The sequence below is a fragment of the Rhinolophus sinicus genome, chromosome 8 (genome assembly GCF_057876585.1).
Source record: "Rhinolophus sinicus isolate RSI-liver-muscle chromosome 8, RSI-T2T, whole genome shotgun sequence".
NCBI lineage: Eukaryota > Metazoa > Chordata > Mammalia > Chiroptera > Rhinolophidae > Rhinolophus > Rhinolophus sinicus.
Genome location: NC_142508.1, coordinates 63,735,912 through 63,974,803, shown reverse-complemented (window position 1 = coordinate 63,974,803; position 238,892 = coordinate 63,735,912). Strand labels below are relative to the sequence as shown.

The window sequence follows — 238,892 nt, the reverse complement described above, 5'->3', positions numbered from 1 at the left end:
CCACATCCAGACGCAGTCTCTGTTTATTCTTTTGGCAGTTATTTGCACCATATATACATCAGTGTTTCCCGGAATGTAACATGTAGCATGTCACTAGTGGTATATAAAATCATTTCAGGTCATATCTGGGTACACATTATTTTAAACATAGTATATTTGTTTTAATTTGCATTAGAAAACATAATTGTGCACACCTGCTAAACTATGGGTAAATTGGAGTCAACTGAAAGAAAATTATTAAATACTAATACAGATGATACATGGATATCATGAACATGATACATAAATAAATGAAGTTTTAGAAGCACCACTTCAGACAGTATTCTTACACCTTCTTATCAAATACTAATGGTGTCTGTTGATTCTATGAAGTGGCTGAATTCTTTAACACATCCAAATGTATACATCTAAATGAGCTGTCACTTTAGGAGGGTGTGTGTGTGTGCGTGTGTGTGTTCAACAATGATGCATTGTTCAAACTATGTTTAAGCATTGTCTGTTGGCGTTTATTGACTTCAACAGCACTGGAAAGGAGTAATAACCAAATGAAATTTAATAAGTATAAATATCAAAAATACTTTGGGTCCAAAAAACAGCATATGTAAGCAAAAGACTGATGATGAGACTACAAGTAGCTGCCAGAGAAGCTGATGCAATCGGGGTAATATAAGTTACACAGTGTCCAGAAGAAGGTAAGTGGTTGTCTTGCTTTACTCCATCCAGGCTGGTAAGAGTACTGCTCTGTCATCTTGTAAGGAGCAAATTCTTAGCAGCCATAGAGTCAGGCCTGTAAGAACTGGAACATCATTTATCCCTTCTCTGGACACGACAGGGATTCTAGAACTAAAAAAGCAGCTACACTTTCTCCTCAGCAACACTTAATGGTCTTGCTCTCAGGAAGAGGTATTGATTGCTACTCTTGTGCTCTGTTTCATGGTGCCATGGCCTCTGCTTCCTCTGAGGTAATACTACAGCATTTCAAAGCATAGCCTCTTGAGTTTGCCTGCCTGGATGGAGTTCTGGCTCCTACACCTATTGTTTAACCTCTCCATTCCTCAATTTCCTTATCTATAAAGTGGAAACAAAAATAGAACCCTCCCCTTAGAGTGGGTGCAAGAATTAAGTAAATTAATCTGTGTAAAACTACTTGGTTCCTGGCACATATAAATGCCGAATAGTGTACCTTGTGTTAGTATTACTAGTCCTGATACTACTCTGCTCTTCTGTCTCTCGTGTACAAGATCCCATATCCTTTTGTCTTTTCAAAGACGTATTCCTTTAATTATCTCCTTTCTCCAACATCATCACCTTTTCTCTCTAAGAGTCCTCCCCGCTGGCATATAAATGTCCCTTACTCTTTAAAAAATCAAATAAATAACTTTCTTTGACCATACGCCCCTACACACTATTTCCACAGCTCTCCTGTCAAACCCATTGCAATTAAACTTTCATCACACCACTCTACTGAAATAGTTGTTGTCAAAACCACCAGTGGCCTCCACATGGCTACATCCAGAGGTCAATTCTCAGGCCTTTCTTCTGTGGCAGATCAGCAGTATTTGCCACATTTGATCACTCCTTCCTTGAAATACTTTCTTCACTTGGCTTTCAGGACATCAGCCTTCCTGCTTCACTGGCCACTCTTTCTCCTTCTTTCCTTCTTGACCTCCTATGATTGGAGAGCCCTAGATACCGATCATCAGATCTATTCTCTATCATAACTTAATTCCTAGGTGTTCTTGTCCGATCTCGTTGCTTTATATACCGGGGGTGTCAAAAAAAATGTATACACATGGCTTGTATTTTCATTTTTTGTTATCAGTATATGTTATTACAATTTTAATAGTTTTTCCCTTAAAATGTGTATACATTTTTTGGGCACCCTCTGTATTATCCACATGTGGAAGATTCCCAAATGTGTATATCCCTAGCCATACTTTCTCCCTGACTCCAGGTTCCTGTGATCCCGCTGCCCACGTGACAGCTTCACTTGGTTGTCTTAATGGACGTCTCAAACATAGCATGTCTGAAGTAAATTTTGATTCCACCCTTCCAAACACCTACACCTGCTCCCAATACTCTTTCCAGATTCTTCCTCAACTTAGCAAACGGAATGTCTACTCTTACAATTGCATGAGCCAAAATACCTTTTAAGGTTTTTAAAATCTGACCTAGATTCAATCCATCATCAAATCCTGCTGTTCTGATCTTTGAAATATATCTAGAATCCCAACAACTTCTCAACACATCTATTGCTATCACCCTGATCGCAAAACATGTGTTGCCTAGATTGTCACAGCAGCTTCCCAACGATTCTCCCTGCTTCCATCATTGTCCCTTATACTTGATTCCTCACATACCAGGCAGAATTAAATATGTCAGATTATGTTACACCACTACTCCAAACCCTGCAGTGACTTCCTATCTTTACATCCTTACTGTGCTTCTAAGGCCCTATGTGATCTGATCCCAGCTATGTGACCTCTCCCTCTCTTCCTTTCTCTGCTTTAGTAACTTCTTTCTCTTCCTCAAACATACTGAGCACGCTCTTGCCTCAGAGGTTGGTACTCACGTAACTCCTGCCTGGAGTGCTCTTCCTTCAGATATCTACATGTCTCATTCTGTCACTTTGTTAGGTCTTTACTCAAATGCAGTCTTATCAGAGGGGTTTTTCTTGATCACTGTCTATAAAACAAGACTCTTTGTAGCCCATCGCTCACCCTCCTAGTCAGCTTTCTCTTCCTAGCATTGATCACCACTTGACATTATTTGTTCATCTTGTTCTTCTCTAGGATGCAAACTCCATGAGGGCAGGAACTTAATTTTGTTCATTGCTGTATCCCTAGTCCATTGATTGGATAAATCTGAACAAATCAGGCAAATCAGAATAAATACTGCCCTTGGCATTTGTTTACTGCATTCTGTTTTTCTTGATGTCTACACCACTCTCTTGGATCTCTTTAAATGTCCTTTAAGTTCCCTGAGAGGATCTTCATCAGTTGTTCCATTACCATTCAGTATGAGGCAGACCTGTTGGGCATACTCTGAAGCCAAGTCCCCTTATAAGCTTCTGGCCATAATTTATTACTGAATCCTCTCACCCTGTTTCCCCAGTAGATTCCACTTTTCTCTGAATGCCTCTTTCACCAGCTTCACTGAAACCAATGAGTGTGGGTCTATTTGGTAGAAACGGGTTTTATTTCATTTGGAACTTTCAGAAATTTACACAAAATTGCAGTAAGGATGAAGGCAAAAGAAAATATTTCCAAACTGAAGCACTAAGCCATCTGTCATTGTGGTTATTGCAGAGGGAAATAATACCCAGTGCCGGTGGGCATCTAGCACATGAGGTTCTCCGGCCTGACGCCATCATTTCCTTGGCAGGTACAAAGCTATTCCGTTTCAGGCAACCTTGCTTTGCATCATTTCTTGTGTTTTCTTCCAGTGCACCACAAGAGGGCAGATTTCATCATATTCTTGAGTTATACCAACAGTGTGTGGAGCTGCACTTCAGCAGTTTAAATGGGAAGTTAGAATATCATGCCAGAATTGTTTACCAAAGTGAATGAAACTCTACGCTTACAGTTTTATCCCAAAAGGGACCATGGGACCAAAACATCTTTAAAAGGAAAGTTGTCGGTTTAGTAATGATACAGAAAAAACCTGCATGGAAGGCTGTTTTTAAGTATTGAGGATACTATTTCTTTTTTTAAAAAAGCAACATTTTTTTGTTCTGTTTTGTTTTCCCCCCTCCTGTTTCTGCCTCCCCCCTTCGCCCCCACTTTGGTTCAAGCCGTTGTTTCTCAGTCTAGTTGTGTAGGACACAGCTCCCTGGCCCACGCTGGTATGAGCCTTGCGCTCCCCCGGCTGAGGCAGTCGGTTGTTGGTCGTCGGTCGGCTGCAGTGGCTCATGGCAGTTCTTGCTGGCTGCCGACCGTGAGGCACACGGTAGCCCGCGGCAGCTCATGCCAACCTCCGGCTGCTCACGGCAGCCCAGCTCCAGGGAGAGCTGTTATTCACAATATTAGCTGTAGAGGGCACAGCTCATTGGCCCATGTGGGACTCGAACCGGCAACCTTGGTGTTAGAAGCACGGCGCTCCAACCACCTGAGCCACCGGGCCAGCCCTATTTCCTTTCTTGAATTCATTCACTGTAGCAGATGTATATAGATGTGTTGTTTTATTTCTGCAGACTTTAAATTAGAAGATTGAGGTAAAGACTTTTATTAGCTTTTCATTTCAAGGTATGTGTGTACTGTATACAAACAACAAAGTTGAAAAAGTAACACTCATATTAGGCGTATTAGTCACTGTATAGTAATTAAAACCAACATATATCATAAGCACAGATTACTAACTACAACACAAGTCCCTTAGGTCAGACAAGCTCAGTCATTTTATCCTCTGGGCAATTCTCTTCTGCCATAAACCACAGAGAAGTAGTTAAAAGAAAAATAGATCATTGAAGAAAGAGTTGGATGCTTTCCAGCCAGATTTAGCCCTAAAAATGTATCCCTAAAAGGAGGAATTACGTTACGTAGAGGACTTTGGAGAATATTGCCTGGCTTCTTTCTATACCTTTCCCTGCTTTACATCTTACATGGCTCTTGAGCTGAATCAGATTTTGCCATGATAGCAATTGTAAAACTCAGTTATGTTTAATAAAACTCCAAAAATGTATGACTGCAGTCTATTCTTTCTCCTATTCATTCTTCATGGAAAAAGAAAAACACAAATCTTAAAAACTAAAGCAAATCATGGAAGCCTGAAAAATAAACCTAGATTTAGCTACATTTTAGAAGGAAATCAAGTCTTGTGACTCTTATTCTCTGGCTTTGATCTGGTTGTCAGCCGGGATGGGCTTGCCCAAGTGATGGCCCACAGAGAGGCCAGATTTCTTGTTTTTCTGCTCTTCCTGCACCTCCTTTTTCATTAAGAATCCAGCCTGGAAGTTTAGGTCAAAGAAACTACTTGGAACAAAATAGAGTGGAGTCTCATCCCAGATATTCTCCAGGCGTTTCTTCCATCCTTCCAGGATCTGAATTCGGGCATCCGCGGGAATGTGCCCAACACTATATGTCAGTTGAGGTTCCAAGACTTGGAAGCCACAGAAATGCAGAGTTCCACTCTGGGGATACACACAAAGGACACAGGTGAGTCACAGGGCAAACCCTGTACAGCTTGTACCATCTGCAAACAACAGCAGTTCTTTGGGGCTTCACAGTAAGGCACTGATACAGAGGTCTGAGGCACTCTGGAGAATCAGCTCAGAGCTGTACTCTCTCACCTTTGCTCTCCAGACCTGGTTGTTACCTAGCTTAGCCTATTCAGTTCTGTTCTTCGTATAAATAAAACCTTGAAACTATGCCAGCCAGTCAGGCATCCTCTGCCAAAGGTGCCAGGAGTTATTACCTAGGGGAGAGTTTCAGCTTCTTGGCAGCTGGCTCTCTTACCAAGGCAAGCAGATGTGCATTTCTCTGCCTCCCTATATAACTAGATGAGTCTTATTGTTTATTCTCCAATATTCATATTAATTCTCCAGTATTATAAGTGGCGACCTCATTTGTTCTCTCTCCAACCCTCTTCCTTAGAAAAGATTATCTTGAAAGTCCAGCGACCACCAAAAAGCATACGTCAGACTTCAGTTTTATTAGCTGAACTAAATCATTTCCTAAATTTGGGGGAACTAATATCTGTGAGGCTGTAGCAGCAACTTGGAGAATGACAGGATTGGACAGAGATGTCAGTTATCTAGAAAGAATCAGACCACGTAGCTACACATATCTAGGGGATACCTGCCCCAGTCCTTGGTCAGGAGAGAGTGGCGTGTGGACACGTACACACGGCTTATTCTGTAAGCACAGGGGCCTGAGAACACAGGTAAGTCGTAAAAGGAAGCTCTCTGTAGTTCTGAGTCATTACTAGGCTTTCACCTCAGGTCTGTTTTCAGTTGCTATCTCGAGGATTTGGGACCCCACCGAAAACTCAACTCATTAATCCCCCAGGAAGTTCATTGAAAATGAGGTACCTGAATTGGCCAGAGAATGATATTCATGTCCCCGTGGATACCCTGCAGAGAGTACATGGAGCCGCTGCCACCAGTGGTGACGGAGAGTACTGCCTTCTTATTCTGTAAAAGAAAAGTCATTACCCTCCACGCTCTGTGGTAGCAGGAAGCTAATGACACAGCCCCAGGGAAAAGAGCACACACTCCACCCATCTGTTTCTGCTACTTCACATATTGGCCACACAGGATGACTCTGCAGAAGTACCAGCCTGGAAGATGGTACAACAGACAGGTAAGCAGGGCCAGCCAAGGATTCCACACTCTTGGGCATGGTAAACCAGGTGAAGGTTGTCATGGAAATGCAAAACCAGGGTTGACTGCTGATGCCTAGGTAGAGTTATTGTTTATTGTTTTATTCTGTCTCCCCATAGTGCTAGGCATGTGTTTAGGCATGTAATCTAGAAGGTCTCAGAATGTTTCTTGTGTAGTATTTGGGTCCCTGGAAATGAAGACAAACTGTTTCTTTTTACGATGGAAAATTTCAAACATGAAGAGAAAATGGTACAGTTGACCCTTGAACAATGCAGGGGTTAGGGGCACCCTCCCCCCCACGCATAGTTGAAAATCCACGTATAAATTTTGATTCCCCAGAATTGAACTGCTAACAGCCTACTGTTGACTAGACGACTTACTGATAACATAAACAGTCAATTAACACATATTTTGTATGTTATATGTATTATGTACTATGTTCTTATAATAAAGTAAGCTAGAGAAGAGAAAACGTTAAGAAAATACACTTACAGTATTTATTGAAAATAGCCACATATAAGTGGACCCATGCAGTTCAAACCTATGTTGTGCCAGAGTCACCTGTATCATGAGGCATCCACCACCCAGCTTCAACTCTCAGTATTTTGCCATTCTAGTTTTATCTAATCCCCTTGCCCCCTTTTTTTCCTGGAGTATTTTAAAGCAAATCCTAAACGACATGTCAAAATAACTATTTAAACTTTATTATGCATCTCTCCCAAAGGGACCTGGAGCCTGATCTTAGTATCTAATTGTGCTCAAAACTCTGCCTCAGACAGAATCCACCCAGAACCCAGCTAGAAAAAGCAGAACCGTCCACCTACCCGGAAAGGTCCCTTGTCATACATGGCAGCATACGTATAAGCAAACTCCCCGGTAAGCACTCGCTCAAACCAGCCTTTGAGGATAGCAGGGGTTCCAAACCACTGCAGTGGGAACTGTGGGACAGATGACAATGGGGTCAGATCAGGAACAGCCCCCGCACAGGAGAAGGCTGAGGGTCTGAGCTGCTGCCCATGACCTTCCCAAGGGGCAAACCTTTCTTCAGGCTTTTGTCATTGCTTCTGGAGGAGTTACGCTGTTTCCCTGAAAATAAGACCTAGCCGGACCGTCAGCTCTAATGCGTCTTTTGGAGCAAAAATTAATATAAGACCCAGTATTATATTATTTTATTTTATAATATTATATTGTATTATTATATTATGTCACGCTGCACCTTTGAAGTAACTACCTTTGTTTATAGAGAATGCAGTAAAGGGGGTAAGTGATTTTCTAAGCTCACAGACATAGCTAATTAGCTGACAGGTCCAGGACAATAAGAATTCAAATTTCCCAACACCCCTTCTGATGTCCTGCCACACCTGAAAAATCACAAGGTCTGCAGCTTCCAGCTTCTTTTGTTCGGCCACAATATCTAGGCTCAGACGGCCGTCTTTATAAGCTAGAACGGACTCGGCAGGATACTTAAAGTTCTCAGGGTCCTTCGGTTTACCTGCAGAGAGGAAAAAGAGAGGCTGAGGCCATGGGGCCAAGGCAGGGCCAGAGAACCCACAGGCGAGAAGTTCGGCAAAGACCTAATTAAAGGGGGGAGCTGCTCCTACCTGTGATGTCCTTTCTGGAGATGACAGGATTGAAGTTCATGGCGTACAGGTCCGACACAGTGACCTCCCATCCTTTCCCCTTCAAAGCTTCTACAGCAGCCTCCTTCATGGCATAGTTAAAGGACGTCCTCTCTTCATGAGCCAGTACAATCAGCGCTTTTCTGGCTATTTAGACACACACAAAGCACATGGAGAAAATCAGTTACCAACCAGCAAAGCTTCAGCTACGGGGGAGTTCAAGTGGGATCTACAAGGGAAGAGGTGGCTTTGTTAGACATCAGGTTATGCAACCCAGCCATTGCAGCCGGAAATAGATATTTATTCTTAAAAGTAGCAAAGGAGGCATTTTAACTCAGTGGGGAAACAGTGGCTAATTTAATCAATGGTTTTGGCATACTTAATCAGCCACCTGCACGAAAATAAAATTATCCCCTTAGAAAATTAACATAAGGTGTTAGAAGTCAGTATAGTGGTTACCCTTGTCGGGGCAGGGTAGGGCACAGGAGGGGTGCCCCCCTTTTGGGGTGCTGGTAATGTTCTCTGTCTTGATCTGGGTGTTGATCACATAAGTGTGTGCTTAACTTGTGAAAATTTACTTAGAACTTGTACATTTTTCCACGTGTCTATTGTAATCAAAAGTTTTTGTTTTTAACTATCCACTAACACACCACATACAGCAATAGTTTACTAGCAGATTAAAGATCTAAATTTTTAAAAAATTAAACAATTAGGATAGTATGGGAGGAAAGGGAGAATTTGTATAACCTCAGGATAAAGAACACTTTTAAAGAAAGACTAGAGATTCAGAAATCATGAAGGAAAAGCTTGACAGATAAAGCCACATAAAAATAAAAAATTTGTATTTACTAAAAGGCAACATAAACAGAGACAAAAGACAACCAGCCAGGAGACGTTATCCCCACCTCTTACCACAAAGAGTTAAAATCCCAAAGAATGCCTACAAATAATTAGAAGACAGATGATGCAACAGAAAAACAAGTCAAGGATATGAACACACTCTTCACGGAGGAGAAAATGCAAATGACAAAAAGTGAGAAGGTGCCCCACCTGGCCTGTCATAAGAAAGCAAATTAAAATGAGATATTATTTACCTATCAGATTGGAAAACAATTTAAGACATCAAGTGCTACCAAGATTGCAGGAAAACTGACACATCATTGCCAGTGGGAATATAAATTGCCTCAACTTTGGGGAAAATAATCAGGCTGAATCTCTTAAAATTTTACAGGCACATAAATCTTTGCTCTAGCTGTCCAATCTGGGGGAATCTGTTCTGTAGACTAAAAGCATCGGGATACAAGGACGTATGAGCAAGGATGTGTAATGTACCATTCTTTTCACTGGCAAAAATTAGATACAAGCCAATTGTCTATTTATGGGGGGTATTTGAATAAATTACGATATGTACATACTACAGAATATTATGCTGTTAACAATGAGTTAACTATTCACAGTGACCCAGAAAGATATCTATGATATATTGTTATAAGATAAAATGAAGTGAATGTGACTCCATTTTTATAAAAAACAAAGAAAGTACATACATGTAGGTAGATTTGCAGTATATTCATAAGGGGGAAAAACATGTGGAATGATCATATGAAACTATTAATAGTTTTCTTAGATAAGTCAGAGATGGCAAGAGGGTAGAGGCAGGAAAGATGAACTTTTTCTTGGACCTCCTCGCTATTAATAAAGTTGTTAGATTAAGCATACTTTACTTTCTCAATAACAGCATTTAATGGGTGCTCAGCATGTGCTAGGCAGCGCTCTAAGTGCTTTGTATTCCTTTTCAATTGTCATGGCAACTCTATGAGGCAGATGCAATTAATATCCCCGTATTATGGATGAGAAAACTGAGGCACAGAAAAGTTAAGCAAGTTACTACCTAAGTTTACATAGTAAGTGGTGAAGCTGGAATAACAAAAGTATACAGATGTAGGTAAGTCCATGCCACAATGTGGAAGGAGTGCCAGAGACAGCAAACTAACCACCACCATTTCTCCTAATAATTGGTGCCACTGTTTCCTGCATTGCTGCTAACTTTTAACGGGGGTGACTGGGTTGAGCTGGGAGAGAAAGCACCTGCAACTTTTTTGTCTTGTCTGAAGAAAATTAATGCAGAAAGGCACATTTACCATGTTTCCCCGAAAATAATACCAGGTCCTATATTAATTTTTGCTCCAAAAGACGCATTAGGGCTTATGTTCAGGGGATGTCATCCTGAAAAATCATGCTAGGGCTTATTTTCCGGTTAGGTCTTATTTTCGGGTAAACACGGTAAGTGTGCTTTCATTTCTCTGCCTGCCTTAACCACACCTGGCAGAGGCAGCTCCTAGTAGGTTAAATTCAGCCAGGTGCAAGCTTCAGGCCCCTCCCTACACACCAAAAGAGAGGATTTCCAAGCTTGGTCCTAGTGTTTCTGACTCTATAAACTGATTTGGTGGAATGTAAGTTTGATGAGGATTTCAATACTAGAGAAGCGATGTATCTGCTTCACAAAGGCCTGGGAAGAGGGAAAGGAATTCCTGAGGCTGTCTCAACAAATGCCCACCGCCTTTCTTAGCAACTCAAGGACTTAACACTACTGGAAGAAAGGTGAGTACAGTAAGCTCTGACATGCATTTGCTTTGTGATCTACTCTCGCATTAGTTATATCAATGTTTGCTGAATATGCTTTATCAATTTTTATTCTCTTGGCTTACTTGTTATCATTTACTTCTCACCAATATTAACAAGCATTTCCTAAGCAGTAAAACATAAAGGTGCTTCCCAGAAAATGAGAAAGTTCTGATAGCTATGCCTTGCTTTCGAGGAGCTCACCATCTACTAGCTATAGGCATGCCTGTTACCTTAAAGGGGGGGGGGGGGGGAGAGAGAGAGAGAGAGAGAGAGAGAGAGAGAGAGAGAAGAAAAAAACAAAGACGAGACACAAACAGAAAGAATATATTTGCAAGAAATACAACTAACAAAGTCTAATATCCAGAATATATTAATTCCTAAAAACAACCCAGTATAAAAATGGTCAATGGTTATGACTAGGCAATTAACAGAGCATTCACTTGCAATTACCTGACAGGCACGCTTATTTGCCAGAGGTAAGGGATAAATCAGATTTATTACCCAACCTAATAATACCCTGAGTCACTTATTTCTGGGTCATTTTTTCATGGACAAACCTGAGTTTTTCAGACTTGAAGGGTTCAATTTCCCTTTGTGCCACTTAATGAGCTACATGACAAGTTAAACTTTCTCAGAATTTACCTGAAAAGAGGGGGTAGACACATACACAAATAACTAATGGCATTAGCCTGATAGGAAGGAGAGGCAAGGGACAAAGTCCCGCAGAGGAAAACTGTTTACTTTAGGGCTGGCCAATGAGGAAAAACCTTCTGAAGGAGCTGCCACTGGAACTGAGTCTTGAAAGACAAATGCGATTATCAGTACCTATAGCTTAAGATTCTTTTCTGCATCTCATGCGTGTCATTTACTTATCTGCTAGAAGTGACCGTATCCAATACGTGAGTACATTTTGTTAACGTTTGTCTCTCGGCACTGGTTCACTTTCAGATCTCAGTCCTGAAAGCCCTCATTCCTTCCCCACCATTCTGTGTCTTCTATTTCCACTCCAAGTCCACACCAGCCAACTTTTCTTTCTCCCTTTGAAGTGCACATGTTCTCTCTAGTCCATCCTCCCAGCCTCTCTGCCATGGTGTTTATTGAACACGTACTATGCACAGGCCCTGCTCTGGGCCTTTGGGCTATGCCAGACACAAAGCTTTCTCTTCGCGGAAAGTACACTCTGGTGGCTGAAGCATCCTGACTGTCCCTTGGGAGCTGACCTATGTCCTCCTCTGCTGTGCTGACATTCTTACAATTCTCAGGCCAGTCTGAAACCAGGAGTTTTCACTCATCTTCCAGATTAAACTCTACTCTGTCAACCTGCAGTTTCATTGATGACCAACATAGAACAACATAACGACAAAAAAAGATAAAGCTGGCAGAGAAAAAAAGGGATTGTGGTACATCGCTTTGATGTAAAGTGTGTCTACATATCTTTAACAGTAAAATGTATATTACCCACATGATTGTTTTGTCAGGAAGAATAAGCAACCAAGGAAAACCTGTTTAATATATAAGGGCAGGCCCTCAAATCCATTCCCTACATCCTGCTTCTGCTCTCTGGGCTCACCAGATTCCTCAAGGAATGTGCGTGACAGATACATCTGTTAGTTGCAAACAAATGCTTTGGATGCTTCAGTTAACCTAAGATTTGGTTAGCTGGGTACAGGTAATACTATTTATAGACGTCCCAAATCTTCCCACTTTCCCTCAATGCCCCTCCTTTATTTGATCTAAGTTACACATAAATACTGAACATTTTGTAGCTGTGTCTTTTCAGAAGGCAGAACTAGGTGCAGAGGGAAGGAAATTACAAAAGGGTTGAATTCTGCCCTCATTGAGGAAACAGCTTTCTAAATGATAGCGCTGTCCAATCTCACTCAGAGTGAGGCTCTCTGGGAAACAGGGCTCTCGGCCTCTCCAGGTGTGTTAGAGGCCATTCATGCATCAGATAAAGTTGTGGTGACATCTATGGTCCCACCAGGTTGATGGCGGAGAGGGGAGGCTTTGTCCCTCGAAGTGGACCCAATAACCAGATCAGGTGTCCCCAATCCAAGGGCTACAATCGTAAAGGTCTCCTGGGCAGGCAGCCTGGGTCTGGGTCTAGACTGTCCAACAACTAGTGGAAGCAGCAGCTTCGCCAGCTCCATCCGTCCAGATCATTGTTTTACTGCAGAAGCTGGGAATCCACATTTCTAAGTGAAATCATTTACATTAATTAAAAATATTGGCAACTTATTCCAAAATGATTTAAATACTATAAGGCGTGGGACAGTGGGCCACATCAGTACAGTGGGCCAGATGTGGCCTTTGACGCCAGTTTCCGATCTGTTCTGCAGGGAGTCTTTAGCTTCCAAGGTCAAGTCTGTCCTAAACATCCACCCGAATTTGTCGGGGTGGGGTAGAAACAGGAGCTCCCCTGTCCTGAGGCCTCGTCAGGACTCATCCTGAGACCCTAATGCCTTCACTTTTCCCGTTTTGAGTCAAGGAAGAAAACGGCCGAGCCCTTCCAGGCGCCTGCAGAGAGGGCTGGGGCTTGCGTGCGCTGCAAGCCCCAGCAGGGGCACTCACCAGCCATGGGTCCCGCGGTGCGCTGATTGGTTGGACTGCTGTGGTCCGGCAACTGTGGCGGGGCCGAGGTTTTGGGAGCCTTGCGGTGCTGCCTGCTGAGCTCTGACGGCTTTATACCTGGCCTGGCCCCTCCCGGCCCACAGGAACCTGGTGGCCAGCAAAGGCGGAGCCGGCCACCCGAGCCCTGGGGCACAGGGCGGAGCTCGCTGTGGCTGCAGTTCCAACAAGGAAGGGTTGTCTGGGGCGTGGAATGGGTACACCCCAGACTTGGAATACAGGTTTCCTGTGAGGGTGAGAGGGCATCTCATGGATCGGGGGTGGGGTGGGGGGACTGGGATGAGAGGCATGCCCATCTGGACACTGTACTGAAACCACCTGAGGCACAAGGAGGAAGTTTCTGATGGAGCCCGGAGCTCCCAGCCCCGGGAAATTGCCTCCGCGCGGGATGGGGGAAAAAGAGGGGTGTGCAGAGGGCTGCAGTCCTTTATGCTTAGATTCGCTGAGTCATTGTGACTCTGGATTTAGATCTTGAGGGCCGAGGCGAACAAGTCGAGAGAGACGACGTGGCAGACTTGTTCCCAGGAAAAGTGTGTTTTGTGGAGGGCGTGTGTGTGTCCCATAATCTGGGAACTAATTGGTTTTACCCCCCACGAGCTAGTCCAAGGCTGGTCCAGGGTTAGTGGAGGAGAGATCGCAGTAACGGGAAAGCATTTAAATAGCCAAAACACATTAAAGTTTAGTGGCTTCACACAAAGTCCCACTTAGGGCAACTGAACAGAACAGTAAAAAGTTAAATCTCTACAAAGTAAAAGTTATAGTAAAGTCTTCATCCTACAGAACAGAGAGGAGACATACTGTCAGAAGGTGAGGAAAAAGAACTTCAAAGCGTAACCATCAGAAAAGTCACCAATGATAACTAAGAAATTTCAGAGGGAATGGAGGTGGGAAATGCACAAGGTCCTTAGGTTGAGTTACCTGGGGGACAAAATTTAAGGGAGTGCCAGAAAACTCAGTAATCAGGGTAAATAATTCTTTAATGTAATGTTTTTAAAAATCAATTTGCAGGACAGAAGTCATATAGACAAAATATAAAAATGTTAAATAAAGACAGGATGGGTAACAGTGCCAAGTCAAGCTATATTGAATCTAAAGCAAAAGAAATCAGTTAATACTGATTATTTATTTATTACAAAACAAAATTCAATTGAGTAAATTTTAAAGATCTTATTCGCTTTATTCAACAATTCATGAATCGAGCAGCATCCAATCTATAATAGCAGGTGGAAAGGAGCTCTGATGCACTGCCGGGGGACAAGGAAGTTATACTAGACAAAAAAGCTGGTTGATTATTGTAAGGTCACTTTCCATTAGGGCATGACAGGGGTCTATCAGGCAGATTACCTAATTAGTGCTAATTGGGTGATTCCTGACTGGCTGGTTTAAGATTCCGTTTCCGGGACCAGAAACTGTCATTACATCTCAATTTGGTGCTGTGGGGCTTCGCGTAAGCGACTCCGTTTTGGGCCTGCTGTCTTGTTTTTAACAATCACCCCCCTTTTGATCAGACTCTCAGCCTGAGACATGTGATTTAAAAACAATAACAAACAAACAAAGAAAGGCTTTAGCACTCCTCCCAGCTATGATCTGGTGTTCTCAAAGTTTTTGCTTTGAGAACCTGGGACCTGTGAGGTGATCTTCACAGGTCACAACATGTGTTCACATTCTTTAAGTCAGGCATTCTCTTTGATCCTTTTCCCGTGTTCTAGTCTTAGGCAGATCATTTGCTTGGTGATTACTGGCTGCAAATATGCATTTAAAGCTTTTGAGAGAATGCAGAGAACCAGGGAAACTACTATGATTATTATAAGCAGGATAATTCCCAGTGTCTGGAGTATACTCCGGAACCATGCTCCTCAAGACCCAAAGCAATCAGAATTAAATAAGTCAAAGAATGACTCCATTGAAGGAGTCACTTTTAAAAGGTAACTGGCTTTTCATTCTCCCTGCCTTTCCCGTGTCCCTGCCAGGACCCCTTTGACCTTAGGGAACCACACATCTACTTTCTGTCTCTATGGATTTACCCATTCTGGGCATCTCGTATAAGTGGTATCACATATTATGTGGTCTTTTGTGACTGTCTTCTTTCACTTAGCATCATGTTTTCAAGGTTCATCCATGTTGCAGCAAGTATAAGTACTTTGTTCCTTTTTATGACCAAATAATATTCCATTGTATAGCTAAACCACATTTTATTTATCCACTCATCAGATTATGGATATTTGGGTTGTTTCTACTTTGGGATATTATGAATAATGCTACTATGAAGATATGTATACACGTTTTTGTGTGGACCTATATTTTCATTCCTCTTGGGCATGTACCTAGGAATAGAATTTCTCAAATGTTTAACATTTGAGAAACTGCCAAACTGTTTTCCAAGCCAGCTGCACCATTTTACATTCCTATGGGCAATGTATGAAGGTTATAATTTCTCCTCACCAACTCTTGTTATTGTCTGTCTTATTTATTACGGCCATCCTAGTGTGTGCGAAGTGGTATCTTATTGTGGTTTTGAATTGTATTTCCCTAATGACTAGTGATATTGTACAAGTTTTCATGTAATTGTTGGCCATTTATGTATCTTCTTTGGAGAAGTGTTTATTCAAATCCTTCGCACATTTTTAAATCGGGTTGTCTTTTTATTATTGGGTTGTAAGAGTTCTTTATATAAGTTCCTTATCAGATATATGATTTGCAAATATTTTCTCCCATTCTTTGGGTTGTCTTTTCACTTTCTCAGTGGTGCCTTTGGAATCATCTAAGTGTTAAATTTTGATGAAGTCTAACTTCCCAAACATTTTATTGCCTGTGCTTCTGGTGTCATATCTAAGAAATTATTGCCTAATCCAAAGTCATGAAGATTTATAGCTTTTGTTTCTTCTGAGGATTTTATAGTTTTAGGTCTTATATTTAGGTCTACGATCTGCTTTGAAGTAATTTTTGTGTACCGTGTGAGGTAGGGAATGAAATTATCATTTTACAGATAAGGAAACTGTGACCTGTCCACAGCTTTATAGTTAGTCAATGATGTAGTCCAGATGGAGACCCTCGCACTCCAGCCCCTATTTGCTATCAGAATTATGGAGCCTAGCTCCACGTCAGTTGCTAATGCTCTTCTCTCTGAGCCTTGGTTGCCTCATCTTTAAAACTATGGGTTTAGGCTGCATTGTCTTAGAGGTTCCTCCAGCTTTAATTTGCTGTCAGTTTAAGATTGTGCAATTCCCATGCTCTTCTCTGAGCAGGCCTCTGTCCCAGGAGTATGTATGTGCCAGGCTTTGTGTGTCGACTGAAAACAGCGTCCTCAAGGCCTCTTCCAAGTCCCCAGGGAGCAGGCCAGCACCGTGGAGCTGTAGGAAGCTCTGTGGATATCCTTCATTATCTAGAAACAGAAAGTGCGGGTAGGATCAAATATATGGTGATGGAAGGAGAACTGACTCTGGGTGGTGAACACACAATGGGATTTATAGATGATGTAATACAGAATTGTACACCTGAAATCTATGTAATTTTACTAACAATTGTCACCCCAATAAATTAAAAAACAAAACAAAACAAAAAAACGGATAGGAGAAGCCTCAGGAGTACCGTCCCCTCCTCCCAGTGAAAGAACACAAACAGCCTCATTAGTCACCTGTTACGGCACCACATCCACACGTGTGGCTGCTTTTTTTGTACGAGAAGTCCCCAAAGCCCCCTTGCTTTTCTCTGGGCTGTGGATGATGGACTAAGCACAACAGATCAGACTCGTGCTAGGGCCTGTCTGGGGACCGGGCATCTGTTGTCCTCCTTGGTTCCCATAACTACCTGCCAAGTATCCCTGGAGGGAACAGGTCCGTGGGTATTGGAGGAGAAATGTTTCTTCTACTGTAAACCCCATCCTGTCCTGTCCTCCTGTCTCACTGCCATGATCACTGTGGCCCTGGACACAGGCCGTTATGTTGGACTTCCTGCGTGCCTGTGTGTTCTGCTGGAATTCTGTCATGTTAGCTATTGTGTCAAGTAGGTCATCCTTTGCGGGGCTTAGACCGCTCTGGTTAAACGGAAATTGCTCTTGAAATGGCATGCGTTTGTTACGAAGAGATTTTTATCTGATACAGCAGAACGAGGTTTGGTGCCAGATCACAGAAGTTAAGGTATAAAAGGTCCCCATTTTATGCCCTTATAAAGCAAAATTTACCTTTTTCTGAGTTGTTCTCTTATGTGTGTCTCACATGGGCCCGAGGACTTGAATTTGCCTGTGTCCTTTGGTGGTAAGGCAAGCCCGGTTTTGGCATATGGATAAACAAAACTCCCCACAGTTTGCTTTTTAACAATATTTACACCTTTCTAGTATGAGTTTTGCTTCTTTGCATGTAAGTGAAATAGATGGGTTGGCTGGAGGAATAGAGTTAAGTAAATGGCTTGGGGATATGTGGATCATTGGTCTCGTGTGTGGCCATCACCTGGCTGACGTTACTATAATCAGGGAGTTTCTGATTTGCGGTGTTCCTGGGGTAGACTCGAGGCCACTGTGTCCTTCTCACCTTCTTGATGAAGTTCTCATCCTCTTCTCTTTACTTGGGTGCTCTCATTCTTTCCAGCATTAGATCATAGTGGTGTTTGCTGTCTGAGCCTTAGCTCATCCCTCATCAACGGAAAGGAGCCTGCAGCCCAGTGATCAGGGAACTAGGAGACCGTTCCCTCCCCTTCTGCATAGTAGAAGCTGTCAGCAGGTGAAAGAAAGCAATCACTTGGAAGTTCGTAAGCTTGTACAACTTCTAGTGCTGAAGACTAAAAAGCTGGACTCAACAATTTCCTATGCATGCATTTACAACCCCCTTTTTCATAATGCTCCTGCTCATGAGTGTGTTTCAAAGCCACATATGTGCCTCTCTACGGTTGTGTCTGTCACTAGTGCTGTTCGCCAAGTATTTCTAGCACCTGCCTTCCAGACTCAGGGATTGCATTTCCTGGTCCCTGGTGATTGGGTGGGGCCACAGGACTAGTTCTGGCCATTGAGCTATGAGCAGGATCCCTTTGAGGTTGGCTTTGTTGGGCAGCCTTTGGTCTAGAGAGAATCGTTTCCCACCCGAGTCCTCGCTGTATGCCTATGAATTACGAAGTTTTCCACTCTGTTTGGTGGGAACACGAATCATTCCTGGCCTTGTGTAAGCGCCGAGGATTATTTCATACACCTTTTTTTAGGAGGGGGGTGGGGGCAGAGATTTCTACCCCCAGCCTCTGGAAGCTCTCCACATGATGTGCTGATGAGTGCTTAGCTGAGGACCCCCCTGTAGCTCTCCAGAGCGTGCTCTCCCTCTGCAATGCTCTCTCCTCTCCAATACCGTCCCGTAAATGAAGTCTAGCCATCTTGGCCTCTGGCTCTGTTGCTTTATAACTCAGGAAGACCTCCAGGCTCCCCTTCCTCCTTCTGGAAGTTCTATCTAGACAACAAACTAGTGCAATTGTGGTGTTCACCTCCTTTGTTTCTCCCTCTCAGGGATCACCATGCTGTACTGCCTGACCTCCAAAGGCTGAAAACTGTTGTTTCATGTATTTTATCTGGTTTTTAAGTTGTTTCAGGGGAGAAGGTAAATGTGACCCCTATTACTTCATCTAGGCCAGGGGTGCAACTGTATGACTTATGAAATATTTTCTAAGTTTAAAAGACAATCCTAAAGTTTTTCCACAACAAAGGTAGTATTTTGGCTCTGTCTTTAGTCACTGAAAATGGAGTTCTTAAATCAGTTGGTAGAAAAAGGAGGCTTCATAGCCAGTGAACACTTTGATGCAGCAGATGGTGATGTTATACCTACTACCTTTTAAAGTTAGTGTGAAATGCCAAATACGTGCAGCAGTGAATGTATATTGAACATCTACTATGTTCCAGGCACTGTTCTGTGTGGTGAGGATAGAGCAGTGAACAAAATGAAGACCTGTGCCCAACGAGCTGACATTGTAACAGCAGGAGACGGACCATGTAGCCAATTCTTTTCCAAAAATTGCCACAGCAGCATTTCCAATCTCATTTGCTCTTCCGAAAGTCTTGACACTTCTTCCATCAAAATATGGATTCGAATTCCCCTTCCCTTTAATATGGGCAAGATTTTGTAACTGCCTCAACCCATAGCATGCAGCAGAAATGATGCTGCATGACTCCCAACACTGGGTCATATGAAATTAGAGGACTCTGCCTAGGTCTCCCTCAGGCTGCTTGACCTTGGAACCCAGCAACCACGCTGTGAGCAGGCCCAAACTATAAGAGGGTAATGCAGTGTTATGGCTGACAGGTGCAGCTAAGGTCTCTGCCTACAGCCATTTGTCAACCACCAGACACGTGAGTGAATGAGTCTTCAAATAAATATAGCCCCCCAGATTTCAAGTCTTCCACCCAAGCTGTCCTTGACCCACACAATCTGTATGCAAAATAAATGGCTGTTTTCCACCCCTAAGTTTTACGCAGCCATAACTGGAAAAGCCACATCTAGTTATGTCAAATGGTGATAGGAAGAAAATGAGAAGGGGAAGACATGTGCTTTGGGCAGGGGTTAGCAAACTATAGTCCATGTGCCACATCTGGCCCACTGTTTTAATCAAGTTTTGTTGGAACACTTAGTAATTGTGTCATCACAGACCTTTCATTTATGTATTGTCTTGAATTGCTTTTGTGCTGCAATGGCAGTTGAGTAGTTGCAAGACTCTTTTCTTTACAAAACATTTTTACCTGAAATGTTTCTTAATTTGAAGTAAACATAGAAAATGTTAAAAGACTTGACAAGGCTGGGTGCTGGGTACATGGGTGTTATATTATCCCGACTTTTCCATGTGATAGAATGCACTGTGATGAGGGGGAGAAATGGCAAGGGCATGACTCTTTCCAGGCTCTGGCCACTACTCACCTGTCCTCCATCCAGCATCCTGGCCTCTTGTTGTGTCACCCCAGCACCCAGCACCCAAGTATGATGGTGGGTGGTGGGGTGACACAGTGTTCAGCGCATTTCCTATGATCTCAGCTGGTCCATCTGTTGCATAAAAGCACAGACGGACTAAGTTGAAAACACAAGCTGTATGACTGGGCAAGGCATTTAACGCCTTATAGCCTAAGACTGGAGATAACAGCACTGGTAGTTCGTAAGTGTCCTATGGATTAAATGGGCTAATGTAGATTATGCACTTACCGGGGACCCTGTAATATGGTTACATGCTTGAATTGGTAGCTTTTTATAATGAAGTACTAGGCAGCTGACAAAAAGAATAAAGTAGAGCTCTATGAGTTGATACGGAGTGATTTCCAGTGGGGGAAACTATAGTATCCTACCATCAGTGGAAGAAAAATGGAAATGTCACACAGAGACACACACTTTTGCCAAAAGAAAACATAAAGATAAATCAGAAACAAATGTATCCAGAGGTTAAGGGGAAATGGGAGGAGGAAGTGACAAGTAGCTCTGTGTACCCTTTTTGTTTTGACCTTACAAAGAACTAAGAAGCCTTGGACTCAGCAGGTTCATTTCCAACTAATCAAGGTTAACATCACTTGTGCGCTGAAGACCTAACAACACTCACGTAGCATTCCTGCCCAGTGATAACCTCAATCGAATTAGGACGAAACTGTCAAACCCAAGTAGAGGGACATTTAAAAAACCTGGCTTGTATTATTTAAAAATGTCAATTTCACAAAAAGGCAAAGGCTGAGAAACTTTAGACTTGGAGGAAATACTACAAAGGGCAGTATTGGGACTATTTGGTAAAATTTGAATTGTATAATAGTAATGTATCAACGTTCCTGAATTTGATCATTGTACTGTGGTTACGTAAAAGGACATCCTTTCCCTAGGAGATACTGTGTGTCCTTGTAGGCACAGAAAGATAGGCGCAAATGAGGAGAAATGCTCATGGTGAATGGCTCTGTGGGAGTTCGCTATACTGAACTTTTCTGAATGACTGAAATGTTTTCAAGTTAAAAAAAAAAGAGAAAATGGTAGCTCACAGTTTTATTACAACAAACCTACTATATACTATTTTCTCAAAAAAAGATCAATTTAAATGCTTGATCTTGGTGCTTACCCTGTTAGCCTTCAAATTACCTAAGATGCAAGCAAAACTTTGGCTTATTTACTGAAAATGCACAGAAGCTTGCAACCACATTTATTAGAAAAATATTACTTGGAAGTTCCCTTCTTTCAAGGTCAAAGATTTGCTCTCGGGCTGTTTTTTCTGTTTCCATCAAATTCCCCTCAACGTGGCAGGATGCGCGGCTCTGGTGGCGCTCACAGGCTGAGGCATGACCGAGTCCCTCCGCAAACCCAACCCAACACTCCACAGGAGGCATGAGGAAGCAGGCAGGAGCCGGGCCTGTCCTGTCCCTCCACAGCTTTCTGGAGCTGGCATAGCTGGGGAAAGGACAAGCCAGAACCCCTCGGCAGCCGCAGCAGCATCTGGTTTGCCTGTGGAACTTGCATTTCACCTTTTCTTCACAAATTTCTTTCTGGAAGCATTGGGATTTAACCGTCTCCTCCCGGCTCCCAAGGTGTTGTCTCGGACCTGCAGCATCGCTGAGCGGCTGGAGATGTCGTTCTCTGCAAAGGGAGATGCCCCAGCCACGTAGTCAGGGGCAAACACATCAGTTTTCTGTCTGGCCTTGTGGGAGAGTCGCAGCTGAGGGAAACGCTGGTCCTCGGTCAGATGGGGGTTGACGGCGTATTTGCCCCCTTTGGGAGTGGGAAGTGAGTACTGCAAATAAGACCAAGAAAGGCCATTAGGAGGACGGGGATCCACATTCATACATATCAGATCCTGCTAACATCAAGCTCGTCTGACAGCTCTGGATGCAGGCAGACGATATCAATGGAGTATATCATTCATAGCCTACTACGCACTAAGCACATTGTGCATTTTCCCCTTTGATCCTCACCTCAACTCCAGGTGAAAAATGCAACACAGCATTTTGACTACATACCCTCAGCTAAAGACAGAAAAAATTATATAGCAACATAGAGCTCTAGTAAGCAGGTACCATTTTCACAATGGTATGTATATTAGCAATTCTGAAGCAGTAACATATTCTAGGGTTGAGCAAATAACTATGGAAAATAGTATTAATAAGGGTGTTATAAATATGAGGGCTAGAATGAACTCTGTTGAAATTAAGGTTATACATTCAATTTTTTAATACAGATATAAATATAAAACATTCTTGTGTGTATTTATACACACACATATGTATTTCCTGTCTGTGTCCACTGTGGGCAGGGAATTAATGATATCCTAGGACAATGAGCATACCCAGTGCCCATGTCTTTGCTTCTAAAAACCATTCTCCATAAAGACCCAAAGCTGCTCAGAAAAACAGCTGATTCCAGGACAGGGGCACTATAAGAAGAGTCGGAATATCTTGCTGCGCCACAAAGTAAGAGAAGTGTTCAAAGGATAACGGGAACACGTCAAAAGGACACAGAGGCTGGCTTGAAGGGCCTCCATGAACAGTCTGAGAATCTACTGTGGTTCCCCCAAAATAAGACCTAGCTGGACTATCAGCTCTAATGCGTCCTTTGGAGCAAAAATTAACATTAAGACCTGGTCTTATTTTACTATAATATAAGACCTAGTCTTATATAATACACACTCACACACACACCCCAGTTCCCCCTTATCTGCTGGGACACTGCAGACAGTAGCGATCCCTGTATACGCTATGTTTTTTCCTGTACATACATACCTGTGATCAAGTTTAATTTATAAATTAGGCTCTGTAAGAGATGAACAATAACTAATAATAAAACAGATTATAACAATAGACTGTAACAAGTTACGTGAATGTGGTCTCTCCCTTCCAAAATACCTTATTATATTGTGCTCACCTGTCTTCTTGTAATAATGTGGGATGACACAATGCCTACATGATGAGATGGACTGAGGTGAAGGATGCGGGCAGTGAGGGAGCGTTAGGTGGCTCTAAGGGTGACCTGGAACACGGCACTGTGATATTGTGACAATTAGTCTGATAACCGAGCTGGCTACTAAGTGACTCATGGGCGAGGACCGTATACAGTAATGAGATTTCATCACGTTCCTCTGAATGATGCACAATCTATGGGTTGTTTATTTCTGGAATTTTCCATGTAATATTTTCAGACTGCAGTGGACTGAGGGTAACTGAAACTGCAGTAAGCAAAACCAGACGAGGAGGGGCTGCTGTATATAAAGTGATAAAGCAAATGTGGTAGAAGAATGACAGGGAAATCTAAGGGGAGGATAGGTAAGAACTACTTGTACTATTTTTGCAACTTTTCCATAAAGCTAACATTATTTCAAAATGGAGAGTTAAAAGATTCTTCTCATTCACGTGTGGCGGTGTCCACGGCTGGAGAATCAGTGAAAGGCTGCCTGCATCTCATACTTACCTGTCTGCCCTTCTCTCCTGAGTCCCAAAAACAAATACAGGGCTGCTATGGCTCCAGCCCAGGCCTCCCTTCTGTGCTGTGCATTTACACAGCTCTTTCCCTCTGGTTTGCGAGGCTTCTGGAAATCCTGCCCATCCTCAAATTCTTGCACAAATGTAACCTCCACCCTATTGTAAATGACTTCCCTCTTTGTGACTCCACGTGCATTTGGCCCTTATTTTTTGCCTAGAATTACTGGTTCCTTCTCAGTAGACTGCCAACTCCTCAAAAACCTCACGTTGAGGCTCTGTTGTGCCCTTTCCCCCCATCTACCTTGGTACCTAGATTACGGGCTTTCCCAGTAACTATCTTGAAGTTTTTTTGTCCTCTGTTCGTCTTGATGGCGGTGCTAAGAGGTCTCGCTCTCCCAACGTTAGGCCCTGCTGTTAGGGGCGTGGGAGACGCCACTCACCCGGAGACCCCGAGCATTCAGCACCTTCGGGTTGCGGGAAAAGTGCATGTGCAGGGTTCCGTCGTCGCTGACAGTCACTGACACCTTCTTCAAGGTCTTGTTGCCACAATGTGAACAGAAGACTCGGCTCATGTCAGATGTTGTCCTGGAGACAAAAAAGGAGATGCTCTGTCCTGGAGCCTGAGGCAGCAAGCCCTGTCCCTGGAGCACTAGATGAGTCACAGGACTGGGGGGGTGGGGAGGGGACGACGAGGCATGGGAAAGGCTGAACTACACTGTACATGTCACAGACACCAAGGCCACCCGGCCTCATGAGGACAACATAAGCAAACTGCTGATGGCAAAGGGAAAACGACAAGTAGCAAGTATATAATTACGAAAATTGGAGATTGCTGTTACATTAATAACAAAGTCTTGCTGAAGTTTGTCAGGCATTATTCTACAAGTTTCACATCGAAACAATCCTATGAGGTTGGTACTATCTCCATCTTACAGATGGGGAAGCTGAGGCAAGGTAAGGTAGCTGGCTCAAGATGACACAGCTAGTAAGTGGCAGATACTAACAACTCAGGGAGACTTGCTCCAGAATCAATTCTCTTAGCATCCGTCCTTTCTCAAGGGGCACGTCATTACAGTTCTAAGTACCTTGCCTCCATATGTGAGCTTGGGCTTGCAGCCAGGAGGTGGTTCTGGAGGCGTCAAGAATTTATTAACAAAGTACGTAGGAAATACTGTAAAAGCTGCTACGGTCGAATGGGTGTGGGTACGGAGAGCAGACCCTCTCTATCAGCTCAAGCCCCGACAGTAGACACCCCACTTGTATCTCTAATGCTTTGCATTATTTCAAAGCAAATCCCAGGCATAATTCCATCCATAAACATTTTAGTACTTACTGTGAAATAATGAGGGCTCTTTGCTCCAGAACCCACACCCCAAATCCTGTGCCACTAAGAAACAGACTAAGAAACGCTTTCCTCAGTTTGTCAGGTGGGCAGTCACTGGCCCCCGTCCCGGGGGTTTCAGTGCCCGTGGGATGAGGTATACTTATGAATGAGGTATAGAAGGCAAGGCTGTCTTCCAGAAGGTTACAGAAGGGACAGGAAGGGGAGGAGAGTGCTCAGCAGGGGACACGGGGTTCAGACTGTCAGCCACGTACTTGAAACAGCCGTGGCAGCGCAAGATGTAGCTCCGGGCCTCGCGTATCAGCATGCCGTTCACCGCCAGCACGTGCAGCCCCATCTGAAGCAGGACATTCTGCAACCAACAAGTTCAAGGAGAACTGAACTCAGAGCGAAACTCCATCTCCTTTTAACATCTGTACAGTTAGTGCAAGGAGCTTCACAAACCCTCGTTGGGCTCGTAAAGGGCTTCTGTGAAGGAAAAGTAAGCTTAGATGCCTCTTGTCGCAAGTGCTGGGGTGTGCTCAGCCTTTTGCCAAGGCCCCTCATTATCTCTCTTAACAGAAACACTTATGTTGTCAGAGCAAATACCCTCATTTCTGGGCTGGAAACCTTCTTCTTTTCTCCAATTACTTAACGAAGCACAGAACATTATACACACTGAAAGAAAAGCAGCAACACATCATGAACAGTAAACACTACAAATTTAATATACTATATATTAAGTTGGTGCAAAAGTAATTGCGGTTTTTGCAATTATTTTTAACTTTTTTTTTTTTTTAATGTTCATTCCTTTTATTTTTTTATTTTTATTTTTTAAGGAGGGCGCAGCTCAGTGGCCCATGCAGGGATCGACCCGGCAACCTTGGTGTTATCAGCACCACGCTCTAACCAACTGAGCTAACTGGCCACCCCCTATCTTTTAACCTTTTAAACCACAATTACTTTTGCACCAATCTAATACATTTTGTCACTATATTATGGTTCTCTAGCCTCCAAGCAAACTAAAAATTACCAAAGAGCACAGGTAAAGTTTCTAGAACCATTCAACAATAGCTCTGTATATACCTCCAAATCTCCAAGGGATCACTGCCCAGGACAGGTATGACACAAAGCCCAGGGCCAGCCGATGGCCCATTCCACCCACCTGCATGGCAAAGTCTGTAGTCACACAGCCGACCCGCACGTCCTTTGGGATGGTGCACTGTTCCAGCTCCCGCTGGATCTGCTTGATGTTGCTGGGGGTGATCCACCCCTCATCATCATCACTATCGTCATCTTTCCTTTCTTCAAGTCCATCCTCTTCCTTTTCTTCCTCCTCTTCACCTTCGTCAATCTGAAACATAATAGACTTCACACACTCCCAGCCCACAGAAGCAGCAGGGAGAAGCTAGTGTGTTGTCATCAGGAAGAGGTCATAAATCAGGGCCTTACCAGCAGCTCCTGCAGGTCACGATCGATATTGGGCAAAGGGTTTCTCCAGAACATAAAAGAACTGAATTCTAGGTCCTCAGGCTCACCGGCTGGGGGTCCATGTTCTACTGTTTCTTGTGGGGGTTTAGGCTGAGGTTAAAGGAACAATAATTTTAAAGCATGAGAATTGAGAGGGTTATAGATGAAATAATACAATGATATACAAGTCAGATCAGACAGGGCTAGACAAACTATGGCAATAGTCTGTAAATTTGGTTCACTGTAAACAGTCAATTTGTGGAGATATGACTTGTAACAGAAAGGGCATGAAGAGCATGACTTGTCTAAGGAATTACCTTTGAAGGCAGATGGAAACCAGAAATGTGTAGAGGAGTTTCTGGGTGTTGAATCGATGAGCTCACTTTAACCTTTAAAAATAAAAAAAGTGACAACTCTAAAAACAGAAATATAGTTTGAAAAGTCAACAAGGAAGAGTAATTTAAAAAACAGGAAACAAAATATTTACCCCCCAGTTATTGAAGTAAAAAATATTCAATGTTTTCAAAAAGATGGAAAATATATACGAGTACAGTGCTGCTTAACAACAGGGATACGTTCTGAGAAATGTGTCGTTAGGCGATTTCACTGTGGTGTGAACATCACAAGCTGCACTTACACAAACCTAGGGGGTCTAGCCTACTACACACCGGGGCTCTGCGGTATTCACCGTTGGACATGTTGTTGACCCAAATGTCATTATCTGGCGCATGACTGTATGTAAAGAATTATTCAGTGATTCCACTACCAAATAACCACTTTGGGACATTTCTTTTTTCGTCCTTATACATAAAACTGTAATGAACACCATTATTGATAAAACTTGGAAGAATCTTTGGTTACATCCTTAGGATCAATGAATGCCTAAGAGTGGAACTGCAGGGTGAAAAGACTTCTGATACAGAAATTTGAAAGCTTCTGATACAAAGTCTCTAACTCCTGCCCAAAAGGCTGCAGGAAAAGACAATTTCTAAGAACCAGGAATTGATGGATGCCAAACAAAAACCCAGCTACCAGCTACAGAGTCAGTTTACATACAACCACTCCATTCACCCCTAACCCCCCAACACATCCCAGTGACATGTAGAAGTCTGTATTTTAGGCATCACTTTTAGACTTTTTGGACTGGAGGATTCTAAACCTAGTGAAAACAAGTTGAGGGTATTTCCAACATGCACAGGAATGTGACATGGTTTGATGACTTCAAGCAGAGAAGGACCACGCAATCCTTTGTCAACACTATTTGAAATTAATTATTATAAGGTTAATTATTTGGCTTCCAAAATCCTCTGGCCTGGAAACAGCCAAAGGGTCTCAGGCACAAATCCATTGGTCTCTTCAACCTAGCCAAGGTGGGCAAGTCCTTAAAAGCACAACAGGAACCCAGAATTCTGAAGGGAGCATAGGTTAAAAAAAGGCAAGTACTTAGTGTTCCTTCTTTCTTGCTTCTGGAAAGAATTCTTTCTATTAAAAAAAAAAATATATATATATACATATATATGTACACACACATATATGTATATATATACATATATATGAATATATTTGTTTTCTACTGTTCCTGCATTTTCTAATTTAACCAACCTTCACATCCTAAGAACCTACAGATCAAAAGACTGACACACATTTGCTAATTGCAACGTATGACCTTTATTTGGATTCTAATCCAAACAAACAATTTTTAAAAATTTATAAAGTAATTGGGAAACATGAACATTGACTATTTGACATTAGAGAATTATGTTAATATTGTGTAAATATAAAAATGGTTTGTGGTGTTTTTTTTTAAAGAGACACACCAAGAAATATCAGTGAAATACGAAGTCTAAGTTCAAAATACTCAGGGCTGTGGGTCCGTTTTCGATGAAAACTGACAGATCATGAATTGATAAATGTGGAGGCAGAATGAAGGGGACATTGGGTCCACTATACCACAACCTCTACTTTTGTATATCTGATAGGCCCCATAAAAAAAAGTTAAAACAAAACAAATAAATCCAGCAATCCTCCTGATTTACCTTTTCTGGTTCTTGTTTTAGGTGAGACACTCCAACAAACTCTGCTTCCAATTGGTAGGTAAGTGCCAGTATTTGGATATCCGTGGCAGAGAGGCTGGGATAGTCTCCAGTTTTCTTTGAAAACTCAGTTACTGTAAACAAAAGATGCTCAACTTCAGTTAGTGGCAAAGAGCCATATGACCTTAGATAACCACAATGAAAGTATGAAAACAACGTAGGATCAATATCCCAAGAAAAACCTCTTAACACTATCATCTATTTCCTGATCTTTTTCTAATCATAGTTGAGAATTTTGTTTTCTCTATCACCAAGATTCATGCCAGTTAGGTTTACTGTGACATCCTTACCGAGTGCAGGTGAAGGAACAGAACAAAGTTATAGAAAGTCACTCAAAGTTAGCATAATATTTGCAAATAGTAAGTTACTTGTCAAAGCTTTGGTATTATGCCAGAATAGAAGGTTTCATCTCTCCCTGTTCTAAAAGTCTTTGATTCTAACAATCCAGATTAATAGAATGGACAACCAGATTCCAAAATGGGAAGAAAAGTTAATCCAACCAGTAACTGTTGTAGTCTGTGATGAAACAAATTATTGGTTGCTTTGTAACAAATATTGGACAGCTTTTGATATTAAAAAAAAACACACAAAAAAACAACCCCCCATATTTAACACCTAGTAAATGCCAGCGGTTACTATTATTATTCTCCGGAGACACCAACAGTAAACATGTACAATAAAAGTTTCTAACACATTAACAGAAAGATGTCCCGTGCTATAATGCCACATGGAACAACAATTATACTCTTCACATTTCCTAAACAGCACGTGTTAATTAACAGCAGCGATTTTATTGGGTACCAGGCAGTGTGTTGTAAGCTTTTCCTTTCATCCTTCAACCAACTCCTATGACTTAGTTCTAAGTATTTCCTCAGATTAAGTAACTTGTCAAAGATCACATAGCTAGTAAGTTGGTAGAGAAAGCTACAGAAGTCACAAACAAATAGTGTAGCTAACAACACGTCCACTATCAGCCTCTAAACCCTAAAAACATTTCCAGTCACCTAGGACCTTTCCTGGGCATCATCGCCTTGATCCCTAACAAGAGAACAATGCTGACTCGTAAACAAAGTGGTAATTGTTTAGTTTTCTCTCAGTACTAATGTAAAGCCTGTGGACCAAAAAAAAGGGGTTCTATGGAAAGTAACCTCACAGGGTGATCTGATCATAAATTCCTAAGTGGGCAGGTCATGGTGGGTAGTCACACCCCAGGCATATAACTTCTTTAGAAAAAGGCTTACCTTACACAAGCTCTGTTCATTGTTTCTATGCATCTAGGTTAACACACGTTTGAAATAAGCCCTAACCATCCTCAAGAGAGCACATGATCTTGTTAACTATCCTATAATCCAACCCCCACCTTGCCCTTTCCCACCTCCATGTAATCTTCCTTACATTCCCCTCAATTTCAAATGCATAAAAGAAGCTGCCAAAACTGTTTTTCTCCAGAGCATTTAAGATCTTGCTCCTCAGCATATGTCGTCAGTTCAGTTCAAATAAACTCTTATAAACCAAAAAGCCATCCCGTTTTCTGACTTGAGATTGGCCTCCATATCCAAAACAATTATCACTTTGATCTACGAAAAAGAAATGGGTGAGAGTGACAGATCTGGGTTCTATTTTTAATCCAAACAAATTTACTGAATGCTTGCAAAGTGCTAGACAGTGTACTGAGTGACAAAATCCTCATTTAATGATCCCAGCAACCTCCCATTTTACAGATGAGGTAACTGAGGCCCAGAGTCTGAGTGATATACCCAAGGGTGTATATATGGCAAGGTCCCACTGTCTGCTGACCCAGGAAGCGTCTCTCCCACCACGATCTCCTAGAACGTGCAGTTTCTAAATCAACTCCTAATAAAGTAGCCAGACCCCAACTGCTACCGGAGCCGGTCCCATTTGCACCCTGGGACCCAGCTTCGCCATCAGCACCGGGGCAGAGGCACTCACCCAGTCGCACGTATTCCGGGAAGGGCTCCTTGAAACGCAGCTCGTAGGGCAGAACGGCGAGTCGCCTGCGCGTGGCCTTGTCCCGAATCTCGCTGACCACATCCCGGATGGTGTAGATGTTCTTCCCAATGTCCTGCAGAGAGACCGGCCCGTCTCACACCCGCCTGACCTCCCGCGCTCCAGCCCACACCCTGCTCCTCTCCACCGGAGCTCCCAGTACCTGCAGAGCCGCGTCCCGCAGGAAAGCCCCCGCATCAGCCACAACATGCTCCACCGGCGCCATGTTGGCCGACCCAGCCCCAAATGCGCATGTGCATGGAGGTGGCGCTCACCACTACTTCCCATTCAGGGCCTCCAGGAGCGGGGAAGAGCGGCTGCGATTTAGCAGCGCCGCCTGGCGGCCGCACCCGCATCCCCCGACTCAGGACTACCCGCGCGCACGCGCGACGACGCCGGCAGCCCAACCACGGGATGCGGGCACGGTAAAACCTTGGGGTACATCTAAGGAAATACGCTTCAGCATTCACTCCTTAGCACCTTTTCCACTTTTAAGTGTGAAAGTTGTATATATTCTCATTGTTGAATCAGTCAATACACATAACCCAATTTGATGATCAAGGGGTAGCTACAAGGGCTAGGCCCAGCTTAAGTGGTTGTGACTGAGATTAATACTCAGACAAACCAACTCGGAGCCTCTTTTTTTTATCCGTTATGCTATACCGACTGCTGCTTACGTACCCCCACTTCATTTTGAGTAACTTGAGGCCAAGTTACCTTAATATCCTTATTTACCTTAAAATCCTCGTTCCACTTTCCTAAGCAAGACACGTAATTTGCTAGCAAATAATTCCTTGCTGAATCGAACTGAGGGGGGGTATTAGATGATTTCTGAATTCCCTTTCCAATCTGAGATTCCATCATTAGGCGAACTGGCCTATTATAAATTCATGCTGGTGAATTTCAGCTGAATGTTGACTTGAGTTTTCAGTAATCAGTCTTCAGAGATGTTGAGTTATTCCAAACCTCTGTGAAGTCTTCGCTCCAGTCTTAACCCTCGCTTCTAATTTATGCATCCTACTTCCAGAAATCCCTGAGGGTCCCCTTCAGTAGTTGCCCAAACCCCTTTTCCTTCCCTAGACATCTGTCTGAACTGTTCTTACTTAGTCTCCTCAACCTCCAGAGCCACTAGTTCCTGCCCTACCTGCCCTGCCTAAAATAGCCTGATAGAAGGCTTTCTAATTTTCGAGTTCATCATGTCAATTTTCTGGTATTTTTTCTTGCCTTCTCAGTTTCTCTGTAGAATTTCACATTGCAGACCATCTCCTCTTTCTGGACTGTGTCTCCTTGCCTGACTTGGGTGACACTACAAGATTCTGGTCCCTTGCCTCCCTGAGGGCTTCTCATCCCTCTTTACTGGACTCCCTTCTTCTGCCTTGCAAACCGGAGCCCCTCCACAGAACTGTCTGGCCCCTTTGTCTCTCTAAACTCTCTCCTTCAGCAACACTATCTATCCTCAAGGCTTCAGCTATCACATTATAGAAATGCCTCCCAAATCTTTAGGTCTAATCCCTGTTTATTCCCCCGCCTAGCCTTCTGGGCATGTGCATCTGAAAACTTTCGGCATCTTCACTTGGGAGGAAGGTTATGACTGAAGTAATTATCTCTCCCGCCCCAACTTAAACTTTGTTCAAACACTAAGGTTTCTATTTTTATTAAAGGCATTACCAACAAAGACATTCAAGGTAAGCATCTGAGTCATCTGCATTTCCACCCTCACTCTCAACCTGGGTTTCTCTTGCTAAACCTTATTGATGTCACTTCTGAAATGTATGGGGCGCCTGGGTCCCCTCTACATTCATTACTCTAATCAAGCTTTTTATCGCATGCCTAATAAATATAATACACTCAATGCTAGTATTCCTGTCTCTAATTTCTTCTTCAATTGATTGCTCCTGTAGCCTAAAAAGTGAGGGAGGAACTAGAATCTGTAATAAAGAGATTCATTGAACTTGGCAGCGATAATTGAGTAAACCCCACAAGGAAGAAGAATGATTTAGATCAGTGATTCTCAGACTTGACTGTCAGAATCACTTGGGGAACCTGCAAACACAGCTTGATGGGTCTCACTCTCAATTCCTGATTCAGTAGTTCTGGGCAGTGCCTGAGATTTTGTATTTCTAATAATTTGCAGGTTATATGGATGCTGCTCCCTTGGAGGGCATGTTTGAGAACCACTGATTAGGGAAAAAGGAAAAGAATGATCAGGCTTTGAGCCATTTATTTTCTAGTAAATACTAAGAATACTTACTAATACACAGGCATATCTTGGAGATATTGCAGGTTCAGTTCCAGATCACTGAAATAAAGTGAGTACCACAATAAAGTGTCCTAATTTTTTTGCTGATGGAAGGTCTTGCCTTCAATTTGTGAAAAATGCAATATCTCTGCAGTGCAACAAAGTGAAGAGGAATAAAATGAGACATGCCCCTAAAAGGTTTCTTGACACTTTGTAGCTTTTGTCATTTTTTTTAATCTCTCTTCTGTTTCTTTAGAACATTAGTCTCCAAGCCCCCTAAAGCCTTAGGAGGACTCTCATTTATTTAACAATTGTGTATTGAGAACTAACTTATATCACCATAGGGTGGGTGATATGACAGCTATGAACAAAATGATATTTCGTGTACCATCTAGGGACACCTTCAGAGTTTTTGACTTTGGAGCTGGATCTGGAAGGATGAGTAGGGCAAAGCCATCAAGATAGGAAAGTCCAAGGGGTGTTCATGGAATTGAAGGTAGAGCCTATGGTGACTGGGGACGGGGTCTCTTAGAGGTGAAGTGAGCCCTGAAACACTTCACGGTTTCGAAGCTCCCGGTTTTTTAAAAAGCAAAGAAATCTCAGACACTATTATGAAAATTGTGTTTACATGAACAAATGAACACTTTCAAGTACATGTAGAAGGAATCAATGTGTAACTCATTGGAGATGTCAACTTTTACATGTGAAACCCTTTATGAAAGAGAAAGTATTGCTTGTGTGCCAGTGAAGATCCGAGTTCATTTCTAGGATTGAAATATGTAGAGGCTATGAGACTAAATGCTTAACAGGAGAGAAAAGAACTTGATGCAGAAGAAACACTGTGAAATCAATAAATGTTCTGAGAATTCTTCTGGACTTTCCTGTCTCTGCTTTGCCTTTGTTTTTTCTTCTACTTGAAAATTCTGCCTGCCAATCGCGGCTTAGTTTCCAAAAATGGCTCATTGTCCCCTCTGTAAATTGGTCCCTGATTACCCAAATTAGATTTTTCCCCAAGGCCAGATTTGAACTCTGCTTTTCCACCACATTTAAGACATTTCAGTTCTGTCACTCAGTGAGCAGTTATTATTTATGCTTGTGTGCCTTCTTTAAGTAGGTTGGAAGTCAGGGAATGTGTTTTAAGGATCTTTTTCCTTAAATGAAAAAAATCTACACTGTAGGACCTACAGCAATGAGTTCAGTGCTCAATAAATATTGAAATGTATTCATTCGACAAATTATTTCAAGAGGCCTCCCGAGAGAGTTTGGAAGGTCTGTGGAGGGGGCCATGTCTCAGGGATCTGAGAGCAGCCTCTAGGAGCTGCATGTGGCCCCAGACAACAGTTAGCAAGACCAAGGGACTCCAGTCCTCTGGCTACAAGGAAGTTAAGTCGGCCAACAACATTAAGGAGCTTGAAAGCAGATCTTTCCCTAGTCAAGCCTCCAGCTGACCACGCCACCTTAATTTCATCCTTGTGAGACGCTGAGCAAAGAACCTAGCTGTTCTGGCCTGGACTTCAGACCTGTGTGAGGTAAAAAATGGGTATTGTTTTAGCCACTACACTGGGATATAGCTCCTGCCTTCATAATTCTTGTAGTGAGAAATGAGATTTTACATACATATTTTATGTACATATATACATACCCTATTTAAAGTTATTTAAATAGGGTGATCAGGAAGTTTAAATAGGGTGATCAGGAAAGGATTTTTGTGTATCTAGAGCCTACAACAGTGCCTGACTCATAGTAGGCATAGGGTTGCCAGACAAAGCAAGCAAAAATACAGTATGTCCAATTAAATTTGATTTTCAGATAAACATTTTGTGTGTGTGTGTATAAATATGTCCCATGCACTATCTGGGACACACATATTAGACGGTTGTTTATCTGAAATTCAAATTTAACTAGACGTCCTATATTTTATCTGACAATCCCACTAAGGAGCTCAATACATACTTGATGACTTGATTGAGCGGCTTCCTCTCACCTGTATAGTGGGGCTAATGACAGACCCGCCTCCGGGGTTGTAGGTAGGAGTATATGAAACTCCTGACACTCAGTGAGCCCTCAATTTATTTGATTGTCTGGGAGCCATCCAGCGAGTGGTAAACGCTTCCACTTACACATATAAAAGGGGTAAGAATTTCTCTCGGCCAAAGGCTCCCAGGCCAGGCCTAGGTTGCCCGCACCTGCGAGTCCGGCCAGCCTCTTCCGGGTCAGGTGACCGCAAGCGGGCACGTGACCCAGCCCGAGTGCGGGCGGTGGGAGGCGGAAGTGGGAGAGGAGTTGGGCGCGGATTCTGTGGCCTCGGCAGGTAGCGAGCGCGGGCGCGGGGGGCGAGGCGGACCGGCGGGGGGTGCGGGGCGGGCCAGGGGCTGCGGGCGGCTGGGGGTGGGCCGGGGGCGGTGCGGCCCGGGCGCCGGGGGGCGGTGGCTTCCTGTGGGAGGGGCCTGACGCGGCGGTTCCGGCCTCCGAGGAGGGGTGTCCCGGCTCCGGCTCTAGCGCGGTGGGCGCGCCGAGGGCTGTTCGCGGGGGTTGCTCTGAGATGGGCGCGGAGGCGGCCAGGGGTGCGGTGGCGGACAGCAGGTCCCTCCGGAAGGGGAAGGGAGTTTAGGTGCCAGGGATAGAGAGGGGTGACCTTTGTGGAAGGGTCGGGACAGGAGGAAGGGGCAACTTGCGACTGAACTGGAAGGGGGAGCCTGCTAATGGGCATAGGACACGGAGGGAAAGAAGGAGAATTCAGGAAGACGCTGCTTGAACCCCAGCTGAGTCTCTTCCTTCTTTCCTCTTCGGAAATGGTTGCTACCCGAGACTTTGATTTCGGTCCCATTCAGTTTTTAAACTTTAGGATGGGTCACAGAATCTTTTCTTGCTTTCGTCACACCCACTTAGTCCTGCCTGGATAGGGTTTCTCCTTCCTGGGAACCTAGCCCTTATTATCATCTTTCTTTGAGATTTTCCCAGGTTAGATCAACTTCTAGGCTGAAAAAAAAGAGTGTGGGCACTTTGGCCATAAAGTGGCTTTTAGTTTAAACTGTTGCTCAGCAGTTACCTCAGCAACATAGCGACTGCTGAACCCTTGCACAGTGTCTACCTCTACAGCTTTATGACTTTTCCTTTCTTCAGTTTAAATTATTCAGCTTCTCTTACCATGTGACTGCTTATCTTGACAAGCTGTAACTAGGTAGGGTAACTGAAAGGTCTGTGTTGTGTTCTTCAGAACGATGACCTAGATCGTGATTTTGAGATTAAACTCCTGTGTGAAAAGCTGTTTATCGTCTTTTTCTTCGTGTTTACTAAAATTCGCAGGAATGAAATAAATTTCGTGGATGTGGTATCACTGGAGTGAATGTTCAAACTGGGCATTCACAGGAGCCAGAGTCATTTTGGGTGACAAGTAGGAAAAAAGAGTACTTTGCTAATGTATTATGATTTCAAGTTTTTGGAATATTTGAAAGTTTAAAATTGATTTTTGTAGCAGCCCTGTGAGTTAGGTTGGGAAGGTGTTCTCATTTCACAATGAACAAACAGACCTAAGAGATGACTTCTTTTTTCTTTTTTTTTTTTAAACAATTTATTTCTCTTGTTTATTGGTTTCTTTCTCCCTGCTAGACTGCAACCCCTCAAGGGCTGGGGTCATCTTATTCAGCTTACTTGGCTACTAGCCTAGTTCCTGGCATGTTGTGAGCACTGGGTAAATGAATAAATTAATTTATAAAGGTTACTTAGATGTAAGTGGAAGATAAGGGATTTGAACTCAGGTCCTGGCTCTTCTCTTAGACAGACTTGCCATTTTCTGTTATTGGTCCATCTGAAGACCATAGGCCTGGGGAAAAGGTTTGGGTTAGCTCCTCAGTCTCTTAGTGACTACTTTCCATTTACAAAGACTTATAACCAGCATCTCATTTAATTCTCACCATGGTCCTGTAAAGGTCGGTATTGTCCCTATTCTACAGATGAAGAAACTGAGGCTTAGCAAACTTCTTGCTTTAGAGTCCAGAGCTACTGAATGAATGAGCAGGGACTCCAGCCCAGGGCTTTTATCCTTAGACCCACTCTTTTCCATTCATAGAAGCAATATAAAGTTTTATTTTAAAATATTTTTTAAAGTATAAAAGCATGACATTTTAAGGAAAAAAACAGTATGTAGATCACAGCAAAAATTGTGAATGCACAATGCAATTAAGTTTAGAAAACTCTGTGCAATGCTATAGCTGCCTTTTCCTGGGAAAGCATTCTTTAATTCAATGAATATTTATAAGTGCCTACTCTACGCCAGGCATTGTTCTAGAGTTGCCTCGTCCAGTATGGTGGCCAGTAGCCACCTGGGACTGTTGAGCACTGAAAATATGCTATGAGTAGAAAATACACACCAGATTTTGAAGACTTAATATGGAAAAAAGATAAAATATCTCATTGATATTTTTTATATTACAATAAATATCAATATAAATATAGTATAAATGATGACATTTTAAGTTTATTGGGTTAATCACTATTAATTGAAATTAAATTCACCTGTTTCTTTTTACTTTTTAAAATGTTTTCTAGAAAATTAAGAATTGTATTGCACAGTGCTGTTCTAAACACCGGTGAAAGAATATATGAGAAAGTCAAAAATCCCTGCCCTTGTGGATAGTAAATTTTAATGGGGAAAGGCACAGTAAACAAAAGAACCCAGTAAAATGCTTATTGTATTGTAATAAAGCAGGGAAGCAGGATGTGGAATGTTGGCTAGGGTGGCAGTTTTGAATTAGGGTCCTGAAAGAAGACTTCTTGAGAAGGTGATGGTTGAGTGAAAATCTGAAGGAGGTGAGGGAAGGGGCCATGTGGATGAATGTGGACATAGTGGTCCAGGCAGAGGAAATAGCAAATTCAACAGCCTGAAAGACACAGCACCCCTGGCAGGTTTGTGGATCATCCAGGAGGCCAGCAGCTGCAGGGGTATGAGCGAGAGGGGACGGGGAAGATGAGTCAGAGAGGTGTTGGGGGTAAGGAAAGAGATGGGCGGGTGGGGGAGGGCCTTGCAGGCCATTGTAAGGATGTTAGTTTTCACTCGGAGTGAGTTGGGACCATTGGGTTTTGAGCAGTGGAGTGGCCACCATCCATCCTGCCTTTTAACAGGTTTACTCTGGTTGCCATGCAGAGAAGGCGTAAAGAGGAGCAAGACGAAGTAGGGAGACACGTTCAGAGGTATTGCCAGGATCCAGGTGAAGGACGGCGTGGGTCGCAGTGATGGAGGTGGTGAGGAGAGCTTGGGCTCTGGGTATATTTTGATGTACAGCCAACAGGGTCTGTGGATGTGGCATGTGCGGGGAAGAAAGGATTCAAGGGGACTCCATGGTCTTTCGTGTGAACAGCCAGAATGGAACTGTCATTAAATGAAATGGGGAAGACTGTTGGAGGAACAGGGCTTGGGCCTCAGTTTCGTTCACAGTGATTGTGAAATGCCTCCGGAAATCCAAGTGGAAGTGTTGTTGGCAATTAGGGAAGTCTAGACAGGCCTGGCTTGGAGACGTACCTGTGGAAGTGCTTAGCTGGGGACAGCATTGAGAGTTACAAGACTCGGGGAAGTCACTTACAGAGTCGTGTGGATACATATCCAAGAGGAATACTTCCGATTAGAAGTTAAATGTTGAAATAAAACCTCAGCTCGTACTGTTCCATGGGAGGTATTTTCAGTAGAGCACAACATTGTGTTATATCTCGGGGAACTTCTTTTCACTCCTTTATGCTTTTCATTGAGAGACCCTTTTGAAAACCATGAGCTAATGGGTTTGTTTTTTCCTTGAGGATGCGGCTCTTCCAAGTGTTCCTCTTTGTAGTGCCGCTGAAATCAGTTTGAGCGCCAGTTTCTGGAATGAGTCTGGCTTTCTGGGTTGGCGACTGATTTAGAGACTTCCAAGAAGGACCGGGAAGAGACAGTCTGAAGGATGGGTAATGGGTTTTTAATGTTTAAAATATTGGTTTCACCTAACATGTATTGAATGTATGTTGTTCGTCAAGCCTCCCATTGTTTTATACTTTTGAAACAAACAGATCCTCAAGGAGGTGGAGTGACCCACATGAGGTCATGTAGCTAAGACATGGAAGAGCTGGGGTTTGAATCTTCGTCTTCTGAATCTAGATCTGGTGCCCCCATCAGTAAGACATGTGGTAATGAATGCATGAATATAAACTCCAGTGGAATCAAATCAGTGAGCTGCTTTCGAGTGATGTTGAGTCACGTAGCACTATTATAGACTCTAGAATTCCTGAGAGGTAGGAAGAAACGGGAAGATCTTGTTTCCCTTAAAAAAGAACCAACTGAATCTTTTTTAGAAGGTTTCAGTTCTCTGCTCCTGCCCTCCCCCCACCAGCTTATAAACAAACATTCAGTGATTTAAGTCAAGTGTTAATACCTACTTATGGGAAAACACTGACTACTGAGACTTGGCAGTCCTGACCTAGGGCAGGTCCTCTCCCTCTGTGTCACCCATGCCTTTTGCTTCCTGTTTTGTCATGAGATCCTGCTGTCCAGTCTCTCTTATTATTAGCCTGCAATTCCACTGTGCATCTCATGAATGATACGGCCTTCCCTGTCCCTCGCGCTCCCTCATTTTATGTGCTTGGTCTTTGTAGGGATGTCAATGGGCAAAGTTCAATTCCATTTGAGTGTTTTTCAACATGAGCCCTTGGAGAGTGGAAGGTAATTCAATGTGGGACAAAGGAAGGAGGCCAGGATAGAAGCATTAGTGTTGGAAAGAACTGGAAAAGCATGAGGGTGTGAAGGAAAGAAGGAATCTTTTGAACACACCCTTCTCTTCCACATTTTTCACGAAGTTGATTCAGGGTGGGATCTATAGTAGTAATTAAGAAGCTCTGCTTGTTTCTACAGCTGGCTAATTAAAAATAAAATCTTGGTGCTGGTGAGTAGTTTTGCTTTTCCCTGGCTCATTTGCTACACAGGCCTTTTCATCTCTAGGTCAGTGTTCAGTGGTTTCTTGACTCAAAGCTGGGTCAAGAATTTCAGGAATCCCGGAGCCTAGAATTACAGCATCAAGAAGAACTAGTTTAGCTTGTCATTAATAATTGAAGAGCTCTTACTGTGTGCTGGCTGCTTTATCGCAACTCATTTAATCCCTACAGTAAGCTAATAAGGTAAGTACTATTAGTAGGTTCATTTCACAGACGAAGGATTGAGATTTAGAGAGGGTATGTAGCTTGTCCAATAATCACAGGCTAGTGAGCAGTTAAGCCTGTTTGCCTCTAAAAGATTGACTGGTCTGCAGGGCTCTTATTGAAGTTGGGTGAGAAGATACTGCAAGAGCGATCACTTGCTAAATCTGATATGTGGTTGCTTTCTTTTGCCGAAAGCTCTTCCAGGATTTATTTAATGGGAGTCTCTCAAAGCAAGATACCTGAGCTCCCAGAGGGCTGGGGCCCCATGGCATTCGCCTTTGTATTCCAGGGCCTTGCACAGACTGGTGTCTGTAAGCATTTGTTGAAAGACTGACCCTGGCTCAGGACCGGGTCAGAGTGAATACAAGGGGCCTGGAAGGGGTATTATCAGAATGTTGTCTGCCTTTCTGCTGAAGGTACCCTTGACTGTTACAGTCCTCTGGGTTCAAGAATCAACCCATCCTAACCCAGGGGTTGAGTTGTCCATCGACTGATGCATGGATAATCAAAATATGATGTATCCATACAATGGAATATTAATCTGCCATAAAAAGGAATGAAGGACTGCTACATGCTACAACATGGGTGAACCTTGAAAACGTGCTATGTGAAAGAAGCCAGACACAAAGACCACATATAATATGATTCCATTTATTTGAAATGTCCAGAATAGGCAGATCCATAGAGACAGAAAGCAGATTAGTGGTTATTAGGGGGTGTGGGGGGCCAAGATTCCTCTGTCACTGTCCTTCGTCTCGTAGGGCCAGCGCACCAAGTTACTCAGTTTCCTCTGATGTTCTCAGTTGAATATGATAAAAGATGTTCTCCCTGCTTTTGATCTCAGGTATTTCAAGTATTTCAACCAAAAAGGACTATGATAGATCTTTATTGTTTTTCTGGATGTCTCTGGAAACTCTGAGCCTGTAGGTGGACCCTCGACATGCTTAATTTGGCTTAGGAATTACTACCCAAGCTAATCGTTTCTTCTCTTGTAAATAGCCAGTGGGTTACAGATAAAGTAAGCTGGCTTTTTGTTTGTTTGTTTGTTTTTTTGAGTTTCTTCTTTACAATTAAAGGTATAAGGGCACTCTGTTCTCTTCAGGGCCGAGCTGATAAACGCCTGGGAGCTGGTAGTTCATGCTGTACCACAGTCTAACTGAGCAGCTGCCCTTTTGGTTATGAGTCCAGCAGTGATAAGTCACGCAGGGCCTGGGGCATGCCTGCATCACAGTAGGGAATTGGAAGAACTCAGAGAGGGGGAAGGGCCTAGCAAAGCAGAAAAGGAAAGAGGTAAAACGGAGGAGGAAGATGAAAACATAATGATAGGTGCAAGATTCTGTTTTGTATTGGAATCACGATTAAGAAACAATTTCAGTAAGACCACGCCCCCATGACTGCAGGATTATTTCTTAAGGAAGTTACAGCGGGGCCTGGATCCAGGTGGACCTGGGAGTGGGGCTCCCCAAGGATGTGTTGCTGATGTGCTAGAAGACTTCCAGCTTCAGCCTCATGACAGTTGAAATCCACATCGTCTAAAGCCTTTGTCACTAATTGTGTTAATTTCCTATTCCTAATCTGTGTAATGAACTACCACAAACTCGATGGCTTAAAACAACGGAAATTTATTCTTTCCTGGTTCTGGAGGCCAGAAATCTGAAGTCGAGGTGTCATCAGTGGCAGTAGGGCCACTATCCCTCTAGGCTCTAGGGGAGAATCCTCCTCGGCTTCTTCTAGTGGCTCCAGGCATTGGTTGCCTTGGGGCTGTGTGACTCCTCCCCTGTGTCTCCTATAAGGACACTGGGCCCTCCCTAAATCCAAGGTGATCTCATCTCAAGATCTTTAACTTAATTACATATGCAAAGACCCTACTTCTAAATACAGTCACATTCACAGGTTCCAGGGGGGTTAGCACTTAGGCATATTTTCTTGGGGGGATGTGTGTACAATTCAACCCACTACACTATTTGAATGTAGATGGGATTTTCTTATTAAACTGAAATACGAACGTCATCTTATGACCTGATTTGAAGAGCAGGCTTTTCCTTTTTTGAATTTAAATGTTATTTATGCACAAAATAACATATGCACATAGTTTAGAAAGTCAAATAGCATGATAAGACTTAGCATGCAACAGCAGTTTCTAGCTTCACCCCATTTTATTCTTGATTCTTGTTGTGTGGGATCAGTGATCCTTACCTCCATTAGGTCTCTTCTGGCACTGACTTCTGCATTTCTAAATGAGATCCTTATACTGTTATTTCTTAGCTTGTCAGTTTTATCTGTTGTCTTTTTAACCATTGAAGATGAGGATTTAGCCCTCTTTGCCGCCAGTCTCCACAAACATGCTTCCCCCCCATCTTCTGATTACACCCATATCACAAGTTTTGATTAAATTGTGCTATTATGATTATAAACCTTATTCATAGCTGAGCCATGTCGTGTATTAGGATTTTATTTCCTTTCTTGTACGACTTTTGTTTTCACTAGAGTTAGGTATTTTCTGATTTTTTTTTTCCATTTGCTTAATTTTCTGTTTACCTGTCCCTGGTTCAGCCCCCAGACATTCTGATGGAGCTAACATAATACTTTTTTCAATGCAGTCAGATATATCACATAAAACGGTTTCTTCCATTTTCTTTCTTTCATCTAGAGAGGACAACTTCCTATAAATTGTCCAATCTGGACTGGCTGCTCTCCAGGCTGTTGCACCATAATTAATGCCTTGGGACTTCTCTTCGTCACCATTCTAGGAATTTCTTTTCGCCTTTCTCATGTGACTACCCAGGATCCTCCATCTTTTTCATTTACTCCCCTGGAGCACATTTTTCAGTAGCTTCCTGTGAAAGCAGGTTTGGATGCAACTTTTTTGAGACTTTGCAAATCTGAAAGTCTCATTGTTTTCCTGTCATACTTGATCGATGGTTTTCTTGGTTATAGAATTCTAGATTGGAAATACCTTTATCTAAAAATTGAAAGCATTTCACTGTCTTTGAACATTCAGTATTGCTGTTGAGAAGTCTGGTGACAGTCTGATTCCTTTTCTTTGTAAATGTGATTTGAAGCTTGTATACTCTTTATCCTCATGTTCTGAAATTTCATGCCATTGTGCCTTAGCGTGGTTCTCTTTCCATTCATTGTTCTGGGCACACAATTGGGTTCTTTCTGTCTAGAAATGTATTTCATTTCTAGAAGGATTTCAGCTTAAGAAAAATCTTTTGTGACATTTCTTTGATGACTTCTTTTTTTCTCTTTTCTATTTCTGGACTTAGTATAAGTCAGATATTGGACATTTTAAAGGAATTCACTATTTAAAAAAAAGTATTTTCTCTCCTGTTTACCATCTTTTTTTTTTATTTTTAGTATGTGTCCTCACTTTGTCATCTTTGTTTTTGCTGTCCTTTCCAACAGCACTTTTCTTAGTCTGAGTCAAGCAAGCAAGCAACCAACCCCCCTTCTTTCCTCCTCTCCCTCCCTGCCTCTCTCTCTCCGTTCCAAATTCCATTCTGTTCTTGTTTCCGGGGTAAAATATTTTATCTCTTTGAATTGTTTTAAGGTTTTCTTTGACCTCTGTTCATTTAACTATACGTTTTACTTTTACTTGATATAAAATATATGCACCTTAAACTTTTTAAAGGTGTGCAGTTTTAAAAAGTGCAATTCAGTGGATTTTAGTATTTTCGCAAAAGTTGTGCAACCTTCACCACTGTCTAATTCTGGAACATTTTCATCACCCCAAAAGAAAACTTGTACCCATTAACAGTCACTCTAATACCTCAATGCTCTCAGCCCTGGGCAACCACCAATCTACTTTCTGTTTCTATGGCTTTGCCTATTGTAGACATCTCATATACATGAAATCATGTAATAATTGGACCTTTTTTTTTGATCTGGCTTCTTTCACTTAAGCATAATGTTTTCAAGGTTCATTCATCTTGTAGCATGAAATTGTACTTCATTTCTTCTTATGGCCAAATAATATTTTATTGTATAGATATACCACATTTTATTTATCAATTGATGAACTTTTGGGTTGTTTCTATTTTTTGGCTATTATGAATAATCCTGCTATGAACATCCATGTACAAGGTTTTGTGTGGATAAATGTTTTCAATTCTTTTGGGTATATACTTAGAAATGGAATTGCTGGTTCTTATGGTGGTTTGATATTTAACTTTTTGAGGAACTGCTAAACTGTTTTCCAAAGCTACTTACCATTTTTCATTTCCTGCAAGCAATATATGAGGGCTCCAATTTCTCTAAATTTTCGCCAACACTTGTTGTTGTATATATTTTGATTTTGGCTGTTACAGTATGTGTAAATTATCTCATTGTGGTTTTACTTTACATTTCTCTACTGACTAATGATGTTGAGCATCTTTTCATGTACTTGTTGGCCATTTGTATATTTTCTTTGGAGAAATGTCTGTTCAGATTCTTTGCCCTTTTTTCAGTTGAGTTATTTGTCTTTTATTGTTGAATTGTAAGAATTATTTATGTATTCTAGATACAAGTCTTTGATCAGATACATGATTTGCAAATATTTTCTCTCATTCTTTGGGTTCTCTTTTTACTTTCTTTTAAAAATTTTTTTTATTGGGTAATAGTGTGTTTTTTCCAGCACCCATCAACTCCAAGTCAAGTCGTTGTTCTTCAGTCTAATTGTGGAGGGCGCAGCTCAGCTCCAAGTCCAGTCCCCGTTTCAGTCTACTTACAGGGGGTGCAGCCCACCATCCCATATGGGAACTGGCAACCTTGTTACGAGAAGATGCTCTAACCAACTGTGCCATCTGGCTGCCCACCAGCAGCTCAGCGGCAGCTCATTCATTGTCTTCAATCTAGTTGTGGAGGGCGCAGCTCACTGGCCCATGTGGGAATCAAACCGGCAACCTTATTGTTAAGAGCTCGTGCTCTAACCAACAGAGCTAACCGGCCGCCCACTTATTACTTTCTTGGTGGTGTCCTTTGAAGCACAGATGTTTTAAATTTTGGTGAAGTCAAATTTGTCTAATTTTTATTTGTGCTTTTTATATCATAGCTAAGAAACCACTTCCTAAAGTTATAGGAAGACTTATACCTATTGTTTCTTCTAAGAGTTTTATCGTTTTTGCTGTTACATTTGATATACATTTTGAGTTCATTTTCATATAAGGTATGAGGTAGGGGTCCAACTTCATTCATTTGCACATGGATATCTAGTTGTCCCAGCACCATTTGTTGAGAAGGTTGTTACTCTTTTCCTATTGAATGATCTTGGCCTTCTTATCTAAAATCAGTTGATCATAAATGTATGGGTTTGCAGCTGGACTCTCAATTCTATTCCATTGCTCTATGTGTCTGTCCTTATGTGAGTATCACGTGGTCTTGATTGCGATAGCTTTGTAGTAAGTTTTGAAATCGGAAATTGGGAATCCTCCAACTTTGTTCTTTTTTCAAGATTGTATCGGTTATTCTGGATCCTCAGCACTTCCTTACGAATTTTGGGATCCACTTGTCAACTGAGTTCTTTTTCTCCCTTTGTTTTGATGTCTGGCCTTTATGTCTGAGGCTTTCCTCAAATAGTTGTTTACATTTAAGTGAAGTACCAACAGGCTGATCTGTGTGCTAGGACCCAAGTGAGGGAAGGTGAGGGGTTGGGGGGCAGTGACCTCTCCCAGTTCATGATGTGGACTTTTACTATCCCCGTGGATCAGTACTCTGTCTCATCCCTACCCTCAACTGTGTTGAAAGTCCCCAAGTCTGTGTTAGTCTAGCCAAAGACTAAAATTGAACTCTCCTGCTTGGGATTAGGGAGGGGTGACTAGGGGAATTGGGTGGGGAGGGGCGTCTAGGGCTCTGTTTCCCATGTAGGCTTCTCAGTCCTCCTGTTTTCAGCTTTACTTACACGCTCACGTTCAGAAGTACCGGTGCCACCAATTATTGACCCCTTCTGGGATTCCTTGATGCCAGTCAGCTTGTTTCTTGTTGACTTCCCCCATAGCAGGTGGTTTTTCAACCCACTTGTCATTTTCCAAAATGTTGCTGCCATCTCTGTTGTTTCCTTTTCCATTCTTCTTTAGTGGGTTTATATGTTTGTATTGCCTTCTTGTCATTTTGATGGGATTTGAGAAGGGAGAAGAGATAAATGTATGTGTTTAATCTGTCTTGTTTATTGAGAATCCCTGGAAGGGAAAAGTTGGTATAAGGGAAGGTGGTACAATACTTAGTCTCCTTAGAACCACTCCTGACACAGTGCTCCTTTACTGTTTTCTCTTCCTAGAGTTATATAGTTCCCCATTTTTTCATTTGCATATTCTATGCAAATATTTGGTATAATTTTAGTTTAGCCTTAAACATTCTGATAGAGCTAAAGTCCTGCTTTCAGTGCTGTCAGATTAGTTGAGGCCTAAATTGATCCAGTAACACAGTGGTTCTCACCCCAACGTTATCTTAGTATCACCTCGATAGTAGGAACTTTTGAATGACATATCTGTCACCACGTCATTCCAGATCAGTCAAATGAGAATCTCTAAGGTTAGGGTTTAGTTGTCAGTGTTGTTGCTGTTGTTTTAAATGCTATCCAGATAATTCAAATGTGCAGAAAGAATTAAGACCTACTGCTCCAAAGCATTTCATTTTCATTACCTAACAAGATCAATTTAATTGCCTCTCTTTATGGCTGTTATTCTCCTCCTCCTTCACTGCTCTTCAGCAATGCTGGCCCCTTTTAGTTCCTTACATTCCCAAGACATGCTACCACCTCAGGAGCTTTTGCTCTTGCCCTTTTATCCGCCTGGAGTGATCTTCCGCAGATCTCCTCAGTTCCTTCCTTCATCTTCTTCAGATCTTTGCTCAAAAGTCACTTTCCCAATGAGACTCCTTGTCCACAAGTTATAAAATTTCTACTTCCAACCCTCACCCCAAATTCCTGTCTCCTTCACTGCTTTGGTTTTTCTACACTTGACACCTGTATTGTTAGTTCACTTGTTTTCGATTTGGCATCCCCTCTCAGACCACGCCCTTTCCCTCTGTTTCAATCTTTTAGTGTATGAAGAAGCCAGTGGGTGGAGCTTCATTTATTTCTTCTCCCATGCTCTTTTCTGGGTGTAGATACGAGTTTCTGACCTACATCATTTTTCTTCTCCCTGGAGAACTTTTTAAAAACATTTCCTGCAGGGCAGGTTTTGTTTGAGAGATTTTTTTCTCCTTCACTTTTGAAGGATACCTTCACTGGATACAAAAATTCCAAGTTGGTTTTTATTTGTTTTTTTCTTTCAACACTTAGAAACATTTCACTGTACTCTCTGCTTGCTTGTATAGTTTCTGACAGGAAGGCTGTTATAATTTGTATCCTTATTCCTCTATAGGTAAGGTGTGTGTGTGTGTTTTTCCCTCTGCTTTCTTTTAAGATTTTCTCTTTATATCTGGTTTTCTCCAGATTGAATATGGTAAAATGGTTTAGGTGTAATTTTTAAAAATTTATATTATTAGTTGTTTTTGGTATTTATCTTGATGTTCTCTGAGCTTCCTGGATCTGTGGTTTGGTGTATGTCATTAATTTTGGAAAATTCCTGTCCGTTGCTTCTTCAGATATTTTTTCGCTCTGTTCTCTCTTCTTCTGATATTCCAATTATATGTGTTTTGCACCTTTTGAAATTATTCTACAGTTCTTGAATGTTCTGTTCTTGTTTGTTTGTTTTTTAACTCTTGTTTGTTTGTTTTTTAATTCTTTAGGGGTTAAGTTCAGAGGGCAATATGTTTTTTATTTTTTTAAAGAAATTTGGGGAGCTCTACCAGACTTGGTTTTGGCTTCCCCTTCCCAATAAATGCATTACTCCCTTCAATAATGAAATTCTTTGTCTATAACCTTTGGTGATATTTTAAACATTGTTCTCCTTCTTCCCCCTGCCTGCCTCAGGCTTGTGCTAACTCAGTTGTTTTGTTTTTTTTTGGAGTGATTTACATGCAAACACTTCCCTTTGCTATTATCAGGGGGAAAAATTACTTGAGTCCATGTATAGTTTTGCTGAGAGGGGTGCAGAGTAAATTCTGGGTCTCAGGTTTCATGAGCTTCCTGTAGTGGGGGTTTGGACCTCATGCCCCTTAGGAATCCTGAGTGGCCCTGAAGCAGAAGCTAATAGGTTGAAAGTACTTTGACCAGGATGGGATCTGACTTCCCTTCTATAGCAATGGTTATTTTTCTTTATACATGGATTAGAAAGGTTTTCCAATTCAAGATAGCTACCTTGTAATGTCAGAGTGGAGTCTTGCTACTTGGATCTGGAAAGACAAAGTCCCACATAATAATATAGATTATGGTTAGTAAATTATGGACTCTAATTATGAAAGAAAGCTGTTGGAGGAAGAAAACATGGTGGTCTTATCTACTCTGTTTCTCCTGCTTTTCCAGTTGGTTTTGTTCTGAGCCTTCTTTAGAATGTATCTGATTGATTTTGTTTTGGGGCCATGAAGTATAGATCAAGAGGTTTGGTCTTTCTCCCATTTAGGGGGCCACGTGGAGACTTCGAGTTTCACTCTCCTGGATTCTCTCGAGTTTGGACCAAAGGCTTAAAACAGCTAAAGCTCAGGGAGAACAAGCTGGTTTAAAAACTACCCTCAGTCGAGTTGCCTTTGGAAAGACAGAATCGCAGTAGATATAAAGATTTTTTAAAAGATTCTTTTATTTTTAAAGTCTATAAATAATGGATTTCCAGCTTTTAGTGCTTTAACCTCTGTTACTAAAAGCCTGTAGGCTTAATTTATAATCATTAATCTTTTCTTCATTATTCTAGATATGATCTTTTTTTCCCCTTAAAATTATTGTTAAATTATGAAAAAGATCAAACATGAAATGGTTCAGGGAATAAGATAACAAACAGTCATTAAAACCACCATCTGGATTTAATGAATATTAACATTTTGCCATTATTTGCTTCAGAACTTTTTTCTTTAAAAGATAAAATGTTTCAGATACACTTGAAATTCCCTTCATCTCTCCTCACTCCAATTCCCCTGCTCCCTCTTCTGCTACCCTAGAGGTAACTTCTGTTCTGAACTTGGTAGAGTTTCTTCCCATCCATGTTTCTATACTTTTATTCCATTTATATGTGTCCATAGCGTTATATTCAATTGTTTCATGTGAAGTCAAATGTATGCCAGTGGCATCATACTGTACTTAGGCTGCCACTTGCCACTTGCTTTTTTTCATTCTTTCTTTTTAGTATTATAGTTTGAGATTTGTTCGTGTCTTTTGAATTAATGTATTTCAAGTAGTATATAGCATTCCATTTTATAACTATATCATAATTTATCCATTCCCTCATTGATGGGCATTTGGGTTGTTTACAAGTTTTTGCTGTTATAAACATTGCCGTCATGACCCTCTTTGACCATGGCTTCTTCTGCATGTGTTGGAAGATTTTCTCCTGGCAAATACCTAGGAGTGGAATCCTGGGAGGTACAATATACTCTCATGCATCTTTCACTCTACCTGTGGTTGCCAGATACCATCTGATTTGCGTGTGAGACTTCTAGTCTCTTGCTAATCTGGTGGGATAGAGAGTTGATCTTTTTATTGCTTTACCAGAACAAATTTAGTCTAAGGGAGTCAAAATATCATCCTTTTAATTTTCAGAAAATCGATGTGCAGATTCATTCATTTGATAAATATTTATCGAATGAATGAATGAATGAATTAATATTATGGAATTCCTACTAAGGGCCGGGCACCATTCTAGACACTAGCACTACAGGGCTAACAAATGGGGCACACATCTCGGCTCTCATGAGCTTCCATTCTAGGGGAGGGAGAGACAACAAATACAGTAAATCAGTACAATAGGAATCATGTCAGTGGTAAATGCTAAAGGAGGAAAAAGAAAATAGGGAAGGATGGGTACTGTGTGTGGAGAGGTGGGGCTGATAGGGTGGTCAGGGAAGTCCCCTTAAGAAAGCAACGTTTGAGTAAATGCTGAGGGAATAAGTCATATATGTGGACAGCTGGGGAAGGAAAATTCTAGATGGCGGGTTAACAGTCTGGTGGGGGGAACATGTCTGGCATGTTCAAAGAAATGAGGAGGAGGCCCATGTAGCTGCAGGGGAAGGAGTGAGGGGGGAGAAGTGGGAGAGGCGGTCAGAGAGGCGTGTGGTAGTTGGAGTATAGCACGTGGGACCTCCAAGGTCAGTTTAAAGACTTTGATTTTTACTCTGAGGTACACAGGAAGCCGCTGGATGGTTTGAACAGCAAAGTGATATGATCGGACTTAAATATGTATTTTTAAAAAACACTCTACTGAATTGAGAGATTAGATTGAAGGGGCCAAAGGGCAGAATAAGCAGGAAACACAATAATCCAGGTGAGAAATCTTGGTGCTTTTGATCAAGGCAGTGGTGGTAGAGATGGAGAGGAATGTTTAAACTTGGGCATATTTTAAAGGTAGAACCAATAAGATTTACTGAGGTTGAATGTGGGGTATGAGAGGGAAGGAAGTATGAGCCCCAGAGTTTTGATCTGAGCCGCTGGATGGAATGAGTTGTCATTAACTGAGCAACAGGTTTGTGGGGTATATCAGAAGCTCAATTTTGTCAATAGACAGAGAGGATCTGAGGTTCAAGGGTGAGGTTAATACTGGACACACCCATTTGAGATTGTCAACAAATAGATGGCATGAGACAGCAGGAGATAACCAAGAGAAGAGGTGCAAGGCCTGTGCTATGGGACGTTTCGACGGTTAGACGTTGAGGAGGGGACAAAGCACCCTGCGAGGCAGGAGGAAAAGCAGGCAGGTGTGTCCAAGAAGCCAAGGCAAGAAAGCATTTCAAGGAGGAAAGGTGATCAGTTGTGTCAGATGCTGCCAATAGGTCATATACGAGTAAAACAAGGACAGAATTCACTGTTGGATTTAATAATGTGTCTCTAGAGATCTTGATCAGAATAATGTCAGCATTATTTTCCTGTTCTAGATAACATTTCAGAGGGTTCCGCTGCTACTCCACATGGAAAATTGAAGTATAATGCCTGTTATGGAGTAGTCCAGAAAGAAGTAGTCACTCAAAAAAAATTTTTTGGACTGGATATATCTAATAAATAAGGCAATTTTGTTTTTGGCAAAAATCCTGAAGCATAAAAATTATTTGACTTTAGCTATGAAAAATTTCCAAATCAATGTCACTTAGCAGTAGCTACACTTAATTCTCATATTCTTAGAGTAATATGGTGAGTTCACAACCATAGTCAAGGCTGAACAACTCTTTGAAATAGGAAGTTAGGAGATCAGCTATAGATAGGATGAAAGAGGGTATTAATGCTGTTGAATAGAATGGGAATTTTATAGTGTTTTTGCAGCGGCACTTCTCAAGTGCGGCCCTCAGACCGCTGGTGGCCCCTTGAGACTTTTAGGGTTCTGCAAGATCAAAACAATTTCATAATAACTTTATTTGCCTTTTTCACTGTGATCACGTTTGCACTGGTGGCACAAAAGCAAAGGTGAGTAAACCTGTTGGTACCGTACCGTGAATCAGGGCAGTGCCACCAATCTGTGCTGTTGTCATTGTATTTCTCACCACAGCACACACAATAAAAAGAAAAGAAAAAAAAGCTTCACTGAAGAATGTGCTTGATGAAGCAGTAAAAGTTAATTTTATTAAGGCTTTATGCTTGAGCACATGTCTTTTTAATATTCTGTGTGAGGAAGTGGGAAATATGCCTAGAGCACCCTGCTGCAGCCTGCAACACAGGGTTGTGTTGAGAAAAAGTACTTGTGCGATTTAACGGAGAGCTAATTTAGTTGCTTTTTTTGTGAAATACCATTTTTTACTTAAAGAACTAACAGGCCAACTAAAGTTACCAGATTTGAGTATTTGGCAGTATTTTATTGAAAATGAATGAAGTAAGCCTGTCACTTCCAGGAAAACAACTGACGGTACTTGTTGCCAATTGTAAAGTATGAGTTTGTAAATGAAAATTAGAATTTTGGAACACTTACACCTACCACCAAGAGCTGACAGCTTCCCAGTACTGACAGGCTTGATGAGCTCAGTGGTGACATTCACAAATGTGATTTTTTGATATTGTATAATGAAATGAATACAATTTGATGTTGTATGATGGCATTTGGAATAACTGCATACCTCAATGAACTAATGTTTTCCAAATGACAATCTACAGTGTTGCAAAATAATGTATGAGTAAAAGATCCATTCAAAGTGCAAGATAGATTTCTGCTTTTAGCCAAAATGGAGTGACAGGGACGCCTGACGGATCTTTTCATGTGCTTATTGACCATTTGTATATCTTCTTTGGAAAAATGTTTATTCAGATATTTTGTCCATTTAAAAAAATGAGTGTTTTTTTTTCCCCCCTTTCTTCCGCCTCCCCTGCAAATCTGGTTCAAGCCGTTGTTTCTCCGTCTAGTTGTGTAGGACACAGCTCCCTGGCCCGTGCTGGTATTATGAGCCTTGCGCTTGCCCTGACTGAGGCAGTGAATCGAATTGGTGACCTCCGTGATAGGAGCTCGTTGCTCCAACCACCTGAGCCACTGGGCCGGCCCTTTTTTGTTGTTGTTGTTGAACTGTGACTTTCTTTTTTGGAGATGTTGTATTAGGCCCTCCTTCCTCCAGATTTTGATATAACAATGCTATGTTCTTCTTAGACTCTCCAAGACCTATCCAGGTTCCCTTATCATTGTAAGGCAGGCACACACCACTTGTCCAAAAGTAGCATGGCCACAATTGCTTCCATGTTTATATTTTCTTGCTTCTGTCTCTTTAAACTCAAATAGCAAAGTTGGGTCCAGTTCCTAAATCTCTTCTCAGATATTCTGTAAACATACTGCTGTGTTTGTCTTGCAGTTTCCTGGTGATGACATGGCATCTGCCAGCTCCAGCCGGGCAGGAGTGGCCCTGCCTTTTGAGAAGTCTCAGCTTACTTTGAAGGGTGAGTGGCACTGTGTGAAGTGTTTGTCACTTGAGGTCCAGTCTAGTCTATGGGGAAGAGGTGGAATGATACCACACCTTGGTCTGGACAGCTAAACTTTATGAAGTATTTTAAGAGTGTAAGTGTAACATTCATTCTCATAGGGTTGTCATATTGTAGCTGGAATTCTTGAAGAAGAAATAAAAAGGGATTTTTTTTTGGCAAAAATTGTCTAAAACAGTGCTTCTTTCATTCCCCAGTGCTCTTCTCTGTATACTCTTTCCCTAGGTGATCTTATCCACCTCATGGCTTTAAATGCCACCAATATAAGATCACTGCCCAATTTGTATCTCTAGCCTGACCTTCCCTCTGAACTCCAGAAGCCCACTTGTCACCTCCACTTGAATATTTAATAAACATCTAAAATGTTATATGTCTGGACGTGAACTCCTGATCCCCACCCCCCCCTTCTTGTGTTTAACTAATCAGCAAATCTGGTTGTGTTTATCTTCAAAATGTATCCAATATTCAGCCACTTCTCGCCATCCTCACCATTTCACAAGCTGCCATCATGTCTACCCTGGGTTAAGGCGGTAGCCTCCTAACCTATCTTCCAGATTCTGTCCCTCTCCCTCCTTTATTCTGTTGGTCACACAGCCACCAGTGATCTCACTAAAATGTAAGCCAGCTCTTTGAAAGTCCTCTGCTCAAACCCTCTCCATCTCACTCAGAGTAAAAGCTGAAGATCCCACTTGATATGACCCCATTTCTTATCTTCTGTTGCTCTTCTACACTCACTCAGATCTAGTCGCACGGTCTCCTGGCAATTCATTGACTATACTCGGCACATTCTCACCTCTGGCCCTTTGCACTTGCTGGTCCCTCTGAGTGAGGTGCTTTTGGCCCAGATATCTTACCTGCTTTGCTTCCTTACTTTCTTTGGTCTTTACTCAAAAGTCACCCTCTTCAACCAGGCCTTCCTGATCTCCCCATCTAAAACGTCCCCCCACCCCTGATGTCTATCCCCTTCCCTACTTTATATTTTCTTCTCAGCCCTTGTCACTATTTAACATACTACACAGTTTTATCTAATTCGTTTAATAACTATCTCCTTCGATAGAATATAGGCACCACAATTACAAGAATTTTTGTGTGTGTTGGTTACATTTGATATCCCAATGACTAGAACAGTGCTTGACACATCGTAGGCCCTCAGTAAATATTGCTGGAATGAAAGAATGTTGCTTCAGAAGCTTTAGCTCTGCTAAAGGGTCCCAGGACTGAGAGATGCCCGGGGACAGGGCAACAGTACTCAGTATCTGAGTTCAGGCTTCTCCACATGGTCACCCTGAGGCAAAATTACATCTCTTGGCAATGTTTATTATTATTTTTGAAACGTAAATGTTATTCATTTCTTTAATACATTTATATACTTTAAAATTCTTTCTTTCCTTTAGCCCCTCAGTGCCTCTGCTTAGAGGAAACCAGTATCATCAGTTTCTAGTATGTCCCTTCCAAGATATGTCAGAGGGGATGTATTTTTGTAATTTTGAGAGCCAGATGCCTTCCTTGGAAGGAATGCTCTTTTTGCAGTGTATCAGAGAGCCTGTTTCCCCACATCTTTACCAACACAATGTATTGCCAGACTTTTATCTTTTTTTTTAAATTGAGGTTTATTAGGGTGACAATTGTTAGCAAAGTGCAAAGTTACATAGATTTCAGGTGTACAGTTCTGTAATACATTATCTATATATCACATTGTGTGTTCACCAGCCAGAGTCAGTTCTCTTTCCATCACCATATATTTGCAGACTTTTATCTTTGCCAGTCTGATTGATAAAAAGTTGTTCCCTCAACATAGTTTTATCTTGTGTTTCTTTGATTATAGCGATGTTAGTTGCATCTTATCATATGTTTCAGGGAAATTTATATGTCCTTTTCTGTAGATTGCCTGTCTATATTCTTTGCCTCTTATTGAGATATTGGTTTTTTTTATAGTCTTGATACTTTTAAATTATTTTTCTTGGCCTCTCATTGCTGCTCCAGCCCTTTTGAGGAAGGAGACAGATTAGAGTGAACTGATAGGGTTTTGAATGTGGGATGACAGCCTCCACTACTTTACCTATAATTAGCTAGCCTAGGTTAAAACAGAAGACTGCCCATGGAACCTGGTGACATCCTGAGATCCTTATTTTGGGTCCATATTATTCAGGAACACACAGATTTCCCTGTTGCCTTCCTTCAACGTGAAGTTTCTTACTAGTGTAGAAAGAGCTAACTTGATAATATAAGTGCATCTCATTATATATGCATTTAATCTATCGAGATTTGACAACCCCATCCAGGAAAATGGTGGGGGAGAAAGAGAAAGAGAGAAATAACAATTTAAATAGTGTGGGTGGTTCTTCCTCCCCTGTGTTTCATTGATGGAGCCTGCGGTGTAATTTGGGAGATGTTACTGTGCTTTTCCCTTTGCCTCTGTTCCTTTGTGCATCTTCACAGTGCAATCCTAGCATTTTAAGATACACCTTTTAAATACAGGAAGGCCCTTAAACGTAAGCCAACTATTTTAGCTGATATTTAACTCAAGCAATACTGAAAAACACAGTACAACAGAGCAAAAAACTGGCTGTTTGAAACCTGTTGAAAGATATTATGCCAGGCTTGATTCTGGTGCCTTCCTAAGAGCTTTTCAATGGTATAATTTTGGCCATATGTGACTTTTTTGCCTTATTTGTTGACTTTAAAAGCTAAATCCTATGTGAAGATGTGACTCCATGTGTAAGAGACTGGCATTTATATTTCATCAAACAGTAAATAAACTTTCTAGATAAACTTGCTTGTATCTTAAAGCCTTTATTTTGGCATGTCTTTTAGAAAAAGAAACGTTCAATATATCACCCTGCTGATTAATTATAAATTACAAGCGGGGAAACTGGATCTTTAGAGTGGAGAGATCTGGCTGACCCTACATTAACCAAAGGATCAAACTTAGCATCTACAATAGGACAACCATGCTGGTGTGTGTAATAAGTATCACGAGTACGAGTACAACGTAATCTATATAGTAGTCTTCATAAAAATATTCGGTGTGAATCTAATCATAAGGAAATAATCAGAAAAATGCAGAATTTGGCCCATTGTAGAAGACAGCTGGTAGAAGTCTTTCAAAATCAATTTTAATGGAAAAAAAGAATAAACAAAACAACAACAACAACAAAAAATAACTAAAAGGAAAAAAGAAAACAAAAATCATTGTCATGGAAAAAGAAGGGCTAGTATTCTAGATTTTAAAAGGTTAAGGAGACAAAAACCAAGTGTAATTTGTTCATCTTGATTGGGCCCTGAGTTGGGCAAAAAACAGCTATAAAAATATGTTTGGAACAAGTGGGGAAATTTGGATATGGAATGAATATCAAATGATAGAGGAATTCTTTTAGGTGAAATAATGGTGGTGTGGTTAGGTGAGAGAATGTCCTTATTCTTAGGAGTTGTATTCTGAAAGTATTTAGGGCTGATCTGTCATGATGTTTACAATTTTCTTTCAAATAATTTACAAGAAAAAGATAGTTTACAAGAAAAAAATAGTTTACATACATACAAACATTGACATAAATACCACATATTTATATCCTGGGCTGTCCAATAGGGTAGCCACTCTAGCACCATAGAACTATTTACATTAAAAGTAAATTACATAAAATTTATAATTCAAATCTTCAGTCACATTAGCTATCTTTAAAGTGCTCAGTAGCCACATGTACTCGTATGTCATGGCAATGCCTCGGACAGCACTGGCACACATTTTCATTATCACAGAAGTTCTCTTGAATCGCACTGATATAAACACACATGGAGCTGAAAAAAAGCAAGTGTGGCAAAATGATGACAATCGGCGAAGAGCATACAATTTTTTATCCTATTCTTTCAACTTTTCTATGAATTGGGAACTTACTTCAAAATATGACTATTAATTGCAACATGTGATCTTAGACTGGGTCCTGGACCAGAAAAAATTTTCTTTTCTTTTTTGCTATAGTGGACAACTATAGGACAATTTGAATTTGAATGAGTTCTGTACGTTGGATAATAGTATTAAAAATATTACATTTCCCGATGTTGATAGTTATACTGTGGTTTTATTAGAAAATGTCTTTGTTCTTAGAAATGCACACTGAAGTATTTACGAGTAAAGGGCACAGCATCTACAACTCGCTCCCAGAGTTTCAGGGAAAAAACATGTGTATGTGTATGAGAGAAAATTGGGAGAGAAAGAATCATAAGGCAAATATCGTAAAAAGTTAATATTTGGTGATTCTGGGTGAAGGGTTTATAGGAATTCTTTGTATTATTCTTGCAAATTTTCTAAAAACTTTGCTGAAATTATGTAAAAATAAAAAAAGAAAAAGGAAAAGGAAAAAAGAAAAAAACCTATGGAATAAAGTTAGAGGACAGAAAAGGAAATTCAAAGAATTGCCCAATGAGCTGTGAGACGTGCTTCCAGGCTTAGCTCTGGCTCTGACTAGTTCCAGGATTTTGGATATGTTATTTCACCATCCTGGATCTTAGTTAGATATTTATTAAATAATAAAGGGTTTGAACTTGTTCATTTCAAAGAAACTGTGTAGCTTAACATTATAGAACCCTCGTAATAACTAGTCCATATATATAGTATATAAAATCTTTTTTTTTTTTTTTTTTTTTAAGTGAAGGGCCTGCATGCAAATCTACCATCACCCCACCAGGTGGCCTCAGTTAACCTTGGTTTATGTGTAAAGTATTAAATTTTTCTACTCTGAGCCACATTTCCCAGCACCACAACCTTTTTTTCCCTAGTACCATCCCCTGTTGCTCCTGAATCTTAGCCACAACTTTTGTTGTTGTTCTTTGACTTTCTCTTTACTGTTCTTTTGGGCCGGGAGAAGATTGGTATTGCTAGCAACAGTCCAGAGGTGGGTTTGCCCTTTGCCAAATTGTGGACCCTTATAGGACTGTCACCTCTCAGAAGGGCCTGGGAGGGAGAGGTTTGCTAACTCTGGACAGAGGGGATCGCAGGCTAGGACCATCTTGCCATCATGGGTAAGGCATATGGGCCAATCATATGCTCTGATTTGGGGCGTAGAATAGAAGACGTCTGGATGTGTTTCATCCATGGCTAATCTAAGCTCTAAGAGGGGCTGGTCTAGCCCCGGGTGGCTCCTTGCTTAGCTTGTGCTGTCTGAGTCCCTGGCTTGCCGGTGCCAGGTGAATATCAGAAATGCTGCCTGCCACATAAAGGATGTGACACAGAAGAGGAAATGCCGATGAGTAACAAGCCCGTGGACAAAATAGTCCATCTCCCTAGTAATTGAAGAAACGCATTAGGGCAAATAAACAAAGTCTGGTAATGGCAGACAGCATGGTGTGGAGACAGGCTGCCTTGGTGCACACCCTGGCTTGAAGCAGCCTGGCTGTGTAGCCTGGGGCACTGAGCTGGCTTTCCCAAACCTGTTTCCTCCTGGGCGAAACTGGAGTGGTGATATACTCCCTGCCACATGGGTTTGTTGTCAGGATTCAGTTAGATAACGTGTGCTTAAGACTCATATAGTGTTTTGTAATTAGTGCTTATTAAATCTTAGCTATTTATACGTTTCATTTTTGTTTTTGTTTTAACCAATGTGATTTGCAAAGAGTGAAAATTGTAGTACTCAGTGCCAAGCAGTGTTTGGTGTGAACTGGATATATTTCTACAGTGCTTATGGGTGTCTACATGGGTTTACCTTTTTGAAAAGGAATTAAACAGTTTTAAGAACTTTAAAAAATGTTCATATTCTTTGGAAGAATACTCAGAAGTGTATGCAAATATATACATTCATGGTGATTTTCCCACAGTAAGAAATTGGAAGCAATCTATTCATCGGTGAAAGAATAGTTAACTAAATTATGGCATATCCTTATAATGGGTTTATATTGCAGCCTTTTAAAATAGATTTTAGGGGAGAAGAATTTTTAAAGCATTGGGGACATAAAAGATGAAAGTCTAGAAAGTCTGAATTTACCAACATTTTATTTTTAGATTAGGAGTGATTTTTGTTTCTTATGCTTTATATATATATATATATTATATCCTCACATTTACAAAAATAAGTTTTCTTAGAATCAGGAAAAAACAAAATTTGTTTTTTAAGAAACAGCAAAAATGAGTGAGACCATCTGCCACAGGGGGGCAGCTGGGAGCCCCTCTGACTCAACCTTGACTTTTTCTTTCTTTCCCTTCCAGTGGTGTCAGCAAAGCCCAAGGTACATAATCGCCAACCTCGAATTAACTCATTTGTGGAAGTGGCAGTGGATGGACTCCCCAGTGAGACCAAGAAGACTGGGAAGCGAATTGGGAGCTCCGAGCTTCTCTGGAATGAGATCATCATTTTGTAAGAGAAAGTCCCTTCTCTTTGAATGCAGTAACATGGGGGAAAGAGAGAAGGCGCTCCAAGGGGCTTGTAGGAGATGCAGGGCTCCTGAGGAGCCTCTAACTCTTCTGTCTTTGGTACCCAAGGCACCTTTCTTTAGGCATTTCCACATCATTGAGCTCACAGTGTTCATTATTAGCTACGTGGTTACAGGGTCAGCTTTGTGGGGGAAAAGGGATATGAGAGTGTCTTCCTGTTTGGGGTTTTTCCCCCTTCCCAGATGTCAACAGTATAGTTTTTTGGTTTTCTTCTAAGTGATAGGAGAGACTGTACTGCTTGGATGTGATGCATCAAGTATTTGTTTTCCAGGAATGTCACGGCCCAGAGTCATTTAGATTTGAAGGTCTGGAGCTGCCATACCTTGAGAAATGAGCTGCTAGGCACCGCCTCTGTCAACCTCTCCAATGTCCTGAAGAACAATGGGGGCAAAAGTACGTATGATGAAGGGGGGGCTCACGGCATTCATTTGTTGGGGAGGGGAGAAGGCTTTGGAGGCATGGATTTCTCTCAACATGGCAGATCAACCTGGTGATGTCGTTTCCTCCAGGACCAGGGGCTGCAGTGACTGCCTCCCATGGTTGCCGTCCGTCCGTGGAGTTTTAGGAAGGCTGGGCACTTCTCTCTGCCTCCACTAGGGAATTCAGTTCCCTTTGTCCAGGAGTGGGATGCAGTGCTGTGTCCCTTGGATCCTCCTTCAGGGGTCAGTGCTTTCCCGCTGCCCCTCTTTATTCCCAATCTAGGAAATATGTGACATGTAGAATCAAACTGTCAAATGCCTCTAGTCTACCTTGTTACTTTCCTAGCCTGAGTCCTGGAATAGAACAAAGGAGTGTGCGTGTGCGTGTGTGTGTATGTGTGTGTGTGTAAGAGAGATGGTGTTACAAGTAGTGTCCTGTGCTTAGTAGGCACTCAATAAACATTTACTGGATGTTGGAATGTCATGGAAGCTGTTATGATTATTCAGGATGCCTCCGCTGCAGGGAAATCTAAACCCTAACGTCTATTTATTGTTGTTTGTTGTCAGTGGCATAACCGTGGCTGCGGTATCTGGACCCTCCCTCATAAAGCCTCTATTCAGAGCAGTACCATATGTGGTGAGGGAATGCCGCAGAAAGAAAGGCTCCTTTTTCTCTTGCAGTCAGCTGTCTAGAAAATATTTTCTGAAAGTGGATTTAGCTTAAGAGAGATGTGGGGTTGGGAGAGTTGAGTTCCAGGGAGAGCGCTACATTGATTCGAGCCTTTTCTTTCTGAGCCTGTCCTTTCTGACGGGCCACTCAAGAAGTATTTGAGGCTGCCCTGGTCTTTTCCTTTCTGCTGGGCACACAGAGATGTGGTGAACCCACCCTGTCCTTGGGAATTGCGTAAAACCAGGCCTATGCTTCTATTTTAATCTGCAGGGTATGATGCTTTATCTTCTGAGTTGATCTTTATTTTCCCAAAGCCTTGCATGATTTGGTTCTCAAGGAAGATTACATTTATTATGTCATTTGGAAATATACTTGTGGGCATTCTCACATTAGGATCTGCAGCCAACCTGAGCATCTTTTTCTTTCCTTCTTCATTTGTCCAGTCAACCTACTTTTGCTTTTGATTATAAAAGTAATTGTAGAAAAACTGGAAAGTACAGGAAAGCACACAGACGCACTAAGAAAATAAAATTCTCCTGTAAGCACAGCACCTAGTGATAATTATTAACATTTTGGTATTACTCTTCTGAGCTTTATTCCTGTGTGTACATAGTATATATTAATATTTAAGACATCAATGAAACAAAATTGAGATCATACACGAGCATATTATTTTGCAACATGCCTTTTTCTCTTTAAAATGTGTGTTTATTTTTAATTGTTAAAAAATAACATCGAATTTACCATCTTAAGCGTTTTTAAGTGTCCAGTTCAGTGGTATTAAGTATATTCGCATTGTCATGTAACCATCACTACCATTCATCTCCACAACCTTTTTATCTTCCCAAACTTAGACTGTGTGCGTATTAAACTATAAGTCCCCTCTGCCTCAGTTCCCTCAATCCCCCCATCATTCTACTTTCTGTCTCTATGAATCTGACTACTCTAGGTACCTCCATATGATACTTAGCAGAATCATACAGTATTTGCCCTTTCGTGACTGGCTTATTTCATTCAGCATAATGTCCTCAAAGCTCAGTCACATGTCAGAATCTCCTTTGGATTTTATTTTTTTCCCCTTCCCCACTTCCATCTCCCAGTTGTTTTCAGTCTAGTTGTGGAGGACGCAGCTCACTGGCCTATGTTGGTATTATGAGCCTTGTGCTCTACCCAGCTGAGCCAGTTGGTCGCTGGTTGCCAGCTGGCTGCTCATGGCAGCTCTCGCCAGCTGCCGGCTGCTCACACTGGTCACTGGCCGCTCACGGCAGCCCAGCTGCAGGTCGAGCCATTGTTCTCAATCTAGCTGTAGAGGGCGCAGCTCACTGGCCCATGTGGGAATCGAACCAGTGACCTTGGTGTTAGGAGCACAGCTCTCCAACCACCTGAGCCACCCGGCCACCTCAGAATCTCTTTTTTACAGCTGGATAATATTCCATTGTATGAATATACCATATTTTGTTCATGTCTTCATCCATTCAAGGACAGTTGAGTTGCTTCCACCTTTTGCCTATTTACATAGTGCTGTTATGAACATTGGTGTGCAAATATCTCTTCAAGTCCCTGCTTTCAATTCTTTTGGGTAAATTCCCAGAAGTAGAACTGCTGGATCGTGTGGTAATTCTATTTTTAATTTTTTGAGGAATCACCATACTGCTTTCCATAGCTGCTGCGCCATAAAATATATCAATATAGCCTTAATTATTCTTCCAAAATTCAGATTTTGATGACTGCCTGGTAGTAGTCTATCAGATGGCTGTGTAAAAAAATAAGGTTGAACATTTGGGTAGTTTTCAGGATTTCACAGTCACAATGCTATGCCAGACTTGAATGTTTTTAAATCTTTATGCCCATTCTTGAAAATTTACTTGAGGTAAATTATTGAACATGGACTTGCTGGGTTTAAACATTTTGCAAGGATTTTGACACTATTGCCAGCTTACCCTCCAGAAAAGTTACACTAATTTACCCTTCTATCAGCAGTGGCCAAGATTGCTGGCTTCTATTGCATCTTGGCATTTATTGGATTTATTTGTAAAAAAAAAAAAAGAAAAAAAGGTATATATTTTTTGCCTATTTATTAATTAACATATTAGATTTGCTTCATCTCTTTCTTTTTTGGCTGTATTAAAGTAAATTACAGATATCTCAACATTCTATTCTAGGTTCTTTAGTATGCATCTCATAAAAAAGGGACATTTTCTTATATAATTAATGTACCTAGAATAGTAACATGAATTCCTTATCACCTATTACCCACTTCATATTCAGTTGTACAATTCATCTCAAAGTATTGTTTTAAAGTTGGTTTGCTTGAATCTGGATTTGGGCAAGTTCCTCTCATTGCATTTGTTTGTTATGTCTCTAAAGTCCCCCTCCTCCACTCTACTTTTTTTTATGCTGTGATTTATTGAAGGAGATTTAGTTTTTTTTAAGTGTGTTTATTGCCTTATCTTTTGCTCATTTTTATACTGAAGTGTGCGTTTTTCTCTTTCGGTTTTAAAAGAACTCTTTATGTGCTAAGGCAATTATTCTTTGTCTTGTAATTTGTAAATGTTTTTCCAGTTTTTCGTTTGCATTTTAATTCTGTAGGTTTTCTTTTTTCCAAACAGATGTTTTAAACTTTCTGTAGTCGAATCTGCCCTTTGTATTTTTAGCTTTTTCTTTTATCCTTTAAAAGGCTTTCCCTATTCTTAGATCAGGTAAATAGTCACCTCTGTTTTTTCTGGTTTGTTGTGATATTATTTTTTTTCACATTTAATTCTTTTTTTAAAATTTTTTGTTGGTTTATATAATCCCTTTATTATATACTAAATTTTTATATAAATAGGTATTTCTGATTTGATGCACATATGTGTTCCTGAAAAACCTCTCATTCAACACTAAAAATAAAAGGAATAATGAGGAAAATTGGTTTAGAGGTTAGCCACTAAAAACCAAGTCTACTTTGTAACAAAATCATTACAATTGTCATAAACTTTTTAGTATAGTTAAACCTTCACTGGCATGTCTACCTATTGTCATAGGCACTCCATCATTTACAGCTGTAAACCTCAGGGCTTTCAGAGATAGATCTTCAGGGAAATTTACTGCAATAGAGACAAATTTTATCAAAATTAAAATCTGATTCAATTATTTTTCTTTCTTTTTTTAAAAAAATAAAGTTTATTGGGGTGACAATTGTTAGTAAAGTTACATAGATTTCAGGTATACAATTCTGTATTACATCATCTATACATCCCATTGTGTGTTCACCACCCAGAGTCAGTTCTCCTTCCATCACCATATATTTGACATTTAATTCTTCATCCAAATAAATTTATTTTTTGTGCACAGTGTGAGTAGGGAATCCAATTTAATTTTTCCCAAATAGTTAACTGATTGCTTTAGTACTACTTATTGAATAACCCCCAGTCTATTTCCCCAATGATTTGAGTTGCTACTACCTTCAGCATATTAAAAACATATGTATACTTGGATCTGTTTGGGGACTTTCCATTTTATTTGTTGTTTTATGAGCCTTTTCAAATCACTCTGTCTTAGCTATGTTATGTTATAATATGTTTTAATATCTAAACGTTCAGGTTTCTCTTTTCAAGATCTTCCTCTCTCTTTTCTTTGCATATGTTACATTATCACATAAACCAATTATTTTGTCAGGTTCTCCTCTCTCCCTACTTCCTCCCCTCAAATCGCTTGAGATTTTACTAGAATCCTATCATATGTAAGGTTCCCTTATGGAGAATTTCTATACTGATTCTTCCTACTCAGGAACTCATGGAATGTCTCTAGCTTCATTCAAATCATTTTGAAGTTATCTTTAGATAGACTTTTAATTTTTTTAAATTAAATTTATTGGGGTGACATTGGTTAGTAAAATTAATATAGGTTTCAAGTGTATATTTTTATAATGTATCATCTATATATTGCATTGTTCTTAATATTGTTTTCAGTGGCATCTTTTCCTGTTATGTCTCCTAACCTAGTGTTGTTAGTATACGACTTAGTTTTTGCATTTTCTTTTATCTGTCAGTTGCTGAATTCTTAGTATAGGTTTAAATAGTTACTTTTGGATTTTCGTGGTAGACATTGATGTGGTTTCTAAGATTGATGATTTTGTTCATCTTAGGAGATAATTATACTTTTTTTCTTGTTAGTTTTTTTGTGTATGGTTTCCTGTTTTAGTGGTGATGGAGTGGGTATCCTGCCCTGTCTAATATGCTTCTAGTGACTGTCCTCTGAGTGTAAGGTTAGGTTTTAGTAACTGTCTTGTTCGTTTATTAATCTTTTTTTTTTTTTAGTAAGGAAGCATATTGAATTTTTAGCAAATATCTTTTAAACAACCATTGGGATAATTATATTGTTTTTCTTCTCTTAATTTGTCATATTAATTTACTAATAGTAACAATCTTAGAATTTCTAGAATACACGTAATTGCTCATGGTGGATTATTTCTTGAAAGTTTTGTTAGACCTGCTTGTTAATATTTTATTTGGGGGTTTTCCATCTATATTCATTAGTGACGTTTGTCTGTAGTTTTGTACTATTTTTGTCAGCTTTGGAATCGAGGCTAAGCTAATTTTATACAGTAAGTTGAAGCGCTTTCCAACTTTGGGAACAGACTGTATAACATGGGAATTATCTGTTCCATGAGTACAAGAAAGAGCTCACCCATAAAACCAACGGGGTCTGGCAGCTTTCTTTGAAATAATTCTTTGATGACTTTCTCAGTAGTTTTCCCCATAATGATTGGTTTGTTCAACTTTTCTGATTCATCTTGTGTCAATTTTGTTAATTCATATTTTCTGAGAAAATTGAGATTTTTGAATTTATTAGTATACAGATTTTAAATGATATTCTCATTTAAAAAGAGTTTCTAATTTTTAGTATTTATGTGTTTTTCCCCCAATTTTTTTGACTAGCATAAACATTTTTATTGGTTTTTAATTTATTTATTTTAATTAATTTTTTTTTACTTTATTATTTTTTTTCAGACTTTTTTTTTTTAATGGGGAAGGGGAACAGGACTTTATTGGGGAACAGTGTGTACTTCCAGGACTTTTTTTTTTTTTCCAAGTCAAGTTGTTGTCCTTTCAGTCTTAGTTGTGGAGGGTGCCATTCAGCTTCAAGTTGTTGTCCTTTCAGTCTTAGTTGTGGAGAGCGCAGGTCAGCTCCAGGTCCAGTTGCTGTTGCTAGTTGCAGGTGGCACAGCCCACCATCCCTTGTGGGAGTCGAACCAGCAACCTTGTGGTTGAGAGGACACGCTCCAACCAACTGAGCCATCCTGGAGGTCAGCGGCAGCTCAGCTCAAGGTGCCGTGTTCAATCTTAGTTGCAGGGGGCAGAGCCCACCATCCCTTGTGGGATTTGAGGAATTGAACTGGCAACCCTGTGGTTGAGAATACACTGGCCCATGTGGGAATCGAACCGGCAGCCTTCGGAGTTAGGAGCACGGAGCTCCAACCGCCTGAGCCACCGGGCCGGCCCGGTTTTTAATTTATTTTTCACGGACAATTCCTTGGATGCATTTATCAATTATAGCATATTTTCTAATATTAATTTCCATTCTAAACTTAATATTATTTTTGTCATTATTTACACTTAGATCCGTTATATATACTAATTTATTCAATCACTAAGTCATTTATAGCTTTTGAGTTGAAAGCTTAGTGTATTTTTGTCCTTGTTTAATAATGAAAACAATGTTGCTTTGAACTTGTCTTTGATTTTTCTCCCCGGATATTAATTTTTTTTTTCTTTCAAAGAAAAGTACACAAATCTTATGTGATACATAGTTCAATGAATTTTTATATATGTTCACATCTGTGTGATCACCACTCAATCAAGATAGAGAAGGTTTCCAGGGCCCCAGAAAGTTCCCCATGTCCCTTCTACTTAATATCCATTTCTCCCATCTGGAGAAAGCCACTATTCTGATTTCTATTGCTGTTGATTAGATTTTGCCTATTCTTGAATTTTGTATCAATGAAATCATGTACGTAGTATGTTTTCTTGTGTCTGGCTCATCATCATATCTGTGAGATTCATCCATGCTTTCACATGTAACAATAGTTTGTTGTTCTTATTGGGGTGTAGTAGTCTAGTATATAAATATGCTACGAGTTGTCTGTTCTCCTGTTGGTAGACATTTGGATGGTTTCCAGTTTTTGGCCATCATGAGCAAAGCTGCTATAAACATTATACATGTATTTTCGAGGGCACAACATGCATTCTATTGAGTATATTCACATGCAGGGGCCTTGATTCATAGGGTGTGTGTTTAGCTTTAGTACATACGGTTTAACAGTTTTCTGGTCGTGAACCAATTCGCCATCCCATAATTCTGCTGTATCCTAATTGTAGTTGCTGTTGTGATTTTCTCTTTAAGCCCAGAATGATTTAGGAGGATGTTTTCTGGTTCCCAGGGCTTCTGTTGTTTGTGGCAGTGGCTGTAGCTCCTGCTGCTCTTGTTGACACCAGCTTTAGTATTTTGAGTGTGTGGCTGGGAAGGGTAGGAAAGCATATCGGATCTGAATGTGATGGAAAATGTGGGTTGTAATAGGGCAGTGGGCTGCTTTTTCTGAGAAAAACAAATCTTCAAGGATGACAGTGGCATAGCTGATACACATAATATTCCAGCCACGTTTCATAAAGCCTTCTGTTTAGAGCAAGGCTGTTTCTGGTGATTACAAATCTGTCATATAGAGAAGTGCTTAAGAACATGTAGACTCTGGAGTCAGACTACCTTACCTGGGTTTCAATCCTGATTCCACCAGCTTTGTGACACTGGACCTCTGTGCTTCTGTTTCTACTTCTGTAAAATGTTGTTTTGAGATTGAATGAGCTAACAGCAGAACAGGTACACACGTAAGTACTATATAAGTAGTAATAGTAGTAGTAGTTATTCTGTCCCCTCTGATACTTTTCTTTCCAAAGATTCGGAGGTTCAAATCACAGAGATGGACAACAGAGACCCCGTTTCCTGATGTGGGACCTCCTTCCCTAAATGGGAGGCAGCCCTGAGGTTGTTCCAAGAGAGAATTCTAAGACTGGACAAATGCAAAAGCTCTGCGGGTCGTGGAGTGGGGAGGCTGACAGTAACGTGGGACATTTCAGCACCATGGTTCTGACGTCTGCCCTCCTCAGGGAGCTGCTGGGCTGGAAGTGTTCCCAGAGGGGCGTCTAAGTAAGAATACGGTTATGTAGGGTCGTTGATCACAGTATGTTAGGTGACTCCTCTCACTGGGCCCTGGTCTTCCTGAAACCACTTTTCCTGTGAAAGGGTCTGATGGGTAGCAGTTCTCCTACCTGGTGTTTTTCTGCTCCACGAGACATAATCGCTTCTTTCATTTGCTCCCTTGTTTTCCCCTGGCGGACTTGGAAGTTGACTGGGAAACTCAGCTGGTGTCTTATGCCTTCCCCTGGCAGTGGAGTGCTGTGGTGGAGGGTTTTACTTAAGTATTGCAGTTGCATAATGGTCAGCCTTGGCCAGCTTTCTGAGGGGACATCAACCTGGTTGTGGCTGCAAAGAAGACTTGACTAAAAGTGCCGGTTTGGTTCATAAGGCCAGTTCTAGTCATCTCTGTACGGAAGCCAGATTTTGAGATTGAATATTGATTTTTAAAAACTTTTTTTAAGAGGAATTTTCAAACATAATCCCCACCTCCCAGCTTCAATAGTTATCAGCATGTTTCATCTGTACCCACCCACTGGATGATCTTAATTTCTTTCTAAATTGGCATCTGTGGCCGGTTAGCTCAGTTGGTAAGAGCGCGGTGCTGGTAGCACCAAGGTTGCCGGTTCGATTCCCGCATGGGCCACTGTCAGCTGTGCCCTCCTTAAAAAAAAAAAAAAATTGGCAGCAGGTAGGGCCCAAGGCTCAATTTTCTCTTGCAGCACTCCTCTTCTGCAGCTGGCCTCATTCCCACTGCAGACCTTGGCACAACCAGGATGTCTCCCTTTCGAAGGAGGGAAATAAATGTAGCTTGAAGTAGATTTTTAAAAAAACTTCTTTATTTTAAAATAATTTCAAAGTCAGAGAAAAGTTACAAGAATAGCTCAGAGACCTCCCTTATACTCTTCATCCAACTGTTAATGTTTCGATTCATTTGCTTTAACATTGTCTCTATATATACTTTTCTGAATCATTTTAGAGTAAAAGACAAACCTTGTACTTCTTTATCCTTGAAGACTTATCTATTTCCTAAAAAGAAGACTATCTTCTTACTTAACCCCTGTACAATAAACCAGATCAAGAAATTGAACATTTTTACAATGTTGTTATCTAGTTCAGATTTTCAAGTTGTTGCAGTCATGCTCATAAAGTGAATTGCCCCCCCCAGTTCAGGATTCCATTCAGGATTGTGCATTGCATTTAGTTGCCATGTCTCCTTAAATCTGGGACCAGTTCCTCAGTCTGGTTTTATCTTCCATGACATTGTCATCGTTGAAGAGTACAGGCCAGTCTTTCTGTAGACTCTCTTCACTTTGGCTTTGTCTGATGTTTTCTCAGGCTGAGATTCAGGGTATGCATTTTTTCCCCAGGAACACTCCAGAAGTGATATTGTACTTATTTCATTATTGATGATGTTAACTTCGATCATTTGGTTAAGGTGGTGTCTGCCAGGTGTCTCCACTGTAAAATTACCATTTTCTCATTTTAGCTGAAGAGGAATTGATGGGGAGATACTGTGAGACTATGTAAATATCTGTTCCTCATCATAACTTCACTTATTAGTTTTTGCATTCATTAATGTTCATTAATGACTTTTAAAAAACTTTTATTTATTTACATAAGTGTGTTTTTCCAGGACCCATCAGCTCCAAGTCAAGTAGTTGTTCCAATCTAGTTGTGGAGGGCGCAGCTCACAGTGGCCCATGTGGGAATCGAACTGGCAACCTTGTTGTTCAGAGCATCGTGCTCTAACCAACTGAGCAAACTGGCTGCCCTCATTAATGATTTTTGTCTGAATTAGTTATTACTGTGATGTTGCAAATAATTTTTTCCCCAACTGTATCGTTCCTTCTACATTTATTGATTGGCATTCTATTACAAGAAAGGGCTTCTCCTGTTCCTTTAGGTATGCATGTGTTATCAGTCTCAACTCACGGATTCTTATTCAGTTGGTTATCATTTATTACTGCCATTATTTTGACATTCAAATTATCCTTGGTTTGTCCAGTGGGTGCCTCTTCAAGCTCGCGCCTGTATTCTTTTGACAAGTCCTATCATGTTTTTCATCCCAACATAATCCTATATAGGTTGAACTTACTATATGATACAGGTAGCATTTAAACTCAAGGTGAACAATGGCATTAGGACCATGAGCTAACCCAGTGGTTTTCAAAGCATGGTTCCCAGGCCAGCACCATGCACATTACCTGGAAACATGTCAGAAATGTGAATTCTGAGGCCTTATCCTAGACCTGCAGAATCAGAACTCAGGGCCCAGCAACCTGGGTTTTATCAAACCCTAGGAGAGTGTGATGCACACTCAAGTCTGAGAACCTCTAAGCTACCACTTGGGAAAAATACAGTTAGATACCTTTGCTACAACGATCCACATGATGGTTTTCTCTATGTAATTTTTTAACCCTTTAACCCTTTACTCAGTCTGGAGTTTATTTTGGTAAATGATGTGGGATAAGGATCTAGTTGTATTGTTTCCTAAGGGGTTTTACACATTCTCACTGTTCTCATTGGAGGGAGTGTCAACATCAGGATGGGTGTATCTATTCTCACTGCTCTTTTTCTGCAAAACTTTCTTGGCTCTTGAGCCTTCATTTTTCCTGACAGACTTTATATATATATATACACATGTATGCACACACACACACACACACACACACACACACACACACCTATTTTGATGTCTCTATATTAAACATCATGAGCTCATACCAAAACTTCCAATTCTAATCCAACTCCACAGGGTCCTTCCTAACCTTCCTCTATTCCGTGTGAGAACCCTGCCTCTTAGCATCCATATCATCACTCATTTCCTCAATTCTACAATGCGCAGGAGGCAGGTTGAGAATTGCTGTACCCAACCACTGAGATAAATGAAGTCGACTTTGAAAAGCTCCTTGTTTATGCTCTGCATTTTCTATGTATGTCTCTTTTCTTTCCCCAGGTGTGTCTCCCAAATTAAAAAAAAAAAAGCAAGCAAGCAAGCAAACAGCTCCCTATTTATTTAAAACTCTTATAAGTAGAGTTGTTATGGCACTTTACGTTCCAAGAACAGATAGGCCAGTCATGAGAGGTGCACCACCTCCCTCCCTCTTCCGTAAGGATGGAGTGTTCTGGCGGGTGGGCTGTGCATCTCACGGAGGCATGCCTGACAGACAGCGCATGCTTTTATTTTAAAGTAAACACAGTGCTGTTTTTCCAGTTTTTCGACTGAATGTTGAATAAAACCACTGATCCTTGGAACTTGAGTCAGAGGGAGAAGAGGGAAAATGAAAAAAAAATGCTCTACAGTTAAAAACAATTTTAAATTTAAATATGGAAAATTGTTCACTGTTTCTTCAGCCGAGGAGGAAGTAAGCAAGGGACAAAAGTAAAAGGCAGTATGTGACAATCCTTTAAGCTGGGAGGGAGATGCTACCATGTTTCCCTGAAAATAAGGCCTAGCCGGACCATCAGCTCTAATGCGCCTTATGGAGTAAAACTTAATATAAGACCCGGTATTATATTATATTATATATTATATTATATTATATTATATTATATTATATTATATTATACTATACTATACTATACTATATTATTTTTTTTTTATACCTGGTCTTATAGTAAAATAAGACCGGGTCTTATATTAATTTTTGCTCCAAAAGACGCATTAGAGCTGATGGTCCGGCTAGGTCTTATTTTCGGGGAAACATGGCATGTAGGACATAGCTACAAACTCCAGTGCTGATGGTAGAAATAGGCCTGATGGTAGAAATGGCTAAACCAGTCTTGAAGAGCCAATTAGCTATTTTTATGAACCTGGTAAAATGCAAGACGTAGTGATTTCAATCTTGTGGAATGCTCACAGGAAATTTCTGAGAGATTTTCTCTTGTTCCCCAAATTGAAAATATTATTTTTTTCATTGTAAGAGTAACCTAATGCTCCTAAAACTGAAAATATTATTGCTGTTTTTTCTATTATTCCATGCTTACTAAAAAAAACACAAAAAACATTCTGAGTGCTTCATTGACTTCTTGATATATATGTATATATATGTATATACACACGTGTGTATGCAAATATATATATGTATATGTAAATAAATTTATTTAGTCCTCCTGTGAACCTATGAGATAGATTGTATCGCCAACCTTTTTGCTGAGGAAATGCGGGCACATGTTATATAACTTGCCCAAGGCCACGCAGTAGGTGCTGGCAGAGCTGGGTTTTAACCCAGGCCTTTTGGTCACAGAGCTTTTGCCTATAACCTCTGCATATGCTGCTTTCCAATGAAGGAGAAGGTTAAAATCACTTGAAATTCTATTATTCAGAGCTAACCCTGTTTATATTTTGTTATATATCCATTAAACTTTTTTTGGTATATAAATCATGTAGGTATGTATGTGTGTATATATATCACTTTTCTTTTTTCCAAAGTGGAAACTCACTACACATATTGCTTTGTAACTTGCTTTTTCTCACCCAATTTTTTTCTACCTCAATGAAACTAGATCATTTTTAATGGCTGCAATAGCATTTTTTTTTTTTTTTTTTGGTACAAATGCACTGTAGTTTAACCAGTCTTTTATTGTTGGCCATTTCTATTTCTTTGCTATTATAAGCAAGACTTTTTTTAAAAAATTAAATTTATTGGGGTAACATTGGTTAATAACATTATATAAGTTTCAGGTGTACAGTTTTTAATACATCATCTGTATATTGTACTATATGCTCACCACCCAAAATTTAGTCTCCTTCTGTCATAATATGTTTGGCCCCTTTTACCTTCTTCACCCACCACCTACCCCCCTTCTCCTCTGGTAACCACCATTCTGTTGTCTGTGCCTAGACTTTGTTTTGTTTGTTTGTTTGTGGCTTTCTATTTTATATCCCACATATGAGTGAAATCATATGGTTCTTGTCTTTTTCCATTTGATTTATTTCACTTAACATTGTACTCTCAAGATCCATCAGTGTTGTTGCAAGTGGCAACAATATTTTATCTTTGTTGTGGCCGAGTCGTATCCCATTATATATATGTACCACATCTTCTTTATCCAATCATCCATGGAAGGACATTTAGATTGTTTCCATGTCTTGGCTATTGTGAATAATGCTGCAGTGAATATATCTTTATGAATAAGAGTTTTCAAAATTTTGGGGTAGAATCCCAGAAGATAATTGCTGAGTCATATGGTAGCTCTATTCTTAATTTTTTGCGGAACCTCCATACTGTTTTCCATAGAGGCTGCACCAATTTACATTCCCACCAGCAGTGTATGAGGGTTCCTCTTTCCCCACAAGCTTTATAACATTAGTTATTTCTTATCTTACTGATAATAGCCATTCTAACAGGTGAGAGGTGGTATCTCATTGTGGTTTTGATTTGCATTTCCCTAATAACTAGTGAGGTTGAACATCTTTTCATATATTTGTTGGCAATCTGTCTTCTTGTAAAACGTATCTGTTCAGATCCTTTTGCCCATTTTTAAACTGGGTTCTTTGTTTTTTGTTGTTGAGTTGTGTGAGTTCTTTGTGTATTTTGAATATTAGCCCCTTCTCAGAGGTGCCGTTTGCAAATATCTTCACTCATTTAGTTGATTGCCTTTTTGTTTTGTTGATGGTTTCTCTTGCTGTGCAGAAGCTTTTTAGTTTGCGTAGTTCCATTTATTTATTTTGCTTTTACTTCCCTTGCTTTTGGGGTCAAGTTCACAAAACCTCTTTGAGACCAAGCTCCATAAATTCTTACAAAGATATCTTCGCGCTCCTCTTTTCTTCTTAGGGTAGTAAATTTTTAGGTATGCAATTGCTGGGTCAAAAGGCATGTGTGTTTCCAGTTTTTTTGGTGCATGTGGCTTGGGTCTGCTGCAAAAACTGGTGTACCTGGTTCCTTTACCCTCAGCGGCACTGGGCATTGTCAACCTTTTAACCTCTGTTGGTCTGTTCAGAGGCAAAGAGCAATTTCTCTTTATTTTAATTTGCATCTCTTTTCTTTTTTCCTTTTCTTCTTGAGGAACTTCAAAGTAGCCTTTGCCCTCACTGCCCAGCTGCACTTTCCTGTACCAAGGTCCCCGGTCACCTCCATGTTGCTAAATCCAGTGTTTAATTCTCATCCTCGACTCACTTGCCTTAGAGATTGGATACAACAAATCAGTCCATCTTTAACATACACGTTTCACTTGGTTTTCAAGACACCACACCCTACTGGTTTTCTGTCTATTTTTCTGGTCACTCTTTTTTGTTTGTTTTTTCTTTGTGGTCGTTCTTTTTCAGTCTCCTTTGCTGATTTTCTTCTTGCCAGTTTGGAAACACTGGATACCCCCAATTGGCTTAGTCCTGCATCCACTTAATTCACACCCCTTCCTTTCATGATCTAATCTAGCCTCATGACCTTAAAATTGGTTTGTGCACCTCTGCTTTGCAGCGGGTCTCCCTCCGGCTTCCCCCTTCTCAGGCAACGGTGATTCTCTAGGGCTCAGACTAAAAACCTTCGTGTTCTCCTTGACATCGCTCTTTCTGTTACAACCCACGTCCAGTCTGTCAGCAGGTCCTGCCCGCGTTACCTTCAAGATATGTTTGAGGGTCTCACCATTTCTCACCGTGACTATGGCTAATTCTATGAGGCATTATCATAGGATGGTGAGACCTGCCTGTATTGTTCTTCCACCCTCTCGTGCTCTTGCACAGGTCCTTTGCACTGGCCTTACCTTCTTCCTGAAATACTCTTCCTCATGTGTCCTCATGGCTTGCTCCCAATCTTCCCAGATGTCACCTCGGTGAGGCCTTCCCTGACCATACTGTCTTTTTAAAAAGTGTACATTCAATGAATTTGTAAAAATTTACTGAGTTGTGCAATATCCTCATGAACTTTCCTATCACTCCAATAAGATCCCTCCTGCCCATTTATAGTTCATTCCGTTCCCACCCCCACCCTCTGGCAACGACTAGTCTGCTTTCTGTCTCTGTAGATTTGCCTTTTCTGGACATTTGATAAAAATGGAATCATAATATACGGCCTTGACCAACTATCTTAATTGTGACTTTTCCTTATCCAACATTTCCTATTTCCTTTCCCTGCTTTATTTTCGTTTTAGCAGTATCTCTCTACAATACTATATATTTTGTTTATTTATTTCACTTATTGTCCTCTATAACGAGAATGCAAGCTCCGTGGGGGTAGGCATTATTTGAATTTTGTTCACTCTTGTGCATCCCTCCACCCCTGTTCCTGGAACACAAAGAAGACACTAACATATACATATATAAGTATTAGGTTAGTGAGGATGAACGTTTTTGCCACTCTGGGGAGCTCTGTGCCAGTCTCCAAATGTAAGCCTTTGTTTCATTTTCCCCCATCCGGTTGCAGTTACATCAGTGGCTACTGTTTTCTTGATTGGCACCAGATGCCAGGTGTTGGGATTTAAAACTGTCTTTAATAGTCTCTGAAAAACTCTCTTGTGTGTGTTGCTTTCCATCATCCTGCACCTCAGGCAGATATGGCCAAGCCAGAACCTCAAGGAATTCCCAAAGAAGCCAAAAGCTCCCCCCTCACCCCAACCCCACACCCTCAGCTTCTCAGAGTTACAGCCGGACCCAGTTCGTGGCTTCGGTGTCAGTGGAGAGCTGTTTGAAAGAAAAGGCCCTTTTAGTGAGGAGTCTCAAAAGTAAACACACAGGCCCCTACAACGAATGTTAAAACAGACCTGCTTTCTGTGTCACTGGCTGAGAGGCTGCTTTGTGAAACCTTACTGGAAGAAAAGAAAAGCTTTCTGTCAGGAATCCATTCTATACGTGGCCGACTCCGTGTAGCCTGGGGTTTACTGCTGCCTCTAGAGTGTTCCGTAAATGTATCAGCTTTGGAAGTCCTTCAACGTTGTGGGAACACATATTTTAGCAGAGTGATTTCACCCCTCCAAACATGAATGTAGGCCAAGGCTGTTCCCCTTTTTCTAGAGCTCTATTGTGACTTTTTGCATTTTAGTCCATAGTAGATGGTCAAGACATCTTTCCCCTTTTATTTTTGTCCTTTGTAGATGTAAGAATTTCTCAGTGTTGGACCAGGGTGTTGTGTGAGAGGAACTTTTTTGGCTCCTCTATGAGGCATTTTCATAGGATTGTGAGACCTGCCTGGAGCAGTGGAAGGGTATGAAGTTGATTCACCAGCATCACACAGGAAATCCCTTTGAGCACCGAGCTAGTGAGATACAGCGATGAACAAGACTGACAGTCCTGGAATTTAGGATCTAGAGAGAAAAATGGACAGATGTGAGACAGACAACTGGTGCAAACTGGTCCAGTTGTGACAGACATGATGGAGGAAAGTGCAGGAGGCTCTGGGAGTGTATCGCTGGGGACTTCACCGAGCCTGGGGTGGCGGGATGTCAAGAAAGGTTTGCCCAAGGAAGTGACACCAGGACTCCGGAAGGATGAGAAGGAAGAAGATCATTCCAGGTTGAGGGACCAGCATGTGGGAAACTGTGAGGCTTGGGGCATGCGTGGTGCACTCAGGTTGCACAGAGAAGGCCCCTGGGGCCAGCCAGGCCTGGGAGAGAGAATTGCTCAAGGCTGTGACCTTAAGTGGCAGGGAGGAGGCGCTCCAGCTGCGTTGTCCAACAGAAATAGTGGGAGCCACATATGTCATTTCAAATTTTCTAGTCACCACATTTAAAAGGCAAAAACAAAAATAATGAAATTAATTTTAATGATAGATTTTATTTAATCCAATATATCCAAAGTGCTATTATTTTAATATATAATAAACATAAAGAAAACTATTAATGAGATACCTTTTTTTTTTTTTTGGTATCAGATTTCTGAAAACCCAATGTATCACTTACGCTCATAGCACATCTCCGTTTGGGCCGGCCATACTCCCAGTGCTCAGTGGCCATGTGTGGCTTGTGGCGCCCACGTTGGACAGAGCAGGTCTAGAGGTCAAGTTGCTCAAGGAAGACTTGGGAAACTTTTCTTCCAAATCAGGTTATTGTTAGTGTATGACTGTCCTGTTCATACATTTCTAGAAACTTCTTCCATTCCCTTTGAGCCTGTCCCACAGAGGTGTCATGCCATCTCTTTGTTATAGGCATGAAATGGTGGCTTTGCACAGAGTCCAGAATTTGTGATAGGAAAATGAGACTGTTGCCTGGATACGAGCTGTTTCCTGCCCCTTGCCAAAAAAACAAACAAACAAACAAAAAATCAACCCTGAAACATTTCATCTGATGTTTGAGCCTCTGCTTTGCGCCAGTTATTTGAGAGTGACTCCCGCCTGATTGCCCGTTCCAGTCTCCCACGTTCTCCCAGGGGAGATGCTGTGGCTGCTGGAATCGTATTAAGATCAAACTTCATTTATCTCATTGGAGTGTTTTATTTTCCCTTTTCCTTTGGTTTTCCAGGATTCTAGGAATATTTTTCTTAGAGTAGGAGACTTATTCTTGTAGGAGAGTGGTAGAGGAGGGAAAGTGATGCTGGACCACAGTAAGAACGCCACAATTACGCAACCAGTACAGTTTGTGCCACTGTTAGAAACAGAGTGGGGATTTTCACCTTAGTGTCAGGCCCGGCCTGGGTGGGGGGGTGCTGTTTATTACGTATAGGACAGTAAGGCACACATTTCTCAGAGTGATGTCTCTGTCTTCCCTCCCTTCTCCCCTCCCTAATTAATTAATGTTTGTTTTCACATGTATTAATGAATTCACTCTCTCAGAGGGGCACATTGCAGTAAAGGCTGAATTCACCCTGAATATGCCCCTTCCTCAATCCTAAAACTGGCCTCAATGGATAATTGCCTCTTATATATTTTAAAAGATTCATGGAATACATTAAGTGAAAAATTAAAAGACACAACTTTTAGGTCTAGATGAAGCCAATTTTTGCACGTGTATTTGATATGTGTGTATTTGTGCTAGTGTTTGCAGGTACTATGACTTCCTACAGAGTTGTCCACAGTGAGTTATGGCGTGGGGAGGGGATTTGGAGCATGTGTGTTTATGAAGCAGGTGTCATATTTTACATTTCTGTATTGTTTGAATTTCTTATAATGAGCTTGTATTTTTTTTATTTAAGTTAATATTACTTACTGTGAAGATAATATTATATAGCTTAAATGGGAAAAAAATTTAAAACTTTTTATTGTGGAAAATCCTAAACAAAAATAAAAGTAGAAAGACTAGTATAATGCACCATCCTGCACATTACCCGCTTTTCACAACGATCAACCCATGTCCAGTTGTCTTTCATCTTTAGCCCCTACTTTTTTGGGGGTATGCTTGAAAGCAGATCTTAGACATCATGTCATTTCACTTGGAAACACTTCCATATACATGTCTAACTGATACGGAAATTAAGAAAAAAAATGTATCGACTATGTAGATAATGGAAATTAAAAAAAAACCCTTTATTTCATAATCTAACTCTTCAAGCACAACTATTATTTTTCCCTGGTTCATTTATTTATTTGCCTCTTTACATGTTTTTACAGGGTTTGAACAATAGGGTGCATTCTATAACTTCGTTTTCTTTGTGTTTTTTTTTTAAACTGAGCTTTATAGTATGAATAGTTTTCCATGTTGTATACTCATCATAATCATTAATCCTAATCTTAATTCTGGCATAATATTTCACTCATCTGAAACTGTAATTTTTAAAAAGCCATTTTTTAAAGGGGAATTTTTTTTTTTTAAGGAAGACAATATTTTATTTTATTTATTATTATTTTTTAATTCCTCCCCCCCCCCCAACTCCAGTTCAAGACGTTGTTTCCCAATCTAGTTGTGTAGGAATCAACTCCCTGGCCCACGCTGGTGGTATGAGCACAGCGCTCCAACCACCTGAGCCACTGGGCCGCCCTAAAGGGGAATTTTTAAAAAGCACATCTTAACCATAAAGATTCTCTTAGTTGAGTTTCTGCATTTTGCCATTCAAAGACCATTTAAAAGGCAGTTTGTTCATTGAAAGTCTGCCTATATTGTGTTTATAAACATGGCTTTGATCCTGTACAACAGGGAGGGGTGGTGTGGTCATGGGGTTTCATGAGGGCAGGGAGAATGGATGAGCTGTTATGGGTGGCCTGTCTAGGAGTAGCTGTTAATGGGTGATGAGGACTTTCCCTCCCCTTGGGGAAGGGGTGCTCTGTTGACAAGGCAGCAGTAAGTGATGTGAACTGACAGTTTATTCTAAAGACTTAACTTTCTCAGGTCTGTATTTCTTTCCCCTAAATTACTTTACATTTTTAAAAAAATATGCTAGGGCTTGACAAACTGAGATTTACCAAGATAGATGAGGCCTTTAGTATCCCGCATAAAAGGGACCCTCCGTTGACGCAAGAGAGACTCTTTGTCTACAATGTACCTTAGTAGAGGATGACTGTTATGAATAGCCAATTTTGAAGTGTGCGGGCATATGTATTTTTTTCATAAGTAAAGAAAACTGTGTGTGGCTGTATGGGCTTTGGCCGCAGATCACTGGGACCCTAAATCAAGAGAAAGAAGGACAATCATGATTGACGAATCCGTCACGTACTGAAATGAAGATGCTTGTGCCTAATCTCTCCTCCCTCTTTCCTGTGGTCGGAGGGGAGCTGTCCTTCCTCGTATGGTCTCCGTCCATGCTGTGGAGCCCACCCCTTTCTGCCTTCTCAGAAATCCTTCCCGATTTTCTTCCTACCTCTCTGACTGTTTTGTCTTCTTTGCAAGGTCACCTTCATCTGTTTATTAACTGTGAGAGTTTCCTGCTATTCCATCCTCTTCTGTGATCGCATCTCCTTCTGTGAGGCTCTTTATCCATAACCACCATGTGCAGGTGACCCACAGATTTGAAACTCCCGCCTAGACTTTTCCTCCGAGCTCCAGACCCACATGCTGTCTCCTTGTGGATATGTCAGAAACACCTCAAAATCAGCATGTTCAAATCTGAACTCATCACCTCTTCCCTAGACTTGGTCCTCTTCCAGTGTTTCATATTTCAGTGTATAGATCCCACGTTTGTCCAGTTAAGTTAGAAACCCAGGATTCGTCTTTGCTGCCTCCACCCTTCTTGCCCACCTCCTTTGCTGATCTATTTTCAGGCTCTCTTGGTTTTTACTTTTCAAGTCTGCCTACTTCTTTCATCCCCGTCTCTACTGCTCTGGTCCTTTTCTGTGGCCTCCTATCTGCTCTGCCTGTATTTACCTTTACTTTTGTCTAGTCTGTTTTCCACATTGTCAGCACAAAGCAGACCTTGTTATACCTTGATTAAAAACCCCTAAGTACTGTGGTGTTGCTCTTAGGATTGAGAAAAATTCTTCAACACAGTGGACTCACAAGGCATTACAGTGTTTGGCCACCATGTAGATCTCCTCCCCCATTTGGATCACATTCCTTTCCAGCCCCGCTCATCTCTGTTCAGTTTCCTGAAAGCATCCAGCTGACTGTGCCACAGGACCTTTGCACATGGCATTTCCTCTGCCTGGAATGGCCTTCATCCCCTACCCATCCCAAGCTGCCAGCTGTCTGCCTGAAACGTCAGATCCCAGTTGAGGAGTCATTTCCTCAGGGCACTTTCCCTGACGCCATGACCAGGCCAAGTGTCCAGCTACTCATGGGACCGTAGATCTCTGGCATGAAATCTGTTTCACAGTTGCAACTTTGTGCTCAGAAAATTCTTCTTGAATGAATGAACAAGAAAGAAAGCGGAGGAAAAAGAAAAGTTCACAAATTGCCTTTGTGAAATGAAGCTGTCTGCTCTGGAGTTGTTAGTGCAACCCCCAGCAGAGCAAAACTTTTGAGGTGATTAAGAACAGCACACAGAAGAGGCTTCAAGGCCAAGGTGGACCCTTCCTTAGACCCTGTGTTCTGGGAGGACCCTGCCAAGGTGTGAGTGACGGGAGCTGAGGGGAGGAGGGGCGGAGCAGAGTCAACACTGCTACCCCAACAAGCACTCCAGTGTTTACAACCTCATGCTGGTTTGGTAGAAAAGACTTGCTCTTGTTCGGCTCTGGGTAAGGTGGGAAGCCAAAGAGACAACTTAACAGTAAATCCTGGAAGCCTCTGGCTTCCTTTACTGCAAAGGGAACGTGAAAGAGCGTTCTCTTTAAACCTGTGGTAGACTCCAGCCTGTGTGTGTCTGAGTTATGGGGAACCGGGGAATGGGAAAGAGACTGTTTACTCACTGCCCTTCTGGAATTTCCTCTGGTTCCGTTCCTCTGTACACCAGTGTTTCACAGTTATGTGTAGAATGAACACTGATCTGTTAATGAATGCCCTGCTTATTTTCACTTTCTTTTGATGGACCTATGGGATTGTGGGCAGAGGGAGGCAGGAAGAAGGAGGTTTGTTGAGCAGCTCTGTTAAGGCCAAATCAATCACATCTTCTTTGGGCCTCTGAGACTCTTGACTCAAGAGTACTTGGTCTCCCTTAAAAGTATCCTATTTTTGTGTCTTATTTTTCTCAAGTTTCCAGGTAAATCTTTACATTTGTATTTTGAATTGGGAAGAAAAAAGTGCTTTTTCCTTTTAAAAGGTATAAGTGTGTACATGCACTTACCTTTTGGTGGTGTGGGAGCTAGAGGGACAGCAATGACAAAAGGTTCTAAAGTGGAAAGTTCTTTTATAGACTCCTGTGAAACTGTCCAGGCAGGAGTTCTGGATTTCATAACTGAATTGCATTGTAGTGGCACAGTTCGGCAGTTATGGTTTACAAAGTTTTTTTTGTTTTATTGAAATAAGGAAGGCAACGTCTATTTATCTATCCATATTAGTACCATAACACAAAACACATAAAAAAGTCCATGTCAAGAAAGGGAGAAAGTAACTCTTAGAAAAATATTAGTCATCCCTGTTGCATGGAACAGCTCTTCCCAATAGGAAATTATTAACCTGAAGCCGCTTGCAAATCTGAGGCTTTGAAGTAAGGAAAAATAAGAGTAGAAGTTATTCCCTAAGCGTCTTGACTGATATGTTTTCTACCTTTTGGTATTTCAAATTGTACATGTAATGTTGAATTCTTGTAAGTTTTTTAGTTAGTTGACAGTCAGTGTTTGTGTCTATGATGTGCTGGCTTGAAAAAATATATATTACAGAAAATGTCAAGCATACAAAAAAGTGGAAAAAATAATCCATGGATCCCTATGTGCCTGCCCCCTAGCTCTCCAGCCACGTGAGGAATGGCTGTTCCTGTTTCATCTAACTGGATTATTTTTACGTAAATCCCAGGCACATTTCATCTACAAATATTTCCGTGTGTATCTCTGAAAAGATAAGGTCTCTTAAAAAAACATTCTGCAATGCCAGTTTCATACCTAAAAAACTTAATGGTAATTATTTTAATATCATCAAATATTCAGTCAGTTTTTACATTTCCCCAGTTATCTTGCAGTTTCTTTTTTCACCACTGGTTTGTTTAAATCAGGATCCAAACAAGATTGATGTGTCTCCGAAGGGTCTTTTAACCAATAGCTTCTCCTTCCTCTTTTTATACCTTGAAATTAGTTGTTAGAGAAACTGGACAGTGTGTCCTGTCGTTGCCCACATTTTGGGTTTTTTTGTTGTTGTTGTTGTTGGGGAAGGGAAACAGGACTTTATTGGGGAATAGTGTGTACTTCCAGGCCTTTTTTCCAAGTCAAGTTGTTGTCCTTTCAGTCTTAGTTGTGGAGGGTGCCGTTCAGCTTCAAGTTGTTGTCCTTTCAGTCTTAGTTGTGGAGGGCGCAGCTCAGCTCCAGGTCCAGTTGCTGTTGCTAGTTGCAGGGGGCACAGCCCACCATCCCTTGCGGAAGTCAAACCGGCAACCTTGTGGTTGAGAGGACGCGCTGCAACCAACTGAGCCATCCGGGAGCTCAGCGGCAGCTCACCTCAAGGTGCCATGTTCAATCTTAGTTGCAGGGGTGCTGCCCACCATCCCTTGCGGGACTCGAGGAATTGAACTGGCAACCTTGTGGTTGAGAGCCCACTGGCCCATGTGGGAATTGAACCAGTAGTCTTTGGAGTTTGCTGAATCGTGGCTTAACATGTTCCTCTGTCCTTCTGTGTTTCCTTTAAACTCATAAGTCGATATAGAGGTTTGATCTAACCTGGGTTCTTTTCCTTTCCTTTTTGATGCGGTGGCGTGTGCTTCCATCAGAAGGCACCTAATGTCTGCTTGTCTGTCTTGGTATGCTGACTTTTGAAGGGATTTCCTGGCATGGTCCTTGTGAATTTCTAAATTCGTTTCTCCTGTATTCTAATATCCAGCCCTACTGCTGTCTGTTGATCTCTGTAAAGCAGTGTTGCAAGGTATTGGTAACCAATGGGTACTTAGAACAGAATAGAAGGGCACAGACCAAAGAAGTGTGTCTGCTGATTGCTGAAGTTAGCATGAGCTCAGGACTTTGGCCTTCTTGGTAGAACTAAAGTCTCTTGCCAGTGGAATATTTTCATTATATATGTTCCATTTGGTTGTAATTGAATCTGACTTCCTCTAGCCATGCTGTAAGTTGGCGCGTTTTTCAGCCCCTGCCTATGATTTTGCCCAAAGCTTTGATTCCAAGAGACTGGTGGGTCTGTGGGGGCTTGGCTGATGTGCTCTGTGGGATGGGGGCGGTCACGCACTTTCCTAACATGTGTCACGGAGGAGGCCAAGGTACAGTCTCCCTCAGGCACCGTGTTCCCGGAAGACACTGCCATTGCCTGGCCCAAGCCACCCTGTGCGGCAGCCTGGGATGGTGCAGTGACCTCCTACCTGGTCTTGTCTGCTTCAGCCCTTGCTCCTCCTGCAGCTGGAGTGATTGTGTTGCATTGGGAGTCATGCCCCTTCCTTGCTCAGACCCCTCTAACGCCCCTGATCTCATGCAGAGTAAATGCCAGAGCCCTTGCTGGGGCTCTGGGGCCTTCCCTGTGGGCTCTGGTTACTGATTCCTCTCATCTCCTCCTTCTCCCTTCCCTCATCCTTTCCAGCTACACCGCCTCCCTGCCATTCCTGCTAGGCACGCTCCCACCTGGGGCCTCCTTCTCTGTCTGCCTGGAGTGTTCTTCCTGAGACCTACACGGCTCCCCTGCTCATCCTTCTTTAAGTCTGCTCAGTTATCATCTTCCAGCGAGACTTTCTCAACACCCCACACCCTCCTCCCACCTCTAGCACTCTCCATCCCCTTGCTCATTTCTAGTTCTCTCTCCCTGTCTCCCTCGCACCCGCCCTCCCTCCTGCATTTGCCATCTTCTAACAGGTTCTGCAGTTGGCTTTATAAAACCATTGCTTATTGTTTGTTTCTCCCAACTAGAATATAAACACCCAGGAGCACAGATTTTTGTCTATTTTGTTCCTGTTGAATCTCTGTGACTAGGGTAGTAGGTGCCCAACACACATACGTGCTACAGCAGGGCCGGTCAAGGTTGGGAGGAGCTGGTGAGCTTCCTGTGCTGTATCCGATTCTAGGCATGGACATCGACCTACTACACCCATTTTTTCCCACCAGTTTCTTGAGTTTTGAGCAGTGCCTCAAAAGGCAGTAGGAAGACCAGCTTAAAGAGAAAGGCCCTTTGTAGAGTTGTCAGCGTGGCTGTAGTGAAACCTGAGGGCCCCAGAGGCGAGGTGGCTAATGCTGCTATTTATAGCTCAGATTCCAGTATATGTTTTCCAGCCACACGTACTCCTTTCAGCCTCCCCTGTATGCTCAAGTCTGTCACTCAATTAGCTAATGGCTTCTTTAGTCCCATTATGCATTGTAGGGCTCCCCTGGCTCAGCTTTTTCTTTTTTTTTTTTAAAGAGAATAATGGGGTGTTCTGTTCTCAGAGGTTTAATTTTTTAATAGCCTTGCCAATTAAAAAAAAACACACCCTTTCCAACTTTTTAAATGAAATTTTCAAACATACAAAAGAATGGAAAGAGTAACATGATGAACACCCAGATGCCCCCCACTTAGATCCAACCCTTGTGACCGTTTGCTGTGTTTGTTTAATTGATGTATGTGAGCCTGGGAGTGTGTGCACTTTTTCCATGAACCATTTGAAGGGACATTGAAGATATCATGGTACTTGAGTCCTAAACGCTTCAGCCTGTTCTCCTATAAAACCATCTGAGACTAAGTGCAGGTATCATCCTACTCTTCTCTTGCGTCTCCTAAGAATAAGAACATATGTATAGAAAGCCATAGTGCCATTACTGTACCTAAGAAAAGTAACAGTAATTTCAGGCATTATTAAATACACAGTCTGGATGCAGATTTCTGCAATTGTCCCAAGAATATTTTTTTTCAAACCAAGGTTTAGTTGGAATTCTCACTTAATGTTCGGGTTATATTTCTTTTAAATCTAGAAGAATCTCCTTCCTACCGCCCCCCCCCGCCCCGTTTGTTTGTTTGTTTGTCTTTCCCCAAAGAAACATATTTAATAACACTGACTTTCTGAAGAGTCCAGGAGAGTTACTGATTAGATGCACCATAGTCTGGATTTTTCTGATTGTTTCCTCATAGAATCATAGAATTTGTTTCTTCGATCCCCTAATTTCATGTAAACTGGGAAGGCGGTTTAAAGGCTTGATTGGATTTAGTCAGTTCTTTTGGCAAGAAGCCTTGCAAAGTGACATTGTGGACTTCGTATTGCTGCTCCTCGGGAAGCATGTGGTGCCAGCTGGTCGCGCTCGTAGCCACACTCAGTGTGACGCTCGGGTATCATAGTGGTGGCAGAGATCTCTCCAACTCTCTCTTTTTTAGTGAATAGGACAGTGGATGGTTATGGCCTCAAAAGTTTAAAGAAGACAGACCTCCCCCCTCCCCGGCTCTTTCTGAAGGTCAAGTGTGTCTCAAAGAGTTGCCAGGGAACGTGTGAGCCTACAAGTGTGTATAACGGTCTGTCCTTGTGCTGGTTATGTGGCTTTCCTTGGAAGAGTTTGTAGAGTTTGTCGCTGCAGCCCGAAGAAGCTCAGAAAGGTCAAAAGAAGAGTGACTACAATGAACAAGGTAGACCAAGAGAAATTGGGACTCTTCAGCCTAAAATGGGAAAGTCCACAGGGAGATACTAAAAATGACAGCTTCTTCATTGCTTCCTAGGTACCGTTTAATTATTACAAGTGTCCTCTGAAAAGTGTGATCTTACCACTCCCCGTTTTACAGGGAGACCATTGGTCACATTAATTGGAGTAATGCTGCACAGCTACTAGGTAGCTGGCCTGAGATTTGCACCCCCTCTATCTGTCTGGCACCTGCCCTCAACCTCCGTGCTATGCTAGGGATGTAGGCCCTGGATCTCAGCATAATAGAGTAGAGAGACACTCTTAACTTTTTTTTTTTTTTTTTTTAAGCAATAGTAGGCATTATCTATTATCCTGAGACATTATCTCAGGGTTTCAGTGGGCACGGATTTGGGGGCGGCCTAGCTGGGCAATCTGGCCTGGGATCGCTCATGAGGTTGCAGCTGATATATTGGCTGGGCTGCAATCCTCTGAAGGCTAGATGGGGGCTGGCGGCTTCACTTCCTAGGTGGCTCATTTGCATGGCTGGCAAGTGGTCCCAGTGGTCGTAGGACCTCATTTCGTTCCCTCACTCCTAGTCTTTTGAAGGAACTTATTTTCAGATTACAAGTGTTATTTTATAGAAATATTTGGAACTCACCAAGCCTCTCAGTGAAACTGACTGAAAATACCAATGGACTCAAAAGGATTTGGAGAGATCCATTGCAGGGAAGAGAGGTTAAGGGAAGGCAGAGATGCTTAGGAGAACTTGAAAACATAAAGGGTAACTGGTCCTTGAATTGATCTAGATTTTTTTTTTTCCCCCTAAGTTAAACGGCTATGTCTGTTTCTTGGATTTGGGGCAGGCTTTTTAGTGGGGTGTGGTTGTTTCTAGGAAGTGCTCATGGAGATGCTTATTTATACATACCCTGTACTGTTCTAGAAAACCAGTGAGATAGCTTATAATACATTAGTAACTAAGAGATAAAGTGAAGTGGTGGCTTGGTGGGTGGTGGGAGTATGTGGCACTTTCCTGGTGTGGCTTTGTAAGATGTGGGGAGGCGTGGAAGGACGGCACACCCTTTGGAAATCCTCATAAACACTGCTCTCTCTTGGTAATTGTTGAATGGCCCTGACCTGGAGGTTACAGCTCCTGAGCGGTAACTGGATGGAAACTATTCCCTGTGGCCAAGCTTGGTGGTGGGGGTCGGGTTGTGTTTGTAGTAGTTGCCAGCCCACCTAGGGCTTGGGGCTTCTGCCTCGTGCCAGTTTGTTCTGTCTGTCTGCTGTGGTTTCCCAATTCTTCTTGTTTGCCCATAGGGCTGACTTTACCTAGTGTTGTGTGGGCTCGGTGACTCTGAGCTGCCTTCTCGCCTCGGTCATAAAGCCAGGTGTCTCTCCTTACAGGACTAACCCAGGCCCATGTGACTATGGCGCTGATTTGCTTGTGTTGAACGTTATTTGTTTAAACATTGTTTTCCTTATTTCAAAATGAAGTATCTTCAGGAATGAAATTTTTTTTTTTTTTAAGAAAATACTTTTTAACATAAATAAGAAAAGCATAAGCCTCTACAATCCTTCTAGAGATGACTCTTGATGACATTTCCTCAGGATCTCCTGATCTATTTCACTTTTTTTTTGCCCCCATTCTTTATATTGATAACTGCTTGTGACTACTTTCTTCCTGTGTATGCCATCAGTATCTCTACTCTTCTGTTATGGTCTTGCGAGTATAAGCAAACAAATAAATAAGTAATATAGAAACTATGTAGCTAACCTAATGATCTAAAATGTTTACGAAGAAAGAGTGTAGCCTTTCCCACCAGCTTCATACAACAATGGTGACAATTAGACATTCCTTCCCATTCTTTTTCCCATGCCACGAGACATACTTGAAGATGCAGGAAAATGTCGCGAGGCAAGCCAGGGTTAAATGAAGTGAGAGCTTCTAACTTACAGAATCTTAACTCGGGGTGCATTTTCTTTCTTCCATCCTTGTTGTCTTTTGTGTCCAACAGTGGAGAACATGCAGCTGACCCTGAACCTGCAGACAGAGAACAAAGGCGGTGTTGTCTCGGGTGGTGAGCTGACAATTTTCCTGGACGGGCCGACTGTTGATCTGGGAAGCGTGCCTAATGGCAGTGCTGTGACAGATGGTGAGTGCCGCCCTGCTCCCCCGGGGTGGGGCGGGGGCTAGGAAGAGGTGCCCAGAGCTTGGTTCTCTACCAGGTACCTAGGTTTGGGTACAGCTCAGCCAGCACTGGCCCATCACTAGGGCGAGCACTGGGTCTTCTTAGCGGTCATAGCTTGATCAAAATCATGAAATGAGTTTTCAAGGACAGCTTTCTGATAAAGGACCAAAATAAATGTCAAGTCTTTGTAAGTATGTTGTTTGGTTTGAGAGCAGAGAAAAACATTTTTTCATCCCACATGGACTGTGGAAAAATAAAATGTCTTTATTAAATATTGCTTGGGCCCATTTTTCTTCTTCCCAAGACAGTTAACCTTCCTGGGGAGTGTGAGGGTGTCTTTTATGAGAGGGTATTGGTTGGGAAAGGGGACTTGCTGTCTTATTTAGAGAGTTGCATTAGCAAACTACAGACAGAAGCAGGGAATTTAGAGAGTGTCTCCCACTCTGCCCTGGATGTGTTTCTTTTGATCTTCTGGTCTGAAATTAGTCACCTTTGGATCGAGCAGGAAATTATTTCATGAAGTCTGAGGTTGGAGATGGGTTGGGTTTTCCATAATTTTTCTCGTTAAATGTGATGTTAACTATGGTACTTTCCAGGCCCCAAATAGACTTTCTGTAGCTTCACGGGGGTGAAATTTGAATTCTAATTCAAGGGCAGTTGGGTGAAACCTCGGTGATGGTTGGGCCTTAACTGGAGACTCCTCCCTCAGTTGGACTGAATGGTGCCTGGGTATTTTGGGTACATGGAGAAAAACAGGCATCGTTCACTCCTTCAGCACGTATCCATAGTTGAGCATAATTGAGCACCTGGTATGTACTAGATCTTGGACTAGGTGGTAGCCAGGTGTCAGGGGCAAAATTCCCATGGTCTGTGTTTCCAGGAGCTCATACTTCACTTGGTGGGCAGGGGTTGCTAGACATCAAACGAGTAAATGCATAAATAATTATATAAGTATAATTGTGGCAAACGGTGTGGAGGAAAGGTAGTGGGTGATACGTGCTTCTTGTACTTTAGGGGGATCTCATCTAAAGTGGGAGGCCTGGGAAAGTTTCTCTGAGGAAGCTGAGACCTTCTGAAGTAGGAAGAGTGGAGACAGGCCAATGTGGGAGTGTGGGGTAAATGGCTGGCTGCATAAGAAGTGGAGGGGTCTCATGTGCAGAGGCTCTGAGGTGGGAGTGAGCTTGGCTTGTGCTGGGAATAGAGGCAGCCAGGATGGCTGGATAGTGGGCAGCAAGAAGGAGAGTGGTGGAAGGATAGGCCACAGAGGCAGGTCGGCTCAGATCACACAGCCTTGAAGGCCCTGCTAAGGATTTTGAAGCCCATCCAAAGAAGCAGAAAGCCGTTGAAAGGTTTTTAACAGAAGAGTATCATGATTTGATTTCAGTTGAATGTGATTTGGCTTTTTAAAAGCTCTCTGGTTGTGATATGGAGAAATGCCCCAATTTCTTGCCCCCACTTTGCATGGTGAGCGTCTGTTCTTTGTCTCATGTGGTGTAGCTGAAGTTAATTTAATGTGTAAGGCAATGTGCTTTTGAGGGCCTTAGATCTTCTAGAAGGTCTTGGAAAAGGTCTGTTTCCCTCTGATCAGATCTCACCCTCAGTCCCCATTCCTTCTCATGCTGGTGTCTGCATCTTGTTAGATGCTCTATATCCCGTAGTGGTGGGTAACTAATACACGGGTGGTGAGCTTGTTCCACATCTGCAACAAGGGCTGAGCTTCTTAACATTTCTGTCTTGTGATGGATCCCCTTTCTAGGGTCACAGCCACCTTTGAGAGAATCCAGTGGGACAGCTGTCGCTGCAGAGAACCGGCACCAGCCCCCTAGCACAAACTGCTTTGGCGGGAGATCCCGGTAAGACCCCCTTGTTGGTGAGGAGGAGCCGGGGAGATGCTTAGAGTTCTGGAAAACACACTGGGAAGTGGCGAGGAGCAATTTATGTTATAAACTGGTAGAAATTTCCAGAGAGCTTATACGTCACTGTAAAGGAGACCCAGAGGGGAGTAGAAAACTCAGGATTCTTGGAAGGGTCGGGGGTGGCGTGTCAGAGTTGGTTGTTTGGGTAAGAGGAATTGTTGAACAGAACTTGACTGCTTTTTTACACATCAGGTGCAGCAGCCAGTTAGTCTTCCAGGATATACAGAGAAATGTTTAGAGCAATGGTTCTTTGTGTGAAGTTTTCTGTCGGTGCATTCCTATTTTGGGGGGTGATCCATGGTTCCCTGCGGAATATGGGTTAAGACCTCCCGTACTTAGAGTCTGAGTTATATTATACTTGTCATACATATCACGAATGACTTAATTTTATTTATTGACATTCCCATTTTATACCTGTGTTAATGTGCAAACTCATTTTCACGGCAACTAAATTCCAAGGCAGGAGAATAGTTTCGAGTGTATCAGAGAGATGGGAAGGGGTTTGGGAACCTGTTTTTATTGTTTATTACAATGTATAAAATACCCAGGCGTCTTAAGGGAAAGAATCACATGGATGTAGTTTGTAAATCTTTATTATGTGCGCAGAATAGGTGAGTAACTGCTAAAAATCTTCCTAAACAAATCCCAGGGAGTGGGGAATAATGCTTTGAGAAACAGAGTATGATGTCAGCCAATATCCACAGCCTCTGGAGCGATCCCTCTGAGGACGGCCATCAGCCTCTCCGGATTTGGTTGTTTTGAGGGTTTGTGAGGTTTCAGTGCCTGGCAGGTAGCAGGAGCAAGAGAGGGTTGGGTGTTTGGATCTTTTCTCTGCAGCACAGAAGTAGAGGTGCCATTTCTCTGTCCTCTTTTCTCCAAGCCTCTGCAGAGGTGTTGCCTCACACGCTAGAGATCAGTTGCCCATTTTTGTGACTCGCTAGATGACTTACAAGTTGGAATAAAGAGTCAAGTCTCACAGGGTCAGGACCAATAATGTAACTGGAAAATCCGTGTCCACAAAGAAATGATGGGCACAGAGAGCTGGAGAAAACAGAATCTTCAGTGGCAAGTAGCTGGCAAAGAGGAACCCCTCAGCATTCCTCTCTCTGAGAACGAGGCCTTCTCAGTGTTGGCGCTAGTAACGGCCATCTGGGCCTTTTAGCCGACTTGGAAAGTTCGTGCCAGACACAACTGATACCACTTATTTTGGGGCTGGAAGGTAGAATACAACTCTTAAGAAGTTTGAACTAAAGTTATTGGCCTATTTATTGGTCTCTGAAGTTCTCTAGTTGATAGACCTTGAAATTCATACACTGTATCCCAATAGCCCATCTTTGTTGTTTGTGTTGAGGACTGTTGGCTGTTAAAACAGCTGCTAGACTTCATGCCATAACACATGATAGGCATTTAATGTTCGGTAATTATTGGTGGGCAGACTGCTTTCCAGCTATTTTATTTTTTTATTTTTATTTATTTAAAAAAAATTTTTTTAAATTGGGGAATATTGGGGAACAGTGTGTTTTTCCAGGACCCATCAGCTCCAAGTCATTGTCCTTCAATCTAGTTGCGGAGGGCACAGCTCACTGGCCCATGTGGAAATCGAACTGGCAACCCTGTTAAGAGCTCACGCTCTAACCATCTGAGCCACTTGGCCGCCCCCTTCCAGCTATTTTAAGTGTAGGAGTCCTGCTCCGTCTGCCTCGCTACTGTAGCATTTTCCACACGTGGCCTCTGAGTTTTCACAGCCCTGGCCATCTAAGAATTTCGTCTATGTTCAGGTGAAACCTGCTGCCACTCAGCAGCAAACACTTGTGAAAGTGTCACCCAAAGAACCTCCGTCCCCCGTTTCTGCTGCCTTGGACGAGGTCAGTGTTGAAGTGTGCACGCAGGTAATCACAGGGCAGTCGGTGGGAAGAGAGTGTGGGCGTTGCAATCAGATGCAATCAGGTGGAACCCTGGCCTGTCATTGACTTGCTGTGTGATACTGGACAAGTCACGGAACCTCTCTGGGGCCTCTGTTTTCTCAGGTGCAAGATGGGGACGTTACCTTTTCTCACAGGGTCATTGTAGGAATTTGCTGAGATGAGGTGTATCAGTGTGAGGGCCTTGCACACTGGGAGTGCTCAGCGAAAGTGGCAGGGGTTTTCTTTTGCACCCCCCCCCCCCACACACACCTGGGAAGTGCAGCATCACTGAAACATCACGTCAAAGACTAGTTAAGAGGGTGATGAATCAAACTCTCAGGATTCAAGGACAATCCTCTGCTGTCCTTGTTTCCTGGGGCAGAGAGAATGATGGGCTTCTGTCTGCTGCCTCCCAGACTAAATATTTAGCTTTCGCTGTTTGAAGGGGAGGTTTTTCTTGGACTTGGGTGCTAGTCACCATGATCAAAGGTGCTCTGATGTGCCTGTGAAGGTGAAGATTGCAATGTCAAAATAGCCTTTTCCTCTCCTTGCCCCTGCCTTATTAGCCGTAGAACTGGCATCAGGCAAGGGTTTTATCTCAGGGGTTCATCTACCCAAATTAACCTAGCAAAGGCACCTTTGGCTTGCTGAGCTCTAGCTTTCAGTGAAAGAAAGAGAGAGAATTCCCACTCTTTAAGAATAATCGAGTGAAACACCTTTAGTTATTTTACCATCTGTTCTGCCACATGGATTTGCCACCAACAACTCACGTGACATAGATTTTTGTAGACAGATTATATTAGTACATAGTCAGTGGGTCTGGTTGATTCAGGAAAGTTAATATCACAGATAGTCCTACAATTAAGAACTGTTCCATAGTAAACATGGGGTGAAAGATAGTTACATCAATGTGGTAGAATCTTGGAAATGTAATGTTGAAAAAGAGAAGCAGGTCGCAGGAAAAAAATGTACAATATGATGTAATTTGTATAAAGTTAAAAATGTAAAACTAGACCATATATGTTTTTTATGGTTACCGTCATAGGTAGTAAAACTATAAAAAATGGAAGAGAATAATTAACCCTGAATTCATGCGAGTGGTTGTCATTGTAGGGATGGAGATGGGTATAATGAGGAAAAGACACACAGAAACTTCTAGGTGCTGGGAATGTTAATCCTTAGCCTAGGTCGTAGGTCCCCGAGTGTTTGTCTTATTGTTCTTCTTTAAACTGAATATATATTTAATGTCTTCTTTTGTTTACATGGTATATATATTTCACAATAAAAAATAAACAAGCGTCATCTACCCATCTCAGAAAACTGAACTGCGGTGGAGAAATTGTTTGCTATCGAGGCAGACAGATTTCAGAATTCAGGGTTTCCCCAGGCTCAGTAATGACCACTTATTTCTGTTCTGCCCAGGCTGTCTGTATAGCAGCGTAGCCAATGATTCTAAGCTGGTGCTCCTGTTGGCCTTGTACTCTTGTCACTTAGAAATCTCAGGTCTGAGGATTCAGTTTGGGAGGTGGATGGGGGAATGGGTTCCAGATGAAAGCTGGTCACTGCCAGATAATGTGTCAGAACAGAACTGATCTTGGCGGCCTGAGAGGGTGGTCTAACACCATTTGGGGTTTGATTGGAGAGGGGACGATTATGTGGCGTACCCAGGATTCTGTCTGTCGCTATCCCATCCTGCCCTGTGTCCTCCTCAGCCCATGTTCCTTATTCCAGTGTAATAGTGGAGAGTGCCCGGTGTTAGGGAGCCCCCTGGCTAGTTGTGCTAGTTGGCACAGGGAGTACCTACCACACCCTTTAATAATCCCCCAGTGCTTATTTTATTTTGCTGGAATGAGGGCTGGCTTTGGGAACTGTGCCTAAGTCAATCCAGGTTTTGAAGATCTAATGTGTGCCTGGTATTGTGCACACATTGCACAGGGCTTGCCAGAAGCGCTTTCCACAGCGAGTTCACAGTCTTTGAGATATACAAGATGTATATGAAACAGGCAAATGAAACTGAGAACTGGGGCAAGTTCAGAGAGAGAAGAAATCAGTGTGTAGAGAGCAAAGGCCTGAGGAGAGAGTGGGCAGGAGTTTGCAGAGAGACTGTCCATTGTCCGTTCAGTACAGTAGACCTTAGGGTCTAATTAGTGAACTAGAGAAGCTAACAGTAGGGTCCATAAGGGGGCAAAAGAACCCAGCAGAGTGGATCCACGCTGCTACTGGCAGCTCTCTTCCGAGTTACTGTTAGGTTAGAAATAGTTGTGAAATTCCACACTGAAGAGTGGAAAGCCAGGATGTGCTCAGTCCCTCTTTGGTTTGCTGATTCTTCGTCACCTGTGATTTTTTTTCACCCACTCTCCAGCTATTATATGAAATCAGGGAGTGAAGATGAAATCAACTAACGATGAAACCCATAGGACTGTCTGCTAACGATGCTGGTCCTCCAAGCACAGCCTTAAGATTTCATCTGACTTGAAAAACTAGCTCCTCAGTCTAGAATCCCTGTTGATTTTCCAAAGTCAGACTGGGAAAAGGTACAAAAAGATGGAAGAACGTGTTGAATTTGCTTTCAAGTTCATAAAGTTTTTCATTAATAGGTCTGAAAACTATGAAACAGATCTTTGGGGGAAAGCTGTATAGAGGGGCTTAAACAATTCTTCCGAATGCATTTAAGTTATTTTGTGTAGGAATATATGTGAGTATGCATGAATGTGTGTGCACGTGTGTTTGGTCTGAAGGGCTAGAGACCTTGAATTTACCTACGTCCATCACCAGCTGGTTTAGCATTGGCCAGTGTTGGTCAGATCTGGTTTTTTTGTTTTGTTTTATTAAATTTTATTGGGGAATATTGGGGGACATTGTGTTTCTCCAGGACCCATCAGCTCCAAGGCCCGTCAGCTCCAAGGCCCATCAGCTCCAAGTTGTTGTCCTCCAATCTAGTTGTGGAGGGCGCAGCTCAGCTCCAAGTCCAGTTGCCATTTTCAATCTTTAGTTTCAGGGGCGCAGCCCACCATCCCATGTAGGAATTGAAACAGCAACCTTGTTGTTGAGAGCTCGGGCTCTAACCGACTGAGCCATCTGGCCGCCCAGGTCAGATCTGTTTTTTAACAAGTTCCTCACTGTGATTCTTTTACATGTGGAAGTTTCAGACCCCGTAAGAGAGAGTTTGCATCCACCCTCCTTTTGTTTTTGTCTTGCGTGGATGAAAACATATCATATTTATTGACTCCCCTGCCTTGGCATTAACGACTTCTGAAGATTTAAAAGAGGTGTAATCTCAGGGACGTACAAAGCCCCAAGGTCTCTGGTGAGCTCTAAATAGCTCATCAGCTGTGTCTGCAGACAGCCTAGCCCAGAAAGGAAAGAAAAATAAACTCAACCAGGCGTGATTCTGCTGGGAACACTGCTGAGAGTCCTGGGAGGGCCAAGGGGTACTGGGAAGCAAAGCTAATGAGGGAAGAGGGACGGGAACTGAGCCTCGGGTGCTGGGCTGTTCTCGCAGTCATTGTTGGCCACCAGCGACTCCTTCAGTTGAGATGACTAAAGGCTACTTGATTTGGAACTGCAGTTATTTGGAGATGTTGCCCTGTCAGCATGAAACTAAATTAAGCACCTTTACAGTTTCCATTCAGGCTTCCACCCAACAGCTTTTACTTAAAATCTGGCTATCGCCTACTTACGATTGCTGGGGAAGAGGAAGGAGTGAGAAAAGGAATAAGTGTAATTCCTGTATGCCCTGAGTGATCCCTGAGGCACAGTCCCTGCCCACGAGGAGCTGATAGCACTCTCTTCCAAGCAGCTGGCTTATATGGAGTGGGGTGGAAGCTGGACCAGAGCCCCACTGGATTCTCAAAGCCAGACACTGACAAGTAATCATGGGGATTAATTACACGTTCGTTTATACACTAATGTATGCATTTTTCACTAATTAAAATGGCTTCTTATACATTATTATACATTTGTTTATTCAGGTCTATTTATTTCATAGGTATTCACTGGTCATTTCTTCTCTATTAGCCTAGAGAGGTGTGATGTGTGCCACAAAGCTGGTTAGGAACTTCTCATGAACTACGAGAAAGTAGGGTAGATACCTGCCGTTGAAGGCAATATTCGTACCGTAAACATGAATGCTAGTACCATAAACATGGTGGTGGTGAGTACACCTGCAGGAGGAAGATAGTGGAGAGTTGACCTAAGACACAGGCCTGAGCTGTACTTCGTAGGAGTTTGCAGACCAGTGAAGTGGGGGTGGGGTAAGTCACTCCAGGCAGAGGGTAAGCATGGGTAAAAGCAAGGCAGAAGTTGGCCTATTCAAGGAAATGCTAGTCATTTCGTAATGTTAATACAGGAGGCATTCAGGATGATGGCTGGAGCAAACTATGGTTCACAGGCCAAAGCCAGGCTACCACTGGGGATGTTTTTTTTTTCCTTTCTTTCTTTAAGAGCAGTGTTAGGTTTACCGCAAAATTGAGCAGGAGGTACAGAGATTTCCTGTGTATCCCTGCTCTCCCCACCCCAAGCCTCGCCTGCTATCACCATCCTTCACTAGAGCAGCATATTTGTTACAATTGATGAACCTACATTGACACATTATCTCCCAAAGTCCATTGTTTATATTAGGGTTCACTCTTGGTGGTGTACATTTCATGGGTTTTGACGTATTTATGATGACATTTATCACCATTAGAGTGTCGTACAGAGTAGTTTCACTGCCCTGAAAATCCTCTGTGCTCTGCCTATTTATCCTCTCTTCCTCCTTACCTCCTGGCAACCACCGATTCTTTTAAAGTCTCCATAGTTTTGTGCCTTTTCTAGGATGTCATACAATTGGAATCATGAAGTATATAACTCAGATTGGCTTCTTTCACTTAATAATATGCATTTAAATTTCCTCCATGTCTTTTCATGGCTTGCTAGCTCATTTCTTTTTAGTGCTGATTAATGTTCCATTGTCTGCATGGACCACAGTTTATTTATTCACTCACCTCTTGAATGACATCTTGGTTGCTTCCAAGTTTTGGCAGTTATGAATAAAGCTGCTATAAACATCCATGTGCAGGTTTTTCTGTGAACATGTTTTCAACTCCTTGGGTAAATACCAAGGAGAACAATTGCTGGATAATATGGTAAGTATATTTAGTTTTATAAGAAAATGCCAAACTATCTTTTCGAAGTAGCTGTACCATTTTGCATCCTCACCAACAATGAATCAGAGTTCCTGTCGCTCCAAATCCTCACCAGCATTCAGTGTTGTCAGTGTTCAAATTTTGGCCATTCTGATAGATGTGTAGGGGTATTTCATTGCTGTTTTAATTTGCATTTCCCTGATGGCATATGATGTGGGGTATCTTTTTATATGCTTATTTATCATCTATGTATCTTCTTTGGTGAGGTGCCCATTTTTCAGTCGGATTGTTCCTTATTGTTGAATTTCGAGAGTTCTTCATATAGTTTGGGTAATGGTTCTTTATCATACGTAGCCTCTTGCAATTATTTTCTCCCAGTCCGTGGCTTGTCTTCGTATTCTCTCAACCATCTGTTTTTGTAAGTAAAATTTTATTTGAATACAGCTATACTCATTCATTTACATATTGTCCATGGCTACTTTGATGCTACAATGGCAGAGTTAAGTAGTGAGAGAGACTGTGTAGTCTAAAATATTTGCCATCTGACCCATTATAGAAAGTTTGCTGACCCTGCTGTAGGAGATGGTAAGAAGGTAAGACTGGTTTACAAAGAGTCTTTTATGCTTTACTGAGGAATTTAGATTTCGTTCTTTGGAGATTTGGAACCGCTGAATTCTGAGCAAGGACGTAATTTGCTATTTCTGTGGTAAATTATTCAGGAAAGTATCTGATGGATGAATTTGAAGTTGTATCAGTTTGTGTTCATTACAGGCAGCCGAAACCACTCTAGGTATTTTGAGCAGAGAGAGATTTAATATGAAGAATTAGGTGTTTACAAAAGTCATTGGATGGGCTGCAGAAACAGAGGTGAGTCCTGCCCCCATCTTTAGTTTCAAGGTCACAGCCTTGCAGCTGCAGTCGAGTCGAGATGTCAGAAAACTGCTGCTGCCCCTACCACCACCTTACACACAGGAAGCTGGTGTTTAAGCAGTGAAGCATGGGGTCTGTGAGAGCCCCCGCCAGTCATCACCACCACAAGAAGAATGGTCTCTGCCTTCCTTCTGCTTTCCAAATCTCCTGCAAGAGCTTCTCATTGGTGCACCCTAAATCACTTCTAGAACCTCACTGCAAGGGATTCAGAGAGTCTTCTTGCCCTAGTGAGTGGGCAGGAGAAGGGAGTCATGTGGAATAGAACAGCATGGGCATTCTTACACAGTGAAGGTTGAAACTAAAATCAGGGACCAATAAGAGGACTGTTGTTATAGGAACTAGTGAGATAGGAATTGATGACTAGCCTTGGGCAGTGTCAGAATTGATAGGAGACAGAAATGTCTGGGCAGTATAATCACTGAGCAGGACTGGGTGACTGACAAATGAGACGAGAAGGATGAAGAGAGCGGACTCCCAGGCTGTTGCTTGTGGTTATTCCTGGAGTATAAATGCAGGAGAGGAGGCGCTTATGAAGCTGTCACTTTAGTATGGCATCCCCCATAATGGTTGGGATTGGTGTTTAGCAGGATCTATGGAACAAGTGGTTCTGTGTGGCTCTGGGGCAGAGTCGTTCCTCTGAAAGTGTCTCCGCAGGAGGAGGAAAGTATATCCACAGTAGGAAGAGTTTAAAAGAAAACTTGAGAGATACAGAGCAAAATAAAATGCATTCCTGACATTGAACAGCGGAGCTAGTATAAGGGTCACCACAACTGAGTGATATTTCTACTTTAATCATATCTGTATCTGAATTCTAGGACTTCTCAGTCCTAGAAAATTGTGATTGAAAGGGAACGAATTTAGAGAGAACCAAATAAAAAGAGTATGGGCCTTGGAGAAGTGACTGTTTAGTTATGGGAGCTTGGGTAGCTTGGGTATGTGATGATGGAAGAGCAGAACAAAACTGCAAATGCTTTGAACAGATAGGGATGGCGGGGGAAAGGGTTGCTTAAGCCACGGTGTTTGTGGCTGTGGTTTGGTATGATGAGGTTAGATTTTTCCTTTCAGGATTCTGTTGGCACTCGGTGGCTCTTTTTGAAAGTGCCAAGGTCTGGGGAGGTAGAGATTTGAGGTTTAGTCTAGTGATTGTCTTTATGATGGCATATTCAATAGCCTGAATAGAATGACCTCTTTCAAACACTGAAATAATTCTATGTTTAGGTTTTGCATTAGATAAAAATTGCCACAGAACTGAAGTACAGAATTCATATTGCTTTATGCTTCACATGTCACAAGGTTTATTGAAGTTATTATGTACCCTTAACTTATTGAAAATATAGCAAAGCTATTGTTCTCAATTTTGGGGAGGCCTCTCTTCCTTATTTCTATTTCTGTGTCAGTTTGCTTCATGCTGGCATCCACCTCTATCATTCTGCCAAAATTACAGCCACAAAGGCCGACCTGACATATCTGCAGGTTTAGCCTTGTGGACTAGTGACTGGTCCTTTCTGGAAATGTTTTGTGCCTTGGCTTCTGTAATAATGTGGAATCCCAGAGTGTTTCTCTTTTTTACTTGGTTTGATTGGTTTTTATTATTTAAAAAATAAATTTGATCCCTACAAAAATATATATGAATGTATTACCTGACAACAGGATGTAGTATTAAATAGGACAGTCGAGAGCGGTGTCATTAAGGAGGTGTCCTTTAAGCAAAGATTTTAAGGTGAGGGATTTAGCCATGAGGATACCTGGGGGAAGAATGTTTGCACAGAGGCATGCATGTTGCAAAGGAACTAAGCTGGGAGCGTGCCTTTGGAGTTGAAGGAATAGTAGAGGCCAGTCTGGCTGGCGTGGAGGGAGTGATGGGAAAATAGATGAGGGCAGTGATAGGTAGGGCCAGATCATATCTATGAATTTCTACTTTATATGTTTAAAGGTTATTTTAGTGGGTCCATAGTGCAAATTTGAACTGTCTTGTGGGCGAATTGAACGTTTTATCTTTATCTCATGACCCTCTTTTTTTTTTAGTGCTTTTTCTCTTAAAATTTATTTGGTCTGAGCAATAAAAAGGAACAACCTACAACACCACTCAAAAGCATTATGCTAAGTGCAAGAAGCCAGACACAAAAGGCTATGTTTTGTATGATTCCATTTATATAATGTTCTGGAAAAGGCAAAATTGTAGGGACAGATATGCAATCAGCAGTTTGTGGGAATTGAAGGGAGGGATTAACCGCAAAAGGATACCAAGAAGTGTTCTGGGGCGATGGAAATATTCTGTGTCTTGATCGTGGTGGTGGCAACATGGTTATATACATTTGCTAAAACTCATTAAACTGCACCCTTAAAAAGGGTGATTGTACTATATGTAAATTATACCTCATTTTTTAGAAGTCATTTTTAAAAAATCAATTTGTTTTGACACTAGCATAGCTACCCCAATTATCTTTTGTTTTATATTTGCTTGGCATATTCTTTTCCCCATTCATTTAGTTTCAACCTTTTTGGTCCTTATATTTTAGATGGGGTTGCTTGCAATAGCATTTAACTGAGATTTAAAAAAAACCCAATATGATAACTTCTGTTTTTAAACTGTCACGGTTAGTCCATTTATGTTTCTTGTGATTTTCGGTATCTTTGGCGTTGCTTTCATCCTCTTGCCCTCTTTGCTTCACATATCTAGACTAACTTTCTATGTTAAGCATGTGTTTGGCCTGCCTTTCTCTGTCTTAATGAGTTGAAAGTTTCTTTGGCTCGCTGATTATTTGATAATGGAGTGTGAAATTCTGCATCTAGTGGTGTAAAGAGAACAAGAATTATCCACCGGCTCCCTGTCTGAAGGCTTTTTGTTTGGTTTTACTCTGAGTTTTATAGCATGTCTATGTGCCGGCTCTACATTGCATGCTTACAATATGGCCTTTGAAGGTATAACTTTTTAATGACAAAACAGTTTTAAAGCGAGATTACTGATAGCCTGGGGTAGGATGTGTTGGGAATAATGGTTAATTTGTGAAGAAGGGGAGATCAGGACCAGGTTGGTTTTGTTCTTTTTGTGTTTTTTTTTAATTTTACCTTGGAAATTTTGCCTTTAAAGAAGATTTAAAAGGCTTTATTTTAAATCAAATCATACAATTTTGTTTTACACTTAGAAAAGAATGATGGATTGGGGACGCCAGAGGAGTTACTTCTTCCTCTTCCATTTACTTGTTTTTTTTTCCAGGAGGGGTACGGGGTAGTGGTGCTAAGTTCTCAAACACCATGTCAAAGGCGCCTGTGCCTCATTCATCTTTGTGTCCCTAGCAGGGCCTAGAATAGTTCCTTGCTGCACGTAGCAGCAGCTCAATAAATATTTGTTGAGTTGAAAGAGTCTTGTGTTTCTGCTCCTGTTTGCCAGAACTTCGGGGTGGGTCTTGCTACTGGTTTACATTCCTTGGCGCCCCTACTCCTGAGAAGTGATGGTTTCAGGGGCACAGGGTGTAAGGAGACTTTTTATCAGAGCTGCCTTGTGCTTTCCAGCGCCTAGCCTAACTGCCAAGAGCCTGGTGGGTTCCCACTGCCTGCCTGCTCCTGTTTCATCTGTTTTTTTTTTTTTGTGATTAATATTTCCATATTGAACCCTTTTCATGGACTGTTCTTTTCAAATCTGTGCAACTTTTAAGGTGAACACTGGAATTAGAGATAAGTTGCCATATACATATATCTTGTTTGGAAATGGAATCTGTCAAGTCCATGTACCTAAACTCTACCAGAAAAGAATGTTACTTACTCACCCTCTAAGAACAGTAATATCTTGCTCATAGATAGTTGTTCCAATTCCCAAGTGATTGTTGAATCTTAGAAATGTGTATCTCATAGAGGACATTCAGATCGCAGAAATGCTGTCCCCGTGAGATGAGCACGGATTTCATATGGCAATGCTGTAACTATATCAGGCCGTTTGACTGGAGTGAGGTAGTGTGATTAACAAGAATTTAGGACTAAGTTATTACCTAACCATATATTTGAGAGCATCTTCTGTGGAAATTGACATATATTTGTATTGGAAGGATATGTTAGTTTTCTGTTGATGTCTAACAGATCACCACAAACTTAGCTTAAAACAACACCATTATTAGCTCATGGTTAGATAGGTCAGATGTCCAGCACAGCATGGCCGGTTGGTTTGTCTACTGAACATCTCACAAGGCCATCAAGGTGATGGCAGGGCTGCATGTTTATCTGGAACCTCTGAGGAATAATTTGCTTCAAAGCTCATTCAGATCATTGGCTAAATTCGGTTGCTTGTGGTTGTAGGACTGAGGTCCCCATGTCCTTGCTGGCTATCACTCAGGTTCCCCTCAGCTCCTTACGGCCACCTACATTTTTTTCTCATGTGTCCTCCCAATCTTCAAGCCAGCAAGAGTGTGTCAAATTTCCCTGCTTTAAACTTCTCTGATTTTCTTTTCTGCCCTCCACTTCTTACACATCTGCTGGAGAAAGCACTCTACTTTTAAGAGATTATATAATTAGATTAGACTCACCTGGATGGACTCCATTTCTTAAGGTCAACAAAACATATGTACCATCTAACATAACATAATCCAGGGTGTGACATCTCATCGTATTCATTGGTTTTAGGCACTAGAGTGGGGTATCTTTGGGAGGACGGTCATCTTTCAATACGTTTATTTCTTTCAATATAGAAATTCTGCCCACCACAGAAGGTATCTCTCTTAATTCTCATGTCTAATCACTTGCCTGGTCTTTGCTGTTGGTGGGTGCTTGAAAATTATAGCTAGAACAACAGCAGTAACAACAACAACAGCAACAACAACAACAAATCCATGCCAAATAAAATTTGTTTGGACTTGGAGATTGTCTTGAAATTTTAGTATTGAGCATTGGGCACAAAATTCTCATGGAGTCTAATGACATGATTTTTATTTATTTTTATTTCTAGACCCTGATACAAGAGAATATTTTCATATGATCTTAGGTCTAGCCTTTTTGGAACTTCTGACAGTTGTCAATTTCTGGTGGATCATGGATTCCATCCTGTGGCCTGGATTCCATTCTTTAAAGGGTGGTGGAAGGTGGGGAGATGATGAATGACTGGATTGCAAAGAGCATAGGAAGTGCTAGAGATTACAGGCCAAAGGATGCTTTTGGTCTTGACAGCTAGCTTCTTTTATTCGTTCTTCAAATATTTTTATATGCCGACTGGGGGGCCAGGCACATGCTGGGTGCTGGTTATATAAAGGTACACAAAACTGACATCCTCTCTGCCCTCGTGAGGGCAGATAGACCTTACTGGAGATAGACACGAAACAAATAAACACACAAACAAATATGTAATTACAAATAGAAGTGCCATGAAGGGAAAGATTAGAATGCTGTGTGAGAGGATGCAAGGGAATTTACTGTGGCCTCGGAGGTGAGGGACGTTTAGACCAAGTTTTGCGTTAGGAGCCAGCTGGGTGAAGAATCCAGAGAAGGGTATGCCAGGCAAGTAGTTGAGCAAAGGCTCTGATTTTCTTCAGGAGGCGTTTAGAGCGATGTTTTGAGGAATGTCCATTGAACATATTTTTTTCTGGAGCTTGACTTGCTCCTGCTGAGTTCATGCCTTTGTGATTTGTTGTGTCAGAACACTTAGAAATATGCCCCCAAATCCTGTTGTCCTTAGTACCTGCCCTAATATCTGTCATCCTCAGCGCTTCAGGGTCCTCTGTAGCCCTTTCTGGTCTGGGGCTGTAGCACCGGGAGGCTCTGAGCTGGCCCACGTTCAAGCAAGATGTGATATTGATAGGAAGAAGGTTGGAGATACTTTTCTGGTCCGCCTGTACAAACTGGAGCCCCATGCAGATTCTAACTGTAAGTCAGAGGAGGTTGATGGTCCTCGATGCCCTTCTCCTAGGCTGCGAGGGCATCCTATGCCCTTGGACCATCTCAAGCCATAGGGCACATAAATCACAAGCTGCTGTCTATGTTCCAGGAAGCTCTCGTCATCAATTGCTGCACCCAGGGGCGTGGGGGAGAATGAGACAGTGAACACCTCTCCTGAACTTCAGCTCTCTTTCAAGTTTGGGAGGGCATTTGAGCATTCTTTTCAATGAAGCCCAACATGCAACTTAGATTAGATGAGTCAAAATTTCTTGTATATTCTCTCTTAAGTGAGATTTTTAGTCTCATAAAGCTGCCACCATTGAGAGGATAGCTCTGTACTCCACGTCGGGCAAAAGTAAATCATTCGTGTTTCTGTGATGTAGCACAGACTTGGCAGCAGTTTTATTTTTACCTTTCCTGTCATTTCTGAGGCTGGCAGCTAGGGGTAGGGTGTGGAATGGAGCCTTCAATTACCCTTGGAATGACTAGAACGATCCCATTTTAACTCTAATTGCTCTTTCCCTTTTCACCTCTCCTTTTCACCCCCCTCCGATTTTATTTATTTATTTCTAATCCCCATTTGAATGAGGAGGAATAACTGAGGAGGGTGTAGGTAGGAGTAGGTGCACTTATTGATGCCTCTCTGAATGGTGGAAACCGTGTCTTTTCCCATCACCGCTTCCCATTTTTTTCTCCAGGCTTCTATTTTAAGTGTCTGTTTTTTTGCTGGTTTTGGCTTGCTGGAAACTGGCCCAGCCTTACTCAGTTTTGTTTCCATGCAGCTATTAAAAGACAATGCCCAGTTAAGAGGCCTCAGAGGAGGGGTGGGAGCTGCCCTCTTGGGTCTAGTCATCCAGGCAAATACCCTGCATTGGAATGTGAGAAGAGTTTAAATTCATTAGTCAGTTTTAACTTCTGTGTCTGGTTTTTTCTTTTATAAATGGAGAAAAACCCACTACCACTTGTTATACTCTGGAACTTCTTTTTGCTGAGCTTGAAGACTAACAGGCCTGAATCTGAGGTCAGAGAACCTTCATTTCATATCCTGGGTCTCTTTTACCAAGTTCAAAAAAATATGCTTGGCACCTGGTATCCGGTCAGCCATGAATTCTTAACATTTAGGAGAGATGTGTCCTCAGTCTTTGGAGAATCCTACATTTGTTAATACAGAGTGTCTTTAGAGTTCTGAATATTGCCTAAAATTCATTTTCATCAAGGTTCTTGTTTGTTTATTATTTTCAGAGCACATCCTATAAGTTACCTGCCTTTTAAAACTTCTGCTCACTTTTTTTTTTTTCACAGAATGAGCTGCTTTTTGGGGTGGCTCAAACACACATGTTGCTTTTTTAAATTATTAAAAGTTAGGCTTATTGAGGTATAATTTACATATAGTAAAATTCACCTTTTGCAGTGTACACTTGTGTGGGTTTTGACACAGGCATATAGTCTGGTAACCTCTACTGTAACCAAGATATAGAAAGTCTTGTCTCCCCAAAACGTTCCCTGGTGCCCCTTTGTCATAAACACCATTCTACCCCCAGCCACTGGCAAACACTGATCCATTTTCTTTCAGTACAGTTTTGCCTTCTCTTAAGTGTCATAAAAATGGAATGATGTGTACACTGTGTAGCCTTTTGTGTCTGTTTTCTTCCTTCTTCCACGTAACATAATGTATTTGTGATTCATCTATATTGCGTGTGTATCAGTATTTGTGCCTTTTGTTTGCTAAGTAGTATTCCACTCTATGGATGTACCACAGTCTGTTCATTCACCAGTTGAAGAACTTTGGGTTGTTTATAGATTTAGAAATTATGGATAAAATCACTATAAACATTTGCCTATAGGTTTCTATGTAAACATATGTTTTCATTTCTCTTGGGTAAATACCTAGGAGTAGGACTTCTGGTTCATATCTTTAACTTTATTAAAAAACTGTCAAACTGTTTTCCGAAGTGGCTGTTCCCTTCAGTGTTGGAGAGTTCCAGTTGCTTTACGTTCTTGTTAGCACTTGTTACTGTCGGCTTTTCCCCCTTTCTCCATTCTAATAGGTGTGTACTTGTATATCATTGGGGCTTAATTTGCATTTCCCTAATGACTAATGACATTGAACAACTTTCATGTGCCTATTTGCCATTTGTAGATCTTCTCTGGAATATCTGTTAAAAATATTTTGATTATTTTTTATGTTGGTTTGTTGTTTTCTTCTTACTGAGTTTTGAGGGTTTTTAAAATGTATTCTGGATATGTTTTCCCAGTCTATGACAGTGTCTTTGGAAGAGCAGGAGTTTTGAATTTTGATGAAGCCCCCAACTAACTGCTTTTTAACATGAATATCCACGTAAAGGATATGATAGACTTAATTGATCTCAAATTCTGAGCCACCACCAAATTTTGAGTTCCACTTTTTAACTTAGCAAAAAATTTGCCAATAGGTAAGCTGGTTTCCTTTTTTTTTTTTTTTTTTAACTAAACAAATGAAGTTTGTTTTGATTAATTGTTCCACTAAACTATTACATATGTTATGACTGTCAACAAAGCTGCATTGGGATGACAATGCCACGTTGTCATCCAGGCTCACTCACTAGCCAAGTGGCTCCCACACACCAGCATTGTAGGGTGTGATGCAAATTTCTGTCTGAGCAAAATTACAAATCACTGCATTTACACTACGATATAAGCTCCTTGAGGTCAGGGACGATTTCTATTGTGTTACTAGCCCTGGAACAGGACCTAGTGTACAGAAAATAATGATAGAATGCAATTCAATGGCCTTTATGAGAGGTGATGCAAGATGTCCCAAGTCATCCAAGGCTCTGGCTGTCAGAGTCACCTGAGGACTGAGAGTCAAAACTTGCGTGCCAGGGGACAGCCCAGAGCCGGGTACTGGAACCTTACCTGTATCAGATCCACTTTCAGGAGCATGGAGAGAGAATCGTAGGTCCCTGGCATTGATTGGTACTCCTTAGGAAGGCCTCAGTTTCTGAGGAGAACCTTAGGTAAGGAACGCTAGCATTCAGAGAAGGGTGTGCTGTATAGAAAGCTGAATCTCTGTAACTAGGTGACCTGAAACCATTTGTGGAGTTTTGCTGTTCACTGTCTTCTGACCGCTGTGGTGTATAGTGCCCGCCCCCTTCCCCAAATGGTGGAGGATCAGGCCAAGGTTGAAGTCACTGGCACAGCCGAAGCCAGGCTGTCTGTGGTAGAGCCCAGTTCATCCCCACCCCATTGCCCCGCTTTTGTCCTGAGACTATTTTGGCTTATGGTGTGTGGTTTCAGCATTTGGGCCAGCTTTTAATCACGACACAATCCCATCTTTTAAGGGTTGAATGAGTCCTCCAAGAGAGGAAACTGCTCAAGAGATTTTCCTCAAATGTTGAGGCCTTCTCTTCCTCCTGAGAGTCTTATTTTAAAGGTAATTCAAGAGGAAAAGTTGAAGCTCCAGATTTCGGGCAAGGGAAGATTCTGGGGGGAGAGTCTGTGTGTGTGTGGTGGTGAGGGGAGCGGGGTGGCAGTGGGCCACGGGCAGGGAGGCGGCAGTTCACACAAAGTGGTCCCAGCTGCCCCCGGTTTACAGGCTAATCCCGGCTGCGCTCCAGCCTGTCATTCAGGGTAAGCTGCTATCATTAGTGGTTAAACATTTCTGAAAGTATTCTCTCTCAATTCTGACCGCAAGCCCTTTCGGGGAAGGGAGGGAGGAGCCAGGAGGAGCCATGCCCAGCGCTCTGCTGAGGGACAAGGAGCCTGGCGACTGGGCGTCACCATGGGCTTGTCAGAGCCGGACGTGCGACAGGCTGCTGTTGCATTTTCCATGCTGCCCACGCAGCCTGCTGCTCCTTGAGGGGTCCAGCCCTCTGCTGTGGGCTGGGAGTACCAAATCAGAGAGGCTTTTTTGTCCTTTAAGGGGATTCTTGGCTGAAAGAAACCTCCTATTAACCAATTTTATCTCTCTCAAGCTCTCTGCCCTCAGCACATAGACATACATTCTCCAGTGGCCAAAGCCCATCTTTCCCTTTGGAACTCGTCTTTACTTGTTCTGCTTTCGATGAGGACTTGTGGTCAAAGGCTCAATACTAACATTTCTTCCCATGAAGTGGGGACGTTGAAATATTTTTTTTCTTGACTGAGGTGTGGTTGACAGCTTTTGATTTATGAAATTAGCTCAGGGGAAAATAAGATGGAAAAAGCGAATCCAAATTAAATCTTTATTTCCATAGCTCAGTTGTGCCCTCTCTATCCATCTGTAACTGCCACAGTCTTTAGGTAGGAAGGACTCCAGGGTTTGCTAGCTTTCTTCTTTGTTATTTGTAGTGTTGGCCCAAGAAAAACCATTTTTTTAATTGTGTTTTTTCCTTATTCAAAATTATATAGGCTCAATGAAGAAACCTAGAAAAATCTAGAAAAGCACAAAAAGAAAAGCTAAAGATATCCATATTCCCAACACCCAGAGATAATCACTGTTAACACTTTGGCTTATGCCCACCTTGTTGGAAGGTGGTCAGTGGGGCACTTCTTATTCCCCTAGGACCTCCTAGTTTGCTGTGCTGCAGGCTTGTCCCAACTCACTGGACTAGAGCCTGACCAGCAGAGGTGTTCTGGTGGGTATGACGCGTCCCAGCTGGGGAACTTTCTATGAGAGCTCATCATCTCACCGTTGGCTAAGGGACAAGTAAAATAATTGCCTGGGAGGAATTTAGCTTAAGACCAGGCCTCCCACCCCAGCCTCCAACCAAAAAGCATGGTCTCTTGACCTTCTACCACCCGAATTAGAGTCCTTGCTCCATTGCTTACTTTCTACTGCACTTCTCTGTGCCTGTTTTCTTATCTGTAAAAGGGCCATTATCATATAAGCTACTTCTAGGGTTGCCACGTTAAATGTGATAATATATTCAAAGGCACAGAGCACCACTGGTACCTGGAACATAATAGTGCAGCTCCGGGCATAGTATATACTTCCAGAGTCATTGTTGTTTGACTGTTGGTAGTATTCTCACTGCCCCGTGTCACGTGGTATAGATTGTTTTCTGGACCTCTGTTTCTGTGCCTGGAGAGGGGTGGGCTTTCTTCGCTGGGTAATATGAATTATTTCACTGTTGAAAAGTAGTATATAAGCAGTAGAATAATCCCCTTCGGCAAAACTGAAGAACCAAAGGGCAAGGAGGCTTAGAGACTTTCACTGAGTGGTCCAAGTAAAGTTACAACAGGAACGTGCGAACACGTACTGCCTGTTGCCTCGTGTTCTCCGAAGATGTCATGTAGGTTCTCCGCTGCTAGAGTCCACTGTTTTTCTTCTGAAGTAAATCCCTTTCTGCATTGTTCCTCATTGACTTGGATGGACTATGGAGTCATCTTTTCTAGATAAAACATGTCAACATATGCATTGGCAGAAGTTATCGAATGCCCCTTGACTTTTGTTTCCAAGAGAAGCATCTTTCTAGCCATAGAGAAAATGGATTTGGATAAGTTTTAGGCTCTAGCAGGAGAAATATGTCTTCGGTAGCCTGTCCAGTGATTCTTGTTTATTTCTTACATTTAAGCCCAATAAAAACAATGTGATGGTCACAGGATATTTTGCCAGTTATATCAGAGGTGGGGGCAATTCACTCTGGATTTATTTACTTCAAGTGGACAAGTTTGCCCAAAGTTGCTTTCTGGACTTTTACCAAGAAAGAAGCTTACCTGGGTCTCTGTTTAGAGCCAGTGTCTGTTGAGTTAAAGACTACAGGGGCTATTAAAGGTCCACAATAAATACTGAGAGAGGGAATATGGTGACTTAGGTGGGATACAATTCTTTTGTTTTTACAGTGACTTATATCTGTCTGCTTTCTACTTTGAACCCCCAGGACACACAGACATTCAGGTGGTTCAGCTAGAACAACCATAGCAACCAGCGAACAAAGCCCTGGGACTACCAACCGGCACCGCCAGCCCGTCAAGAACCCAAGCCACAGTGGCTTGGCCAATGGCACAGGTGAGTGACAACCCAGAATGCCAGCCTGGACTGAAGCAGTGGACTTTTATCTCTTCTCACGTGGAGTCGGGATTCTGCCTGTGTCAGAATGTAGGGTGGGTGAGAGAAGACTCTGATACGAAGATGAATTTGAATCCATCAGTCTTTTCTTTGATACAGCTTCCTTAATCTCTGGCATATTCTGTGTAGCTAAGGTCATTCTCCAGAGGACTCTTAAAATCTTCCTTTGCACAGAAATAAAAAGTATCGATTTTTCTATTCATTTCTTATCAACATTGGATTTCATTGGGGGTGTATCTTACTTATACATGACACATTTTTTCTTTCCGTAATTTAAGGAAATGATCAGACTTAGGGAGGACAAAAACTGAGTGTTGTTGGTAGGAGCAGCATTAGAGAAGATGGCAACTTTTTGCTTTGAACCCCCTGTTCATGGTCAGCATTGACCAGGGGCAAAGCCAACTGCCACTGTGGCTGTCCCAGTGAGAGTTTTGGTGCCACTTGAGTGGACTGCCCTCCCACATCTGCGTGGAAAGTCTCTGTACTTGGCTTTGCTTCCCTGTAAGTGGGAAGGGAAGGACCTATTTCAGAACAATCCATGTGTTGTCATGCTTTCCTTCTGTCTCATCAGGTCAGTGTTGAATTAAAAAGGAAAAAGAAAAAACACTTCATTTTTCTAAGCGTCTTAAAAATTGTCAGATCTTTAGTGACTGCTGGTCATTTGGTAATTTGTCTTAATTTGGGGCAGTTAGGAAGGGACATGGACATTACTTTGATATACTGTAGATGGGGGAGATGCAGGTGTTTAAAGTGACACCTGTAATAGATGTGTGACAGCAGAGGTGTGGCATGAAGGACGGGAGAGCTGGAGCTGCATAGCTTCTCCACATAGGCGTCGTCATGGCGTTGTCGATGCCCTTTGTGTGACAAACTTGAGTGGGAGAAATTGATGTGGGTTAATTTCTAATTCTCTGGGAGAACATCTGAGGGCCGCAGAGCCCGTCTGGTGGCTAATGATGCTTAGCTATATGTACTGTTACCTGCAAGGGGTTGTGGGGTGGAGTGGCCTGTGTCTTGCAGGGCTCACTGTGTGTCCAGTGGCCTGACTTTCTCCCTGGAGTTTGCGACCTGCCTGAAAGAACTGGGGAATTAACTAGCTTTCCCTGAGCCTTGGAGACGAAGAGGAGCTGGAGGTGCTGTGTCAGCCCCCCTGGCATTCCTGTGTCACCCATTGTACCCAAGTTCTGGAGCCATCGAGTTATAATGTGGATGTTCCCGCCTGTACGAAGGGGACAGCAAGGCGGTGGCTGTGGGCTATGTTCTAGAAAACCCTGTGTAGCTCTGTGAGCTCCAGTAAACATGCTTCGCTTAGGAAAATAAGTCACTCATGGAGGGAGGCCAGCGTTTGCAAACGGGGAAGGGAAACAACTGGCTCTTTGGAACCAGTTGTTTGTTTCCTGGAGGCTTTGGCCATGATACCAACCACTCTGTTCTTCAGGGGCTTACATTGTTGTGACACTGGTTTCCCTCAGCCACCTCTGCTTTCCTTATGAACACTATTGGCAAATTAACTTTATATGCTGATAGTCTTTGAGTCACTCCTCTTGACATTTAAACAGATCCGTATTTCCCCTACATTTATTTTTAGGTACCTCTGCATATATAGTCCTTATCTCCAGGAACATTATGTTTCAGCAGACAAGGCAGGTGCCAGCCATGTGTTCAGAAAGCCAAATATCCATAACCCCAAACTGCCTTGGAAATGTTTTATGGCAGTGTATGTGAATGCCCAAACTGTTCCCAAAACTCATCTGTGAAGGACAGCCATTGCATTTTAGGGATTTCTGCCTCTTAAAATACTAAGGCCTTGGTCTCTGTCTCATCTCTCTCCTTTTCCCTTTTTGCTGTGATGACAGCTCCCTTTTGCCTCACAGGCAGCCTGGACTTTGTAGGCTCTTTAATGCCTATCCAAGAGGTACAGAAAGATCTCACCTTTCCTTTGGGGAGCAGACAGAAGACCCCCCCGCCCCCACTTTGGCAGTGCAAGAGCAGAAGAGGGTTTGAGGCTATGAATGAGGACCTCTCCATCCTTCAATATGATGCTGTTAGAACTATGAGGACCAGTTCCAAAATGGTGGTGGTAGTGAGCTGTGCCTCCAGGAAATGTTTCCACAGACATTCGAGATTTATTTAGCGAGCCCTTTTGGCTGTGCTTTGCAGTTATGCATGAAAAAGACATTTGGGGCAAAAACAGAGCCAAGTTCCAGGTGGTTTCTTTTTGTTGTCACAACTATAAGGTATCCATTTTTATAAAATGAAAGTGAATGGCAGCCTGTCTGTATAAATATAATATTTCTAAGTTTCAGAAGTGGTGGAATCGAGAAATAGACTAATGGTATAGCACTTCATTGAGACTTGTGTGGAATGATTTACCTTCTCATTTTTTATTGAAAACTTAATCCCAAAACATTACATCTCTCAGTCCTCCCTTAAATGTGATTTCCATGCACATAGGTCGGAGTCACACTGGCTGTCGTCCGAGTCTGATCCCTAGTGTAGTAGGTGTATAATAAGGCCCAGGGACTTGCTGGGCCTTAGTTTTATCATTAATAAAATTAGGACAAGATATATATCTCTCATAGGGTTGTTATAGGAATAAATTATATGAAACATGTAAAGCTCCTGGCTTGGTGCCTGGGACACAGTAAGCTCTCCATCAATGGTAGCTTTTATCTTTATGAATACTTTCATACAGTTATAATGATGCAGCATGGATAGGTTTTCTTTTATTCACTTTGTTTTTTTTTTTTTTTTACACACGCTTCCACATATCTGTGGTCTTCTTGTTTAACTTTTTTTAGTGGCCTCATACTGTTTCACAGTTAATACTCCATAATTCATTCAACCATCCCTCAGATCTTGTGTATTTCCCTATTGTAAACAAAATCCTGATGTAAACATTTTGCACACAGCTTTGTTTCTTCTTGAATGAAGTTTTTGAGTCAAAGGATATGAATTTTTAGGATGAGATCTAATGTATATTACTAGATTGCTTTCCAAACAGTTTGAAGCAGTCATACATCCCGAGGCAGTGTAACATTTTCCTCAGGTGGTACATGAGGTTTCTTTGTTCCTGCAACCTTGGACACACTGGCCTGTTTATTTCTTCCTTGTAAACACTGGCCGACCATCGTGCTGACAAGTGCCATCTCCTTGTTTAACCTCTTGGCCATTTCTTCAATTATTCCTGGCTTGACTGTTTCTTTGCTTTTGTGTAACTTTTTCCCCATAGTGTTTGATTATTTGACCGTTGGAGATTTGGGAGTTTATTTTTGAGATTTGTATATTCTAGGTATAAGTTTTTAAAAAAATCGTGATAAAACATTCATAACATAAAATTTACCGTTTAGAACATTTTATAGTGTGTAACTCAGCGGCATTACGTACATTCACGATGTGCCATGTCACTATCCATTTCCAGAACTTTTTCATCATCGCAAACTGAAACCCTGTACTCTTTAAACAGTAACATTCTCCTCCCCGGTGCCCTCCCCCAGGCCTCCCCCCCTCCAGTCCCAGACCCTGGTAACTGCTATTCTATTTTATGCCTCTATGAATTCACTTATTCTAGGTGCCTCATTTTATAAGTAAATAATTTGTCCTTTTGTCTCTGGCTATTTCACTTAGCATAATGTTTTCAAGATTCATCCATATTGTAGTGTGTATCAGAATCATTTCTTTTTAAAGTTGACTGATATTCCACTGTATGTGTAGACCACATTTTATTTATCCATTCACCTGTTGATAGACATTTGGATTGTGTCCCCCACTTGGCTACTGTAAACAATGCTGCTGTGACATGGGGATACAAGGATCTGGTTGAATCCATGCTTTCAATTATTTTGTCTATATACCTAGGAGTAGAGTTGATAAATCATATGGTAATTCTGTGTTTAACTTTTTGAGAAGCCCTAAAACTGTTTTCCAGAGCAGCTGCACCATTTTACATTCCCACAGCAATGAATGAGGGTTCCAATAGTTCCATATCCTTGCCAAGATATTGTTTTTTTCCATTTTTTTAAAAAAAATAGCCAACCTAATTAGTGTAAAGTATCTAGGTACAAGTTTTATCTGTTATGTTTATGATTATAAGTTTCCTCCTGTATCATTGTTTTGCCTTTTATCTCATTTCTGTGGCTTTTGTAGAAAAGGAGTTAAAATTTTGAAAATAACTGTGCCTAAACATTTTTTTTTAAATGTTTGTAATTTTACATTTTGCTTCAATAGTGAAAAGAGTCTCTCTTGTCCATAGATGGAATAAATACTTTGCTCTGTTTTCCTTTTTTTCACGATGTTATGTTAAAAAATAACTATCCCACTGGAATTTATAGTGGTATATCTATATCTGTACATATACAAATATAATGAAGGTTGGGTTAAATTAATTTCTCTCTTTATCGGGATCCTATTTTCCTATGAACATTAATTGAATAGTTTTCTTTTCTCACTCTGGTTTTACTTAGTGTTTATCACTTACCACATTCTTATATGCAGTGAGAATTCATTTCTGGCCTCTTTCCTCATTCCACTTAGTTTATTTCCAGTTCTGATCCAATGTCATGTGATTTTGATTACTGACGTGTTACATTATGTTTTTCTAATGTCTGGAAGGGCTAGTTCTGCCTTATTACTCTTTATCCATGATATTCTTTGATAGTCATTTTCAAAAACAAACGTCAGACTTTGTATTCTTAGAAGCATGGTGGAGTACAAATGGCATTGCATGAATCTATATAATTTGACCAGGGAAAGATTGAACTTTCCCATCAGGTAACGTGGGATGGCCTTGTCCATGCTTAAGTTCTTCTTTTTTTCCATCTGTTTTTTTGGGTTTGTTCTAGTTCTGGTTGCTCTTGTTGAAGAGCTGAGTGATCAGTTGCACTGGAAGCGCATTGCTTGTGTTTCACGGATAAGAGGTATTGACTGCTTTGCTGTGGATCATATGTTACGAATTGCTCTTCAGTTTAAAAAGCTTTCATTGTTGGCAGTCGCCTTCTCCTTGTCCGAGTGTGGGGGCTGAAAAGACTGTGTGCTACATCACACACACCTAAAGATCTTGGAACACACAGTGAGTTGGCAGCATGTCTAGGATTAAGAAAAAGAATTTCCAATTCCCAATCTGTTTTTGGCTAACTGTGATGAGTGTATTAGAGTCTTCGTCCTGAATGAATATCTGATTCATGAAGTTAGAATGTTTAACCAACAACACAGAGGGAACCTTGTGAAATATCCCCAGTTGCAACCAGAGGCCATGCGACTGCCATTTTACCTCCTTACCCCATTTACCCTCTCACCTTGGTACCCAGCTTTTCTTCCCATACAGGAAAGCCATCGAAGCCTTTTTATTTCTCCTCACTCCTACCCCCTTCAATTGTTTTTACTTCACGGTGTTCTGGATTTGAATACTGGTTCTGCTACTTCCTGACTGCATGGCACCTCTGTGAGCCTCAGTTTTGTCTTCAGTAAAATGGGAATAACAATGTCTTCTTCATGGGGTGATTCGGAGGATAAATGGGCTAATGAAAGTGAAGTTGCTAAAAGCAACACAGGATCCTGGATTGGATCTGGAATAGTGAAAGGACATTAGTGGGAAAGGTGGCGAAATCCACATAAGTCTGGAGTTTAGTTAATAGTAACGAACTGGTGTTAATTTTTTAGCTTTGACAAATGTGCTGTGGTTAAGTAAGGTAGTAACATTAAGGGAAAGTGGGTGACGGGCATACTATTTTTGTAGTATCTTTGCAACTTTTCTATAAATCTAAAATTATTCCAAAATTAAAACATTTTTAAAAGAAGCTGCTTTGTAAATGATAGTGTTACCCAAATAGGAGGTGGTTTTATTTCAAATATATTTTGCTAGATTATTAGGTTTAGTGAGCAAGTATTTATTGAACAAGTATTTATTAAATACCATTTTGCTAAGCACTATGGACAGTGTAAAGAAGTGTAAAAGAAGGCCCCCGCCCTATAATCTGTTTCAGAAAAAGAAGCTGAAAAGACATCATCAGCCAAGTACCAACACAGCAGATGTCACAGGGACTGTGTGGCTTAGTTGAGACCACAGGTGCTTTGGGCTCCGCAAAGGGCATCAGTCTGGGCTGAAGTGGTGGAGAGGGCCCGGAAGGAAGAGGGCTAAACTGAGCAGAGAGATGGAGGCAAGAGCATAGGACGTACAGAGTGGACGTAGTGAAAAAGGAAGGAAATGAATTTGACCTTATTCTCATTTGGATACTGTCATTTGGGAAACATAAGCTGTGTACACCAGATAATTAGGATTCATAAGGGAATATTAGCTATAATGAGCTAAAATGTAAAACATAACAGTTCTCTAAGGCTTGATGAAATTGTAAGTCCTCGTCTCTGACAATCCAGTGTTTCTCTACTTGAAGTCACATCGTAGCTTGAATATGGTGCTCTGTCACTGGTTTAGCAGGTGACTGTTGGAAACTAAAGTTGGCTGAACTTTAGTTTCTTCTGACTATAAACTGTCTTGGGGTGGATTTACCTCTGAGGTTCTTTCAAGCTCCCATATTCTAAGAAGGTGTGTGTATATGCACACACACACACTCTCTTTGAGAGGAGTATAAACATGGACACAGAAAGTTTGTCAATGCTAGAATATCTGGCTTTCAGTATTCTAGTTCCAAATCTGAACTTGAGGTGTAGCACGAAACTCTTAAACAGATGAACTACTGTGCTGAATCAAAGGCTCTTGGATGGGTCTGTGGACAGATACGAGTCCTGGGGGGCACCCTTCTAACTGTATTCGCAGCTGCGTGAGCAGTCAGATCCAAATAGTGTTGATTGGAGCGTCTTTTCCATTGGCGTCTCACAGGCTCTGCTTTTGTTCTTTTCCTGGTCAACAATTTCATAATAATTATTTTAAATAGATAGCACATATATGTGATCAACACTTTAAAAGTATGAAGGCTTAAACTGTGTTAAGAAAGTCTCCTTCCTATTCCACTCCTCCAGTCTCCAGTTCCTTCCCCAGAGGCAGTCATCGTTGCGTTTCTGAGGATTTTTTCTAAGGTATTTTTTGAATAAACAAGCATATATATGCATATATGTTCTTTACACACACACACGCACACAAGGGTAGCATTACATATATGTGCTATTCTGCACTTTCCAACTTAATTATCTTAGACATTTCTCTGTAGAACTTGAAGCCAACTTGAAGAGCTTTGCCCCTTCACTCTCCTGCTCACAGCCAAAAGATGGGGAAAATTTTAGTATCAGTAGAAACAATAATCACAACGGATTGAAATATTTTAAATATCTTTAAACCCAAGAGCTCATAATGATTTTATAAATTTTATTTTTCGGCTATAGTTGACGTACAATATTATACAATATTGTTTCATGTGTACAACATAGTGATTAGACATTTATATACCTTACGAAGTGATCACCCTGGTAAGTCTAGTACCTATCTGAGACCATACATAGTTATTACAATATGATGGACTATATTCTCTGTCATAAAGATTTTTAAACAAAATGAACTTCTATTGTTCATATTTGGAGGACGTGAGGAAATCAGCTCATTATTCTGAAAACTGGTAAATGAAAGACTCAAGCATTTTTCCTGCCTTTTCTTTACAAACTGAACCTCAACGCAGCCAAATAGTTGATAAGGCAAACTTTCTCTTTATAGGTATAACAGAATTAGAATTTTAGTCTTTTGCCTAACCAATGAATAGATTTAGGCAACCATCGTCAGCAGCTGCTAACATCGCAAAAAAGAGATAACCAGACATTATGTGCCTCCTGATGGAAGTGCACAACTCCATTGGTACCACACACATTGAATATATACAAAAGTAAAACGGGTATTATAATGAACTCAACACCCAGCTTCGGCTCTTGTTTGCTCATGGCAATTTTAATTTCATCTACCTGCCCCACCTCTCTTCATTGCATTTACCCTCCGACCTTTCCATTATTGCATTTAAAGTATTGATAGTGCCCAACTGTGTTCCATAGAACGTCTAGCAATTTCTACTCCTACTAGCCGTATGTGAAAATGTGTTTTTCTTATACTCTTATCAAAGTGTGATTAAATATTTTTACTCTTGCCAATCTGAGGTTAAAATGGTATTTTATTATAGTCTTAGACTGCATTTCTTGTTTCATAATTGAGATTCAGCATCTTTTCATATGTGAAGTGTCTCTGCAAATTTTTGGTCTTTTTCCTTTTGATATGTAGAGGTTCTTTTCATATCAAAGAAATTAACCATTGATCTATAATATGAGTTGATAATTTTTCCCGGTTTGTTGTTTTTCTTTTGATTTTAATTTTGCTTATGGTGTTTTTTGCCATTTACAGTTTTAAAACATTTAACATAGTTGAATTAATCAATCTTTTATGACTTCTAGATTTCATGTAATAGTTCAAGAAGTTCTTTCCACTTTGAGATTATAAAAATACTCTCCTCTGTTTTCTTTTGTTCCTCTGTAGTTTCATATTATTTTTGTCAAAATCTCTGATCCACCTGTAATTTATTTTGATACAAGGAATGAGATAGAGATATGACTCAGTTTTTGTCCAGTACACTGCCCAGCTGTCACAGTACTGTTTACTAAATAACCTGCCCTTTCTGCAGTAATTTAAAATGCCACTTTTGTCATATACTAAATTCCAATGTGTATTTAGTTTTGTTTCTGAATTTTTTTGTTTATTTATCGATATCTGCCTATTCATATATCAGTGCCACATTGTTTTAAGTGTTGTAGCTTTATAACGAGTGTTAATACTTTAGAGAACTAACTCCCCACCCTTACACACCCACATAACACTATGTCCCTAGAATTTTCATGGCTATTCTTCTGTATTTAGTTTTCCTTTTAAATTTTAGAATTGAATTTATTTAGTGCTTAAAAAAATCAAGATGGTGTTTTGATTGGAATTGAGTAACATACATAGATTTGCATAAAGAGAATTGCCATCTGTTGTGTTTTACTAAATTGACTGAGATAGAATAGAAATAGAAAGTCCCACATTTATGGGGACTCAGTTGCACAAGATGCAGTCAGTCATTTATTAAACAACGAATCCGGTTTGTGTGCCAGACAGTATGTCATATACTGGGGAGAAAGCAAATAAATTAATCATAGGTAGTCCCTAGGCTCTTAATCCATTTGTTAAGGTCAAGCTTGGCATCACATCATGTGAAGAAATTTTAGTTTCACTGACCCCCCGTCTCATGTTAACCAGTAGGATCATACGGTTGCTTCAGAGTTGTTATAATCTTGAGTTGCTTTAGAGGATGTGCAGAGAAGCACAGAGTGCAGTGAATGAGTGGTTTAGGCTCTGCAGGCAGACAGCCGGGGTATGAATCAGGTGCCTGGTGACCTTGGCAGGTTATTTAATCTCTTCAGGCCTCAGTTTCCTCAACTGTAAAATGGGGGGACGTTGATTGTACATAACTCATGGGGTTACGTGTGAGGCTTAAATGAGAGAATCTAACATGCCTTTGCACTTTGCCTGGCACATACTGGTGTCCCGTAAATGTTAAAGAATATCATTTATATTGGAAAAATGGCTCCGCTGGTCTGATGGTATCTGAATTATTATGTTTGGGTCCCGATATCATTATTTAGGAAAGGCAGTAGAAAAAGATCTCTATAAAAGGACAGGCAGGTGGTAAGAAAAAGGTGGCCTAGAAACATTAAAGAAATAGTAGGCCTTTATACTGGAAAAGAGAAGGTGAATGAGAAACAGGGTGGCCAGATTCTTATTTTTTTGTATTGCTTGCAGGGTGGGGACTAAGAGCAGCTAGTGGAATTCAGCTTAACATAAGACAAAACTTCTGGTCTGGCAGGAATATCTGTTCAGCAATGGAAGGATTCTGTAGTGAGCTGTCTGTCAGAAGAAATGTTCAGGAAGAATCTGGGTAGCCATTTGTTAGGGAAAATGCAAAAAGAATTTCTGAATTAGGAATATGAGGTTAAATAACAACTAAGGCATTTTCCTACGAAATTCTAGTGTAAATGTATACAGATGCTATCTCATATGTAGCAAATTGTCTGCATTTGGCTTAATCCACTTTCAAAGAATTTTTCTACATATGAAAATTGAAACCTTGTTTGATCCTTTTCTGAGTAAGAGGATATCGTCGTGCCTGTGGTCCTTGTGAACATATGTGGTCATCAAAGAAATGAAGATACGGAGAAATAAGGAGACTTGGGAACCAGCTTATTTCACGTCTGTCCTCTTTGTCTATTGTTACCTTGGAGACGAGTCCCTTATCTTCGGAGCCCCATCCTTTTCATCGAGAGCATTAATCCCTGCTCCCTACTTTAAGCATGAGTCTTTAAAAGAACAAGCACGTTATTGGACGTTTTCTGCCTCCTAGTGTGTGTGGAGCTTTTTGAAGGAAGATGCTCCTAGCAGACAAATGACAAGTTTAAAGAAAAGTATATGACACTATAGACTTGGCCTTGGCATTGGTCCATTTAGCACCAACCCACTTTCCTGTTATCTTTATTTTTCCTGCTATTCTTTTATTGCAGTAAATGTGACCATAGCAGATTAGAAAATTTTAATAAATTTATATAAGAGAGGTGGTAATATTTAATAATCTATGTATTTTAGATCCACCTCTAATTTTCTTCTGGTAGGCTCTTGCTACTGACTTGCTGTAATCTCCCAAGTTGTGTTCTGTAAAACATTTTGCTGTTACTGGATACACACATGGTCACATAATAGGTATTATGTTAACACATTAAGTGAAAAACCTAGTGAATGTGAATGTAAGTCTTCGTTGATCTCTAAAATATGATTTCTGTGTTTTCAGTGAATGACGAACCTGCTACAGCCACAGATCTCGAAGAACCCTCTGTTGTTGGTGTGACGTCCCCGCCTGCTGCAGCAACGAGTGTCACCCCGAACCCCACCACAGCGTCTCTCCCTGCTCCGGCCACGCCAGCTGAAGGAGAGCAGCCCAGCACTTCAGGCACACAGCAGCTCCCCGTGGCTGCCCAAGCCCCCGATGCGCTGCCTGCTGGGTAAGTCGCCTTCTGCCCCACAACAGCGTTTTTCACCCCTCCAAAGACTGAGGCTCCTTCACCAGGGCAGAAACAACGTGGTTATTTATTACCTAGTGCCTAGGAGTCTCTGGGAGGTTGCTGTGCTTACAAGCTAGTAAGGTGTGGGAGAACTGCTTGTTCTACATAAATTTAAAAAAGAATCTAAATTATCTGGGGCTGAATCAATACTACCTTATACCTTGGCTTGAAATGAACAGCTTGACTCAAAGAGTGAGTCTTTTATGGAATAAGGAGCTTATTTTACCTTCCAAAATCATTGGAGGGTGTTCGCCTACATGCTACCTAGAAAACAGCTTTTGTCTCTTGAATTCTCTTAATGGCCTATGGAGGACATTAGGCTCTGAATATTGATGTATGTTATTACTATAACTGGGGCTTATATTAACATGGGCTACTGGTTTTCTTGCTATCCTTTAGTTCAGACTGAATCTGGGGGTGAAGACCTTGGATGATAAAAAGATGGACCCAGTAAACCAAAAAGAAGTTCAAATTTGGCTAGATAGTGAGTGGAGATTAAGAACATGGACCCAGGAATCAAATAGATCTGGGTTTGAATCCCCACTTGACCCTATTTGACCTTGCCCAAGTGGCTTACTGTCTTGGTAAGGTGGAGGTAATAATCATGCATATATCCCCACAAAGTTAAGGGGCTCAAATAAGGTGGTGAATGTGACGCGCTCACCCAATGATGGGCATTACACTTCGTGAATGATACTTTTGAAGTGGTTGTGAAGGAATCATAAGGGTTTTAAGTGGTAAAATGTAAGGCTGAGAGTTTTATTTGAAAGGTTAAAATTGGTCTCCTGACTCCTGAAGCCACGATATCAGGAATAAAGGAATAACCCATCTTATCTGGATGTCCTAAACTTCATAATGATTCTGAACTGAATGAAGCCTTATCTTAGGGCTACCAGTCATAGTCAGGGCCCGTCCCATTGTGGTCCCTCTGTCCATCCTGGTTATCAGTTTGGTACTGAGGAAAGCAGTGGCCATATCGCCATAGTCACTGAGGTCTGGCCGGTGGTAGTGGGGGTGATGGTGGTGTGTGTAGGTCCTCTGAGCCCTTGTAACTCATAAAGGGAAAGGGAAGGATGGACGGTCTCTTGCTTGATGTATAATATACTGTACTGTTCTTAAGCTACTTTAGAAAACCCAGTTGTTAAAACAAAAATCCTAAACCTGAAGGCATATGTGATTTTTTACCACATACATATTGTATCCTTACCATTTGGCACTCTACCTAACTCATACTTCTTAATAAAGTGTGATGAAAAAATGAAAAGTATTATAAATACTTCTTAATAGCTCAAACCTAGAGAGAATTTGTGTATTGAGAGGTGGCTCTGAAAAGTTTTTTGTGAAGTTTCTGATTTTTGTGAAAAGATTGATAACCAATTGCTGTGTCCAACTAGTCCCCACAGATTTCTTTTGTCCTTTGCATGTGGTAAGGAAGACTCGAAAGACCATTGTTTGCTTTATAATTTCAAATCTGTATATAATTTGGCGGGTAACGGAGCAGAATCGTTTTGGCAGAAAGGAGAGAAAATGGCTGCCTGTGTCCCCTGTGAGCTGTTTGTTTTCTTTCCGCTGAGCAAATGCCTGGAAGGCCGGCTTCACTCTTGTGTCAGTCACAGGCAATTAGGGCTAATGGCTCAACGTGTCTTTATGTAGGGCGTGTGTGAGGGTCACTGTTCTCCTGGATTGGGCTCTTCCTGTTTCCAGGCAGCTGGAAAACTCCAGGCTCTGAAAACGCTCTTTATTCTAAGTCTGGCCTTAGAAGCGGCCCAGGGAAGCCTATTCTCCTCCCCCACCCCGCTAGAGGCTGAAACACTTTTCTGAGGTAGAATTTGGACAGCATCTTTTCTTTAGAGCATTTAGAACATGACGAGGCCTGTATGTGGGTCTGGGGAGGCAGTTGCCCAATTTCCCAATACCAGAGAAAGGTATTGGGACCCAGTTTTCCATCTTAAGATGCTTATCCCTAAGATACCGGGGAGGGCTGGAGATCGTCGGCTGCTTAACTGGAGATTGCCGCTAGCACTGCTGAGTGCATGGCAGTGAGCAGGCTTATAGTTTGCTGTTCTGTGACGGCAAGTCAGGAAGGGCACACGTTCTACAGTGACCCTTGCAATTCATAGACCTACCATCCCCACCCTAGCATATTTACAAGTTTAGGACATCCGGACAAGATGAGTTATTCCTTTATTCCTGATATATGGCTTCAGGAGTCAGGAGTCCAATTTTAACCTTTTAAAATAAAATTCTGAGCCTGACATTTCACCACTTAGAACGCTGCAATGGCTTCCTATTGTCTTTTGGGATAAATTCTCAAATCCTTAATAAGGCCTAAAAAGCCCTGCACGATAGGACCCAACCTACCCATCAAGCCTTCCATGGAAGACATTCTCTGCTTTGTTCTCCAAGCCCTAGACATAATAACTTGTTTCAGTTTGACAACTTACCACTCTTTCCCTGGACTTGGGATGCTCCACCATGCTGGTTGCTCTTTCTGAAACTTTCCTTAGTACTTTGTCCATTAATTTCCTATCCATCTCTTAAGTCTCAGCTTAATCAGAACTTCCTCTAGGAATCGTTCCTTGAACCCAGGTAGACAAGGGGTTCAAATTGCCCTGTGTACTGTAACTCTGCTCACACGTGTAATTGCTTGTTTCGTGTCTCTCTGCCCTGTTCACAATGGTGGGGAGCCTGACACAAAGTAGGCCCCCAAGACATACTTGCAATGAATAAATTTAAATGCCATCTTTTTTTCTCCCCCTGGATGAATGTTTTGAGCTTCTTCGATACCTCAAATAAAGAGCAACTATGACAGGAATATTGCATTTTCCCCCCAAGAACAAGAGCTTAAGGCGTCATTAACTGGGTTGACTGGCTTTGGGTTTAAATATGCGTCTCTCACAGGGTCAGGATGCTCTTGCCTGCTCACTAGGGGTCCTCACGCACTGGGAGATACCGTGGAGCATGTCTCCTCTTTGCTAAGGCACTTAGGAGCCATGCTAGATTTTGTTTTCAAGGCATCCAGCTGACTTTGTCTCTTTCCAACTTGACTGTCTCAACTTCTCCAGTCTCCTTTACTGAGTGATTGAGCAAGATTCACTTGGAGATTCCATGGGCTTATTTTTCCAGTTGCTGCATTGCCTTTCTGTAACTTGCAGCAGATGAGACTGGTCATAATGAGTTCGTACACGTTTGTATGTTTTAAGGACGGAAGGCTAACGAAAGCTGAGCTGCATAAGTCCAAAATAGAACACCCCTCATCTCTTTTCTCCGTTTCCAAACCCTCCTGCTTTCTGTACCTTTAAATTTAATTAGCATGGAAAAAGCCAACTGGAAGGGTGTGGCATTTTCAGCTTGCAAATGTCCATTAAGGAGGGGGTGCCAGGAAAGCTCAGGATAAATGGTGAGATAGTGGTCCAGGCAGCCGGTAGTGGGGAGTGAGGCCACTTTGATCGGCTGGCCCTGCATCTGGTTTTTATCAGCACTGAGCTCACTTTGGGGACCAAATGCTCATTAACAGACCCTGTGTACATGGCTTAGATAAACTCCAAGTGTGTCCCAGGCTCTGCAGCTCACTCAGTCCCTCACACACAGAGGCACATTATTTCATCCTGGCAGTCGGCTCTCTGCTGTGGTTTCTTACATAAGGGAGGCCGTTGTGTTTGGACTGCCGACTTACCTCAGCATTGCCATTTCACACCAACCTTTTTCTCCTGCAGTCATTGGCTGCACTGTCCATTTCCTGCCTCAAAGTAGAATTAATTGAGAAGAGGTGTTTTCTAGATCTTTTGGATTTGCCATCTTGCCTGTCTCCACGCCCAGTTACTGAGATGCAGCGTCCCTTTCTCCAGGTGGTCCTTGAGACACTATCAAGGATGACAACCTTGTAAGAGTTCTTTGATGTTTTGTTTGTAGCGGGCTGTAAGAGACGTTGGAATTTGGAACTTCTCTGTTAAGTTATAAACCAGCCGCTGCCATTGCTTTTCATTCCAAACTCAGTTTTGGCTCTATCCAAAGATCCTTACCCAAGGAGTTTTAAAATAGTGCTTCTCAAACTGTCTGTGAAGAACCAGTCCCTTTTTTTCTGTTATTTTAATTTTTTTTCGATCTGTTACAAATCCTTATTTTTGTGTGCTATTCAATGAGATGAATCTACTGTTCCCATATTTGGATGTTGTGGTAATGTTACATTGGTACAAAAGTTTCTAAATGCTTAGCAACTTCTGTACTTTTCTGGTCAGTGGACATTAACCATGGGCCATGGACTGTACTCTGAGTAGCACCATTTAAAGACTCATACTGGGAAAATCTGTGCCTTTTTGCTGAATATGGTTTAGTTTTTGACTCTGCAAGCATTATTATTATATGCTTAGGTAATGCCAAATAGTAGTACATACTTCTGGCTTCCTCCTCATCAACTCAGAACGAAAGCCTTAATTCCAAAGATTCTACTATTTTGAGGACTGACCCATGAGATATTCTCACCCTACTATATGTGGGTATTCATGTGTAATTATGAATTTTCATTTTTATTACACTTTCTTGAGAGCTTCGCAAGAGCAGGGATTATTGTGTCCATCTTTGTATCCCCAGCACCTGCATAGTTCTTGGCTGTTAGGGAGATGGAGTGAGAAGTGTTTGTTGAATGACTGGGTATATGATTTCATTCTCAGTAGCCCTTAAAAAAAAATTTCTTTTTGAAAAAAAAAAAAAAATAAATAACAACAGAAGAAGAAAGAAGATGTACAACAAAAAACACCCCCCCAGATCTAACCATTGATGCTTTTCGTGCACCTTCAATAATAGCTAACCTGACTATTAATAATCGCTAACATGTGTTAAATGTTTCCAGTGTGTTGGGGAGTGCTAAATTTTGTGTGTGGATTATTTCACGCAGTCTTCACAACACTTGGAGTGGCAGCCACTTTTATCCTCATTTTGCAAATGAGGCAACCTTAAGCGATTTGCCTGAGACCACATATACATACATGCCTACATAAACACGCATCTACTAAAATGGGATAATCTTAGTCTGTGGTTTTAAATTTCATTTTATTTTTTATTGTAAAATGTTTTAAGCATGCAGATGAGAATGGGTGGGACTTTAGATTTAATGAAAAACAGTATATTTAGTAATTTTTAAACACTTTTGATTATCTTATGCGTGTTAGTTTTTTACTTGTTTTTTCTACCCAATACATTGTAAACATAAGAACAAGTCAGTATTATCCACAATGTTATTTTCAATGACTGATACCACCCATTATAGAAATAACAGCACTTATTTTATTAATCCTCCATTTTGAGGCATTTAGGTTGTTTCCAGTTTTTTTTCTAACATGCAGCAACATACTGTGACAGATGGATGTATTGCTAACTCTTTGACGCATAATTATTGCCTTAGGGTGTGTCCTAGAAGCAGAATTGCTGAGTTTAAGGGTATTCACATAGGAAAGGGTGTAGACCACATTGTCAAATTGCCCTTTGGAAAGAGTATATCCATTTTTGCTTCCACCATCTTTTTTTTTTTTTTCAAGAGTAACTATTTTCCTACATTGACAAATTTATCTGCAAAATGTTAAAAAAAAATTTTTATAGATACCATCTCCAGGAATTGTCTTGCCTCTCCATGAAAGCATATCTTTTAATGTTGCCAACTTCCACTGAAGAGCTTTGGAGAGTTTTCCAAGGCAAAAAAACGAGATGGTTGGAGAAGAAAAATAGACTTAATTCAGAAGCCTCAGTGGCTGATACTGAGCTACACTATGCTTCTAGGGCATAAAATGCTGCTTGTTGATAGTTTGTGCACAGGAGTTAGAGTGCTGATATTTAAAGGAAAGCTCAGTATTTCAAGAAAGGTTCTTGGGAGAAGGACCAAGTTTAACACATTTCCTACCCAGTTTACAAAGGACCTACTGAAGCAATGAAAACAGTAAGCAGGAGATGTGTTCCATTGCACACAGATTTCTTACTCATCGAATGGTCTGAAACAGTCTGAAACAGCCTGGAAATAAATCTTATGGTTCGCCCAGGAAATGGCCAGAGTTTGAGAAACAGGACATGTTCAGAGTCATTTATATAGGGGCATAAAGTAAGAAAATATGAATTCCATTTAGTTTTTGCCTGTAGGGAATTGAACTTCTGCATACATAGCTTTAATACTGTCAGTGTATTTTTCTGAATTTTAGTTTTTGTCTAAGTAACCAGCGAGGCATCTTTTCTTTGGAGCACGTAAGAGTTCTGGTGTGACTTTATTTTCTAATGGAGAGAGTGTAATTTGAATGAGGGTCAGATTTGCTATGTTATTAAAAGCTAGCAAATTAATAAATAATGCAAGTTAGTAATGCTCTTGCCAAGATAGAATTTCTGATGCATGTTGATATGTAAATTTGCAAGGGCCATTTAAAGAGAATGTCTTTTATGCAAACCTGCACCCCCTCACCCAGCTTTAATTACTTTTCCAACTTAATCCTACTCTTGGTGAAACTCATTCTACGGTGTATTCAAACATAAGGGAATCTGACACACTGTAATGGCAGGTCATTGAGAATTAATTTCTTGAAGACCTTTTTAGGAAACCCTCCACAGAAAATGTGGTTCAGGTGACCAGATAATTTCTTTTCAGGATAGTATTGGAGAGAAATGGTTGGATGTCATCCTAATAATGGACTGAGTTTTTTAGCTTTTACCCTTTTAATGATGATGATGGTGAGGGATTTGGGCCATGGGCATGGAAGATATACAACTGAATAAAGACAGTTAAAATCCATAAGCATGAAGGTAATTTAGGCTTTAAAAAAAAAAGTACTAAGATTAATTGAATTTGGAGACTCCTTTCAAGTGCTTTCCGATACAAAGACTCTGTGTCGTCTACGGCCCCAGTCAGTGCTACTCATTGAAGGCCAAGGAGCAATGTGTTGGGAAGGAACCTGAATCAAGCTTGATTCTTTGAACACTATTTCTGAGAGCATCAAAGAAAGCTATTCAGTGGGAGAGGATATGATCCACGAGACCAGGATGTAGTATTGAGACCCATGGGTAGTTTGAGTGAAAAGCCTTTTAATCTCAGTGTGAAGAAGGTGTTTGTAAGGGACAGAAACCTAACCCCTGACAGGGATGTGCTGATGAAAGGTCGCTGCCAGTATCACTTTCTTGGCCTGGGGAGAGCAAACCAAGGCAGTCGGAAAGGCTTGCTCTATGTGGGTCAGCAGTTACTGAGGAGAAATGAGAATCCGGAGGCTTGTTTGATTGACAATAGAATTGACTGACTGTGCCACATGAATGAAGGGAAGAGATTTGTATGAATTCTGAGGCACCGTGCAGGTTAGGGAGGAGTTGAGAGTTCTCTAAGAAAAGCAGCTAGGCCAGGTCATGGACCAGGGAGGACCCAGGTGGACATTTAATCCGAGCAGGAGTCCGATTTTAAAAGGAAAAAGGTAGATATCAAAAAAGGTAATGGAAGAAAGGTGTTATTTCTCTGGTAACTCTGTTTTTCTAGCTAAGCCAATTGAGAGGGTTCATAGAAGGACATTGAGATTTGCGAGATAATAACAGTCCCTGAAAGGGAGACTTTCATTTCTAGGCTCAGCTGGGATCAAAGGTGGGATGGATAGATATTGTCTAGGCTTGGAAAGAGCTGCTGTAACTCTTGAAATATAAGCGAAGAGGACTTTACACCGATTTCCTTTCTGGCAGTGTGTGGGAATACCACTGTGCCAATTAAAAGGAATTTACTTCATGGAATTTCAAGTATTATCGTCTGGTAGATCAGAGTATTGTGATTAAAACAGAACCTAGAAGTGATCATGGCAGACCCATTATAATTCCTCCCTAGTTTTCCTGATTCTGCAGCGCTCCCTGCCTGGACTCCAGTGCTAGGAAAAGCCATTCACGTTGAGGTGGGGATCGGGAAGACACCTGATACCTTGTCTGCTGGGTGGTAGGTTCCCTGTAAATTCCAGTTGACCTTCCATTTCCTCTTGTCCTCTCAGCATGATGTGAGAGGTGGTAAAACTCATGAGTCTGGGACGACAGACCTGAGTTTGACTACCTTGTTCAAGTTACTTAGCTTCTCTGAACCTCCATTTCCTCAGTGGTGATGGCATTTCCCACCTAAAAGGTTGGAGGCAAGGACTGCATGAGGTAAAACATGAGCCCATGGCTCTTTGTAGATACTCATTGGGTGATGGCACCCCTCTTCCCTTCCTTGCCTTAAAAACCTCAAATATCTGTATCTGAACTAGCCTCAGAGGGGCTGATCAGTGTAGTCCACTGATCAGATATCCGGTTTACTCGTAAATGAAAATTGAATAAAGCTAATGCCTATCAGAGTAGACATACCAAGGTTCATAATAGAAGTTAGGACATTTATTTCAGTGTGCAGTCAGCTCTGCTATAACATATGTGTTCTTAAAAATCACCATGCTAAGCAGAATCACAGAATAAAAACCACAGGACTTATGGGAAAAATGGTTTAGGGGGCATATCACTCAAAAACTTGTCAATGACACACTCCAAAAATAGGAACAAACCTAGTAATGATGGTAGCACAGGTTTGCACATGTTAAATGATTGCGATACAGAGCACTACACTGAATATGGGACATTTCCATGGGAAGACCTGAAGTTTGCTTGTGGAAGCAGGTGTTGGAAGGGTTGGAGTTTGTGAGTGTTGTCATGAAATTGTGCAAGGAGGGTTATCTGAATTCAGACAGGAGTTGTAACACCACATGTGGCTGGATGTGGCATATAACATGGTAAACTGAGGTAGCTGGTAGATGCATGTGGGTTTTGTGTTTTCGTAGGAGACTGAATTCAGCTGGGCGAAATCTGTGTTCATCTAGTGGTCCTCGAAGGTAGAATCATGCATAAGCAAACACAAAATTCGCATTATGTTCACATTGTTCCCTCATACATCAGTCAGATTGGAATAGATCTGCATTTTCAAAACAAGTGTTTCAGCAGAACTGACTGTACCAGCTTCCTGGGAAAGGTCCCCTTCCCCTAGACAGTACTCTAAAGTAGAAGTAAATAAAAATCAGTGTAAAACATAAAGGCTAATGGGACCATTAGCATCTTTTATAAAATGGTAGTCATTTTGTAAATAGAAATTTTGCATTCTTTACATATTGCGTGCTGTGTTCTTGGATAAGTGGAGTTATTGCCAGACTGTGTTGAGTGTGGAAATAACGGGAGGGTGAGGATAGGTGGACCTTGGCTGTATTTTGTAGTGATTTTGCTTGTGGATTATCTATTTGGGCCATCTGCTGCCTCCTTGTCATTCCTCCATTAGCACACATGAGCCACCCTCGGCGCCCGATCACGTATTAACTGACACGCAGACTTATGGGTAGAGTAGTCAGTAAGAACATGGGTGTGCAGTCAGCTAATAACAGTATGCTCTATTTCTTTGAGTCACCCAGATCTCTTTTAAAGATCCCCTGTAAATGAATCCTGTATTTTGAAAAGAAATGTGATCATGAATATATTAGGTTGGTACAAAAATAACTGTGGTTTTTGCAATTATTTTTAACCTTTTAAACCACAATTACTTTTGCACCCACCTAATATGTGACTATATATGATGCTAGGAGAACAGCATCATATATGTTGTGACTTTAAGAGGTAGTAGAGACTAAAATGGCTATGGCATTATCCATAGGTAAACTTTAGGAGAGGTCTGTGAGCCCCAGAAATTGCATACAAATTTTTGTTGGTAAGTGCATTTTGGACGGAAAGAACCCTCAGCTTTCATCACATTCCTAAAGGGATCTTTGATCCCCAAATGGCCCAAAAACACTGATTTAGAAAAATACATGGAATGTAGATTCACATGGGTCATTTAGGGGAATTTAGAGTGATCGATGGCATATCCTAGTACAGTGACTCCCTCAAGGGGAGCTATAATAGTTTTCCCAAGAAACACTCTTGGGGGCCACCATCAGTGACAGCAAGGGGCTGGTCTGACCACTGGGTTGATCTTGCATGTCATCTTTGGTGTTTCCTCTCAAACCAGCCACATCAGTAGTGAAGGGCTCTCTGTTGAACAAGGGCTTGTGCTTTTCAACTGTGTATCTCATGCTTCCCTTGACTTTATTTTTCAGATGGGAACAGCGAGAGTTGCCCAATGGGCGGGTCTATTATGTTGACCACAATACCAAGACCACCACCTGGGAACGGCCTCTTCCTCCAGGGTAAGGCATGGACCCACAAGCCCTAAGACTCTAGAACTGGCACCAAGAGTCACCAGATGGTTTCTCCACCACCAGCTGCTGTTGCCATCTCTTTATTTCCGCCCCTCTTCTCTTTTCTCTCTCTTTTTTCCCCCTCCTCCTGCTGTTTTCCCCTTCTACATTCTTTCCCCTCTCTTCCTATTTTCCCTTCTCCCCACATGCACTGGATTGGCTATGACTGGTGGTCATGGACTTTATGAAGTGGTCTTTGGCTACTATGGCAGTTGGGTCCTAGAGGAAGCAGGGCTGGGAGGCCTGCTGGACCGTTGTGGTCTCAGAGCCCTCAGTCATTTCACCACAGAGATGCCCTATTAGGGCTGCGTTTCCAGTCTCTTTGTACAGAGGTAGCAAAGTACAGGGACGTTTATCCTGGGTTACTTGATCGCCTTTCCTATTCACTTAACCTTAATTCTGTTCTTATTTCTTACGACATACTAGGTATTTTAGAGCATCTTTGGGAAAAATCTGAGCATGAGGAGGCCAAGCTAGAAAGGGTATTGATGCATTTCCCAGCGTCCTGTGCCCAGTGAGCCCCTGAAGTGTGCACAGTGTGTACACTTTGCGAGAACACAGCTTAAGTTCTCCAAAACCAAAGGATGAGTGAGGCTTCCAAGGGAGGGAAGACTGTCCAAGTTCAAGGAGAGGGGGTTTGGTTCCCTGTCTGCCAGGGACAAAAAGTTCTTTCCACTTGTGTCTCCTGGTCCTGAGAGTTTTCAAAAGGGAATGTATTCTGTTCTTAGGAAAGCATCACCTCCCAGTAAAGCAACGATGAAGGGCTCCTGCATAAAATATGAACATTACCCCCTCCTCAGCTTGAGGAGAGAGAGGATGTCAGAGTTGGGAGAACCCTTGTGCTCTGTTTGGTTTAGCTGTCAGGTGTGTGCCAGGCAAATACCGCCTTGCCTTCTGGTCCCACAAATTTCCATGGATAGGCTGCTGTTCGTTTCAGTTTTCCAGTAGAACATTTGTGTTTTCCTTTTTTTCCTTACCCTTCTGGAAATGAAACTTATAATCTGTCATCATTAGTCTTCACTCTGTTTTCTCCTTTAAGTCCAGTGAAGCCACCAAAGTTAAACATTGACTTCTTAGAAAAAAATTAAACATTTTATTAGGGAAAATATGGAAATTTTCGTATTATTATGGAAATTTTCAAATATGCACAAAGTAGAGAGAATCCCCACATACTCAACCCTTAGCTTCAATAATTATCAATTCATGGCCAGTCTTGCTTCATCCATACCAAGGGCTGGCAAACTATGGGCCCATGGGAAACATTCAGCTCGCCATATGTTTTGGCAAATAAAGTTTTACTGGAAAACAGCTACACTTATTTGTGTACTTATTATCTATGGCTGTTTCTGCTCAATGGCAGAGTTGAATAATTGTGATAGAGACTGTATAGCCCGCAAAGCCTAAAATATTTACTTTGTGGCCCATTATAGAAAAAAATTGCCAACTGCTGATCTGTAATCCTCTCACCCCTGTCCTAGATTATTTTAAAGCAAATTCAAGACATCATATTTTATTCATATTTCAGTACATATTTCTAAAAAAAAAAAAAAAAAATGGTATTTAAAATAAAACCACTATGTTGTTAATAGTATTTTATTACTATCATCAAATACCCAGTTGGTAGTCAAATTTCTCCAATTGTATCACAAATTAATCACTGACATTTTTTTTTTTTTTTAAAGATTTTATTGGGGAAGGGGAACAGGACTTTATTGGGGAACAGGGTGTACTTCCAGGGCTTTTTTCCAAGTCAAGTTGTTGTCCTTTCAATCTTAGTTGTGGAGGGTGCGTTTAGCTTCAAGTTGTTGTCCTTTCAGTCTTACTTGTGGAGGGTGCAGTTCAGCTCCAGGTCCAGTTGCCGTTTCTACTTGCAGGGGGCACAGCCCACCATCCCTTGCGGGAGTCAAACCGGCATCCTTGTGGTTGAGAGGATGCACTCCAACCAACTGAACCATTAGGAAGCTCAGTGGCAGCTCAGCTGAAGGTGCCGTGTTCAATTTTAGTTGCAGGGGGCGCTGCCCACCATCCCTTGCGGGAGTCGAGGTATTGAACTGGCAACCTTGTGGTTGAGAGCCCACTGGCCCATGTGGGAATCGAACCGGCAGCCTTCGGAGTTAGGAGCACGGAGCTCTAACCGCCTGAGCCACCGGGCCGGCCTAATCACTGACTTTTAACAGGATGTGTTGCATACCTGTATTTCGTGTATTTCCATCCAGCACGTCTATTTAAAAGCAGTGGTAACTCTGTAAGTGTGCTGGTTGCTGCCTCTAACCTCTCTGGCCTGTAAATTACATAGGCCTTGACCTCGTGAACATTTGGATGGAATCTAAATGAAGATATTTAATGGTATCTTCTAAGGGTGGCTGAGGATTTACTCTTCTTTAAGGATTGAGGTAGGACACTAGCTCCAGCTTTCTTATTTTCAGCGTAGTTTTGATGTTTTATTGGGAGATGGCTCAACTCTGCACCCCGCATAGCCTATTCGTTCTTCCTGTGTTTTTGGCCCAGACCTTTGAGCCCCTGGCACTTGCTTCCTCTGTGTAATAGGGAACTGAGAGAGAACAATGCTTACGCTTCCATTGCTAATTAGTGGGAGAAGTGCCACCTCAGGGAAGTATTACGATGGCGAGAGCAATCTCGGAACTACAGATTATCTCAGCAGACCGAGTCACTGAGGAGCGAGACTGAGCCAAAGGATTCAGTTTATCACATCCGTCCCCTCCTCTCAGACCTATGGGACACTTGTGTGAGGACCAGTTATTCTCTCCAGTAGCAGAAAGTATTGGACCTGGTAGGTAAGGATGAATGCGATAATTTGCTCTTTAGTCACTCTTAGGTGGTACTCAGACCAGAGGTGAGGAGGGAGAGTGATCACCACAGAGCACAGTGCTGGGTGGGGGGAGGCCTTACAGAGGGAGGTGGATCAGAGTCGGTCCTGCAGGGAAGGCGGGAGGCGGACTTAAACAAGAAGAGGAGGGCGATCCAGGTGGGGGGAACAGTGTGAATGTGAAAGGTGTGGTTAGGCCATGATGCGTGGAGCAGTTTTGCTGGAGTGTTAGGTTTGTGTGAAGCAAAGATGCTCAAAGTATATCTAGTATGGACCCTGGGTTTGGTGGAGATGCCTGCTGTAACCAATGGGTGTGAAAGGGCTGCCTGGGTTACCACTGCTCTGTTTTTATATATTGCAATTCTACATAAGAGTTCATCTAAAAACAAGTGTGAGATTATGCTGCTTAGAAGTTTGAAATTCACCAGTGCAGAGGGCTTCTACTGAAACCTGGAGATCGAACATGTGTTTATTTCCATTCCTTCTTGAAAACCCACTAAAAATGGCAATAAAGGTATAAAAAAGTATAAACCGTCAATGATAAAGGAATGGAAGAGGAGAAACAGCATAGGGGAGATGTTAGTCAAAGTTTAGTTGCTGATACATAAATGGCAGAGCTGAGAAAGCTGACCCCCAGCCCTACAGTGTGGGATATCAACCAGGAAGCCAGCCAGTTTGCACCATGGAGCCCTGGAAAGCCTCAGCGATGGGAGACATCAGTGGGTGTGTGTGTGTATGTGTGATGAGATTTAAAACATCAAATTCAGTTTAAGATTCGGGCAGAGAACAGTTAGATTCCTAGGTTGTCAGCCATCTCTCCCATCCCTCCGCCACACGTCTGTGTGTACACACACACACAAACACACACACACACGCAGCCTCGTGGTTCCTGCTGCAGTGAGAAGCTCCTGGGAGAGCAGAACCAGTCTGGGGGACACAGCCATAGCTGAAAGCAGGGACATGAAACTCAGGAAAAACGGGATTAAGGAGGGATGCTGTTTTCAGGCTAAAGATGGGCAAGTTTTTTGCTGGGGAAAGTGACCTGTCTAAGGGCAGAGAGCTACCGATTGTGATATTTGGGGATCTTCTAGAGAAACAGCTGAGTGAAGCCACTAGCCACCAGCCCCCAGCTGGACACACACCACTTCCAGTCAGTGTTTCAGTGGCTCACTTTTAAATGTGAATGAATAGCCAAGGACCAGCAGGAGGAGAAAAAGGGACTTGGTAAAAAACAATGTAGGGAGCTGGAAAAAACTTCAGAAAGTGAAACCAAATTAAAATGTATTCCCTCAAAGATTTGGGAAAAAATAGGTTATCTGTGAAACATGAACAGGAAGACCATAACGCAAACCATGCAGAAAAGAAGAAAAAATAAGAGCTTTTAGCAATTAATATATATGAGAGCAGAAATGTAAAAAAAAAAAGTTTTAACAGAAGAATTGAAAGATAAAGTTGGAGATGAGAAAATTCTATGTGTCTAGGAGATCCAATATCTGAATTGTAGTTTTAGCAAAAGAACAGAGAAATAAAGGAAATTATTAAAGAATAAGAAGGAATTCTCAGAACTGAAAAATATAGTATTCAAATTCAAAGGACTCCCCCCCCCCCAATTCTCAGCCCAGAGAATGAAAAAAGCCCCACCTCAAAGCACATACTATTGGAATTTGGAATGCCTAGAACATCTCAGAAGCTTCCAGAGGGAATAAATGGTACATATCAAGGATCAGGAATTAAAATCCTTCTTCTCAACAGCAGCTATGGGGCAGGACCTTCAAAATTCTGATGGAAAACTATTTCCTTTCTAGAAATCAACAATTAATCATTTCAACACTCAAGTGTGAGGGTCAAAAGAAAGGCATCTTCAGACATGCAGCATTTCAAAAAATTAATTTTGAAGCTACCAGATGATTTATTCCACCAGACAAGCGAAAACCAAGAAAGAAGTTATGAGATGCAGGGCACAGGGGACTCAGTTTAGGGGCCAAAGAAGTTCCTAAGAGGAAGGCGAGGGAGGAGATGTGGCTAAGAGATAAATGACACTGAGAGGCCACGTGTTTGTGAATTAGTGAGAATCTGGAGGTGAACTCGTGATTGGTTCTTAAAAACCAAGCAGAATGAGACAAGGCAGTTCTTAACTGCAGAGGGAAACAAAGTTATACAAGTAAGGAAATGCACTTGTATGTATAGTATTCTACAAAGTCATAATGCAAACTCTGAATATTGATTTAAGGATTTTCGGTTTGGGAGGATGAGGCAGAGGATGTGTGTGTGTGTGTGTGTGTGTGTGTGTGTGTGTGTGTGTGTGTGTGTTGGGGGGCAGAATGCAATAACTAAATCCCCATCTTTATAGTGGAAAGTCCATAAGTAATATCTAAATGGCAAAAGTCAAGAAATCCTGGAATAAGCATGTTATTTAGAAATACAGCTATAAATAGTAGAAGAAGCAGTCAAGAGTGGAAAATAGTTGCTTCTGGGGAGCAGGATCAGCTATGGGGAGAGGGAGGGCAGGAGACTCTGTTTTTCATTATATCCCCATAGTACTTCTTGCATTTTAAAACTATACATGATTTCTTTGATAAAAAATAAACATCGCTAGTTGAGAGGATTTAGGATACAGTTGGGAAGGTGCCAGAGTACTGTGAGCGTTGACTACTCACTAAAGCGTTCTGACTCAAGGGCGGTAGGGCGCCAACTGAGGTTTTGAGCGGAAGCATGGCGTAAGGGGTCGGTCTGGTATGGTTACCCTGATGGCAGTGTGTAGGCTGGATCGGACTGGGGACGTTCGTTCAGGGATAACTGGACAGAGACATGGAAAGTCAAGGGCAGGGAGACAAAATAAGAAGCTCTCTGGCTGAACGGTTTACTGACAGCAGGAAAGGAAGAGTGGGGAATGATGGTGTGGTTCCACCCCTGGGTGGAAGACTCACAGGGCAGACTGGGAAAGTCTCAGGTTTGGGGACAGAGCCGGGGCATTTAGTTTAATCCAAAGTGACAGCAGGTCACAAAGGCAAGGCAGTCTAGTGGGCGGAATGCAGACCCAATCTGGGAACTGGCCATGAAACCGGGAACTGCTTGAGGAGAAGACATGGGCAGGGAGGCTTTTAGTTTAAAAGAGTCTCTGAAGACGTGGAAAAAAAAAAATCATCTGGGAGACTAACCCCCCAAATTGAGGAAGACGCCAGACTGAAACATGATAGTCATGTGAGTAAGGTAAGAATTTAGAGAGGATGAAATGAGAAGGTAGGCAGGGAACAAACTCTCCCTGGGATCGTACAGTAGAAATCCATGTTGGGTTCTTTGTAGCGGGATAATCCTGTTTTCTTCAGTGATCTCTAATTTTTTGTAAACCCCTTTTCTCCCTGCCCCCCTTCGTACTTACCATGGAAAATTTCAAGCAGACACCAAATTTGAGAGAATAGTCTGATGAATTCCTTGTAACCCTCACCTGGTTCTAACAATTAATAACATTTTGTTTTATCTGACTTCCCACTTTTTGGGGGTGGGGTGGGGTGCTGAATTTTAAAGCAAATCCCAGACATCATATCCATTCATCTATAAATATATCACATATGTCTCTAACGGATGAGGTGTTTTGTTTTTCTTTAAACATAACCAAAATACCATTATCCCACCCAACAAAATTAACAGTGTTTCCTTATTTCATGTCATACCCAGTCTGTGTTCCATTTTCCTAATTATCTTAAAAGTGTTTTTATACTTTGATGTTAAATTCAAGAGCAACACATTGCTTTTGGCTGATATGTCTCATAAGTCTCTTACCCTATAAGTTCCCCCTCCCTTTCTTATTGGGCGGGGGGCATGCATTTATTTTTTGAGGATCCTGGGCATTTGTCTTATAGAGTTTCTCATATTCTGGATGTGGCTGACTGTGTGACCTTGTGTTATATAACATGCTCTTCTATCTTTTGTTTTTCTTGTAAACTGGTAGTTAGCTATAGAGGCTTGATAAGATTCAAATTCACCTTTAAAACTGAAGTATAATTTATATACAGTGAGATATACAGATCTCAGGTATACTGTTTGCTGAGTTTTGACAATTGCATATGCTCATGTAACCCACAGCCCCATCAAAATATAAAATATTTGCATCACCCCACAAAGGTCCTGCTCTTACTTTCTTTTGATCATCTCTTCCTTGTGTCTATAGAAATGAAATTAAATCGAGCAAACGTGGCTAAGGATTTTAACTGTTTATGCTAGCCCTGCCTTACCCATGGTTGTTTTAGAACCAACTTTGGAAAGGCTGCTTCCTCACTAAAGACAGCATGGGGAGTCTTGATGTTGTTTGCACCAAACTTCTCACGAACCTACAATATGTTTTCGCTGGCACTTTATAGCAAGGTAATTTCAGTTGCAAGTAATGAAATGTGGGATCCAAATTGGTTTAAATAACCAAGGGAATTTACTGACTCATGAAATTGAATATCCTAGATGTAGATTCTGCTTTGAAGTGAATCCTGATCTCGTGACTGAATGTCATCAAAAATCTGTTGTGCTGTTTTTGTTTGTTTTCTTTTTTCTGCTCTGCCATCCACTGGGTCAACTTTATATTGTATTTGGGTTCAAGATGGCAGCCAGTGGCTCCCAGGACTGCATGCTTTCTCTGTCATATCCTACAAGGAACAGAGAATATTTTTCCCAGAACTCCTGGCAAAAGTCCTGAGATGCAGCCTGATTGGCCAGCATAGGTCACATGCCCACTCCTGGTCCAGTCAACAGTTTAACTTCGGGGTTGGTAGTAGAGTCAGTTTCCCTAGAACCATCTGGATCCCCTAAGTGGAAATCAGGGGCTAATGGTAAGGAGGATTGGTTGCTAAGGAGACAACCACAGATGTCTGCTGTAATCATCTAAGCCCCAGAAGCCTCTGTGACTGGGGCCTGCCTTCACCCTCCCTTGGTCCTTCCTTGCCAGCCATTATGAGATTTTGCTAGAATTTGGTAGAAGGGGTGGGATGGTCCCTATAATCATGTTGCCCTTAATGTTTCCAGCTGGGAGAAACGCACAGACCCCAGAGGCAGGTTTTACTATGTGGATCACAACACTCGGACCACCACCTGGCAGCGCCCCACAGCTGAGTACGTGCGGAACTATGAGCAGTGGCAATCACAGCGGAATCAGCTCCAGGGCGCTATGCAGCACTTCAGCCAAAGATTCCTCTACCAGGTGAGAGGGCAGGGCTTGCCACAGGCAGGGGAGCCTCCCCGCCCTGCAGAATGTGCAGCTTCGCATATTCTCCATTGGCCTGTTTGGTGAGCAGGGAAAACGTCAGTGCTCTGACCCTGGAGATTTTGCTCATCACAGGGAAATTCCTCAAACACCAGTGTTTCTAGCCTAATAACTCAATGCCCAGCCTCTGTGTCCAAGGACTCAATATGTCTGAAACTGAATTCACTGTCTTCCTTCAGACCCTGGATTTCTCTTCTGCCCCCTCCATCTAAATCCATGTACCCTGGCTTGAAACCTGAAGATCTGCTGTGACCTGTCCCATACCTCACTTTTTCAAATCAAAGCAACCACCCAAATCCTTCTCTTTCCATTGCTGCTCCCATTTTTCTTTAGATCTTTATTATGTGACAGATTCTCAAGGATGGAGGGACCTTTAAAGTTCATCTAGATCAGGGGTTGGCTAACTATGGCTGGTGGGCCAAACTGGCCCATGCCTTGTTTTGTAAATAAAGTTTTATTGGCACACAAGCAAGCCCTGTAGTTTACGTGTTGACTGGCTGCTTTCAAGCTACAACAGCAAAGTCGAGCGGTCGCCGCAGGGACCATATAGCCCATGAAGCCTAAAATATTTACTTGTCTGGCCCTTTCCAGGAAAAGTGTATTGACTCCCCCTCTTCCTTCTCCCCAGTTTATATCAACCTCTTTCTGATTCTTGATTTTCCTCCTCCCCTCTCAACTAAATGGTTAGGGTACCTTCTGAATTGTTCTCTCCGCTGGCATTCTCTCTCCTCCAATCCGTACTGTCCGTTTCCACCAAAACAGTCTTCAAATAACATTGTCGTTTCCTCACTTTTTGTAAAATCACTCTGGAGGGTTTAAGAAAGGGGGGATTTGCTCCACATTCATCACTGTCATTTTTGATCACTGGCTCAAAAACTTCTGCAGTCGTTACCTACGGACTAGTGTTTAAATTTTCTACTCCAGAATTTAGAATGCTGTGGTTCCAGATTAACTTGTCTGGTGGCGTCCCACGCTGTGTCCCTTTAGGAAGCCTCTCAATCCCACCTTCCTGAGCCTCCATCTCACTGGAGCCTCCCCAGCGACCTAGCTACTGGGGGGAGCCCAGCCACACAACCTCTTTGGAAGGGAGTGGTGGGATTCCCAAGTTGGAACTCTCATTGCATTTTCTCAGAGCCCCTTGATCATGAAGCTTGGGATCTGTGTAGAACCTGCATAGGATATGGAGGGTTGGAGGTTGGAAACTTTCCGAGCTGGTCCACAACATTTAATCACTGTTTAATCCATATTGTTTCTATTTGAAAATGAACTTTAACCCCATAACCCATTTCTAAATCAGATACTGCTCTAGTTAGATGTTCAGAAAATCTTTACTTCCATTTAATTAAATAGAGTTCGTATCAACTTTGCCTTCATTCGCAGCTTTTTCTCTGCTCACACAAAGCAGGAGCTTACACCATCAACCGTAAGGCATGGTGGCATCTCCCTGAGCTGGCTTGTCCCCTCTTCTGTCTTTGGGGGCTGATTGCTCATTTATAGTGAAGAAACTGATGAGGACCCCAGTTTCCTTACTCTGGATGAGTAGAAAGCATGGTGTTTGTCACATTAAGTTGTCACATTAAGAGCAAGTGGAATGCCTGTCTACAAGCTGTGCCCTAATGGTCTACCAGGTACAGTGCTGCCTCTGTTCTTAGGCCAGGCCTCCCACTCCACAACTCTTTTCACACATGCCTGGCTTCCTGGTCTGGCATGTTTCAGAATTGGATGGGATCTGTCATTCTCTGCTTTCAGAAATTGTTCCTCTTGGGCCGGGCCCCAAAGGCCTTACCTGCCATTTTCTTGGGTGGTTGTGGCTTTCAAAACTGGGAAGGTCTGAGCATCTTTGTCTTTTGACTTAGAGATAAGGATACATTTTAGGAGTCTCACATGGTTTTGTCTCCCTGCTTATTATTCAACTTCTGAAATTAAAAAAGAATCCATTAAAGGACTTTTGATTCTCTGCCATGCACCATGTAGGTTCTGCAGGTTGACCGAGATCTTGGCTGTGTGAAAGGGAAGTTTCTGGAGTTCACGTAAACTGGTGTTTTGGCACTTTCATTCCTCTTGCCTGTCTCTCGTTTTAGTCATTCTGGGTGTGCAGAGGAAGAACTCTGACTTGGAGGGCCCCTTAGAAGTAAAAATTAAGCATTAAAAAAAATTTTTCTCTCTGAGTACTCTAACATGATTTTCTCAGCTTGGTTGGGGATTCAGGAGGGTCCTGGATGGAGGTGATGGTTCCCTTTTCTCCCTGAAACAAGACTCGTATTGAAAAACGTGATAGGAATCTTTTTGGGGTCAGCTTTCAGTGTTTCTCTGTTGCTTTCCCTTCCTGCTGGATTTGGCTTGCTCCTCTTGTTTGCTATGGTGCCATGTCCTGGTTCAAGTTAGAAGAGTCACTTTCATAGAGTTATTTTGGGGTTTGGCCCTGGCCCAGGGTTTGACGCGGTAGACTTAAGAGCTGATACTATACCAGCGGGTTTCCCTCCTCCTCCTTCGGGGCTGAAACCGAGATCTGTTCTTTGCTGCCCTGCAGAGAACATGAAATACGGTTCACAACGGAAATCAAGGGATCCCAAGGGATTGCAATGTCGCGCAATTCCTTCCTGCTGTCCGCCCCAACACATACCTTTTTCAGTCTCTGTTATTTGATTGTTCCCTTACTTATGACATTTCCCTTTCCTAACGCCCCGGTGCATTTGCTGCTCTTGATCATCATGCACGTACTGTGTTGTCTGCACTCTCACCTTGCCCTCTGTTTCGTGTCCCCACTAATGTCCCCCCGGCCCGACCCAGTCATGCACACTGTGTTGCAGCAGGACCCAACTCACAGCCCATTACTGTTTCTGTGACACCTCTTCCTTTACTCCCACTTTGGTCCTCTTCTGATAACTGAAGGAGGTATCTTGTGTTGGCAGGGCTGAAGCAAGTCATTTTGTGGTTCTGAATGTGAAGATGCCAAACTGAATTATCCAGAAACAGACAACTTGGTTCTTTGTAGAGAACTCCTTGGATTGAATTCTCAAACACCTGAGTTTTGTTCTGCACCCACTGGGTGTATACTTTTCAAAAAAAGAAGCCTGCCTTTTACACTGTAACCTTTCTGCCCCTCCCAGAGCCTTTTTTGCCCTCGGCTGTATTTGCTAGACATTCTTTATTTCTGAGTTTGTATCTTAAAATATTACTGGAACTTAATGCTTAGTCCCTGAGGGACTTGAGTTCACGTGAGCCGTCTGGCTCATGGCCTGCACCCCAGACCTCCCAACCCAGGGACAGTTACCAGGAAAATTATTCAACAGCGTTCCTTTATGTCCCTAGTAATGATGGACATTATTTTGTCTTTTAGAGTCACCTGCACATCCTAGGACCTCTCTTCTGACTAGAATCCCCCGCCTCTCCCCTTTCTCTGTGCTTTTCTGGCTGTCCTTGAGCTAACACTTGGGATCTCATTTCAGGGGACTATGGTAGAAGAGAAGGGGCAGTTGGTTGGCTCATTAGAGATGTGGGGTTCTGATTTTCTGGACATGATGTGTAGCTTTTATTTTTTCTTTCTCTTTGACTTCTGTTAACTTCCTTTTATTTTTCAAGTTGGACTATGTACATTAGGGAAGAAATATCCAAAATAATCAAGTGCTTTGCTTTAACTGTCAGAGGTAAAATCGCTATGAGTTTCGGCTTCCATTGATGCCATGTCATGTATTGTTCGTGTTTATCAATCTCTGATCTTTCTCCCTTCCCTCTCTGCTTTCTCTTCTTTCCCCTTCTCACAGATTTTGGGGTGTGTGGATCTGATAGGATGAGAATAGGAGGATGGCAAAAAAAATTAAAAAACTAACAAACTAACAAAAGAGAGGCAACGTTGTATAAAGTCTGTGACATTAAAAAAGGCAAACATTAAGAAAAGGGCTGATAAATTTTTTTTTTAATTCTCCCTGTGCTTTGTATACTAGTCAAAGTTCATTTTGATGAATAACAGAAACCCACTTGGTTAAACTTAAGCAGAAAGGAATTTATCAAATGGGAATTGGGTAGTTCATAGAATTAGCACAATGGTAAAGGTACCAACCAAGCTCTGGCAAAAACCAGGGGTAGGCCAGGCAAAGGAATACTTTATGTAGGACATCGCCCCGCCCTGCTGCCCTTAAACACTTGATGTTCCATTGGACTGTGGACTCAACCCCAGCAGGCAGGCATCTCAGGCAGGCATCTCAGGCAGCCCCCCTGGTGTCACACTGTTCCCCACAAGTTCAGAGTGGGAGCATCTGATTGGCTGTTCTGAAGTGTGTGCCTACTACACTCCAGATGCCATGGTATTGGGAAAGGAAATAGTTACGAGCTGATACATATTTTTTGTTTCTAGTTCAATGTAAGTCACAGGCGCCATCCGTAAAGACCGTTTAGTCTATTGATTTGTAGCATTAAGCAAAAGATGACTGTGAGGAGACTAAAGCCCAGTTGGTACCACTTGGGAGCTAATTTCCCTCAGAGCCCCGGAATGTTTTGTGGATTATCCACTCATTCCAAAAAAACAAAAAACGACCTGACGCAGATGCTCCTTTTAAATTCTTAAAATGACCCTTTCCATAGTTCTTCCCTTCTGCAAGGACATTGCTCCAGCTCAGCACTTACCCCACTGCTTTGTATTTGGCTTCGTTATCCGAAATGCTTGCATGTTTCACACGTTAGTTCCTTTCCTTCTGTTGCTGAATGCTTTTATACCTACTGTTCAGTTATGACTCCAAAACAAAGTTGGAGGAACTTGGATTTTATGAGATGCTGCACGCTACCCCCACCAAAATGACTTCTGTGAATTTGGGAGATCTTGTTCAGTAGCCATCATAGAAACCTGAACTGTGGTGGAGATTTTGAGCATGTCCTCCACGTTACGTTGATGGTAACGTGCCCTAAATTGAGGACAGCCCAGCTTCCCGCACCTTCCTGCCGTTTCATTCTGCTGGGTAGGAGGCCCTTTGCTGAAAGGGGGCTCTGTCCCATCAAGGAACCTATGGTTTCAAGACTTAAACGTCTTTGTTGGAACTTGCTTTGGGAGAGTTGTTTGTGCTACCACCTTGGAAAGAAAGTTTCTCTGTGCTTTCAGCTGGGGGTGGAGGGCAGCTGTGAAAGGGGGTTCATTGGCAGTTGAGTTCCACCAATGTTTTCTCAAGCCCTGACTGAGCTCCATTCATCCTCACGCCTGTGTGTGGCTCCGAAGGGGCCGGCCAGGCAGCCCAAAGGCAGCATTGCGAACTTGATCCCCTAATGTAATGATTAAATTTTAGTAAGTGAAATAAAAATGCTTCAGAGAGGGGGGGAGAGAGAGAGAGACAGAGAGAAAGAGAGAGAGAGCAGAGAGAGAGCAGAACAATACTTGTTTTATTTAACTATGAAGAGTTTTTGACAGCACCCCCTTCCCCGCAGGATATGAGAACTCTCGGTCCACTGCCGCCCTGCCCCTGGGACTTTGCAGCAGAATTAGGCTGGGGGTGAGGGGTTCTAATGTAAACAGTGACCCTGAAGTCCTGGAATCAGCTCCCCCTTCTTTCTCCTGTCTCCCCTTCTCTCTCGCCACCTCGCCCCCAGCCCCACCTCCCCAGACAGGCACACACAGAACACTGAGCAACTTCAGGTTCAGGCCGGAGGAGAATAAAGGTGCTTTGTGAAGGAAAGGAAAACATTCCTGGGGGAGGTGAGGGGCCTAGGGCATGAATGTGCCCTCAGTCTGGGCTGAATCTGTACACCGCTGCTGCTCCCTCTCCCAGCGCACCCAGGAGGGAGGTGGAGGGAGGAGGGCCAGCCCCCAGCCAGGAAGCTCTGGGCGTGGGCAGGGCTTGTGGGAATGATTTCATTGGAAAGGCCTGCAATATTTTTTCCCCTCCCGTGTGTGGTTCTTGGAGAAAGTTGGAGGTGGTGGTGATTTCAGTCGCCTTGGCTGCCGGGAGCAGGAGCTGAGCAGAGGCACTGGCCGAGCTCACCGGCTGTCCTGCCCTGGGCCCTCCTGCCATGCATGGGGCCGGCGGGCTGTCTCCACTGCCCTGGCCTGCCTCTGTCTGCACACCTCTTCCTCCCCCTCGCTCCACCCTCTCTAAAACCTATCTGGGGCCTCAGTATGCAGGGTTCTTTTTCAGTTTTTCTTTTTTGAAAAAGACTTTTGAGAGGAGCAGATGCCACCTAAGGCCCCACTGTCTCTTCTACAAAGAGCCCAAATGTGGCAATGAGTTGTTGGCGTTTTTATTTTTATCCATTTATTTTGGGCCAGTGGCTTTTTTAAAACCTGTGTTCTGGTGTGTTTCTTGTGTTTAGTCTTCGAGTGCTTCGACCGACCATGACCCACTGGGCCCCCTCCCTCCTGGCTGGGGTAAGTACCGACTTCTACTTCTGTGCCTTCGGCCTCCATCAGCGGATGCGCCACTACCCTCTGTGCTCCCCTGCATGTCTTCCTCACTCCCACCCTCGGTTTCCCTTTGCGCTTCCCTTCAACACACTCTTGGGTGCTTGGCCAGAGCAATTGCAGGTGGTGGAGACGGAAGGTTGGGAAAGTGTTGCACCCCTGTAGCATTCACCCGCCATAGCTGAAGGAGGGTGACCCTACAAAAGAAGTCCCTGAGTGGCTGTAGGACTGTTGGATTTTGGTCCTGACTTTCAAGGTGTCTATCCAACAATCCATCCTATCACTGACTAAGGCATTTTGATGCTGGCTAAATCCCTCATGCATTTGTTTCAGGTCTGTGGCCATGTGGTTAGAAGGAGCCACCTTACCAAACCTTTCTTTGGAGGACTCCAGCTTTATTTTGACTAATAGAAGCCACCTTTTTACTGGGGACACAGCTGAGCAAGAGGCCAGAGAGAAGCGAGCTGAGCCCCCGGTGGTGACGCTATGAAAGCGCATCATTGCTCGCTAATAACACCACACTGCAGCCCCCTTGGCATTCATTGCCAGCTGCCTCTTACCTATTCTAAGTCCTTGGTGTGATTTGCAATAATGAGTTAGAGGGATGGACATCTATGACTTAAGAGAAATTACAGGCTTTATGGCTATTCTGGGAAGGAGTGGCCATGCAGAAAGGGGTCATTAGGGATGGGGAGATTCAGTGCATTTGGTGACTCTGAGCTGGGTCAGGGTTTCGCTCAATAGACAAGAGTCCTTGGGAGCTAACGTGGGCAGGTTTTGCAGGAATCAGCATCTATCGGGTATCATTTTTTGGTTAGGCCAGCAGAAGACAGTAAATGCTGGTTTGGTGGTGTTCAGCTGGGTGGGGGCGTGCTCCCCAGTGGAGCTGGAGAAGCTGACAGTGATAGGATGAGCGTCTGCCTGGAGAAGTGCAGCTTTGGCGCTCGCTCCTCTTGCTGCAGACACAACAGCTCCCTGGTGTAGTTTACGAGGTTGCACCAACCCCTTGGACCTGCAGGGTATCACTGAGTGAATTCCCACTGCATTCCAGAGCACCGGCAGGACCTCCTAGCCCTCCTAGTGGGATGGATCAATGAGGGGGGCCTCCACACGGTTCTTGATTTTCTGCTAGGGAATCCCTTATGCACGCAGATGCTCCACCTGGCTCCCTGAGCTGATGAAAGGTCATGACTATCTGGGACTGGCAGCGTGTCAAGTGTGAGAGGGTCAAACATAGGATCCCTGGCTAGGGAGGGGAGAACTCATCAGATTAAATAAGAATCTGTCATGCTCTTTGGCAGCTAGTTGACACCGTGACCCAGAGCTGGGGACCTGGAGTTGTTCCTGGCTCTGTAGAGTCAAGTGATTTATTTCTATACCAGTTCTGCTAAATGATGGTCGCCAAGTAAGAGCAGCTATAAGGACTTGTAAACAGCTCCCAGAAGCCAAGTGTGAAATATTTGAGATAGGAATAGCAGCCATGGTCGGAGTTAGTGCTCTTTACGAATGATCAGGAAAGCACCCGAGACCAAAATGGTGTGAAACTGAAAAACAAAACAAAAACAAAAACCATCTGGCTGATGGCCAGGGAAATTTCCTAATCAAATCCTTTGGGCTTTATGTTTGCTTCCCCAGGGCTGTGGCAAGGCCACCTCCCACGGGAGAGCTAAGATTGAACAGAAAGAGCAGCAAAGCCAAACAGGACTTGCCTTTAGCATGAGCCTCTGTCAAGTCTACCGTGTGATCCTGCTCTCAGTCCAGTGCCCCGTCTTGTTCCCCCAGGAGGGACCCAGTGGTCCTCCCTGCGCAGCAGCCCAGGAGTCGGGGCAGCTCATGTTTAGCTCCACATCTCTATAGCTGCCTGACCCTGGGCACGTGACCAAATGCTCCCGAGTCCATTTCTTCCTAGATGAGGTTGGGCTACATGCTCTTAGGACTCTCCCAGCACCCAAACTGTGAAATCCTATGCAGCAAAGCAGTGCCAGTGGACCATGCAGGGAGCAGTGCCAGAGACAAGGGTGCAGGCCTCAGACTGGCTGGACAGATCCCCCAGCCCGGCGGTTAGCGTTGGCTTTGGCCCTTGGCAGAGCAGACGTGGAGGATGTCTAGTTCAAAGCCAAAGCTTCTGGCTGGAAGCGGCCCCTCCCTCCCTCAGGCCCCTCTTGGGAAGCCTGTCTTCTGTGGGACAGTCCCACAGCTGTTCTGAGGTGGCGGTAGCTCTGGAGCAATTCCAGGCACCTCCTTTTCTTTCTTTCCTTTTGTTTGTGTTTTTAAGAAGTCTGTCCAGTAATGGATACCAAGTAAGGCAGACAGAGACCAGGACCCTGGGTTGATACTGGGGCCTTTGGAGCCTGATGCTTGAGGGGAGGGGTCTGGGCTCCCTAGTTCTGCTGCTTTTTCAGCTTTTGGTTTCCCTATAGCTTCTGGAACTGATTATTTTTATTTCTCTAATTTTGCCCTGCCATCGTAAATGAGGGAGGGCCATTAGCACCACTTGTTTTCAGGACAGAAACAGATTTGAAGGCTCAGAAACTTCCTGGGAAAGGTGACCTGTCTTGGGTTCAGAGCCTTGCTCTTAGTTTTGCCTGCCTTCCACCCAGAGCTGATGAAATGACACTTTCAACCTTTTTCAATGTCCGGAATCCCCCGGTAAAGTTGGGTCTGCCCCCTGAAGCTCAGACCCCTTACCTAGAAGACTCCAGAGCCATCATCTGTGCATGGATAAAAGGAAAGAGAGTCAAGATTGCCCAGACGAGAGAGAAAAAATGTATGAGCTCCCCCAAACACTGCCCTGTGTGGGAGCACACACTGAGGTGTAAGAACAAGATGGGGGTTGTAAGTGCCGCAGCCCTGGTGTTTGCACATATGCAACGTAGAGGTTTTGCTGGGATGTGAGAGTTTTAGAACAAAACGTTGCCTTTAAGCAGGGGGAAAAAGATCAAGTAGAGGGTACGTAGCTTTGAGTGCTGATCAGAAACGTGTGAAGGAAAATGCAGCCCTCCAACGGGCGCCTGGCTCACCTGCACCCTGTGGACAGAGCGCTTGCAGGACCAGAGACCAGATGTCGCAGGCTTGGTGGGGGTGTGACCAGGGTTGAGGGGAGGCTGGCCGAACCTCCACTTTGCACACAGCTGGATGCAATTATGCTTCTGGTTTCAGCTGGGCTGCTCCCCCTCCATGTGGCTACACTGCCCCCCTCCCTCCAACAAACCAACCAACCAAAGACAGTGGCTTGATCTTGAGTTGGAAATCTGTCTGTCCCTCCTCCACTCCCCGATAGGGTGAGATTCTCTTTGTCCTTTTTGCCAATGACAGATGTCTGTGAGCCAGGCTTTCGCCGGTTAAACTTCTTCAACAGGTCAGGAACAGGGTCAGATACTCAGACCCAGCTTGTGGGAAAGGGGAGCCAGAGGGGAGAGAGCATGGCTCAAGATGTCTCCATCTGATTGTCGTCTTTTCTTTCTTCTCCCTGGCAGAGAAGAGACAGGACAATGGACGGGTGTATTACGTGAACCATAACACACGCACTACCCAGTGGGAGGACCCTAGAACCCAGGGGTAAGGACTCGGGCTGGGAGGGGGCTGGGCCCTGTGTAGCTCCAGCATTGGCTGAGGGGTCATGGATTGCATTTGTCCTCTATGGTCAATGTGCCTGGAGATCCTCATGATATAGTGTCGGCCTAAGGAGAGCTTAAAATTGGCTCTTAAATTGGCTTTCCTGGTGGATGGACAGTGCTTGATGCATCTCAGTGCCGATTTGCAGGCTGCTGATAACATGATTTCACAAGGGTGGAGGGAACCCCCAAATGCCTTAGATTACTCCCAACCCCCCAGAAACTAGTCTGGGACTGGGGCAGTTGTGCCTAGGATTGTTGGTGGCCACTCAGGCCACAGCCATCTACCTAGGGCTGGTTCTTTGGCCTTGGGACAGTAAATGACCTCTCTCTGCTGTAGAACTGTCCTCATGACTTGGCGGTGCCAGGTGCATATCCCCAAGGCCCACACTCAAAGGCTTTGCAGAACCTGGGTGAAAGCAGAGAGAAAAGAGCACTTGGGGACCCCAGCCTCCTAATCATTGAGGTGTAGAAGGTGAGGCCAGCCTTCGACCCCTCGCTTCCTGTTTTCAGGATGATCCAGGAGCCAGCTCTACCCCCAGGGTGGGAGATGAAGTACACCAGCGAGGGGGTACGCTACTTTGTGGACCACAACACCCGCACCACCACCTTTAAGGATCCGCGCCCCGGCTTTGAGTCTGGGTAAGGACTTTCCAAAGACCACAGCGTTATCTCTTAGCACAGGCCCTGTTTATCCGCGTCCAGGCTGCTCTTACTGCCCTCTAGTGGCCAATTTCCATGTCACTTTAGCAGGGATGGGGAGGGAGGGGGCACGCTATTTATTCAGAATAACACCAGTGGTGTCTCTCTATCTCTCTAAAAGCAAGAGTCTGGCTTTATTTTCAGTTTTTGGTTTTTACTCCTATGTCTGTGGAAGATCGTAATGGCTGCCACTTCCTTTGCCTTGTGCCATACTGTACTCGTCTTTAACATAGCACCCGATCTCATTAGGACCAGCAAGATATGTTGCTGATTTTTGAGAAATCACACAGATTCTAGAACATCTTTGCTTTCCCCAGGACGAAGCAAGGTTCCCCTGGTGCCTACGACCGAAGTTTTCGGTGGAAGTATCAGCAGTTCCGTTTCCTCTGCCATGTGAGTGCTGGTACTGGGCCTGCCCCTGGAGTTTGGGGTCATGGAGTTTTCTCAGCATGATTTCCCAGCCCAGCAGCTGGTATTGGAATCTGGTTCGGTGGGGGCCGGTCGCTTGTCTAACCTTGAGCAGTTGTCTGACATTGTCTCCAGGAAGCCTGCTTCCATTTCTAGGGACCAGGCTCTCCCCCACTGGCCCAGAAAGATGGGGAATCCTGTTCATACAGACAGGAGACCAGACTGAATAGTTAACCCCTGAGGGCTGATTCAAGATTTCTTTCTTTTTCTTTCAGTCAAATGCACTCCCCAGTCACGTGAAGATCAGCGTTTCCAGGCAGACGCTTTTTGAGGATTCTTTCCAGCAGGTTAGAGAATAAACACGGTGTCTAAGACCAGAGGCAGGCAGAGGCCTCCTCCCACCACCCTGTCTGCTATTACATGGCCTGTTAAACATACACGGTAGTTTCCAAGGCCTGGGCCTTGGTGAGTGGTGTCTGCTGAAAAGCAGGCCTTGGAGTCCTACCCGCCGCCTGCCATGAAGAGGGAATGGCAGGCTGGCCATGATGCTCTGTCTCCCCAGATCATGAACATGAAACCCTATGACCTGCGCCGCCGGCTCTATATCATCATGCGCGGTGAGGAGGGCCTGGACTACGGAGGCATTGCCAGGTGAGCTCGGCGCCCCTGGAAGGCTGCATTGCACCCCACTTCCCCAGGCTACTGGACCCGTGGCCAGAAAGCTGGCTCCTCCTTGCTCAGGTTAATTGCCAATGCTTATCTTCAGGAGTGCACACAGATGTGGCCAGTCCGATGGTGCTGGAGCTGGGTCCTGGGGTCCCCTGCTGGCCAGGCACTCACCCTTTCCATACTGGGTCATGGGGAGGCTGTGTGCTCCTGGGGGAGGGGCTCAGGACAATGGCTGTTTTACCAGCCAATATGTCTTGATTTCTATACTTTAACAACCAGTCCGGCTGCACTCGTTGGCAGTGGCTAAATATGGGTTCCATGTGGCTGTCCATTAAAATCAACCCTGGGCTTCTCCTACGCTAAGGCAGCCGGGGCAGGTTAAATTGGGCGTCCCGTTGTGTACCCGACATGTATAAGCTGTGTCACAATCCAAAGGGCCTTGATCAGTACTCAGCTGCATGTCATGTGCACAAGGTCAAAACATTAAAATGGCTGATGTAACCCTAAAAAGAGCCCGAAGTACTGTCCCACCCTCACTGTAGTCCCCCTGCAAAAGATAACCGAGTCTATGGCATGATATGGCCTTGGACAGTGGGGCTGACGGGCCCCAGCAGAGAAGCAGGGGCGCAGCCTGTGTGACCACTCAGTTCACTCACCTCTCATGGAGTGGGGATGTCTGCTCGCTTGGTGTTGGGTTAACTTGCTTCTGGTCCGCTGTTCGTTGGTGGCATTGCCCTCTGTGTTGGCCCTGGTGGATCAATTGCTCTTTTTCCTGTGGTGACCGTGGTGACCTCTTCTCCAGACTCTGCTTGGTGGGCTTCTGGTGTGGCTCCCGCCCTGTGTGTGTCTGTCTCTCTGTGTCCTGCCAGTGGTTTTACCCTATGGTAGGTTACGTCATGCTGTTCTACCACAGGGTAGAACCACGGACAGGATACCGGGGCACCCTCTGCATCGAAGGACTCCGCATCTGCCTGGCCACAAACAGTCCAGCAGCCAGGGACTGGCCCCGTGGGGATGTCCCCTGCTGGTTTAAGCTCAAGCCCCAAAGGACTCTGAATTCTGGCTTGAGGCTTCTACCTAGGGTACAAAGAGATGCTAAGGCATGGAAGTTGGTTCAGATGAGTGCACGGAAGTATGAGAAAAGGTCTGGTGAAGGGGTCTGGGCTGAAGGGAGGGCAAAGTGCAAAGGAAGTGAGGTACCTGAAATGTAGCTGGTGGGAGTGAGGTTTATCATGTACAGAGAGCAGAGATTACAGAGTTCGTGCATCAGGAGTTAGGAATGTATTCCTATGTATTCATATTACACTGCTTACTCAGGTAGGGTGGAAGCAGGGCGGCTACTATCCATACAGCACCTTGGCAAGATTTAGAAAAAGATGCCCTTTCTCAAGACAACTTTCCATGTTGGAAAATGGTGATATTCTGGTTTTATCAGAAAGAGCTTGACTGCTCTTCACAGGAAAATAGTTATAATAAATGTGCAAATCTATGATATTTTACCCTAGTGCCCTTGTGCAGTGCACAGCCCACACAACTGTGCGTGGTGGCCCCAGGGTGCAAGGAGCCCCCTTTGCCATTAGACGATCTGGATATCGGATGTAAAGTCCTGGAATGCACCACCTGGGAGCCGACACGCACACAGGTTTTCCTGAGCCTCATCCTCAAGTGCAGTTGTTGTCCTGGTTTGCCCTAGGTCTGACCACACCCCGTTCACTGACCAGCTCTTAATACAGATTAGCCCAGGTGCTGGTCCTCCAGTACACCTGTCCCCAGATGAGCTGAAAACGGATGGCAGGGGAGAGTCGGCCTGTAGTGTGGGTGTGCAGGGAAGGATCCATTCGTTCTGTTTTTCTCTCTCTTCTCTCACAGAGAGTGGTTTTTCCTCCTGTCCCACGAGGTGCTCAACCCCATGTATTGTTTATTTGAATACGCTGGGAAGAACAACTACTGCCTGCAGATCAACCCTGCCTCCTCCATCAACCCTGACCACCTCACCTATTTCCGCTTTATCGGCAGATTCATTGCCATGGTATGTTATTGCCATGAGACCTCCAGGGAGGGTGGCAGCCAAGGAGGCCAGACCCTACACACGACCAGCAGCCCACCCCCCTCCTCACAGAGCTCCTAAGTAAAAAAGCAAAAAGCTAGAGAGAGTTCTGGGCATAGCTCAGCGTTCTCTCAGTGCCCGCTGCTTGCCCACTGGCAGGGTTTCCATGTGTTGCTTTGTGTAGGACTCGTCAAGTGAAAGCCCAGTGTCCCGGGTCATAGACTTCACTTTGCTTTGAACGCATACCCTGCTGAGGGTGTTGGGATGAGGCTGGGTGCTGCCTTAACTGTCCACCTGCTGCCCGTCTCAAGGGGCGTGCCGCAATCTGTCACAAGCCCAGGGTGGGAGCGTTGGGAGTGTTCTGAGACATGGGACCTTCCGAACGGGGATTTGGAACCTGCACTTGCTTAGAACAGAACCCTAGCAGACCTGTTGGTGCGAGACATGGGAAGCACCTGTCAGGAGCTGGGCAAAGTGTGTGTGTGTGTGGGGGTGGGGGTGGGTCACATGCTGTGTCTGTATTTAACTAGAAATAGGAACACAGTGTGAATAGGGAAGGGGGTCATGTCACGTGCGTGCTGCTGAGTGTCTTGTGAGTGTGGAGAGCCAGCACTGAGGAGGGGGCCTGGGGGAGCCAGTCCCGCTGCCACATTTGGTAGTTTGAGATGTTGCACTGCTAACTTTCCTTTGCTTCTTCCTGACTTCCCGAGTGCTCTGGCCTGTTCCCCTCGCAGGAGGACCCGAGGGCCCATGACTAACTATGTCCCTTCCCTTGGTCTGGAAGTACTTGGCCAAGGTGCTGGGCTCAGGAAGTGGGCAATTCTTCCCAGGTCTAAAGACCCGCCTGGCCCGGCAGCCAAAGGCCAGGCCTGTAAAACCCTAGACTATTACTCACCACTGGCCCGCCAGCTTTCGCCGTCAGCGGCGTCTGCATTATTTTTGGCTGCCTCTGCTGCAAGCTCTGAGTGTCAGTGAGTCAGGGCTGCCACCTGGAGCTGTGCTGAGAGTCTTGTCTGTGAGTGCGGGGCACATCTTTGCTAGAGCAGGCAGGTGTGCTGGGCAGGCTGTGGGCCCGAGGTGGGTTTCTGAACAGGCAGCGCTGCTTAGTCACTGCGGTCTGCAAGTTGGATAAGTCTGTCCCAAGGTCCCAGTTGGACAAAGAATATTGTGTGTTTCCTAGACCCTCCCTTCTGGCCCTGGGTAGCTGGATGTCTAGGTGCTCTCTGGGACAGAGGGCAGGTAGCAGTCACAGGTTTTGACACAGAACCTCCTAGAGCCTGCCTCGGGCAGAGTCCTGGGAAAACCAAACCTGTTGGTTGTGTCCCTTCCTTCCGCACACAGGCTCTGTACCACGGGAAGTTCATTGACACAGGCTTCACCCTCCCTTTCTACAAGCGGATGCTCAACAAGAGACCAACCCTGAAAGACCTGGAATCCATCGACCCCGAATTCTACAACTCCATCGTCTGGATCAAGTGAGTCCCCTCCCTTGTCCCATGTTGGGAGGAGAGGGGTCTCTGGGTGGGGAGCAGGTAGCGATGGCCTTTATTTCCTCTGGCATTGGGGCCCCTGAGTGCTTACCCAGGCCATGTAAGTGCTTGTGGATCCCCGTAGGGCAGCTCTGGAATTCTCTCGTTGCATCTGGGAGAGGGGCTGGTTGTTGTTCCATTTCCTAGGCCACCTGAGTCCCCGGGTCTTGTGGGCACTAACAGTGAGTGATGAAGCAGGATCAAGGGAAGACCCTTGTAAGACAGACATCTTCCCTCTTGTGCTCTCATGTCTTCAGAGAGAACAACCTAGAAGAGTGTGGCCTAGAGCTGTACTTCATCCAGGACATGGAGATTTTGGGCAAGGTGACAACCCATGAGCTGAAGGAAGGTGGTGAGAGCATCCGAGTGACAGAGGAGAACAAGGAAGAGTACATCATGTGAGTCCTGAGTGCTGGAGAGAGGGAGGCTGGGGTGGAGGGGAGCGGAGACACAGCTGGCCGCAGAGAAAGGGTTTCCAGCTCTTGCCTCTGGGTGCCATCTTCAGCCAGGCCCCACACGTGGCCCACAGGTCACCAGGGATGGTAAGAACCTCCCATTTTGCATGGGCCTGAGATGGCTGCCCATGGCTGGTCACGCGCTGCCCAGAGCTGGGGTTGCCAGAGCCCAAGGGCCTGTGTCACAGCTCCTGTTTGCTCTTTATTCCCATGTGGTAGACTTCCAGACTGCAGGGCTGCATTTCTTTGAAGAGGAACAAAACTTAGAGGTTTTCCTCTTCTTTGTCTAACTGAAAGGATTTCTGTGTCCTACGTGCTTAAATCTACTCTCATGTATGTTTGTGCGCACATTCACCCATGCGTGTTCTTCAGGCCTCTTGGTTTTGCCTTTTAACTCCACACATCTGAGGCTCAGTGGGCAATAGTGGGCGGGGGAAGACGAGGCGGAAGCAAAGACTCACGTATTTCCATGCATTTCCATCTCAGGGTTGCCATGAGGCTTAAGAGGCTTTGCTCTGGGGCCAGCAAGAGCCTGGGTCTCGCTGCACTGGAAGTCGAGTCTGAGTTGATTCCTTGTAGTCCTGTGACCACAGCCTCGTGGCAGACTCTGAGCTACACCTGGGCTGACTTGGGGTGGTCTCGGGCTCCACCAATGGCCGGGCTTTGGTTTTAGGCTATTGACCGACTGGCGTTTCACCCGGGGTGTGGAAGAGCAGACCAAAGCCTTCCTGGACGGCTTCAACGAGGTGGCACCCCTAGAGTGGTTGCGCTACTTTGATGAGAAAGAGCTGGAGGTGAGAGCTAAGGTTGTTGGGACTGGAACCCTTGCCTCTGGGGAGATCCTGCCCTTTGATAGCCTCACTGTGTCCCCACAGAAACTCCCAGGAAAATCCCCTACTCCCAGGTGTGCGGCAGCAGGCAAATAACTTTGAATGGGGTCCTCAAACCTTCCCTGGGCCCCTGTTTGAGGGGGGTCCATGTTTAAGATTTGTGTTATCCGTATGATCAGAACTGCCAGCAGAAGGAGTTGACAGTGTTTGGGGTGGTTTCGTTTGGTGAGCGGGTGAGGCTCAGTGTCCCAGTGGGGAGGGGGCTGGCGCTGCGGAGCTGACCCCCTTCTCCTTTGCAGCTGATGCTGTGTGGCATGCAGGAGATAGACATGAACGACTGGCAGAAGAACACCATCTACCGGCACTACACCAAGAACAGCAAGCAGATCCAGTGGTTCTGGCAGGTGAGTCAGGGCAAAGTCCTGGCAGGGACGTTACAGCAGTCCACCAGAAACGAGAGATTAGACCTCGCGTTCATGGACCCTTGTTGTGGTAGGAATCCCTCATCTTTGATACTCTCCTCACCTCCCCCAACTTGCAAAAGGAGATAAGAAACCCCACGTTGGGACAAACGGAGCGGTTGCAGCTGGGTCATGGCCAGTGCATTTGAGGGAGTGTCGTCGGTCAGCTGAGGTCGGCTCTAAATGCTGATTTTCGGCAGGGAGCTCACAGGAAGAGAAGGAAGGAGTGCTCCCGTGGATCGTGCAGTTTCTTTCTGGCTGGTGGGATGGGAAAGCATGTGCTTAGCTCCAGAGAAACAGAATGAGCCCATCGTCCTGGATATAATGAATTGATTCCTTTATATGTGTGGGTCTAGTTGTTGTCATTGTGAAGTATAGCAAACACACAATTAAAGAACATATAAAAATTATTTCTGTTGAGGTGAAGTTCACCTACCATGAAATGCACCATGTTAAGGTACACAGTTCAGTGGCTTTCACAATATTGTGCAACCATCACAACTGTTGAATTCCAGAAGAGCTCATCTGCCCAAAAAGAAACCTGTACCCATGAGTCAGTCCTTAGTATATTACTAAAAGTAGAACTTGGATGAGAAGAGAATACCTGGCCCGAGGTGTCCCTCAGACAAAGAGATGTCCCTTGACTGATGGGAGTGTTCTACAAACATAACCTCTTAGAGGGAGCAGCTTTGAGGTTTCCCAGTTGGTGGCCGTCACCCCGACCCATCCCGGGCTTTGTGTTCTCAGCCCTAAAGGGGCCCCAGCTGACTGGGGAGTTACAGGTTAGGGTGAAGTGCTGGGCCAGGGGGTTCACCTGACTCTGCCTTGACTTTCGGAGTTGCAGGTGGTGAAGGAGATGGACAATGAGAAAAGTATCCGGCTGCTGCAGTTTGTTACAGGGACCTGCCGCCTGCCTGTCGGGGGATTTGCCGAACTCATTGGTAGGTTTTCCCTTGCCCTGTTGGTGCCCTTGGGTAGGGGTGAGGACAGCTCCAGGGGAAGGATGTCTTCCTGGAAGCAAGTCAGTGGGAGGGGGAAGAGCTGTGGCCTGTGCCTCCTGGGGCTGAGCCATCTGTGGCAGGAGCCGGGGGATTTTGATGTAGTAAGGGACGGTTCTGTTATGTATGGTGTGTTTTTCTTCGAATAACAGGTAGCAATGGACCACAGAAGTTTTGCATCGACAAGGTTGGCAAGGAAACCTGGCTACCCAGAAGTCATACCTGGTGAGCCTATTGATATTAGTGGGATGTGCCTGGAACTTCTCAGACCAGATGAGCCCCTAGGGGCAGCCCCATGGGCAGGGTGGCTTCAGGGCCTTGACTCCGGCAACTTTTATATGGCTCTAGGGTGTTGGGTTGGAGAGGAGGGGCTGTGGTGTGCCAAGGCCTTTGTGTGGGACTCTGATCTGTTGGGAGTTGTGGCAGCATGTAGGCACTCTGGCGGCCATACCAGGTATTAAATATTGAAACGCTTGTATCCCAGCATGCAAAGAGCTGCTGCCCCAAAGGCCCTCCTACCCAGTCCTCGTTTTCCCTGCTGCCTCTTCGCTCCCCTCACCCCTCTGTGGTCCAGGAACCTGAAGCATTAAGGCCTGGCAGAGCAGGGTCCTTGAGGACCATGTGTTGGCATCTTGCCAGCTGGTTGGCATTGTGATTGAGCCACAGTCGTGTGAACTCTTTTGATCCCCTTGGCCAGGCTGGGGCCGAGCTGTTGGAGCCCTGACCTTTCCACGCTGACCGTACTGCTCCCCTCTCCCAACAGTTTCAACCGTCTGGATCTCCCACCGTACAAGAGCTACGAACAACTGAAAGAGAAGCTGCTGTATGCCATTGAGGAGACCGAGGGCTTTGGACAGGAGTAACTGAGGCTGCTCCCTCCCACGCCCCCCCTAGCGCACATGTAGCCATGCGTGCTCCCTGCCTGAGAGGCCCCCCACGGATGGTGGCCCTGTGTCGGGCCACACTGTCATCAGGCTGGTGGCAGCAGAGCCTGACCTCGAGGCCCTGCCCGTCTCTCCCTCCTACCACTGGTGGCAGTCTGGAATAAAGCCCCCGAGTCACCTTGGTCTCATCACCCATTGCGGTCTGGAGGGCTGCCCCTCTGCAAAGCTTGCCCTCCTTCTCCCCTAAGACTAACCCTAGGTGTGTGTGAGTGTGCAAAGGAGGGTGCCCGGCTGAAGGGCTGCAGTGGAAGCCCTACGCCTCCAAGGGTAGTTAGGCGAGAAGGAGACCGGCCCCTCGGGATAGCTGTCTGGGCTGAGAAGGCCCAGGGTCTTTGCCAGTAAAAGAGGTTCGGTTTTAAATAGAAGCTTTCCAGTGATCTGTATAAAATGAAGTTCTGAGAGCGGAGCCCTTCCCACACCCAGAGCTCTGGATCAAGGCCGTTTGCTTCGTTCCCTAGAAGGCTGCCGCCATGGCGCCTGAGTGGCACGGCTTCTCTCCACTCCGGCTGGCCAGTTCGTTCTTCCCACCCACTGAAGGGTTGTGCCAGCTGCTTGGATGTCAGCGGGATGGAAACAGCAACCTCAGACTTTCTTTTCTCTTTTACATAAACTTGAAGCGTTTTGTGTGTAGGGTTGCTTCGTGTTTTGTTCTTGGTGTGCTGCTGGCACTTTCTGTGAAGGAGCTGGTGCACCAGGGGTTGCTGGGACCTGCAGGGACCCAGCCTGTTGGTCCAAGAATTTCCCAAACAGCTGCTCTTCTTAGGAACCTGCTTAGCAGTTCTGTGAGTTCAGGGGCCTAACCCAGCAGCTCAGCGTCCCAGCGGCCTCATCCCCGAGCCTTGACAGGGAGGGAAGGGGATGGTGCCCCGATGCACCCCAACCTTGCTGCCTTTGGTAGAGAAGATTGCCCTTTGCTACATATCCTCGCCCAGGCTCCAGACCTCCAGGGGAGCCATTAGGCCCCTGCTGAGAATGCAGTATGTCCCAGCCACCCTAGAGAATGTTCATTCTGCCTAGAAGTGCGGCTTTGCCTACACACAGGAAGCCATGCTCTTGGAAGCCGGCAGAAAAGGCCCCGAGCTGCTGCAGGCAGTCTGATTGGATTTCTGGAGCCCCTGCCAGGCTCCACCATGGGCATCCTGCCGAACACGCTCCTCTGGGATGCTGGAGTGGTGAAGTGGTGATTGTCATGAACTCCCCGGGCCAGGCCACCAGGGTTCTCGCCGAGCACCAGCTGCAGACTAGCTCCAGCTTCCTGGGACCCCAGGTCACGGGCCTGCTGAGGATAGTCTATCCTTCCGAGGTCCTCATCCTTCCCTCTAGCCCGTGGAGGGACAGCCCATGTTCTCGGGGCTGGTGTGCTGATTTCAGTGGCTTAGCTCGTTGCAACTTAACCTTTTCTCCTCTGGAGTCGTTTGCTGTGCTTCTCTGCAGCGTCTCACCATGTCAGGGGTCGGGGTGCAAGCTGCCGTGCGGGTTCAGAAGCCTCGGGCTCACGTGTGTTCAGTGTGTTCATGTGCGCGTGTGTGTACATACGTGTATATAACGGAGGTGTCTGTATGGAGTGTCCTTTGGTAGCTCTGCGTTGGTCACCAGGTTGTTTTGTAATGCCCAGCCCCTTGCCTCAGTATTGCCAGTTTCTTGTGCAATAAACAATCAGCAGCTGTGGGTCGCATTGGTGTGTTGTCTTCAGAATCACTGTCCGGACAAGAGGGCTCTGTGCCCCACAGAACCTCCAGGCCTGGGAGTGGGGGGAGGGTAGGGAGGTGGGGGTGGTGGGGTGGTGGTAGTTCCATGACCTTACTGGTTTTGGGAAATGTGTGCATCGTTAACCAAGACAGCCGCACTTCTGGTGGGCGGCTGAGTCCTGGTCCATGGATCGCTGGCTTCAGCCCTTGGTCAGTTGCCTCACTGCACCCTTTTTCGGTGCCTTCAGCCTCCTCGCGACAGGCCTGGGTTTCTTTGCGCAGTTGCTGTGGGGCCAGAACACCCAACAGGTACAGTTGCAGGTTAGACAGACTTTGGAAAACAGCGCCTAGAGACAGTGTCCTGGGCAGTCATTCATTCAGGAAACATTTCTTGGTGATTCTTAAGTTCCATGATGAAAAAGGGACTGAAATTGAGTTCCTGGTCATACAAGGGCTCGCCACCTACTCTTTTGAGTCCTTAAGAATTCTGATGGGACAGATGACCACGCTGATGGGTCTTGATGCATTTGACATGGAAATGACTCGGTCGTGGATCGAGCCTCCCCTGATTGTGCTTCTCAAGGGAAGCAGAGATGCTCAGAATGTCTCCCCCTGGAGTTCATCAGCTGAATTCACCACCCCGCTCCCAGCTTCAAATCCTTTTTTCACTTGATAGGGCAATGCTGTGCTTTGAGAAAATTATGGACAGGAATCCACACATTATACAGACATCTCATAATAAATTCAAATAAGACATGCCCAAGTGGAAATTGTTCTCACTCTTATCCCCAGAAGCACTGCTGCTCAGTTTGCTGTGGTCCTTCCCGACTACTGTGTGCATATACCAATTGTATATACATGTAATTTTTAAATATACCAAAAATGAGATCTTACACATGTTGAGCAAACTCACTTGTCTCGTTCAATGAGACGTTAGGGGCACCTCTCCATGTTCGTCCACATATCGCTAATGAACTCTTCACTGCGTGATATTGCGTATTAGGGTGGTTCTGTAACACCCTGTCTTTGTCCTAACAGGCACAGCGGGTGTCTAGCAGCTTGTCGGTGGCTGCAACACTTCGGTGAATGCACTTGGGCAGGTCTTTCGCACTGAGGCTGCTTTTCCAGGAGGGGGCAGTCATCCTGGAAGTTGGACTGTTGATGTACCTTCATTTTTATTTAAAAATTTTAAACTGGTTTAAAATTCAAAGACAGGAAGGGTCTACAATGAAAGTCCTTACTCTTTTGTTCCTCAGCCACTCCGATCACCTCTTAGAGGCAACTATGGGTGCTGGTTTCTTTTGAGTCCTTCTAGATACTCTTTAAAAATCCCAACAGATTCTACCCAGTTGTCCTTCAAAAAGGTTCTTGTTTTACCAGCCTTAGCAATGGGCAGGATCCCTTGTCACCCCACTTGGTGAACTGAATCTGTGAGCTCGCCCCTCTGTCCTCCCAGCTCTCCGTTCCCTCTTCCATCTAAGTCGGCATCTTGTCCTTTTACACAGTGTTTTTGTTTTTTTAACATTTACTTTCTATTGTGTAACCATAATGAAATCTTGGGTACTTTTTTCTGAAGGTTTATTTGAAAAGCTGAAAAGCAACAAAAAGGTTTACATTACTATGATTATATAAATACTGTCTACTTCAGAACTAAATACTATAAAGTAGACAACTATTCCTTCCTTGTATGCTCTTTCTTCCTGGGCGTTCTAATGACCTCTTTTTGCTTTTATTATATCCTAAATTTTTTTTTTTTTTACTCTGAAGTGTTTCAAGTAAAACTAGATAGGCAGGGAGCCCCCCACCACACGCTTTAATTAAGTTCCTCATATAATTAGCCAAAATTATGTTGGAAGTGAAGAGCAGAGAGACTCCCTTTGTCACCCAAGGTCCCCAATGGGTCTCCAGGTGCCAGTAAGACTTTACATAAGGTAGGACCTCACTGGGTCTGGAAAGCTCAGTTCTTGCTACCCCACTGCCTTTCTACATTGGGGCTCACCTCACCCTTCTAGAAAAACTTACCTTAAAGATCTGTGACCTAAGATCTATGTGCTTGCATTTAGAGGAATGCTGGCAAACTCAGCATCAACAAGTCCACAGCCTTATCTTGAAAATTGAGTAAAACGCCAAGTTTTTGCCTCTCGGCTCATTTCCCTGCCGTCTACCCCATGAATCTAATTCTAAATACCCTTTTTATCTAGGTCCCTTGTTCTGAGGTGGGTTCAGGTACCACAGTCAAGCCCACTTTCCTGTAGTCTGTGTTGCATGAATCAGGCACCAATCAACCAACTCATATCAGAGCATGTGACTTCCTTGGCACACTTTCTATTATTTGTACCTTTTGAACATCATAACGGATTCAGGGCCTAACTCAAACTCGATTGGTCTCAGTGGCAATAATAATCGTTTTCTTTCTGATGCTTGTCACAGCTTTGGCCCCTTTGATTTTGTTGTCTTCCCTCTGGATATCTTTGATGTCTACATGATATTCTAGTTCTAACTTTAGTTCTCTTGCCGCAAACTGGATATCTACTTCTCCACTAGGAGCCCTGGTTCTGTTTGGTGTAAACTAGTACTGGGAACCAAGATGGGTTCTGTCAAGACGACACAGTGACTTCATAACTTGATCAGCTTCTCCACTCCAAACATATACTGTGTTTCCCCCAAAAATAAGACCGGGTTTTATATTAAAATTTGCTCCAAAAGATGCATTAGGGCTTATGTTCAGGGGATGTCATCCTGAAAAATTATGCTAGGGCTTATTTTCTGGTTAGCTCTTAATTTCAGGGAAACATGGTAATAACTTCACAAAAAATATAAAAAGACAAAAAGCAAAAAGTATGATTCAGAAAAAAGATAAATAATTCCAAGGGTCAGAAACAGAACAAAATGAAAAACATTGAGCAAGACTGAAGTTGTGGGTCTGCTGTACCCAGAAGCTGGCAGTGGTGGCTGGGAGTTCAGCTGCTGTGGGGTAAGCAGTAAAAATACGCTCCAGTATAGATGGGACGGGCACCAGTCCCCTGCTCCCTCCCGTTTCATGGAAGCAGGCCAACCAGAGGACAAACAAAACCAAACTGTCACTGCCGTGTGCCTGGCTATGGCTTTGAGAAAGATGTAGGCCTAAGGAGGCAGAAACTCAGCAAGCCAACCCATCCCACTGGTTCTGGCCTGGATCTGTGATATTCCTAGGTTTCCCCAGGCCATTCAAAGACCAGGCTCTAGAGGAGGCTAGGGGGAGGCAGCTGCAACACCATTAGACAGGAAAGAGGGAGCACAGATGGAGGAGTGATAGAAAACTCCTTACTCAAAATTTTTGACTCCATATTTCAGAGGAAGACATGGGTGATGTTTTGCCTATTGGTTTTTGCTCTAAGAGGATGAGGGGGCAAGTGGGTTTTTTCACCGGGGCCCTAAATGTCACCATTCAGGGGTCTTTTCTCAGTCTTTCCTGCTCCCCTCCAGAGGGGAAGACCATACCTGAGCCAGGCACACCTGCCTGTAGGTTCCTGGGAACCAGCAGCAGGAAGGAGCTGAGGTGCTCAGAGTCCTCGCCACTGACTTAACTTTTCTCTCTTTTCAGCCATGCATCTCCCCCCAGCCTTCTGTTCTGACTCGGGTCCCCAAGCCTGCAGCTCCACTTGGCCTCTGGCCTCCTGCAGCTGGGAAAGGGGAGGCAGCTAGGCTGTGTGGAGCTTGGGGAAGACCTGGGTGTCCCACCCTTATGTGTAGAAACTTTTCATTACCCCAGTTTTTGGCCCTCCTGCCTTCCTGCTGCCTCCAAGAGTCTCTCCAGGGTCTTGCTCATTTCTCATCTGCATTTCCCCCTGCAGCGTCTTAGGTTAAGACTTCTGCTTGGTCAGTTATATGCTTCCTCCTGTTTTCCACTTTGTTAAACATCCTTATCTATCCCCGAATCCTCTTGCGGTATCTTTGACCTCGTGGATCGAGACTTGTATAAAGCGTTCTTTGCTGTCAATTTAGCTAGGCTGGAGAGGGTGAAGAGATGGTTAATGTGCTGTCTGTTAACTTCCTTTCCTTCCATAGGTCTGCCTGGGGTCAGAGGAGGAGTCAGCTTTCAGCTGGCAATCTGTGCAGAGAAGTCCCAAAGGGGGTTTGATTGTTTCCTTATATGGACTTTCAACTAATCTGCCCGTGTTTACCCCATGGCACTAACTGAGGCCTCTGTCAGACCTGAGCCTTTCCCTGTTGTGCTGGGCTCCCCAGAACCCTCCTTGGCTAAGCTCCTTCCAGGGAATTCTTGGCTATGGTTCCTGCTTTTCTCTTTCCAGAAGTGTGTTGAATTGCCTCATTTACCTCTCAGATGCTACCTCTCAAATTGGACCAAGTGGCCAGGGTCAAATGGGAGATCTCTTACATTCATTTACTATCATTTAAATGGGGCTTGGGAGGGAGGAAATGTAAATACGACACGTCAGAGCTGAGTTTTTGCCAGTCAGCCATGGTTCAGTCTATTGCCCTCTCTAAGGGCCCTGACTCGGCTCCTAACTCGAGATTTGCTTTGCTTTGTTCTGTTTTGTTATCTCCAAAGCCATGGTGGCAATAGGTAGTCCTGTTTATTAATAAGAGGGATGTTTTACTCCTGTATGTTCTGCTAACATTATCTTCACTGTAAGACATGAATTAGGCACTGAAATTAAAAAAGGAAAACATCCTGAAGCCTATTATGGATCACCCTGGTGAATTCTGATTCTGTCTGTGGGAGGCAGACTTCTCCCTTGGTCCCCCCATAGTCCTCTCTTGGTATTCACCTCCTCCTGGGGTACTCCCCTCCCTCTGAGTGGGGCTGGGCTAAGGATGGCCTTCTCAGCAAGAGAATATGGCAAAGGTGATGGGCTGTCGCTTCTGTAATTACACAATAAAGGATGGTGACCCGCTTCTTGCTAGCTAACTGCATTGTCTTCTCGGCTTGTGCGCTTGGACGAAGCAAGCTGCCCCGTTGGAGAGGCCCCTGTGCAAGGGATTGAGGGCAGCTTCCTGTCAACAGCCAGAGAGGCACTGAGGCCCTCAGTCCAACAGCCCAGGAGGAAGTGAATCCTGCCAACAACCACGTGTGCGTGGAACGTGAGCTGACTGCGAGGACCCAGCGAGGCTGTGCAGACCCCTGGGCCACCGACATGGTGAGGTAATAACCTGTGCTCTTGTAAATGCTTACACTGATGGTCAGGTGTGATGCAGCCGTAGAGAATGAAGACATCAGCCCAGGTCAAATGAAACATGCTTGGATTAGCATCTCTCCCATACCCTGGGCTCTGAATGGGGCCATGCTTTTTAATAAAGGAAAGAGCCATAGCATGAAGATTATCTGTAGATCAGAAAAATCACACTAACCTGGAATATTGGCAGGCAGGTACCAGTATCACTCTCATTCCAGTTCTTGGGGAAAGGAAACACTGGGAAATGGGAGTAATTTCAATCCTTCCCCCCAGCCCACAGCCTGGCATCGTTTGCCTGTCAGCACTGAAGGTCTCGGAGACCTTAGGTCTGGCCCAGCCTGTGACTGTGCCACTCTGCCTGGGGATGTCATTAGTGCTTCTCTGGGCCTCCAGCCAAACGCAGTTGGCAAGAGTCATGTCCAGTCTCTCAAGGACAATTTTGGGTCCGTTTCCTGTGTAATTGCAGGGTGAGCTGCAGAGTAGGTGGTGCCACTACAGCAGTAAATTAGCCTGAAGGCCGGCCTTTGCAGCTCCAGGACTCCCGCTGAGGTTGGCTCAAAGGGGACATGTCTCCCACCTCAACAGACGCCTCCCTCATGAGGATCTGGGCTGTGGTAGGCTCTGGGTGTGGAAGCGTTGCTGCTTCTGGGACAGAATTCATTTTACCCTTGAGCTTTTGGATTTTACAGTCATGGTTGTTTGCCAACTCCTTGTGATCGGTTCACACTGGTAAAAAATATTGGGCCTATGGGATAGGGCGAAGTAGCTGATACATTAAATTTTGACTCTTATTCCATCCCTGCTCTCCAACGGGGTTACATAACCCAGAGGAATAAGTTGTCTGCCACTGGGTAATGGAAACCCCTGGATAAATATTTTCTTCCAGCTTTATTGACATATAATTGACATATACTGTATAAGTTTAGGTGTACAATGTGACAATGTTGTACATGTATATGTTGAGAAATGATTGCCACAATAAGGTTAATTAGCATATCTGTCACCTTCCGTAATTGCCATTTTGTTGTTGTTGAGAACATTTACGGCTGTGTTGTGGTGAGAAAATGTAAGATCTACTCTCTTAGCAACTTTCACGTATACGGTACAGTATGGTTAGCAAAAGTCACCATGCTGTGCCCTGGGTAAATAGATAGAGCTTTAGGGAAAGCATCTCGAAAGAGGGTTACAGCCTGGAGACCTGAAAGACAAGGAGCCAGTCAAACAAAGAACCACATCTAGGGCTGGACCTGTCAGGTATAGTGGCCCAAGTGGGAAAGAGACTGGCATGTTCCAGAAACTAGTAGAAAGCTGGTGTGGCTGGGAACTGATGGAGGGTGAGTAGGAGAGGATTGAATGATATTGGCAGGTTAGTGTGGGTCCCAGCGTGTGGCTTGTCTATGGCCAAGGCCTGCGAAGAGAGAGGCAGGAGGGGCTTTTCACTGCCTGAGCCTGCTCTCATCTTTTCATTGTCTCTGACTCACCTCGTGGCCCACTCCAACAGCATGGATGGGGAGTGTAGTTTGGTATGTCCAAGAACGAGGGGTGTGAAATGGGATTTGAGAAACACATAGTTACCTCTGCCACGAGCCGTTAAAAGTTATGAACTGAATGGGTCTATCCATGTAGCAATGATGATGGAGCTTTACAACGTTGTTCTGAATTAAAAAAGGGCAGGATAGGAAAGAATAAGACCTAAGGGGAAATATATTGTATGTAAATTAAAACACGTGCACATACAAAGTGATGCTGCGTATTCTTCCGGGATGCATCCATATCTAAGAACATTAAACGCATCTAAGTGATTATTGATTGCGTGTATATATATATATGTGTTAGGGGGATTAGAATGATGGTGGAAGTCAGGATAAAGGTTTTAAACAAAAATCAAACAAGATTTTTTGGGCCCTAAAAGTGGTGACGATGATGACAGTGAGTCAGGAACTCTCCATCTGAGGTTCATCCTCCAGCCAACTCTAGCGTGAGAATAGAATATGGAGGAGAGGGCAGGTAAGGAGGTAAGCAGGAACTGCAAGTAGGCCACCCTGGCAACAGAACCGGAGAGACAGAGGAATGTTGGAACATAGGGGGCAGTGGGAATGCAGAGTGCAGATGTCAGAGATGGTCCACGTGTGAGGACAAAGAGGTGGATGGATGTAGAGGCTGAAGGTGAGCAGGTGACCAGTCTGACTCCCCAATTCTGGGTTAGTGGGTGACTAGCCAGGATATGGAATAAAGAGGAGAAGCAAGTATTGGAATTAGAGGCATCAGATAGATTGAGGATTTTAAAAAATATGTGATAGGTTGAGTAAGATGAAGCCTTAAGGGAAAACGAGCTAAAGGAGGCCAAGAGGATCCCAGAGGAGCAGGGACGAGCGCCATGACAGAGGCCTTCAGAGGGCAAGTCAAGAGAGGTCAGGGCTGAGAAGGGCCATCTCGGTTGGCAAAGGGGAGCCATTGGTGACTAGTGAGGGCTGTATGCTGCAGCGTACAGAGGTCGGACATGGGTGCTAAGCTGCAGAGATGGAAGCCCATTTGTGGAGTGTAACAGACGTGTGTGTATGAGAAGAGATCTTGAGTTGGGAAGGGACTTCTTAAATATGACCTACAGAGTGCTAATCATACGGCAAAAGACTGATAGATTTGTCTACATCGAAATAAAGGTTCTCTAGCTTCCATGTGTGCAGGAACCACATGGAGGGCCTCTTAAAAACAGATTCCCAGAGATTCTAATATAGGAGGCAAATTGTGGAAATTTACAATGAAATATATCTATAAAGGTAATACTCAAAATCGTATCCTAATTATTGCACTAACTTTTACTATCATGTGTGTTCCTGAGGTTATTTTTATCTACTGTATCTATATTTAGGTTATACTGTGCATCTCTTCCCAACTTATGTTGGTATAGTGGAGTCAGCCATGATGGGAGTAGTTACACCAAGGAAATTGGGAAAGGCTACAAATCAACGCCCTCTTCCCTCTTTTTGGGAGAACTGGTTGTTACACATTTACCACCACCACACCACTGAATACGGTCTCTAAAGAAATCAGGAGTGGTGTCAGCAGTGGAGAAATCAAAACATGATATCTGAAGGGCAGAGAAAATCTTGTATACTCACCCCATAAGCAGTAATGTGGGTGGAGTACAGCAAGGGTTGGAGGTGTGGCAACTTGCCCCGATCTTTCTGTACCCATACACTCTCCAAATTCCTTCAAAATCTTACCTGGATGGTTGCAGCCTAAAGCAGAAGTGCCAGGAAGCAACTTTGGGGAAGGTTCCCCAGTTGCTGTGGACCTTCAATCAGATGTTTCTCTTGCCAAGAGATGAGATTAGTCAATGGTGCCACCTAGTGTCAAAGAACAGCTTGGCTCCAAAGAGGAGGGCTCAGATAGACTGCTCTTGATTTAGGCCCTGGAAATAGATTCATTTTCACAGTTTCTCCGTCCTTTCTGTCCCTGGTTTCATTCCTCACTTCCATTTCTCTACTATGTCATTTTCTCTTTCCCCTTACTCCCCCGACAAGAATAGCCATTAATTTTTTTTGAAAGCTAACTCCCAGGCAAAAATAGGTAACGCCAAGAGTTGAATGGCATAGAGATGGGCAAATCAGTAGTTGCCTATATTCTGTGTAATAATTTGGAGTGAATTTGTTTAGGGAAGTTGTAGACATAGTCTCTTGTGGGGCACAAAAATCAAATGTTTTCTGCCTTCCCATTTCCTGGGACCGGGGCAGGTGAAATAGTTTCTTCAGTGTCATATGTAACCAACAACCCTAAGTAATTCTCGTCTTATTTTGGCTTTATAGATATTTTTGTAGGAAAATGGTAGAAGAAAAGGCCTGTTCGTAACTTCCCAGTGAATGGGATATTTCATTATTTTATGAGGACCTGTGTTGTCATTTATTTGAAATGAAAGTGATTGTGTATGGTTGAGTTCTCATAACTGGAGGGTCCTCTAGCAATTGGAATTAAGCTTCTGGGGATGCTAATTCCTGCTGGAAAGGTTTACTTTGCATCTAGCACATTGGAGAATATGATAGTTTCTCAGTAAGATTACTTCCCTTTTGTCCCTTTAGTGATTGATGGTCTGAGCAAAATTAAATAACGTTTAACTAACTAGTTGGCCCAAAGCTGTTGTTCCATTCCGATAGTTTCCATCTTTACATTAAGAAATAACCTGTAAGTTCAGGGATATTTCAGATGTTAGTTATCAAACAAAACCAGTAAGGAATAAATACCATTGTCTCTGTAACACGAGTAGCAGGAGAAGCCTGACCTCCATAACAAGTCATTCTGAAGTGTTTGGAAGTGGAAATGAAGGTAATGTTACAGCTATGGATACGAGATCCAGTCTTGGGATCGGACTTTTTCCAGGTTACTTTTTCAATGTTTCCAAAACAACAGTAGTTTAGAAATCTCATCTTGAGACTGTCAGGCTATACAAATGCAAGGTTTCATTTTATGTGAGGGCCTTGGGTTTTATAAGTCAGCTGCTATTTGTATTAGCAACACTTTATCAATAGCCTTACAATGCTCATGCTCTCATATAGGATGGCAGCAATTCTGCCTTAGAAAATGAGCCTAGAGGCTATCAACTATTTTTGTTAGAAGTAGGAATTTAGGATCCTGTTAGGAAGGTAGAAGTCAATTTTCCATATGTGGGTAAAACTTAAATATAACAAGGCCTGGGTATTCCCATGTTCTTAGATGCTCAATAAACATTCTAATTTATCAAATAGCAACAAACTTAAAAGCCTGTGGCATTATTTCATTAGACTCTGGAAATCTTTTTAAGTCCAAATTGTACTATGAAAGGCAGACCTGAACCCTGGGTGGTCTAGAATTGCCGCCTGAGTCTTCTATAAAGGACCCACTGCTTGGGATGCCGTTTTCATTCCCCTGCCTAAAGCCTCAGAACCATGGCATCCTGGCTTTCCTGACTACTCCCTGGAAAGTTAATGATCCAGGTTTCCTTTCTCATCAGTCTGTTGTAAACATGGAAGCCAAACTGCAGAACCCCCTTTAGTACTCCTGTGGTTTTTAGTATCTCTGAAGCTTTGAACTGTGTATTTCAAATTTCTTTTACTGTTAGATGCACAACCATCTCATTTTTGACTGCTGCAACATACAAGTAAAACGTGATTCCCTATAGTTCTTCCTTTGCCATCCTTTTTTAAATCTCAGAATTTTAATGAACCTGGAAGTAAACCCTGTTGTGGGCATGCTTCTATTTATGTAGAATAAAAGTGCAGTTAAACATCATACTATTGACCTTCAAATTTCCACTAGCTAGCTCTTTGGCAGGTCTGTGTAGTAAAAATGGATACTTCTGGTAACTTTGAAGTATTATAACATTATGAAGTGGTTTCTGAGATTGAATTGACTTAGTTCTAGTGCTAGTTTATTGTATTCTTAAACCTTTGGACAATGATAGCCCAGATGGTGCATTAGAGAACTTTAAGGTTTTAACTACTCAAGAAAGGAAAGATCCAAGTGACTACTGTCTGTCAAATGACAAAGTACCTTATTTGCTCCAAGAGGAGCCCTGAGCACTTACTTTGGGGGCGCTTCGTTCTTGCCTCAGTAACGTCCCCGTTAACCTTGTGGTCTGAGGTACGCGGCCCTACTGCAGTAGAAACTGAATGTGTCCCTGAGGAAAAGCTGCTCTAGGGACTTCACAGATGAGGATTTCGAGCCAAACTAGGGTCTTCTGGGCTCAGCTGAGCACTCTTCTCACTATAGCAGGGTGTTTTTAAAGTAATGAGATGCTTTCATAAAAGATTCCAAGTCTAAGATGATTCTTTAAGGCAGCTTCAACTGTTTTGGCTGCTTCTGAATACAACAGATCGCCACTCCCAGAGTCAAAAACGACTAGAACACAGACTTAAAAACAAGCCATTTAATTGTGTCTTTGAAGGTAAACAATACATGGAGCTGGATCCCAAGCCCTGAGTGCCAGAGCTGCGGGTCCAAAAGTCCCATGGTGTGTTACTCTCAACGGAGTTCAGAAGGGTCAGAACTCGAGGTGTTCCGAGGCAGAGCACTTTTGGAATTCATGCATTCCATTTAGCAATTTTGCAAACTGCCAGCAACAGACCCTAAGAGTCTTTTGAGATGGGGAAAATTCAACTCCTGGCTTTACATATAAAACAATGAAGAGTATCAAAAATGTTATGTTTATTTCTCTTCACTTTCCTCACAATTTGAAGTCTGAGCTGTCACATCCCCCACGCACAGCAGCCTAAGCTGTGTTTAGGTACGAGATCCGTCCCTCTGTCCATCCGCGTCCATGTAATGCCACAGCGAGAGACCTGAGGCAGAGAGCTCTCAGCAGTACAGCTTTTTAACAAGCACTTAAAATGAAAAGAACCCTCTGGCGGCACACTGAGTTAGTTTATAAGATTTTAATTTACAAATTAAAAAGCTACATGTTTTATTTTTTCTCCTTTTTCTCTTCTTTCTTTACATCACTCTTTTCCTTATCTTTCTCTTTGTCATCTTTTCTATCCTTTTTGCTGTCTTCCTTTTCCTGCCCTTCTTTCTTCTCTGCATCCCGGTTGGCGATCTTGTTGTTGATGAGGTTGTGCAGGGCGATCACGGAACGGATCAGGGAGGCCAAATACACCACCACCATCTGGTCATTGGTCTTCAGGTAAAAGGCCTTGACGAACTCCTGCAGGCTGACGTCGGGCAGCAGGTTGAAGACGTCCTGCAGCTGGTAGATGATCTGGTGGTTGATGGGCAGCTTGCCTGTGGCCACTTTGTCCAGGTAGCTCCTGATATCCAGAAGCTTGGAGTTCAGTCCCTTCAAGCCGTGGACCTGGTTTGTGATGCGCTGGGAAAGCGTGCCCACCGTAGTGTCTTTGATGTCTCTGTAAGAATCCACAAGGACAGGCCGGGAAAAGCATCAGTGTACTTAACTGTCTGATCAGGCAGGGTCTCATGTTCTGAGGAAACACCCAAGATTTGTAGCGAGGGGCAAGTTTTCCAAAGAAAAATGTTACTTCTCCATTTTACAAAGATCTGAGGATAAACTGTCTTAATTTTGTTTTCACTGGGAGGTATGTATTTTATTTTTCTCATCACAGGGCATTTTCAAAAGAAAAGAGAGAGAGCTACAAATGAAACTACTCTCACTTAGAAAAAAGCTCTCTCCTTCCACTTCCCTGTTCCTAACAGAGGTGGCATTTTCTCCACCTGCATCTATAGGAAGCTGTGAGTCAGCAGTAACTGTTTGAACTGGAAGGGATGTCATTGTTTGACAAAAACTATGACCATTCTAAGTCAGGGTTATATGAGTATTTTAAAATAAAACCCATCCCAAGAAGTAGATTCTCTGCAGAAAACTGGCTCGCTACATTCCCTGAAAAGGACACACACTGGAAGAGGATATGCCTACTTATTTTCACACTTATTTCTGTCATAGTAATACAGTTTCCAGACAAGGCGCACTAGTCACAAAGTCATCAATCATAACCCCAGACCCTTCAGAGATGACCCAGGCCCAGAACCCAGGGCTCTGTACCCCTGATATGGCTGTCTCCCCTCCTCCGAGCGGCCGCTTGGGCTGCTTCCGATCCTGATGCCATGCTAGGTCTCACCGTAACAAGTGTTCGACTCCCACTTCCTCAGCTTCCTCTGCTCCGATTTCACTGGTCACATGCTCAAATGTTTTTGAGGTTGGAGTTCCATCCTGGGAGAGGAAGCTTAACTATAGTTACTCACTTAAAAGCAAACTGGCACATGTTCCTTCTCACACCTTGATCCCTCTGCTTTAAGCCAAACCACTTCGTGGGTGCATTACTGGGTTTTCCATGGCAAGGGTGGGGAAGGTTTGCTTTGGAAGCTGTCTTCTTTTCTAGGCTAACAGCACAGTGGCCCTGCTCAGTGACAAGCTCTGCTGGGGCACCATTAGCTTGTTTTCTGAGGAAAATCTTGAAATCCTCTCAATCCCACAGTGGAGATTGATTAGGAAGTCTTGATTAGGCTGATTCTTAAAGTAATAGTTCTTTCTAGAAAAGATAATATACAGAATACCTATATTTGAGGAAAATATAGCTTTTAACCATCTATTATTGTCCCTCGAATTAAATGATACCAGAGCACCAAATGATGCATTAGAACAACTAGCTTTGATGGCCTGAATTATCAGAGGATCCGTGCAGGGACGTGGTGCACTGTATCGCCTAGGGACTTCCTGACGGGACTCAGGAGAGACTTTTCTCCGATCTAGTGCCAGAGGAAGCTGTACATCTCCTGTAAAGGCTGTAAAATGTCTGCGACGCAGGACAGCACAGCAGTGAGGATACAGACTCTGCAGCCAAACTGCCTGGGTTCAAAGTCTGACTCTGCCATGTATGTGATAAGGTTGCTGTGGGATCTTGGGTAAGTCACTTAACTTCTACTAAGTGGTATACACCTTAGCTGTTATTACTGTTTTATCCAGGACAGTATAAATCCCGCCAATGCCATTTTCCTCTTGACTTTGTATGCTAAGATGGTAAGAGCCTTTAAGCCTGTTGCAGGACTTCATGACATGCCTTTTTAGGTACGAGTTTTTCCCTGGCTTCATCTTATAAATGACCCTATGTCCCCTCTCTCTGCTATTAAAAAATCTGGCTTCCTTAGTGTGCGTGCATGCATGCATGCATGAGTCTAAGCAGCCTCAATTCCTTTTTGAAAGAGGCAGCGTAAAGGTGAAAAATAACTGTATCAAGACAGGCATGAAAACCTTATGGCAACTAGACAAGAAATTGGATCTAAGCTCCCCAGTAGCAAGACAAAGAGAGAAAACAGGAGGATAAAGCTCAGTGCCACGAAAATTTGCAGGGACCTAACCCAAAATATCTTTTTCCAGATATAAAAACTGAATATAAGGATAAATACTACATATCAAAATCTAAAGAGAGATTTTAATCTATCCCTCAGGCTTTTGACTTTGGAAACTCAAGACCAGGCTATCTGCACACACAAGATGCAAATATTTTATGCTCCTAACAAACACATTTTCACCTCAAATTCTATCCTAGAATTGGAGTTCAGTTTTCCCGGAAATAGAGAAAAAGCTATATTCTGACAGCCCTTTATGTCTACACCCAAAGTACAAGTTAACGAACCACAAAGCAGGTTCTGGATGAGGAGAAGATGAGTATTCAAGTGTCAAATCATACAGATGGGTCTTGTCATCTAGCTCCAGGCAGCTCTGACTTACTCTATTTGAAAATCTATGCTCTAGTCTTAGGGATTGAAAATCTTCAAGGAGGAAGGAATACTGGCCCAGAGGGGGCCCAACAGAGGAAACTGCATTAGGTTAACACTAAGCTCACCAGGCTCTCCATTTACTTTGCTGTGAACATCTTTGGGCTATCATTTGACTACCTTGGGCCTCAATTTCCTTTGTAAAATGGGACTTTAGATTTCTCTGGTCCTTTCTATTTCTAAAATGTAGTGATTTAAACACTCAAAGGGAAAACCCATAATGTCAAACTATTAACAGAAACCAACAACCTTCTTTTTGTTATAGAGGGTTTGTTGACTTGAAAATGGAAAACAAACAAAAAACCCCAAAACAACTGCCCAGTAAGTAACAAATCTAATCTCCTAGGCTCCCAGCAAGATGACTTACGTCATGAACTTCTTCCACTGAAATATATGCTTCTGTGGGTAGTCCCAGGTCCTTTGGCTTCACGTCAATGATGACTAATACCTGGCAGAGAAACACACCTTAGCAATCCACCTCACACTGAGCACATAAGGAACAACTGTAGAAGCTATTCTGATGAGTACTGAAGCAATTTCATTCATTCAACCAGATATGAGCCAGACTTTTTGGTAAAAATGAGTTTACATTCAAATGATCATTTACTATGTCCTTCACCTCCATTAATTAACAAGCTGAGAGGTAGTATAGTGTGGCTTATCAAGCAGGAGGAAATCAGAATTAAGACAGCCAGCATTTTAATCCCAGCCCCACCACCTACGGGACCTAACCAACCACTGTGAACCTCAGTTTTCTTATTGTAAAGAGGATACCAGCTCCATATACTTATTGAGAGGACAAAGGAAGACAACTTACGTACCTGGCACTTAGCAGGTGTTTACTGTTCCTTATTAAACATATTGGGTTATTGTATGCTACACAAAACATTACAAATTAACGCAAGCTTACAGAGGAAAAGCAGTGAAATGATTTGTTACCCAAATCCTTCCGAAGATGCTCTCATTTGAGTTAGTTGGCAAAGAATATTCAAGAGTTTTGAAGCTAGAGTGCACTCACTGAGTTAGGGCAGTATCTTTTCATGAGTTCATTGATGGCGATGTCATTCTTGTGTAGCTTAGGGCCGGTGTGGTACCACCCAACTATTCTTTCTCTGGCTGGGAAGGAAACAATCAGTGGGTTTGAACTGTTACATGAAGATCTATGTAATTCCCTCAAAAGGATAAGAACTCCAGTTGTTATGCTCTCTACCTTTTTCAAAATTGAAGACATTTATTTAAACAATGACGTACTTTTGAAATCTAAAACTCAAAAACAGAGTTCTCAGAAAATAAGCGGCAAGGGAAGTCCAGAGACATCCATATCTTAGACTAGTTTAGGAGAACAGTCATACATGAAAACAACCAGAAAATAATTCTAAGGCAACATATAAACAAATACAAGTTCATGTCACATAGTTTACAACTCTGAGTGTTTCAGGAATAAACATTTCCAAAGCAATCTGTTGCTGTAATGAAATAAAATGAAAACAATACACATGATGGAGAGATATATTGATCCTGGTGGTACCAAAGTTCCAGGGGCAGGTAGATTTCACTTGATAGTTCATTTTTCTGCTGCAGAGGGCTAACTCTTCGCCCCACCCCAAATCTAGGTGGTCTTAAATTGCTATTCTAGTTTCTCATTTATTCTACCTCATTCGTCTACTACCACTAGTCCTACTTAAGTTTAGCTAAGGAAAAGGCCCTTGACATTAAAGGGAATACTTAAAAAAGAAAGAACTTTACACACATTCACAGATTGTAAATCAATGCCACAAAACCTTCTTAAAAAAAATCAAGACATACCATTGACCTTCTTAAACATTCCATACATGTTTTCCAAATAATCATGGTCTAAAAACCAGACAGAATCATCTTTGTCATCTTCATCAAAAGGGACTAAAGAAAAAAAAAGTAAGATTTAGTTTAGGGTGCTGGATAGAACTCTAGAGCACAGGCAACAACTGGAGACCCCCAGGCCAGATCTGATCCACATAGGTGGTTTGTCCAACACCATATTAAAATTATTTTTGAGTTGCTTTCATTAAAAACTAGGAAGTCTCACAGAAAAATCCAGACTTCTAGCTTCTCTTGAAAAATCAGATGACCTAGAGCCAGATAGAAGATGCCCCCTTTAAAAAGGACACATGGTCTTCAGTTTGCTAAAAGCCCCATCTCTTCCTAATGTTTCCCTTGTGACAAACTGCATTACTATCTGCTCCTTTTAGTCATTGGAGTCAGTGACCTCTAGTCCAGAGGTCACGCCAGCAATTATTTTGTTCTTGTTTGTTGTTGTTTTAATCATAAAATACATCGATATGCTCTTGTAAAAAGACTCACGAAACAGAATAAAAGGGTAATGGTCTCCAACTTCCCCTTGCTAACCCGTAGTCATGGTTAACAGTTTAGGGCATGGGTTTACAAACTACATCAACTGTCTATTTTTATAAATAAAGTTTTAGTAGACTAGATTCACCCATTTGTCTACATACTATATAAGTGCTTTCCTGCTATAGTAGCAGAGCTGGGTAGTTGCAACGGAGACTGTATGACTACAAATTTAAACTATTTACTATCCAGTTTAGTGTGTAGCCTTTAGCCTCCCTTTTTATTCTACAGCAATTCTTAATTAGAATCCTGGCTTTTAGTAAAAAATAGGAAATCACAAATTTTTTTTTAATGTTAAAGTTAATTGACATTTTAACCAGGCTCAGAAAAACATAAAACTTGTCCTTTACCTGCAAAACTGTTGGATACATCGAGTACTTTCTTTTGCCATGACCCCAAAAGCACACCAACAACACGCTTCTGGTTTCCAACTTTGCCTATTCTGAATGAGAAAGCAGGTCAGTCTGATAGGCACACAGAGATGTGCCAACAATTAGATACTCAAGAGGAAATATTCATGATACAGATACAATTGAATGAGTTGACCTGGGAACTAATCCCACTAAAGAAATGTAATAGAGTTAGGTCAGTCCTTAATATTAAATTCTAATAAATATAATGAGTAATTCATGAACTTTGTACACTGGTAGATTTTACTCGCTGTTAACTGCAAAGGAATACAAGCTTGGAAAAATCTCAAGCTTTATAGAAATTTAAAATGGAGAACACAAAAACTCTCCTGATCTTAAGTTTTAAAATGTTATTTGGTTGGTGTTTGAAAAACACATTTAAGTTATGTTACCACATTTAACTTTATGTTATTTGTTTTGTAGCTTACCTTTCTCTTTTAACTTTCCTCATCTTTTCTATCCTTGAATCTTTTCAGGGATAAAGATGCTACAGTACAACCAGTTTTACGGTCCAGCTTGATAACTGTTCTCTGGAATATCTATTCCATGGCAACAAGCCCCACTAGATGTTATAATTCCTTGAACCAGATAGGGGCTCAGAAAGTGATCCTGACCCAAGGCACGTGTGTGTCATTTGCGGTCTCTCCAAATGGCTTAATTAGAAGGAAGTCAGAAGTGAGCTGGTGACTAATCACACTGAGAGCAGGGCTGAATGAGAGATTTTACTTCAGAATTTCTATCTCCATATCACACCTCAGTGATTTTTGTCCTAAGGAGCTACAAGTGTAGCAAGTGAGACAGACACAGTACAACTCTGTTAAAAGGAGATACAAAAGCCACTGGGAAATGAAGTATGATCCTTAATAGTACCCTTAACAGTCGGTGGCTTCACATTGGTTTAACTAAATTATTTATTTAAGAATTTATAAATGCTTACTAAATTTGGGGTCTGTATCACACAAAGTTAGGGATTTTGTATTCCTGGTGGTTCTGATTTTGGTGGGGGGGAATCTTAGGCACTGAGTTTTCACATGTCAAAGAAAACTTCCACACTTAACTGGCTTTTCTTTTGGTCTACAAAAATCCTTTCATAAAACCCTACATTCCTTATCTGACACAGCAGCTAGCAGTGTGTCTACCTGCACTATGCCTTTAAGAGCTGTTTGTTGAGTTTACTGAATAGAACCGAAATGGTACCTGCTCCCATTAGCACCTCCAGTATCCTGTTGGAGAAAAACCGTCATTACTGTACAGTGGCAAAGCCGCATATCCTGTTAGGCTGGGGATCCTACAGAGCAACGGAACGGAACTGGGGACCCTAAACCGCATGGGGTCTCAAGTTTGTTTTTGGCTTTGGTTGAATTAGGAGTTGTACAAAGCAAGATGCAGGAGAATGAATGGGCACTTAAAAACTATATGACCCTACAGCAGATGCTCCCAACTGGGTCTCCACACTTGCCAATTCAAGTAATTGTCTTGTAAAACTTATGAACACGTGTAACAGGTCCAGCGGGATGAACAGCTTGAAAGCAAGCAAGGGAAGACGGAAGAAACATCTCTGGATGTTATCTTATTCTTTAATGCCAAAGTCTCCAACTGATCTCACTCTTAAAAGAGATAACTGACACCTCATCTACTTTCAAGCAATCGTAAAACCAGATTCCTGCTTAGAAACTTTCACAAGTTTAAACCACGGCTCTTCCAAGGAACCCTTCAGGGTGCTGAGACCAGAATTTCGGTGACAGCCTTCAGAGGCACAGAAGAGCGAGTCTGAAGGGCTTTCCTACGAGACACAGAGTCTTTTAAGGTGAACAGGGGCAGACGAGGTGACAGATGGGCACGAGGCCTGGGGGATCAGGGCGAACTGGAGATTGCCCCCCATACTCTGGCAGCGTACGGACTTGGTAAAAGAAACCGGCAGGACCCGGAGTGCCGGCTGGGGCGGGGGGACGATGCTGGGTGGCCTTGGGCTTCCGGAACCGAGGTTGGTCGGGGCCCCTCGGCGAGTCAGGGCCGCCCTCCGCCCGTCAGCGATCCTGCGGCCGCTGCGCCTTCCCCAGAGTGCCCGTGACTCAGCAGCGACTGTGCCGCCAGCCCCACTAGGCCGCCCCGCGCTGCCCGCTCACCGGTTGAAATGATCCACCACACTGAGCAGCACCAGGGGGTGGACCACCACCTTCTGCACCGCCAGCTCCGGCATCGCGACACACCCCGCTCGCCGAAAACACCCGAAAACACAGGTAGCCTCAGCGGCAGGGACTCCAGCAGACCCTCCAGGCCCAGCTCCTCCTCTTCCGGCTTCCGGCTCTTCCGCTCCCAGAGTGCCGCGCGCGCGTCGTTCCCGCGGTCCCTCCGGTCGCCCGCTCGAGGAGGGCTAATCCCAGAGAAAGGCGGGAATTTCCTTGGGTGACTAGCTGCGAGTTTCCCTGGGCTTGAAAGCTAAAGGGAGACTGAAGACTGATAAAGGTTGACTTCCTTGTGTTTGGCCCGCACCGTTCTCTGCGGCAGCTTTGCGCCTCAGTGGCCTCTCACCTCCCCACCTCCCATCTGAAGACTAGAAAAAAATACCAAGAAAAAAATATAAATAGTAATAACTAATATTTCCACCATCCAGAAAGTGTTCACTTTCGTTTCCAGTCAAAATCCTCTAGAATTTATTAGAGAAACTAACTAAATCTAGCATTAAGGGGCGTCCTTACAGTAGATTTGGTAATTTGTCGCTTGTCATTTTATTGGCGCGTGATTTCCCCTTAATTTTCACTGTGGACACTTAGCAGGTAATCAAACCTGTGTTTATGTTTTCCACCGGTCTTTATATTACCTACCATTTAAGTAGGGCTGGAAGAACGCAGTTTGTGCCTGGAGGCAGACCATTCAGGTTGCTTTTCAAATAAAAACAGAAAAGGAAGAAAAAATGGAAGGCAATATGGAAATATATTTTCATATTTAGCTGGGAAAGAGAAAAAAAGACTAAATGGGGAAATGTAGGCAACAAGGACTTAAGCTTATTTGTAGAAAACAAATTACTTAAAATCCATACAAGTTTATATTTCTAATTTTAAGTTGCTGTTTATACAAAAACAATACTTAAGCAATTTGAATTATTCACTTATTTATCTGCTTTTTTTAAAGTAAAGTTTTATTTTCAATTACAGTTGACATACAATTGTTTATCCTGTCTTTAAACACCTGTTACCTTCCTGATATAACCAGATGATACGACCTCTGAAGAATAACCAGGAGACTTTTTCTCTGAATCTTAGCGTGCGTCCAGTGTGATTAGGAAGCTTTTGGTACTCTTTCTGGGTCCTACCCATCACATATTACAGGTACTCTTCCTACTTTGGGGAACACATCTTTAGCTTTTCCTCATTCCTTTTAATATTTTTGATTTGGCAGTGAGATGATTGCTACTACTGCTTAAAGAACTTTAAGAAAATTTAAGTCAACCCTTGTTGTGTGATATGTTAAAGCTTGCTGGCTGGTGTTTAGTCCCTGATTCAAAGTAGGCATTCTTGTTTCATCTGTTATATAATGTTATTCGACACAGAGTAGATATGCAAATATTATGTAAAGCTCTTGGAAGGATGTTCCTCCTTAATTTTATAATTAAAGATTTAGTAGCGATCAGAAGATCAGAGATTGAGATTGATAAGGAAGCACTTTTTGGACTAAAATACGTTTAGAGTATAAAAAGATGACTTGAAATAATAAGGAAGTTGTTTTACATGTTGCCCTTTTTTTTTTTTAATGGAACTGAATTGAAATCATACTTGGTATTGTAGCCACTACTGGGGGCTGAATTCGTTCAGAAGAATGCAGAAGCGGTTATAAGTAATCCCTTTCTTTTGTTCATTGAATTCTGGACTTAATTTTAAGGACCTGATGAGAGCTTAAGGGTAATATATTTTCTTTTCCTTTGATCATTTTTTTTCATGTTTTTCCCCCCAGATTTATTGAGATGTAATTAATATACCGTGTTTCCCCAAAAATAAGACCTAGCGGGACCATGAGCTCTAATGCGTCTTTTGGAACAAAAAATAATATGTCTTATTTTACTATAATATATAAGACTGGGTCTTACATAATATTAATATAATATAATACAGGGTCTTATATTAATTTTTGCTCCAAAAGACGCATTAGAGCTGATGGTCTGGCTAGGTCTTATTTTCAGGGAAACACGGTATAACAATGTGAAGTATAAGGTGTACAACATGACTTGATACACATATATGGGGGGGGTGGTTTGTGTGCCCAAAAAATGTGTACAAGTGGACACTTTGGTCAGTGTTGCTCAAGCAGTAGTTTGCTGTAAATTAGAAGTGTCTGGACGCTGATGGTAACCACTTTGAGCACCTCTTGTAATTGCAGAAGTCAAACATGACTTGTATTCATCTTTTGCTACCTGTATATATTATTACAATTTTAATACAATTTTCCTTTCCTAAAATGTGTGTACATTTTTTTTTTGGCACCCTCTGTATATTGCAAACTGATTACCACAATAAGGTTAGTTAATACCTCCATCACCTAACATAATCACCATTTTTTTTTTTGTGGCGAGAACATTTAAGATCTGTCAGATATATAATACAATATTGTTAACTTTAGTCACCATTTTGTACATTAGATCCCTGTCTTATAACTGAAAGTTTGTACCCTTTCACCAGCGTCTCCCTTACCCCCAGCCTCTGGCAACCACTATGCTCTATTTTTATGAGTTTTACTTTGTTTGGGTTTAGTGAGATCATACAGTATTTTTCTACCTCACTTATTTCACTTAGCATAATGCTCTCAAGGTCCATCTATGTTGTCACAAATGGTAGGATTTCCTTTTTATGGCTGAATTATATTTTAGTATGTACATATACACATATGTACATAATGAAATATATGTATACATAGTGAAATATATGTGGTGAAATATATATATATATATATATATGGTGCCCATAAGTGTATATACATTTCTCCCCCCCTTTTTCTGCCTCCCCCTCGCCCAACTCTGGTTCAAGCCATTGTTTCTCAGTCTAGTTGTGTAGGACACAGCTCCCTGGCCCAGGCTGGTATTAGGAGCCTTGCACTCCCCCTGCTGAGGCAGTCGGTCGTTGGCTGTCAGCCGCTCATGGCAGCACATGGTAGCCTGCAGCAGCACTCAGCAGCCCATGGCAGCACACACCAACCTCCAGCTGCTCACAGCAGCCCAGCTCCAGGGAGAGTTGTTATTCACACTCCTGGCTATAGAGGCACGTGCAGCTCTCTGGCCCATGTGGGAATCGAACTGGCGACCTTGGCATTAGAAGCACAGCGCTCCAACCACCTGAGCCACCATCTGGCCCTATCCACATTTTAAGAAAGGAAAAAACTGTATTGTAATACTCAATACATACCGATAACAAAATATGAATATGTCATATTTGACTTCTGCAATTACAAGAGGTGCTCAAAGTGGTTACCATCAGCGTCCAGACACTTATGATCGCAGTGAACTACTGCTTGAGCATAGATAACATGTCTTAAAATGTGTATACATTTTTTTTGGCACCCCTGGTATATAACATTTTCTTTATCCATTTCTTTATCTATTCATCCGTCAGTGGACACAGGTTGTATACATGTCTTGGCCATTGTGAATAATGCTACAATGAACATGGGGTGCAGACATCTTTTAGACATAGTGATTTCATTTTCTTTGGATATACACCCAGAAGGGGGCTTGCTGAATCATATGGTAGTTCTATTTTTAATTTTCTGAGGAATCTTTTCCTTTATTTGTGTTTTCTTCATTTTCTTTCATCAATGTCTTAGGATTTTCAGTGTAAGATCTTTCACCACCCTAGCTAAATTTATTTCTAAGTATTTTATTGTTTTCGATGCTGTTATAAATGGGATTGTTTTCATTTCTTTTTTAGATTTTTCTTTTAGTATATAGAAACACAACTGATTTTGTATCCCACAACTTTACTGAATTTGTTGATTAGTTCTAACAGTTTTTTTGTGGAGCCTTTAGGATTTTGTGTATATAAGATCATATCATCTGCAAACAGATACAATTTTACTTCTTCTTTTCTGATTTGGATGCCTTTTATTCATTTTCTTGCCCAGTTGTTCTGGCTAGGACTTCCAGTATTATGTCGAATAAGAGTGGTGAGGGTGACCCACCCTTGTCTTGTTCCTGATCTTGGAAAGAAAGCTTTCAACTTTTGCTATTGAGTATGATGTTAGCTGTGGGCTCGTCATATGTGGGTTTTATTATGTTGAGATATGTTCCTTCTATACCTAACTTGTTGAGAGTTGTAAACATGAAATGATGTTGAATTTTATTAAATGCTTCTCCTGCTTGTATTAAGATGATCATGTGGTGTATCACATTTATTAATTTGTGTATGTTGAACCCATCCATGGTGTAAATCCAACCAGGTGCAAATCCCACTTGATCATGGTGTATGATCCCTTTAATGTACTGTTGAATTCGGTTTGCTAGTATTTTGTTGAGAATTTTTGCATTCATGTTTATCAGAGATAATGGCCTGTAGTTTTCTTTTCTTGTAGTGTCCTTATCTGGCTTTGGTATCAGGATAATGCTGGCCTCATAAAATGAGTTTGGGAGTGTTCCCTCTTCTTCAGTTTTTGGAAGATTTTGAGAAGGATTGGTGTTAATTCTTCTTTAAATGTTTGGTAGAATTCACCATTGAAACCATCTGATCTTGGGCTTTTCTTTGTTGGGAGGTTTTTTGATTACGCTTTGTTTTCCTTATTCAAAAAGATTTTCTGTTTCTTCATGTTTCAGTCTGTGTAGGTTGTATGTTTCTGGGCATTTATCCATTTATTCTAGGTTATCCAATTTGTTGGTGTGTGATTGTTCATGGTAGTTAGACTCTAATTATCCTTTATATTTCTGTAGTATCAGTTGTAATGTCTCCTCTTTCATTTCTTATTTTATTTGTGTCTTCTTTCTTTTTTTTCTTAGTTTAGCTAAAGGTTTGTTAATTTTGTTTATCTTTTCAAAAACAGTTCTTAGTTTCATTGATCTTTTCTATTGTTTTTCTGGTTTCATTTATTTCTGCTTTGATCTTTGTTTTTTCTTTCCTTCTGCCATTTTTGGGCTTAGTTCTTCTTTTTCTAGGTCCTTTAAGTATAAAGCTAGGTTGTTTGAAATCTTTTTTCTTAATGTAGACTTTTATCACTATAACCGTCTTTTTAAGGACTGCTTTTGCTGCATCCCATAAGTTTTGGTATGTTGTATTCTAATTTTTATTTATTTTAAGGTATTTTTTGATATCCCTTTTGAACCATTGGTTATTCAGGAATATATTGTTTAACTAACAGTGTTTGTGAATTTTCCAGTGTTACTCCTGTTATTGATTTCCAGTTTTATAATGTTATAGTTGGAAGAGATATTTGGTATGCTTTCAATCTTCTTATATTTGCTAAGGCTTGCTTTGTGACCTAAGATATGATCTATCCAGGAGAATGTTCTGTGTGTACTTGAGGGGAGTGTGTATTCTGCTGCTGTTGGATGGGATGTTCTGTATATCTCTTAGGTCCATAATTCAAGTCCCCGGGGATGCTGCCACAGCCAGTTTGGTGCGGGGATGGATTGAGGTCCTGAGGCCGGAGGAACCATCTGGGACCACAGGACCGAGCTATAGCTAGGGTGGGGTAGGAGCTTGGCCTGTCCCTGGTGCTGGGGTTTGTGGTGAAGTTGGGTGCTCATTTCACTTTCCTTCCCCCACAGAGAGGGTGTCTCCCCACTGCTGAGCTGCCTAGGCTTGAGGAAAGGGTGACAGGAGAAATGTGAAACTGTCTTCCCTATCTTCTTCAATGCATCTTTTCTTATTTCTATGCTCTACCCATGTGCTGTAATTTCTTACCTCTTGTGAAAGTATTTTTGCCTGTGGATAGTTGTTCAAATTGGTGTTTCTGGGAAGGTGTGAGTGCTAGGAATTCCTGTACTGCTCTCTTACTCACATCACTCCCTCTGGTCCATCTTTGTGTTTCAATTTAGGGAGATAGTCCCCACAAACCCTAGTATCTTGAAAGAGTTCTTATTTTTGTTAAGTCCAGAGCATAGAATAATGGTTCTGCAACTGTGGAAGCAAATCGTTTGAACTTTGCATCTCTATTTATCGTCTTACTAGATTTGGAAGAAAAACATATAGCAGATACACCACCCTCAGCCTAAGCTGTGTTTATTGTTGGGGTTCAAACATTCTCATCCTAGCTTAGAGATCTCAGTTTATAGGGACCTTAGTCCAATAGTTTAAGGAAGTGTCCTGTCCTGCTCCCCACTAAGGCTTAGCCAGAATCAGGAAGAATGAAAATATGATGTAAGGGAGGTGAAAATAAAAAATTCCACTCCTTTTCCTTCCAAGGGAAGTGAAGGGTGAAGACAAGCAGGGTGGTCAGATGGGAGTGTTCCCTTCTTTGGGCTTTGTCTCATGTCTTGGAGCGTGGGAAGGGTGTTGGACAAGTGAGGGTCCCTGAGGGCAGGGAGCAGTTCCTACTATCTTGTGCCTTGTTTGGGACTCAGGAAGATCTCAGATTTTCCTGCACTTGTGTACAGCCCACTGATTTGACAGCGCTGTGAGGGAAGTAGAATGAGGGTTTTGAGGTTTGGCTGCCTGAGCCACCATGATTCTAGTGTGTGGCATAGCAAGAGAAGATGGCCACAGTGGGGGAAGATCTCTGCTCTGTGCCGAATCCCACAGCACAAGATGCCCGAGCTGGCCCTAACCACAGTTACAGATGGACCTCAGATGGGCTGAGGTGAGGCCACTTGGCCTGGGAGCACTCTTAGAGTAGCCGAACCACAAGCAAAGGTCCCAGGTCCACCAGCCATGGAATGGATTTTGGAGGCGAGCACTGCCCCAGCAACCAGGCTATGAGACATTGTATCAGAGATCAACAGACTCTGGCCAGTGCACATCCAAGGACCCGCATGACGAGTAGGCCCCTTTCCTCCATGGCCACCACGTCAGGTACACGCCACGCCTCTCTTCATACACCAGCAGTCCTTAGGGAGAGAAGGGGGGGTGAGGAGAACACCAGCTAAGGGATGGAAGCTATTCTAAAGGGATTGTGTAAGCCAGTTTGGACATTGAATTTTTAAAAAGTTATTTTTCCCCATGTTAATCAGCATACAGAGGCTTGTGAAAGATGGTTAGTTATAGACAAAAATGAGAGTACAGGTTGTCTGCACATTTGACTGTCAAATGTGAGATAAGTTTGTGACCCCCAATGTCAGTAGGTCCTATAATCCTCAAACCTTGTACTTTCTTCTCCTTATTGAGGACAGTATGTGGAAACTAGGTATAGCGTATCTTGGGTGAGAGGAAGAAAACTAATTTCTCTGGAAAACTTAGGTGAGCCACCCTGAGTTGCTAAGAATTTTGCATGGATTTTCTACAGACGTGTATGATCTGGTTGATGATGATAGGCAGTTTATTAAAACACCTTAAGCTTAAAACTCTGCTGAGTTCTAGATCAGGACAGAATTCTGACTATAGGATCTTTCAGTCTGGATGTTCTATGTCCCATAAACACCTCAAGTTGAGCTGGGCAGAATTGAACTTGTCAAATTCTTGTCAGATTCTTCCCAGATTTCCTTCTTCTGAGCTTAATAGATGCCCCCATTACCCAAGTGCCTTATTTAGAAACTTGGATGTCATTCTAGATTTTCCATTCCTTTTCACAGAGATCTAATTACTTAGCCCTGCAAATGGCTTAAGAGACTAGTCACTTTCTGGCCCCTGCCTGCTCTTCTTTACATGCCACCTAAACACCAGAGTGCTGATTTCTCTGCTGTGCCATGCTCATGCTTAGGTTCCTTTGCACACGTTTTCTGTGCTTGCAGTGTCCTTCCCTATGTTGTATGCTTATAGAACCCCCTAAGTCATCCTTTGAATCTTAGTTCAGGAACCTTCATAAAGGCCTTGTGCCCCTCGACAGTTAGATTCAAGCATTTGGCAAATGGTCTGTTCTTGTACTTACCACATTATCCGGCCCCTGTTTATCTTCAGGCTCCCAGTAGCATGAGCGGCCCTAGAGAGCAGGGATTTTGTACCATTCGTCTTTGTTAGTGCCAGACATTTAATAGCACTCAATAATAAACACTTGAATGAGTAAAATTCTAAAAGCCATGCTTTGAGAAACTCCTAATAATTTTGTGTTTTACTTTTGAGTCTTTCAAGGAAGGTAGGTAAATTAGCATTTGTATTGCTAAGAGATCTTATGCAAACTGGGCTGACCTTTCAGTTGATTCTGAATGTTTTTGATGTTTTCCTACTTTTGAGTAAGCGTATATATGTAAAGATAGGCTAGTTTGCAAGCATGGTCCTCTATTTGTCTACTGCCCTCTGCTTCCAGTTTAACCTCTTTAAGGGTCGGGTTTGTTTAGCTACCTAATGTACAGTAATGTGAGGTTCTTAATACATGTAAGAAATATGAAGTACTCGTTTTAAAAAGTACTCTGTGAATACTGAAGTATTAATATGAACTATTATTAGGTAATGCTTCAGAAAAAAGCCTTGAAGGAAATACATCAAATTGTTAACAGTGGTTGTTTTTGGTGACAATGATAGTATATTTCATTATTTTTACTGTTGTGTGTTTTCCAATTTTTCTGTATTATTATTAATTTTTTTTTAGTGGAAATTACTGAAAATAGGCTGTCATATTCTCAGAGCAGAAGAGCATAGCGGTTAGTAGTATGGCTTCTACAAGCAGACAGACCTGTGCATTTTAACATCCTCTGTTTCCTCATCCGTAAAAGTGGATGATAGTACACTTACTAATGTACCCATATTAGCCAGATCATTCTTTGATTCCCTTCTCTTTATCATTTGTGTATCTACTGTAGATTTTTGCTTTATGGTTATCCTGAGCCTTACATAAGACATCTTATAATAGTTTTATAAGCTGATTAACAACTTTGATCACATATAAATTACCATATTACTCCTCCATATTTTTTGTTTTTGATGTCATAATTTACATCTTTTTGTATTGTGTATCCATTAACAAATTACTGTTACTGTAGTTGTTTTTAATACTTCTGTCCTTTAAGTTCCATGCTAGAGATAAGTGATTGATACACTGTCATATAGTATTAGAGTATTCTGAATTTGGCTATATACTTTACCAGTGTGCTTTATATTTTCATATGTTTTTGTGTTACTAATTAGTGTCCTTTCATTTCAGCTTGAAGAACTCCTTTCATCATTTCTTGTAAGGCAGTTCTAGTGGTGATGAACTCCCTCAGCTTTTGTTTGTTTGGGAAAGTATCCTTCGTTTCTGAAGGACGGCTTTGCCAGGTAAAGTATTATTGGTTGGCAGTTTTTTCCTTTCAGTACTTTTATAATAATATATCATCCTGCTCTTTCTTGATATGCAGTTCTGCTGAGAAATCCACTGATAGCCTATGGGGATTGCTTCATATGTGAGGGATTTTTTTGTTTTTGGCTTCTTTAAAAATTCTCTTTGTCTTTGATTTTGACAGTTTTATTATAATGTGTGTTGGAGAAGATTATTTTGGGTTGAAATTTTGGGGTGACTGATGAGCTTCATGAATTTGGATGTCCAAATCTTTCACCAGATTTGGGAAGTTCTCAGCCATTATTTCTTTAAATAAGTTTTCCTCCTCTTTCTCCTCTCTTTTCCTTCTGGGACTCCAGTAATGCACAGTTGTTTCTCTTAATGGTATCCCATAATTCAGGTAGGCTTTCTTCACCCTTTTTTCTTTTTGCTCCTTTGACATTAATTTCAAATGATCTGTCTTTGAGTTCACTGATTCTTTCCCATACTTGGCTTTGTCTGCCGTTGAAAGCTCGCTCTTGAATTCTTCAGTTCAATCATTATGTATCCTTTAGCTCCAAAATTTCTGTTTGGTTCTTTTTTATTTTTCATCTCTTTGTTGAACCTCTCATTTTATTTTTGAATTTTTTTTTCTTTTGATGTTGTTAAATTGTTCATCTGGTTCTCTTGTAGCTCTCTGAGAATCTTTAGAATCGTTATTTTGAATTATTGGTCAGGGATTTGTGTAGCTCCATTTCTTTAGGTTCAGGTAACTGAAGTTTACTGTTTCCTTTGTTGGTGTCATGCTTCCCTTTGTTGGTGTCATGGTTCTTCATGATCCATATAGCCTTGCATAGTGTCTGTACATTTGAAGAAGCAGTCACCTTTTCTAGATTTTATGGACTGACTTGAGTAAGGGAAGACCTTCACCTGTGGGTGAGAGCATGCTGGAATGTGCTGTGTCTAGTGGTGCAGAGTGCTAAGTCTGAGAGCAAGTGGTGGCTCTGAGTCCCCAGATATGTGGTGTCTTGTTGGTTCAGGCAGCTGGGGTCCACAACATCAACTGTATGATTCTTGGCAAGAGCTGTTAGGGGTCTGCAGTGGTTGCAAAGGCTGGCAGGGTCCTTAGCAGTGCCTCTAGGTCTAGCAGCTAGGACCAGGGCAGGTAGCAATGGTGGCCAGAGCTGATGGTATGCACATGTTTGGATGCAGGGGCCAACTGTAGGTGCCTGTGTGGTGGTAGGGCCCTGCTGCAGACACACACACAGTGGCAGGGGCCAGGGCCAGCTGTGGGCACATGAGCACTGTGGGGGCCCCAGCTGTTGGTGTATACTCATGTGACTGCAGGGGCTAGGGACGTGCACTAGCCAGACCATTCTTCATTGCTAGTAGGGGACAGCTGAAGCACGGAGGGAAATTTATTATGTCATGTAACATGCAAGCTCATGGGCCCTGCTGGTTCTAGGGGCTCAAATGATGTTTTTCTGTCTGCCTTTCAGCATGTTCAGTGTTTTGGTTCCATCTTTGGACCAATTTCCTGCCAGTGATAGGGAAACACGTTCATGGCTATAGACAGTTATAGGTTTAAATCATTAAAGGAAGGAAGACCTTGAACTCCAAACCTTTATTTGTGAAATTGGATTGGCTTTTCTAGCACTGGATGCTATCTCAGAGCTAACCACTGTGCCCAGGGGAATGGAGTTCACTAAATGTCCAGACTGGGATCAACTGGGGATGGGGCAACTCTGATGGATCAGCTCACCAGGATCATTTGGAGTGGGGAAAGAAAAAGAGGATGTTGTAACCAGCGGGGAATGAACGCTGGGCAGGCAAAAACAAGTCTATCCTGTGATATAAAGAGCTTAGCACAGTTCTTGGAACATAGTAAAAACTCAATAGATGTTAGACATGATTATCATTAGATAATCATTATTATATTTTAAAACGTATTATAAGAATTTTTTTTTTACTCCCTGATGTTTCTATTTTAAGTAATCCAGCACAACAGAGTTTGAATTCATCTTTTGTGTTTACTGAGTATTTCTTTATTTTTTGCCTCAAGGTTTTTAGTTTATGAAAATGTGTTTTTTAAAATTCCTTTTTTCTAAATGTATTTATGATCATTTTGATTTTTCGAATGGCTAACTGTTGCAGAAAGAGTTAATTAGTCTAGAGAGGTTTGCCTTGTCTTATGCTTTACACAAGTGATGACTCTCTGTGTTGGCCCTGGATACCTGCACGGTTGTTATTCCTTTTGTTGTTGTCATATTTCATTTAACTGCAAATTAAGAAGAACTGAAAAAATTACAGCAATTTCTAGTTTATACCCAGGAAATAGAACTCTCCACAGGAACCCTTGCATGGTACAGATATGTTAGAAAACCATTTTCCATTGTGCTTTGAAAGGCTGTAAGCAGGCCACAGTGGAGCACAGTTCACCTCTCTTGGATGAAGCCCAAAGAGACTGTGGTGCACAGACTGTAGGAAATCTCCCATCTGAAGAGTTCATTTTCTTTCAGGATCAGTGCTAGGGGCTGCTGCGATTAAAACAAGACGTTTTAAGATTGGTACAGGAACACTTATAACAGTTGACTATAAAAGAAAACCCAGGAGGCCGGATTTAGCCCTGGGAGCTACTTTGGTTTGAGCCTCAGACCTGTATTTTGAATTTACCTCTTCCTTCGATTACACTTGCTTTCAGCTTTAATAAAAAGAATTCATTAAATTAATACAATAAACAACTATTTTCATCTCTTTAATATTTTAAAATGTCTGGAAGGCCACTTTCTCTTTTGTCTTTTGTTTCCATTCTGATTCCACTCTTAATGGCTGTTTAAAATTAAACATTTTTTTTTCTTCTTCTCAGTTTTACCTGACTCTTAGATGTAGATTGATAAATGTACTATCAACACTAGTACAAGGTTTGGAGACAAGACAAAGCTTTTTATCTTTTTAAGGAGCGAGATATTTTTCCTTTCCTTATTTTCTTCAAGACAGTAAATCAAAGAAGCATTTATTATTTAATTGGAAAAACTGGGTTAATAATATTAAATAACTGCTGTTGGAAGAAAAAGAAAATCAACGCTAATCCTAATATCAAGTGTAGCTACTTGTTTTAATTTTTATACGTACCTTCCAGTTTTGGGCACATGCACACATCTTTAGTTGAAGTTTTAATGCAACTAGAAAAACTAGCGAGGAAGAATTTAAAGCAAGTTGGATCAATTTGAAGTTGGTATACTGTGTATTTTTAAGAATAGAGCAGTGCTTGTCAACAATAAACTAATTTTTTGCTTTCTGCAAGAACGGGAAAGGGCAAAGTCTAAAAAATCAGTATGTTGCTCATATACATAGGATTTTTTTTTTTTTTTTTTTTTTTTTTTACATGGAAGTCAGAAGAGAAGTAAGTTAACCTGGATTTGTGGTAATGTTTCATTATTACTGACCTCCTCTCAAGTCTTCCAAATATCTGCAGGTTGTTCTTTATCTTAGTAGTCATAGTTAGCTGCTGTGCCTTATTTTGGCTTTCACCAAGATTATGTCGGTACCTTTTATCTGCCTCCAGCCAGGGCCTTCGAGCCATCGTCCACGTTGCTGGTATCCTCCCTACCCCTCAGCCCCAAAGTGAAGTGCTGATGTCACTTCCTTAACATCATTGAAAACCTTTCCAATGCCTATGGGTAAAATCTGAACTTTAGGAAGATATCCAAGACTCTACCCAGCCTGACCTCAACCAACCCATCAGAGCCTCATGTCCCTACTGCTCTTGTCCTCTGCCAAGCCAACCTGAAACGAACATTTCAGCTATTTCCAACCATTTGCTTTTCTCTGTGCTCATCCAGTTCTTGCTCTCTGAATCGCCTTTGACCCCCTTATACGCAGGAGAAGTTCTAGGTCTTTCTCACGGACCCCACTCAGAGGTCATCTCTTCCTTTGGAATTTTCCTTGCCTTCCCCAGGCAGTGTTAGTTCTTCTGTCCTTTAGGTCCCCGCAGCACTTGGTGCATCTTTCTAGTTTAGTGCTCTATAGTAATGCCCAACAGTAATGGTTCATTTGACATGTGTGTCTTCTGTCCTAGGATATGTGTGAAGGCCAGGACCATAGAGCAGTCATTTTTTTAGAGCCTGCATCTACCAAAACTCAGACATTTGTTAACTGTATTGTGTAACTTGGGTTGTATGTTACACAGTACATCCATAATATGTTGGTTAGTGATCTTTCAACATGCAAAAATTAATAATATTCTCTCTAGTTTTCTATTTAGTTTATTTCCACCACAAAATGAAACCAAACTCTTATCGAGTGAGCAAATCTCTTTAATTAAAAATCTCTCCTTTCAGTGCATGTAATTTTATATATACCCATTGTTTTAAAAATAAATGAAATGTGTTGAAATGTAAGTGAAAAAAATATATGGACTATTATTAATGAAGCCATTCAAAACCAAATGGTATATACTTAGGTAGCTGTAATTTTTCAAAGGTACTATGTACAGTTTTAGGTTAGTGTCAGATAACCTCTTCAACTTCATTTCTCTCTTACTACCTTTTACCATAATTTCTGAAGGTCCCCTTTGTAGTCTGTGTTAAAAGTCCTGAGTCAGGCTCTTCAAAACTCTAACACCTGCTTAGGGCTGAACTGGCAAAGGGAGAAATTGAAAAGATGTGAAGAGTCTTTTCAATAAAGTACTTAGCATTTTAAATAGTAGATGTTTGAAAAAAAAAAAAAAAGGTAATAATAGTATTAGAAACTCTCATACCACCTCATGCAGGGAAAAGATTGTGAAGCTGTTTAGTGGATTCATTCTTTGAGTTCTTAAAAACCTTCATTTGCAAAGATAGTTCAAACTTGATCAAATTAAACTACTTTCTCTTAAAATATAAACCTTTCCCTTCTGACATCAAAGAGAAAGGATTCAAAGCTTTGAAATCGTCTTCTAAGATACCAAAAAACCCTGGGATGATAGAAAATTAGGAAGGGAGTTTTGAAATAATTAAATTTTGGTTCTCATCTGCTATTTGATATTGACAGTAAAGTACCATATTCCAGGTAATGACAAAAAATTTTAAAGGTACATGTGTTTTTAACCCTTAATGATTTTGTATTCTCATGAATTTTTGGAGTCTTTGAAAATTCAGAGACTCATGGTGGAATTTTTTGAGGTAGTATCTTTTAATTTTTTTTTTAAATCTTTTTGTTTTGTAACTGGAGGAAATTGTTTAATTTGTTTTTCCAGCAGAGGGAGACATCTGACCATGAACATGGTATTTGCTACTTGCCAGGAGGATTCTGTAGCCCATTTTATCAATATACATAAAAAACTCAATGTTCAAATTAACTAGTTCAATAAGTAATTTAGCTCATTGATTTTTGGGCATATCCTAAGTGCCATTACAAGCTACGGATATTTTAAATGCCATTACCTAATAGAAGGAATGTTTTAAGCACCTTTTATTGATTTTATTACTGCTTTATTTTGCTGTCTTGGTTTAAAATCATTTTAACCACTGCGTAATCAAGAAGAAATATATCGTTGGTGAAATACAGTCAATTTCCTAAAAACCTTTGACATCGTTAAATAAGGAATTACAGTTGTTAAATCATGTCAGGCAATAACTGAGGGACAGAAGAGATATAAAATTTGGAGCAGTGGGCCAGCATACTAGTAAGCCCTACTGACCTTTAACACCCAGATTCTGCATGTGACAGTCACACTTCAGGTTTGCCTATGATTTTCACATCAGCAAGAAAGATTTAAAATCTTAGGTAACAAGGAAGGTGGGAGAATGATAGCAAAATGTGATCCAGGGGCAATTGCAGGGCTTTTTAATGATCTCTTATGACTTTGGTTAAAAAAGATTCTCCAAGCAATTGTTAAGTTTCATTTGCTTTTCTTGTTAGATTATAGTATATAGCTATTCTGCGTGAGAGGGAAGCAGAGTGCTCACACGGGTGTTACCATTGCCTTCTTCTGCTCATTTGATTCTGTATTAGCCGTATTACTGAGCTGGTCACTTGTAGACAGACGAGGAATATGGGCCATACACTGCTTATTCAAAGAGGTGCGGAAGTGGGTAGTGAGCACTGAAGCTCGATACAAGCCCGCTAATGAGTTGATTGCATTGACATTTGATGTAATTTAACTGTAGAGTGGCAAATATCAATACCTGTATATGATTTGGCAGATGGTTGTTGAACTGTGATTAGAAGTTTAGAATGATTCCCGGTAAAAGACCACCTGGCAGTAACCCAAGTACGGAGAACTGAGTTTTCCCCATTAAATGGAATAGGTCCAGAAAGTCAAGTGTTTTGATCATTAATAGAATCTTTCCTTTTCTTTTAGCAAATGTTAGCTTCAAAAGGAAATTGATAATTATGCATAGGTCTATTAAATGATTTTAGATAAAGCTCTTTTCATTCCTTCAAATGAGCTCATATCTACAGTTGTGGCAATTATTCACCAGCAAGGAAAGAAAACGAGTTAAAATGCTGATAGCTGTCATTTCAAATAAATTGGGGGTGTTGGAAGCATCTCTATAGAATTAATATATTAATTTGAAGATGAAAACCAGATTCAGTTGTAACATTATTGATTATTTTATGTTTTTATAAATTATATAAATAAGTTACAATATGAAATAACTTAAGCTATATTGAGTATCCATTATATGCAATACTTTCTTGTACATGTTTAAAATATAAAGATACCAAGATGATGTCTTCTTTCTCTCAGTGAGGGAAGGATGGTGGGTGGACATGTGCAAGGGTCCATCGACCCTTGGTCAGGAGCTCTGACAACATAGAGAACATGGGTTCCTTTGTGGGAAGAGGAAGTGCCGTGGAAGACCTCATGGGTGTGTAACTTAAAATAGATTCTGAACAATTGGTTATGAACATTCAGAGACTAGCAATACAAAAGCTTCTTTTTCTTTTAAATAGACTTTAGTTTTTAGAGAAGTTTTACAGCAAATTTAAATGGGGAACTACAGATAGTTGCCATGTGCCCCCTGACCCCATTATTAGCATCCTACATCAGCGCGGTACATTTGTTACCATTGATGAACTTACATTGACACGTCATTATCACCCAAAGTTCATAGCTTACATTAGTGTTCACTCTGGGTGTTGTGTATTCCGTGGGTTTGGACATATGTACAATGACAAGTTCCACCCTTACAATGTCACGTAGAATAATCTCGCTGCCCCCCAAATCCTGTGCTCCGCCGAGTCATTACCCACCCCTTCTCAACCCCTGGCAACCACTGATATATTTACTGTCTCCATAATATAAAAGCTTTAAAAATATTTTGAAATGTCTAATATACCATTTTGTGTGTGTGTGTGATGTATAAAGAACAATGAAATAAATAAAATGTGTTCATCTTCCAGCTGAGATACAGAATATTGCCAGTATTTCTGAAGCCCTGGTGTGCTCCTCCCCAACCGCTCCCTTCTGCCCTGCCAGTTATTATTATTATCCAATTATTTCATAGTCTTATATCTAGTTGGAAAGCACGCAAAAACCTGGATCTCTCAAGACCTTCAACCCCCTTATTCTTATCTTTGGTTAGATCCATGCAAGATGAAGTGAAGGAATGTTTGTCTAGTGAATTTAGGTTATTTTTTTGGTGGAGAGCAAGTTATTATTTGCTAAATAACTGTCAATATAATTTGAAAAAGGAAATAGTTTGATTTATTCAAACTATAGCTTCTGCTTCACTTTGAGCTTCATAGGCCTTTTCTTGCTCAGTTTATCCAGATTGATGACTAAATGAATTCCAGTGCATTATGGGAGAGTCAAATATTTGGCTATGGAGACTCATACAGAATTTTCATGCATATAGACTTCCAAGTAAGCATGGAATGCTCTTTAAATTTAGCAACAAGTATTTTCAGAATTACTTTTTAATTTGGTTGATGACCATGCTCTTTCCCCCCATTTTCATTTTCTAGTTTCATTGGGCTTATAGGTGAATATATTTTATATTAAAGGCAATGACATGTTAACAATGTGGAACTCTAGGATACAATGTTCTCCCCTTCCCTGTCAAACCCACTTTGTGGGCCATTTCTTTGTCTGCACCTGAATGAAATCTCAGACACATCCCTTAGCTTTTCTAGCCACTCTTAGATTAAAGAAATATACTCTGGTTACTTCTAGTCATACGAACAGTCTAATTACAGTAATAAAAGTGACTAGTCCAACTTTTAAAAAGATTAAGGCACTCTTCTTGCCCCTCTTGGTACTGTTGCAGGTTGAGAAGTCCACAGTAGTCGGTGGGGATGTGTTGACTTCTTATTTCCCTTCCTGCTGCTTCTGTTTCCTACCCATCACACACCTGGGCGGAGGCTAGGAGGGGTGAGGAGGAGGAGAGGCAAGGGACAGGAAAGGCATCCTTGGCAGTCCTATTCTGATCTGCTGGTGGTGTTCTGTGGGCTTGGCAGAGCTCAGCTCTGACTCTCGAGACACACACTCCTGAGTCCCTGGTCTGGGACTGGCAGACTGCAGGTCACATGCCTCTCCTCTGGCTGCAGTCCAGGGTCCATCTCTACCCCTTTCTACTGACTCTTTTGGGTTGGGATCTCTTTTAAAATGACCCCCTTACTGCCTGTCTTTTACATAAGGGCCAATCATACAACACTCTTCCTGGCATAAATCGTATTTCTGGAATAAATTAATGAGTGCTTTTCTGGGTGCCCTCCCGGTGGGGCTCTTTGCAAGTGCTTTATAAATTTTATCATACACCAGTTCTATAGATAGATTTAAAGGGACTCTGACATGTTAGGTTATTTGCAGGGTCATAAAGGTAGAAAGTGGCTGAGCTTGGATTTGTACCCAGCTCTGTTCCACAGTGGAGTCTCTGATCCTTTGGACTATGGTCTGATGACTTCTGAAGCAGCCTGGCATGGGTCTTATTGTTCTAAACCCCAGGAAACCTGGTGAATATCCATGGGTCCTAGTGCCCATCCTATCTCATCAGATTCTTAAAACGGACGCTCTCTCGGAGACTTTCACTTGACCACACATATGTGACATTTAGAGATCTGACTTCCTCGACGTGAGACTTTCATCTGACCTGGGTCAGATTTCTACTGGTGAACTCAATCAGAGAATCAAGGAAATTCATCCTGACAATCCAGACAGAACCTGGGCTTTCCTTCCAGAGAAATGCCTTGATGTTTTGTAGGAGTTGATAGCACATGTGGCGTTGTGGGCCTCATGGAATAATCTCTGGGAATGTGGAGATGATAGTGGAGAAGTAACCACACATCTGTCTTCTGCCTCCAGTGGTGCAAGAAGTGATAACCAGGTCTGAGCTGAAGCTCTGCTGTGCTGACTCAGCCCCAGATGACTATCAGGGCGAACTGTGCACACTAGAAATCTCAGCAGAGAGTCCGGGCAGAATGTGAATTCTTGTTCATTCTTATTCACTTGGGACCATGGGTTAAGGAAATCTACTTTGGAAGGAATTGGCAAGAGTTAGACAAGGATAAAGCAAAACCATAGAAAGGAAACGAAACTACTGGAACATTAGTTCCAATTTGTTTCAGTAAAATGTCATTTAATGAGATCCTAATGGTAAAGCTGGGTCCCGGATATCCAGTGCTATGAAATGTGTACTTAATCGGAATGCTCTAAAAACCTACATTAAAATTAGCTATTGTTAGCCTTTAACTTTATGCTTACCAAGCTACAAACTACTACAAGTAGATAATTTGAAAGTCCAATTTTTATCTACTTTTATTGCTTGGGGCAAATTGGAATTAAACCCCAGATTCTAAACTGGCCAGCTTCTGGTGTTGAATCACAGATAGTGATTCAACCAATTTATATGGATTACTAACCCTTCTTTATTCTGCTGTGGAGATATTATCAGAGGAAAATGCATCCAAAATTTTTATTTTGTGGACCGTAAAATAAGTGAGGTCTTATGAGAAGAATACCAACTCTAGCTAGTCCCCCAGTCTTTGGCTCTCTAGAGAACTTAGTAATAATCAGGAAAAGACATTTCTTGGTTTTTGTGCCTTCGCTTTCTCTGCAAGAAAAGTACAAATAATAAAATCTGCCCTTTAGGATTTTGTAAGTCTGTTGTGCCATAGTATTTTGAGCTCCTTGGAGAAAAAGGCTACTCAGTGAGGTAGATTTGTTATTCCTTTTAACGTCAATTATATTCTGAAATATGATTTCAGACTTTAGGATCCCAGGACCTATGATTGACCTGGCAGCTGATTGATTCAGTGGAATTTAGAGTTCTCTTTCTCAACACTGAACCAAAATTTGCTTTGGCTAAAAGAGGTAAAGTATACAATTATGGTCAGAAACGTAATAATAAATCTACTGTAACAACTTTCTTTCCACCACATATCTTTTCTGGTATTTATCTGAGTATCCAGCTTATAAAAACTAGAGGAGATTGTAATTTCAATAGCACCAGCAACTCTGTGAGTATACGAAGCCATTTAAACTATGATCTGTTTTTATTTTTCCAATGTGTGTGTCTGAAAGGTTTTCTTTCTTTTTGTTGTGAAAATTAAAAAAAAGGAGACAAATGGTTAAAAGTATGGAAGTTCTATGCGTGCTGCTTTTTCTACACCTTGAGGACTAGCAAAATCTTTAATATGAGACTTTATTTGTACAAAGCAAAACTTCAAAACCACTCAAAAGCTTTTCTTATTAACTGCTGTCAGTCCTGTGATTTACAGAGGCAATAAAGAACTAGAGGGGGCACATTTATCATGGAGTTCAGCACACCAGGAGCCATTTTCTCCAGCGGTAAAGGCAAGTGATAAAACGAATTCTTTTGTTCTATAACCAAGACACATTCTCTGTTCCCTGTTCACTAAACTTGAGCACGCCAGGTTTCTCTGGTGGTAACTCAGCACCACCTCATCCACACTTAATGATGAATTGTTAACATGGAAACATCGATGATACACACCTGGCTCTGGATGGTGCTACGTGTTTATCTTCAACACACAACAGTCAGCTGCCAACATATTTGTAGTACTAATTCCCAGTTTACTTTGAACAATGCTAGATGTGTGTGTGCTTTCTTTTGTCTCAGAAGGGAGTAGTAGGGAATACTAAATAATGTGGGTTTTGTTTGTTTAAAGAGCATAAAAATTTGGATTTTGTAGCACAGGTTTTTTTTTTTTTGTTGTAGCAAAGAATGCCTCATCTAAATTTTGATGCTGAAAAGCAAAACTAGTTCCAGTACACGTTTTTTCAGTTCACTTTGTATTTGATTTTGTGTTTTAGGCAGGCAGGTGTGATATGCTGAGACACTTTTAAGCTGTCTCTGAACATTGATTACATGTTTGTGGGTTTTTGGTATGAATTTGTCATACTTTGAGCTAAGCTGGGCATAAAGGCTACAGCAGTTTAGCTGTTTGGGAGACTTACAAAATGGAACATTTTTGAGCATTCTATACTTGAGTATCATCCAAGAGTATTTATTAAGCATTCACCCATGCACGCATGTCATGTGTGTCGGGCACCAAGATTACTGGGGGAAAGGTCAATGATTTGGAACCAGAGACAGTGGTAGTGTTTATACTTACGGGAAAATGAACACACTTGTTAAATTGTGAATGTTATTCCTAAAGGAGCAAGTTACGTAGTTAATTTAGTCTCTGAAAAAGACAAGGACACTCAAGTAAAATCTCTTGGCATTTCCCAATGACACAATCATTAACTATGCTCCTTATTGGTGTATTAATGAGAACTAATATGTTCAAAAGACAGTAAGGCAGAAGGCAGGAGAAATCCAGGGGGGAAAAACATTCAGGTCAGATACTTTTGTGACTTGTTGGCCACTCATAAACTTTTAGTAAAGGAATTTGGAATAGTATTATGTGGGAGTTTAATTTACCCATCCATTCTTTGCAATGTATTATTTAGTGGTTAAAGTTATTCTGTTGCTTCTGTCACTATCAGTTTCTTTTCTCAGGAAGGGGAAATAGGTCCTTCTGTCAGTAATTTGGCAAAAGTGCTGCAAAGCCCGTTCTCCCTGTTGGAGAGAAAGCAAACCACCCCTGGTATGTGAAGGCCTGGCAGGCTCCATAGAGATGAACCCAACAAGAAGTGTCCAGTGAGAGATGGTTTTTTGTTGTTGTTGTTTTTTTTTATCTGAGACATACCACTAGACATTCTTCTTGAATCCACCTAACGTTTACTTGGAGCAAAGTTATCTGCCACCCTCTCCCTTAAAACAGATTCATTGGTATAGAAGATATGGGATGAAGAAGGAAAAAAACAAATCATTTGAATAAAGAAGTCACATCTTTTCTGTTCTTTATGTAGTGTAGTCTGTGTACTTGGGAAGGGACCGTATCTGTCAGGAGGATGGTGAGAAACTGAACACTACAATTCATGGTGCAGTTATCTTATTTCCTTAACCAAAGGGGAGCGGCTGTTGGGTAGCAGAGAAACCATTGTTACCAACCTGAGCGTATGGAGGAAGCCTGAAGCTTTGGCTAATTTGGATATCTGGGCACCGTTGCAGAAAGACCTCTATAATTGTTTGCTGTGATTTTTTAGGTCAACACTTCACTGTTGGAAGGAAAAACTTTTTACAGAGGCTTGCTTTTTTTTATATCGCTTTGAAGGGAATTGCAGTTTATTTCTGACACTTATTGTATTGTAAAATCTCTAGTCTCTGATATTTAAAGGTGGAAACTTTTAACTTTCTCTCTTAAAAAAAAAAATCTCTCGGGACTTTTTAGTACTGTAGCCTCTCAAATAATCCTAAAAGCTTTGAAAAATGAAATACTTCATTTTATGAAGCAGTTTTGGGGTCAATTTTTTCCCCTAAAATGTATGCTTTTATGTTGGGTAGTTTAAAGACCAGCTGTTAACTGAAACCAACCGTCAATGAAGTTGCATAAAGTTGTGTTTCCTATTAGTCTTGTATCTTTCCTATTAGTCATTTATGAAAGGATACAGGAACATCTAAGAGAACTCCAAACAAAAATGGAAAAAACAGATGTCGAAACTATATTGGCTGGATGGTTTGCTATTTTTTTTTAAATAAAAAAAGGAGCTTAGTAATTATTAGTGGATTATGAAATAAGGCTTGAGTTGCTAACTTATCACAAAATTATTCATAGTAGCTTGCAGTTGAAAATTGGTGTTTTACTAGAATTTCAGAGAATAAAAAAAAAAAAAAAAGAATTGAAGTTTATGCCTGGGAGCACCATGAAGGAGTAACTATGACATTTTCAATGGTTGGGCATGTATGAGCCTCTGAAGGTATGTTTATTATGTTGTCATGGTGAGCAGTGAATTAAAAAAATAACAAGACTGCTCCTTGGGTAGTTGTGACTTATTGGTAGTTATCTTATAAGAGTTCCATGCTGACTTAAGTAAAGATCTTCAGGGAAAAAAAAAAAGCAACAACTTTATTTTCAAATACATTCCGCTAAGAGCCTACAGGCTTCCATGACACTGCACTGAATTATTATTAATGTGCACGGCTGTGAGAAGAATGCCTGCTGCTGTTTAACAATAACCCCGTCCTCTGGAATTTCAGGAAAGGGCTAGGAAAATGAGAGGCAGATTTAAGTGCTGCCGCTGAAGTAAACGTGCTGGTTGATGGGCACAACATTTTTATCGTTACTTGTGCAAAGGAGTGTAGAAAGAGACCGTTATTCAGGGTTAGGTCACATGTGGGGCTGGGCGAGGTTGTTTGAGAGGCGTTTTAGGCCAGCAAAGGCATTGCTCCTGGCCAGGAAAGGTTTGTTCCACCCGTTGCCTTTGAATGTCCCATTTCCACCCTTCTGAGGGTTATGTGTGATATTTCCTGAAGGCAGAGACAAGATCTTTTGAGAGTCTTCCTTCTTTTAGGAGTCTGTTATTAAAATCAAATATGGGTGTATCTTTGTTCATTAGCATTTGTAACTTGGATATTTAGTATGCTTGCTTTGAAGTTTATTATTATGATTATTGATATCTTTTTCATTTGGGATTATCTTTAAGTCAAGGTCTCCCAGCCTACATTTCCAAACATATATTCCACTATTTCCAGGAGTCTTTCCTCCTCCACCTCTCTTCTCCCCACACCCCTGTCTTCTAGCCATGCCCAACTATTTGCTATTCTCCAGATAAGCCCTCTAATATCTTGTCTCTTGAGTGCCTAATAGCTTGTGTACCTTTGCTCCTGCTGTCCACTTGGAATACTCTTATGCCAACCCCTATACATTCTATAAGGTCCAGATCACATACTATCACTTCAGAGAATGTTTCCCAAATCCGTGCGTACACTTCCATGGAATAAATTTCTCCCCTTCCCCTCCTACTGTACTCTATTTGCTACACTGTCTTCTTTATTAAGTTGATTGTGAATGTGCTTCCCCTCCTTCCATGGATGGTAGGCCCTGGAAGTTAGGGGCAGTGTGATTCTTATCTTTGTATCCTGCACTTGCTCAGGTATAGCACCTCACACGATTGTACAAGGTAGGCAGGAGTTAAATCTTCAGTTTTGGAATTTTGTCATAGGTGATTGCAGATCCCTTATAACATGAGACATTCAAGGAGTTCAGAAACTATTAATTAGTCATTTAATTATAATTCCAGTGGGCGGAGTGTAATTTTATTTTATTAGGAAGAACTCATGGCCATTAGGGTGAAAGGTGTCACTGAAGGGAGGGGTTGGTGAAGTTCCTTCTGTTGTGCAATGTCTCCCTGTGCCCCTTGTGCCTCTTCAGATGCCATCTAAGTGTACTTCCTAATGGGGTGAAGAAACTTCAACAAGCAATCTGAAAGCTAGCATTTTTTGGAAAACATTTAAAATACTTACCTAAGGTGCATTTAGTGTATTTTAAATCTAATCCTCGATTTTCCACAAATTCATAGGGATCTACATATCACCTAAAACCAGCAGCTGACGTAGGCAGAGATCTGTTCCTAGACTTTCCTCATTGCGTCTGCTTTTTAACACATCAGCAGTGTGGAGATCGCTGTTCTGACCATTCAAGGAAAGGAAGAGATAAAAAGTCTCTTCTTGTGATAGTTTGAGTCACGTTTCCTCTTAAGCTTTCTCTTTTCTAGGCTAAGTAATTTCTAATTCCCCCCACCATGTTTCTTCTTAAGCTTTCTCTTTTCTAGGCTAAGTAATTTCTAATTCCCCCCACCACATGAATCCAGGTTCCCAATACAGCTAATTGAGATGGACACCTTACTAAAGTCAGCCATTCCACTGGCTGGCCAGTGACCAATCCAATTTTCTCTTTCTGGAATCTGACTCAGAGACAGAAACTGTAGCCAATTAGCTGTCAGGAATTGAGCTAAAGAGTCATTTGGGGTAGAGGCCTGAGTCAGCACCATGGCAAGCCAAAGTCAGATGAAAGCTAAAGTTGTGGTGGAGCATAAACCACAAGTAGCAGGAAGCTGGGTGTAGACAGGATGGAGCAGAGCCACATAGAGAGTGTCAGTGACAAGACTCATACAATCCCAGAGAGAGATGCAGAGAGAGGCTGTATCAGTTCCCAAAGGTGGGGCCTCATGGGAACTGGAATTGGGAAACCTTCCTCCAATGGCATCCACCGTGCTGGTGTGTGGCATAGGAGAGGGAACGCCAGTGGTTACTCAATAGTGATTACTCAGCAGGCAGCTGTGGTTAGGATCATGGATGCTGGTGTGAGACTGCCAAGGTTGGGGTTCTATCTCTGCCACTTAGTGCTGGCTGACTTTGGGCTGGTTACTCTTTCTCTGGGCCTTAGTTTCCTCATAGGTTCAGTGGGCGCAATACTAAGACCTACATCATAGGTTTGTTGGGTGAAACAATATGTGTAAAGCATTTCACTTGAAAGAGTGCTTGGTCCCCAAAATGTCAGCCGTTACTGTTATTAAAAGCAGTAATAGTTGTGCTTGTTTAGTGTCTGAGCAATTATTCAAGCCTTATTTCTGAGAGAAAGTGAAATATAGTGGTTAAGATGGTAGACTCTAGAATCTGACTGCCTGCCTAGTTTTAAATTATACCTTTTCTAACCTGTATGACACAAGTCATATAAGTTTCTTGTGCCTTGGTTTCCTTATTTATTAAATAGGGATAGTAGTATCTATTGCACAGAGTTTGCGTGAAGATTAAGTGAACTATATGTGTTAAATAGAAAAGAATTTGTATGGGAAAGGTCTCTATAATAACAATGATAATAATAATAACCTCTTGTGACTGCAGCATGCCTTTGGGTTCTCATTAAGACACATTATTTTTATATCTCTGTTGGTATTTAGAAGCTATAGGAAACCTAAATATATTTACTTGGATGCAACTCTGACTCATTTTTCTTCAGGGGTATCATAGTTTCTCTGATGTTCCCCTCCAACCATTGTTGGGCTTCACCAGGAGTCTCCGAGGTAAAGCTGGCAGATGTCTAGCGGGCAGTAGAAAGTATGGTTTTGGAGTTCAGAAAGGAGTCTCGAATAAAGGTATAGTTTTGAGTAGGTGTAGCAGAAGCCATGGGAATGGACAAGGTCATCTTGGGAGAGCGTTCAGAGTGAAAAGAGAAAAGGCATGGGACATATGAACATGAGGAAGCAGATCATACTTAGTGTAGTCAGACAATCGATACTAATAGTGAACACGACGCCAAACATACTATGTGTCAGATGTTGCTCCAAGCTCTTTTATTCATTCATTTAATCTTCTCAACAACTCTCTGGTAGATATTATTATATTCTCACTTTACAGATGGGAAAAATTGAGATACAGAGAAATTTAGTAATTTGCCCAAGGCTGCAAAAGTAGTAAATGATAAAGCCAGAAAAATTTGAACCTAGATAATCTCATTCTAGATCTTATAATCTTAATGGCTATAACAAATAACAAATGGCCTCCAAGGGCAAGTAGAAGAAAAGTCAGAATAAATAAAGACTAAAGAAATTACCTCTGTTGGTATTTAGATTATTGAAATTTTCTACTATGGTATATCTTTTTTATTACTATCTGTTTCAAACCAACAGCATATGATGTTCTTTAGCAATAGCAACTTCAGAAGCTAAACGGCTGTGATTTGAGAAATGAAAGTGTGTTGGTCAGTTTTTTCCTACAATAATAATGCATAACAAGCAACCCTGAGATGTCAGTCATTTACAGCCACAAACACTATGGATCTGTGGTCTGGCTCTGCTCTGTGTTACGAGATGGGTTAGGTCGGCTCTAAGTGTGTATTAATTCCTATGGCTGCCATAAGAAAATACTACGGACTAGGTGGCCTAAACAACAGAAATTAATTTTCTCACAGTTCTGGAGGCTCGAAGTTCAAGATCAAGGTGTCAGAAGGTTTGGTTTCTTCTGAGGCCTTTCTCCTTGGCTTGCTGATGGCCGCATCTCGCTGTGTCCTCACTATGTCCTTCGTCTGCGTGTGAGCATCCCTGGTAGCTCTTGTGTGTCCAAATTTTCTCTTCTTGTAAGGACACCAGTCATATTAGGTGAGGGCCCACCCTAAAGGCCTCAATTTAACTTACGCTAAAGACCCTATCTCCAAATGCAGACATGTTCTGTGGTACTGGGGGTTAGCACTTCAACATAGGAATTTTGAGGGGACAAAATTCAGCCCATATAAATGTATGGGACCTGTGGCTGAGTGGAGCCGAACACAGGGTGCTCCTTAAGACCTCAGCTTAGAACTGGCACGATATCCGTCCTGTCTACGTTCCGTTGTTTAGAACAGGTCACATGACCAAGCCCGAAGTCAGTGGGATGGGGAATTATTTTCCATCCACAAGGGGGCCGTGAGATGAATAGGGACAGAAGGAAACATTGAGGACAAGCAACACAATCCTACAGAGTGATAGCAAGTCTTTTTCAAGAAGTTTTGTTAAAGGAAAGAGAGAGGTGGGGTAGTAGCCGTTGGGGACACCTGTTCCCACAAACATGTAAATGCTGTGTAACTGACAGGTTCCATTGACATTCTCTCAGAATAAACCTCCCGACGGCATGGAATGGACCAGGAGTGCCCTTCTCCTCCAGCCACACTGGGCTCCTTGGTCCCTCTCTGCTCACGTTGTTGTCTCTGCTGAATGCCTTGCCCCATTTCTCGTTTCCTGGAGAACTGCTACTCATCCTTCAAGACTCAGTTCAAAAGTCACTTTCTTTGTGATGCTTCTGTTTTCCTGGAGGCAAAGCAGATACTTCCTTCTCTGTTCTCTCACAGGACCTCTGTTTTAGCTTTTATTACTTTTTAAATTATAACTTTCTGAAACTCAGGTATCAGCTTTTCTCCTGTGCTTTGAGTCCAGCGTCATCACGATCAGTGTACGCCCCAGGCCCATGACGAAGCAAAGTTCAGCACGGCTTTGGACTCACAAACGAAACTGGCCATCACAACAAAACCCCAAATGAGAACAACCACCCTCCCCTCCTCCACGGAAACAAAAACCAATAGTAGAAACTAAAATTCACTTTTATAAAAGTCTTATGAGAAAAGTTGATTTTGGAGGGGAGGTGGAAGAAGGGTTTATGTCATACTTCCAGGCAAATAGCTACAGAAATCCCTTCTAGACATTTCTGCTCTCACCTCAAATTTCTTCATGGCCACTGGGGATTCTTTTACTGCCCAGTCCCTCTGGCTTTTGCACCTGTACAGTGCCGTTCACCTAGAATATGCTGTATGTGGTGCTCCCTGGAGTTGTGCGTCGTGGCCCTGGGCCAGTTGTGTCTTGTCACTTACACATTTCTCTGCATCCTTGGGACCCTTACTTGCTGTTCTGTTACGCAGAACAATTCTGCTTGCTCTCTGTAGACCTCCAACTGCATAGTGGTGCTCAACTCCGAAGAAGGAAAACAGGACCCACTGACTTTAGAAGGAGTTTTAGTGACCATTTGTGGTTATTTTAGGATGCCCTTTGGTAGGCCTATACTTTTAGGGGCCCAGCAAAGCATTTTCCAAACCAAGGTGATGTCCCCTTATGAGAAATTCTGATTGTGGCTCTTAGGATACTGCAGTTTTCTCCACATCACTGTACCTGTTCGCTTGTCTGTTTCCTTGCTAGACTCTGCTATTCTTTAAGGCAGAAATTTTGCTCTATTCATTTTTGTATTCCCACATCCATGGCAGTCCCTGAAACAAGGGCTTCAAAAAGGTTGCCTCAATACATGTTCTTTGTTTTACATTATTATCGGGAAGCCAATAGAATGTGAATCAGAACCTAGCAAATATGTTTCCACATTCCCAGAACTGAACTGCAGCATTATTGTATTGAACCTGAACCTGGACTAAATTGAAACAAAGCCTCTTGATATTTTCATTGCAAATCAGTTAGAATTGCTTACTGGCTTGAACCAGAGATAAACTGCAGCGCCGCTGAATTCAAAGTGGAACTAATCTGAAAAACATACTGGTTTATTCTCTAGTTACTTAGGAAGGTACTTGGACATTCTATGAATATTAAATTGCCATTTTGTTGACAGCGGATCTAAATATATTAACTCATAGGTGAGATCTTTTTCCTGCCTCCAGTGAGACCACAGGATCTCTTATAATCCTCTGATTTAAGGGAGATTATTACAGGGCTTGCCAAAACATTGTGGATAGTCTTTATTTCTCTTTCCCTGCCTTCCTTCCTTCCATTCATTCATTCCATGATTCCTTGACTTATTGCCTAAAGCCCATTGTAGAATAAGATGACCATCAATAGTGAGGAAATCAGGAGAGGGGAGTAAGGGCTTTTTTTTTTTTTTTTTTTTTTTTTTGGTGGGGTGTGTAGGAAAGCAAATAAAGATAGAAAAAATGAAATAAAGCTAGGAAAACCTAAATATATACTCAAACATCTTATTTTGTTAAATGATATTAAAAACTTTAATAAAATTAAAACAGTATTTGGAAGCAATGACAATAATATACAATTAAATTGGATCTGATAGAATTAATTATGAGGGGAAAATCTTTGCAATTAAATTTTACCAACTTTCTTTTTCCTTCCTGGTTTATGAAAAATTTACATTGGTTTACCATTCAAAAACACCTTTCCCCCACTTCAGTTACTTGAATTTACTTGCAAGGCAAACTAAAATACAGGGAGTAATTTCAAAGTTGTGTGCTTTAATTTGGCTGCATGGATCAGTCCATAGAAAACATTTCTTAAAAGTGTTTTCCTAATGTTAAAAATAATACAAATGTCTCCAAGTAGACTTACTTTGATGAAATGCCACGTTGTCTCATCTGTTCACACAATCTGGTGATAGCCTCTTTAATTTTCTGATTTTATTAGAATTTAGAAAAGGCTAATTAGTTATCCACTGATCTTAGTGGAAGAAGATTTAAAAAAATATAATATTACAAAACATTTAGTAGGGTATGAAGGTAACACCACAAAGGGGTACTATAATTTTATCAAATTTATCCTGCTAAGTTTTCTCAGAAGGTGAAATGATTAGAGCCGGAAGTGTTAATTTTTTTTCTTTTTTTAATTAAAGTTTATTGGGGTAACAATTGTTAGTAAAGTTACATAGATTTCAGGTGTACAATTCTGTATTACATCATCTATAGTTCACATTATGTGTTCACCACCCAGAGTCAGTTCTCTTTCCATCACAATATATTAGTGCAGTGTTAATTTTAATATGCTAATACATCACAGCAAGTTGGGAGCTTAAATAAAATGATACATTAATATACTTTTATGGGATGTAGAAAGACTTAGTAAGGTCATTTGCAGATATTAGAGCTACATTTAGACTTATTGGGTTTAAAATTCAGCATTCTTAAAAGAAAGCAGCAGATACCTGACGTGCATTTTAGTGACCTTTGGGGAAAAAGTGTATGTCGAATTGTGTGTGTCTTGATGTGGGTTCTTAAAATAAATGAACTCTCTGGTCTCCCCTCTAAATAAAGCTAGGATCAAGGCTTTAGATATTAATTTCCTTAGTGTTGCAGCATAGAAAACGTTGTAGTATGTTAATCCTGGATGAGATTTTTTTTTTTTTTTTTGAAAGGATCTTTAATCATGGAAGACTTTAGTTTCTTCACATGCCTCTGAAAGTGATTCTGTAGTTTTACTTGGTAATAAACTTGAGTGTCTTGTCATCCCTCTTGCTTGGACAAGTCTTCTCTTTTATTTAAACTGAAATCTTTGAAGGAGCTTATATGGCCAATGGAATTTTTTTTTTTTTTTTTTTTAACATTTTGATACTGTGTGTTTGTGTGCTAATTTTAGTAGCAGTTGCTCCTTTGCAGAGCAAGGTGGATCAGGAGTATTTGAAATAAACTAGGGATTGGTCTATGTGGAAGAACAATGACGTATTTACAAACTACAAATAGAACTTCTAGTTATCCTATCCTTTGTCATACTTACCCCGTGGCACGTTGGGTCATTATTTAGTATCAAGCTAGGATTAAATGAGATAACGTATATAGTGCCCTGCATAATAGCTGGGGCACTGATGAGGCAATCCACAGCCTTAGGCTGCTAGAGGCCCCCTCGGCTCTGCCTTCATTGCTCTCAATCTCGAGGCAACAGGCAAGACAGAAAACTGCTTCCGTGTCTCCACCTTTCAGATATGTACAAATGTTAGAATTTAGTGGCTAAAGAGCACAGCCATTTTTCTTGACATTCTTCTATTCAATAAAGTAAGCAATCTAAATTTTAAGAATCTGTGCTTTATTCCCCCATAGGACTAAACACAGCTATTTTTATCTTGTATTTTTAAAACAGCAACTCATAAACCTTTCGTGGTCTCTTAAACTATCCAAGCCTGTAAAAGGTTGCTCGCAGTGAAAAGGGGTAATTGGTGCACAAGGGCCTAGGCAGGCACAAGTGAATGGGGTCAGCATCACAAGGCCAGAGGGAGGGACAACTTTTCTGGAATTTCCTAAGTGAGAAATGAGGTTCTTCCCTGCCCTCATCTGCCACGTCCAATTGGACACCATGAACAAAGAGTTTACTTCCTAAATATCTCGAGGCCTAGTCCCTTCTCTCTTTCAGCTGCTGCTGTCTTGGTTCAGGTTCTCCCTCTTTGCAGCCTAGACTACTGTAACGTGGTCAAGTGCTGTCCTGGAATGCTGGGATACAGCAATATGCTTTGCCCTTCTGGATTATGGGAATATGGCAGATGCTGTCTGCGCTTTGTAAGACGGTCCAGTGCCGCTGGGATGACCCTGATGAGTGTCCTTCCTTTCCTCCATTCTAGCCACCTCAATCGGACGTTCACCCTGTCACAGGGAGGATCTTTCTAAAATGCAAATTTGATCATGTCTGTTCCCTGTTTTCAGAAACCTCCCAGTGATTCCCCACAGTGCCTTCAGGATAAAATCCCAGGGCCTGAGCCTGGAATCCAAGGTTCTTTGTGATCTGGAATATGGCTACTCGTTCAGCTTCACTTATTACCGTTCCTCTTATTGCACCCTTGACACCAGCAATATATCCTGGAACTTAGCACTTTGATCCCATGTCCCTTTACTGTGCAGTTCCTTTAATTTGAAATGTGCTTCCCCTCAATTCTGTGTCTCTGTGCTCGCGTTGTGGTAATGAGGTCTTGATGGTGGATGCCGTCTTTACTTGGTGGCTGACTTACATTATATCTAATACCTCCACTGGTCAGAGATAGCCTGCCTGCTTCTTTTGGTTTCAAATCCTGTGCCTCGTTTGGGGATATTCACAATGTTTGTTGTTTTCTGTTTTTCTACCTTTAAAAATGTGATGATTTTTATGATTCCCTTAAGAACTACCACTTCTCAATCTCACTGTAATTTTATATCAAAAGTCTTAATTGTAGAGTAAAAATCACAGAGATAATTTCTACCACGTTAGAGGCTGTTGTCTCATGTTCATTGTCAAGACACAGCCTATTTTATTTTAGAACGTTCCTAAGAGTAAGAAGATGAGACTAGCATGGGATGAAGAAAAAGGGAAGAAGGGAGGATGGGTGGAAAGCAAGATTATTTAAAACACTTAAAAGTGAAACATATTAACTGGATAACTTCTACTTATATTAAAACTTTGATGCCTATTTCTGGGAATAGTTATACAAATATGTTTTTGAATTTCTGTGGAGGTTTGATAAATATCACAAGGTTATTCTTGATTATCTGTGTGAAGTTTTAATGAGAAGACTATAGTAATGTATTTTTGAAGCAGGAAATTCATAGGAGTAAAAAAAATACTTCAAATAATTCTCAATTTCTATTTAGCGAGATCCTATACAAGCAGAAATAATTAGAGTGATAAAGTCTAACCGGCACTAGTAAATTTGACTAAAAGCCAAAAACAGCACAGCCAGGACACTTATGTTCATGTTTAAATTACTCAAGTGCTTAATTGTATAATTTCAATTTCAATTACCAAATGCCCTTACTTTTAAAATTAGTCCTTTGAGTATTAGCTGTATGATGTTGTTATTAAAGTTGAAAATCTGCTATTACGGTTTAAAGGATTATTGCAAAGTTGTTGGCATGTGTCTTGTTTAATAAATAAGTTTAATTGTGCATGTAATCTGCTAATTTAATAATGATGAATTATATTTTACAGAAATGTAGAATGACTATTTTTTTCTTAGGGCAGAACAAGATTGCTTTTTAAGATTTATTTTCCAGAGGAAACATTTTCCTGTAAAAATACCTAAGATACCTCTTGTACCATATATACTCCTATAAATAATGAGGCTTAATGGCGATATCTACATTAAACCCCCCTCCTGTATAAAAGAAGTCGAGAGGAGGGAAATGAAGTTCAGTTAACCAGGAAGTGATGTTATCATTGAATGCTTTCTCAGTTTGTCTTACCCTTCGAATGCTGAAAATATGAATGGGTAGAAAAAAAGTCTATAGGGTAGATTAGTGTATTTTTACTCCATGAGGCACTTTCCCCATTTGGATATGAACTCACAGCTGCTGTTAATGCTAATGAGCTTCATGAGTCAAGAAAGCCCCTTGAGCTCATCGTGAATTACCTTGGGCAAAACCATCTGACTGGCATTATATTGTTCATGCTTCCGTCAGCTCTAGTTGTCTCTGAATTACAGGAGGGGGAAAAAAGCCAGTTGTTTTAGACCTATATCTCACAATAAAAAGTTTCAAAATTTTAGAATTTGAGTATATTTTCTTTTCTAAATGATATTGGCCTCTCAGTTGATTCTTAGATAAAGTCTGCATCAAGAAGGTTTGCTTTTCGGGGTGGCTGGTTAGCTCAGTTGGTTAGAGCGTGGTGCTGGTAGCACCAAGGTGGCCGGTTCGAAAAGAAGGTTTGCTCTTTTGACCTTTGCCTTCATTTGATGGGTGAAGAAATGGAGGGACAAAAGCCTTCTTCACCTTTTGTGAAAGATCACATAATAATGATAAAGGACTGAAATCCAACTCCAATAAAAATTTCAGTGGCTAGATTACCTTATTTGTTTCAACATATTGAGAGGAGATTAAGAGTGTTTTCAGAAAATTTGGGTATAAGTTTATGATGGGTCCATAAAATGTTAAGTAACTAAAAAGGAAAAAAAATGATTATTACCTCTAGGGAAAACATTAAGTTGTACTAAAAAAATGAAATAAATTACACCATGAGGCTCAGTTGTAAATGATAGTTACATGATTATGTTAATTTAAATACTGATTATTGATTTAACCAAAAACCTGACACAACTATGTTGGGAAGATGAGTTAAAAGGAATTGAGTGTGGGTGTGCTAGGGTAAGTGGGTGGGTGGATAGTGGTATAAAGTTGATAAATTCTTATTTAATCTTCAATAAAGAAATGATCAGCATAGTAGTTAAAATATAGATGTGCATATTAGAAGAAAGAGCTGAAAGAATTGAGAGTGTTGTCTCTGTGGAATTAAAATGTGTCGGGGTTCAAAAATATGCCCACAAATTCTTTAATACTCTTCTTTTCAAGATGTAAGCTGGAATCCCCTTTTGTCAAGTGTGGGCTGGATTTAGTGACTCTCATTTAACAAATAGAATAAAGCAGAGTGATAGTATGTGACTTCTCAGACTAGATCATAACAATTATGGGGACTCTCTCATTTTGCGAGCTTTGGGTAAAATCAGCTACTGTGTTGTAAGGACACCGAAGCAGTTATGTAGAGAGGTCTACGTGGACATGTAGGTGCAATAGTGCGGAGCTCAAATCCAGGGTCTGGGGTAGTGGCTACGCACAGGTCTATTGTCGTTTAGTGGTAGGCCGGGTGATCATTTTCTCAGATGGAAAATGGACACTTTCAGATCCTGAAGCACACATTCTGAAAATTGCACTCTAAAATATTTTAACTTCTTGGTTGTCCCTACAAATCTTGGATGGTGAACAGCTCTAAATGGACGTCATTAAGATTTCTAAAATTAAAGTCGAACAGATTGTTTAAATGTTCTCAGCAAATGTTATGTGGCCTCCTAGGATTTAATTAATTACTTAATTAGTTAAGTATTTGGTTCTGTTTATTTAAAAATATTGAACAGATATTCCTAGCACCTTAGATCAATACAGTTTATTTTTCTTCTACAAGGTGGATTTTTCTGTGTACTCTTTCTAGGAGGGAGTGGCCCTTTGGTGTTTTAATTCTATGGATGGAGGCAGGTGTGTTCTATTAGGCTCTTCTCTAGGCCTGGTCTCCCATCCCTCACACACCACTACATTACAGCCCAAGCAGATGGTAAATGTCTAAAGGGTTTGGCAGGACAAAAGCTGACTTTGGCACTTGCTTATATTTTTGGATTCCAGCTTCCACTTTGCTTTTGGCCTCTGGGGTGTCCTTATTTTTCTATCAGTTCAGTTATGCATTAGAATTTACTTGAAATTATTATACTCAGCATTTTCAGTCATTTGGCATAGGAGAGTTACTCAGGATCTCTAGTCTGTTCTATTGGCAAGGAGTCTGATTTAGGTTGGCCAGTGTTTGTAAACAGTATGTGATGAACAGTAGAAAAACAGATTCCATAGTTGAGATGAGGAAGCGCAAGAAAAACTACTCATAACCAGCTGTGACAGGCGCTGTTGACAACCCCCTTCCCATATTCTGTCAGCCCACCTGCGTTTGTCTGCAGCTAAGGTCAGTCCCGCACATTCAGAACTTCTCAATTTCCCATCCCCCTCCTGAGGGCTTTGGCTCTGCAGGAGCAGGCCTGAGCATAGGTGCAGCCTATTAGGGTGGAGCTGATTCTCTGCTCAACTCTCAGCCAATGAGGGATGGGAGTTAAAAGATAAATGCCCCAGGTGTGCAGGTTCTGAGGCGTGTGCCACAGAGCGTCTCAGAGGGTCCCAGCAGCGCTGTGCTCCGGGTGTCTGTCAGGTAACCTTATGATGCACCTTTATATGGCTTTTTCCTTTTCCCAATTTCTTCACTGGTGCCTTCTGGCACCATTTCTCAAATCAACTACCTGCAGCTTTATCTCAGGATGTGCTTTTTGGAGAACCCTAAGACGCTATCACATTGCTAGAAATTTTTAACCCTAAACTTTTAACCCTATATGTAATGAATCAACCTCCTTGGGTTTTTTTAAGCCTAAGAATTCTGCACATGAATTTTCCTTGTTAAAATATAGAACCAACTCCTCTTTGAATTTAGCTTTAAAGAAAAATAGGTTAATCTCTTGATAACAATTTTGGATTAATTTGTGAAATGTATTTTTTTTATGGACTATTCTCATTTAAAAATGCTAGAGGAAAAGTGCTGGTAAAGCTACCTTTTGTCAGTTTTCTCTGATATTTTAATTTAATTTTTGTCTTTTAAAAAGTTTTAAAATTATCCCAAATTATTCTATTAATTGACCTGGAAAATAAGTGAAAAATCTTTCTAGAAATTTTCACAGACGCAGAAATGATAGCATAAGGTGACAATAGTGATTACTATTGCTTGAAAAGATGGGAACATGAGTAAGAATAAATGTTAATTCAAACGTGTAAATTAGGAAAGAGGCTATATTAATGCTGGTAAGGGTTCCTCCTACTATATATGTTTGTTTTTCTTTTGTTTAACCTCTTAGACATATTTTTTGGAACACAGAAGGGTTTTCATTTTGTGGCCTTTTTTTGTGCCCGTCATTGCAAACCCAAAGTTACCTTTTAGGAGTTTCCAAAATCGAAATAATTGAAACTGATTATGTGTGCAAATAGCTTGATTTTGCTAGACAGCGGTGATTTGAGATTCCTTGGTGATGTTGGAAGGAGCAGTTTGGGGTGTCATGGAAAGGCAGGATAGCAGAGTGGAATGTCACGACCTTTGAACTCAAGACCTCATTGCAGCCTGTTGCTGTGTTCATCTGGGCAAATGCTCTTTTCTCACCTGGAAAACCCACTTTCCATGTTAGTTATGAGGATTAAATGAGATCACCTGTGCGAAGTACTACATAGAGTGCCTGGCATATAACAGAGCTCTGTAAATGCTAACTTATTGTACGGCAGAAACCTTGAAGTAATCTGAACAGGTTGCATGTGGGGACAGAGCCAGGAGTGCAGTTTGCAGGCTCTCAGCCTCACATGGAAAGGCACTGGCTCAGGTAGTAAATGGCCATCAACTGTGATTGGATGGCCATCAGGTGTGGCTAGTTGGCCGGCAGCTGTAGCCAGTGAGCCACTGGCCACTAATATAACTGCTGTGGCTAGGCTAGCAGAAAATGGAGGCTAGCAAGAAGATGGTGGCTGAGCTAGCAAGAGCGGATTGCAGTTAGCACGTGAGGTTGGTTGGCAGAGAAGCAGATGGCAGGTTGCAGATTGTGTGCCTCCTGCTTCCTGTGTCTCCAACCCAGCTGCCAGCGAGACTATAGTGGTATGACTCCCCTATCTATGGCTCCGTGGGTGTTCCTTTTTGGCCTCACCTTATCTTGCGTTCCTACGTGGGGAGCAGGAGCTGAGACTTCACATGCCTCCCTGCATGACAGTGGATATCTCCCATTTCTATTCACGCATAAACAACTCTAATTTCTTAAGAAATGTGATCTTGAGTTAATAACTTTACATGGCAACTTTTCAGACTTTCTCAGTTTAGTGCACTAACATATCATTGTGTAATTTATTTCTGCTCTTGAAACATCTAGTCCTGAAGCCTGGCTTGTCCCTCAACTTGTAATTTCAACTCTGGTATCATTTCCAAAATTGTTCTGGCTGTGAGGTTGTGTTCTAAGCCCTGTAATAGCACTTGTTTGATCAACCACATTCCTTTTGAAAACTCATTCTTGCCTTAGTTCCAAGATAAGTATTTTATTTCTGAGTTCTGTTGGATACTATACCTTAGGTCCCAAATTCTTGAGAGTGGCTCCCATATGTCATTTTGTTCCCCCAAAATGTCATTTTTGGGTGCCACATGGCTCAGTTTCGGGATAGTGTCATATTTGCAGAAACACAGTTTAGGTACCAAAAGTGAAAATCAAGCTATTAACAGTTGATTCCAATGGAATCATTCCATCTGTGAAGCATGTTGATTGGTACTCACTACAAGATAAGTGCTTGCAGCCAGTAAGCTTCATTTTTAGGCATCTCTGTTCTCAGCATTTGAGTTAAATATTTACCATGAGTCAAGTCTGTTCCCAAGCCAGTTTTACTTGATATTAAAACTATATAATGTGGTTAAATATTATGTAGACTGATGAGCTGTGAGCGTATGACTAAAGAGTTGTTTCTATGAAAATCACATTGAATACTATAGAGAAACCTAAAGGCACATCACTGAAAATGCTGTCAACTTAGATGCTTAATATTGGAAAATATCATAAATCTAACAATGTTCTGTTCTTAGATTGCTGTGCAACTGTCTTTACATCCTTGCTGTACTTTAAGTAAATGAACTGTAAATCATAGGCAGTGTATCTTAGGTGCAGTTCTTGAAAAAAAAAAAAAAAAAAAAAGTATGATACTCCAGTTAGTGGACTTATACTAAAAGGGAGAGTCTTGGTTTTATAACAAAATTCGGTGGTAGCAAATATTTTTATAGCAAATAATAGATGGCCTGGATGGTGAGGAAAAAACTCAAGATGCCCATATATTGGGAAACAGAAGAGTGAAATTATCCATTCAACAACTTGCTGATTAGTAATCTATAGATGAGTGACTCATTTATCAAAATATTTTGTTGATATTTTTACCATATTGCTAAATAGGCTCAAAGTGTAGATGTTGCTTATAAAAACAATGACCCAAAAGTAGAGAATGCATCATTTGAAGAAACTCCACAGCAGTGGCTTACAGCCTTCCATCTGGTGCTTAAATATTGCCACTTCATGTTACTGACCAACCAGCAAATCCTAGAGCATTTAAAGGTATGAATTGTTTGTCGTTACCGCTTTACTACAGCTCACAAAATGTGGTATGGTTGAACTCTGAACAAATCTTTTTTTTGTGTGTGAAGTTGTATATTTTCTAAAGAAAACTGTACCTGAAAAAAGTACTGAAGAAGCTATGTTCTTCTTGTTATCACTCCTTTGCATTCCTTCTGAGGACCGTGTAGGAGATAGAAAGGCTGTGTTTCCCCAGCAGATGTAATATCATTGAGCTAGTCAATGGGTTAAGGAATTCTGAAATGTTTATAGAATAATACAAGTGAAAGATTTTGATTTTGGAAACAATTGAAGATAAAAATGTAGGTAGCACAGAATTGAGTCACCAACATATTTATGTGTGTGTGTGTGTGTGTGTGTGTGTATGTTTATATGGTATTGGAGTAGACTAGTTCCCAGTTCAGCATAACCTGCATTTTGGAGAAAACTGGCCTGAATGTGACAACTACTGTAGAAAATCCAAATGTGCAACTAGAAAATCAAGGCTATTGTTTATTAGCTGATCTCAAACAAATCATAGGTTCTAGTGATTTTTAGGAAGATGGTGTACAACAAAGGATTAAAGGTGGCAATTTGTTGGAAAGTGAAATTGTGAATGGTGTAGAAATCATACATGCTAAAAGAAGAAAAGATGTAGCTGAATATGAAGAAAAAGATAAAAACAAATCCAGAGGCAAAAATTACTCATGTTGTAGCCCCCCAAAATGCCTCTTTATGGTATACTGTACCACAACCTGAATGGACAGCAATCAACAATATGGTACATAAACATGGAGGAACTACATGTGAAAAATAGTATTTCATCCTCTAACAAATTAATACTAGATTTTATTAAATGAATGTATATTTACATTTTAAGGTAAAAGAAAATGTTTGGGTGTGGATTTAAAAAAAATATTTTTATTCCTTTTAATTATTAATTTTTTAAAAACGTTAACCTGTCAACCACAAACTCTGAATCAGATAATGGGATTTTGACTGTATTCCTAACTATTCCCTCTACGTTTCTGTTAGTTCTTCTCAAATTGGATTCAGTAGTACGAACTGAAGCTGAAATAGGTAACAGAAAGTGTTGTCTATTCGGTGTTGAGGGAGAGCTTACAAGCATCCAGAAGCAGGAAACTCAGCCCCAGCATCTCCCAACGGACACAATCATTTCTTTATAGGCCAAGAGCAAGGTGACTGAGTGTTGTAGGTGACTCGAAGCTGTGATACTGACCCAGGTCCCTGAGACGGCATCTGGGCATTTCCTGTACCAGGCAGTTAAATAAGTACGTGCTCCTAGACTTGAGAACAGAGAGCTTTTAGGATACCCCCAAAGTTAGCCACATTTGAAAACCTGACTGATGCCTCGACACCCAGGGTGCCATAACTGAAATTGTACACTCTTCAATGGCAGTTTTGCTGGGATACTAACAGGGGAGATCAGGAATGGTGGCAATGTTGTGGGCTAATACAGATTATTAGGGGATTATAAATCTCAATCTATATGCAAAGGTCTTATGTGCTCCTGTTTAGTTATGTTTTATCTTTTTTCCTCCCCCCATCACCCTTTAGCTATTACCGAGTTGAGAGGGAATCCCTCGTGGATTGTGTGGGCTTCAGAGAAATAAAGCAAGCAAACAAAGACAAAAAAGATTCGGTTCTCTGTTCTTACAGTCTACATGAATACCCACCCACTGTTTCCTTTTCACAGTGAACAGGGCCTAATATACATTACAAACTACAGAGCTTCAATTAAGTGATTCAGTCAATCACTCTGTTTTGGTCATTATGCAGAATTGACAGAAAGTTTTCCTCTTGCTCCCAGAAATTGCTGATACTCCTTTGGGAGAACTAAATAAAGACACTGTATTAAGAGGAACGTTAAGAAACCTGACAAATGAGAACAACGGATAGCAAAAGTCAGCACATGTTCAAAGGAAAGTGACTACAACCTCTGTCGCTGCATTTTCAAAAAATCTCAGATGATGAATAAAATGCTCATGCACTTTCTAATGTGTTTTTCTCCTGACATTATGTATTTTAGTTGGCACATTTGTGGGTGTAGTGGGTTTTACTTTTTATATAGATCTGAATCATAAGACGGAATATCTGTTTAAGAGTTTTTTTTTTTTTTGGTTGTTTTAAAATATGCTATTGAAATATAACAGTAGTAAAACTGTGCACTAATATAATAGCTAACCCTCATCCTCCCTACCTTTAGATCAGAATAGAAAGCTCCTGCAGCATCCCTGTAACAGGTGTGAAATTAATACAGTTGACAATATGGCTGCTTCTCTTTGAGCTTAAAGGAATGAAGAATTCCAAAAAAAAAATCAACCCAAGATCATTATTTTTCTACAACCTTGTGCATCCTTTAGCATCAAAATCCCTTGTTGATGTGTTCCTCTTCGTTTTCAAGGTTTTCAGTTCTACCCCATTATTGCCCCAGGCCATCACTATAACACCTGGCTCTTGTGGTTCTATGGAACGTCTTTGCTGGACTGGGCAGTTGATGGACACTCAGTAAGTGTTAAATGAATACATTGGATCTCATTCTCTTTTCTTAACCATTTCTTCCCCACCCGATCCTACCTACATGTCTTGCTTTTCTCTGTCCCTTACTGGCATCTCCAATCATCCTAGTCTCCTGGTTTCAACCAATCCGTTTGATAAAATTCTATGATTATCCATTTCACGGATGCCCTGTCCACTACCTTTGGTCTATGATAGATACCTTACCTTTTGTAGTTTATAGGCTTTCTTTTTTTACTCATCTCACCCCTATAATACAGACACACTCACATACTTTGCCTCCTAACTCCATAGCACGCAGGTACCAGTAGCATACACCGAGCCCTGGCCTCCCCTCAGCTTTTTTCTATTTATACTCACTGTAAATAATTTACAGTCACTATGGAATGTGAGTTGACCTCTTAAGAGCCATTAGACTACCCAGTAGTATTGCATGTCCTATATTTGGCACATTATTTTATAGCCCTTATGACTTTCATATTTTTCTGGCCTTCTCAGACGCTTCTTCTCTCTCTAAAGCTGATCCTTTTATTTTGGAGCCCCAGCCCTTATACCTAGTCGTATTCACTGCTTCCTTGAAATCTTCCGTTTAGTCCTGTTGGAACTTATCTTGCTCTTGCCTTCAGATTTACTATTTCTCTTCCAACTTTGTTTTCTCTCCCAAACTGGGTAATTAATTAATTCATTAATTTATTAGGTATATGTTTTTAAAGAGATATTGCCCCTCATCTGTTTGGTTCAAATAAGAAAGCATAGGCTAAATGCTTGACTCATTCCTGTTATTTATTTGTTTTCAAGTTAATGAGTTAGTTTCTTATGCTCTGAAGGTGGCCAATTAATTTCTTTAAAAAATTATTTTGTCAGGAACTCGATTGAAACATATTTGATAGGTTTCCATCCTTATTGAAGCTCAAGTTTATTCCAGGTTTGGCCAATGGGAGGCTCTTTAAATTGTCTTCTGAGCCTTTTGGGTATGACCCTAATAGTCTTTGATAGTTTTCCTGCTATCTGAGATAACGAAACATTCAGGCTCATTTTACTCATTTCCCAGCAAAGACTTAGAGTCAATCATTTCTCCAAGAAGCTCTGTTTTCTTTGGGAATTTCATCACCATTCCCTGTTCTTCGGGAATTTCATCACCATTATCTGGGCACTAGGGAAATTCATTGCTATGTTTCATTGTATCATTTCTGCAAAATGCATGCTGAAATTTTGGTTGGGGTTGCATTGAATCTGTATAGATCAATTTGAGGACAGTTGACATGTTAACAATATTGAATCTTCTGGTATATCATGTCACTTATTTAGGCCTTTAAGTTTTCTCTCAGAACACTTTGCATTTTTTATCAAATTTATACGTATGTGTTTCTTGCTTTTTGATGTTGTAATTGGTATTGTTTCTTTAATTTTATTTTCCAATTTTTTTCCCTTGCTAGTGTGTAGAAATGCAACTGATTTTTGTATATTGACGTTGCATTCTGTAAGCTTGTTAAATACATTAATTATTTCTAGTTGCTTTTTTAAATAGAATCCGTAGGATTTCCTACATAGATGACAATGTTGCCTCTGAATAAATGGTTTTACTTGTACTTTCCAATCTGGATGCCTTTTACTTCTTTTCCTTGACTTATTCACTGGCTAAAAACCAACAGTATAATCTTGAATAGAAATTGTGAGAGTAGACATCTTTGCCTTGTATCTGATCTTAGGGGAAAAGTATTCATCAGTCTTCTTAATATGAACTGTGCTGTGAGATACAAGCTTACATAGGTGTCTTTTATCAGGTTGGGAAGATTCTCTTCTTTTCCTAGTTTGCTGAGAGGTGTTTATCAGGAATGAAGGTTGAATTTTGTTAAATATGTTTTCTCCATCTATTGAGATGATAATAGGTCTTTCTTTTTTAGTTTGTTGACTTTGATTGATATTTGAATATTAACCTTGTATTCCTGGGATAAAACCCACTTGGCCATGGTGTATTACCCAGTTTATGTATTGTTGGGTTTGATAGGTTAAAATCTTAGAATTTTTGCACCTATGTTCCTGAAGGATATTGGTTTGCAATTTCTTGTAATTTCTTTGTCTAGTTTTGGTTATCAGAGTAATGCTGGATTCATAAAATGTGTTGGGGATGAGCCCTCTTCAGTTTACTTCTGGAAGAATTCGTGTAGAAATTCATAGTACTTTTTTCTTATGTATTTGGTAGAATTCACCAGTGAAACTTTGGGGGCCTGGAGTGTTCTCTGTGGGAAAGATTTTAACTACAAATTCAATTTCTTAAATAGACATAGAGCTATTAAGGTTATTTCTTCTGAGTGAACTTTGGTAGTTTGTACCATTCAAGGAATATGCCTATCTAGGTTGTTGAGTTTATTGGCATAAAGTTATTTATGTTTCTTATTCATATGTACAGGATCTGTAGTGATGTTACCTCTCATTCCTGATATTGATAATATGTTTCTTCTCTTTTTTTCTCCTGATCAATATCATTTAGTAGATTTCTGAGAAAAGATTACTAGGAATAAACAGTTATTTCATAAAGAAAATGATAAAGGTATCAATTTGTCAAGAGAACATAACAATCCTAAATGTTTATGTACCTAATAACAGATCTTCAAGATACACTAAGCAAAAACTGAGAGAAATGCAGGAGAAATAGACAAATTGACCATTACAACTAGAGATTTCACTACTTCTCTTTCATTGATAGAACAAGGAGACAAAATGATCAGGAAGGACATAGAAGACTTGAACAATATTATCTACCAACTTCATGTTATCGACATTTCTAGAACATTCCAACAAACAGCAAAGTACACTTTTTTCTCAGATGAACATGATATATTTGCCAAGATAGACCATATTATGTTCTATAAAACAAGCCTCAATAAATTTAAAAGGATTAAAATTATGCAAAGTATGTCCTCTGCAATGGAATTAATTTAGAAATTAATAACAGAAGGAAATGTGGAAAAACTCCCAAATATTTGGAAACAAAACAATAATACTTCTAAGTAAGCCGTGTGTCAAGAAGAAATCAATGGAAATTCAGAAAGTAGTTTTAATTGAATATGAAAATACAGAATAACACAGTTTGGGGCTGCAGCTGAAGCAATGCTAAATTTATGGCACTGAATGCCTGTATTAGGAGAGAGAAAAAGCCTCAATTCAATGACCTCACCTTAAGAAACTTCTACCTTCTACCTTAGAAGGAAAAGAGAAAATGAAACCAAAACTAAGCAGAAGAAAGGAAATAAAGAGCAGAAATCATTGAATAGAAAACAAAAAAGCAATAGAGAAAAGCAGTAAGTCCAAACTGGTTTAGTAAGATCCTCCCTTTTCCCCCTCAAGAGTCAAGCAGTGTTTAGTAATGAGGATGGAAGGTAGTAAAGGTCCTTGCTTGTGAAGCTTGTGTTTTAGTGTGATAAGATTTTTTAAAAATCAAGAAATTAAAAAACTAAGATGATGGTGCTCTTTGTAATTAGTGGTCATAAGGCCCTATCTGGTGGGGATGGTGTCACATTGTATCCAAGGCCTGAGTGACAAGGAAGTGCTGGTTGGGCACTTCCCATATATGGGGGAAGAAAACCATTCAAGGCAGAACTAAAGACTGATGCAAAGACCCTATGGTAGGTAGAATAATGTGAGGAAGAAAACTTACGTCTTTTTTTTTTTTTTTTCCTTTGAAGCACCTTTATTACATTTTTAAGTTGATATAATTGACATGTAATGTATAATTTAACTTGTATAATGTGTTTATTTGATACATTTATATATTGCAATATGATTACCACCTTAGCATTAGCTAAGACCTCTATCATGTCACATAATTTCTTTTTTGTAGTGAGGACAATTAAGATCTAGTCTCTTATTAACTTTGAAGTTTATGATATAGTATTGTTGAGTATACTCACTATGCTCTGCCTTAGATCTCCAGGACTTAATATAAACTTCTACCTCGTTTAAACCACAATTACTTGAATATCTTTTTTGATCCCTTTGTTTCCAACCTACCAAGAAAATTTATTTTAGGTATATCTCATTTCGATAGCATCTTGCTGGAGTTTTAACCTAGCTTGAGAGTTTCTGTCTTTTAAAACAGGCATTTAACTTATTTATAGATATTATAATTATAAGATGCATTTAGTCATATGCCTGCCATCTTTTATTTTATTTTTTCCAATTTATTATGCTTTCTGGTCTCATGTTTTCCTTTTCCTTTGTCAAATTTATAACGTTTTCTTCCACTATTTCCTGTTGTCTATGTTTTGGAAATTATATATAATGTCTAGAGTAGTTTTTTTAAATAATCGCACTTATATTTTTCTTCAATGCTTAAAATTAATTATTGTATCCTTATTAGTCATGTATAAAACAAGAATCCTAGCATATTTCTACTTCACATTTCCCATCCCACCATTTAATATATTATTTTGGATTATAGTTCTAAATTATTTCAATTTAAATATTTATTTTAAAGTATTTGTCAGTTTGATAAGTTTCTTTGCTTTTGTCAGTTTGATAAGTTTCTTTGCTTAGCACTTTTTTGCCTGCTCTATCTTCCTCCAGATCCTTTGTCTCTTTAACCTGTATTCTAGTGTCATCACATTGTTTGTTCACTCACTGTCTTGCTGGATGATGGATGAAGACTGACTTTTGCATCTCTGGAGCTTGGCCTTTAGTAGATACGCTGTAAATGTTCATTGAATGATTGTAAGGCCTCCTATTCCATCGCTGTGCTTTGACCTGCTGTCCCTATGTTTCTACTTTATATCTCATTCTTCTACAATGTAGATCCTTACATTGTACGAGAACCACAAAGATGTCTGTATGGGGTACACCCCTGGGACATCAGAATTGGCAGAAAACAGACAGCACTTGGGGCTCAAGGAGCTCTCCTAAGAGGTCATATGTTTGTTCTGCCATGTGACCCTCAGTCAGTTGCTGAAATTTATTTCCCTGGACATTTTATATATGGTGACACAGAGTACTTTACAAAGTTGAGGTGGTAGAGGAATAGGAACACTAATGGAGGAGCAGCTATATGCATTGAGTAATTTACTTGCCAGATGAGAGAATGGAGCAAATGCACATCTCAGGTCTTAGATGTACGAGGAAACTTCAGATGGTTTATCTGTTTATATGGTCATACAGTCGAAATATGAGACTCAAGGTAGGATCATTCCCTAAAGAATATTAATGACTGACTTGTTCTGCCATGTTTTAATTGTTATCCAGAGGGAAAAAGACCTTACAGCATGAGAAGAGTATTCTACAAAATCCTAGATGTGTTGTGAAGTTTATCCTAGGCCTACATTTTACATTGATTAAATTTCATTCTGTTACTTCATTACTTTGGATACCACACTAAACTTTTTCTCCTTTTGTTTACACCTTTAAGGCATTTATTGGCTATTATCATGGGTCCCTAGCTAGCTCGGTTGTTGTTTGGCTAGGCAGTTCATCATTAATTTTTATCTCTATACACTTTATTTCTTCTGCCCTTATTTCTACTTTCCTTCCCCCCGTCTTTGATTTATGTTTACGTAACTTCAGGCTTTGTTCACAAGGCTTAAGAGAGTTCTTTGAGCAGTCCCTTTTGTTTTTCTTTTCCTTAAGGTGGGAAGTATCTCCAGGGACCAAGAGCAATATCGTCACAGGAGAGGATAAGTTAGGATACTCACCTGAAGGCCTGTTACATAGCGGGGATCCTACAGTCATGGGGTGGGGGGACCTGCAATAAAGTGAATCCAAGTACCAAGATGGTCCTACCTGCATTTCTTTTTCTTTCCTCCCACCCTCCCAAGTCCCTTTGGGGCCTGGCAGAGGATACAGACGTAGGCATCTGGAGCCTCAGGGAGTGACCCTGACTTTCTGTCCCTAGTGATCATTGACACTTACCTTCATCACCAGTAAGAAGACACCAGGAAAAAGACAGCCAACTTCAGACTTTTGGCAGGAGGCTGTAGGATATTATGGCGCATGTGTGTGAGAAATGAATTCTGCTGTATTCACATATTCAGTCCTGCAATTAATAACCTGATAGTTGACCAAATTCTTGCCTTTCTCTATGGAATGTTCAGTCTCTGAACTATGTAAAATATTCAATCATTTAAAATCTACACTCACATGAGATTTCACTCAGAATAGGCCTTTATGAATATTCATGTTGAAGTATTTAGCCTCAGGGTGTGAAATATTAATCTCTTACCTGAGTTTTACATCTAATTTTTTTCCGTGACACAGAGAAAAATTAAATGTTACCTGCCACCAGGGGCATCATTAGGACGCGCTCTTTAGGTTAAAGCTCTGAAAAGAAGAACTTACTGTCTCATTTTTTTTGCTGTTTCCCATCATGTGACAGGCAAAATTTATAAAAGCATTACCATTGTTTTCGTTCAACTGTCACCTCCTATCTATCCAGATTTGACAAGCAAATAATATCAAAGGTCAATTTCTAGTGTAATGAATATGAGCAATTCAAGTTGTTTATTTTTTTGTATTAGGATTTGTTATGAAGAGTGCGTGTCTAGAGATTACAGTGCTTATCAATAGAAGCTATAAGATAAACTCACTGTGATGAATAATCAATGAAATTAAGCACTCTAAATTGAGCGGGAGGAATTAATAGCATTGGATTACACTTCTGTTGTGGTGCATGTTTGTATTTTGTTTCTAGGTGATTGGAGAGTTCAGGAGGGATTTTCTGAAGGGCAGGATATATGAGGAGTGGAGGGGAAAAGGCAGCTGAAAGGTAGATTTTTGTATTTTTCTTTTTCTCTTTTAAGAATAATAAGTTTTCATTGAAACTATAAATGAATAAATAAAAATAAAATTAATACCTCTGAACCTACCATTAGGAAAAACCACTACTGTAATTTCAGTTTCTTTTAGTTTATTCTGCCTTTTATTCTATATTAAAAATCAAATATGTATATTTTGCAAAAACAGAGTCCCTCTGTATTTTGTATTCTGCTGTATTCCAGTAATTATTATGATAGTTTTCTTGGTGTCATTTTAAATAGCTGCATAATCTTCTATTATATGGATTAAAATTCATTTAAATCATTAGATATTTTTGATATTTAGGTCATTTCCAATTTTATGTTATTATAAATGGCATTTTAGTGAACATCCTGAAACCTAATTTTTTGTATATATCTATTACTTTATTTGTAGGATAAATTCCTAAAACTGGAATTTCTTAATTAAATAGTATGCACATTTTAGTGCTTTAGATATATGTTGTCAAATTGCCTTCCCGAAAGTATGTTCTAGTTTATACTTCCACAGCTTCCTTAATGCCAGTCATTATCATTAAAATATATTTGTTAATTTTATAGGGAAAAACCAGTAACTTATTGTTTGAAATTTTAACTGATTTGAGATTCCATGTTTATCTCATATGAAATATGTATTTTTAAAGGTAATTTCTTTTTTTTTTAAATTTTTTTTTCAGTTATAGTTGACATTCAATATTATTTTATATTAGTTTCAGGTATACAGCTTAGTGGTTAGATATTTATATAATTTATGCAGTGATCCCTCCCATTAGTCTAGTACCCCCCTGACACTCGACATAGTTGTTGCAGCATTACTGAATATATTCTCTATGCTGTACTTTACATCTCCGTGACTGTTCTGTAGCTACCAATTTGTATTCCTCCATCCCTTCACCTTTTTCACCCAGCTCCCTAAACCCTCTCTGCTCTGGTAACCATCAGTTTGTTCTCTGTATCTCTGAGTCTGTTTCTGTTTCGTTGGTTCATTTATTCTGTTCTTTAGATTCCACATATAAGTGAGATCATATGGTATTTGTCTTTCTCAGTCTGACTTAATTCACTTGGCATAGTGTTAAGGGTAATTTCTTGATGAAGAATGAAAGAACAAAAGAAAATTTTCCTCTTCTTTCTATTGGAAGGAAATAGAATACCTTTAAAGTAAATGTTTATTTCACGTCAAGGGTTAGTAATAATTCTATAGTTGTGGAAATCATCACATTGGTTAGAATTAGGAATATGGTAGAATCATCCTTCTCTTGAGACATAGCTCTTCTTCTTCCACACCTTTTTATTGTAATTAAATAGATTCTAATGAGCTTTTACCTGTATATAACTCAGCAAATTTACATAAAAAAAAACTAATCATGAGTTTGCAGATACTCTCCATGAGTCTAAAGACTACAATAGTGTGATTTGGGGTTGAAATTAAGAATTGAATGGGTGGCCTTGGACAGAGGCTAAATAGGAATAAATAGATTACGTTGATCTTTCGGGTTTAGGTAAAGAGAAGAATGTAGATAGTATTCCAATTAATCAATATTTATATTTCCTAGAAGAATTGCTATTATAATAATGAAAATGTTAGTTTGGGGTGGGATATTCACTAATAAAAATTCACCAACATGTGCATGGATTGACCTCACTGGCTCAATTTTGAACTCTGCTAAAGGATGACATCCATTTATTTTGGCAGCCTTGTTGGAAGGTCAGCCTTGGCACGGGGAATTCCAATGGAAAACTGTAGCCTGGAATGATTGTGCCTGTGTCTACTTATTTAAAATGCTACTGGAAGTCTGCCTGTTATCAGTCTTCTTTCTGAGATTAGGGGAGGCATTTGGCAAAAACATGATATTTGATTATCCAGTGTTTGTCACTGTTGATCTAAGACAATGATAGTGACTATTTAAGAAGATCATTGTTTTTGTCACCCCTTACCTATTGTGATCATTTTTTTGTGTGTTTCCTCTGTCCCAAGCACATTATTGCCAGATTAAATGTACTAAAGAACATGAATTTGCTGAATTATAGACAGGTTGTACGCCACCATACCAAAATCCTGTTCAAAACTTTGAATGGCTGCCTTTGCCTGTGGAATTATGTAGCGTTCATTTATCTGCCAATCAAAGTCCATTGTAGTAATGGTCTTGCCCACCTTTCTAGTTTCACCATTCTTGATTCATCTAGAGTGTTTTGAACCTTGAATAGGACTCTGGCTTTCCTACCATCTTGCCTTTAAAACAAACAAACAAACAAAAAAAACCTCTCTCTCAACTTGGAATGTGTTTTCCATTCATTTGCACAGATAATCTTGGGGTATAAGAATTGGGAGAGACCTTCAACATTTCATGTTCTCTGATTTTCAAAACCCAGAACATATACTGCTGTCTCTGACTTCTAGTGAAAATGATTCAGTTCTGATTTTTTTGTACTTTATTTATACTGTACAGCATTGATCACATTCTGCCTTATTTTATAGTTGTTTATATACTTATTCTTCTTACAGATAAAAAATTGTGTGGTGTCAGGTACTGCATTTTATTTTCAAATTCCCTGTATTACCTAGTAAAGTCTTGGACATATACATTAAATGCTTAAATGAAGATGTATTGAGAAAATATTGGCATTATTATCAATGTGATCTTGTGGGTCTTTAGTTATAATAGATGGTAAGTTTTGATGGCATCCAGAACTTTCAATTTTTGTGCATAGACACAAAGACTGTAACTCTGCTGAGTTTCTTTTAAGGCAGTTTGAAAAACTTGAAATTTTTAAAAAATAGTTTGGAGAGAAAAGTAGCACTCTTATAAAGTAGGATTTAAAGCTGACCTGAGAGAAGCCAGTGAACATAAAGGATGTGAATTTTCTATTAGCCCAGTTTCTTGATCCTGTCAATGCCATATCCCATTATTCCCATGGGATTTAAACCTCAGGCATTTTTGGGTTCTCTTTCCTGATAGTGAACTAATCACTGTATTTAACTGATCTTTTCAGACAACAGCTTGTGGATTCATTGTCTCCCGTCCAGTTCAGCCTGAATCACTTTAGCAACCACCTGACTGCCCCCCTTCCTTGTGCAGGTATCCCTATTCTCAGAGCACTGGAAACACTCTCTTCAGAGACATCTGCAAAAATGTCATCAGTAACCCCCTCCCCACATATCATTCATGGCTTTCCATTGATGAAATCCAGATTCAAGCTTTGCAGTCCATGCAAATCTGGTCTATTCCACCTGTGCAACCTTTTGCTACGGACACTTTTTACTGAGAGAACTGTGTCTTGGAGGTCTTTCAAATCCAACACATTTAATATTTTTATAAGCCATTCCCAGTTTGTGCTGCAGGGAGCAAGTTTTTTTCATATTCCTCTTTCTTTAAACTTTCTCTCTGGCTATGTCCTGTTTCCCTTCCAGGCATTCCCTGATGCTCTAGCCTCCCATTTGTGATTGTCTGTTTTGCCCACTTGGGTCTTGTGGCCCAGCTGTTGCATATACCTGGTTTCCCCAAATAGACTGAGCCCTTAGACATGGTTGGTGCTTTGGTAAATATCTAGGGATGTAAGGTGTGAATCAAGATTTGTGTTTCTTCTGTGTCACCTTGGTGCTTAGCACCATGCTAGGGAATGCTCAGAGAACATCTGAGGGCCTGTAGCATTGGAAAGAGTTCTATCTACAAGAGATCATACTCCCTTTCAGAAGTTTTAAGACATTGCCAAGATAATTCTATCTATAATAATGAAAATGTCTTTCCCCTCCCCCCAGCTTATAAAACCTGTTAAAAAAACAACAAACCTTTGGATTTTACTGAAGCACCTTTCATTTGATAATTTTAGAACACGAGATAAAATACAATGATATTTAGCATCTTCTTTTGCATGGTCAGGGTAGATTTGTACCTCAGCCACAGCATATAGTTGGCCATTGGTTGGAATTGGGCATCAAATGTAGGGTTTAGGACTTGTGTCAATTTAAACCAACGTCTACAAAATTTCTTTAAAAACAACCTAAGAAGGCAACTTGGGAATTCTCTGATTTTACAAGAGTTGCTGATGGGGTTTGTGTGATGTTTGTCTCAGGCTGGTCCTGCCCGGATGACAGTGTGTAGTGACAGCCCCCATGGAGAGATGATGGCCCATTCTCTGAGTAGAAAGGTGGAAACAGGAATACAGCTTTCTGATGGCTACTTGGAGAAAACTGCTCTCTCTGTCTCTTTCTACTTGTTTAAAATATTGACTTATACATCTAACTATTATAAAAAAACTGATCATTGGAACTTTCCCTTGCCCCAAATTAGATGGTTTCTTGCATTCTAACACTTGTGTGGGGACAGAGCCAGGAGTGCTGTTTCCAGGCTCTCGCCCTCATATGGAAAGGTGCTCACTTGGGTAGTAAATGGCCATCAACTGTGATTGGATGGCCATCAGCTGTGGCTAGTTGGCCGGCAGCTGTAACCAGTGAGCCATTGGCCACTAATATAACTGTTATGGCTACGCTAGCAGAAAAATGGGGGCTAGCAAGAAGATGGTGGCTGAGCTAGCAAGAGCACATTGCAGTTAGCACGACTGATTGCAGCTAGCAAGTGGGGTTGGTTGGCAGAGAGAAGTAGATGGCAAGTTGCAGATTGTGTGGCTCTTGCTTCCTGTGTCTCCAACCCAGCCGCCAGGGAGAATATAGTGGTATGACTCCCCTATCTATGGCTCTGTGGGTGTTCCTTTTTGGCTTCACCATGTCCTGTGTTCTTATGTGGGGAGGGGGACCAGAGACCCTGCATGACACCCGGCATGACAACTTGATTAGCTCTACTTTGTTGTTCAGATTTTCTGTTTTATTTTGGTACATTTAACAGCTAGTAAAGTTCTGTGAACATCAGGGGATCCAACCATGTCACTAAATCACATATACCATGGGAAAAACCAACTGCAAATTTTGAAAAGCCATCATCATATTTATATCGATAGGGAGCTCTGTATTTTCTCCACAAGAGGGCAGGAAAGTCTGAGCCGTAAATAAAAATTTCCAAAAGAAGTGTTTATGGGAAGAAGTGCTTTACCTTCCATATGTATTTTTTAAAATATGAAAATGTCTCCCCTTTTAAAAAAGTTCCACGAGTGGATGATTTGAATGTTTCTCTGATTTTCTGGGCAGTTACTCTTCAGCTTTGCTCATGGCTTTTCCCTTCTCCGGATTCTAGTCACAGGTTCTAGTTACCAGACTTAGTGTTGTTGGGCTACTGTTACAGCACGTCTTCATCAACTCTTGATTTTACATCCTTAATACATATGTGGGGGAAAGGAAAAGACCAACATTTCCCTAGCTGTTTCTGCCAAGCAGAAAAATAACACCTGTGTCAAAGGAAAACAAAAAAAAAATCACATAATAGATTCGAGGCCCGTCCTGATCGTCCATGCACATTCATACATTCTCCTGCTCATTTGATTCCTCACTGCTTCCCACTGGCTCCCACCCCCACACTGCTTTTGTCCTTTTTGTTCTTCGAGATTTAAATTACAGCTCTATGCTACAAAACCCATCTAAATCTGTGATATCAACAACTGAACGCTTCTGTCTTCGGGAAGTCACAACAGGGATGGCTTAACATGTTAGGTCTCACTGTGCAGGGATAACAACAGGATAGGTCGTGAAGGAGGAGACATTTGACAAATTCAGTTTATTTTCATAAAAATAAGTTGAGGAAATATTTGTAGGATTCAGATTTGGGGGTTGAATGCTCCGTGAATATCTAGTGCCAATTGAATTTTTTTTTTTTTTAAGAGCTAATAGACTATTTGAAAGATAAATTGTATAAAACAATAAAACATTAAAGACTCAATTTTTGTTTAAGGCCGGTAGTGATTCCCCCCCATAGGGCATGAAATTAAAATGTGTGCACAGAACCAAATGATTGCTTCAGTACCATGTTTTTAGTGGCAATTGTCCTCTTGAAACAGTCTGCTAAAAGGAAGTGAAGTATAACAGTGCAGGTGGCGAAAGATTGATTCAAAGAGGATGTTTATACAGAAAAATTATTGACAGCTACAGACATAATCAGTTTGCATAGCTTGGTGATAGGCATGGCAAAAAGATGTGAGAAAGATATCATAGAAGTAACATGGGGACTTTCTTTGATTGTGAGATGCAAGTGTAACTAATATCACTAACTTACATATGACAAGTGTAAGCAACATGGCCACCCACGTGCACCATTTGTTGGCGATAAGGCTGCCCAGAAACAAGTCATTTGGCACCTCTTCCTTTAAGTACCATGGCAGTTTGCAGCCTTAGAAAAGGTTTACTTGAAAAATCTCTTATTATTTCACTCCTAATTATAGATACAGATGGCCACATGGGCTTGGGGGGAAATTTTTAAACTGTAGAACATTCAGCAGTCCAAAAAGTTCATTTCAATCTTGAACGCCTTATGTTTTTTTTCATAGCTTGTCTTCTTTTCAAAACACAGAGAGTGTGAGTTATCTGGTTTTCTTTAGAAGTAGTGTAATGGGCGGGGTGCTTGTGTGTGTGTGTGTGTGTGTGTGTGTGTAATTTATATATATACATATAAATACATATATACATATTATCATTTTTCATTTACATTATAACTCATTTTTGCCTGAACTTAACATGGTTAGTCTTGGTTGAGTGAGTGATATCACAGCAATTCTGGCTTCCTTCCAGCAGGCAGTCCTTTGCAGAGGGAAAAATGACAAAGTTGACTAAGAATTCCATAGCACAATGTGAAGGGGAATGTACTAAACAGATTTTACCCAAAGGAAACATGAGGAAAATATCTTATTATAAGATATATATTTAATATGTTTTCCATATTTGGGAAGAGAAGTTAATGTCTGGGAATGTCCTTTGATTTGCTGGCCAGAAGGATTTTTCTTACTCTGCATCTCCCCCCTGCCTCCCCCAGTCTTTAGATTAGAAATGATTTATTTACAGAGAAAAGAACAGTACTTTGATATGCTATACTAATGTTAAACATTTATGGGGTTTAAAAATATTTATGGATGTGTAAAAGTTATTAAAACGAACATGATTTAGGTTACTTTGTGATCAGGTATAGTACGAATACAAAAATAGGAATTTTTATAAAAGAAAAAGAAAGACAAAGAAAATACGTATGAGAAGATTTGTAAAGTTTAATAATCTTAGGGTATGTGCATGTGTCTATTTTGTGTATAATTTAAAATACATAATCTTGTATAATACAGATTTAATATATATACACATTTGTAGTCATGATAAGTTATAATGTTAAAGCTCCAAGAAAATTTCCTCATGACTCTTTTTTCCTAGTTACTCAAAAATATAATGAAAAAGTTTCTTTTTCAATAAACTTCCACAATTTGCTCTTTATGAAAAAAATTATTTGTAGAAACATTGGAATGCTTTTTTTTGGTATTAGTTTGAGAGGAATAGAGTTTTTATTTGCTCTGTAAGATTATTTAGGCCTTATGTTGTTCGTTCATAAGAAGAATGTTCAATAAGTTTACATAAAATTGCACATAAAAGTAGAATGCAAAGAGCGAGGCCATCGACTATTTCACATTAACCCTAAAGTAGAAGTTTCTTCTATATCTTTATGAACTCCATTTTTCTAGAAGTATCTACAGCCCTTAAAAAGATAAATGCCCTTCTAAGCCTCATTAATGGCATACCTAACACAAATCAAGCAAGGTCCTCTTTTTATTTTAAGTTTTTCAAGGAAATCAAAGACCCCATAAAGAAAGATGCTAATATAACAAGGTTTAAATCCTTCTTAGTTTTCTCTTTGCATCCAAGATTTGTAAGCATAGAATGACTTAGAATACATCACGGTCTTTATACAGTCATCAGAAGAGGGACTAGAGTGGCGATGAGCCCAACCTAAGCATATTGAGGAGATGTCATCTTCCTGCTTTCCTTTCTCTCTCTGTCCAGGTCCCTTTTATGACTTTATAGCCAACCAGGGTCCAAACAAACTAAAGTCGCACAGATCTCCTTCTCACCATGGGAGAGTTGGAGACATTCCCAGTGCAGCCAAATTTTGTTATGTCATCCTTATAACTTTACCACTTTAAATTCTTTCTACCTATTGATAATTGTTCAGCCCTATAGAGAATTTTTATACACATTTACAACTGTGGTGATTACTTATGTTTATGCAGAAAATGAATATTTTGATCCAGATTATTGGGTGTGGGAGATAAGGCCTGTTGGGCCCATTGTAAAATTACAGTTTTATGCTTTGTTTTGGTGCAATAGCTGTGGCTTATAAATGTTAATTACAGTGAAAATGAGTAGGACATTCAAAGTCAATTTTTAAAAAAATTGAAATTCTAACTATTTAAAGAATCACCACATCATTTAGTTTATCAAATGGAGTTGTGAAAATCTGTGTATAAAGTGTACCCATTTCTTTAACTAAGCTTTGCATTTAGTATTTAGGATAGTCAATTTTGCTTGTAGTTGTTGACTATCAAGGTCTTGAGGATTTTTATAGTCAGCATGTTAACTGTGGTTCTGCTACCTATGGAAGTAGAAAACAAAGGTTGGAACTCGTTAAGCTGTTTAAATGGAAAATATACGTAAGAGCTATCTTTACGAAAATATTACGTGGATGTGTTTTTTTTTCTTCCTGTAAACCAATACACCATGGGTTGTACCCTGCATTGAAGCACAGGTTTTAGAGTGTCAGGGGAAAGGCAAAAGGTTAGACCCACCAAGTCAGTACTCAGCTTGGAGCATCAAATTAAGTGTTTTGGGAAGTAGCAGTGAAACAGTAGTCTTGAGAGTCAGGCTTTGTTGAGAGAGAAAAGGGACTTCTGTTTTCCCAAAGCTTCTTTTGCATTATCCAGAATCAAGAAGCAAGGATTTAGATGAGGCCAAGTCTGCAAAGATGGGGAAACCCCACTAGACCCCGACAGTGCCAGGAAGACAGACCACAAGTTCCACTAGCTGAGGACTTCAGCAGAGGACACTGTAGAGTGACCAGGAGGGAAAGAGTCATCTCTACGGAGGCTATGGGGCACTGAGGGCCCAGAGGGCCAGCCTTTGAGCCCCACATGTAAAAATAGGGCAAAGAATTCCCCTGTGCCCTTTACCAGAGACACCAATTTTCTATGTATGCTTTAGTATATTCTTTTTCTCTCACCATATACAGGAGTTGCCAAAAAATGTACACACATTTTAAGAAAGGAAAAAATTGTATTACAATTGTAATAATATATACCGACAACAAAAGAAGAATACAAGTCACGTGTATACATTTTTTTGGTACCCCCAGTATAATTATTAATTTGAAACATTTGAGAATAGTCTGCATAAATCATGCCTCTTTATCCTTTAGTCTTTCTGTGTGTATTTTCCAAGAACAAGGAACTTCTCTTAGATATCATTAAATTCAGAAATTTTAACATTGATATAATACGTCTATGTAATCTATAGTGTATATTCCCATTTCATCAATTCTTCCTATGGCATCCTTTTAGCCTTTTTTTCCCGTCCAGTATTCAGTCCGGGATCACCTTTTGGACTCAGTTGTCCTGTGAAATGGAGTTATCTTTAACTGACCATTTCTAGTCCAATTTCTCACTCCACACACTCAACCTCTATCTGCCAGAATAGGAGTTTCAGAGCAAGTTTGATTTTTTCCCTATTTTTGCATATTTCTATGTGCTGCATGTTGATTGTGCTACACGTATCTTCTGTATCTCCATCGCTGTTTCCAAATACTTCACATGAGCCTCCAGCGGACCTGAGATATTACGTCTTTATCTTGATTCTTAAGTAGACTTCAAGCCCAGTAACAAAGGGATTGTTCTCACTTCTGTAGCCTTGAAAAGTGCCCCAATGAAGTTAGAAGAAAGGATCATCTATTTTAAAATAGTGATCGCACTTAATATCCACATTTGTATTTAATCTTCCAAATAAATCCGTGATGTAGGTTAAAACCCTTCATGACTTACAAGGTTGGTGTTACCTGTCTTCCCTTTGTCTAGCTTCCCACCACTTACGGTTCTCTGCTCATCTAGGCCTTAAGGTTTTTGGAAGGGCCATGTTCTTTTCCATCCCACACACATACTCTTTGCCTGGAATAGTCTTATTTTTTGAAGAAGCCTAGTTGTGAAGGGAAGATGGGAGTTAAATGGGTCAAGGGAGAGTTGTGTGTATGGTTCTCATTGCTGATGTTGTGTGTGTGTGTTTTAATGACAGTCATATATTTATTCTGTAAGCTGAGGGGAAAGATTCAAAGAGACAGGTGAAGATACAGACGAGGAAGGCAATTGATGGAGATTCCTGAAGAGAAGGGTGGAAGTGAGATAAGGGGTACAAGTGAAGAGATTAACTTTGTATAGCTGGGAAAATGCATCTGTGCCAGATGGAGTTGGGAGTTTGGCTTTGTTAGTCTCTCTTTTTCACTGTGGAATTGGATGCGTGGTCATTTGCTTGGATGCTCACAGTGAGGAGGCTAGAGTTGAAGGGAGAATGGAGGGTGAGAGTGGATGGACAATAGGACCAAATCTTAAGTGTGAGGAACCTGGGGACAGAGAACACCTGTGTCCTTGTCCTTATGCTGGGACTCTGGAAGCAATATGATTCTAGAAATTTCTTGCATGTAGCCTAGCCTGGGAGCAAAAGAAATGTCTGTGTAGGGTGATTGAGCAAGCCCCATGGAGTTCTGGTCTATGAGGGAACAGTAGAGTTTTCCAATGTGGCTAGAGGGGCAGATATTATACATGGGCTTATGGGAATGAGGAGGAAGCTGCAGTGGTCTGTGGGAGCCAACTATATAGATGAAAATGAGACCATTTTAGAGGATGCCAGCCTGATGGATAAAACTGATGACCTTGTTGTCCTTCTCCATGCCTCAGTCCTGCCTAAGATCCCTAGTGGAGGATGATAAAAATCTGGGCAACACTGAAGGATTTTCCCCTAAAAAAAAAAAAATCCTGAACCCACATCCCCTAAAAAATAGTAATTGGCTTATAAATAACACAGAAAATATCTTACAAGGCAAACCCTAGTTCAGTTGTCTTTTAAATGGGAAACTCTTCTAATCGTTAGTGTTACAAGTACTGAGTTCGTTGAGGAATTTCCACTGAGAATTGGAACTGAAAGAGATGTGCGATGATAGAAGTGGAAATCTTTTCTTATGAGCCTTTGGAATACGGCCATTTTACTTGCCAATAATTTTCTGCCTGAAGCAATGACATGTCTAATTAATAATAATATTCTATTAAACAGTATGATTAATCTGAGAGATCATTATGCACAAGTAGATTAAAAAAGCAACCCAAATCCCTTTGGTCTGATTTAAGATAAAATAAACCTGAATTTCTTATCCAGATAATTTTTTTTCTCTTTGTGATATAACTTGAGGGTACATTCTATTTCTGTGATTCTTTCAGTGTGTGTACTTCATTATCTGATTAACTTAAAGGAGACTTTTTGAATAGCACCTATTCAGTTGCCCCCTAATTTAATTATAAGTTTATATAAGCTATTTGTATGTGAATATTATTTTTGCAGGCTATATCAGTTATATAATATCTTTCTGTTGTTAGCTTCATATGGGACAAGGCTGTTAATATTTTACTTATAGAAGCAAAGAAAGATTTGGGAGAATTAGACAGAAAAGTACCCCACAGGATATTTCAGGGTAAATCCCAGGGCTTAAAATTTTGTCTGATTCCTGAGCTGGAGAAGTGGCAGTAACACTGTTTTATAAGTTCAATGAATGAAAACAACATAAATGGTCTTGCTTTCCCAACGGGTATGAATTTTGGAAAAGGGCAGGTATTTTAAGAACTGTTGTTCCTCAATTTTTCATTAATCCATGGGAAGATTTTTGATGAACTTTCCCACTGGAGTATAACAATTAAGATCTGGGGACTTCTTATCTTTAGTTCTCAGCTTTCCACTTACCAGCTATGAGGACAAGTTGGTTAATGCCTCAAGACTCAGTATTCTCATCTATAAAATGGGTCAAGCACCAATTTCCTAAGCAGAATCTCCCCAATGTGTGTGTGTGTCTCAGACACAGGTCTCAGATGTTGATCCTGGCCCTGTCACCTCCAGCCTCCAGCAGTGGGACCAGCTTCACCAGTTTCTCTGTGTTTAGTAGAAAAGTTGAGGAGCAAAGTCAGTTGTGAGATTTTAAGTACATGAGGAAAGTAAAGCCTTTAGCTCTGTGCTTGAGACCTTATACTGTGTTTCCCCGAAAATAAGACCTAGTCGGACCTATAAAAAATTAATTAAAATACAACTGGATCTTACATAATATAATGTAAGACCATGTATAAAATAATGTAATACCAGGTCTTGCATTAATTTTTGCTCCAAAAGACACATTAGAGCTGATGGTCTGGCTAGGTCTTATTTTTGGGGAAACATGGTAGTTGTTCAGTAAAAGCCAGCA

General features: G+C 41.7%; 4 protein-coding genes across 8 annotated transcripts; 1 reads left to right on the top strand and 3 right to left on the bottom strand.

Annotated features, from left to right (window-relative positions):
• Nucleotides 1–4,163: 4,163 nt before the first annotated feature.
• On the bottom strand, nucleotides 4,164–13,397 carry NQO1 (NAD(P)H quinone dehydrogenase 1). The gene is made up of 6 exons (XM_019757021.3): nucleotides 13,135–13,397; nucleotides 7,921–8,085; nucleotides 7,681–7,811; nucleotides 7,144–7,257; nucleotides 6,029–6,130; nucleotides 4,164–5,128 (listed from the first exon to the last, which is right to left on the bottom strand). The coding sequence occupies exons 1-6, from the start codon at nucleotides 13,139–13,141 to the stop codon at nucleotides 4,823–4,825; spliced, it is 825 nt and encodes a 274-aa protein (XP_019612580.1). The 5' UTR covers nucleotides 13,142–13,397; the 3' UTR covers nucleotides 4,164–4,822.
• A 7,755-nt stretch (nucleotides 13,398–21,152) lies between these two features.
• On the bottom strand, nucleotides 21,153–30,782 carry NOB1 (NIN1 (RPN12) binding protein 1 homolog). Its single transcript, XM_019757033.3, has 9 exons — nucleotides 30,642–30,782; nucleotides 30,422–30,554; nucleotides 28,415–28,545; nucleotides 26,696–26,767; nucleotides 26,361–26,489; nucleotides 26,074–26,262; nucleotides 25,184–25,281; nucleotides 24,028–24,172; nucleotides 21,153–21,906 (listed from the first exon to the last, which is right to left on the bottom strand). The coding sequence occupies exons 1-9, from the start codon at nucleotides 30,702–30,704 to the stop codon at nucleotides 21,637–21,639; spliced, it is 1,230 nt and encodes a 409-aa protein (XP_019612592.3). The 5' UTR covers nucleotides 30,705–30,782; the 3' UTR covers nucleotides 21,153–21,636.
• Nucleotides 30,783–34,927: 4,145 nt separating this feature from the next.
• WWP2 (WW domain containing E3 ubiquitin protein ligase 2) lies at nucleotides 34,928–159,459 on the top strand. 5 transcript variants are annotated; one of them, XM_019757040.3, is made up of 24 exons: nucleotides 34,928–35,028; nucleotides 52,701–52,785; nucleotides 59,024–59,171; nucleotides 59,520–59,641; nucleotides 87,420–87,557; nucleotides 89,350–89,446; nucleotides 109,169–109,296; nucleotides 120,159–120,369; nucleotides 130,530–130,619; nucleotides 138,508–138,682; nucleotides 145,040–145,094; nucleotides 148,604–148,685; nucleotides 149,255–149,383; nucleotides 149,761–149,836; nucleotides 150,127–150,198; nucleotides 150,414–150,502; nucleotides 152,390–152,549; nucleotides 153,909–154,042; nucleotides 154,354–154,494; nucleotides 155,225–155,345; nucleotides 155,681–155,785; nucleotides 156,687–156,783; nucleotides 156,993–157,065; nucleotides 157,604–159,459. In XM_019757040.3, exons 2-24 carry the CDS (start codon nucleotides 52,716–52,718, stop codon nucleotides 157,701–157,703), a joined length of 2,613 nt encoding a protein of 870 aa, XP_019612599.3. In that variant the 5' UTR covers nucleotides 34,928–35,028; nucleotides 52,701–52,715; the 3' UTR covers nucleotides 157,704–159,459. The 5 variants fall into 5 exon arrangements, with proteins under 5 accessions (XP_019612599.3, XP_074170757.2, XP_074170754.2 ...); XM_074314653.2 differs by having other exon boundaries at nucleotides 34,929–35,028; nucleotides 156,687–156,787; nucleotides 156,997–157,065; XM_074314654.2 differs by lacking the exon at nucleotides 34,928–35,028 and adding an exon at nucleotides 35,277–35,300 and having other exon boundaries at nucleotides 156,687–156,787; nucleotides 156,997–157,065.
• Nucleotides 159,460–170,533: 11,074 nt separating this feature from the next.
• PSMD7 (proteasome 26S subunit, non-ATPase 7) lies at nucleotides 170,534–179,012 on the bottom strand. Its single transcript, XM_019757057.3, has 7 exons — nucleotides 178,832–179,012; nucleotides 176,646–176,737; nucleotides 175,714–175,806; nucleotides 174,926–175,023; nucleotides 174,275–174,355; nucleotides 172,251–172,342; nucleotides 170,534–171,521 (listed from the first exon to the last, which is right to left on the bottom strand). The coding sequence occupies exons 1-7, from the start codon at nucleotides 178,903–178,905 to the stop codon at nucleotides 171,083–171,085; spliced, it is 969 nt and encodes a 322-aa protein (XP_019612616.1). The 5' UTR covers nucleotides 178,906–179,012; the 3' UTR covers nucleotides 170,534–171,082.
• Nucleotides 179,013–238,892: the final 59,880 nt, after the last annotated feature.

What these genes read in the sequence shown, in the direction of transcription:
- PSMD7 (XM_019757057.3), bottom strand. Translation starts at nt 178,905, where the DNA reads ATGCCGGAGCTGGCGGTGCAGAAGGTGGTGGTCCACCCCCTGGTGCTG. An exon ending in GTGGTGGATCATTTCAACCG is followed by an intron (nt 176,738 to 178,831) that starts GTGAGCGGGCAG and finishes TTTCTCATTCAG; the next exon opens with AATAGGCAAAGTTGGAAACC. An exon ending in GGAGTCGAACACTTGTTACG is followed by an intron (nt 171,522 to 172,250) that starts GTGAGACCTAGC and finishes GGATTCTTACAG; the next exon opens with AGACATCAAAGACACTACGG.
- WWP2 (XM_019757040.3), top strand. Translation starts at nt 52,716, where the DNA reads ATGGCATCTGCCAGCTCCAGCCGGGCAGGAGTGGCCCTGCCTTTTGAG. An exon ending in CCCCCTCCCTCCTGGCTGGG is followed by an intron (nt 145,095 to 148,603) that starts GTAAGTACCGAC and finishes TCTCCCTGGCAG; the next exon opens with AGAAGAGACAGGACAATGGA. An exon ending in GGGATTTGCCGAACTCATTG is followed by an intron (nt 156,784 to 156,992) that starts GTAGGTTTTCCC and finishes TTCGAATAACAG; the next exon opens with GTAGCAATGGACCACAGAAG.
- NQO1 (XM_019757021.3), bottom strand. An exon ending in CTCCAGAAAGGACATCACAG is followed by an intron (nt 7,812 to 7,920) that starts GTAGGAGCAGCT and finishes TCCTCTCTGCAG; the next exon opens with GTAAACCGAAGGACCCTGAG. An exon ending in CAGACCTTGTGATTTTTCAG is followed by an intron (nt 7,258 to 7,680) that starts GTGTGGCAGGAC and finishes TCTGTCCCACAG; the next exon opens with TTCCCACTGCAGTGGTTTGG.
- NOB1 (XM_019757033.3), bottom strand. Translation starts at nt 30,704, where the DNA reads ATGGCGCCGGTGGAGCATGTTGTGGCTGATGCGGGGGCTTTCCTGCGG. An exon ending in GTTTCCATCTGCCTTCAAAG is followed by an intron (nt 26,490 to 26,695) that starts GTAATTCCTTAG and finishes CTTTAACCTCAG; the next exon opens with CCTAAACCCCCACAAGAAAC. An exon ending in TGAATGCTCGGGGTCTCCGG is followed by an intron (nt 21,907 to 24,027) that starts GTGAGTGGCGTC and finishes TCTTATTTGCAG; the next exon opens with TACTCACTTCCCACTCCCAA.